We start from the raw sequence: 240,943 nt of genomic DNA on the forward strand, positions 1-240,943 counted from the left end.
TGAGTGCTGGGATTACAGGCGTGCGCCACCATGTCCAGCTCAAGTATGAGACTCTTGAGTTTGGAGCCCTAACACATAGAAGTCCGCTAGTATAATGGTACAGGCAAGTCTGCAATCCCAGTATTGGAGCTCACTGACTAGGATGCCAGCCAGTGTAGCCAAACTGTCAAATCGGTGAGCTCCAGGTTCAGTTTGAGGCCCTGTCTTTAAAAAAAAAAAAAAAAAGTGAGGAAGAGACCTGACATCAACCTCTGGCTTCCATGTGCACACACATAAACACACCCATACACAAGAAAAAAAGAAAAGGAAAACTCGACATGTTCCTACCATATGATTCAGCAAGCATGTTTCTTGGTATTTATACAAAGTAGTTGAAAGCATATGTCCGCCCACCTAGTTACACATGGATGCTTATGGCAGCTTTATTCAAATTTGCCAAAACTAATGGTGCCAAGCTGGGGACCAAGCCTTTAAAACACAGGCGGGGTTTTGAAGGACATTCTAGATCCAGACTACATCATCTACCCTCCACATGAGTCATCAGGGAAGGGGAGCTTGAAATAGACATTTCAACATGAATATTAGAGCTGGGATAGTAGCTTGATGGTAGAGCCGTTGCCTAGTATTAACAAGCCCCTGCATTCATACACACACAAACAAAATGAATCTTTTCGTTATTTTTTTTAAAGATTGATTTTTATAACCATGTATGAGTGTTTTGCCTGCGTGTATGTCTATGTACTACATGTGTGCCTGGTGTCCATGGAGGCCAGTAGGGGCCATGGGATACATTGGAACTAGAGTTAGAGATAGCTGTAAGCCTCCATGTGGGTGCAAGGAATTGGTTCTGGATCCTCTGGAAGAGTAGCCAGTGCTCTTAACCACTGAGCTACCTCACCAACCCTAAAGTGAATCATTTTATATCTGTAAACATTTTAAATGAGTCGACTATAACAGAGACTTAGTTCTAACAGGTTTTAAATTCTGTGATGTTTGTGGTACCAGAGTCACACTGAGGCTTTATTCCTGACCTTATACCAAGTGCTCTTACCGATGAGCCAATATCCCAAGCTCATGTTTGGTATACATCAAACCACTCAATGGGAAAGAAGGGTTTGACTTGACATCACAGATGGAAAATGCTTTGTTTTGATACAGGGTGAGGCATGCAAGAAGGCCAAATGCAATTATATTTCCTTCTAGTCTTTTCTATGCATCTTTTTAACATTGTTCAGAACTTATAACATAAGCAATGTTGTTTTCCTTTTTTTGTTTGTTTTTCAAGACAGGGTTTCTCTGTTTTACAGCTCTAGTTGTCCTAGAATTCACTTTATAGATCAGGCTGGCCTCGAACTCACAGAGATCTGGCTGCCTCTGCCTCCCGAGTGCTGGGATTAAAGGCGTGCGCCACCACCACCTGCGCAATGTTGTTTTCTTATAGATGATTTCTTTTATAACCTTAAAATTTTTTCAAAGATTTGTTTCATTAGCCAGGTAGTGGTGGCGCACGCCTTTACTCCCAGCACTTGGGAGGCAGAGTCAGGCGGATCTCTGTGAGTTTGAGGCCAGCCTGGTCTACAGAGCGAGTTCCAGGACAGCCAGGGCTACAACAGAGAAACCCTGTGTCCAAAAAAAAAAAAAAAATATATATATATATATATATATGTGTGTGTGTGTGTGTGTGTGTGTGTGTGTGTGTGTGTGTGTGTGTTTGCACATAAGTTCAGGAACCCTAATAAGCCAGAGGTGTCTCATCTCTTGGAGCTAGAGTTATAGGTAGTTTGAGCAACCTGATGTTAGTGCTAGGAATCAAACTCAGGTCCTCTGGAAGAGCAACATGCACATTTAACCACTGAGTTATCGCTCCAGTTCCTCTATCATTTTTAGGTTTATATTTTATTTATGTATATGAGTGTTTTGTCTGTATATATATATATATATGTGCACCACATGCATGCCTAGTGCCTGCAAAAGTTGGAAGAGGGTGTCAAATCCCCTGGAACTATAGTTGTTTGGTACATGGAACCAACTCAGGTTCTCTGCAAAAGCAACAAGTGTGCTTTTTTTGTTGTTTTTTGTTTTTTTTTGTTTTGGTTTTTTTTTTTTTTTTTTTTGAGACAGGTTTCTCTGTGTAGCTTTGCGCCTTTCCCAGATCTTGCTCTGTAGACCAGGCTGGCTCAAACTCACAGAGATCCGCCTGGCTCTGCCTCCTGAGTGCTGGGATTAAAGGCGTGCGCCACCACCACCTGCATGATTCTGCAACAAGTGTTCTTAACCACTAAGCTATGTCTCCTGTCCCATAACCACTTTCCACATTTTTGTAACCAACTTTAAATGAGTATATATGGGCTAACCAAATGAATGACATTTTGCATGAGTTTTATAATTATAATTATTTACTCTGGGCGGTGGTGGTGGTGCACACCTTTAATCCCAGCACTCGGGAGGCAGAGCCAGGTGGATCTCTGTGAGTTCGAGGCCAGTCTGGTCTACAGAGTGAGTTCCAGGACAGGCTCCAAATCTACACAATCTTTAAAAAAAAAGATAAACAAACAAACAAATAAATAAATAAATAATAAAACAAAGGGGGAGGTATTCAACAAAACAATGGGAAGAAATGAGTCACTGAGGATAAGGGTAGGCCCAGATTGAAGGCAAAAAGAGGGAGCTATAGAGAGAAAGCAGAAGAGTAAGAATAAGCAGCAGCCACCAGAGGGCAGCTGGGGACGGCGTGGGTGGGGGGAAGCCTAGCCAGCAGTGTTCTCTGGGGCAGGAATCATGGAAGGCCTAAAGCAGCAGGTATATCTATGCTGACTAGAAGGCAAACCTCCTGTTGTCCACATCTGAATACACACTGAGATAGAGGAGAATAAAGGAAAGGGTTTGGTTTCTAGGTTTCTAGGTCTGAGCTGATGCTGGGGAAGGGCTCATCTTTAAGGAGAGGAATTCCATTAAAGGGAGAAAATAAAGAAAAGGAGCCCCCAAGAGTCTTTGTCAGTGTTGGAGTTGATTCTTCTTACCCTGGGATGGACTAGTGCGTTCTGGTTTCAGTTATTGGTGAGAAAAATGATCTCAGGTTTTGTGTGTGTGTATAACAGAGTCCAGGCCAATGACAGTACACAGGGACAAGGATGACCTATTTGGAGTCCCAGATGCCTTTTTTAGCTTAAAACATTGAAGATGTTCTCAAGATCCTAGGGTGGGATGCATCCTGGGAAGGGGTCCCAAATAGTGGGGCTGTCTACCCATCCTGGGCTTCTACCTCTCTCCTGTGTCCCAGCTTGGTTTCTTCTCTGGCTCCAGCCCTGGCTTTGCAGGGCAGATCTGAGGTGAGGACTGTGCGTGACATGCAGTTAGAGTTGAGAGGCCAGCTTGTAGCTTCATCCCGGCATGTAGCTTCAGAAAGCGCTCACTCAGACTGGCCCCATAAATGTTCCTTCCCTTCTTTGGCTGGTCACTGGTCACCTTTTTCCAGAATCTCCTATGTAATCCGACAAAGGCTCTTTTTCCCACGGTGGCATGAAGGGATTTATCACTTTGATGTCCGTTGGTATTTGAACTTCAGGGAAATTTTGTCCTACTAAGCCCCTGTCCATCCCTACATGTCAAGCCTTAAGCATACTCTAGGGACCTTACCTAATACCACCACTTTCTCAGACCTGCCTTTCGTCAGAACATCGGGGAGCCTGTTTCCCTTGTCCCATCCCGTTCTCTCATAGACACTTACTTATGCACATGTCTCAGACCCATACAACTGTATGCTGAACGAAATACTCATTCTCTCATATATTCTCTCTCTCCCCCTCCTCCCTTCTTGCTCTCCCCCTCCCCCTTCCCTCCTGGGGCAAGAATTAAGTCTTTCGAATGGATTAGTGGCAGTGAACGGTCAGGTACTATTCTAGGTAATGGGAAAACAGAGATATATTTTTAATTTAAAACTTTTAATGTATGGGTCTTCTGCCTGCTTGCATTTGTGTACATGTGTGCATGAGACCAGAAGAGGACATTGCATCCCCAGGACCTGGAATTATACACAGATGATGATGAACCACATGTGGTTCTGGGAATCAAACACAGGTCCTTTGGAAGAGCACACAACGCTCTTAACCATTAAGCCATCTCCCCAGCTCTCAAGATGAGTTATCTGTACATCCCTTTTTCAAAGAAACTTGGTCTTATATGGAGAAATAGAATCATAAAAATGATGTAGAAGTCAGGCAGTGGTGGCACATGCCTTTAATCCCAGCACTCGGGAGGCAGAGGCAGGTGGATCTCTGAGATCAAGGCCAGCCTGGTATACAGAGTGAGTTCCAGAACAGCCTAGACTGCACAGAGAAACCCTGTCTCAAAAACAAAAGACAAGCCAGGCGGTGGTGGCGTACACCTGTAATCCCAGCACTCGAGAGGCAGAGGCAGGTGGATCTCTGTGAGTTCGAGGCCAGCCTGGTCTACCAAGTGAGTTCCAGGTCAACCTCCAAAGCTATAGAGAAACCCTGTCTCGAAAAACAAAAAAACAAACAAAAAAGATGTAGGGACTGGGGCTGTAACTTGGTAGTGGAGTGTGTCTAGTGTAGCACATCACAAGCAGATAAAGGGCAGTGCCAGAGTAGAACCGGTGGACAGGAAAGTGACTTCCTGGGCTCCAGAGTCAGGGTTGAGATCTAGCCCTCACCCTGCCCTTCACAGCTAGGGCCGTGGACCTGAGGGCTTACTCGACTTCTCTGGACATTAGGATAAAATCCTCCCCCCTTGGGCACAGTGCTGCACACAGTAGACATGCCAGCTGTCTCACAATAAGGTGGAGGCAAAAAACTGTAGACAGCTATTAGATTTGGGCCGCTGGAGTTCCTCAGACAGATAAGGAGATAAGAACATTACAGGCACTGTGGGGGGGGGGGTCCCGCATGTCTTTAATCTCAGCACTCAGGAGGGTCTCTGAGTTCAAGGCTAGCCCAGTCTACAGAGTGAGTTCCAGCACAGCCAGGGCTACACAGAGAAACCCTGTCTCAAAAAAGTAAAAAAAAAAAAAAGCATCAACAACAAAGAACTTTACAGGCAAAGGAAGCAGGTGTACACAAGCAAACAGTTCACCACCATCCTAAGCAGAGCTGTGACAATAAAGGGCCACCAGGACTTTAGTCCCAGCACTCCAGTACATAGGGAGTCCCGGCCAGTAGGAGCTGCTTGGTAAGACTCTGTCTCCAATAAAAAGGTGAAAGGTCCAGTGAGATGCCTTAGGTGCTTCCTGCACAAACCTGAGTTGGATCTGTGGGGTCCACAGTGGAAGCTCAGACTCTCAAGGGTTGTCCTCTGGGACAGGCATGGTGCTGCCACCCTCATTTCTTTTAGTCTCCACATTCAAGAGGCAGCAAGCATCTCTGTGAGTTCAAGGCCAGTCTAGTCTACAAAGTGAGTTACAGGACAGGCAGAGCTACACAAGAGACCCTTTCTCAAACAAACAGAAAACAAGGTAGAAAGTGAATTGGTTAGGCAGCCCTGGTAAGGAGTACATCGGACCCCCTTGTATGTACCCCATAGAGCAGCCTTGCTAGAAGATACGGCATTACACTGTCTGGATCAATGCAGGTTGGGTGTAGTAGAACATGCTTAAAAATCCCAGCACCACCAGGCAGTGGTGGCGCACGCCTTTAATCCCAGCACTAGGGAGGCAGAGCCTGGTGGAACTCTGTGAGTTTGAGGCCAGCCTGGTCTACAGAGCGAGTTCCAGGAAAGGTGCAAAGCTACACAGAGAAACCCTGTCTCAGGGCAAAAAAATATCCCAGCACCTGGGATGTAGAGGCAGGAAGATTAGGAGTTCAAGGCCAGCCTCAGCCACATAGGGAGTTCAGGCCAGCTTGGGCTATGTTCACAAAACAGTTTTAAAATAAAGCACTTGAGTGTTAACTAAAACTAAACAGTCATTCTGCCATTGCACTGCGACTTCAGCTTCTGCTCTGCTAGTGATCCTGTTTAGCATCTCTGGTTCTACTCAGAACCAGGGCTTGGCCTCCTGCTAGCAGGCTCAAAGTTCATGAGGTCCTTACCTGAAACCCAAAATTTGTGATTTTGTGGTGTATTATCAATTCATTGATCCAGACAGTGCAATGTGATAAACTGCCTCACACTCCTGCTATGGTTTCTTTTTATTTATTTATGTATTTATTTATTTATTGGTTTGGTTTGGTTTTCGAGACAGGGTTTCTTTTTATTTATTTATTTATTTATTTGCCTATCTATCTATTTATTTATTTGTTGTTTTGGTTTTCGAGACAGGGTTACTTTTTATTTATTTATTTATTTACCTATCTATCTATCTATTTATTTATTGTTTTGGTTTGGTTTTCGAGACAGGGTTTCTCTGTGTAGCTTTGCACCTTTCCTGGATCTCACTTGGTAGACCAGGCTGGCCTCGAACTCACAAAGATCAGCCTGCCTCGACTCCCAAGTGCTGGGATTACAGGCATGTGCCACCACGGCCCGGCTATTTTTTTTTTTTTTAATATGGACTACACCCTCAAATTATAAGCCAAAATAAACCCTCTCTTCCCTAATGACAAAATGCTTACCTGTTGGCACTGCACAGAAATAGTCCTGATCTTGTTCACTCTCTCCATTACAATAAAGGTGTTTGATCAAAGATGGCTGAGATAAAACTGAAAGGAAGTGTTTGTGTCTCCTCAAGTGCTTTACCAGGTATCCGAACCTCTGTTCTCCCAGCAGCCCTGGAAGACCTGTTTCTTCTTCTTTTTGAACATGAGGAACTAGGAAGTAGACCCAGGTCACTCAAAAAGTGGTAGTGTAGGGGTCTAAACTAAGTCGGCTGTCTCCTGGGATAACCATGAACCAGGGCACAGTGGTGGTCACCCAGAGAAGGGCAGCGCTTAGGGGACAGCCACAGTTAACAAAGGCTGCAAAAGTGGAGATACAGAAACACAGGTGAGGACTGTGTAGGAGACTTCAAGTGGAAGACATGCTGAGGGGCAGAGCTCAGAGCACAAGGCCAGCACTAACTCAGGGCTCTAAGTGTGGGAGGTGTACGCGGAAGCTCCAGTGGGACAGGACAGCTCAGGGAAAGCCACACCAGTCCCTATGGGAGGATGGCGCAGAAGCAACTCAGGTGCACTGCCGGGTTCCAATCTCACTGGATTGCCTACTACTCTGTTTGGAGCAAGCTGCTTAATTGTTAAAACAGTGCCCGAGTGGGTATGAATCAATACATGTGAAGGTTCAAGCAGGTGCCTGGCACCCTTAATGTGTCATTATTATTAATGGTTACTGTATTTACTTGGAACAAGGTATGCCTGGAAAATGCCATAAAGGCCTGATACATTAGGAAAAAAGAGAGAGGGACCTACAAGTGGTTATTTGTGCTTGGGGAATACCAAGTAGAAAGCTAGGGGTTGACCTGGGAAATCCAAAGGTAAGTTACATGCAGTTGTTTGGGGGTGGGGTAGGGCAGACAAGGTTGCTAAGAGAAGGAACAGGAGGCCTAAGTAGAAGCCATTTACTCATTCTCACAGGGAGTCTGCTTTTGTGCCCAACTCCTGATAATATTAAGCTTTACCACAACTCTCCCAGTCATTCCTGTTGGGCCCATTTTACGAGCAAAGAGGCTAAGGCTTGGAGAGTTGCCAGAATTGTAAAAAGTATCTCACAGCTGTATTTTGGAACTGCCACAGCCCACCTTGCTAGGTATCCAGGTTCTACTTGCTGGTGATCAAATTTCTCCACAGCTATGCTCACTAGGGTCCCTTGGGGCATGGGATCTCCCTGACCTTCACAGGGTGACCTGCCATAGGAGCTGAGTACAGGGCCTCAGCCTTGGCTTGTTCTCAGCCCAGACCTTCCAGCAGTAGATAGGCTAGCACTGTGGTGTGCCTGAGGACAAATGTACCTTTACTTCAGTAAAGCCCAGGGAAGTCTGGGATGTGGTCCCAATCACTGGTGAAGGATCATCCTAGGTATTAAGAGCCTGCATGGGGTTGGGGATTTAGCTCAGTGGTAGAGCCCTTGCCTAGCAAGCACAAGGCCCTGGGTTCGGTCCTCAGCTGGGGGGGGGGGGGGGGGAGCGCTGCTTACCCACCAGCCTCTGCACCTGTTTCTCACTTGCAGGAAGCAGGTAAATAGTAACAGAACCAGTTTCACGGTTGTGCTGAAGACTAGGTAGAGCCTTAGCTTGTGATGGTGGTCTGCTGATGAGGAAATTGAAGGTTGGAAATTTGCTCAGGAGCAGACAGGCATGAAGGCCACCACCCTACATGTCCTACACAGCTGTTCTGTCTGTGGCATGGAGGGTACAGGGAGTTGGGGCAGGCAGGAGCACCTGCTTGCTTGGTTGTTTACTTCCTGCCATGGGCACTGACAGGACTTTCTTTATAACTAGAGTTCCCACTTGCCCAGGGTGGCAGGGTGGCAGGGTGGCAGGGTGGCCGGGTACAGAACCAAGAATGTCTTCAGAAGGACTCAGGACAAACACGTCAAGTCCTCGCCTCAAGGCCAGGTCTGTACTTTAACACAAGAATAATCAGGCTGCAAATCTGTAATGGTCACAAAGCCACAGGTCTGCAAAATTCCAGCATGCTAGGTCAGCCTGGCCAACTCTGTTCTACAGTCCTCAAAGCTTAGCAAGTTACCCAAGAATTCATGTAAATGGATGACTTATTTTAAAAATCTAGCCAGAAGGTTTTGCCTTTAAATCAGAATAGCAATGTGATTACTATTACATGGAATTCAGTAATTTTGTGCTTTGCCCCTCCTGCCATGTTTATTTTTTCTCCTTTACCATCGATTGTTTCTTTTCTTCCTGTTTGGAGATCAAAGACTATTTCTATTCATTTTGAGATTTCTCAAGATCCTTGAGGTGTGAGCCTGTCGGTCCCTCTTGCAATTGGTGTTTGTTCCCATTAATTCTCCTTTGTGGGTCTGGGAGATAGCTCAGTCAGTAAAGTGCTTGCCTTGAAAACATGAGGACCCTTAGGAACCTGTGTAAAAAAAAAATGCCAGGCACAGTGGTGTGCACTTGGAATCCCAGGACTGGAATTACAAGGGGCCTTCCTTCAGGCTACCCAAACTAGCCTACTTGTCGATCTCCAGGTCAGTGAGAGAGCACCTCAAAAACCAAGGAGGATGGCCCCTCTGGGACAACACTGGAGGCTGTCCTCTGGCCTCCACATGTCCACATCGGCACATACACAAGCATATACATACACAGAACTAAGAATGCCTTCTCTTCATACATTCATCGCTAATGAACAAGAAAACAAGCTAGATAACATGTGGGGGCGCTATTAGAGCCCTCTGGTCATGTTTCTCCCCCTGCGTGTCCCTCCACAGTTCCAGCAGGTCACTGCCTTGAGTCAGTCCCCTCCCAAGTCCTAACACTTGCCTCACTCCTTCCTGGGCTACCCTCTCTGCTAGCGGTTACTAACCTGTCCCCTCTGCTGTCTTCCTCTTGCAGTTCTAATTGTCTGGAAGCCATACTTAAACCTGCTTGCTTGTTGACCATCTCCCAGGAAGTCCAAGGGCTGTTTTGTTCATTACAGAGCTTGAAAACATACCTGGTGCACAGCAGTGAAAATAAGGACTGAATATTGGTTGAGTAAACGAGTCCTGGAAACTCGTCTTTTGGTGGGAACATCTACCCAGTAGGCACAGTGGAGCCGGTGCAATGGAGAATGAGATTCTTGGGAATCACTTACTGCCCCTCCCCGGCAGGGTGTACAGACTGCTGATGTCCAGGTCCCAAAAACACAGCTGAAAAACTGGACTCAGGGGAGCAGGCAGAGTATCATACTAATGTTTTTAATATAGTCTGATCAGATCACTTCACATCGCAAGGTCAGCCTGGGCTTGCTCAAGTGTAATACAACCAAGGTACACAGTGTCTCTACCAGAGGCTCCTCCACCTTCCTGGCCCCCACACCACTGAGACCTCTTCCTGATCAGACTAGAATTTTTTTTTTTTTAAATTTTGCATAAAACTATTTATTCCATAGACTTCAAACAACTAGCCAAGTTAATTATGGTACATCTAAACAAAGTTTAATCCTAACCCTAACTTGTGACTGCGGTTTACAAAGAGCTGTGTCACCTGGGGTAGCTTTCAGTAGCAATTCACTACAACTGCTCCTAAAAATAACAATAAGAATTGGAGAATCAAAGCCCAACAGCAAGTTGAATGGTTAAAATCAAGTAAGAAACTGGAATTTGGGGTAGAGGTGTCCTCAGTAGATGAGCTTGTCCTGGCAGTAAAATGTTAGCTTCCAGCAGCTCAGGAAGACCAGGGCCAACCTCACAGGGCTCTCAGAGGACACGCGTCCTGTGGTCCATGGGATGTTGGAGGTTTCTGCTTCCTTAAAAATAGTTGGCCATAAGAGGGTAGAGACCCAACTGTAATCTCTTTGAGGATCTAGGGGGGGGGTGAGGAATGAAAGAAGGAGGAGGGACCAAAACCACCAAGGTCCAAGAAGGCCTTGGAGTTGGGTTTGGGATCACCAAGAGCTGAGCACACCAGACGTTCTGACTCAGAACTAGAGGAACCAGAACTGATGCTGCCACAGAGGCCTGCGTAGTGTTTCTGCCCTTGTCTCACACCAGGTCTCTCAAATATTTCTGCAGAGTATCAGATGAGAGTCTAGTTCTAAGACCACTGGGAGGAATAGGTGATGGACAGGGAGGGGGGGGAGGGGAGGGAGGGGGGTTTAAAAATGAATAAGAATCTCTCAGCTACAGAACCCAAAGACATCACTTCCCTCCGCATTCACAGCATTCTCAGCAGCCCCCAACAGCTGTTCTGTGGGGACACGGCATGTCTCACTTCCCTTCAGGCCCCATGGGCTGCTGGTCCACCTCGGGATCCGCTAAAGATGACGCAAACGCTGACTGAACAATCTGAAATCCAAAGGACTCGAGAAGAGACATGTTCTGCTGGGGAGAGAAAGGTGAGCCAAGGGCAGGGCCTAGGTCCCCCAAGGGGCCCCCCAGGGCCCGGACATGCACCTTCTGGATGTGTTTGTTCAAGTAGGACTTAGAACGGAAAAAGCTCCCACATTCAGGACATGGGTACTTCTTCTCCCCGTCAGACTCCATCTTGTTTTTAGGGACTGCCATGTCGCAGGAGAAAGAGCCGTTGGCACTCTGTTTCTCTGGTGTCTTCAGGTCACTGGCGTCTGAGAGGTCACCATAGGAATCAGAGCTCTCAATCAGATCCTGATGTGAGCATTTCTGGCCTTCTATGAAAAAACAAAACAGGGAAGAGATGAGGCCAGGCACTGGAGCTGTCCCCTCCTGGAGGGGCCATGAGAGGCCAGCTCACAGGCTCTGGAGGACCAGTTTTGGCCATTAACTAACCTGGCAGAACCCATGGAGGTTTGGCTGGTCTGTTTGGAGCCTAGAAAGCCTATGGGGGCAAGAGGACAGTGACCGGGGCCACCAGCCTCTCTCACGGTAAACTCTTCATGCAGATGTGAGTTTAGAGTCATCATCTCAGCCTGCTAAAGGGGACCCCTCCTACTTCTCAGAGTGACCCAGAGTCCCCCAATTCCTAGGTGCTTCCGGAGGTGCCTCTGGAGTGAATCTGATTACGATGAGCAGATGTGACGGTGGCTTGTCCCCTGCGCTAGACCAGTGGCTCCCTTCACAAGCAGACAACGCTAGAACCATGAGATCCTCTACTCCGCTAGATCTTACTGATGGCTCAGATAGCAACCTAGCCCTTACACAAGGCTTATACCACCACCTTTCCATTTCTGCAAGACCCTTCCAGGGCCATACAGCCGAAGTGCACAGAAGAACAGCAACTCTGGACAACTTTTGTCAGCTGGCTAGCCCCATCTACGCCAAGAAGTGGCCCTTACTGCCCTGCTCTGCCCACACTGGGGTCTGCTGCCAACTAGCAGCTTCCTGCCTGGGTCCAGAGAGCCATGCCAGGATGGGAGGTCTGTGATGGGAGCATGGAGCATGCCATCTCTACCATCTGCCATGCCCCTGGCGAAAAGGCAACAAGAGCAGCCACGTGACACACCCCCAAACAACGAGAACCGACAAGTTAACAGTGAGCCTGGAAACTCTGATCACACAAACCAACTCCAAATCAGAAGCAGTCACGGAGCTCCTTTACTGCCATGCAGCTCACAAATGCAGCCAGAGGCTCTTTGGCAAGGACCACTTGTGGCAACCAACCACCAATACCACGGAAGAAGCCAGCCATTGGCTCCCACCCACCCATAGTATCAACCAAGGAGAAAGCATTCAGCCACAGATCCATCCTACAGGGCAACAGGCGGTGCACAGACCCAGAGTAACTCTTCATGCAGTGTTCCTCTTCAGGCCCTAGGGCAACCCTGCAGGGCTCCAGACAATGGGGGCTAGCCAAGAGGAAGGAAGGAAGGCTGGGGAAGAAGAGGCAGGCTGGATCAGCAGCACCCTAAAGCCTCACTCACTGTTCCGGGAGTGAGATACCCATGATTAACTTTGTCCTGGAGAGCACTGCGATTCTTGCCTCCCCACCACCCGGCCCAGCGCCCTCACAACACAGTCTGCGCAGAGAAGCAAAGTGCAGAGCAAGGGGTCGCTTGCCTTTGTTGCCATAGGTCCTGGCGCAGTGGAACGCTGCTCCCCCATTCAGGATGGGTTCCTGGTGCCTGGAGACCTGGGGAAGGGGAACACCGTGGTGGGTTTTAACATGGACCTTTAAGTAGGAGGCAGAGGAGAAACCTAAACAAGACAAAAGGAGATGAGATCCCACAGCCAGCAAGAGATATCTCTCTGCTCCCCATGCCTTTTCTTTGGCAGCTCTGGCTAGCATTCCCTGGTCAGCTGCACCTGGAAGGGGTTCTCTCCTTGGCTCAAAAACATCTGCAATCACATCAGGCCATGAGGTCAGGATGGAGAGTGCCACTGTCCATGAGTCAGCTTCTCTGTAAAGGCTACATTGAAGGGCCCAGGCCAGCCACCTTGGCTTGCTTGGTGCCTCAGTACCAGGCGGTTTGAGTGATGTCACAAAGGCCCATGTCAGCTGCAGAGACCATGGCTAGAAATGTGGTCAGGTAAGCATCTGGGGCTCCAGCCAGCAGAAGCCTGCTTATCACTTACAGGGAAACCCCAAGGAAGCTTCCAGGGGGTCCCCTTTCTTCTACCTGTTGGAGCATGCTCTATCTTAACTCTTCCACCTTCAGAACAATGACTTAAGGACTGGTTGCAACTTCTGAAGAACAGAGACAGGGAGTTGCACAACGTGGCATCATGGTCGTCCTTTATCCATGCTGGTCTTCTTGGTGTGGTTCTGAGCACCCATCAGGCTCTCTCAGGATGAGCTCTGACCGCCTTAGAGCGGCTTCACTTTCCTCCTCACGCTTCGGTTAGTTTAAGGCACGAGCATCTCAAGCTCGAAGAACAGATCTTGGGCCAATTTCCACAAATGTCACAAGGCCTTGCAAGAATGACACCACAGAATCAGGCAGGCCAATAAAATGACTGACTTGACTTTCACAGGAAAGAAGTGTGCCATCAAATCCCACCATAGTCAAGTATCAGAAAAGACCTTTAGCAGGAACCAAAGCCTTTTAGTATAATGATCACTTAGTGTCAGAGCCCTGATTTCATTCCTTTAATCCAGATCTGGCCAGCACATTCCTCAGGTACTTCTGCTTCCATTTAAGTTTGTTTTATTACATTTATTTATTTATGTTTTTTTGGTTTTCCAAGACGTGGTTTCTCTGTGTCGCCCTGGCTGTCTTGGAACTTAATCTGTAGACCAGGCTAGCCTCAGAGATCTACCTGCCTCTGCCTCCCAAGTGCTTGGATTAAAGGTATGTGCCACCACCACAGGCTACATTTATTTATTTACTTGGGGGTAGGGGTGGAGGTCAGAAGACAACCTGTAAAAGTTGGTTCTCTCCTATTATTTCTCAGGCATTGAACTCAGGTCTTCAGAATTGGTGACAAGTACTTTTACCCGCTGATTTATCTTGCCTACCTTTGTTCCCTTTTAAAATTAGTTACAGGATCACAGTGAGATCCCTCTGCTAAAGGGTCAGAGGCGGAAAATGTACTGTGTGATTTCTGCACAGAACTTGATTTTAAAAAGTGTGAATTGCTACAGCATGCATTCATTCATCCATTTGCTTGTTTTTGGGTTTTGTTTTTTTGTTTGTTTTTTTAATTATATAGTCTAACTCTGTGGCCTAGACTTTTCTGAAATCTGTGGCATCCTCCTGCATCAGCTTCCCAAATGCTGAGATTAAAGGAAGAGCAACCATGTCCAGCTAGCCACATTTTGAACACTACTTGAACTGTAACAAAGGTTCACTTTTTTGTTTGTTTGTTTGAGACAGGGTTTCTCTGTGTAGCCCCAGCTGTCATGGAACTTGCTCTGTAGACCAGGCTGGCCTCAAACTCAAGAGATCCGCCTGCCTCTGCCTCCCAGTGCTGGGATCAAAGGCGTGCACCACCACCTCACTGCCAAAGGTTCACTTTTAAATGCTGATAGTGTGCCAGGTCCCAACACTTTACATGAAGTTGTCAATAGAGTTCCCCAAATACTCTACCCATTTTAAATTATTATTATACCCATTTTACCGATGAATAAATAACAGACTTAGTGTGATAAAGTAATTCTCATGCATGTCATATTATTAATTTAAAAGGCTTCTCTCCTCTTTCCCATCTCCCTTCTCCCAGCAACTGCTGAGATATACCACTTTTCTCCCTATGGGATGGCTATTCTTGGTTGTCAGCTTAACTACACCTGGAATTAACTAAAACCCAAGCAGCTGGGTACACCTGGGAGGGACTTTTTAAATTAAATCATTTGAAGTGAACCCACTTTTCGTCTGGATCTCCTGAGATGGGTGAGACCCACCTTTAATCTGGGCCTTCTGCTGTCAGTCTACATAAAGGACATGGAACGAGGAAGCTTGCTCTCTTTGCCTGCTTGCTTGCAGTCTCAATGGCAAGTCCATTCCTTCACTGGCATTAGAGCCTACTTCTTTGGGATTCCCTCCTACATTGACCAGCTGAGAAATCCAGCCTCATAGACTGAACAACTAATGGATTCTCAGACCTTCCATTGGTAGAAAGCCACTGTTGGAATAGCTGGACCACAGCCTGCAAGCCACTCTAATAAATCACCTTTTCATATATATTTTATATATATTTTCCATTTTATCAGTTCTGTTTCTCTAGAGAACTCTAATATACCCTGATATTTTTTTTTTTCAAACTCTAATAAAATTGCCCTTCAGCTTCAAAACAACAAAAAAGTTCTTCGGACTTGTGCAGTAGGGTTCATTATTACCACAACTGTGTGATAATGTGTTAGAAAGGGCTGCAGGAGACAGAGGACTGGCCTGTGGGAACTTTCTTTAGCAAAACCTCCTGAGGATAGCAGGTGGTGGTCTTCAGGGAAATGTGTGATCAGGAGAATATTGCCTTTCTTAACATAGTTACTTCAAAGACTGGCCTGTACTTAAGGCCTAGTTGTCTAGCCTGCCTGGGGAGCGATCTTGGGCTGTACTTAAGTGCTTGGCTTGGGGCCAGACACTGGAGGACAGACATTCCTAAGAAGCAGACTACAGTCAGCAATGGGTGGGCAAGGCTAAAGGGAAGAGGGGAAGGCTTTTAGCTCTGACCCTCCAGTTGGCATTGTAGAGCCCCCTAAACACATGCCACACAGGACACAGTGGCCCCACAATCCAGCACAAGACATCAGAACTTTCTGATGATATGATGCTGCCACTTCACAAGAGAATTTTTCTTTGGTAGAATGAAACTTCTTCATGGCATGCCAGAACAGGCCCCCTACAATGAAAGTGGATGGGAAAAAGCACCAGGAGTTATTATAGTCACTCCGGGTAGGGAGAGCTATCTACCAAGAAAATACAGCAGATACTCAATAAAAACAGCCTGCATGTTCCCCAAAACCATTCTGAGGACTATGTGGCTGGATCCTCTCACTTCCCCGGTGGCAGATGGTATTGTCTATGCAGACTTACTTGAAAAGCGGCAAGAACAGATCCACAGTCGCCACTTCAAACCCAGAACTGAAACACAGCAACTCAGCAAGTCAAGTGTTGGGATGAAAAAGCTGAGTTTCTGAGCAGAGTATCTTTGAGGCCAGATGTATTTAGCTGAAATTCTAAGCTCACCCACCTACTCACTGATGGACCAAGCGCCAAAGAGGCAGCTTGATGTGGGGCCTCCACGATGGAAGCATTGTGCACTGTGACCCCTGCCAGCGAGCCTCTCCCTCTCCAGAAACGAGGAGTTTGTCAATGGCAAAAGGCTGCTGTGCTTCAGTTGTATTTTCTTGCTTGTGGCCCTATAATTCACACTCATGCTCGTGTCCATGCAGAGACGGGGGACTGCTTTTTCTGTGTCCAAACCCTGGAGGGGCCAAATCTAATGGTGCATTAAGACTACCAGTGCGGGAGAATAGCACAGTGCTACCTTGTTACCCATGTGTTCATCTGACAGGAAGAAGCTTCCTTTATGTGTGCTTGCTTGTTTTTCTTTGGTTTTCGAGACAGTGTTTCTCGGTGTAGCCCTGGCTGTCTTGGAACTCACTTTATAGACCAGGCTGGCCTTGAACTCAAGAGATCTGCCTGCCTCTACCTCCCAAGTGCTGGGATCAAAGGTGTGTGCCACCACACCTTGCCTCCATTGTATGTGTCTTTTTAAAATTTATTTACTTATTCTTATTTTTTATATATTGGTGTTTTGCCTGCAGGTATGTCTGTATGAGTGCATCGGATCCCCTAAACAGGAGTTACAGATGGCTATGAGCTGCCACGTGGGTGCTGGGAATTGAACCTGGGTCCTCTGGAAGAGCAGCTCATGCTCTTAACTGCTGAGCCATCTCTCCAGCCTCCCTTGTGTGTGTGGTTTTTGTTGTTGTTGTTGTTTGTTCTGTTTTATGATAGAAGGTCTTGGCTGGCCTAGTAATTGCTATTTAGCCCAGGCTAGCCTTGAGTTCATGAGAATACTCCTGCCTTAGCCTTGTAAGTACCACAGGAATAAGTCACAAGATGTCACTGTGTAGCATTGGCTGGCTTGGAATTTGAGCTGTCCTCTTGCCTCAGTCTCTCAAATGCAAAAAATTACAAGCAATAGTGCAAGTCTGAAGCCAGCCTGGGCTTCAGGGCAAGGCTGAAAGATGGCTCAGGGGTTAAAAGCACTCCTCTGTAACAGCACCCAATTTTAGTTCCTAGCACCTACATCATGGCTCACAACTACCTATAACTCCAGTTCTAGGGGATGCAATTCACTCCCTGGGCTGCTGCATTCACTTGGACACACACACACACACACACACACACACACACACACACACAAATTTAAAAATATTCCAAAAAAAGTAACAAAGTATTATAAAGATTTCAGAAGATACCTGTAAGTTCACCTGATTCAACCTTACCTGAGACTATTCTGCAGTGCCTGGGACTGAACACAAAGCCTTGACATGCCAGGCAGGTGCTCTACCACCAAATCACAACCCCAGCTCTACGAACATTCGCTTATCTAATCGGTAGCCTTGGCGGCCCGGGGCAAAGGAACACACAGGGTCCCCTCATCCTCTTCCACCTTCTTGTTTGTTGATGTCTGTGTGCTGCTGTCCCTGTCTGGCCGTCCAGAGGCAGCGGCCAGCTTCCCCTGTCCCGAGAATGGCCGCAGCTGCTTCCTCTTCGGAGTACCCAGCATGGGCTAGACCTGGAGGGGCATGTAGACTGCTCGCTAGCCTGTGGCCACCGTCTTGGTGGGCTCTGGGTTTGCTCTCCTGCATTCCACACCCGAGCCACAGGGCTTGTAGCTGGTGTTGAAGTCCTCTTGCAGCTCTTGAGGAAAGTTGTATCCTAATGGGTTAACTTCGCAGCTGCCTTCACCTGGGCTGCTCTGCTCATGGCCCTGGCCCGTCCTTGCCCTCTTCTGTCATCTGGGCTGGACTTGCAGTTTTATTATTAATATCCTTCACCACTTTCAGCAGTTCTCAGCTCTGCCAAATGAGCCAGTTCCAGGATTGGTTACTTCACAGGAAACCTGACAAAGTCCTGCTGATGGTGCATTTTGGCAAGTGTAGAGTTATTTGGAGGTATTCTCTGAAAGCCAGGTTAGGATGAAACAAGGCAAAAAAACAGCTTTCTAAGACTGGAGTCTTTCTAAGACACCTGCCCTCACCACCCCACTGCTTGCTCCGAGAGGGAATCAAGAAGCAGCTGAAGTATTCACAACAGGTTCCCAATGGAACAGGCATCAATACCAGGTGACCATCAAGGCACATGTGAGGGTGTATGTAGTCTCTGGAAGGCACCTGGCTCCGTGACTCCAAGAAAACTACCCAGCAGAGTGTCTCCATCAACAACTTTGGAACACTCAGAGACAGCACCCTGCAGAGGCCTTGTGCCTTGTCCAAAGCACACTATCAGGAAGCAGCATCACACCATTTTTCCATTTCACAGTGTAAGGAGGAGCAGCCCGAAGTGCAACCCCTTGTGGGTTCCGAGAACTCTCAGCTACCTTCTCTGGGGTCCTCACAGCAACTTCATGAGATGGAAAGGGGAAGGTTCTTCATCACTTTGTAAAGAGAGAAGAAGCAAGGCAAGGAGAGCCCAAAGCTGCATACCAAGGGGCCAGAACTAAACTCTGTGTGTCCTGATTCCCACACTAGACTTATAAAAACGGTGACACGGAGTGCCCCCGGAAGCAAGAAGCAACATGCCCATCTGGTCAAAGCAAGCATAGAAGGAGACCCAAGAAGCAGCCTCACTCGCCCCAACTCCTTCAGCACAGACACTGCCTGTAACAAACTCCAGCACTTCCAACAGCCAACTCTACCCAGCAGAGCCTCAGGGACACGCCGGACTTCCTCCAAAACCACACTGCTGCCGGCTAGATACTACATAGGCCAACCTTAGCCAACTTCAAGCGCACTGCCCTGCTCAGAGCACCTTCCACTTTTGTCCTTCATCAAGGCCACATTCTGTTTGGAATCGCTTTTAAACATTTACGCTAGAAAGTCTTGTCTCTCTCTTATCTCTAGATCCAGCCTTCTTCCCTGGCCGATGAATCTCATATGCCAGTGAGTGAGCTAGCAGGACCCTTTTATAGCCCATTCAGGCTAATGACGCCTCGTCAACCTCTGTTTAGTATATTTGTGAATTCATCACCTCCTGCCATTTGGACAGGTGTATTTGACCCCGAGCTTGGGGATCATCTATTTTCTTCTGTTCCCATCATTAAGTCTCTTGGGACCTTTTAAGCACCCAAGCCTCTTGGAAAGGAAGAGGTTTCAAATGACTAGCTGAGGGATGTGCTCAAAGCCTGGGTGAGGGCATCTCTCATTCCGTGGGGAGGGTGGGCTCCCCAGAAGATCAGGCCCATACTCTGAAGTGAGGAAACAGTGGGGATTACCTCGGTTACAGATGCTGCAGAAGTTGCTGGGCCCCTCACTGTGCTTCTTCAGGTGGTCTGCCATGTACGCTGCTCGCAGGTACTTCCCACACACCTGGCAGGGTACCTTGTCTTCGTGACAGGCCAGGTGGGAGCGCAGGCGGTCTCGAGTAGCAAAAGAGGCATTGCAGGTCTGAGTAGAGAAAGGAGAGCAGGATGAAAACCACCAATGTCTCGCGCTTGACCGAGTACACCAGGAAGCAAAGCCCTGTTTCTGGTAATCTTGTGAAATCAGTCCCTTTTAGAAAGCTGGATGGTTCAGCTAAGGCCCTACTAACAATGCCAAGTGGCAGTGGCTGTCCTTCCTTCCCACAATGCTGTTACATGGGATATATGAGTTGGAATTATGAGTTCTTTACCACAGACAAGATCAGAACATGGCCAGCTAAGTCCTATGCTCCTCTACTGAGTGAAGAGTTAAGTATTTGTTCATTTTTTTTCTCCCCACCCCCTTGATTTTTTGAGACAGGGTCTCATGCAACTCAGGCTAACCTCAAACTCTATGAAGCTGAACTTGACCTTGACCTGCTCATCCTTCTGCAAAGTGCTGGGATCACAGGTGTCCACCTCCACATCTGTTCATTCTTAACCACAGAGCACTGACGGGAGGAGCACTGGCTGTAATAAGCCAGTTACAGCATACAAACCAGTCTTCCTGCCCCCGTGCCCGGGTTTCCCCTTATTGCTTTCTACAAAGAATCCAGTGCATTTGTTTCATTCGAATATGACAGTTGTCTTGGCCACGGGGAAATGGAAAGGCAAGACAAAGCACAAAGATAACACTTCATAATATTCTTGTAATATGGATTAAAAAACAGCTTATAAAATGAATGAGAGTCAGTTCTGCTAATGGAGAATGGCGAAAGCGGGCTGCAGACATTAGGAGCATTTGTGCACTGTTATGTTGGGGAATGGCGGCAGGGACAGTGACAGCAGCCTGCAGCACTGACTGAGCAGGCCCTGAGCTCACATTGATAGTTTGTCTTATGCAGTTCATCATACAGCAGACCCCCAAGGCAGGCTGTTACCCCTGCACACTCTAGGAGTGTGCACCCACTGACAGGCACAACCCAGCAAGACTCGCAGCCAGGCCCTATAGCTGTGAAGTAACGGTCAGAACCCACACCCTACAAATGAGGGTCTAGCTCCCTAGAATTATCTCTCCCCAGCATCCCTTCCTCTGTCGGGGCACGCAAAGGCTGAGGTGCCGGTGCCTTGGGGAACACAGAATATCACAAAGCCTTGAAAAGAGGTGGATCCAGTGGCTTTCAAGCTATTTTGGTTCCATGGAGATGCCTCAGGAGCTAAAGTCAATTTGAACTTAAATTTCTTTTCCCTGTGTGTGTTCTCTGCTTTAGGACTGTAAGAGAAAGCAGCTTCCCATTTGAGGGTGCAGCTATTAATCCACTGGCGAGGTGCCACCCCATTAACTTGCCAGAATGGAGCTCCCTCTATTTCCTGTTTAGAAGTGGACCTGAAATCTCAAGGTAAGTGTCTGAACACTGTCACCACATAGACACGTGTATCTCCTTACTCTATAGTCAAAGCATGAAGCTGATGGCAATGCCATGGAGGTAGAAGACACCACCATTTCCCTCCTCAACCCCAGACACCTGTACCAACACAAGCCTCCTGTTCCTCTGTCATCACAAGTAAACACTACTAACTTAAACAGTTCACCCTATGACATTTGCTTTTGTGTTTTTCTGTTTAATTCTTTGATGAATGAGGAAGTTAACAGATAGTGACCTTGCCCAAGACTCAAGTAGTAGAGAAAGGAGCAATCTAGACATCCCCACCAGACCAGTCTCCAAGCCATCTTCCAGCTAGAGGTCTTTTTAATCTCAACCAATTCATAGCTGGGCAGACAGATGCCCTGTGAGGATGCAGGACAGCCAGGTTGAGAACTGGCCTCAAGTCTTACCACTTCTGAAGCCAATACATGTGCATCCTATGAAAGAAAGGTGTTGACATTGACCCTATGTATTGGTCTCCAGTTCTGTCCTGGGGCAAGGGTATGCAGGCAAACTCCAGCACTTGGGCAACCCAGAAAGCATCTTGGATATTCAGTTTCAGTCACAGGAGGACCCAACCTAGGGATATCATCATGGCCCAGTGACAGGCCACAGTGAGGGGGAATTCAGACTGCCACCCAGCCTAGCGACCTGTAAACCACGCCTCTAGGGGAGCGGGGTAAACATGTTCATCATCCAGGGACAGGAGCTAGCTAGCTCTGCTAAAGATCCCCTGCAGCTGTGAGTGGGGGTGCTTAGTTTTGTTTTTTCAAACAAGGCCTCACCATGTAGCCCTGGCTGTCCTGTAACTCTGTAGACCACCTGTCTCCCTCCCAAACACTGGGATTAAAGGTGTGTGCCACCTCAACTATTGAGAAAGTTTTAAGCCTCAGAACTCAAAGGAGCTACCATGAACCAGATGAAAGTATTCAGGATTGCCTTCCTTCTTCCAGAGAGAGGAAGCCTGAAGCAGGAAAGATACCTTGTTCCTCTTGACAACCATTTGTAATCTCTCCTTTAAAGGCTTTGCCCTGTCATACTTTGGTACCCAAGATAATGGACAGCCAACCCTAGATTATCCCCAAATGGATTAAATATTTGGGGATTAACTAAGCAAAATTAAAATCGCAGATGCAGCTGGCTTCCCTACCCCATCTTTCACTGATTACCTCTCAAGGAATAACGCTAACTTCACGCCAAGCAAACATAATTAGGAATGCCAATCTCCAGCTGGGATAAAGACACAGCCGAAGCTAGCACCTTGTTATAAAGCCAAACTAAAGTAGCTGTTGGTTTCCTTGTTCAATTGATCCTCTGTGGCTGGAGTCCCAGTCTGGGCCAACCAGAACTTCAGACAGCACATAACACAAAAGGGCTGGTCACGTGATTCGGGAGAGCAGAGAATGGGCTGAGGGAGACTGGCCTTAAAGAGGACACCCAGAACCTGAGACTCAGAAGAACGAACTCCCCATCCTACAGAAGGGAGCCAGCCAGACAACAGCATAGTATGACTGCCTGCTGGCTTGAAGTGCCTACTGTGCCCACAGCCCAGGCTCACACAGTCTGCTACTATTAGTAGGCATACTATCACCACTTACCACGGAGCTTATCATGCTTAATGCTCACCCCACCACATTTTCTCCCATCCAAGTACTAACCAGGCCCGACCCTGCTTAGCTTCCGAGATCAGAGGAGATCGGGCACGTTCAGGGTGGTATGGCTGTAGACACCCCACCACATTTTCTAAAGCTTTCAGTCCTGAGTGGGGCAGCTGGAGGATGAGACCCCAAGAACACTAATGCATATCCCCAACCCTAGGAGGCCTTAACAGTCTGGAAGCAATAGGGGGCATCTTGAGAAGCCAGGGGAAAAAATCTAAGGGTAACACATGAAAGTCCAGTTCCACTGGCCGTAGCCACTGTTTTTAGTGTACCCCTCCACCCCCACTTATCCTTATCTGTCCAGCCTCAGATATGGGGTCACCAGAAGCAATGGAAGAGGGCTAAGATACTCCAGCCTCTTAGTTCTGGCTGAATTCCAGGCCAGGACAATGGCTGGGGCATGTGAACCAGTTAAGGAAACTCAAGCCTAAGGCTCCCTGCCCCTTACCTTCAAAAGGCTTTTCTATCAGTTTGAGTAACCGGCCCCTTTTATCCTCTGTGGCCCAGGCAGTCCCTGACGTTTAACCAACCCTAGAGTGTGACAGCTAGCACATCCTACCTTGCTGGGTCCTCTTTAGAAGGTTCTGGCTACAGGGTCAGGTCTGTGAGAGTGTGTGCTTAAGGGCAGAGGCATGGCAGGAGCTGGCTCGTACACCAAAGGACAATGATGCCAGTTGTTATGACAGACCAAGGACAAAACACACAAAGCCTCAAATGTTAGAATGAAAACTTTTATCATCACTCCTGATCTCCCAGCAGAGTCTGCAGGGCTAAGGGACACACCAGAGGGACCTGGGGGAGGGAGTGTCTGTCTGCTCTGCCAGACCCTAACCCAGTATCACAATACAAAGCTACTGGTTAGTTGAGTTCTGAGCAGACCAGCTAAAAAAAACCTCAGACATGAGCGTAAGTCACTGACTGGGTGGAAATGAAAGCAGGACCTGGCGAGGAGGAAGAGTACAGCACAATGACCCCGCTGAAGCCGGGCCAGAGGCTTCTCCCAGGGGAGGAGGAGTGACTCCCAGGGGAGAAGGGTGGCCAGAAACCCCAATCAGAAGAAAGTGAGGCCTAGGGAAGGGAAGCACACGGGCTGGGGCTGAGCTCCAGAGTCAGCCAGACAAGGTTGAGTGCCCAGTCGTCACCTGTCAAAGTAGGGGGAGGGAGACAAGAGTTTTCAGAAAGAAACTCAGAGGCTATGGGGGCATTCACAGAGGCGCTCCTTGATATCACTATTGAGAGCTTCAAGCTGGGGAATACTTTAGGACATCTTGGGGACACCTGGAACGGTGGGCAGGAACTATCTTGCTGGCCTCTCCCAAAAGCAGGAGTCTCCGGCCAGCCACCACTCTCCTCCACCTCTCCAGAAGGACCCAGGCTAGCCTACAGGCCACTGAGTAAAGGCCCGGCTGCCCTCTGGGGTTGTCCAACCCTGCCTCAGGTATCCTGGTGGGGCTGGGCAGAAGAGAGCATTGCTGGAGTGTGCTGGGCTCAGGTTTTCAATGGCTGGGAAGGACTTTTTTAGAGAGAGGGAAAAGGCGGTATCAGGAACTGAATGGGACGACCTCCACAAAGCAGGCTGGGCAAAGTCCCATGATGGCAGGTCGCTAGGAAGAGGTTCCAGGGGCGGCAGGCCGCTGCTGCTCCCAACCCACACCTGGAAAAAGGGCAGAGAGTGCAGGTTACCCCCCCAGGCCACTGGGCACACCCCCACTGCCCTCTGGGCTCCTCCTGTCCTGCCTGGGGCTGCTCAGCACACTACCTGGGGATTCAGACTGTGCTCTGTGACAACAGAGTCAGACATGGAGAGACAGGAAGCATCGAGGCAAAGACAGATCCCAGCAGGCCGGTCTTGAACCAGCATCCTTGGGCGAGGCTACCTAGCCATGCACCCGTGAACAAGGCTTACTCTTGTCCCTGGAGCACTGTCCTACTGTGGGCAGCCATCCCTTCCTCTAATCTCCTGGAATCTGCCTGTCAACAGGTCTGGAAATCAGTTGAAGGTACTTGCCATAGCAGAGGGAGACAATCAAGAAGACAGTAGTGTTATTTTTCACCACACAGAAATGCTCGGAGGCCAGGAAAGAAAACTCATCTTCTAGGTGCCAGCAGAGCCCCCAGATAGAATTCAAGCAGACAGGAGAAATCCAGTCCAGACTTCCCTGCATGACTGACTCCACATTGGAAGAGAAAGCCTTGCCTTGCTCATGATGTTTGCGTTGGAGATGGGACCATCCCTCTACCTACCTCCAGCCTCACCTAATGCCATGCTTTCTCCGCTGATGGAACCCAAGTTCCCACTCAGCTCAAACCACGGGAAGGGTTGTTGGCTGGGCCACCAGAAGCCCTTTTGAAATCCTTACAGTTCGTACAGTGCTGGGAACCAGCAGCCAGGCCCAGCAAGGTGTCAGACCCACCAGGACAACACTTGTGCAGTGTGACCCACCAGCCAAGGAGCTGGCAAAGGCCAGGACAGGAAAGCTAAGCAACAGAATGGAGGCAAAGGCTGGAAACCAGAACCAAGTAACCAAGAAAGAGGATCTCAGTCCTGGGGGGAGCAGAGGGGGCTGGGGTACAGAACAAAGGAAAGAGGGAGGACATGGGAGAGGCAGAGTGGGAGGTGTGTGGAAAGCAGTGGTCAGTCAGCTGGCCCAGTACAGCAGCTTGCTTATGGCCAAGGCTGGGAAAACAGCAACATTTTTCCACCCAACTATACCCAGGCCCGATCCCTACCTGACACTTGTGAGGTCGCTCAGAAGTATGCACCTGCTTGATATGTCCGTTCAAGTGATCAGGCCTGAAAAAGAGATCAACAGACTTTAAAAACAAGACATCAAAAAAGATGGGTCAAACTTGGCCAGTCCCCCCCCCCCCACTCCTAGGGAGGACTCCACCCCAGCAAGACAAAGACAAAGTCACCACCAAGCTCTGGCTCCGAGGGCCCAAGCATCTCAGTCATTTCCCCCCCTGGGGGGAGGGGAAGCAAATGTTTCCCTCTGATCTAGCTAACCCCACTCCACCCACCCCACCCCCAATAGAAATTCAATGATTCTTAGGACCTGAGGCAGCAGCTTTAGAAGGACATGGGGATGCCTTGCCCCAGCCTTTCTGGGAGGGGGGTGTGGGACTCATTGTCCAGACTAAAGCCCCTTAGAAGCTCTGAGTCCCCTCCCCCAGCCTCTCCCGCCACAGCAGCCAATGAATGCCACCCGGATGGAATTCAGTCCCCAGAGGCCGGGGATGGAGCCTTAAGTCCCCAGCTGGGCTGGCAAGCCAGATGCCCGTCAGAGCAGGTGGGCAGGGGCTGTCTGACCGGTAAGACTGGTTGGAAGTTGGGGCCCCTCTGAGGGAATTCTCTGTCCCTAAGCTCACACACACAAGGTCCTCAGGATTCCAGTTAAAACCAGCCTTTTATTCAATACTCTCAAACTCGAAGGGGAAAAAAAAAAAGCACAGCCCTCTGCTCCCAGGAAGCCCTCAGTTCCCAGGAAGGCTCACTAAAAGTTAAAAAGAGCCCGTGCCTTTCATTCTGCCCGGAGAACAGACGAGGACCTGTGGGTTCACTGGATTCTATGGTCAGAGTGCATCAGCATTCCAGCATTACTATTTGCAAAACAACCCTGAGTGGCCGGCTTTATGCCTCTCAGTCCTAGGGTCACATGAGGGGCAAAGCTGGAGACTGCCACTGCAGGCTGGCCTACTCAACTGTGGTGGAGGATCTGGGCCTCGGGGGTGTAAGGAGTCCTAGACGTACTTGTTCAGTCCCTCCCTCCGCAGCCATTCAGGCGGGGAAAGTCGAGGGAGGAGCCCAGCCTCCCGCCCCCAGAGGGGGCCCCACGCCTGGTGCCGGAAACACAAAGGGAACCGGGGGAGAAGAATGGGGAGGCCCGATGGCTCTGGCCTGAGGAATCCGGCCCCTTCCCATAGGCCCCCGGAGGATGAGGACAGTAGTAGTGCCCTGGTGCCGGAGAACTTGCCTGAAGGGACTGATGCAGCTCTGGGCCACACCAAATCAAAAGCAGGGATCTTAAAACATTTCATCTAAACACGGCATACTCTATTAAGGTCCAGTGACCCTCCGCCCCCACAAGATCCGCATCCCCATATCCTGGCCAGGAACTGTCTCAAGAGGCTTAACTAAGATAGTACACCACAGAGAGTGGGGGAGGGGCCATTCTCACCTGGAGAAGCCTTTCCCACAGCTCTGGCAGATGTACGGCTTGCCCACTGAGCCATCATGGGACCTCACATGGTAGGACATGCGGTCTTTTCTCTTGAACCGCAAACCACACACCGGGCACGAATACGGCTTCTCCCCAGAGTGGGACAGCTTATGCCGGTTGAGATGGTACACATCACGGAAGATCTTGCCACAGATCTCACAAGCCACCTGCTTCCTGGTCCGGCTCCTCTTTCTGGGGCCGTCGGGGTCCTCGGAGATGGGTAGCCCATTCTCACCCAGCCTTGGAGGAGGAAGATCGATATAGCCCAACTGGAGGCTAGTGACGCCGTGCTGGGCCTCATGTTGCCGGAGCCGGTTGGCATCAGTGAACACCTTCCCGCACAGGCCACAGGGAAGGATGCCTGCTTCCCTCAAGCCCCCTGGAGAGCCAAACATGGAGTCCAGCAGATTGGCCTTCCTGGGGCGTCCCCGGCCTCGCTTGCCAGTCAGTGGAGGAGCACTGGATGCCACATTGGGGAATGGAGAAGTCAGTAGTTGGGGGGATAGTGGTCCAGCCACCATGGGCAAGCGGTCCACCCCAGGTAACACAGGCAGAGAAGCTTGGCCTGCAATAGCTGCACCTGTGGCCCTGGCAGCCTCTTCCTCGGGCTGCATGCTGCCAGCAATACCGTTACTGTTGGCTGCCAAGGCTGCCCCGTTGGTCATGTCCAAAGGGAAGCCTAAGTCAGAGGTCCCAGGAGGGCGAAAGAGCATGATATCAGCCCGGGCAGGGGGCACCAGGATCTGCACATTGGACTGTTTGATGACTTCCTGGCAGATCTCGATGACCGACCTCATCAGCAGGAACTTGGCGGCCGTCATGAGCTCAGGGAAGCTCTCTAGGCGCACTACAATTCGGGACGTGTAAGCGAAGTCCAGGATGTCTCCGAACACTTTGGAACTGATGGTGTGCATCTCCAGCTCGCGGCTGCCTCCAGTTCCGCCGCCCGGAGCCGCCGCCGCGCCTCCTACATCAGCAGGACCCCCGTCTGCAGCTCCGCCGTCGCCCAACTGGGCGCTGAACACAGACTCAAAGTACTCGCTGCAGGCAGCCAGTACGGCTCGGTGCGCCGGGAAGCTCTCGTCGCCCACCCGTAGGAGCACGTCGCAAAAGCGCCCGCCGTTTTTGCGTTGCTGGTTCAGGTTGTGCAGCATCTCCGTGCTGTGTCTGCTCACCTGGTAGGTGTAGCAGCCCGACGGGCCACAGGAAGCGTCGTTGACCCGCTCCATGGCCGCTGCCCGCTCCCCGCTAGCCGGGCCGGGCACCCGCCGGTCCCCAGTCCCTTCCCCTAGGCAGCAAGACGCCTGGCTGAGCGGACAAGTCACACTCCCCGCACGTGCGGCCCCGGGCTCGGTAGTCCTCGCAGGTGCGCCCAGCGCACACGCCCCCTGCCCGAATCAGAACGTCTAGACCCAGCGGTGCACTGCCCCCCACATAGCCACCCCACCCCCCGCCGGACCCGGCGCTGCACTCACTCTGCGCCTGCCCGCCTCCCTTTCTCGGTCTACCTTCCAGGGGGCAAACCAGCGAAGAGGTGCGCCCCTCCCGCAAACGCGGCCGCCACCACCCCTCCCGCCCGCCAGGCGGCGCCGGCGCGCAGCCAAAAGGCGCGCGCGCGCGCACAGAGAGGAGGAGGGGTCCGCCGCGCAAGCGCAAGCGCGCGCTCCGAGGCTTTTCCCGGGCCCGCTGGGGGCGCGCGCTGCGTCCCCTGCAAAGCGCGAGCCGGGGCGGGGGCTCCGGAGCAAAGGAAACAAAAGGCGAAGGCGAAAGCGGCGGTCGGCGCGCACGGGGGCGGTGGCGTAGGCCGGGTCTTGGAGCCCGGCGAAGGCGGCGGCCGAAGCGAGTGGGTGGCAGCGGCAGGGTGGGCCCTTCCCCAGGCCAGGCACGGGTGGCGGCGGAGCGGCGGCGCTGCGGCCCCAGGCTCCGTGCGTTCGGAACGGAGGAAAGATGGCAGCGGCTGCACTTCCTCTTGCACTTTCACCCCTGGGGGGAGGAGAAGGAGGGGGCGATACCAACAACACCCCCCCCCCAGCTTGCAGAAAGAAAAAAAGCAGCAGGCTCGGCGTGGGGGGTCTCGGTGGCCCTGGCCCAGCAGCACGTGCGCACCGGGCTCCCTAGCCTGGGCCGCCTAGCGCCGCAAACTTTCCACTTTCTTTGTGCCGAGCACCCCCCCTCACCCAGCGGAGGATGCACGTCCCCCCATTCCCTATTTATACACCCCCCCCTGCAGCTCCGCTCCCCCTCCCGCTTCCTGCCCCCCCACTCCCCAGCTCCGCCAATGCTAGCGCAGCCTGAGCCCCCGCCTCCCCACCCCGCCCGCGGGGCCGGGGGCTGCAGACTCAGCCCCCCCACCCCGACCCCGACCAATACGATCCGAGTGCCGAGCCAGCAAACCAGCTACAGCAGCCCCTCCGCTGCCCGCCCAGAGTGTAGGCGAGCGTGCGGGAGGGGCGGTCAGAGCGTGCGGATCTGAGCCCCCCCACCCTGCCTTGCGCACCCGCAGGTCGGGCGGGCATCAGCACCCTGCCTAGCTCTCCTTTGATGGCCGATTTCCCTAGAAGTCGGCTGCGACCTCCTCCCGCTCTGCAGCCTTAAGAAGGACGCGGGGTCCCGGCCCGACGCAGGCGGAACCTTCTGCCCGCCTCATACTGACCGAGGCAAATGGCCTGCACGTCTGGATAACTAAGGAGATAGGTCGTTTTCCTCACCCACCGTTCCTTGGGCTTTGTGCCCCAGGGAGCGTGAAGTCGCCTGCTCAGAGAAGCGACCGAATGATGGCGATGGACAAGATGGACAAAATCAGCGGCCCCTGTGCGTCCCAGTAGTTTTAAGGGAAAGTAGGGAACCCGAGGATGGAGAAGTGCCCTCGATCTTTCCCAAGCCAGAAGCATGCTTAGCACCTCCCCCCCTATAAAACGCCGGGCACTCTGACCACGGACCTTGCGGCCAGGCCTGAGCGCTTTGTCCTTAGCCCGCCTGAGGATGCTACCAGACGAGGGTTGGACACGGAGGTTCGTCTGCTGGGGCCGCCGCGGAGCCATTGGGCTCAGAGCCTGAGACTGTCGGCAAGGCACGTGTACGGGCGCGAAGTTCCCACAGTTGCAAGAGGAGCGAAGTACGCATTCCAAACTTTACACGGTTCCAAACTGAGCGCTTCCATTAAATGAAGCGGTGTGTGTGGAAAAGCATTCTGGGTATTAGCATGCAAATGAACGGGCTCGGCTTTAAACTCAGCTTGGCTCGAGGTTCCCACCAACGTGCGCCTAGCTTGCGCCTAGCCACGCGCTCACTGAGGCTTCTCAGTGGCACTGTGAGAGGACCCTAGTTCAAATCCTAGACCTGATCTCTCTGGTTGTGTCTTGGTGCCAGTTACTTGGCTTCAGCGAGCCAGTTTTGTAACCTGTGCACTGGACAAAGCAACATTTCTCGTAAGAATTGAGAATTCACCCTCCTCACACAGTACATCCCCGACTAAAGTGGAGAAAATGATGGATGAGGCTTGAGGAAAACTCCTGACCCTAAAGGAAGATCAGCCCTCTTAAACCCAAATCCCGTGTTAACAGCAAGCTAGTTATTGCCGTAACCTCTCAGTCCCCAGCATTTGGGAGGCAGATTCTGGGAACTAGAAGCTTTTGTGTTCAACTGTGCTTGCTGTTGAAGGTTCCAAGAAAGCATCCATCTAGTGTGTTCTAGGGCCCAATTCTTTCCCAGGCGGGGGGAGCTGGGGAGCAGAAAGAGGAGGGTCTTATTACTCTGTGTCCACTGTACTTACATCTCTCCAGGTTAGATGTGCATGTTTCCATTTATACCAGAGAAAGTGGGAAAGTGAGTGACTTCCCCAAGGCCACCTTGGTGGTGGTAGAGTCAGGAGTCAATCCAACTTTTGGCCATCCTCGCCAGGGGTCTGAACCCCATTAGTGGCTCTTATGAGTCAGACGCTAGATCTCAGTAGGCTGTGCTTAGAAAACTGGATGCTGCCAGGCAGTGGTGGCGCACCCCAGCACTCGGGAGGCAGAGGCAGGTGGATCTCTGAAGTCGAGGCCAGCCTGGTCGACAGAGCGAGTTCCAGGAGGGCCAAGGACAGCCAGGGCTACACAGAGAACCCCTGTCTGGGGGGGGGGGGGGGGGAGAAAACAAAACTGGATGCCATAACTAGCTGCATTCCAGAGGGTTTGCCTTGCAAAGTGGAGGTCACAGGGTTCCTCACACACAGTGCTCTAAGGAAAACAAGGGACACACAGCCCCATTTTGCAAATACTGATGCTGGAGTAAGCCTAGTGACTCAGGAGCCCACCTTGGAGAAGTAGCTAGAGGCAGATGAAGATACAGTGTCGACCGCGGAGCTTTTCCATGCATGTCACCATGGCGGTGCTTATGTGGGAGTCAGAGTTTTTCCATAATCCTGTTCTCCATCATGCCCATGTCTTGGGCCCACGGGCATCTATCTGTTCTGTAACTTTAGGCTTCCAGGCGTGTTTATGGGATCTCAATACACAGCGTAGACTGGTCTAGAGCTTGCCGCCCGCTGCCTTGGCTTCCGGTGTGCTGCAGTTACAGCACACACCACCATGGTCAGTTCCTTTCACATCTCCACCACACAGACCTTCTCAACGACAATTTTAAAGCCTGTCAAACCTCCCCTCTTATGAGCGAGCAAGCTGAGGCTTAGAGGGTTACATAACTTGTCCAAGATGACACACCTGGGCGCAGACTAGAGCCTCCCGTCCTTTAAAGCTGACCTACCTGAGCATTCATTGACTGGCTGAACAAGCCTGCTCAGTGAACAGCTGAGATAACCCTGATGATCTTTTTCCCTCCACATCTGTTGTCAGAGCCTCCTTCCCACTTCCTAGGCTACACCTTGAAGAGAAGCAGAGCTCACAGTCCCTTAGTCTGCCTCCTGCTGCTGGCCTGTTTGGACCTCCTTCAGTTGCCATGGAAACTGTGTACCTCAGTTTTGGCTCCTCACCAGCTGGATAGCAAACTGAAGAGCATCATTGTCTCTCAGGCTAAGCAGAGCTGTCAAGGTCATTCATTTATTCATTAGCTTGGTATTGATTGAGCACCTACTAAGCGCCAGACTTTGTTTTGTTTTGTGGGTGTTCTAGATGCTGGAGAATACAGCAGTAAACAAACTAGACGGAAGACCTTGTCACCAAGAACTCCAAAGCCCAGAGAAGCAGACAGACAAGAAGTGAGGACACAGAGAAGTCTTCTCTTGGCTTCTCTCCCCAGTCCAAGCTCTCTCTTGGCTGCAGCCCCTTCTCCTGGACCTCTCTGCAGAAGCCCAGACAAGAACGCTCCTTTCAGCTTTAACAGCTCTGGTCTTCCTGCTGATTTCTTTTCCTGGTTGTGAAAACCTAGGAATTTTACAAAATATATGAAAGCAACAGGAAAAATTAAATAAGAACCTGTGATGTTACCACCAGGAGTTAAGAGTTACAAGCTGGGCAATGGTGGTGCATGCCTTTAATCCCAGCACTCAGAAAATAGGCAAGTGGACCTCTGTGTTGAAGGCCAACCTGGTCTACAAAGTGAATTCCAGGACAGCCAGGACTACACAGAGGAATGCTGTCTCAAAAAAAAAAAAAAAAAAAAAAAAAAAAAGAAAGAAAGAAAGAGAAAAAAGTTAATATAATAGTTTTCTTTTGTTATTGTTTTTCCTCTGTTTTTCCTCTGTAGCCCTGGCTATCCTCAGACTAACTCTGAAGACCAGGCTGGCCTTGAACTCAAAGATCCACCTGCCTCTGCCTCTGCCTCCCAAGTGCTGGGATTAAAGGAGTGCACCACCACTGCTTGGCACTCCCTTTTATTTGTTGCTTATATTTTTTAGAATATTTTAATTTATTCCTATATATAGTGAACTCTGATCACATCTAATCAAAATGTTCCCTTTACACACCCAAGAACTCCTTCCTCCCACTTTCTCATCTTTTTTTTTTTTTTTTTCTGAGACGGGGTTTCTCTGGGTAGCTTTGAAGTTGCCTGGAATTGTAATGTAGCCCAGGCTGGCCTCGAACTCACAGAGATCCGCCACCCCCCCCCCCACTCTGTTTTCGAAATAACTCACTGAGTCCAGTTGGTGCTGTGTTTGTGCCCGGGGGTGTGGGGCTGTCGCCCTGAGACGGACACTACCAATGGCCACACCCTCCAGGGAAAAGGACGCTGTCTCCTCCGGCAGCCATGGAAGGTCAAAAGCTCCTCAGCTAGTGGTGAGGCCTTCTGAGCCCCTTCCTTCCCTGCTGGACTGTTGAGTGGCTGGATCTTGTTGTGCAGATGACCCAGCTGCAGTGCATTCCTGAGAGCAATGGCCCTGTCATGTTCAAGAGACAGCACGTCAGAGCACTCCTCCCACTTTAAAACAAACAAACAAAAACCAGGAACTCGCTATGTTGCCCAGGCTGGCCTTTAACTCACAATCTTGTGTCTTTGCCTCCTAAATAGCTAGGAAAATAGGTATGGACTACTAATCCCAGGGGTTTTCCCAACATTTTTTGTATTAACTTATCTATATATATTATTTTAGAATCTTGTTTCAAAATGTATTTTCAGAACTGGTAAGATGGCTCAGCAGAAAAACATGTTGCTGCTAAGCCTGATGACCTGGGTTGAATCCCTAAGACCAACATGGTGGAGATGTAGAGCCAGCTCTCAAAGGTGTCCTCTGACCTTTTAAACCTCCTCACACACAAATAGATAAATTAATTTAAACTTTGGAAATGTATTTCCTGTATGGTGTGGTGGCACATATCTGTAATCTTAGCACTTAGAAAGCAGAGGCAGGAGGACTGCCTAAAAGTTCAAGGCCAGCCTGCTCTACATAGTGAGTACCAGACCAACCAGAGCTGTGTAGTGAGACCCTGTCTAAAACAAAACATATTTAAAATGCCAAACAAACAAAAAAATGTATGTTTTCCCAACACCTTCCAAAGTTCCACAGGGGCAAGGCCTGGGCACCGATGGTAACAGCTAGTATTCTGGCTGAGCAGGGTACTGAGCCTGCTCTTGGTTTACCCTCCACAACAATCCCAGGAGATGCCCACTGTGATGCTTTCCAATGTACAGACTGCCGAATGGGCAGATGAGAAAGGCAAACCCCAGTCCCACACTGCAAGCTCCTGAGACTTTCCCTCCAACACCCAGCCGTCACTAAGTGGACATTCCCGGATGTGAAGAGAAGCACGGGTGTGAGGCAGCCAGAAACCACCCTGCTCGCTGTTGTCAGGCTGAATTGACAGGCATGAGGAGCTAGCCCACTTCCTTCACCCTGGGAAAAGCTGGCTCTCTGGCCACTTCAGCAAAAGGACCATTCAAGTGAGAATACAACACAGAGTTTGGAGACAAGCAGATCCAAGTTCAAAGTTCAAGTTGCAGCTTTCCTCTGTATAGTTGCCACCTGTATAGTTTTGGGTAAAAGATGCCCGGCCATTTAGTCCTCCAGCCTTCCTCTGAAGAGTAGGATCATTGCCACTTTTAACTATAATGTGTCTGAGTGAGTTGTTTGTTTGAGACAGGGTCTCTCCAGGTAGCCCAAAATGGTCTCCAAAACCCTGGGGGAATTTTGTGGTCTGGGGATCAAACTCAGGACCTTTATGCTCAAGTGCTCTACCACTGAGCCACATCCTCAGTTACTCTTGTTTCCCTTCTTGACAGGTTTCCATTGCTGCGGAGAAGGTGTGAAAATCACCCATCTACCCTGGAGACCACATCCTTACGTTCCACCAAAGATCCTGTAGGAGCCAGAGGCTTAGAAGTCCTTGACTGCCATCCTGGGGGTGATCCTAGCCCTTCTCTGCTGTGGTCCTGGGGCCCTGAGGACGTCATGGGTCATCATTTATTTTTGGCCACATTTCTGTTTCTGTGTCACCAGCAGAAATCTCTGATCTTTGGGAAACAGGAAAGGAGAAAAAACAACAAACAAAACCCCCTACTGTGCTTGGGCACGCACACGCTGCATGTGCGTGTGTGTACGTGTGTGTGTGTATGTGTATTTCTGTATTTTGTGAAGATTTTCTTTCTCTTTGGGGGTTCTGGAAACAAAACCCAGGATCCTCTCTGGCTAAGCCTGTGATCATTGATACTAAGCTACACCCCTCCTCCAGAACCCTTGTTTTAGAAGAGGTGGGAGTTTAAGACAGGGTCTCAAACTGGGCGGTGGTGGTGCACACTTTAATCCCAGCATTCGGGAGGCAGAGGCAGGCGGATCTTTTATATATATAAATCAAGCTCATATATATATATATATATATATATATATATATATATATATATATATCTTATTTGTATATATATATGTAATCAAGCGCTCTCTCTCTCTCTCTCCTCTCTCTCTCTCTCTGTGTTTATGTGTGTCTTCTCTCTGTCTCCACTCCCAGTCAACTGAAGAAAATTTGCTATATATTAGAGATAAATAATATCTTTAATAGTAAAATAGTTCTGTGTGTGTGCAGGTGTGAGCACTCATGATGTCCTGCCCTCTTCCTTTAAGACAGGGTTTCTGTTTCTTCCTGAGCCTGGAACTAAGTGGGTGGACAGCAAGCCCCAGTGACCCCCCCCAATGCTCCCCCATCCCCCATAGCCCTGGGGTTACAAGAGAGGAGCATGTTCATGTCTAGCTTTTTATCTGGTTGCTGGGATCCAAACTCCTGTCCTCATGCTTGCACACATTGCTATTATGAATTGAAGCAACTCCAGGCCAACCTACCACAACTTTTCTGTTTTGTTTTTTGTTTGTTTTGGTTTTGGTTTTTTCCAGACTTGTCTGGGTCTTGCTCTGTAGACCAGGCTGGCCTCGAACTCACAGAGATCTGCCTACCTCTGCCTCCCAAATGCTGGGATTAAACATATGTGCCTTCCAGACTTGGGGGGGGGTGTGTGGGAGAGGTGCCTCCCCCCCCCCCCCCCCGCAGGTACACACCTTTAATCCCAATACTTGAGAAGCAGAGGCAGGTAGATCTCTGTGAGTTCGAGGCCAGCTGTGACTACAGAGCCAGTTCCAGGTTGGCCAGGGCTACACAGAAAGATCCTGTGTAGTCTTGAAACACAAAAAGCAAAAACAAACAGAGATGGTGACACATGTTTTATTTTTTATTTATTTTTTGAGACAAGTTCCTATGCTGGCCTCAAACTCCTCATCCCTCCTCCACCTCTCAAATGCTGGGATCACAGGGATCTACTAAGCCTGACACAAATATAGTGTGTGCGTATGTGCGCAGAAGTGTGCACATGTACTTACCTACGTGTGTGTGTGTGTGTGTGTGTGTGTGTATGTGTGTGTATGTAAGCACGCATGTGTTTGTGTGTATAGATTAGAGAGAACAACTTGCAGAAATTGGTTCTCTCTCTCAACCCTCTGGGTCCCCAGAGTTGAACTCAGCTCCTCTTGCTTTAAGGCTAGCAACTTCACTGCAGTGCTCTCGGCCCTCACTGCATTGCTCTCGGCCCTCACTGCAGACCTCTCGGCCCTCACTGCAGTCTTCTCGGCCCTCACTGCAGTCCTCTGGGCCCTCACTGCAGACCTCTTGGCCCTCACTGCATTGCTCTCAGCCCTCACTGCAGTGCTCTCGGCCCTCACTGCATTGCTCTCGGCCCTCACTGCAGTGCTCTCGGCCCTCACTGCATTGCTCTCGGCCCTCACTGCAGACCTCTCGGCCCTCACTGCAGTCTTCTCGGCCCTCACTGCAGTCCTCTGGGCCCTCACTGCAGACCTCTTGGCCCTCACTGCATTGCTCTCGGCCCTCACTGCAGACCTCTCGGCCCTCACTGCAGACCTCTCGGCCCTCACTGCAGTCCTCTCGGCCCTCACTGCAGACCTCTCGGCCCTCACTGCAGTCTTCTCAGGCCTTCACTAGGCCTGGGGTTTTTATTTTGGTCTGTGGCTTTTGTTTGTTTTTGTATGTAGTACCTGTGAATGCATGTTTTCCGTGTGTGAGGGTGATTAGACATCTGGGCTTGAATACACACACGTGCATGTGCATGTGGCGGCCTAAGGTGATGTTGGGAGTTATAACTGACTGGTCAACCACCTCATTCCTGAGGCAGTCTGCCCCTCAAACAGGACACTCACCAACATGACCAGTGTCCCTAGTGAGCTTGTGCCTAAGACCCTGACTCCACTTTTCAAGGCTGGAATTTACAAGTAAGCCACTTAAATGGGTTTTGGGGATCCAAACTCTGGTCTTGACAGTCCCCCCAGACTTTTTTTTCTTTTTTGAGACAGGCCTTGAACTCATGACCCTTCCTCCTTAGTCTGCCACATACTGGGATTTACAAGCCTCTGTCATTATATCCAGCTTGTATTCTTTCTTTGTTGTTTTTTTGTTTGGTTGGGGTTTTTGTTTGTTTTTTTTAATTTTTTGTTTGTTTGTTTTTTTGTTTTTGTTTTTCAAGGCAGGGTTTCTCTGTGTAGCCTTGGCTGTCCTGGAACAGGTTTTGTTCACCATGTCGGCCTTGAACTCACAGAGACCGGCCTGCCTCTGCCTCCTGAGTGCTGGGATTAAAGGCTGTAATACCACCACTTGGCATATTTTTCTTTCCTATTAAACACAGCCCGTATTCTTTCCTTTGCCTGGCACCACACACATTGCATGTAGAAGACACTCATAAATATTTGTTGAAATAAATGAAAAAACGCCTTTTGAGGGAGAAGAGGGTGTAGCACAGCAGCTGAGTGTTTGCCTAGCATATGCAGAGCACTAGGTTTAGTCCTGGTAGCAAAAAAAACCCAAATCATTTTCAGCTTTCAAACTACCAAATATTTTGCTTCTCACCATCCTAGCTGACATAAATAGGCCTGCATGTTCAGAGGTACTGCTGCTCGGAGAGAGTGAGTTGGTACCGCTCTGGAGAGGTTTTGCAGTCTATTTTAAAGCCTTGGGAAGGCATTTCGCTTTTGAGCCGGTAATTTTGTTTTGTTGGTATCAGGTATGGTCAGTGCAGCTGTGTTCTAGGAGACAGGGCTCAGGGGTGTTTTCAGGGCACTGAGGCTGTAGTTTGGGTTGGATAACAAAACACTTGCCTAACTCAGGGCAGGACCCTAGGTCCAGTTTCCAGGACGAGCTAAACAAAACACAAAAGGTTTGGTGGGAGCTGGGCTTGGTGCTTGCTCCCTGTGGAGGTTAGGAGACTACCTGCAGAAGTCTGTTCTCCCCTTCCATAAGAGGGACTGAGGCCTTTAGGCTAGGCAGCAAATGCCTTCAACTGCTCGGCCAACTTGCCCGCTCACCTTGAACTTTCCATTCTCCCGCCCTCAGTTGGGAAGAGCTGAGGACCAGTACACCTGACCTGTTTTTTTGTTCCTTTAAGATGTACTTATGTGTACAAATGCCTGCATGTATGTGAATCACATACCCATGGAAGTCCGGGGATGTTGGCTCCCCTAGAACTGGAGTTACAGATGGTTGTGAGCCACCATGTGGTTGCTGGGAATTGAAACTCAGGTCCTCTTCAAGAGCAGCCAGTGCTCTAAACCACCACCAAGCCATCTCTCCTGCCCAACCTGACCTCATTTTTAATAATGAAAACTGGAAACCATCTAAATGGCCAACAGCAGGGTCCAGTTGCATAGGTAAAGGTGATGAAGCTTTTACTGAGATTCCCAAGTGACGTTCGCTTCCCTCCAGTTCACTTTGTACATTTTGCACAACCACACTGGGAGGAAGGCAGCCAGGGCATTCCAGTCACATGGCAGGTACTTGATGTAGTTCACATTTATTGAACTGAGCTGATTCCAACAGAGTCGACAAGACACCTATGAAGCTGACTTCTGATGGCTTACAAAGTGATGGCTCCCTTTCTTTCTTTTTTGTTTTTGGTTTTATTTTTCGAGACGGGGTTTCTCTGTGTAGCTCTGGCTGTCCTCGAACTCACAGAGATCCACCTGGCTTTGCCTCCGGAGTGCTGGGATTACAGGCGTGCACCACCTCCGCCCAACTGGAAGTACTTTTCTACTTCTGTTTTCATGTTACATTTTCTTTGCTCATTCTTTTATAATTTTTTTAAAAGATCTGTTTATTTTATGTGCATCAATATTGTGCCTGCATGTATGTGCATGTACCGTGTGCATGCCTGGTGCTTGAGGAGGTCAGAAGAGGGGTCAGATCCCCTGGAACTAGAGTAACAGATGATTGTGAGCTGCCATGTAGGTTCTGGGCATCAAACTTTGGTCCTTCCAAAGAGTAACATGAGCTTCTGATTGCTAAGCCATTTCTCTGTCCTTCCATCCCTCCCTTCTTCCCTTCCTCCTTCCCTCCCTCCTTCCTTCCTTCTTTCTTCCTATACTGAGGATTAAGCACAGAGCTCCACAAATGTTAGACAAATGCTCTATCACTAAGCCACACCCCAGTCTCACAATGTTATTCTATTTGTTAGTTTGTTTGAGACAGGTCTCTGTCTTTCCAGGGCTAGCCTTGAACTCTGTGATTCTCCTGAGTCCTGAGATTGCTATTCACCAGTATGGCCAGTTTTACAATATAAATCTTTATGCCCATAAATTTTACGTTGTAATCAACAGAGAACAGTTTTTGGGCTGGGAAGATGCCTCAGTGAGTAAAGTGCCTGCCACACAAGCGTGAGGACCTGAGTTCAATCCCCAGCACCCACAGAAAACCTGGGCATGGAGGCCTGTGACTGTAGTCTCAGCACTAGGAGGATCCTGGTACTTGTCAGCCAGCTAGTCTGAACAATCAGTGAGCTCCAGGTTCAGTGAGAGGCCCAATCTCATGGCTCAGAGGTTAAGAGCACAGGCTGCTCTTCCAAAGGTCCTGAGTTCAATTCCCAGCAACCATGCGGTTGCTCCCAACCTTCTGTAATGAGATCTGGTGCCCTCTTCTGGCCTGCAGGGATATGTGCAGACAGAACACTGTATACATAATAAATAAATCTTTAAAAATAAAATTAAATAATTAAAAAAATTTAAAAAGCTAAATCCACACAGGGGTCTGTGGGACACACCTTTAATCCCAGCACTCTTGATGCAACTAAGGTAGGACGATTTCTGAGTTTAAGCCCAGCCTAGTCTACACAGTGAGTTCCAGGGCAGCCAGAGCTGTATAGAGAGATCTTGTCTCAAACAAAACAAAACAAAAATAAATAAAAACAGTGGGGAGTGGTCAAGGCAGACACCCAACACTGGCCTCCACATGCACATGCACACACAAGTATATAGACACACACACACTCACACAGACACACAAATACACATGCACACAAACAGAACAGGTCGATACTGTGAATCTCTTACTCTCTTCTGCTACCGGACCATTCTGGGTGATCAGGATAGAGAGCATGGCTGCTCTTTTAGTTATTTTGTTAATTTTGAAACAAGGTAGTACTGGATGGTCTGAAACTAGCTGTATGGACCAGGCTGGCTTCAGGCTTGAAGCAATCCTGTCTTTCAAGTTTTGGGATTACAGGCATGTGTCACCGTGCTGGGTATTCCAATATTACCATCATGTGACTGAGGCTCTCATTGGGATTCTAGGCTTTCTCCTAAGGTGCGGAACTAGGCAGAACCCAAACCGTCTTTTTTGGCTTCTTCAAATCTCTCGGTCACATCTTCCCTCATAGTCATGCATAGTCCAAGGAGCAGAGTCCAGCGGAAATAAACATAAAAAGCAACATTTTAAAGATACGTTTAAAAAGAAAAAAAAAAAGATAAGTTTAGGGAGGAGGGATGAAAGGAGGATCTGTGGCTGGTATGTAAAATGAATAAAAACATGAAAAACAAAACAAAACAAAAAGTTTATTAGGGGGCTGGAGAGATAGCTCAGAGGTTAAGAGCACTGGCCGCTCTTTTAGAGGTCCTGAGTTCAATGCCCAGCAGTCACGTGGTGGCTCACAACCATGTATAATGGGACCTGATGCCCCCTTCTGGCATGTATGCATACATGCAGACAGAGCACCCACACCAAAAATAATGCTTACTAGTGTATGACATTGTGTGTGAGTGTAGCGCAAGCATGCCACAGTGTGCATGTGGAGGTCAGAGGTCAGCCTTCAGAAATACGTTCCCACTCCCACCTGCACTGGACACACATTTTTGGTTTTTGTGGATTTTTGGTTTGTTTGACACAGGGTTTCTCTATATAAGAGCCCAGGCTGGCCTTGAACTCACAGAGATCCTCCTGCCTCTGCCTCCCGAGTGCTGGGATTAAAGGCGTGTGCCACCACGGCTGGCTCATTTTTTGGTTTTTAAGATAGGGTCCCACTACACACTACTTGAGTGGCCTCAAACTCAAGATCTTCCTGCCTCAGCCTCTAATGCTTGTATAAGTATGTGCCACACAGCCTGGATCCACATTGACACCTCTAAAAAGGGGGAAGGAGCTTTGTCTCATGTCCCTCGCACATACATGCAGCACACTTGTGGCTTCATGTGTTGCTGTGGTCAAACCTCTTGGAAAGGATCAGCAGACTTGTACCAGAGTGGCATGGAAACACTACAGAACCTGAACTAACAGGGCCTCGGGAGGCCTAGGAGACCTGGAAGGACTCAGGCTCCCCAGTGTCGTGGCTAAATGTCCCTCTCAAACTCCTTTAAAATATGACTGCCTATGTTACGTCATGAGGTAGCTGCAGTAAGGGCTGATTAGAAGACACTGGTTCAAGAAGGCCAAGGCCTCTTGAATGGATCGGTGCTGGTGCCACTCTAGAAGTGAGCTCTCTGGGGGTGCCCTCTTGCTCACTCTTGCTCCCTCTCTGACTCATGCATGTTCCGTTACCCTTCTGCCTTGCGACGCCGCAGCAGAGAGGGCCTGGTCATCTTAGACCTCTAGCCCCTAAAGCTCTATTGTTTATAAACATAAAGTCTGTGGCTGATAGAGCTCATTAGAAAATGAGCAAGGGCACTTGAGAATCACAGCTCTTTGTCACAGATAAAGTCATGATGGTTTTTGTTTGTTTGGTTGGTTGGTTGGTTGGTTTCATTTTTTTTTTTTGAGGAGCAGCTAGTGTGCTGGTAAAGCATTATCTTGGGGGTGGAGAGGACTCTGAGGGTGTTTCCAGAGCGACTGACACATTGGAGTAGGAAGGATAGGCCCTAATAAGGGAGGGTGCCATTCGTGAGGCTTGGGGCCTGCATAGATAAAAGAAGACAGAAAAAGGATGGTGTCTTCTGTCTTGGAGCCCAGACACATTCTTATCTCTGACCTTGGGCATCAGGATTTACAATAGCAACACCTCTGAGATTCTCAGACACCGTCAGCTTGGCAATGAGAGGTGTGCCATTATTCCCTGCTGGAGTCCTTTGGACTCACTCCTAGCCATGATGCCCTAATGCCAGGTTGTCAGCTTTCAAAAGGCTTGTTCTTGTGGGGCTTTGAAGGCTCTAAGGTCAAGTGAGCCAGCTTCTAGGGTACGTCCTCTCTCAGCTGTCTATTTGTCCTCTGCATCTGGAGGTCTCCAACTGCTGCGAAACTCACCTGATCTCCATAAGTAAGAAAGGACTGGGGCTGGAGAGGTGGCTCAGTGGTTAGGGTTATTCTTCCAGAAGTCCTGAGTTCAATTCTCAGCACCCACATGGTGACCCACAACTGTCTATAACCATAGTCTTGGGATCCAATGCTCTCTTCTGATATGCAGATGTACACTCAGCAAAATATCCATGCAAATAAAATACATAAATCTCTTTTAAAAATAGAGAAGAAAGGACCTTATTTAAAAGACACAAGGAGCTAAGGGTACTCTGTTGCCACCATTTGTCAAGGACATGTTTTTTTGTTTGTTTTTTAAAGATTTATTTATTTATTTATTATGTATACAGCATATATGACTGCAGGCCAGAAGAGGGCATCAGATCCCATTACAGATGGTTGTGAGCCACCATGTGGGTGCTGGGAATTGAACTCAGGACCTCTGGAAGAGCAGTCAGTGCTCTTAACCTCTGAGCCATCTCTCCAGCTTGTCAAGGACAAGTTTTACTCCAGCTGCCAACTGACTGGCTTCCCTCTTCTCTGATCTAGGGGAGCAGAGGACAGCTCCCCACTCTCCAGCTCAGCTCCCCATGCTCCTATGTCTCCCTGAAAGACTGTTTCTGTCACCATATTAAAATTATTTTTTAGTATATTGTGTATGGGTGTCTCACTTGCATGTGTGCCTGCTGCCCACAGAGACCACAAAAGGGTGTAGGATCCCTGGAACTGGAGTTACAGATGGTTGTGAGCTGCCAGGTGGGTGCTGGGAATTGAACTCAGGTCCTCTGGAGCAAGCAGTGCTCTTAACTGATGAGCCATCTCTCCAGCCCCCTGACTCCACCACTTTAAAAGATTTAATGTGCATGTGCTCGAGTGTATGACTGTGCTCAATGTGCATGCAGTGCCAATAGCGGCCAGAAGAGGGCATCAGATTCCCTACAGCTAGAGTCCCAGGTGGTTACTGGGGAGGGAACTCAGAGATCTGCCTGCCTCTGCCTCTGCCTCCTGAGTGCAGGGAGCAAAGATGTGCGCCACCATCACCCTGTTCCTAACCTCTTTTCTATCTTTGTTGTTATTTAGTTTAATTGGATTATGTTTAGAGAATGCCGCCTTTGTAATATCTTTTTTTTCCCCTCATAATTTTTGTTAGTTTAATTCCACATCATTTCTTTGTTATGCTGATCTGAAAAAAGATTCAGTAGTGATGCTCAACATGAGAACTGAACCCACATGGCAGGGCCAAGCACCTGGGACATGATGGGTGGATAACACAGTGAAAGAAGCACTTGGACTCCATCAAGGGGGCATTTCACTGCCAGAGAACAAGGCAGAAGAATGCAGAGAGACAGAGACGCAGCAGCAGGCTGGCCTGGCTCAGAGCCCAAGGAGACTGTCTTAGCAATTCTCTGCTGCCATGAAGAGACACTGTGTGTGTCTGTGCACCTTGTGTGTACCCGGTGCTCTCTCGGATGACAGAGAGCATGTTTGTCGGGTCCCCTGGAACTGGAGTTACAGGTGGTTGTGAGCCATCAGGGATGCGGGGAATCAAACCAGGGTTTCCTGTAAAGCAAGTCCCCTTAACTATTCCCCAAATTAAGAGGGGGAAAAAAAGGTTTTTAAAGAAAAAAATAAGCTTGCCACTGGGGAATCCACAGAAAAGTGGAAGAAAAGTAACTTCTCATCCTTGTCCCCGGATATCCACACATGTACCATGCATGTGCCCCCATCTTACACACACACACATACACACACACATAAATTTTAAAAAATTAAATAAATTATGTATTTTTGAAAAATATTATTTTGTTATATTAATTTGCTTTTTACCCCATAAATAATCACTCATATCAAGTATATTGCACCATGTGAGTGTTTGGTGCCCTGGGAGGTCCAAAGAGGGCATTAGATCCCCTGGAAATGGATGTGCACTTGGGGCCAGAGGTGTTGGCTCATCTGGAGCTGGAGTTATAGTTGGTTGGAGGCTGACTGGCATGAGTACTGGGAACTGAGTTGGGTCCTCTGCAAGAGCAAGATGAGCTGCTGAACCATCTCTCCAGACCATGCTTAAAAGCCTGTAAAAATCCTATTTCATATGTGTGGTTACTTTGCTTGCATATATGTCTACGCACCATGACCATGAAAGCACCCACAGAGGTTAGGAGAGGGCACCACATGCCCCGGAACTAGAGTGACAGAGGGTTGTGAGCTGCCATGTGGACACTGGGAATTGAACTCAGGTCCTCTGGAAAAGCAGCCAGCGCTCTTACCTGCCAAGCTGTCTCTCAATGCTCTCCTCAACATTAAAAAAATAATTATTGTGTATGGGGGTTGTACATGCTGTAGCATGAGTGTGGAGGTTAAAGATGACTTAGTGGGGTCAGTTCTCTCCTTCTACGTTTACATGGCTGCTGGGGATCCATCTCACATTGTCAGTCTTTGTGTGCTGCACCATTTTCTCATTTTCTTGGCCCTTTAATTTTGTTGGTTTGGTTTAGTTTTTTTGGAGGGGAGGCCAGGGTCTCTACATATTTCTGGCTGTTCTGGAACTCACTATATAGATCAGGCTAGCCTTGAACTCATGGAGATCCACCTGCCTCTGCCCTCTTGAGTGCTGGGATCAAAGGCCTGCGTCACCAAACCCAGCTAAAAGGTTTTTTTAAACAGGGCATTGTAGCACATGTCTGCAATCCCAGTACTTAGGGCATAGAGGGAGGAACATGGAGTGTTTGAAACTCTGAGTTATGTAGCAAAACCCTGTCTAGGAAAAAAAGAAAAGAAAAAGTCTAGTGCTTGCCTAGCACACACAAAGTCCTGGGCTGAACGGACTAGTACATAAACTTAGGCCTGATGGCACATGCCTATTCAGCACTCTTAGCCACACACCAGTTTCAAAGTTGACAGAGCGCCTTGCTTGTAAAAACAGGATTCCTATGATGTTACAGCCACCCTTGCTACACTGTCATTGGTCAGCTACAAGCGGAGGGGAATGTTTGCTGACACAATCTCTGGACTGAACCAACAGCTCCAGGAAGAGAGACCACAGAGCCATAGGAGCCCCCTACAGCTGTATCCATTTCCTCATTCCCTGGTCTCTATATAAACTCCAAATACTCTTCTTCCTTTTGTAGGATCCCCATGCCCGGATGCCCGGAGAAGGTTCTCATCCTCCATTGTGTGTGCTAATAAGTACAGCTCATCTGTTGAGGTCAGACTCCGGCCTCCTTTCTCTGTGCTTCAAAATCTAACAAAGGTCGGCCACACCCACACCCCACCAAAAGACTGGCAAGAGATGGTTCATTTGGCAAAAGTGCTTTCTGTTCAAATCTGATGACATATGAGTTCCACCCTAGGTCTCATGGTAGGAGGAAAAGGAGTTGTCCTCTGATCTTTGTGAGTATGTCTTTGCTTGTACACACACACACACACACACACACACACACACACACACACACACACATTTTTAAAGTTTTATTTATTTAATTTCATGTATATGTGCCTGTGTGTATGTCTGTGTATCTCATGTATGCCTGGTCTCCTCAGAGGCTGGAAAAGAGCATTGGTCAGGTCCCCTGGGATTGTAGTTACAGATGGTTCTGAACCCTCATAGGGATGCTGGGAATCAAACCAGGATCCTCTGCAAGAGCAGCAAGGGTTCTTAACTGCTAAGCCATTGCTCCACTACCCCCCCCCTTTTTTTTTAGGAAAAAGGAACAAAAACCATGTTATTGTCGGGAGGTGGTGGCACACGCCTGTAATCCCAGCACTCGGGAGGCAGAGGCAGGTGGATATCTGTGAGTTTGAGGCCAGCCTGGTCTACAAAGCAAGCTCCAGGACAGCCTCCAAAGCTACAGAGAAACCCTGTCTCGAAAAACAAAACAAACAAACAAACAAACAAACAAACAAAAAACTGGGCTGGAGAGATGGCTCAGCAGTTAAGAGCACTGGCTGCTCTTCCAAAGGTCCTGAGTTCAATTCCCAGCAACCACATGGTGGCTCACAACCATCTATAATGACGTCTGGTGCCCTCTTCTGGTCTGCAAGCATACATGCAGGCAAACAGTGTATCCATAATAAATAAATAAATCTTAAAAAAAGTTGCTCTTTAAAAAATAAACAAACAAACAAAAAAACATGCTCTGTGAGTTCGAGGCCAGCCTGGTCTCCAAAAGCGAGTTCCAGGAAAGGCACAAAGCTACACAGAGAAACCCTGTCTCAAAAAACCAAAAAACAAACAAACAAACAAACAAACAAAAAGACAGAAAGCTGCTACATCTAAAAACACTGCAGCTAGTTTATAATGGTTAAAAGCTGGCCAGAGAACAGGCTTCTCTATTTGTCTGCTTTAGTTTTCTTTTTCTTTTCAATTATTTATTTATTATGTATACAGTATTCTGTTTGCATGTATCCCTGCAGGCCAGAAGAGGGCACCAGGTCTCATTACAAGTGGTTGTAAGCCACCATGTGGTTGCTGGGAATTGAATTCGGGACCTCTGGAAGAGCAGCCAGTGCTCTTAACCGCTGAGCCATCTCTCCAGGCCCCCCTTTCAAAAAATTTATATGTATGTATGTATGTATACAGTGTTCTATCTGCACATACCCCTCCAGGCCAGAAGAGGGCACCAGATCCCATTACAGATGGTTGTGAGCCCCCATGTGGGTGCTGGGAATTGAACTCAGGACCTCTGGAAGAGCCGCCAGGGCTCTTAACCTCTGAGCCATCTCTCCAGCCCCTTTCTTTCTTTCTTTCTTGAGATGAGGTCCCATGTAGCATAGGCAGCCCTTGAACTTCTGATTCTCCTGCCTCCACCTCATCTTCCTGCCTCTACCTCCCAAGTGTTGAAATTTCAAGTGTGCCACCAATCTATCTATCCAGGAACTCACCATGTATCCCAGGCTAGCCCCAAACCCACAGCAATCTGTTTGTCTCAGCCTCCCAAGTGCTGGAATTACACGTGTGAGCCACTGCACCACTCAGCTTCACAGGTTTACTCTTTTTTTTGTTTTTCGAGATAGGGTTTCTCTGTGTAGCTTTGGCTCCTTTCCTGGATCTTGCTCTGTAGACCAGGCTGGCCTCGAACTCACAGAGATCTGCCTATCTCTGCCTCCTGAGTGCTGGGATTAAAGGCGTGTGCCACCACCACCCCGGCTCACAGGTTTATTCTTGTTCTATGGCAAACCAAGACCTCCCTGTAACAAGCAGCTGATACTGAGTGGACCTGGGCTATGGCTGTAAAGAGCTGAATTAAAGGGCCTAGACTTGCTCTTGTATACATCCATAATAACATTAAGGACAGTATCTGATTCACTCTGTCACAGTGCCAGGCACCATCAGAGCTCAGTAAATGATTATCGGATGAATACAATGGCCACCAAACACTCAAATATTACCCTTTGGTACACTGTGGGCACTGTTTTCCTGCTCATCTTTGAACAACAAAAAGATTAACTTAGCTGTAGGCCTTAAGTGACAGATCTGTTAAGGAGAACCCTCCGCCCAGAGCAGTGATGCCTTGAAACTGTCATCCAATTAATTCCAGGAGCGAGCACCCCAGGTTAGGAAGGGTTGGCTGCTGATTTGATTTTATCCATCTTTTAAGACTCATCTTTGAACATTCCCCATTCCAGCTGGACTTCCTTTCCCCGACTTCCCTTCTCCATTACTAATGGTGCTGGATCAAGTTACCTCATTATTCCTTAATTTATTTATGAAAAGGCTGAGGTTAAAGAAAAGAAGCAAAGCCCTGGGCCCTTCGGGAACTTTCTGTAAAAGCTTTTCTTCCCTTTTCCTCTCCCTTCAGCCAGATTTTACAATTTCTCATCGTTATCCCTGGCAAGCGGGGATAGTTTTTATTTACAAACTTATATAAATAAACCTTTCTCTGGCTGGGTGGAGGCCATCTGTATGGGCTAAGTCTGGTCTGTCCATTCCCAGTGGATTAATCTATCAACAAGAATTCACTTACACAGAGCAAGCTGCTTTCAGAACAGCACAGTGATCCTGGAGAAGCGGGCTACCTTGCCATAAAACACTTGAGGTAGGGGAGTATTTTTAAAATTTAAATTTTATGATGACACAGTAATCTGTGGGTGAATCAATTTTGACAAAACGGAAACACAGAAATATGTAGAGGACCAGTGAGTTGGCTCAGTGGGTAAAAGTAACTCTTGCCATACCTGAGGATCCAAGCTGATCCCTGGTATCCATGCTTTTTTCTGATCTCCACATGAGCACAAACCTCCAGAGACAGGGATGGGGACATGGCTCAGTGGTTAAGAGCACAGGATGTTCTTGCAGTAGGACCCAGGCTCAATTCCCAGCACCCACATGGAAGCTCACAACTGTCTGTAACTCCCGTCCCAGGGGATCTGACACCCTCACAACAGTGCTCATATTTGTATATAATGTTTTTTTGTTTTGTTTTTGTGTAGCTTGTCCTGGAACTCACTCTGTAGATCAGGCTGGCCTCGAACTCACAGAGATCTGCCTACCTCTGCCTCCCAAGTGCTGGGATTAAAGGCATGCGCCACCACTGCCCGGCTTATATAATGTATATGTTATTGTATATAAAAAGAAAACCTCCAGAGCCATAACATACTCTAAGTAAAGTATATAATTTTCAAAAAATTTAGAGACAAATAGAACCAAGCAAAATAAGCTTAAGAAAAAAAGTGAAAGGTGGGCCAGGAGTGGTGTTATACTCCTTTAATCCCAGCACCCTAGAAACAGGATATGGGTGAGTTTCAGGCCAGCCTGGTCTTACATGAGTTCCAGGTCATCCAAAACTACACATTGAGACACTGTCTCAACAAAAGAAAAAGAGTGTCCGTGTGGTGTGTCCCTCCTCCCCTGCCCCCCCCCTACCCAATTAAATAATAACAAGGTGAAGGCTCCCTTTACTTTAAGTCCTTCATCTCATCCCACTGTTCAGAGACTAAGCACTTTCCTCTCCAGGTTCAACTTCTGGGTCCAAGGGACCCTCCAGGCTTAAATTTCACGAGTTGCTGGCATCACAGGGAACAAGAACCTTGCTTTAGGATTCGTTCTCTTACTTTTCTAAGAATGGACTTTTTGGCCTGGTGAGTGGCAGTCGAGTGCTTGCCTTGAACACACAAGACTTCCATCATCAGCACCTGAAACAGAATGTTCCTATACTTTTAGAACTACGCCTCTCTAAATGGACTTCAAACAAGCAGCTTAGATGGCATCACTACAAGGTGCAGTTCTGTCTGTCCATCTAACAAGCCTGGGGCATCCTTCCTGCCAGACTACATGTGCACATTTCAGAGGCTATAATTCTATTTTACAGGATAGAGGGTTTTTTTTTTTTTTTCATTATTACTTATTCTCTTTTAACGAGTACTAACATAATCTCCAGTTTTCCAATATTGCAGCTGTTGTAAGTAACGGTTGTCTCCGGAGTCCCTCATTCAATCCATGCTTTAATTGTGGCTCATCGAATGCCACCCTCTCCTCGGGATTCCTGGCAAACAAAGGATCCCTCAAAAATCTTTTATTTTATTTTATTTCTTTTAATATTTAAAACATCTTTTTCCTGAGAGGCTGACGATCGGGCTCTCAACAACCTAGGAAGCCGAAGTCACTGGGGCATCCCCTCAGATGAGAAAAGGGGACTTAAGTGTCTGCACGCACTTTGCTGGGCGCCGGGTTCAGGGCTTTGGCGGCCCGCACGCTCTGCACGGAGCCGATCCGGCGGGGTGGGGCCGAGCTGCGCGCGACCCCCGGCGCGCTCCAGGAGGCCGAGGCCCAGCGACCGCTCTGGTCACCGCGGCCGCGGGCTCTATGACTCCGCACTGGCTGGAGGAACGGGGAGGAGTCGGCGGAGAAGGCGGAGACCGCCGGGCACCCTGAGCCCCGGCGCAGACCTCGCGCGAAACAGTGTCGCGAGAATTAGCAAGTCCCGCGCTTGCGCCTTGCCGCGGTGGTCCGTGGCGCGGTCGGAGCGCGAAGGGAGCTGGGTGGTGTGAAGGCCGGTGCCGCCGCCTCGAGCCCTCGCCACCATGAGCGGGACTTTAGCGAAGATCGCAGAGATCGAAGCCGAGGTAAGGGGCGCAGTGGGCGCTCCCTGCCGTCCGAGCGTCACTTCCCAGGCGGTGCCGCTGCTCCGCTGTCAGGGTCCTGTTCCTGCCTGGCTTCCCTTCCGCACCACCAACGCCCCCGTCCAAGCTGGCAATGCCTCGGCCCCTACCTACCCTTGCAGCCCCTCCCCGACCTCCCCTGGGTCACTCTGCTTCTCCCACATCCACACCCAGTCCTTGGCCGGGACCCGCGCCGGGATTCAGCGTGTGTCTCGATATTTCTGTTTTCTCTGAGTCACACCGACTTCTGTTCCAGACTCCGTGAGGTGGTCACGAATTTTAAAGTCTTGCCTTCTGATTCCTTGCCTACTCGCCACTGTAACCTTGATGATCCCCCTTTGCACGGCAGAGGTTGTGTCGGTTAAAAAAAAAAAAAAAAAAATCTGGAAGTAAATTGATTGTACCCGGATAGTGTGTGACGCCCAAGAAGTTCAGGGCTTTTAAAATTTAGTAAAGTGGTGGTCCTGTTTTAGACCAGGTCAGGTAGAAACGAATCCAGGAGATGGGTTTAGTTCTATCTGTGGATAGGGGTTGGAATGACCCTGGTGTTGTCGTCACTTTGGGTCATTTTTTCCTTCTGTAGTGAGGAAAATGAGCTGGATGGCGGGGAGAGTGAATTTAGAGCGCATTTGTTTGTGTGGAAAATAAGTATATTTATTATATGTGTGGGAGGTCAGAGCATCACTTATGGGAGTCATTCTGGCTTTCTGTCATATGGGTTCTGGGATTGAGTTTAGGTCTTAAGGCTGGGCAACAAGTCCACAGACTCTGTGAGCTTATCTAGTTGGCTCTGGGTTTTCTCCCTCCCCTCAGTCTTTTTGTTGTTGTTGGGAGACAAGGTCTCTACATAGCCCTAGATGTTCTGGAACTATGTAGACCAGGCTGGCCTTGAACTCAAGAGAGATCCTCCTCTGCCTCCAGAGTGCTGGGATTAGCCAGGCTTGGATTTTTCTTTTCTTTTCTTTTTTTTTTGAGCTGAGGATCGAACCCAGCCAGAGCCTTGGACTTGCTAGGCAAGCGCTCCACCACTGAACTAAATCCCCAACCCCGGATTTTTCTTTTTTTGTAAAAAATATTTAGGTAAGCCAGGTGGTGGTGTCACATACCTTTGATCCCAGCATTTTGGAGGCAGAGGCAGGCGGATCTCAGTGAGTTCGAGGACAGCCAGGACTGTTACACAGAGAAACCCTGTCTCCAAAAACCAAAAAAAAAAGAAAAAAAAGAAAAGAAAAGAAAATTAGGTAGTGCTCAGGAGGCAGAGGTAGAGGCAGGTGAAATTCTGTGAGTTTGATGCCAACCTGATGTACGTAGGGAGTTCCAGGACAGTTAGGACTACATAAAGAGACCCTGTCTCCCCCGCCCCTCAAAAAGCCACAAACAAATAAATGAATAAAATGAAATGGGTACACTGGCATTAGTTGGACCTAGAAGAACAAAACATCATGCTCTTAGCTTTAGGGAACATTTGGGATACTTTGTCTTTTCTGAAATGCTTCAGGTTCATGGCTGGGATTCTTCCCTTATTAGATGGCTCGGACTCAAAAGAACAAGGCTACAGCACATCACCTTGGGCTGCTTAAGGCTCGCCTCGCTAAGCTTCGAAGAGAACTTATCACTCCAAAAGGTGGCGGCGGCGGTGGTCCAGGAGAAGGTTTGTGGTTCCATATGATCTGTGTGTGTGTGTGTGTGTGTGTGTGCGCGTGTGCGTGTGTGTGCGTGTGCGTGTGTGCGCGTGTGCGTGTGTGTGCGTGTGTGCGTGTGTGCGCGTGCGTGTGTGTGTGCGCGTGTGTGTGTGTGTGTGTGTGTGTGTGTGTGTGTGTGTAGTTTCTATTGAACTAATATGTGTGTGGGGTTGTGAATGCATGTATTCACATGATTAATTATTTATTTTTCTTTTGAGATAGTCTCCCTGCCCTGGAACTCACTTATATAGACCAGGCTGGCTTCAAACTCACAGAGATCCACCTGCCTCTGCCTTCCAAGTGCTGGGATTAAATACATGAACCACTATGCCTGGATTCTGTGAATGTTTTTTGTTTTTGTGACAGGGTTTCTCTGTGTAACAGCTATGGCTGTCCTGAAACTCCACTCTAGATCAGGTTGGCCTAGAACTCACAGAGACCTGTTTGCCTCTGCCTCCCTGGTGCTGGGATTAAAGGCTACCACTATGTCTGGCTACTTTATTTTTACTTATTTACCTTTTCTTAAATTGAGGTGGGTCTTACTGATTCTAGAATTCACCAGTTCATCAAGCTCTGGAGATGTGCCTGTAACCCAGCAAGGGGGTTACAGGTGTGTGTAGCTATGGCTAGGCTTTTATGTGGGTGCTGAGAATCCACACTCAGGTCCTCATGCTTGTGTGACATGTACACTGATTACTAAATCATCTCCCTAGCCCCATTATTTTTAAATATTTAAAATTTATTTTGTGTGTGTAATTAATATTTTTAGCAGGACAGTTGGTGGTACAGGCATTTAATCCCAGCACTCAGGAGGCAAAGGCAGGCAGATCTCTGAGTTGGAGGCCAGCCTGGTCTATAAAAAAAAAATTATCAAAGTTTATTTGGTTTTTTTTTTTTTTTTTTTTTTTTTTTTTCCTGAGACAGGGTGTCTCTGTGTAGTTTTGGAGCCTGTCTTGGTTCTCGCTCTGTAGCTCTGGATCTGCCTGCCTGACTCTGCCTCCCGAGTGCTGGGATTAAAGGCGTGCACCACTGCTGCCCAGAATATTTGTATTTTCTAACATATTTTAGTGGTACTGGGGATCAAACCCAGGACCTCATGCATGCTAGGCAGATGTTTCATTATGGTCCCTAGCTCCTAAGCCTAAAATTTTTTTACTTATATATTGTTGCGGTACTGAGGCTTGATCCTAGGGGCCTTGTGCATGTTAGGCAGGTCTTGTACCATTGAGCTACATATCAAGTCCTTGACCCTGAAATCCTGAATTATATTTATTTTATTTTAGTTTTCTGGTTTCAGAGACAACTAAGTATTATCCAAGTGAACAGTAGTTTTATTTATATATCATGCCCAGGAATAAAATAGATTTATTGAAATATGTGCACCTGTAGCTTTAGTGAGGTTGAAGTAGAGAAGCTGATGCTAGAGTGTGAAAGTGGAAATAGTCATCTGAAGCTAAGAACTAGAGTAGGAATGCTGAATAGCTGGCATAGTTGCTAGAGAAAACCCACAAACACCTCTGAATTCACCTACAGCCATCACTAAAACAACAAGCAAAACTAAACAAGGCCTTGGTTTAGTGCTTGCTCTGCAAGTATGAGGACCTGAGTTCAGATCCCAGCCCTGTGTAAAGGCTGCATGGCCACAGGCTCTCCTATTCCAGTGCCAGAAAGGTAGAGGTAGGGTTGCTGGGGCTCTCTGGCCAGTAGTATAGCTGAAGGTGGGTTCCAGGCCTCCAAAAGGAAAGTAGAAATTGATCCAGAAAGGTATCTGATGTCAACCTCTGGCTTATACATGCGTGCGTGCGTGCGCGTGCGCGACACACACACACACACACACACACACACACACACACACACACAGAAAATCCCAAAGGCTGGTAACAAACTTGGGACTGAAGGCAGGAGGATTGCAGGTTCCAGTGGAACCTGTACTACTTAATACTCAAGTATCTCCTATTTCAAAAGCCTGATCACATTATTCCCAAGGGTAAGATGAGATCCAAACCAGAGTTAAACATGGTGCCCCAAATCTGCACCCTGCCTTTTTGTTTTTTATTTTTGTTTGTTTGAGACAGGGTCTCTCTATGTAGACCAGGCTGGCCTTGACCTCACCTGCCTCTGCCTCTGGAGTTCTAGGATTAAAGGTATGTACCACTATGCCTGGCTTTATTTGTTTTGATACTTTAAAGTTTTGTTTGTTTTTGTTTTTTCTAGAAAGGGTTTCTCTGTGTAGCCTTGGCTGTCCTGGAACTCACTCTGTAGACCATGCTGGCCTCAAACTCTCAGGGATCCACCTGCCTCTGCTTCCTGAGATTGGAGATTAAAGGTGTACACGACCACTTCCCAGATGATACTTTTTTTTTTTTTTTGACAAAGCTGAGGACTGAACCCAGGGCCTTGCACTTGCTAGGCAAGGACTCTACCACTGAGCTAAATCCCCAACCCCGATACTTTTAATTTAATATTTTAAATTTTTGTATGTGCTAGGCATGATGGTACATACCTTTGATTCCAGCACTTGGAAGCAGAGGCAGGTAGATCTCTGTGAGTTCCAGAGCAGCCAGAGCTACATAGTAAGACCCTGTCTCAAAAAAAAAAAAAAAAAAAAAAAGGTGTGTATGGTGACTTGTTTGTATGTGCAGCGGTGCCTTCATAGGCTATAAGAAGTAATCAAACCCCTTGGAACTGAACTAGAGCTGCCTGATGTGGGTGCTAGGAACCAAGCCTGTGTCCCTTGCAAGAGCAGTGAAGAACTATCTTCAGCCCCTATGTTATTTTTTTGGGTGGGTGTTTTGCCTGCATGTATGTATCTGTGCACCCTGTAAAGAGCATTATCAGATCAGTTGGATCCTCTGGGACTGGAGTTAGAGATCATCGTGAGCTTCCTTGTGAGTGCTGGGGATTGAGTCTGGCCCTCTGCAAGAGCAGGCAGTGCTCCAGCCCCAGAGTGTTACATTTTTGAGAGAGGACCTCAGATATTCCAAGGTGGCCTCCAAACTTTGATCCTCCTGCTTTTCACCTCCCAAGCACTAGGAGTACAGGCATACATCACCATACCTAGCTAACCTCCAGTATTTTTTGGATGAATGCTTTTGTAATCTTTGGGCCTTAAATACTATACTAAGAACTGTTATAATTTAAGTAATAAAGGATTACATTGTTTTAATCAAGTACTGCATTAAATTGAATTGTGAATTTTATGCTTGAGTTCTATTTCAGAAGTAAGCCACAGAAAGTTAGAGGAACAGTAACAAAAATATGAATGGAATTAGGTCAGTTGTAATGTATCCAAGGATAACTCCTGTTTTTTGATGTTTATTGTTTTAGGTTTTGATGTGGCTAAGACAGGTGATGCTCGAATTGGGTTTGTGGGTTTCCCATCTGTGGGGAAGTCAACTCTGCTAAGTAACCTAGCAGGAGTGTATTCTGAAGTGGCAGCATATGAATTCACTACTTTGACCACCGTGCCTGGTGTCATCAGATATAAAGGAGCCAAGATCCAGGTAAGATTTACAGACCAGGAAAGGAAAGAAATTCATTGTTTTCATTCATTTTGGAAGCACTCTATTTGTAGCCCACGGTATGTCAGGTCTCTGCTTTTATTTACCTGGCCCCTCATCTCTTAACATTTGCTACATTAGTTTAACAATCAAGTAATATAATGAAGTGGGGCCTATGAAAAGAAGGGACTATTCTTTATCTGATAATGAGGGAAGAACATCTGAGACAGGGCTTTATGTACAAAGTGACTTTCGGGCGTGAGTCTTTTTAAATTGATTTTATTTTATGTGTATGGGTATATTGCCTGCATGCATATATGTGCACCATGTGGATGACTGGTGCATGCATCTCCTGGAACAGACATTCCTGATGCTAGGAATTGAACACCCAGTGCTCTCTCTCCCTCTCTTTTTTTTTTTTTTTTTTTAACTTTGAGATAGGGTTTCTCTGTGTATCTTTGGAGCCTATCCAGGAACTCACTGTAGATCAACCTGAGTGCTGGGATTAAAGGCATGCGCCACCACCCCTGTAGTACACCCAGTGTTCTTAACCACTGAAATATTTCTGCAGCCCTTGGAAGTGACTCTTTTGAGAAAAGGTCTTATAGTCAATGCTGGCTTGAACTCCAGGTTTGCCCTTGCCTCAGCCTGTCAAGTGCTAGAATTATAGGTGTTTGATACCATATCTGTTTGGCAGGGTGTCTTGAAGTTAGTATATGTCTTTCTATTGCTGCAGTGAAACACCATGACCAAAAAGCAAGTTGGGGTGGAAAGGGTTTCTTTGGCTTACACTTCCATATCACTGTTCATCATTAAAGGAAGTCAGGACAGGAACTCAAACAGGGCAGGAACATGGAGGCAGGAGCTGATGGAGAAGCCATGGAGAAATGCTGCTTACTGGCGTGCTCTTCATGGCATGGTCAACCTACTTTCTTACGGAACCTAGGACCACCAGCCCAGGGCTGGAACCACCCACAGTGGGTTGGGCCCTCCCCCATTAATTACTAATGAAGAGAGTAACCTGCAGTCTTGCTAATAGCCTGGTCTGATGGAGGCATTTTCTCAAAAATTTCCTTTTAAATAACTCTAGCTTTTGTCATGTTGACATAAGACTAACCAGCCCAGCATAAAATTTGGCCAGCCAGAAAAGTAAAAGTGTACTTCAGACAGCTATCACACGCCTTTCATCCCAGCACTTGGGAAGCAGAGGCAGACAGATCTCTGAGTTTGAGGACAGCCTGGTCTACATAGTGAGTTCCAGGACAGCCAGGATTAGGTAGAGATACCCTGTCTTGAAACGAAGAGAAAAAAAAAAAAATTAAAAACAAGCAAAAAAAAACCCCACAACTGTACTGGTATATCTGATAGTGATTTGATACCAGGTAGGAATAATGAGTATGGTTTCTGTAAAGGTAGGTTGAGATTGAATTTATAAAGGGCCTTTGTATATGCTAAGGAAGATGAGCTTTATCTGTATAAGACATTTTTTAAAAAAGATTGATTTATTATGTATACAATGAGTGTTTGGCTTGCAGGCCAGAAGAGGGCACCAGATCTCATTACAGATGGTTGTGAGCCACCATGTGGTTTCTGGGAATTGAACTCAGGACCTCTGGAAGAACAGCCAGTGCTCTTAACCTCTGAGCCATCTCTCCAGCCCCTGAATAAGACATTTAAGTTATATATTTTACTCTCTAAAGGCACCTGAGTTTCAGTGTCTTGCCCCCCCCCCCTTTTTTTTTTTCTTAGATAAGGTCTCATGTAGCCATACTGGCCTCAAATTCAGTTTGTAGCTAATGATGGATGACATTGGAACTCCTGATCCTCCTATCTCTACCTTTGAGGTGCTGTGATCATAGGCCTATGCCATTATACTTGGCTCTTAGACATCTTCCATGAAATATAGTAGTGCATATATCTGAAGCTTCCCCACCCCCACTGCTTTTCTCTCTATAGCCCTGACTGTCCTGGAACACACAGTGTATACCAGACAGGCCTTGCACTCAGAGATCTGCCTGCCTTTGCTTCCCAAATTCTGGGATCAAAGGCGTGTGTCACCAGCATCCTGACAAAGATTTGTTTACTTATGTGTTTTGTCTGCATATCAGAAGAGGGCATTGGCTCCCATGGGACTAAAGTTATAGATGGCTCTGAGCAGCTATCTGAGTGTAGGGACTTGAACTCAGGACCTCTGAAAGAGCAACCAGGCTCTTAACCACTGAGCCATCTCTTCAGCCCAGTCATATTTTTTTATATAAAGAGTTTATATAAATTTTATATAAAGATTTTGTATCCACAGGTATATCGGTGTATATGTGATGTGACTTTTCAAAGTTTTCTTACGCCCCTTTCCTTCCCTCCTCATTAGTGAGTAATCACTCATCACTTTCTTGTCACTGCAGATTGGTTCACATGGTAAGAATTTTATGTAAGTGAGAATCTGTGAGGGCTGCTGAGATGGCTAAGGCGCTTGCCACGAAGGCAGACGCCTTCCGTTTGATCTCTAGAGCCCACATGGTGGGAGGAGAGAGTTGACCACAAGTTGTCCTCTGACCTACAACCTTTCCTCTCCTATTTTATATTAACTTTTTTGTTTTAAAATAACCTTAAAAGTTGAAAATATAGTACAAACAATTCCCTTACATTGCTCACTTGCTTCCCTTACTGTTAACATCGTTTTTATTTTTTCTTGACAGGGTTTCTCTGTAGCTCTGGCTGTTCTGGAACTCAGAGATCCGCCTGCCTCTGCTTCCTGAGTGCTGGGACCAAAGGTGTGCGCCCCACTCCTGCCAGTATTGGTTACATCTGATACAACCACAGAACATTGTCAGAGGTAGGCTAATACTGGTGCAGTAATGTTCATTAAACAGTAGACAGTGGTACAATTTCTCCCTCTTTTACACCAGTCACTTTGGAAGTGAGTCTTTTTGTTTGTGTTTCAAGACAGGGTTTCTCTGTATATCCCTGGCTGTCTTGGATCTCGCTCTGTAGACCAGGCTGGCCCTGAACTCACAGAGATCTGCTTGCCTCTGCCTCCTGAATGCTAGATTACAGGCGTGCACCACCACTGCCCATCTGTAAGTGAGTCTTTTGAGAAAGGGTCTTGTTAGTTTTGGCAAGACTACTGCAGAAATTATGTTGTGTCTTCATCCTTATAATGTCAGTGTGATTTAGTGATGTTGACTTTGTGTGTATGCATGCATGCATGCTATTTGTTCCTATATGTGTGTATATATGTGCACTTACTTGTGTGTGTATGCATAGACCAGAGATTGAGATGAGAATGTGTTCCTCTATTGCTTTCCACTTTAATTTTTTGAGACAGGGTGTCTCACTGAACCTGGAACTCGTTATTTTTTCTAGACTAGCTGTTGTCTATTGAGAACAGCTCACCCCCACCCCCGCCTCCCACCTGAGGTTTTCTGTGCCTTGCTTTCATGGAGTCTGGGGATCTGAACTCAGGGCCTCCTGCCAAACACTCTAACCTAACACGACCACAACTCCCATCACTATTAACTTTTTTGTTTTTTTCCCTTTTTTTAAATAATATTTATTTATTGTGTATACAGCGTTCTGTCTGCATGTATGCCTGCAGGCCAGAAGAGGGCACCAGATCTCATTATAGATGGTTGTGAGCCACCATGTGGTAACTGGGGATTGAACTCAGGACCTCTGTAACAACAATCACTGCTCTTAACCTCTGAGCCATCTCTCCAGCCCTAACTTTTTTGTTTTTAAGACATATTCTTTGTAGATCTGGTTTTGACCTTAAGATTCTGCCTCTGCATCTATTAGTGGGAGCTGTAACAGGTTTGATGTTAATCTCTGTGAGTTCATTAAGATGGTGTTTGCAGCTGGGCGGTGGAGGTTCATTCCTTTAATCCCAGCACTTGGGTGGTAGAGACAGGAAGATCTCTGTGAGTTCTAGGCTAGCCTGGTCTACAGGGTGAGTTCCAAGACAACCAGAGACCCTGTCTCAAGAAACCTAAAGAGAGAGAGAGAGAGATGGTATTTTCAGAACTTCTGAATTATGATATTTTTCAAAGATAGTTAATATTTTATCTATCTAATAAAATCTATAAATATTCTATTTATCTAATATTTTATATCAGGGGAGATACTCTAAGAAAAGTCTACATTCTAATTTTTATGCTTTCATTTTATTATTGAAATTATTTTAATTATTTATTTTATGTAAGTGTTTTTATGCTTGTGTACCTGTGTACCACTTGTATGTGTAGTGTCTGCAGAGTCACAAGAGGGTGTTGGATTCCTGGAATGGAGTTACAGATGGTTATGAGCCACCATGTGGGTGCTGGACTATGAACCTGTGTCCTCTGCAGGAGCAAGTTCTTAACCACTGAGCAATTTCTTAACTGTTTAACCTTTCTGTATGGTTAGAGTTTTTGTATGTGCTGCGGAATCAAGCGTGCCTCTTACATGCAGTTACAGCTGTTCTGTCACCCTGTCTAATGGTGACTTGCGGTTCTTTTTTCTGCTGTATTTGGTAATTGGATTTCTATATGGAAGAGCTGTTCTTCATTCATTTATTCAATAATTTCTATCAATATGGAGTCCTGCATATTTTATGTGTTATAATTCAGTACTATTAGCTGGCAAGTGGTGTTGCACATCTTTAATCCTGGCACTTGGGAGGCAGAGGCAGGCGAATCTCTTGAGTTTGAGGCCAGCCTGGTCTACAGAGTTACAGGATAGCTATCGCTACACAGAACCCCCCCCCCCCCCCCAGTAATTCAGTACTATTTTTACTCACATTTTACCAGCTTTGACCATTAGAAAGTTCTTTTTATTGTCTCCTATATTTTTTACATAAGCCCTGCCTTGTTTCCTTTTTCTTTTGGGATATGATTTTACTAAGTAGGCAAAGCTGGCCTCAAGCTCAGTGACCTCCTGCATTGCCTCCTGTGTGTTGGGATTATAGGTGTGTATCATCATCCTCAGCAGTATTGTGATTTATTGAACAAATTGAAAATCAGCAGAAATGGTGCAAGCCATTGTAAATTCAAGATGATGTGAGTGGTTGCTAAATGTCTTATTTTACCTAATCATGCAGTTCTGTCCAGTTTTATGTATTTTGCATGTGTATATATAGTGTAGTATGTGTGTATCTATGCATATTTGTGGGCATATGTGTGTGAGGGGTGTGGGCATGTGTGTATTGAGGCCAGAGTTTAGGTGTCTTCCTCATTCATTCTCCAACTTATATATTGAGGCAGGGTCTCTTACTTGAACTCAGAGCTTGCCCATTCAGATAATCTAGATAGTCAGCTTGCAATTGGAATTCCCTGTCTGTCCCCAATTTTGGGTTACATATAGGCTGCCATACTCTACTGGTATATGAGTGGGCTCTAAGGATCTATTCCAGTCCTCGTGATTTTGTCCCAAATCCTACTGAGTTTTCTCTGTAGCACCTTGTTAGGCATTTTCAGTACATGAATAACCTGTAGCTGAGATTTAGTATATGCTAAGGAAAATAACTTTCATGTAGTCACTTGTGAGGAAGATTGGATTTGATAAAATAGGTGTGGTGAGACACTTGTAATTCTAGCACTTAGGAAGTGGGTGGAGGTAGAAGGTCCAGAAATTCAAGCTCATCCTCAGGTACATACTGATTTTAGGAACATCTTGGATTCCATGATACTGTGGGAACTCAAAATGTGTGTGTGTGGGGGGTCCTCAGATGTAATTAATATCTTGAATATAATCCATGCCACTGATTTGTGAACTTAAAAATGGTTACAATTGCAAATATTATGTTCATTAAAAGAATAAGATGGAGTGTAATCACCATACATTATATGTGTCTATGAAAATGAAGACAACGATGTTCTAAAATAGAAAGTGGTGATGGTGTCATGGGCCTATGAGGATGCTGGACTAAAGTCTATCAAATTGTACAAACAGGCAAAGTGTATACTATGTGAATTATTTGTCAATAAAGATTTTATAAAACGTAAAAAAAGGGGGGCGTGGTACCACAAAAAAATGTGGGGGTCTGTGTGACCACCAAGCCTGGGAGAGTAATAATCTGAATGAAGCAAGAAGGAAATCTGGGCTGGGCAGTGGTGGCATACACTTTTTATCCCATTGCTTGTGAGGCAGAGGCAGGTGGATCTCTGAGTTTGAGTCCAGCCTGGTTTGTAAAGTGTGTAGCCAGAGCTACACTGAGAAACCCTATCTTGAAGAAAAAAAAAAGAGAGAGAAAGAAAAACCAGAAATTCCATTTTTTTTTTATTGTTTCCTATGTTTTTTACATAAGAAAAAACATCTAGGAAGCCCGGTTGGTTTGAACTTTTTTTTTTTTGAGCTGAGGATCGAAACCAGGGCCACTGAGCTAAATCCCCAACCTTGGTTTGAACTGTTTTAATTTAAAGATTTATCATGTATTTTATGTCTGTGGATGTTTTGTCTACATGGACATTTGCACATCAGAAGAGGGCATAGGATCCCATGAGACGACAGACAGAGATGGTTGTGAGCTGCCACCATGTGGGTGATGGGAATTGAACTAACGACCTGGAAAAGCAGCTAGTGATTGTAACTGCTGAGCCCCTGGTTCAAACTTGTCTAACACTGGGAAATTAATTTATTTCACGCATATTTAAGTACAGTACAATTTGGAAAAAATGTTTTCTGGTTTAACAGAGTTCCCTGTGCACCAGGAGGTATAATTACATCAAAGCTTTTCTCAAAGTACACGTCACTTCTTCCGTAAAGGTGGATTCTGGAGATGGGCTGCATGTGTTGCCTTAGGGGTGAGGGAAGGATCTGGTGTGGTCTCAGTCATACTGATACCGTGGTCATCTGGGCTGTTCGCACCTCTGGTCCTGCTTATAGGAGCTTGCTATGGCCTGGCCCTACAGATAGTGCAAGGATTACCTAGGCTGTTAGCCACCTCTGTTCCCAGCCTTCTGAGCAGAAAACAGGTCATACATCTTTTTCATTGAAAAGACAGCCCTGCATGTATTCCTGTATCCCTAGTGTGATCTGTAAATGCAAGGACTTTTTTGTTCCCAACACAAAGAAAGGTTGGATTTGGGTCTCATAAATGTTGGAAACTAGAGAAATACTAGTATCCAAAGGAGGATAATTGTTAGTGTGATTGTCTATTCAAATTTATAACTGGTTGTTTCTTCTTTCCCTGTTCTTAATCTTGTAGCTCCTGGATCTCCCGGGTATTATTGAAGGTGCCAAGGATGGGAAAGGCAGAGGTCGTCAAGTCATTGCAGGTGAGTGATCTGGGGCTGCCATCTGCGGATCCCACAGAAGCTTCTGTTGGCCAACACTGGTCTAGTTATTCACTCCCTGCAAGTTTTGGATGTTTCAGATAACATCTTTATTGATTTTTTTTTTCTCAGTGTGATCTTTGTTCAGCAGAAATCCTTAATTTTGATAGATTCTAATTTGCCTTTAAAATTTGTTTGGATTTGTTTGATAGGTATTGTTTATAATTAGTGCTTAGCCTGCATTGTATGTATGTGCCCCACATGTCTGTGTAGTGCCTGGGAGCCTAGTGAGGTGGTTGTATCCCTTTGAGCTGGAGGCTAAAAAATGCCTGCCACCATGCATATAATCTTTTTCTTTCTTTTTTGCATGAATTCTGGGGATCAAACTGGGGTCCTGATGCAAACAATTTACCTACTGAACTATCTCCCTGGCCTTGAAGGTGTTTTATAAATCCTTATCTTTCCTTGGGTTTTGTTATTCCTTTTTTTTTTTTTTTAATTTTTGTGTGTCTTTGTCTGCGTGTTTGTGTGGCTCAGTGACTGCGGAGGTCTGAAGAGTTGCATTGGATTCCTTGGAACTGGAATTATGGATGGTTATGAGTGGCAGGAACAAATCTAGGTCCTTTGCTAGAGCAACATGTACTCAACCGTGAAGTCATCTCTCCAGCCCTGGACTGAATATTTTTAAAAAAGATTTATTTATTATGTATACAGAGGAGGGCGCCAGATCTCATTACAGATGGTTGTGAGCCACCATGTGGGTGCTGGGAGTTGAACTCAGGACCTCTGGAAGAGCAGTCGGTGCTCTTTAACCTCTGAGCCATCTCTCCAGCCCCTTAATATTCTTAATATTTATGATGCTTTTGGTTGCTGTGACAGAATGTCACGTAAAACATTCAAAGGAGGAAAGATTTACTTTGGTTTATTGTTTCAGAGATGTAAGTCCAATGTCAGGGAGGACATAACAGAACTTCTTAGATTGGTCAGAAGAAAGGTGGAGGGAACGAGAGAGGATGAGGGAGGGGTGTAAAATGACCAATAAATACACAAAAAGATTCAACGTTGTGCCGGGCGGTGGTGGCACACACCTGTAATCCCAGCACTCGGGAGGCAGAGGCAGGTGGATCTCTGAGTTTGAGGCCAGCCTGGTCTACAGAGCTAGTCCAGGACAGGCTCCAAAGCTACAGAGAAACCCTGTCTTGGAAAAAAAAAAAAAAAAAAAAAAAAATTAACATTGTTAGTCATTACCACCACTGGGAGAAAGTCATTAATACTGGTTAGTAACCACTGACTGTTGGTAAGGCTGTGAAATATTTGTGAGTTTTTACTCACTGCTAATGGGAATATAAACATAAACATTTGGACAACTGTTTTAACAATTTCTGATCACTTTTATTTGTGATATGCAACAGTTTCACTGGTGTTTATCTAGGAAAAGTGAAAACATACTAACAGAAAGACTTACTTGTATATGACTGTCTCGTCCCATTCCCCTCCTCCCCCCAATACACACACACACAGGATTTCTCAGTGTAACAGCTCTCTCTCTGGCTGTCCCGGAATTCGATTTGTAGACCAGGCTGGCCTTGAACTCACAGAGATCCGCCTGTCTCTGCCTCCCAGATACATGACTGTTTATAGCAGACTCAAATTATACTTCCAAATAGGAAATAATACATAAGTTCCTCCATAGGTGAGTAGCAGGTGATAGTTTACTCCTCCATTATGAAAGAGACAAGTTACTGATAACAAACACAATGTGGTTGAATATTAAAAAGTGCCAGAATAGGGCTGGAGAGATAAGAGCACTGATGAGTCTTCCAGAGGTCCTGAGTTCAATTCCCAGCAACCACATGATGGTTCACAACCATCTGTAATGAGATCTAGCGCGCTCTTCTGGTCTATAGTCATACATGCTTATACATAATAAATAAGTAAATTTAAAAATAACTTTTTAAAAAAAGTGCTAGAATAAAAGATTTGAGCAGAAAAGATTACATTTTATTCCATTTATGTGGAATTTTAAAAAGTAAAACTACCTATGGTAATAGAAAGTGCTTGGCAAGGAATAAAAGAAACGGTCTAAAATGGGTACAACTTTGGAGGGGATTTGAATGTTCTGTATATTTTGACTGACTTATTTGTGACAGCCTTCATAGCATAGTTGGCCTTAATTTGTTTTGGTAGCTGAGGATGTCCTGATGTTCGTGCTGGGATTGCAAGTGTCCACTACCATACCCATCTTGACTCTATCTTGACCAGTGTAGTGATTAGATAATTAAATCATGTGCTGAACAGCTATAGTTTGGTTTTGTAAAGTGTAGCTTGGTAAGGCTGATGAAGTATATGTTAATTGGGGCTGGGGAGATGATTGAGTGGTTATGAGCACCCTGGCCTTACAGAGGACCTAGATTTGATTCTCAGCACCCACATGGGAGCTTACAATCCTGCTGTGTCTCCAGTTTCAGGGTATCTTCTGGCCTTTGTGGGATATTCAGGCCAACATTCATATGAACATTAAAAAAATCAAACCAGATACATGACTGTAATCGTGTAATACAGATAATGTAATCTGGTTTTTATTTTTAGAGTTTATATTTTAAAGTTTATTATTTTAGAGTTTATATTTTTAAAAATGTTTCTAAACTTATCTATAGTTTGTTACTCAGTTTATGTTTTTAGTTTGATTGTCTTACTCGTATATAAAGGATTGGACAGTTTTCTGGGTGATTGTTTGATAACTTTAAAGCTTGTACTGCACATTGATAGCTAGTATACATCTTTGGTAACCTTAAGCATTTTATATGTATATAACAACAAAAAATTCTCAGTCTAGGGGCTAGATAGAAAACATCTCTATTTGAGTTTTTGGGTTAGTAAAGGCTGTAATGCATTCAACTTAGGGTATCATTTTTACCCGCAGTGGCCCGCACATGTAATTTGATCTTGATTGTTCTGGATGTCCTCAAACCCTTGGGACATAAGAAGATAATTGAAAATGAGTTGGAAGGCTTTGGGATTCGTTTGAACAGCAAACCCCCCAACATTGGCTTTAAGAAGAAAGACAAGGGAGGCATTAACCTCACAGCCACTGTAAGTGGGGAAGATGACGTGGGGTACACTACTGACTGGAGGGGTTGGCGTGCCAGTGGATTCAAGTGTGCAGAAATTGGAGTTTGGACACTCTGCCCGCTTCCTGCTCTTATTGAGATAATTGAGTCATCTTGTAATGACTGACAGAAAAGACAAGGTCATGACAGGAATCACTCTCCTGTCGTTTTTCAACTTTATTTCCTCTTTTTAGGACTCTGCCTAGGGTGGTACAGGCGTTTGGAACAATATAACCAGGAAGTAGTCGCCAGTATCCTGTGCTTTCATTTATTTAACATAGATTTATAAAGCATTAACCAGAGACACCAGGGATTAGTTTAAGCTCTGGAAATGGCAAAGGGAGGGAGGATGTAGAAGGCACAGAGTAGTCAAGACCCTCATTGCTGGGTAACTGAACAATTAGTGAGGAAAGTACAGTATATTAGATTAATAAAGTAAAGTAGGGAAAGGTGAGGAGGCTGTTTGTTCCCCCACCTCTCCAGACTGTTTTCATGTATCTCAGGTTGGCCTCAAACTTACTGAGAATGTCATTCTCAGTAGCTGAGAATACTATTGAACTTCCTATACTCCTGCTTCTACCTCCTGAGAGCTGGATGACAGATGTTTCCCAACATGCCTGGTTTCTGGGCATTGAATCCTTGGCTTTATGCATCCTAGGTAAGCCAACTTCAGTACAGCCCCAGTCTAGGGCTACACCACCACCACCACCACCACCACCACCACCACCACCACCACCACCACCACCACCACCACCGGGTTCTCTGTATACCCCTGGCTGGCCTTGAACTCAGAGATCCACTTGCCTCTGCCTCCTCAGTGCTAGGATTAAAGGTGTGCGCCACCAGGACCCACAGGGCTACCTTCCTAAGTGGTTCAGAGAAATATTCTCTGAGGTGACATGAGAGTGTCAGTCAGGTGAATATCTTGGGGAAGAGCCCAGTGCAAGTTCCTGAGATAGACACATGGGCGCAGCAGAGTGAGCAAGCTAGCGATGAACCACACCCTGGGCCATTTTATATTCTGACCCGTGGGATAACCTTTTTAAAGATTTTATTCACTTTTATTTCAAGTGTGTGAGGTTTTGCCTGCATATGTGTGTATCACATATGTCTGGTATCTGAGGTGGTGTTGGTTGTTTTTACTCTTTACTCTTTGGGGGCCTGCCACCCAGCTCCCAAACAATCACACACAGACTTGTCCTTACAAGCCAGCCTTAGCTTGGCTAGTTTCTTGCCAGCTTTTCTTAATGTAAATTATCACATCTACTTTTGCCTCTGGGCTTTTTACCTTTCTATGTTTTTGTCTATCTTTTCTTGTTATTCTGTGGCTGGCCGGGTGGCTGGCCCTGATATCCCCCCCTTCTCTTGCTCCTCTTCATCTTTCCTCCCAGATTTCTCCTTCTATTCTCTCTGCCTGCCAGCCCTGCCTATTTCTTTACCTGCCTCACTGTTGGCCGTTCATTCAGCTCTTTATTAGATCATCGGGTATTTTGGACAGGCAAAGTAACACAGCTTCACAGAGTTAAACAAATGGAACATAAAAGAGTGCAACACATCTTTGCATCATTAAACACGAGTGTTCCACAGCATAAACAAATGGAACACATCTTCAAATAATATTTTACAACACTGGGGAGGACTAAGAGAGGGCATCAAATACCCTGGAGTTCAAGACAGCTCTTAGCTGCCATGTGGGAGCTGGACTGAAACCAGGTCTTCTGCAAGAGTAGCCAGTGCTCTTAACTACTGAGCCAGCTCTCCACCCCAAGTTAATTTCCTTATTTTTTAGTGTTTTCAGACAAGGTCTTTTATGTTCCAGGCTGGCCTTGAACTCCTGATCCTCCTTCTCCCACCTCTTAAGTGTTAAGAGTCAAGGCATATGATACCACATCTGACTTCTGGACTTCTGTTCTAATGATGGGATCCTGATGAGCCTTTGTGTTGAATTGGTTTAAGCAATACAATGAAGAAACCATCTAAGAGCTTCTTAAAGTGCTCTGTGAAGAACTGATGTTCGCAGTGTAGTGGCATATCCTGTAGATTTAGCAGTTTGGAAGTTGAGGCACAGCAGCTGTGGGTTTGAGATCAGATTGGGCTACATATCAAAACCCTGTCTCAAAAACAAGGCTTTGGCTAGGCCTGGTGGCACACGCCTTTAATCCCAGCACTCAGGAGGCAGAGTAAGGTGGATCTAAGTTCTAGGACAGCCAAGGCTTCACAGAGAAACCTTATCTTGAAAAACAAACAACAAAACAGCATTTGTCTTTTTTCCTTTTATGATTTTATGCATATGGCTGTTTCGCCTGTGTGATACATTATTGTAGCACTGTGTGCCTATGCTTGGAAGCCAGAAGAGGGTTCTTTAGACAGGATCACGCTCTGAAGCTGTAGCTGGCCTGAAAGTCTCTGTGAAGGCTGTATTGACCTCCAACTCAGAGTTCTATCTTCCTCTGCCTGTTGATTCTGTCATTAAAGGTGTCCATCACCAAGCTAAGTGGAGACTGATTTTAAAAAGTGGGAGGGAGTGCTGGGGGGGAGACACACAGACCAGTGCTTTTTTGTGGAGATGAGAGGAGAAACTAAGGAGTGAGTTCTCCTCTGAGCATCTCCGTTGATCTCAGGCTGTGAGGCCTGGCAGCAGGCCCTTACCTACAGCATCTCCCTGACCCTGACAGCTTCAGTCGATTGTATTTTCTAAAATTATGTGCATGCTGGGCAGTGGTGGCACACAGTGCACACTTTTAATGGGGGGGCAGAGACAAGGGGGGGTCTCTGAGTTCTAGGCCAGCCTGGTAAGAAAGAAAAGAAGCCGGGCAGTGGTGGCGCATGCCTTTAACCACAGTCCTTGGGATGCAGAGCCAGGCAGATCTCTGTGAGTTCGAGGCCAGTCTGGTCTACAGAGTGAGTTCCAGGAAAGGCACCAAAGCTACACAGAGACCCTGCCTCAAAAAACCAAAAAGAAGGAAAGAAAAGAAAACGTTTTAAGACAAAGTGGGAGAAGGAAAACTGGAGAAAATTAGACTGGTGGAGACCACATAAAGACAGTGTTTCAGGTAGAAGGGGAGTGAGGAGCTTCATCAGTTGCTACAGTTTTGGTCAGTGAATTAAGGCCTGAGAGTTTCTCAGAGTTCAGATTAACATAGGTCTAAGCTATCTTCCCCAAAAGATCTTCCCATCTATTTTGTCATAATATTTGAACTTAATAATTCTTTGAATTAGTATGCTATCGCTGTTGTTAATGGCTCTGTTAGGTGACTTTAACAATAGGTTTACAAGGTGATTGTTAGGTTGATACTGAATTAGGACTCTACCCTAATGACCTGTTCTAATTATATCTCCTTAAAGATGATGTCATCAATTATTGTTACATTCTGAGATACTGAATATAGGACTTTAGTGTATGAATTATGGGCAATGTGTTATGATACAGGACACAGTTTAGCATATTACATACCTACCTAGTAGTTTAGAAAGTTTTTGTTTTTTTTTTTTTAAAGCTGGGCAGTGGTGGCTCACGCTTTTAATCCCAGCACTCAGGAGGCTGAGCCAGGCGGATTTCTGAGTTCGAGGCCAGCCTGGACTACAGAGCGAGTTCCAGGAAAGGCGCAAAGCTACACAGAGAAACCCCCCCCCCCCCAAAAAAAAAAAAAAAAAAAGAAAAAGGAAAAAGAAAGTTTTTTTTTTTTTTTTTTTTTAAGTTATATTCTATTGTAAATTAGTTACTCTTATCCAGGGCAATGTAATGAGTTTAAATTTTGGCTAGAATTTTTCAGGTCTAGTGCTGGGGATGTAGCTCAGTAGGTAGGATGCTTGCCTAGCCTTGGGTTTAATTCACAGTACCACATTAACAGAGCGTATCTATGACCCAAGCACTTGAGAGTTACAGTTAAAGGATCAGAGTCATTCTTGGCTACTTAGCAAGTTTGAAAGCAAGTCTAAAAAAAAAAAGTACACAGAGGCTGGATATGGCCTTTAATCCCAGCACCCAGGTAGAGGCAGGTTGATCTCTGAGTTCCAGGCCAGCCAGAGCTGCATAGTCTCTCAGAAAAGTACACACGGTCCCTCTATCTTCCCTGATTTGTCTTCTTTTCTCTATCCATTCAGTGCCCTCAGAGTGAACTAGATGCTGAAACAGTGAAGAGCATTCTGGCTGAATACAAAATTCACAATGCTGATGTGACTCTGCGTAGTGATGCCACAGCAGATGACCTCATTGATGTGGTCGAAGGGAACAGGTACTTAATGTGTCTTTGTGACTGAGTTTGAAGCTTGTGAGGAAAACTAATAACAGTGTGTTAGGAACCTGGAAGATGTGCAACCCACCCCAGCTGTACTGTGTGCTGCTGCCTACAGCGGGACCTTGGGGGCTTCATTTCTAACTTCTCCCCTTGCTCTGCAGATTGAGTAATGATGGTGGTGTTCCCTGTTGGAGTTATATGCTGTGACCAATGCTGCCTCTTTTTTTTGTTTGTTTGTTTGTTTTTGTTTTTCATTTTTTGAGACAGGGTTTCTCTGTGTAGCTTTTTGGATCCTGTTCTCGAACTCACTCTGTAGCCCAGGCTGGCCTCCAACTCAGAGATCCAACTGCCTCTGCTTTCAGAGTGCTGGGATTAAGGGCGTGCACCATCACCGCCCAGGCCTGTGCTGCCTCTTAAGCTCTTGTCAAGTGGTAGTTGAAAAGGGTCAGTCTGCTCTCTCAATTATTATTTGAGCAATCATACAGGCCATCTTGCAGAAGTCATTGCACCCAGAAGTGGCTCTTCCATGCATGCTAACTAGGTATGGCTGAAACCTTGTTCTGTGAAGCACTGCTGCTGTTAGCACTTGAGTAATTGAACCACTTTGTCCAAGTGGTTCACACAGACTCTTCTTAGTTGTTCGTTTATTTGAAGAATTTGACTCTGACTGAAAACAAATGCTTGAAGTCAAACAATTTACAAGTGAAGCATCTGAGATCTGAGAAGTTACAACTTGCCTAATTACTAGTCATCTTAACCGTCTTTTGACTGGACACTAGGAGTATAACATTGCCAAATGCTATACTTTAAAAAATGCTTTAAATGCACATACCTGTATCCAAGAGGCAGAAAGATTTCTGAGTTCAAGGCCAGCCTGGCCTACAGAGTGAGTTCCAGGACAGCCAGGGCTACACAGAGAAACCCTGTCCCAAAAAAGAAAAGAAAAAAAAAAGGAAAGAAAGAAAGAAAAGAAAAATAAATAGTTTTGTTCTTTAAAAACTATCATGAGCTGAGGTTATAACTCAAGATTCATTCTAGCCTTGATCCTCAGCACTAACTGAAAAGAAAAAAAAAAAAAGAGATGTTGTTGTTAGAAATTATAGGTATATATGCTGAACAGTGGTGCCACATGACTTTAGTCCCAGCAGAGGCAGGAGGATCTCTGAGTTTGAGGCCAGCCTGGTCTACAGAGTGAGTTCCAGGACAGCCAGAGTGGTTACACAGAGAAACCCTGTCTCAAAAAAAAAAAAAAAAAAAGAAAAAGAGAAAGAAATCATAGGTGTGGTCCTGTTTCCCTCTGTCCAGAGGCAGTCCTTTGTCCATCAGGGACAACTACCCCTCTACTCTTTCCCTTGTCCCCTTCCCCCTCACCTCCTGTCTCCTTTACCACCATATCCTCGCCCGTTCTAACACTGACCTCCCCTTTTCTTTCTCTTAAAAGTTACCCCCGTGGGGCTGGAGAGATGGCTCAGAGGTTAAGAGCCCCGACTGCTCTTCCAGAGGTCCTGAGTTCAATTCCCAGCAACCACATGGTGGCTCACAACCATCCGTAATGAGATCTGGCGCCCTCTTCTGGCCTGCCGGTGTACATGCACACAGAGCACTATATACATAATAAATAAATAAATCTTTAAAAAAAAAGTTACCCCCGCAAGGTCATTTGCTGCTGTTTTCTGCCTGGGTGGAGGGCTGCTTCTCTAAACGGAGGATGCTGACGCCTTCTGAGAGCCTCTGCCATGGGCCTCAGGTGGGGAGTGCTGAGTATTCAGCCTGTTTTGTCAGCAACTCCAAGTGAACAACTCTCTTTCTCTTTCTATAGAGTTTATATCCCCTGTATCTATGTATTGAATAAGATTGATCAGATCTCCATTGAGGAATTGGATATTATCTATAAGGTACCTCACTGCGTACCCATTTCTGCCCATCACCGCTGGAATTTTGATGACCTGTTGGAGAAGATCTGGGACTACCTGAAACTAGTGAGAATGTGAGTCTTAATGACAGCTTCTGGGGCTTCTGAACAAAATACGTTTCAGAGATAGAAGTAAAGTACTTCCTGTTGCGGGCTCTGTTCTCAGATTGGAGACCATCCTGGCCTGATGGCAGAGGTGATGGCGGGTTTGTTTATGTTCACCATATGACAGTGTGTCTTTTCTCTGTCTAGTTACACCAAACCCAAAGGCCAGTTACCAGATTACACATCTCCAGTGGTATTGCCTTACTCCAGGACTACAGTGGAAGATTTCTGCATGAAGATTCACAAAAATCTTATCAAAGAATTTAAATAGTAAGTATCATGGGCATGTGGTACTTCCTCTTCTTTTGAGTTACTGATTCCACTAATAGTTGTCATTCTGAGAGGAGGAACCAGGTAACAGAGGTTTCTGACAGGATTTCTTGAGCTCACTCTTTTTTTGTTGTTGTTGTTGTAATGTGACAAGGTCTCACTGTGTAGTCCTGGCTGGCCTCTGCCTCCTGACAATTGGGATTCTAGGCATGTGCCAACATGACTGCTTCCCCCTTAATGTTTATTTTTATTTTATGTGTATGTGTGTGTCCCTTAGTATGCGTGTGTTCCACATGTGTGCAGAGCCCAGAAGAAGGCATCATCAGATCACTTGGAATTAGAGATACTTGTGAGCTACCCAGTGTGGGTGCTGGGAATCAAACTTGGGTCCTCTGCAAGAGCAGCATATGCTTTCAACTACTGAGCCATCTCTTTAGCTCCTTCTAAGTCTCTTCTTAAAGCCATGCCACCTAATTGGAGCAAGAGGAGTTCCAGAAGCCTTTTCAGCTCAGGAGTGTTTGCTGGGACATAGGTTCCTGCCACGCCCTCACTAATTCACCTTCCTTTTGGCAGATAATAATTTTAGGGGATGGGAAATGGCTTAGTGGATAATAGTGCTTTCATTGGAAGCAAAAAGACCTGAGTTCAAGTCCCCTGCTCTCACATAAAAGTTGTGCAGGGCCCTGAATGCCTTGTAACCCAGCATTGTGTGTTATGAGATGGGGATGCTGCGGCTTTCCATGGATCTTCTTGAGAAGTGTAGGTGGACTTAGCTGCTCGGCTCTCTCCAGCCCCTGGTCCCTTTTTTTGTTCTTGTTGTTTGGTTTGGTTGGTTGCTTGGTTTTTGGTTTTTAGAGACAGGGTTTCTCTGTGTAACAATCCTTCCTGTCCTGGAACTCAATCTGTAGCCCAGGCTAGCCTCGAACTCACAGAATCCACCTGCCTCTGCCTACCGAGTGCTTTTTCTTTCTTTCTTTTTTTAAAAGATTTATTTATTTATTATGTATACAGCATGTGTGACTGCAGGCCAGAAGAGGGCATCAGATCTCATTATAGATGGTTGTGAGCCACCATGTGGTTGCTGGGAATTGAACTCAGGACCTCTGGAAGAGCAGTCAGTGCTCTTAACCGCTGAGCCATCTCTGCAGCCCCTTTTTTGCTTTTCTTAAATTGATTATGGAAGGAGAACAATGCCGTGGTTTCTGAAGGCATCTGTCATCGTGTGAAGGTTCAGCATGCCACACTGCTGTGCGAGTGGCTTTGAGTCTTTGTTCCTGTTTGGAAGAGGGCTTTTGTCTACTGTAGGCCTGTGTCTTTTAAGAGCCAGGATGCTAAATCTGATAAGGTGGCGGCACCTGGGCATCCAGGGCTGAGCTAGCTGTTACTGCCACTGCCTGTCTTTGTTCCTTCCCTATAGTGCTTTGGTCTGGGGTCTCTCTGTGAAACACAATCCTCAGAAAGTGGGTAAAGACCATACATTGGAAGATGAAGACGTCATTCAGATTGTGAAGAAGTGAAACCGAGTTCCCCATTTGCTGGCCAGTCACAGCAGTGTTCTACGACCAAGTTCTGCCTCAACCCTTCTGTCTTTGGCCGCCATTGGATTGGGACACAGGGATGATACGAGACTCCAAACCGGAACATCATCTGTCTTTTTTTGGGGGGGGGGGGGTAGGGTCCCATTTATTTCAGGCTTGCCTTGAACTCTGTAGCTGGGGCTTGCCTAGAATTCTTTATTCATCAGCCTCCATCTCCCAAGGCTTACCAATGTATACTTGCACCTCAGCAACATGACCTTTCTCGCCTGGTGTCACTTCTAAACTGTATAAAAACCCTGGTGGGCTCATTGGCTATGTGTCAGTGTCAGATTTGCTGTGGGGGGAACTGAATGAGGAAAGGCCCGTATGTACGGGGAGACCGCTGCAGAATGGGAAATAGCTAAAGTGACGTGGAACATGCTTCGTGCTGAGGCCCTTTCACCTGGGTTGCCTTGCTTCCTTTCAGGTGGCCTTTTTCGGGACTTGGAGAGAGGACGGAGATGATAAGTCAACTGCTTATTTCCTCCAGTGCTGGTCTGTTCTAGGGGATAGCAGTTGAGTGGACTGCTGTGAGAAAGCAGAGTGGGGTTGAGTTGCAGGTTTTCTGTCAGCTATGAACCCAGGAAGATTCCCGAGCTTTGTAGGCCTTAGTTTCATCATAACTACAGGGAAAGTGGCATTGACTGAGGCTGTGATTGCTCGTGGCAGAGGTGGTTTTGGAAGTTGCTTGGCACAGTGTCAGTCATATAATGTACTCAGTGTATGTTGGCTCCTGCTGTTACTTGGCCCTTTTTTAAACTACTCACTGCCAGGCATAAACACAGCACAGTTGTGTATTACCACAGTCTTCATGTCACCAGGACCTCCAAACTAACACTCTGCTTTAATCCTTTGGCAGCCTCTTGTCGGCCATGTAACTTGAGTGAAGAAGGCAGAGGGGACATTAGAAGTGAGGCAGCTGTCGTTACCAGAACAGGTGTGTGGATACACATCCCTGGAAGTGGGCGGGAAGGTTCATTAAGATGACTAGAGAGAACACTTGGAGGTCTGGGGAGATGGGAGTTGAAGCTGATTGTTGTGATCATCTGAAGAGAGTTGGCAGAAATGGCATCATGGGTTAGTGAGAATGTGGGCCCATAGGTACAGAGAAGTCTAAACTTGCTGACTCACTTGTTGTCTGAAGACTAGTTGAATGTGGTCTGCAGGTAGAGGCCTTGAGAAAAACAAGAACAGGTCTGTCTTCAAAGGCCAATCTGTGAGGGAAGGTGTGACCTTACCCGGGAACTCCCCTTTGCTTAGGCTTGTCCCCCTGCTGCCCTAGAGCTCTGTCTTTCCTTCCTTTGGGTTCAGCACTGTCCTCAGATTGAGGTAGGTCTCACTTGTCTCAGACCGATGCTTTTCAGAATACAGAAGACTAGTGTCTGTCACTGGGACCTTCACTGACAGGGTATAACTGAAAGCCTGTCCCAACACTACAAGAAAGAAGTGGGTTTCAGAGTTGTGGAATTTCTAGCTAGGTTTGTTCTCCAGTGAGAGCCTACTGAGATTTTTTGGGAATCCTGGCCAAGCAAGATTGACTTTGCTTAAACATTGAGCACTTGAGGATCCTGAAGAGAGAGCAGCCCAAATCCTTTGCAAGGCCTCAGTGTTTTCGAAGAGGCCTTGGGTCCATCATTCGGTTACCCCTCCCAGTGGCCAGCCACACAGCCCTTGAGCAGTTTTCCTTTAGCCTCGTGTAGCAAATGCCTGTAATGCTAGCATTTGGATAGAGCAGGGGGCTAGGAGGTCATGGTCATGCTTAATGACATGCACAGTTAAGGCTGGCTTTGACTTCATGAAATGCTGTCCCCACCCCCAAAACCAAACAAACACACCAGTTTCCCTTTTCCCTTCTTTGGGACTTTGACTTGATGGTTTTGAAGAGAACACCGGCTGGGAATGTGCTGTCAGTGGTTGGCCTCTTACCTAAACAACTGGAACTAAGGCCTTCCGGAGATTTGCAGCAGAAGCAAGGGAACTTCATTTGGAGCAAAGCAATATTGGAGATTATGGAGGGAGACACTCAAGATTGACAGCAGACTGAGTGAGTGGGAGTACTCGAGGACCCAAGGCTCGAGCCTAGGGTCTCAGGGTGTCTTAAACAGGAGGAGTTGGTTACCAATGAGTGCAGTTTGGGGGTTTCTATTTATTTTGTTTGTTTGACACGGGGTCTTTAGTCCCTCCCTGGCTGTTCTGGAACCAGCTTTGTAGACCAGGCTGGTCTTAAACTCACAGAGCTGATCCCTCCTGCTTCTACCTCACAAGGCAAGTGCCACTGTACCTGGATTTGGTGTTCTCCGTTTTATTTATAGGTTTATTTATAGGTTGTTTTGTTTTGTTTTGAGACAGGGTTTCTCTGTGTAGTTTAGGAGCCTGTTCTGGAACTTACTCTATAGACCAGGCTGGCCTCAAACTCACAGAGGTCTGCCTACCCGGCTATTAATAGGTTTTATATTCATTTTTCTTATTGCATATGCCACTTCCCAAATTAGATCTGTTTTCAGTAATCTGCATGCCCAATCATGAATAGGCATAAGGTGGTATATTAGATTTTCCCTAGTAGTTATTTAGAAGACATTTTGCATTACCATGTATGCACCTAGAAACAGATAAGGCCAGCCCAGCCCTTCTATTCATAAATAGTGGGAACCAGTTAATAGGAACTTTCTAAATTTGTTTGTTACTATGGGAATATGTTTGTCCTGGTGCAGGTGAGGGTTTGAAAGGGGTTCTGGGGTAGTTAGGTGTATTGTTTGGAGAAGTGTGTGTACATAGTGTATGTGGTACAGAAACTAGGCTGCCAAGTACATTACCACAAAATATGCATGACCCAAACCAAATAGGGTCTCAGGTTACACTCTCTTAAGCTTTACTGCCCCAGGCTGCTGAAGAGGTGCATTCATTATTTTCTGGTTTTGAGGCAAGTCTCAGCCAGCAGTGGTGCACGCCTTTAGTCCCAACACTTGGGAGGCAGAGGCGGGTCTCTTGAGTTCGAAGCTAACCTGGTCTACAGAATGAGTTTCAGAGCAACCAGGGCTACACAGAGAAACCCTGCCTGGATAAGAAAAGAAAACAAAACAGTTTCTGTAACTGGCTGGCCTTGGATTTAGAGACATCCTCCTGCCTCTGCCTCCCATGTGCAGAGATTAAAGGCATTATATAATCCACCATGCCCAGTGAGGTACATTCTTAAACTGAAGACCTTTCTCCTGAGTTCTCAGGAAGACTCATGACGTGGCTTAAATTTCCCATTTTCTTTTCCTGGTTTTCATATAGCTAAGCAGACTATTCTGGACCATTTTTTACTTAGGATGGAGCTGAAGTGGCATTTCCACAGAAGTCATTAGGTCTCACCTACTCTAGTCACTACAGCTTGTTGGCTCTTTTGGGCAGCTAACTGCCTAAGATGAAAGTGTCTGCTGGAGCCTTGTGCTGAATGTCGTCCGGAGGAATACAGCGATTCTGTTTGAGACACAGGGTCTCACTATGTAGCTAAGACTGTCAAATCTGTGTGTTTCATTAAATCACTGATAAAGGGATTAGAACTGAAGAAGTGTGTTTATTCCTGTAAATTATCTGTCTCATTTCTGTGTGTCGTTCACAAAGAGGGCTAGTCTCCATCTTTGACTAGTCTAACTTAGAGAGTGGCAAGGCCCAGTCCCTTTGTATAGTCCCATTCCCACTTCTGATTCCCACTGCTTCCCCAAGAACTCCTTGCTCCTTAGTTCCTTTTGGGGAAACAACTGTTATTTTCCTTACCTCTCTTGGCCTCTCTCATTTTTTTTTTTAAACATGTATATGGGTGTTTTGCCTTTGTGTATGTCTGTGCACGTGTGCCTGCAACTGGAGTTAATGACAAATGTCAGCCACTCATGTGGGTGCTTGAAATGTAAGCTGGGTCCTCTGGAAGAGCAGATAGTGCTTCTTAACTGTTGAGTCATCTCTCCTGGCCTGAAGGTAGATTTGTGTGCTGCTCTCACATGATTAGCTTCTCTTAAACCTTTTACACCTCTTTCTAGTCCCAAATGCTTCAGAATCATTTCACACACACTAGATGACCGCACTCTTGCTCCGAAGACCCTTTCCCCTCTATTTGAGTGTGGCTGGAATCTGGCTGGCCTAGAGCTGCAGGTGTTAGTTAACCTTATGCAGTAATGGGATTGCAGGTATGAGGCACACGCCTGGCTAAGACATATCTGATCTCTTTTACTCCATGAATGTCTTGCCACTTTTCTCTAAGGCTCTTAGCTCATAGAAGACTTTTTTTTTTTTTTTTTGAGATCAAGTTTCAGGTGGACAAAGCTGCCTGGAATCTCACTATGTAGTGCTGCTTTTTAACTCCGATTCCTCCACCTTTCCCCAATTAATATAGTATTAAAGGCTGTGTATCTAGCTTCTGTATATGTTTCACCTCCCTTGTCCCCTTTGTGCCAGTTAGTCTTATCTGTCCCACCAGCTTCAGCCTGCAGAGTAATTTCCTATTGGCAGCTCTTCCTTACCTTACCCCACCACTACTGGCTCAAGCAGGAGCCACAGGGAAGTATACTGGTGTTCCTCCATTGACAGTTGGGGACTGCCCTTTCCAGGTTCCTCTTGTGAAAGCATGTTGTCAGTTTACACAGCATGTTTCTCAGGCTGTGAAGTCACTCAGAGTGTGAGAGCATCTAATAAATTTGGAAGTACCAGATTTCCCTCATGCTTAATTCACAGCCAGGTTTTACTAAAGGCAACACCTTTCATGTGCCCTGAGTGCAGAGCAGAGTTGGTAGCTAAAGGATTATAACTGGTATCACTGACAGCCAAGACTTGGGAGCCACAGGCTATATCCCTCCTCATAGTCAAAATCCAACAGAGTACTATGAAATGCAGAATGGCATACTTTTAATCTTTACAGTGGAGTTAAAATGGGATTTATAGCCCTAAATTTGTAATTACCTAGCAATTGGGCAAACAAAATCAGTTAATAATGACTGAAAAACCTTTAATCAGGATAACAGTCCTTTAGAATGCTTTCCCTATAATTTATTAATACTTTAGGGGTTTTTTTTTGTTTTTTCGAGACAGGTTTCTCTGTGTAGCTTTGTGCCTTTCCTGGATCTCACTCGGTAGACCAGGCTGGCCTCACAAAGATCCGCTTGCCTCTGCCTCCTGAGTGCAATACTTCAGATTTTGAGTGGAAAGCATAGGAGATACAGTAGAGGAGGAGCTAATGCAGTAGAGGCAAGGAAAAGACTTAAGACATTAACAGGTTGAGTTGGAGTTAAACTGGATTAACAGGGTGGGACAGTATGTTTCAGAGAACCTACCATATAGATGATTCCCCCAACAGAACTTCATCTGGTCAGTTTGATTTTAAAAAGGGTACAGTATTGATACCCTTCAGGTTTAGCCCAGCTTAAACTAATGCTATGGGAACTTTACATGCAGTAATCTAAATGTGAAAGAGAAATCTACTGAATATCTTGGTTCAGTGTTAGAAACAAGAGATTCATGGAGGAAATGAATACAGAACCAGTCACTTTATTCACACGCGTGGCATATGCAACTTTTAATAAACCAAAAGAAAAAGTCCCAAATATACAAGTGAAAAAAATCCAAACAGTTGACACGGGCCTAACTAATAGCTACTTTATGTACAGCTGAATAAGTTCAAAAAAGCTATCCTATACGTATGTACAAAAGTTTATACACAGGTCTGTACATTTTATTTCCTCAGAACCCTTAAGTGTCACCTCTAGAAGACACCAACACTTCATTCACATATTTTATAAAAGAAAGACATCGAGGATTGATAATATTGTGTCCCTTGGACCACGTAGGTGCCATTTGATTGGTTAACAGCCTTGTGTCATGTAGATCACGTAGGTATGTGGGTCCCCTTCACACAATGTGCTCCAATGTAAAAGCCCATAAAGAAAGATGGGGAATGAGCGTCATGACTAGGGTGCCACCATAGGTCCAGATGGGTGAGCCCACCTGCCCTGCTCACTGTCTGTATTCCAGTTCATCTACACTGATGACTTTGGTGGGCATAGAGGGCAGAGGCTGCTGTAGCACATCTGAGCCAAACCATTTGGCAAGACCCACAGGGGAGCTGCTCCTTTGGCTGGTACGATGCTCCAGTGGGGAGTGCATGTGGGACAGGCCTGACCTGCTGGGCACATTCTGAGGAGTCTGAACGTTGATAGCTGCTGCCTGGGAACCAGAGCCTGGAGGATGCAGAACTATGGAGAGAATAGTGTCACTAGCACAGTAAAATAGCCCTGTTCACATTCGCCACCCATAAAAATGTCACAAATCTAGTAAAAGGGCCCTTGGCTATTCTCACTCCCACATTCTGCTGTCACTACCAATATTTTCTGACCTACTGTGCTGGAAGAGTTTGTTACTTTCAGGGGTGGAGTGTCTTACCAAAGAAAGGGTTTACTCCTAAAGTACAGAATGCTAGATGACTTAACATAGGCAAGCTAAGGTACTCCTGTAAAGCCACCAAGGGTGACATGACCACATCTAAGGAAAGACTCTCAGCCTTCAAAGGGGTGAAAAACAAAGCCAGAGCATGCCTGCCTCCCACTGTCCTTGCAGTGATAATAACCTCAAAGATTGCACAGGTCAGTTCCCTTTGCCCATTTCTCTAGTGACACCTGTACTTACTAAGACAAGCTAAGGAACAAAGTCAGTGATCTCTCACTGCTACTGAAGTACCTCACACTTCTGGTGTGGTCAGCTAGCTTGGCCCATTTGTGAACCTTACCTGAGCGCTGCAGCTGCTGCTGCATCACTGCCAGGTGCAGAGGGGTCCCAGGACGAGGGTTTAGGAGAGGGTGACTAGCAGCAGAGAAAGGGTACAAAGGTTGACCTAGGAGTGGGCCAGATATTCCCTGTAGAGGAGCCATGTCTATCCCAGGGGGAAGCACACCTGATAGGGAGAAAGAGGACACTTCTGAGGTGGCGTACAAAGTTCAAATTTGACCTCAAGTTTTGCCAATTTGGAAACTTATAAGAATAAAGAGCTGGGGAGCTGGGTGTAGTGGCACATTTTTTTTTTTTTTAAGAAACTAAAAATCTTTGAAAGGCTACTTCATTTTAGTTTTCAAGACAGGGTTTCTCTGTAGCCTTGGTGGTCCTGAAATCAGGTCTGTAGACCAGGCCAGCCTAGAACTCAAGAGAGCCGCATTCCTCTGCCTCCATATATGTGTCAGGACACACAAGTACACACTAAGACAATTTTAAATAAATGCCAAAGTCAGGTTTCCTAATCTCTTAATGGGCTAAGGGGTTGGACCCACTACTTAGGTATACCTACCATAATGCAAAGTATTCAATTAGTGGCAGCAATTTTTATGCAATGTCCACTGACCACCCAGTCAGACTCACCAGCTTGGAGCAAACTTGGAAGATGCTGTGGATGTACTCCTTGGGCTATCAACCTTTGGACCAACCCTGGGTGAAGCTGGTGAGCAGGCCGAACAATAGGAACATGAGGGACCAGGGGAACTTGGTGGGTAGGGCGAAGAAAAGGTGTTCCTGGAACTGGGGGTGCTAGGGTGGGTGTTTTTCTCCCAGGTGCTTTAGGCCGATAGTCTTGTTCTTTGGTATACCGGTTGTTCTGGGACAGTGGGGTGGAGCACGAAGAACGCTGTAATGTCGAAAGTTTAGGATTTGTCGTAGGAGAAGAGTCGTGATCAGTACTGGGTATGGGATTAGATGACAGCAGGTTCTCTGTAAAGATTCAGTCAGAATATTTTGGTATTGGAACCATTTCCCAATTTATTTTGATTCCCAACAGCCCAGCAAATCTTTTTTAAAAGCTTACAATTCTTCCTTGATTTCTCTTAACCAGTTAGAGGAGTTCATGGAATGCGATTTGCCTTAAATGTAGACATGCATACTTGCAACTCTCCAAGAGCCCAGGAGAGTTGAGTTAGGGTCACAAAGTAGTTAAGGTCTCGAGCTAGGACTAGATGCCAAAATTGTGTTTAGTTTTAACCTCAATTTTTTTTTTTTTTTTAAATTTTATGTATATGGATAGGTGTTCTGCCTGTACCTATGTCATTGCATCATGTGAGTTCAGTGCTCACAGAGACCAGAAGAGGATACTGGATACCCCAGGGCTGAAGTCAGAGATGGTTGTGAGCAGTCATGAGAGTGCTAGGAATTGAACCCAGGTCCCATGAAGAGCAATCAGTGCTTGGAGTCACATCTCTGGCCTGTAGATGCCATGTTTTAAGGCCTTCCAATTCCTTGCTGGAATAATGGGTTTTTTTGTTTTTTTGTTTTTCCTTTCTTGAGGGGTGTTAGACATGAACCAGTGGCCTTCTACATACTAAGCAAGTATTCTAACACTAAGCTACATTCTCAATGCATAAAGGGTTTTTGATACAACCCAAAAAACTCAAAGATTCATGACATAACATTTAAAAACAAAAAGCATAAATTATCAGGCTTAGGAGGAAGTCCCTTATATCCCAGGACTTGAGAGTCAGAGACCAGTAGGTCTTGGTGAGTTTAGGGCTACACAGTGAGATCCTGTCTCAAAACAAAACTACCAACCAACCAACCAACAACCTATAACAGAAAAGAAAGCCTGTATATTCTATACACCTTCAGGCAAAGGACAGCTACTGGTAAAACTAGGCCACAAAAGCAGTCCAACTAGTTAAGTGTCTTGCTCTACACAAATGGTAGAGCAAACAGTATCTTCATATGGAACAGCTGGGGCTAGAGATACAAGATCAACAGTTAAAAAGCACTGGATAATCTTGAAGAATTGAACCCACATGGCTGCTCACAACCACCTGTAACTCCAAGTCCAGAAGTTCTGACGCCCTCTTGTGGAGACATACCTGTAGGCAATATACTTAAAATTTTAGAAAGAACTGAACTGTATTAATATGCCAAGTGAATGTGTCATTCAACTTGGTAGACGAGCAGGAATCCTAGCACTGTTATCCCAGCTGGACAGAATGTCAAGCCAGCAAGTCTGACTGGGCTCACTCAACCCACCTCCCTGATACTGCAGTCATGCATGCCTATGTTCTGATACACACAAGGTGAGCGGTACCTTCGCTGGCCTTCTGAGTATCCTCTTTAGCATCACCAGGAACCACTGTTCCAGGTGCTATTTCCTCCTTGCTTTTCTCTCTGCTTTCATACATCTTCCGGATCACTGAGGTAGGGGTGAAGGAAGGAGAGAGCTGCAAAGAAGAGGGGCACAATTAGCACACTCAAGCACCTTTCTCTAATACTACGCCAGGGCTCTTTTGGTTTTAGATACTGGATTTAAACCTAGGGTCTTGCACGTGCTTGGAAGCACTTGACTACTGCGCTATGCAGCACCTGCCCTTGGGCCTGGCTTCACCAGTGAAGTCATTCAACAGAGTGAAGAGTCCCCCCCCCCCCTTTTTTCTAAGATTTATTTATTTATTATGTATACAGAAGAGGGCACCAGATCTCATTACAGGCAGTTGTGAACCACCATGTGGTTGCTGGGAATCGAACTCAGGACCTCTGGAAGAGCAGCCGGTGCTCTTAACCACTGAGCCATCTCTCCAGTCCCCTATTTTTAATGATTTTATTATGCATGCATATGCCCAAAGTTTTAAAGGAGCTTTTGAGTTGTTTAGTGCAGAGACCCATATGGAGTCCTAAAGCATAGAACAATTGTTTTTCCCATTTGTCTGTCAGCTTTGATTGGATAATAAAGGTCTGTAGGGGTGAAATTAAAAAACCAGTGCTAAAGCTCAACTTACCACGTCAATTAAGCAAACCGTAAGAGAACTATTGGTGGCCTTGCCAGCATGTTTGCTGGGCTTCCTGAGAAGTGACAGTCACTCCTCTAGCCTCCTGCCTCACCTTGCCCTTCTACTTCCCCATACCAGCTGTTCTGGTTTGTTTTGTAGACAGGGTCTCACTAGGACCAGGTTTGCCTTAAACTCAGAAATGTGTTTGCCTCTGCCTCCTAAGTGCTGGCATTAGGTGTATGTCACCAGGCCTGGCACAGCTATATTTTTTTTTGGGGGGGGGGTTAAGATTTATTTATGTATTATGTATACGATGTTCTGCCTGCATGTATGACTGCAGGCCAGAAGAGGGCGCCAGATCTCATTACGGATGGTTGTGAGCCACCATGTGGTTGCTGGGAATTGAACTCGGGACCTCTGGAAGAGCAGCCAGTGCTCTTAACTGCTGAGCCATCTCTCCAGACCCCCAGCTGTATTTTTAAGCACTGATATCTTCTTGTGTCCTGGCACAAATTCATCTATCTCCTAGAGCACACTTTCCTCAATGTAGGGATTTTACTACAAAGTGAGTTAGGGGGAGACCTAATAAATAGATAGGCATAAAAGGTCAGTCAGTATTCCTGTGGAAGGCATTCAGAGACACAGGGATCACACTGGTGTAACAGATAACCAGATGCAGAAATCTTAAAGTCATTCAGTTACTAAAGGTCACTGACCATGCTTGTGATGGAGGCAGCGGGAGCTGGGGAAGAGGAATTTCCTCGGTGCATGGGTGCTGGTGACTTTGATACTCGCTGTTGCCTGTAAACAGATCAATTGACAGTGTCAGCTCCAGACTACGTAATGCCAAGTCAAAAACCATGTAACTCAAGACCAGTCCAGGAACTTAGCACACCTTCCACTTATCCAATTTAACTTCTTAAACACTCAAAATATGAAAAAGTAATGTTAATTTCTGAGGGAAGACAAAAAAGCTCTGTGTGGTAGAATCAGTCAGTAACCCGAAGCAAACCGAGATGGAAGATACAAGGTATAGTGGGAAAATAAGAAAGGATTGGAGGAGAAGCTGCATTCAGCGAGGTGGGACCAGTGAAGCGACGAAGGAGCAAAGGCTCAGAGAGAAGGACTTCAGGCATGTGGTGTTACCTGGGCTGATATATAGTGTTTAAACTACACCAGTGGGGTTAAAAGCCTTCATTCTGGAGGCTCGTATACTCCAGAAGGTAGGGGGCAGCACCAATTAGCACTGTCTGCAACGCAACTGGTGCCCTATCTCACATCAAACTGAGAACTGGGAGTGTCCATTCATCATGCCCTACCACTTCTGACCTAGGCCTGAGATCAGACCTGTCAAAGAAAAAAATACTTTTGAAAGGTAGGGCCTTCAATGCAGACATTCTCCTGCCTCTGCTTAGAGGCACTATCCCCAGCCATTCTATTATTCTCCCTTAGCCTGGAGGAAAATGGGAAACAGGGATGACATAAAAACCAGTTGAGAAAAATCTTATTTATGTGCACTCATGCAACCTATACCTATCATTAGTGACTGGAATCTTCTGACTTTAGGCAATGATGGGATCCTAAATCTGTAAGCTTTCCAATTAATTTTTATAAACTATGCTACCCTGAGATGAAGTATGAGAACATGAGCAATGTATTCTAAGTGTACGTGGGAAAGGTCCCCAAACCTGGGGGTTTCACAAAATTTATCATTTACTTTTATTTATTTGTTGGTTTGTTTAGGGGGGGGGGGTTCAAGAGGGATTTCTCTGTGTAACAGTCCTGCATGTCCTGGAACTCACTCTGTAGATCTGCCTGCCTCTGTCTCCCAAGTGCTGGGATAAAAGGTATGCACCACCACCACCCGGCTCCTTTTTATAAATAGAGCATCTATGTGTTAGGTAACACTGTCACAGTGCTCAAGACACAACAGTGAACAAAACTCATATCTCAAGGAAATTATACTCTTATGGTGTAGGGCAAAGGGGGGATATAGCCAGGGGTGGGTTGGTGGTAGCCGCAGGCTCTATCACAATCCCAGACAAAAGAGGATTGCTCAGAATTGAGTTCAGACCCTGCCTCTGCCTTAAAAAAAACCAAACAACAACAAAACAGCAGAAACCAGGGCTAGTAGTGTGGATGTGTAACAGAGTGCTTGTCTAGCATGTCCAAGGCCCTGAGTTCAATACCTGGCACAGTAAAAAGAAAAAGAAATTAACTGGTAGATACACTATAAATCTTAAAAATTATTCACTTGTAAACAAATTGTAAGGTCCAATTATGAGACTATTATGATTTAGCTAATTCAAAAGTCATTCATAAGCTAAGAATACAAAACTATACAGAATAAAAAAAATGAAAGTAGTGATTATTTTTAAAGGTTGGACGGACAGTGGTTACTTCAGAGGGAAGCAAAGTGATAATACTGGCACAGGGCACACAGCAGAATCCTGTAGAATCCAAATGTATTCTTTGATAGCATCTGCAGTGGGATGGAATTCCCATCTTACACTGGATCACCATGTGCAAGTTTTATATACATATATATATACATATATATATATGATTTACCAATCTCAGGAGACTATTTACAAATCAGTACCCAAACCTGCATAAGTAGGATTAGTAGTTTACCTGCTTCTGAGTCCGTCTCTGGTTCTATCCACTTGTGGTTTGTTAAAACCAGGCTGATAGAAGGATGCTGCCTGAACTGCAAGGTCATGTGGGAGGGCCAGCCCCTCCAAAGCAGCCTGCTGCAATTCCAGCTGGCTCATCTGCTCAACAGAATAGCAAGGGTCAATCAGTGAGATAGGAGTTCAATCTTCCACAAAGGTCTGTCTCATGGCTTAAAAGGCAGCTAAGAAAACAATATTACAAAAACTAAGTTGTTATGCTGCTGTCCACCGAACAATATTTTTAAAATTTAAATAGTGAGATGAGAGATGGCTCAGTGTTTAAGAGCATTTATTGCCATTACAGAGTATCCAGGTTCAATTCCCAGCACCCACACGGCAGCTGACAAATGTCTTAACTCCAGTTCTAGGGGATCTGATGACTATTTGACTATTAACTCCTTGGGCACACACGTGGTGCACAAACATAAATGGAAGCAAAACATTCATACACATAACTCTAAACTTTTTTTAAAATTTTAAACAGAATTCATCATTCAGCAATTTTCTCCTCTGAATGAACTTGAACTAAAGTATCATTGCAGAGCAAACCATGTACTTCCTTGTTGCAATTCAATTCTCTACCCCACAAGCAACAGCAAGGGTGAAAAGGCAAGGAGACTGGACCGGTCTGAGGAAGAGCTCAGCCTGACCTGGGCTGTGACAGGGCTCATGGGCTTGCGCATGCCTTGGAATGGATCTCCAAGTAGCTGCTGGGGTCCTGATGGGAAACCTGCCAGGAAAGTTCCAGAATCAATGAATGTCAAGCATTAGTGCCTGGGACAGCATAAGCAAACCCACCAGCATGTTGATGCTTGCTCAATAGGGAAGTGTTGCTTCTTTGGCCTGATAAGACATCCCATTTCCCCTCTCCTCCCACAGTGTGTGTATGGGGACCTTAAGCAAAGTTCTTAATGGCCTCAACTGCTGGCGTAACCTTCTTTCCACTAAGCTGTCACCTTTGTCCTTTTCAGAGCTGAGAGCTCTCTGGCTAGGAACATTCCCATTCAGCAAAATGGCCATGCTTGACAGGCCAGCTGGCATTCAAGCAGAGTCCAGAGCTCCAAGGGTCAGAGCTCCGAGGGTCTGTAGGACTGTGGACAAATACTAAGGGATTGGATTGGCCGAGGCAAGAAGCTTGGCAGCCTCCAGTGGTTTGACGGCGGAACACTAAGACAGCTCTCTGGAAGTGCTTCTTCCAGGCACATTCTGAACCAACACAGCACTTTACACCTCATTGTTTACCAACTTCAAGAGCTCTCCAGAAAGTCATTACTGCGACTGACCAGCCCCCCCATGTAGTCTCTAACTCTTTATGTAGCTCAGGGTGGCCTTAAAACATGAGATCCTCCTGCCTCATCATCCCAAGTGCCAAGATTAAAGGAGTGTACGTACTATCACCTCCTGGCTTTCCTCAAGTTCTTTATCAAGGACAGACCTAATAATCCAAATTAAACTTTTCAGCTAAATTCTCTAAACAAGAAAACTAAAGAGCTACACAATGAAGTTTTTACTATGAACATACTGACTTAAAAGGGTAGCTGGGTGATAAACCTTGACTTTACACTCTCTACATCAATCAGTATGTCTCATTTACATATTTCCTCTAAAATTCTTTAAGTGTAGACTGCTGAGTCTAGGGAACAAGTCTATCCTACTTGGACATAAGGGAGGATAGACAGGCTTAAGAGCAGTTACTGAGGTGGGAACCTAAGTCAATAGTGGAGTGCTTAACTGGTTGGCATGAGGCTCTAGGTTCAACCCCATCTCTGCTAAAGCACTAGTTACCAAGTGGTGATGGTATCCTTGGGTGAAGGTAGTCTGCTGAGGCTGCTCGATTCTGAAACACCTGTGACATAGGAGGAGAGGGCGCTCTTTGGCTCAATAAAGATGCTGTAGGCTCCAAGCTCCCCATAAGGCCACTGAGAAGATTGGAAGAAGCAGGTCTCTGAACCGGTTGACCGAGAAGTTCCTATAGGCAGAAATGCCAGATCCCTGTGAACAAACCTACTTCTTCCTTCCAGTCAAAATTCCTTGAAACAGGAATTCACTTTTGGAAGCTAGCCAATGACTCTTATGCACTACTGAGGATCTGGCATCTGTACATGTAAGACGTTTCCCCAAATGTTTAGCTACTAACATTTGCTTCAAGTTAGTGCTAAAAACACAGATAAGGAACTCAAGTTCAAGAGAAAAACATTTAAAGCCGTCCTACCCCACCCACTGGGGTTAGCAGCACAGCAAACGACCTTAGCCAGTAACAGTACGTCTCTGTCTACCACAGAAAGCTTACTCTGAGGGATCAGTGTAAGACTCCAACATACCTGGAGGATGTTTTTAGGGACTGGCTGGCCTGGAATCTCAGCTGGGGCCAACAAGTGACTTTCAAGGTTTCGCTAATAAAAGAAAGGAAGGAAGAAAACTGGCTTTAACTTCAACATGATTTATATTGGGGACCACAAAAATATAGCAAATATTCCCAAGGGAATTGAGAGTTAACAACAGAATGATGCTTAAGTCACAGAAAACTGACTCCAACCAACTTACTCCTCTCTCTCATGTACATGAAGAGTCATTAGGAAATACTCCCAAAGCCAGCATTAATCCATTCCTATATAACTCTATGACCACCACCCCCCACCCCGGCTGCCCCCAAAAAGGGTGAGACTGAGGAGCATTCAGTCAAGTATCACACAGTTGATTTTCATTTTGAAGGAACCATTACTGATCATTATCATTGACAAGATTTACTGACCAAATAAAATACTAAAAACAAGGGGGCTGGAGATGGCTCGGTGGTTAAGAGCACTGGCTGCTCTTCCAGAGGTCTGATCTGGGCTCTATGCCAGCACCCATATGATGGCTCACAACCACCTATTACTCTAGTTCCAGGGGATCAAGACATATTCTGGCCTCCATAGGCATAAGGCATGCACATATATACATCATGTAAGCAAATACTCATATACTTAAAAATAAATCGTTAAAAACAAAACAGACCACAACTAACAAAAAGGAAACACAACAGGCTAGGCATAAAAGGCTAGGCATGATGATGGTGCATGCTACTCTTTCTAGCACTCTCATGGTTGAGGAAGAAGGATCAGGAGTTTGAGGCAAGCTTGAGCTACACAAAAGATGGCTAGGAAGGTAGGCAAGAGGCACAGCACTTGCCTAGAATCTATGAGGGTCCCAGAACTGATCCTAAGTGTCACAAAATTAAAACAAATATAACGAATAACATGCAAATTTGGCCAGAACTGTTAATGTTTCAGAGTTTCAGCCAGATGTGGTAGCACATGCCCTTAGATCCAAGCACTTGAGAAACAGAAGCAGGTGGATCTGAGTTCCTGGCTACCCTGGTATACATGGTGAGTTCCAGGACAGCCAGGGTGACCTAGAGAGATTGTCTCAAACAACACCCCTAAACCCAGAAACGATTATTACTATGTTACCACTTTAAGTTAAGTTCCTTAAAATGTATCTCACATGCAGGACAAAGTTCAATCTCTGCTCTGCTCTTAATCTGGCAATGGTCTTGCTTTGTACTTGTACAACTAACCTGCACCCTACTGCAGGTCTGAGTATTGTGTAGCCCCTGAACTCAGCCAACAGTACTTTCTGATGCAATTCCCCTTCCCTTAGAGGAACTGTCCAAGTCCACAGTAGGTTCAAAGTCTAATTGTTGGTTGTGGAATTAGAGCTAAATGTAGATGATTTTAATAAGTAGGCAACTTACTCCATGGCTTAGTATTTGCAGTAGAGTCTGCAATTCCATGTAATACAGTTTGGGAATGAACTTCACTACTCAGGAGGACAGCAGCAGATGAAAACTATTGTCCAACAGTTATGACTTTAGCAGTAGACCAGGACCTCACATGCAAACCAAGCAACATGGATATATTTGTGTAAATATTGATCTACCCACTTTATATCATCAATCTTGTTAGCAGGTGTCTGAGGCTCATTCCCTCACCTCGGCTAAAACTAGATATAAGTAAGAGCACTAAAACTCCAATATCAAACCAAGTACACTCACGACTCAGGGTCAATATTGTGTAATAAAATCAAAGGCTGAGATATGAAATACCGAGTTCTCTTCTTTTTCTTTCAAGATAGAGTCTGTTTATGTAGACTAAGCTGGTCTCAAACCTGTCACTCTCCTCCTGCTTCCTCCTCCTAACTGCTCCCAGCTGCTTTGCCTCCACTTCTTTGGAAGGGAGAGCAGGAGAGTTTAGTTACATCCACAGCCCTTGGTTTTATAAGCCAGGTCTTGCTGTGTTGCTCATGCAAGCAAAAACTTACTAGGTAGCTCAGGTTGGCCTTCAATTTATAATCCTCCTGTCTTAATCCCCCAAAATACTAGGATGTGCGCCATGGTTAGAAACACAGGCGTTCCTCATTGGATAGCATATATAGGATTATTGGATAGCATTTATATCTGAAGCAGTTTATAGGATCTTTCCCCTTTAAGTTGAATGTTATAGCCAGAATGTCCTTCAAGAGGGAAAGAGGAAAGGCACCTGTTTGACCTTAAGTCAAATAAGGAAAGCTGAAAATCACTCGCTTTACTGGGTATAAAAGCCATCAGGGCTGGAGAGATAGATCAGCAGCAAAAGCACCTGTTGCATGACAACCCAATTCAATGCGGAAAAGGAGAACTGACTCCCTGAGGTTGCTCTCTAACTCCCACACATGTTGGGGCACACATGTGCACAGAAACATATACATGCACACAAATTTTTTTTTGGGGGGGGGTGGCTTCAAGACACGGCTTTATCTGTGTAGCCCTGGAAGTTCTAGAACTCACTCGATAGACCAGGCTGGCCTCAAACTCACAAAGATGCCTCTGCCTCTTGGCTTGATACCAGTGATTTTTAAGGCTGGGTCTCAGGTGGCCCTGCCTGGTCCTGAGCTCCTGATCCTCTCAGATACTAGTATTACAGGCATGCATTGCTATGTTCAGTTGGGCTCAAGGGGTAAGTTTCTTTTCTGTATTGGTGACCCTACATACTAGTGTTGACCTCACTGGGCTATATCCACAATTCAATTACTCTCCTTTCTTAGGAAAGGACTTCATGAAGTTATGTAGAAATTAATTAGGTTGAATTATTCAATCATCCTATTGTCTGTCCCAGACATACACATTATTCACAGATATGGTTTTTTCTACTAACAAATAATTTGTTTGTTCAAGAAGCAAATACCAACAACCAAGCAACTTCTAAAGAAATTTCCAATCTACTCAGAACACCTTCCTAAAACCGATTTATTATTGCAGTGGGAGGTGATACGGAGTCGGAAGGAGAGGCTGAGGTCGTGCTGAGTACTTACACTGGCTTTGGGCTGAGTAGGCAAAGTCCCACTTGCCTTCATGGTGCTCACTAGTTTGTTGAATGCAGTCATATCTCCATCTTTCTTAAGCTGTCGACTGCTAGTGACAGCACTCAGGGTCTCCTCTAAATGTTCTGCCATGAAGGGAGTTGAATTCTTCATTTGCTGGTCCACTTTCAAGCCCTTGAGCCCCGCTTCTACCTCTTCCACAGAAAGTACAACCCCTGAATGTGCTGAGAAGTTGAGAAAGTTCTGGTTATACCAAGCAAAGGGGTATTTGATAGGAAGTCTCACTGGCTTTCACGACAATTATTTCATAACTGAAGTGAGGCTGACACTGAAAATAGACAAACTGAACACTGATAATCAGTTTCTCAGTACGACTACGGCGATAATTATGTACATAGAAAGACATGGCTGGGCAAGGTAGTCCACATATTTAATCCCAGCACTAAGGAGGCAGAGCTAAGTGAGTGTGAGCCTAGCTGTACACTGGGACCCTGTTTTAAAAACTAAAGGGAGCGGGGTACACACCTGGAGAAATGGCTAAGTGGTTAAGAGCACATATTGTTCTTAGAGGACCTGAGTTCAATTCCCAGCACCCACAACAGGCAGCTCACAACTGAACCACCTGGGACTCCAGTTTCAGAGAACCTGTACTTTCTCACCCTCTTGGGCTCATACACAGACACACATTAAGTTAAATAAATAATGAAAGAGAGAGGGAGAGAGGGAGGGAGGGAGGGAGGGAGGGAGGGAGGGATGAATGGAATAAACTACACCAAAAATATTTAGATGCTAGAAACTGAGAGGGCAGAATTATGGGGTATGACTTTTCAAATCTTGATAAGATCCTTACGTAGTGAGTTCCGCAACAGCCAGAACTACATACAGGGACTCTCCACAAAAACCAAAAGCTCCCCAAACTTGACAAGATCCTATGTGTCAGGCAGAACGATATCTTATAACAAATCTTTCCAGACTTTGCTCCTGGGGACAAGAACCCAGCCCAATGACAACAAGACTACACTGTGGACTCACAGCACTGAGTGATGCTAAGGACTTGTTGTCTAAGTAAGAACATGGTAAATGAAGGCACAGTTAGGAGGAATAGGCAAGTTAGGCTTGAGAGGACAGAAATAGTCCTGGGCTGTTACAAATGGGCCCTAAGTAAAAACTGGAGGGAGGTCTGGTGTAGTGCACCTTTAATACTAGTACTCTGGAAACAGAGGTCAGAGGTTCTTTGTGAGTTATAGGCCAACCTGGCCTACATAGCAAGTTCTAGGTCAGCCAGGGCATAAAAGATACAAGGCTGTGTGGCAACTTGCCAGGATCTTTTTGAAAAACATTACCCAAATCCCGCCATGCATCTGACTTGATAAGAAGCAGTACATCAGAACCATTCCTTAAGAACATGTGAACGTTAAATAGCTAAACAACAAACACTTACAGCTCTCCTTAAGTTTTTCTTTATTTGCAGAAAGGCTAGAAAGAAGAGGTTTTAAATCCACTTTGGCTTTCTGTAGCATTTCTAAAATGTCCACTTTATTTTCAGCATGGTCTTCCGATGGTATAGGAGCAAAATAATTCCCCGAGTTCTGCCCAGGAGAGAGGACGGCTTGTTCCAGCCCTGATTTTGTAAATAAACATTCACAGTTGATCCCACTGAACATAGATACTTCAACAGCGCGCGCACGCACGCGCACACACACACACACACACACACACACACACGCGCGCGCGCGCGCACACACACACACACACACACACACACACACACACACACAGAGACACACACACACACAAAGACAGACACTGAAGGCTTTTCAGTTTCCAAAACCCATTTAGCCCTAGTAGCGAACTACTGTCTAGTGAAGACAAAATGAACCTTGGCAGGGGAGGCTCAATTCACACACACGTCTAGAATGTGAAGCTATCTTACCTGCGAGTCTCTCAAGTTCTTCGTGAGGTGTGGATCCAAGGCTGCTGGATCTGCTTCCTGACCGGCTTGGGTTAGAGAACCACCTACTGAAGCGGCTGGCAGAGACTGACCCTTCTCCCAGAACATCTTCTATCATCTGACAAGAGACAGAAGGGTTAAGGTGACAGTCTCTAGGTGAAAAGAACAAGAAGTTTAAATGTTAAGCCATTGACTCTGAAACTTCCTTTGACACTGCTGACCCAAAATCACTTCCAGAACTTAGGAGTTGAGCCTTTTTCTTCCCCTTTCTGAGCCACTCAAATTTGGGCATAGAAAAGCCCAGACCTCCTATGCACATACATCGAAGCCTCTATTACTTAGAGAGAGAATTTTAGTTCTCTACCATTTGCCCCATTAGAAAAGCTAACTTCTCAGAGGATTGTTTCATAACCACAATCTGTACCAGAGATTAACACTCTGACCATGATGATGCCTTCAGTTAGAGACTTGTTTATGAAGGAATGATTAAAGAAGAACCATGGTTCCAACCTGGTGGTCTCAGGATTGAAAGGAATATTATAAAATTCAACCGTGACAACCTCAAAAAGCCAAAATCCATAAATGTAAAGCTAAGAAATGACCACTATAGCCAGGCAGTGTTGGCACACACCTTTGTCCCAGCACTCGAGAGGCAGAGGCAGGTGGATCTCTGAGTTTGAGGTCAGCCTAGTCTACAAAGTGGATTCCAGGATGGCCAGTGAAACCCTATCTTGAAAAACAAAACAAAACAAGAAAAATTATCATTATTCCAGCCATGGGTGGTGCCACATATGTAATTCCAGCACTTGAGAGGTTGAAGTCAGCCTGGGCCACACACTGAGACCTTTTCTCAAAAAATAAGCATCAAAAAGAAAGACACACAGGAGGATAATTAACTCTGGTCAGAGTGCAGAAAGTGGATATAAAAGTATCATAAAATAATACATCTCAGTGGAACAAATGAGTGTGGGCAAAATACAACTATTTTAGTGCAAATAGAAATTAAAAAAACAAACCACCAAAACCCAAATCAAACAAAAGACACTAAAAGTTATAGTTACTGTTTCAATGTTGAAAACTGTGAAGCTTTAGGGCCAGGGACATGGCTCAGCAGGTAAAAGCACCAATGGTACAAGCCTGATGACCTGAACCCACATAAGGAAGGAGGAGAGAACCAACTCCACAAAGCTGGTCTCTGACCTCCACATAATGCATTGGAGCTCTGTAGCACCACGTGTGCACTCACTCATACTAAAACATTTGAAAGGTAAAATTCTTAATGATTAAAACGTTCTAATTAAAAAAACAAAACAAAACACCTGTAAAAAGCCGGGTGGTGGTGGCACACACCTTTAATCCCAGCACTCCAGAGGCAGAGGCAGAGCCAGACGGATCTCTGTAAGTTCGAGGTCAGCCTGGTCTACAGAGTGAGATCCAGGACAGGCACCAAAACTACACAGAGAAACCCTGTCTCAAAAACAAAAAACAAAACAAAAAAATAAATGATGGCTTTGCATTTCAATCTAACATAAACTTACTAAATACGAAAAGTCAAAGACAAAAATAAAGGACAAAGTATTTGAACATTTTCTAAAGAAATTAAATAAGTATTGAGAAAACAATTTTTTTCTTTCTTTTTGGTTTAAGACAGGGTTTTCCTTTGTAGCCCTGGCTGTCCTGGAACTTGCTCCGTAGACCAGACTGGCCTAGAAATCAGAGATCTGCCTGCCTCTGTCTCCCCAATACTGCAATTTAAGGTGTGTGCCACCATCACCCAGTGAGAAAGTTAGCTCTATCTGTCCTGGAACTCACTCTGTAGATCAGGCTGTCCTTGAACTCAGAGATTTGCCTACCTCTGCCTCCTAAGTGTTGGGATTAAAGATGTGCGCCACCACCGCCAGGCTCTTTTTAAAAATTTTATTATTTAATACATTATGGATGTTTTGGCTGTATGTCTTTGCACCATGTATGTGCAATGCCATCAGAAGCGAAAAGAGTGCATCAGTTATCCTGGACCTGGACTGAAGAGCTAGTTGTGGCTGCCATGTGAATAATGGGACTCAAACCCAGGTCCTCTACAAGAGCAGACAGTCCTCTTGACCACTGAGTCATTTCTCCAGTCCCCAACTGTGTGTTTTGTAAAATTTTATGTTCAAGAGTGGAAACAAACTTGTTTTTAGACACATTTGTGGAGATATTCATCTCAAAAAACAAGGTGCTTGAGTCCAAAAGGAACTGTAAAACTTTGGCCATTTTTAACACATGACGAAGCAGGGACTCTGATAACAGAACCTCATCCTGCACAAGAAATGAACACAGCTGACTTCTGAATGAGGATATCCTTTTGCTATATCTTTTCAACTATCAGCTGATGAAGGAGCTGGGATATTTCAGCTGTCCTTAGTAGAGTTTTGTTTTGTTTCGAGACAGGGTTTCTCCATGTAGTTTTGGTGCCTGTCCTGGATCTCTGTAGACCAGGCTGGCCTCAAACTCAGAGATCCGCCTGGCTGTGCCTCCTGAGTGCTGGGATTAAAGGTATGTGCCACTGTCGCCTGGCCTTAGTAGAGGTTTTTTACCTGACTCTTTAAAAAATATATATGGTGAATGTGGTACATGCCTTTAATCTTGACACTTGTGAAGCAAAGGTAGGTGAATCTCTGAGTTCCAGGCCAGCTAAGGCTACATAGTGAGACCCTATCTCCCAAAAAACAAAACAAAAAAAAAAACCCAAAACAACAAAAACAAACAAAAAAACTCTTCCTGAAAAAAGGAGAGAATAAAAAAAAAACACTTAAGTCAAATTTAATCGTAATTAGCTGCTCCATCTTTATGTATTCTTTTTTAACAACAACAATAACAAAAAAGTTGAGGCAGGTTTTACTATCCAGTCAGGCTAGCCTTGAAATGACCATGTAACTCCAGCTAACCTCAGACTGAAACTCTTGTCTCAGCATCCCAAGTGCTAAGATTACAGTTATGTACCCACATTCCATACATGTATGAGGTATGTATATTTGGATGTTCCTGTGTGTAGGTACACATGTGTTTGGGTACATATGCATGTATGCAAGAGGTCAGAGGTTGATGTCAGGTATCTTCTTTACTCTTTATTTTATAAATTGAGCCAAGGCCTCTCACTTGAACTCACAAACATAGCTAGTCTGCTAGCCCCTTGCTCCAACAATCCTATCTCCACTTCCTGTGTGCTAGAATTACAGGCAGGCTACCATATTGCCCCAACATTTACTTGGGTTCTAGAAATCTAAATTTCATTCAGTCCTCACCCTTTCACAGCAAGGGTTTTATCCACTAAGCCATCTCTCTAACCCTCCATCTATATTTGCAAATGTGCTGTTACACTCACCGAAGCCAAGCATGGCACCTTGTCAAGGTTAAAGAACTCATTAAAGTCGAATTCTCCTGGGGACTGCTCAGGAAGGACGACATCCCTTGGGACTTCCTGATCAGCAGAGGGCTCCTGAGCCAGGATGACTTCCACCTCGTCCTCTTCGGTCACCCCTCCATTACATTCCACTATGCCTGAAAACAAGACCAGAACAGAAACCACCTGCTGAAGTACATGCTCCAGCCTCACTGTGTGCCTTTAGCTGTCAATACACATGCAAAAGAACCGCGTATGACTATCAACAGACTTCTTGTGCAGATACTGCATTTCCTATAATGAAACATTTAGCACTACTTCTCTGGGAGCTGGAATAGAGAAAAGTTATTGCTAAGTACCCAGAACATTAACAGAGTAGAGACAGGACTGTGGCCCCATTCCTAAATATGTCAATTTCCTATGGTATGGTTTGTTATGGTTTCTTTAAAAAACAAAACAAAACAAAAATAACCATTCATTCATTCAATTTGTGTGTGTGTGTGTGTGTGTGTGTGTGAATATATGGCACATGTGTGCAGGTATCTCTTCAGGAGGCCAGAAGAGGGTGTTGGCTCCCTCTTGGAAAGTTAGTTACACATATGTGTTTTTTGAACAGCTTAATGTGGTGGATACAAGGAACTAAACTTGGGCCTCTGAAGACAAAGGAATTGTCTACAAGGCTGGCTGTGGCCCACGACCAATGTAAAGCTTAATTGTAACCCCTTCCAGGAAGCCTACATTGCCTTTAAAAAAAATTCAAAGTACACTGATCAACCCAATACACATTAATTGCTGCCCTTCATATAATTTTGGTATTACACAAATTTTCTAGTGACACAGATCTCTACAGACAGATAACCTACTCTAATCAGCTCTGTCTAATTCTATAAGGCTAGGTATATCCTTAATGTCCACTTTTTTTTTTTTGCTTTTTTGAGACAGGGTTTCTCTGTGTAGCTTTGTGCCTTTTTCGTGGAACTCACTTGGTAGACCAGGCTAGCCTTGAACTCACAGAGATCTGCCTGGCTCTGCCTCCCGAAGCTGGGATTAAAAGCCTGCACGACCTCCACCTGGTTAATGTCCACTTCTTTTAAGGTGGGAAGACAGGCTAAGCAGAATACCTGTTGCTAACATTTTAATTTTATACAAAGTATGAGCTAAACAAAACAAACACCACTTATTTGCAAATGAGTAAAACTTAAGATCCTCTGGATGAGCAGTATGTGCTCTTAGCCACTGAGCCACATCCCCAAGCCATGTTTGTTTGGGTACGGAAAATCTCTGACACTGAAGACACAGTACAAAAAATAGATTCAACAGTCAAAGAAAACACTAAAGACAAAAAAGTCGTAACACAAAAGTTCAGATTCCAGCACCCATGTCAGGCATCATAACTGCCTATTGATAGGGCACTTCTGGCCTACTGGGATACCAACACATAAGTGTACACATACATACAAATAAAACAAAAAGAAAAAAGTTGAAAAATCCTAACCAAACACAAAAGAGACATGTACGAACTCTGGGTTCAATTCCCCTACTTTGCATAAAACTGAGCCTGGTGGCACATGCCTGTAATTCCAGAACTCAGGTGCTGGAGGTAGAAAACCAGGAGATCAAAGTCATCCTTGACTACACATCAAAGTCAGATCTTATGTCAAAAACCAACCAACCAACAAAACTAGCAAACCACAAACCAATAGAAAACCTACAAAAGACTAGGCCTACTTATCAGTGGTAGAGTATTTGCTTTACAAGTTCAAGGACCTGGGTTCAATCTCTAGTATAAAAATAACACAAACAAAAACCTGAAGAAAACATTGCTGGGTAGGGATGTAGCTCAGACTAGAGCACTTACCCAACACACATGGAGACTCTGGGTTGAATCCCTCTAGCAACACACACACACACACACACACACACACACACACACACACACACACACACTAAATAATAACAAAATGCCTGTGTTGACACATGCATATAATCCCACCACTAAAGACTATAGTGCAGTATAGTTTAAGGCCATCCTCAGCTACATACTGAGTTTGCTGCCAGCCTGGGCTGCATAAGACATTGTCCCAAAATAAAAAAAACTACAATGGCAACTGAAATTTGGATTTCTTCTTAGCCACAGAAAACATTATTTTCTTTCTTTCTTTTTTGTTTTTTTGTTTTGTTTTGTTTTTTGAGACAGGGTTTCTTTGTGTAACAGCCTGGCTACCCTGGAACTCACTCTGTAGATCAGGCTGGCCTTAAACTCCTAGAGATTTGCCTGCCTCTGCCTCCCAAGTGCTGGGATTAACGGTGTGCACGACCACTGCCAGGCAAAACATCAACTTTCTTATAGAAGCTTGATCTCTACCATCAGTTAAAAGGCCACACTGGCTGATGTTGCTTTATCCTGGTGGAGAGTGGGACAAAGGTGTATCTCAAAGGCAATGAAAGGCATCAGACGAATATGTGCCCACATAAAGATAAAGGAAATGCCTACTACATTTAAGGTGTACACAAACAAAAAAAGAAATGGAAGAAAAGAACTGTGATGTCTCTTTTAGTCTCACTTGTAAATATATTTCATTAGCTTATTTCCATTTAAGTTTATTTTAACTTCTGTGGAGGTTAACACTAATTATCATTAAGAACTTTCCTGAGCCGGGTGGTGGTGGCGGCGGCGCATGCCTTTAATCCCAGCACTCGGGAGGCAGAGGCAGGCGGATCTCTGTGAGTTCAAGGCCAGCCTGGGCTACAGAGTGAGTTCCAGGAAAGGTACAAAGCTACACAGAGAAACCCTGTCTCGAAAAATTAAAATAAAAAAAAAAATCAAAAAACTTTCCTGTTACCTAATATTTGCCAAAAATGTGTACTTTTTAAACTATCCCTGAAAAGAACAAGAGTCTGAGTTCTTATGAATACATTTCACATTCATGATAACGGTATGCTTTAAAGATTTTGCAGGCATTATCTTTACAAACAGACCCTGTCTCAAAAATAAGATGATATGAATCTGGAACGGTAAAAATTTGCCATTTGAAAAATTAAAAAAAAATAATCAAACATAAAAACAAAACTTGTTATTTGCCGGGTGCTGGTGGCGCACGCCTTTAATCCCAGCACTTAGGAGGCAGAGGCAGGTAGATATCTGAGTTCGAAGCCAGCCTGATCTACAAAGTGAGTTCCAGGACAGTCAGGACTGTCACACAGAGAAACCCTGTCTCAAAAAAGAAAATAAACAAAAAACTTGCCATTTACTAAGTGGCACCCATTGCTAACTGTGCAATTAAAGCAGTGATCACATATTACTTGAAAACAAGTTCAAAGTTCCTACTGACCTTCCTTCACAGAGGCCGTGCGTCGCCTCGTTCGTTTTCTCCCTTTGTGATCTTCCTCCAGTATCTTATCATCAAAGCCAGTCAGTTCAATGGTTTCAGACTGACTTGTAGGTCCTGCTGAAAACCACTCTGGTTCTTCCTCAGTGTATGAATCATTTCTTCTACGCTCACCAAAGACACGTTTACTATCCCCAAACTCCCTCTGAAAAAGTACAGGAAAGACAGACTGAAAAGCTGTAAAATTCTAGTGGAAGCATTGTAGTCTGAAAGAACTAATCCTAGCAACTGAAATGCAGACGCTAGGATGTGGAACCAAGGTGCATCGCCACTCTTGCACTGCGGTCCCGAGCTTCTCCAAAATAACTGGCTGGACTAGGAGGGTGCAACTCAGAGCTCGGGCACCTGCCGGCAAGTGTGTGCCCTGGGTCTGATTGTGTAGCATCGTGAAAATAACAAGAGTAAAGCAGTACACAGGAAGTGGGCATCAAATTTCCAAGCACTTGAGAACCAAAGGGGACAGAGGACAAACCCTGAAACGCTTGTCCTTGTAGTCCCTGTCTCTGTCACGGTCTCTCAAGTCCCGTAGGTCTTTATCGCTGAGACGGTGATCCTTCTCAAACGCCCGGGCAGAGATTAGCCTCCCACTGCCGATCCTTCGTCCACCAAGCAGGCGAAGGCCATCACTGTCTTTCTCCAAAGGACTTCCAGAGCGGCGGGAGCTAACAGCAGCTGTCACATGGCAGCCACCTCCAAAGCTTCGTCTCTGTGGGCTGAGAACAACATCTAAGTCATCTTCCTTCACACGCTCCCGTGGATCTGAAAAGATGCCAGAAAGAGAAAGGTAAGCAAAACAACATCTCTAAAAAACCATGTCCACGACAGGAGGAGGACAGAAAATGCCAGAAAGGAGGCATCTCTAAAATTGGGCTTATCAACAGATACAAGGTAACAAGTCTATTTTCACTGGGTTTTTAAAAACTTGGTCTTTAAGGGCTAAATTCAGGTTGTCAGGCTTGGCAGCAAGTGCCTACTGAGCCAGCTCACTGGCCCTCTATAATTACTTTTTTACATTAAATTTTAAAATATTTTTATATATTTATTCCCTTTTTCTCTTCAGAGGGAAAAAATGTATTTCATAAGAAATGACTTTCTATGATTAATCTACCATTACTATGACTAAGATTTGTATGTATACAATTTTTAGTTAATCTTTTGTCCATTAATAAAATGACATGTCAGTATTTGGGGAAAAAAGTTTAAAAAGCAATAAACAGGTGGTAGTTGCGGTGGTGGTGCACGCCTTTAATCCCAGAACTTGGCAGGCAGAGGTAGGGACATCTCTGTGAGTTCAAGGCCAGCCTGGTCTACAGAACAAGTTCCAGGATAGTCAAGGCTACACACAGAAATTGTGTCTTGAAAAAACAAACAACACCAAAACCCCTACACTTTATAGTCAATTTCTATGATTACTATGAGTTCAAACTCAGCATGAATTAGAGTAAGACCCTGTTTCAAAACAGACAAACTTTAAACTTGATTCCATAGTCAACATTTAATTTAAATGCATCTAGATGTGAAAACCTAAACTGTAAGAGAACATCATTGCTGCTGGTTAGGCAAAGTGTTTTTTAAGGCACAGCAACAAGAGTGTGATCCATTAAGATAGCCTGTTAAGCAAGATTTGCTCTGAGTTTAATACTGTTCTTTGAAGATGCTGTTTAGAAATCCAAGACTGGGAGAAAACATTTCAAAGCACATTTCTCAGAGAAGACCTGAATCCACAGCATAAAAAATTCAGTAATAAACAAACAAACAAACCCAACTAACTAAAAAATGGACCAATGGGCTAGAGAGGTTGCTCAGTGGCTAGTTAAGGCTGCTCTCCAGATGTTCTGAGTTCCATTCCCAGCACCCCCATATATAAATGCAGGCCATGGGATCTGAGATGCCCTCCTATGTTATGCAGATGAATATACAAACACCACATACATAAAATCCTTAAATAAATCTTGAAATTAAATAATGGACCAGTGAGCTGGGCATAGTGCAGAATGCCTATAATGCAGGGACTAAGTTTGACTGAGGTCAGTCTGGGCTACATAATGAGGCCCTATCTAAAAACTAAACCAACAAAAAAGGATAAATGACTGAACAGACACTTCAGCAAAGATATGTGGATGGCACACAATCTATACGCACATAAGCATAGTGTGTTCATTAATCACCAGTGAAAACAAATGTAATGGAACAGTACTGTGTACCACTAGATGGCTATAATTAAGAAGGCTAACCATCCCAAGTGCTGCCAAGATGTGGAGCAACAAGAACCTGAACACACTGCCAACAGGAATATAAAATATCTAACCACTTGGAAAAAAAGGAGTTTGAAAGAGGCTAGGATGAGTCAGTAGTTAGGAACATTTTTTGTTCTTCAAGAGGAAGGATCCAGGGTCAGTTCCCAGCACCCACATGCTAGCTCATGACCATCTGTAACTCCAGTTCCAAGGGATCCAATGCCTTCTTCTGGTTTGCTTGGGCACATATACACATACATGCAAAACACGCATATATATAAAATGAAGTAAATCTAAAAAGAAATGTAAAAACATAGAAAGTTGTGGTGACATTGTGTTCCCCAAAATATTGTGCACCCTAATAAACTTATCTGGGGTCAGAGAACAGAACAGCCACTAGATAGACATAGAGGCCAGAAAATGGTGGCACACACGCCTTTAATCCTATCACTTGGGAGGCAGAAATCCATTGGATCTCTGTGACTTCAACGCCACACTGGAAACAGCCAGGCATGGTGACTCACACCTTTAATCCCAGGAATTGAAGGCAGAAAGCAGAAAAGTATATAAGGCATCAAAACCAGGAACTAGGCTAGTTAAGCCTTTTGGCATTTGAGCAGCACAGTTCAGCTGAGAGGCATCCAGTCTGAGGAAACAGGATCAGCTGAGGAATTGGCAAGGTGAGGTAGCTATGGCTTGTTCCGCTTCTCTGATCTTCCAGCATTGACCCCAGTACCTGGCTCCAGGTTTGTTTTTATTAATAAGACTTTCTAATGACTTGTCAGAAAATCTTCTTCTGCCCAGCTTAGACACTAAGCATGCTCATAGTGCACATAATATATATATATATCACACATACATACATACACACACAGACAAAATACACATAAAAATAATAAATCTAATGAAAATTTTTTTAAGTTTGGTAGTTCCTGAAAATATTAAATACATGTAGTAGCCATAATACTTCTAGGTATTCACCCATGAGATAAAAGTTCTTATGTGCATACTGATACTTACACATAAATGATCACAGCAGCTTTGTTTAGAAACAACTCAAATTACTATTAACAGAAAAATGGATACAACGATAATTTCATATAATAAAATTCTAAAAGCATTAAAAGAAATGAACTATATATTCAACAACATGGATAAAATCAGGTGTGCTTTATGAAAGACTGAAGCAGAGGGATAACTTGAGTCCAGCCTAGGCTACATAGTGAGTTTGAGTCCATCCTGGGCTACAGAGTAACCTTTTTTGAAGAAAGAAGCTTCACACGAAAACATATCAGATGATTCTAGTCACAATTTTAGGAGTGGAAAGTCATCTGTCAAAAGGGTAGTCCATTTCTTGGGGGGAATAAGAAGGGATTAAAAAAAAAGAGAGACAATTGGCCACTAGAGCACTTCTAGGAGGTGACAAGGACGCCTATTATCGATTGTGGTAATGGTTTCATATAGACATACACATGAGAACAAAGGTATACTATATGTAAGGGTTTTATAAGTAAACTCTATTTCAACGAAGATAAGAAAAGCATGTCACAAACAGAAAAAGTACAAACTGAAGTTGAGTCCAAGTAAGAAAAACCTGTCTTAGTCTTTATTTTTAACCAGGAACAGTTTTTCGTCTTATTTTAATTATTTTTCAGACAATATCTCACTATGTTGAAGTCACAAAGATCTGAATGCTGGATTAAAGACATGAACCACAGCCAGGGAGTGGTGGCACACAACTTTAATATCAGCACTTGGGAGGCAGAGGCAGGCTGATCTCTGTGAGTTTGAGGCCAGCCAAGTCTACAGTGGACGTTCCAGAACAGCCAGGGCTACATAGAGAGACCCTGTCCCGGTAGGAATGAAACCAGCAGCCAGAAGCATGTTCCCAAAATCACACTACCATTTATAAATGGATGTGCACTTGCCTGCTATTCTGCGCACCAGGGAAGGTCGGTCTGATTCTGGCTCTTTCTTCAGACTTTCCACTGGTGAGCTCCGCCCTGAAGCAGGGTAGAGAGAGGCATGCCACTTCTCAGGGTCCCAGACACCATCACTACAGGTTAAAGAATAGCATTAGTTAGTGTCTGAAAGTTAATTCTAATAGGTCCTAATTTCTAAACTTCAGGTGACAAGGAAACCTTCATTCCTTCAGATGATTACCCTATTCAAGATGAAGACAGAAATAGTTATTACTTCAGTAATAGGATGTTGCTGATCACATAAACCAAGAGGTACTTGAGAACAACAGGCATCTGCACACAAATGAAACCACAGTCCGTAAACCCTGGGCCCTGTGAACTACAGTAACTGTTCCACACAAAGATCTCCCCACTGCTCCAGACAGCTCCAACTCTTTATCAGAGGACATCTTAGAAAGTATCCTAGAGTTTTGTTTGTTTGGGTTTGTAGTTGTTTTGAGACAATCTCACTATACAGCCCTGGTGGGACTAGAACTTGCTATGTAGACCAGGCTGGCTTTAGATTTACACAGATCCTCCTGCCCCCAATGTGAAGTGCTGGGATTAAAGGCACACACCACCACACTGGGCTAGAATCTCTATGTGTAGTCAGTTTTTCCCAAGTAGGACAGTTCTTAAATTTCTTTTGTCTTTTTTTTTTTTTTTTTTTTATTAGACCCACTGTGCTTTACACCCTTAACCATGAACACTGCTGGAAAAAGTGAGTCAACATCTCTTCACCCTTCCCAACAGGGAGATATTACCTACCTTCTAAGGTCTCTGTGAAGAATCCAACAAATAGTCTCAAATGATAAGGGAGGTAACAGAAGAAGCTCTTCACGCCTCTTATCTTTAGTATTGTCACTAGGCATAATACCTAATTTAGCATGAAAGTTAAAGTAACAGTCGACACAGAAAGCCATCAAAGAGAACTCTTAAAATTATGACAAGGACGCTGAAGTACATGCAGCAGAGCTCTCCACAACCGAGGGCTTCTGGCTTGAGGTGCGCTAGGGAAGGGACTCATTTTTCTGTAAGGGGCTGGCCACTGGGAGTCTGACCATGCCAGTGAGTATATGGGCAACACAAACTGGACTTTTTTTTTCTTCTTCTTTTTTTTTTTTTTTGCTCAGGAGGGGTATCACTCACAAGGGTGGGTGGGGGCAGACCTAGGAAGCTGAGTGTGATTGGCGTATGATGTGAAATTCCCAAATAATCAATAAAAATATTATGTTAGGAAAAGAAACACAGGACCACACAATGTTTAAGAAATTACTAAGACTGCCAGGCATGGTGGTGCACATCTTTGATCCCAGCACTTGGGAGACAGAGGCAGATGGATCTCTGTGAGTTTGAGGCCAGCCTGGTCTACATATAGAGTTCCAGGACAGTCAGAGCTATGTAGAAAGAGCTTGTCTCAAAAACAATCAAACAAAAAACCAACAACAAATAACTAAGGTAGCCTTAAATATATTCTAGGATAGACAAGGCTACACAAAGAAACCTTGTCTTGAAAAACCAGTATGTGTGTATGTGTATATATGTTTATAAAATATAGGGTTATTGTACATTTTCAGAAAATTTTTTGGTTTTTTTTTTTTTTGTTTCTTTTTTTGAGACAGGGTTTTCCTGTGTAGTTTTGGTGCCTGTCCTAGATCTCACTCTGTAGACCAGGCTGGCCTCGAACTCAGAGATCCACCTGGCTCTGCCTCCCAAGTGCTGGGATTAAAGGCATGAGACACCACCACCCAGCCTCAGACCATTTTTATATAGCCTCCTCAAACCAAAGTCTTTTATGCTTTCTTAAGGACACAAAGGGGTCATCTGAATGGCTCTTTGATAAAGATCTTAGACCCTCCCTTCAGCATCCCCCAAAAGAAATGCCCTGAGGGCTTGGGGATTTAGCTCAGTGGTAGAGTGCTTGCCAAGCAAGCATAAGGCCCTGGGTTTGGTCCTTGGTCCTCAGCTGGGGGGGGGGGGGGGTTTGCCCTGAAATCAACCATGAACCACAGGGTCTAGAAACGAGACCCTGGCACTAAGACTCCTGGGTTTAAATCTGCCTTGTGACTGTAACTGAGTCATTCTGTACTTTAGTTTCAGTACCCGTTAGTTGATGGCCATGCCATTAACTCTTAAAATACTTCCCTCAGCCATAACCCTACCAAAACAACTACTTTCTGCTGTGGGTTATGCTCATAATTATTATTATGGTAGTAATAGAGCTGACTGGCCGATAGCTAAGCAGGAAGTGATTGAGCGCAGGAGCCAGACTAGGAGAATTCTGGGATGAGAAAGTTGCTGGCAAAACACAGAAGCAAGATGAGAATGCTGTGCTGAGAAAAGGTACCAAGCCTTGTGGTTAAATATAGATAATAACTATGGGTTAATTTAAGCATAAGAGTTGGCTGGTAACAAGCCTGAGGTATCAGCAGAGCATTTACAATTCATATTAAGACTCTTAGTGGTTATTGGGGAACTGGCAGGTGGGAGAGAACCATCTGATTACAACTTTGCAACCATGTTAATTTTTTTCATTTAAATAAATTTTTACTTATTTTTAAATTTATTTTTATTATTTTAATGTCTATGTATATGCATTTGTGTATGTATATGCACATGAGTGCAAGTGTCCACATCAATGTCGGATACCCCTGGAGCTGGAGTTTACAGGTGGTTAGGATCTTGATGTGGGTGCAAAGAATTCAGGTCCATTCAAAGTACAACCTTAACCGCTGAGCCATCACTCTAGCCCCAACAATGCAATTCTTAATAGTAACAGTTATACCTGTCATATTTTTCAGAAAGGCATGATGGCCTCTGTTTGGAGTAGGGACGTTCTTTTATATCCAAGAGCTCCTCCTAAAAAGAGAAATATCAAGACTTTGAATCACATTTCAGGCAACATACTTCCAATTGACTTCCCTTCTGTGAGTCTACTATAAGCATTTCACACAAATTTTTTTTGGGGGGGAGAGGGTTGAGACAAGCTGAAGACTAGCCTGGAACTAATTCTCCAACCTCTCCTTCAAGAGTGCTGGGATCACAGGCATGGTTTTCACATGATTCTTATAATTTTGGACTTAAAATTCCAAAAAGACTAAAACTGAGCCAGGAAGTTCAAACAAGATTATCAAACAGTAAAGATTGCTACAAGTTGGTTTTTTTATAAAATGTTTTCACATAACCTCCTGTCCAACAACAAAGTAAAAATTCACAACACAAAATGCTCAGAAAGGCATGGAAATGCAGTCTTAAAGGAAAGACAGCCAGGCGGTGGTGGCACACGCCTGTAACACCAGCACTCGGGAGGCAGAGCTAGGCGGATCTCTGTGAGTTTGAGGCCAGCCTAGGCTACCAAATGAGTTCCAGGAAAGGCGCCAAGCTACACAGGGAAACCCTGTCTTGAAAAACCAAAAAAAAAAAAAAAAAAAAAAGGAAAGGCAGTTAGGTCACTTTTTAAAATTATTTTATGTTGGGTGTTTGCCTGCATGTATGTTTGTGCACCACGTGTGCCTGGTGCCTGCAGAGGAGACAAGAGGGTGTAAGATTCCTTGGAACTAGAGTCACAGACAGTTGTTAACTGCCTTGTAAATGCTGGGAATTGAACCTGGGTCCTCTAGAAGAACGGCCAGTGCCCATCTTCTCCAGCCCCAGGATAGGTACCCCCCCCCAATTGTAATAAAGTTGCAAGAATGAAAAAGAGCAGAAAAAAAAACCCATATACTTAAAAAAAAAAAAAAAAAAGCTTTCATTTATTCATGCGTGCCTGTGTGTGTGAGAATGTACATGTATGTGCTGTACAGAAACGTGTACCCATGCATCCTCAGAAGCCAGAAAAGAACTTCAGATCCCTCAGTGTTGGAGTTACAGATGTTTATAGGGACATCAAAGATTGCTATGTGGGTGCTAGGAAACTCTGCTTCTCATGTTTGCATAGCAAATGCTCTCAACTGCTAACCATCCCTCAATTCACTATGCATTTATTACATGTGTGGTGTACATTCATGTGTGTTCATTTGTATGTGAGTGTACATGTGTTTACAGGTAAACATAGAGACCAGATATTGGACTAGAGTGCCGTCTCAATCTTCACTTTATGCTACAATTAAAAAAAAAAAAAAAAAAAAAATTGGATTGGCCAGTCTGGTCTACAGAGTGAATTTCAGGACAGCCAGGGCCATCACCACCGCCCTGGCTTTAAATCTTTTAAGTGTTCTTTATCTAATGTTCCCTCATAACCAAAGGTAAGCATAAGAGATATATCCTTCTACGTGGGCAGTGGTAGCACATGCTTTAATCCCAGCACTTGGGAGGCAGAGGCAGGCGGATCTGAGTTCAAGGCCAACCTGGTCTATAGATTGAGTTCCAGGACAGCCAGGACTACACAGAGAAACCCTGTCTCAAAACAACAAAACATAAAAGATACATCCTTCTCAGAAGTCATCTCTGGGTGCAGTATGTACAGCTGCCCCTAATTAGTGATGTTAATTCTGATCACAAGGTCAAAGGATTTTTTTGGTTTTGTTACTACTTTCCCGTTTTGAATTAAGCCTGTGATCTGTGGTAGACTACTTAAAATCATGCAAATATCTGGGGTTTCATTTCATAGTTCTCCCTAAACTCCATGTCTAGTGATTCTTGCTCACTCTTCATTTCCAAATTACAGCCATTTCCCCTTATCTCCCTGCCAGCAATTGGCATTACATTGTAGTCCATGTTCCTCTTCTCCCATTAATCCTATATACTGATGTCGACGCTCAGATTCCTAGTTTTCCAACATCCCGCCCTCTCTCCCTTTTTGAGACACAGTCTCTCTGTAGCCTTAGCTGTCCTGGAACTCACTGTGTAGATCACACTGGCCTCAAACTCAAGAGATCACCTGCTTTAGCCTCCCAAGAGCTGGGATTAAAGGTGTGTGCCACCACACCCAGCTCAACAGTCTTTAATTTATGAATATCTCTATTTTGATGCCCAAACAGTCCCAGATTTTGCAAGAGGGACCGTCTTCAAGTGAAACAATCACTGCTTCTGTAGGTTATGGTGGTACACAGCTGGAACCCCAGCATTCATGAGGCTGAGACAAGAAAATTGAGAGTTTCAGGCCAGCCTGGGTTACATAAGGGGACCATGTGTCCAAAAGTAATAAATGAATAAATGAGCAACACTGCCTTCCTGGTGTATCTTGTGCCCATCGTTTCTCACACTGGAGTCAGTCACTTCTATGATCCTTCAGGTGTGGAAGGTACTGGAAGCCAAGGCCTGGGAGCTGAATGTACCCTCATTTGTTTAAGTCCTTTCACCAAAATCACCAAGTAAGTGCTTCTGTATGTGCAGATATAAATGTCTAACACATGTACCTGCTTATGTAAATGAAGTGCCAAAACCTTGATTACCTCTTATTAGAACACACCTAACCATTTATAGAAGAAAACAAATTATACTATAATTCACAAACTTTTATATGAATACAATGCTACAACTGCTTTGCAGATCATGGCAAGTCCCACTATGCAGTGACTTCTGCAAGGCACCCATTCAGCAATGAAAGACAATGCTTGCTGTTTCTTAAATCTTGGGCTAAAAATGGAGGGCAGATTTGCTCTCCCTGCCCACAGTAATCACTGCACACAAGCATACCATGAATTCACAAAGTGTCTTACAAGATGTATGAAGTCTCTAAATGTTTTCAGGACAGCACATTGCTCTATGACCAGAAGACATTGTAGTCTTAAAAATCAGGCTATCTAGTGAGGCCTAACAGTGCATACCTGTAATCCTAGCATTCAGGAGGCAGAGGCAGGAAGAACACTGAGATCAGCCCAGGCTATACAGTGAGACCTGTCTCAAAAACTGAGACCAGGGAAATGGCAAGATGGCTCAGGGGTTAAGAGCACTGGCTTCCAGAGGACCTGGATTCAATTCCTAGCACTCACATGGCAGTTCACAACTGTTTGTCTCTCCAGTTCCGGGGAATCTGACACCTTCATACAGATATACATTCAAGCAAAACACCAGTGCACATAAAATAAGAATAAATAAATTAAAGATGTTAAAAAAAAAAAAAAAAGAACAAAAACTGAGACTGAGCCGGGTGGTGGTGGCACATGCCTGTAATCCCAGCACTTGGGAGGGAGAGGCAGGTGGATCTATGTGAGTTCGAGGCCAGCCTGGTCTACAGAGCTAGTCCAGGACTGGCTCTAAAGCTACAGAGAAACCCTGTCTTGAAAAACAAAACAAAAAAAACCCAAAAATCAACAAACCAAATGATAACCAACCACTCACGGCATCATCATACCTATATCATACAGGCAGTTGAATGTATTAGGATTTACTTATAAATTGTTTTGGGTTTTTGAGACAGGGTCTTACTATGTAGCTCGGGCTATCCTGAAACTCACTCTGTAGACTAAACTGGCCTCCAACTCAGAGATCCATCTGCCTCTGCCTCTTGAGAACTGGGATTCAAGGTGTGAGTCACCACACCCGGTGAATTATTGGTTTTATTAATTAGAAATACTGAGAAATGTTTAGAGAATTAATATAAATGAAACTTCAAATTTAAGACAGTATTGGGAAACTGTTCAAATTTCTGAACAAAGCCTCAAAGCACTGACAAGCATGCTACCTCAAGTCACTTGTGGTGACTGGAGTCCAGGGAAATAGGTAGGGTGAACAGCCTGGCAACAGCAGACATTATAATACAGAAACTTTTTTCTTTCTTCCGAGACAGGGTTTCTCTGTATAGTCCTGGTTGTTCTGGAACTCACTTTGTAGACCAGGCTGGCCTTGAACTCGGAGAACTGACTATCTCTGCTTCCCAAAAAAGTGTCCCCCTCCCCCCAAAAGCAACAATAAAACTCAAAATTACCATAGGCAACAAACGACTTTATAAAAAATAAAATGAAAGGCTGGTGAGATGGCTCAGTAGGTAAAGGCTAATCTCAATCCCAGGCACACACATGGTAAAGAGAACGGACTCCTGTATCTTGCCCTTTGGCTTCCATATCTATGCAAGCATGCACAAACAATTTTTTTTTAAAGAGAGAAACGAGGAGCCAAAGAAGTGATTACAACTGAATGTAATATGGTGTCCTAGAAGCAATCCTCAAGTAGGGTATTAGTTAAAAAAACATGTGTAGTACAGACCGGCTAGTAACATTGGCTCATTAATTATAACAAATGTACTATATACTAATACACTACATAGCTAATAGAGAAAATGAAGTGAGGGGCATATAAGAAGACTCTATGTATACAAAAATTAACTAAAATGTATCAAAGGGCAGGGATTGTAACTCAGTGTTTTTGCTTGGTCAGCATGTGGAAAAACTAGATAGAAATGTAAAATGTTGTGGCTGCTGTGGAATACATCCACAGTTCCTCAAAAAAGTTAAAACAACTAACATCAAGCAATCCCCTCCTCAGTAGATATAAAAAAATACGCCTTTAATCCCAGCACTCAGGAGGCAGAGCCAGGTGGATCTCTGTGAGTTCGAGGCCAGTCTGGGCTACCAAGTAAGTTCCAGGAAAGGCACAAAACTACACAGGGAAACCCTGACTTGAAAAATAAGCAGGGCTGGGGATTTAGCTCAGTGGTAGAGCACTTGCCTAGCAAGCAAAAGGCCCTGGGTTCGATCCTCAGCTCCAAAAAAAAAAAATAAAAGAATGAATGAATGAATGGATGAATGAATGAATGAATGAATAAACAAGCAAATAAATAAATAAATAAATAAAAACAGCCCATCCCAAAACGTATTGTGTATACAGATGTTCACAGTGGTAGCTCATAATAGCCAAAGGATAAAAACAACTCATGTCTATTAATGAGTATACTGCTGTGAAATAATCTTTTTGTACACTGTGAAAATTTGTCACTTGGGTTGGTTTAATAAAAAGCTGAATTGCCAGTAGCTAGGCAGGATTTTCTGGGCAAAGACGACGGTGGGAGAAGTCAGACAGACACAGAATGAGTCAGACACACAAAATGAGATAGAGGAAAAAGCCAGGTGGTGGTGGCAGCGGTGGCGACAAACACCTTTAATCCCAGCACTCGGGAGGCAGAGCCAGGCAAATCTCTGTGAGTTTGAGGCCAGCCTGGCTATAGAGAGAGATCCAGGACAGGCACCAAAACTACACAGAAAAACCCCGTCTTAAACAACAACAACAACAACAACAAAGGCCACTTGGTGAAACATAAATTAATAAAAATATGGGCTAATCTATGTTATAAGAGCTATAGTTAAGAACAAGCCTAAGTGATCGGCCAAGCTTTCACAATTAATAAGAAGTTTCCATGTAGTTATTTAGGAACTGGCAGGCAAAACAGAAAAAGACTAGTTACAGTACACAAAATATGGTATAGTCACACAGTGAAACACTACTTAGCAATAAAGAGAGCAAAATTACAATACATAGAACGGAATATAATGGACTATTAAGTGGGGGAGAGGAGTTTAGAAGGAGCCTAGAGAGTATTACACTAACTGAAAGAAGACAAACTCTACAATCCCATATATAGGAAATGTTCTGACAGGTAAATTCACACAGACAGGGACTCGGGAGAGAGGCCAGTGACTGCAAACAATGAGCAGAGTTAGCTGGGGATGGAAGTGACCTGGAAGTGGACAGTCACGATAGTTGGACAACTGATTTCACTAGAAACAGCTGAACAGATTTCACACTTAAAAAAAACAAAGAGCCGGGCGGTGGTGGCGCACGCCTTTAATCCCAGCACTGGGGAGGCAGAGCCAGGCAGATCTCTGTGAGTGCGAGGCCAGCCTGGGCTACCAAGTGAGTTCCAGGAAAGGCGCAAAGCTATACAGGGAAACCCTGACTTGAAAAACCAAAACCAAAAAAACCCCAAAAAACCAAAACCAAAACAAAAAACCCAATGAATTACACCAGTGTTTCAAGTTTGTTTAAAACAGGCAAGTAGGGGCTAGCAAAACAGCTTAGTTGGTTAAAGCATTTGCCCTCTAAGCATGAAGCCCAGAATCTGCATGCTAAAAAGAAAAAGTGCCAGGCCTGGTTAAGGCAGAGACAGCCAGATTCCTGGGGCTCACTGGCCAGTCTGCTAGCCTGCTATACTTCGTGAGGTCCAAGACAGACAAAATAAGGTAGATCCTTCCTGAAGAATGACACGTACAGACATGTACATGGAAACAAGACAATTCCTAGGTTATAACTACCAATATCTACATGAAACTAAATTTTTCATCTTAAGAACAGGGCTTCTTGGGGGCTGGAGAGATGGCTCAGAGGTTAAGAACACTGACTGCTCTACCAGAGGTCCTGAGTTCAATTCCCAGCAACCACATGGTGGCTCACAACCATCTGTAATGAGATCTGGCGCACTGTTCTAGATACATAATAAATAAATAAATCTTAGAAAAAAAAAAAAAAAAAACAGGGCTTCTTAAGTCATTTTGTAACCTCAAGGAGTACAAGATCCTTGTCCAGATCCTTGAGTATTTATTCGGATTATTCCTATAGTAAGTGTTTATACTTCCAAACAACTCTAATTGACCTCAGAGATTAAGAATTAACACCTAGCAGTGGTGGCACACATCTTTAATCCCAACTCAGGAGACAGTTCAAGGCCAGCCTAGTCAACAAAGTGAGTTCCAGGACAGCCAAGGATACACAGAAACCCTATCTCAAAACAAAAAAAAAACCAAAAAAAAAAAAAAAAAAACCCAAACAAACAAACAAACAAACAAAAACCCCAAACAAACAAAAGGAAAGAAAGAAAAGAATTAATGCTGCAGGGGCTGGTGGAACACAACTTAATCTGAGAACTGAGGGAGGAGGTCAGCTTCATCTACACAACTAGTTCCATGCCAGCCAGGGTTATCCTATGAGACTGTGTCAGAAAACAAACATATAAACAAACAAACAAACAAAAAACCCAAAGGTTTAATGCTCTGGGGCTTGGGGTATAACAGAGCTCTTGCTTAGCATGAGTGAGGCCTTGGGGTTCATCCTTGATAACATGAAAGAAAAATAAGTTAATGCAGCTAGGCATGGTTGAGCATGCTTTTGATCCCGACACTATCTCTGAGTTCAAGACAGTCTGGTTTATATAGTAAGTTCAAGTACAGTAAGGACTACAAGAGAGATTGTCTCAAAAAACAAAGAAACCACAAACAGAAGAAAAGGAAATTAATGCCTTAATGTTTCTCAAAATGTGACCTGAAATCTGCCTGGACATTTAGGGAGATAAAAGTCTTTCTTGCTGGGTTTAAGACAGTTTAAATGTATTACATTTTAGCAATGTCCCAAGACATATAAGATACCACTAGCTAAATCAACACAGCTTACTCTTTCTTTCTTCTTTTTTTCTGACTTCCCTTCATATCCCTGGCTGTCCTAGAACTTGCTCTATAGACCAGGTTGGCCTCAAACTCACAGAGATCCATCTGTCTCTATCTCCCAAGTGCTGGAGTAAAGGTGTGTGCAGCCACTACCACCCAGCTTTTCTTTCCTTTTGCTGAGGCAGGGTCTCATTATGTAGATCTGGCTGGTCTTGAATTCAGAGATCCACCTGCTTCAGCCTCCTGGACATCGGGAATAAAACTGTGCAGCTGGCAGCTTGGTCTTTAACTACATATACAGAACACTTCTTACCTTTGTATTTTTTTTTTTTTCATTTAATCAAGAAAGGTGTTTTGTTTTGTTAAGATTTTATTATTTATTTATGTATATGAGTGCTTTATCTACATGTACAACTTTATGCCAGAAGAGGGCATCAGATCCCACTAGAGATGGTTGTGAGCCACCATGTGGTTGCTGGGAGTTGAACTCAGGATCTCCAGAAGAGCAGGCAATCCTCTTAACCACTGAGCCATCTCTCCAGCCCCAAGAAAGGTGTTCTTAAGCTTACCATCTCATCAAGAGCCTTTAATGTCAATTATTCCTTGAGAGGAACCCCCTTTAAAGATATTTGCAAAGAAAACTTTCTATTTTAGCTGAAGATAAAATCCTTGGAAAGGCCTCCCAAGTGTTTCACCAAAATGTGAGCACTCTTTCATAGACTTTACAGACTGTAGGCCTAACTCTGAAGTTACCTAATGGATACTAAAGAGTTTAACACTTGGCTTTTTACTTTTCCCACAGGTTACTAAAACTTGACTAGGCAGAAGAAACAAGCTACTAACTGCCCAAGAACTACACTCCTCCCAAGGAAGGTGTGTCAGCCTCCCTTAAAAAAACTTGTCAGCTAAGCAGTGGTGACACACTCCTTTAATCCCAGCACTTGGGAGGCTGGGGCTGATGTGGTGGCAGGCATGTCTCTGAGTTTGAGGCCAGCCTGGTCTACAGAGTAAGTTTCAGGACAACTAGGGCTACACATAGAAAAACTGTCTCAGGGGAAAGAAAAAAAAAAAAACAAACCAACAAAACCCAAAAAATAATGGGAGCTGGAGAGATAGCTTGATAGGCGTACTTGCTCTATAAACTCAAGAACCTGAGTTTCAAACTCCACCACCTATCTAAAAAGCAGAGTACGGCTATACTCCAGGATGGGAGATGGACTAGCTTGCTGACCAGCCAGGCTTGCCAAAAAGTGAGCTTCTGATTCAGGGAGGGACTGTGTCTCAGGACAATAAAGCAGATAGCAATACAGAAGATACTCATAACCTGATCTGACCTCTGCATATGCAAACATGGGTGTCACTACCTACATAGTCACACACGTGCAACACACACACAAATAGCAATGGGATAAAAGCACCTGTAGATGGCTATCAGGTCAATGTCATTCATGAAGCTAACTACTAAAGGGGACCCCGAGAATAGGTCTTACAGACAGGTTAGCACCACATGGAGCCAAATCTACTCTAATCTAACAATAGCTGATCTGACAGAGACACTTCTAGTGAAGAATGCATAGGAAACTATGAAAATGCTACTAGAAAAAATGAGAAAGTCTGGGGTTTTTTTTTGTTGTTGTTGTTCAAAATTTTCCACATGTGCACCTGGCCAATGCAATAAAAGTAAGCCTTACCTTTAAATAGTCAATACAACTGATAAAAAGAATGTAAAACTGCAAAATAGTAAACAGGTTGATAACTACTAGAAAGAAACCTAAAACATTAAAGTTATTTTTAGGGCTATCTGCTTCAGTGTTAGAATGGAGATGAAGGTGGGCAGTACAGCTTAGGGGAAAAGGGTATACCTAGCAGGCACTAGGCTGAGGGCTCCATGCTCAAGCCAAAATAACAGCAAAAGAAGGCGGTTACTCACTGCCATTTGGAAAGCTGTTACTTTGATTCTAAAGCTGGTGTTAAAAGGACACTCATCTTTGAGTACGCCTATTTAACGCATCATCCAGATTTTAGCATTTGCTGTGTAGCAGGCACTGGACCTGCACTTTCCTATTTATTCACCATAAAAGATCCTGCAAGATCAGCTGTATTCTATCTTCACTTTGGAGGAAAAGAATGAATGAGATTAAGAGAAGCTAAGTGGCTGGGTATGGTTACATACACCCTTAGCCCCAGTATTTGGGAAGCAGAGGTAGGTGGATCTCTGTGTTTGAGGCCAGCCTGGTCTACGGAGGGAGTTCCAGAACAGTCAGGGCTACACAGAGAAACCCTGTCTCAAACAAACAAAGAAGCTAAGTTTTGAAGGCCACACGGGTTAAAGGTAAAATAGTAATCCAGTCCGTGAGTGGCACTCAACAACCCTTAGCCTCTCTTTCCTTCTCCAAAACTTTCTGAAGCTGTGCCACAATTACCAGACTTGCTCCTGTCCAGCTGAACTACAGGAAACTGAACTACCTTCTTGGGTAGGTGGCTCTTAAGTCCAATATCCTATTACAGCACCCTTTCTTGAATTAAAGGTTCCCTCTACAAATTTCTATATGCAATGACTGGCTTCTTATGTAGCTAAAGATCCTATCATGTTAGGCAAGTTGGGGAACACTCATAGGGTCAAAGCACCTGAGTCCCAACTTTTCAAGTTGAGCTAAAATGGAAAAGGCAGGAAACAACAGTCAGAACCCAGTACCTATGGTCTTGCCAACCAGCTAAGAACTTCCAGTTAGCTATATATTCTAGACAGCTGACATATTAAGATCGGATAATAATTTTTCACACCCTAATTCTGCTTTCCTCAAAATAGGCATCCTTATTTTTATGCTAGCTTAAATACAGCACTCAAAAGCCACCTGTCAGAGGTTACCACTCAACTGTTTATTGAAGATATATATATAAAAAATTATCAAAGATGATTTCTGTATAGGAAACTGATCATCTAATTCCTGACTTCTACCTGGAATTTAAATCTTATTCTTCTCTGAGGCTTACTTTCCTTTTTTTTTCCTTCAAGACAGAGTCTCACCATGTAGCTCTGGCTGTCCTGGCAATCACTATGAAGATCAGGTTGGCCTTGAACTCACAGATACCCACCTGCCTCGCCTGAGAGCTGTGATTAAAGGTGTGCACCTTTGTATTGACTGCAAAACATAGCATTTGTTCTTGGGAACACAGCTTAGCAAAACAGATCAGAAATTAAGTATCAATGACTTAAGACCCTCCAGGATGAAAGAAGCACACAATCAACCCATTTATAATATCCTGGTTAACTGTCACAGAGGCTTAAATGTTAGTGTGAAGACACCATGTAACTTTAACTTGACTTCCTATACTTGAAAGCACAGCAGAGGCCACGCTCAACCTCAGAGAGCAGCTACCTGACAAACATCATTTGTCAGTTTTCCACAGAAGAAACTACTTCAAAAAACCAAACAAGAACTAGGAAATTTGGAATCACATACCCTTATAAGTAGTTCAAAGCCCTTCATCTGACACATTCAGAATTCACCTGCCAACGTTTTAGGCAATGAGTTTAAGTTGTGGACCACTTCTCAAGCATGAGAGCACTTACATTTGGAAGACAAAATCTGAATACAGTTTAAAAGCTCTCTGACAAATTGGTTAATCCCAGCTCTAGGGAGGCGGAGGCGCCTGGTCTGGCCTACAACTGGCCAATAGAAAAGCACTCTATCAAGAACTCATGTTACACTTAAAAATTCCCTCCCATGCGTACCACATCATTCATTCATCCATTCATTCTTTCTCCTCTAAGGCTGAAAATTACCATCTGATGCTTTATCAATTAGGGAAGAGTAAAGGCAGTACACAAATAAGGCCCAGCTTTACTGAGTAAAGGAGCCTAGAGACAATATGCCATGCTGGAGTTCATGTAGGTTTTCATACTAAGGAAATACAGACATGGGCTCAGCTACAACATAAACCTTAGACTTTCCACTTTAGGAACGTTTCATATGCTCTAGCCTAGGCATTTTAGAAAGCCAGAAATGAACTTATAGTTTACTGCAACTTGTTAATCTGTTCAGGAACACTCAGCAACCAATATGACACAGATGCTATTATCTTTACTAAGTGTACAAAATCTTGATGTGGTTCCTGAGCTAGGGAAGACAGCAAGATGACCAGTTTAAAACCAGCTGTAGTAGTGCACATCTCTAGCTTCACACTCAAGAGGCTGAAGTGAGAGAGTACCATAAGTAAACAATGTCTCCAAAAACAAAAACAGGAAGCTTAAAATCACTATGTACTCATAAGCAATGGAATATAATATACAATATATAATGAGTGAAGGCTTGCTTTTGTGAGTTCATACCTGATTCATGACAAAAGAAAAAAACGGACTAAAAAGTCCACAATTACTCCTGACCAGGCCACCCCTACAGAAATTGGACTTTCAAGGAAACATCAATACAAAAGACACTGGTCCTGTGAGGCATCCCAGAGCTGGAATCCTCACCTGACGCCATTACACCCAATCACACAACTGTTACAGAACATCTGAGTGCAAACACATACTGATTTACAAATTTCATACAGGGTCTGAGAAAAAGCCTTTCAACCTAAAACCTACAGCATAAACCCAGTGGTCACACTTCCAAGAAAATGACCAAACTGATGCTTCACTATTTAGTCTCCACTGAGTCACGGCAAGACTACCACTTTAAATAACTCCAATGAAATAGCTACACATTACTACTTCATCAGTAACAGAACTTACTTTTGTATAGCGATGGGGGGATTTGGAGGTGGGCAGTTTCTTTAGGTCAAAGAAAGCATCTCCATTTCCTGTTTCATCCACACTTCTCTTCTCCATGGCTTCTTGGTGTACAATTTTTTTGCACCTGGGAAGATAAATTTCAGCACAGAACTGTCAAAGGGAACAATAAATATTCAGAAACCTTAGCTGCTTATGAAACTGAAACTCTTGAGGGGGGGAAAAAAAACCTAAATAGTTGTGTAAAGAAACCCACCCCCAAATTATGGTATGAACCAGGACTAAATTGGAAAAAGAACCACCTTAAGTATTGAGTATCCACAGCATAAGGGAAGCAGAAGTGGAAGGGGCCCAACTCAGGGAACAACCTTTAATTATCTTTAATACAAAGAGAAACCAAAATAGTCGCTGCCACCCACGAGAACCGACCAGGCGGTGCTGGGGAAGTTTCCCGGAGTAGGGGCCGGACTGGTTAGGCTGCCGATGCGGGAAGTCTGACTGCTGGCAAGTGCCTGTCACTTGTCAATGGATGGCACCAGCTGCCCCTTATTACCCCAATGTCTGGGGCTGGGGAACCCGCCCGGGCGCACCGCTCTCAGCCGGCCACACCTGTGGCCATGTGAGGGGCGTCCGCGGCGAGGGAAGGGCCGGTGCGGGCCTCCTCTGCGAAACTCCGCTCCTCAAACCAACCCCCAGCCCCTCGCGCAGGCCCCGGGCCGGAGGCCTCCTCGGGAAGAAGGGCGGGGGCGATACTCACGGAGAGAGGCGGGCCGGAGGGAGCAGGGACCAAGTCCACAGGCCGGCCGCCTACAGCCGGCGCAGGCCCGCCTGCTGCCCGCCGGCCGCCCGCGCGCCTCGCGCCTCTGCCGCCCCCTGCGCGCGCCCTGCCGCCCGCGCTCCCGGGGCAGCGCGCCGTCCTCGCCCGCAGGCCGGGGCCCCGCTCTTGCCGTACCCTTGTTCGGAGCGCCCGCCGCCGGGCGGCCCCGCGCTTTGGCCGTCGCGTCCCCCCCGCGCTCGCTCCAGGCCCGGCGCTGCTGCCCGCGGCCTGTGCTTGCGCCCCCCCCCCCAACCCCGCTCGGGCTGGCTCTCCTCAGCCGCCGTAACCGCGGCCCGGCCCTCCGGCGTAGCTCTCCGCCCCCTCCCCCTAATAACCCCCGTCGCGCACCGCGGGGGCCCAGGCACCGCCCTCGCAGCGCGCAGGACCTGGGGTGTCCGCGGCGGTGCCTGTCGGAAAAGCCGCACTGGGCGGCGCGCTCCGGGTCGAGCTCTGCGTGGGCCCGACGGCGAGAGCGCTCTAGCCAGACAGGCACGATGGCTGAGGGGAAGTGGTCACGGCGGGAGCTGCGGGAGCCTGCGTCCGAACGCTCAGGCGGCCGCTGTGGGCAGCTCAAGGAAGGGCGCCCCGTTCCCACGCGTCGGGAAGGGCGGAGCCAGTAGCGCGCAGTCCCGGAGCCGCGCCACGCCGGCGCGAGCCGGGTGGCCTGGGTGGGTCGGCTTCCTCCGGTCGCTGGCTGTCACCAGGCAGGGGCACACCTGGAACTTGGGCAGCCAGTTAGAAGACCGTAGCGGTGTTGTGTTTGTCTTTACTGTCGGCGTGATCTAGGGTAAAGCTCTGAGCGCCCTGATTTTCCGCCACCCCCCAAAAAAAAACCCTTGTTCCTAAAGTTACTAGAAGAGGATTAGCCATAAGGGCTGGTGCATTAATAAGCAAGTTTGCCGCAATTATTTTGGATGCTACGTGAAGGAAATGACAAATTAATTGTATCTCCAGTGAACAACCTGAATCTTGCTTTACCCTGCATGGGAAGGGAAGAGTTAAGTATCTGGGGGGAAAATAGATGACCGGTATCTGGCGCTTAGCCTTTGCCCGAGTGCCGAAACTCCAGCTGACGAGGATACAGATACGCATATAAGTAAATAATGCAAGAACTGCGGCTCTGGGAAGGTCACTTGTGACCCTGGTCTGCTGGAGAATGCTGAGCTGTTTCTTCACGGTGGGACTGCCTACAGTAGATGTTTCTTGGGCGTGGAGCGAGACTTAAGGTTTTTTTTTTTTTCTCTAAAGAACAGGGAGGCTGAGAATGTTGTCCTGTGCATGTAATCTTCATTTTTTTGTTTTTGTTTGTTTTTCTCGAAACAAAGTTTCTCTGTGTAGCTTTGCGCCTTTCCTGGAGTTCACTTGGTAGCCCAGATGGCCTCGAACTCATAGAGATTCGCCTGGCTCTGCCTCCCAGAGTGCTGGGATTAAAGGCATGGGCCACCACCGCCGGAATGTAATCTTAATTTTGTGGACCTTGGGACCGGGAGTTCAAAGGCAGCGTGGGCAACATGGCATTTGAACATCATTTATTTTACTTGGAAAACTACTTCGCTTTCTTTCTGTGAGCCATGGCAACAAAAGTGACTTACCCCCTTTGAAATTATTAATAAAGTCTTTCTCACAAACTATCTTTTGTGACAGGGTTTCACTATGTAACTCCTACTGGCCTCCCAAGGGCTAGGATTATAGTTGTGTGCCTCCAGAACTGCAGACAAGACACAGAGGATTTAGGCCTAAATCTCCACTGCAATATAGGCTGTATAGAGTTAGGAATGTATTTATCTTTAGCTTGGTTTGCCAGATGGTAATAGCAGTAATAAAGATTAAATTTGGCAACGAGGGGGGAAAGCCTTAGATAATCCACATAAAGACTTGGAAAAATTTTTTTCTTTGAGATAGAGTGTCTCCTTTTTTTTTTTTTTTTTTTTTTCCCCTTTGGTTTTTCGAGACAGGGTTTCTCCGTGTAGTTTTGCTCCTTTCCTAGAATTTGCTTTGTAGAGCAGGCTAGCCTCGAACTCACAGAGATCCGCCTGGCTCTGCCTCTCAAGTGCTGGGTTTACAGGTGTGCGCCACCACCGCCCCAGTGGGTTTCTCTTTTTAACAGCCTTGACTGTCTTGGAAGTCTGTAGACCAGGCTGGCCTAAAACTTAATAAAGATCTGCCTGCCTCTTCCAAGTGCTGGGATTAAAGCTGTGCCATGTCCGTTTGAAAAAAAAAATTAATAAAGCCTATGCAAAGACACATTGTGGGAAAAGAAAAGTGATGGCTATTCTTCTTTCTTTTTTTCCCCAGACGGGTTCTCCGTGTAGCCCTGGCAATCCTCACAGAACACACAGAGATCCCCCTGCCTCTGCCTCCAGAGTGCTGGGATCAAAGGTATGTGCCACCACTGCCTGGCTGGGATCTGGGTTTTTTTTTGTTTGTTTGTTTTGTTTTTTGTTTTTTTGTTTTTTGTTTTTTTTTTTTAAATAACAACAGTTTATTACAATGTACAACAGTCTCCAGGATAACACTTCATTCTAGCTGTAGGTAGCAAAGATGTTATAGTAGAGAATCCAGATGTTTAACAGGCTCCAGGGTAACACTTCATTCTAGCTGTAGGTGGCAAAGATGTTATGGCAGGGAATCCAGATGTTTAAATAGGAATGGAAGAGGGTCGCCATCATCTCAGATATGAGGAACAGCTTACTTTTTGCCAGATTTCTTAATTCCACCTGTGGCCAGGGGTCCCTTCCCCACGGCCTTGGCTTTTAGCTCCTCGAGTTTCTTCTCTTTTTGTTTCTGCTTGAAAGCCTTATCTTCCTCGTCCATCGCCTTGGGCTGTTTTAGGGGCTTCTTTTTGCCACCTTCACAGCCCGACGTGGCACCTATAGACAGACAGCCCCTTCACCAGCAGGATCTAAATTCTTTTTTTTTTTTCAAGACCGGGTTCAGCCGGGTGGTGGCAGCGCACGCCTGTAATCCTAGTACTCAGGAGGCAGAGCCAGGCGGATCTTTGTGAGTTCGAGGCCAGCCTGGTCTCTAAAGCAAGTTCCAGGAGCTACACAGAGAAACCCTGTCTCGAAAAACAAAAAACAAAACAAAACAAAACAAAAGACCAGGTTTAGTGTTTTTCTGTGTAGTTTTTGTCCTGGATCTCATTCCTTAGAACAGGCTGGCCTCAAACTCACAGAGATCCGCTTGGCTCTGCCTCTCGAGTGCTGGGATTAAAGGCGTGTGCCACCACCGCCACTGAGCGGGATCTAGATTCTTAAAGCTGAGAGAAAATAGGAATAATTCTCTCATTATGGAGTTTAGAAGGCACCTACACCCAGGTGCTGAGCTAGAGACCCAGAGCTCAGGCATGCTAGGTACCAGGACTCTACCTGAGTTGTTCAGTATTTGGAGTCAAGCTCAGGTCCTAATCAGTGCTAGGAAGGTACTCTTAAAAACTGAGCAACATTCCTAACCCAACAAATTATTTTCTCAAAGCTACTAAGTGTCACTTAGTGAAATCTGAGTGAGTTTTACCACCTTGAACATTAGTCTCAACTGTCAGAAAGGAATCAAAGTTTGTACTTCTCTGTCGTGTAGAAGTAATTAGATGTAACATTAAAATGAGCCAGGACTGGGACTGGACATGGTGGCACAAGCCTGTAATTGCAACATTCAGGAGATGTCTACCTGTGACCTCCAGGATAGTGTGGTCTCTACAAAGTGAGTTCTAGGCCAGCCAGGGCTACATAGTGAGACCCTGTCTCAAAAGATAAAAGGCAGAGCCTGGAGAACTGGCCCAGCTGTTTAGCGCATTGGCTGCTCTTGCTGAGGATCCAGGTTTGATTCCTAGCACTTGGATGATTTCCTTCTACTTGTAACTCCAGTTCCAGGACGGACACCTGGCCTCTGAAGACACTAGGCACGCATGTAGTGCACTTCATACATACAGGTAAGCCACTAATACACATTAAATAGACCTTTAAAAAAATGAAAATAAGCAAACAAACAAAAAAAAAAATTAGGGACTGAGGATGTAGCTCAGTGGTAGAATACAAACTTAATATATCCAAGGCCCTCAGTTTGATCCCCAGCAACCACTGAAAATCAAAACAATAACAAAAAAGCCATAGCCAAAACCAGAGGATTAAGTTATTATTTGGCTCCAACTTGATAAATTGAAAGGTTACCACCAGCTGTTCTGATTCATTCAGCATCACCTGATAGTGGATTAAAGGTCAGGAGCTAAGACCCCGTAAAGGATCCTTTATTCACGTGCTTGGGAATTGAAAGTGCTATCAGCTGGGGCTACTGGAGCTTTGAAACACACATGTCCTTTTTATTTTTTAAAAGACTTTTATATGTATGTTTGAGTGTCTTTTGTATATGTATGTACATGCCTGGTGCCCTCAAAGGTTAGAAGGTGACTCATCTGGAACTGGAGTTTAGAAATGGAGACAACATGTGGGTGCTGGGAGTTATATCCCAGTCCTCTGCAAGAACTGCTGAGACATCTCTCCCACCCCTACATAACTTTATTATGTATGTGTGGTACCCTCAGAGGTCAGAGGAAGGTATCAGATCCCATGGAACAGGAGTTATAGATGGTTTTGAGCAACCTCGTGGGTACTAGGAACTGAACTTGGGTCCTCTGAAAGAGCAAGTGTTCTTAACTGCTGAGCCATCTCTCCACCTCCCTATACATGGCCTCTTAATATGGCCCGAGCTTCAGATTTCAAGGATACATGTCTAGATAGTTGCAGTGTGGTTTTTGTTTTGTTTTTTCCATGCTGAGACTTGACCCCAGGACCTTGCATACGCTAGGAAAGGGCTCTATCAGGAGCCACACATGCCAGCCCTGCGCTGCCTTTTTCTAACCTGGTCCTGAAGGCATTGTTACTTTTGCTGTATCCCACATTCTATTCCTTATAAAGGACTCACAAAAACTGTACTGTGTTCAGGCTGGAGAGACGGATCAGAGGTTAAGAGCACTAACTGCTCTTCCACAGGTCCTGAGTTCAATTCCCAGCAACCGCATAGTGGCTTACAACCATCTGTAATGAGATCTGGTGCCCTCTTCTGTATACATAATAAATAGATAAATCTTTAAAAAAAAAAAAAACTGTACTTTGTTCAAGAGGACAAGAATTGACTTGTTTATATGGGAGAAATGTCAACTTGTTTGTGTTAAAATAAGTGCCAGAAGCCATATATGTCAGTGCTTAAGGAATTGTTGCTAACATGATTGGTGACTGGAACTAATTTCCTAAAATCTCTTGTCTATCCTAGTTTGGGACTACTCTTTACTGAGTCCTATTTAATAGATTACAGAACTGTGGCCTCACCTCTCTTCTTTTTTTTTTTTTTTTTTGTTGTTGTTGTTGGTTTTTTTGTTTGTTTGTTTGTGTTGGTTTTTCAAGGCAGGGCTTTTCTTTGAACTAGCTCTGTAGACCAAGCTGGCCTCACAAAGATCTGCCTGCCTGCCTGTGCCTCCCAAGTGCCGGGATTAAAGGCATGTGCTGTGCCACCACTGCCTGCCTCTCTTCATTCTTAAAAGCTTTGTTTTAGTTTGTGAGAAAGAAGACAATTACAATTTAGGGTTAAAGGTAAAACTTTGTAAGGAAGGGCACCTATAAATACACTTCTGTGAAAAAGCTAGGCACCAGCTAAGCCTTTTTTCTTTGTTGCTTTTTGTTTTTTGGCTTTTTGAGACAGGGTTTTTCTATTATGTAACCCTGGTTGTCCTGGAACCAGGCTGGCCTTGAACTCACAAAGATCCACCTGTCTCTGCCTCCTGAGTCCTGGGATTAAAGATATTCACCCCTAGGCCTGGTTACAACTGTGGTTTTATAGAAGAGAAATGTTTCACGAAGTGCTAGACACCAAGAAGCCTATACTAGTTATTACTATATGAGGTGGTTTCAATGAGAATGGCCACCACAGGCTCATCCCCTGTTGGTGGAACTGGTTGGGAAGGATTAGGAAGTGTGTCACTGGGGCTAGGTTTGAGGTTTCAAAAGACTGGCACCTTCCAGTGTGCACCCTCTGCCTCCTGCTTGCAGATGAAGATGTGAGCTCTCAGCTGCTGTTCAGTGCCATGCCTGCCTGCCTGCCTCCTGCCTTACTCCCCACATGACCTTCAATCCCTCTAGAACTATAAACCCCAAAAAACCCTTCCTTCTATAAGTTGCCTTGGTTGTGGTGTTTTAACCAAAATTGGCAGGGATAAGGGGCCCACACAGCAAACTGTTGAGTGGGAGGACTGGGGATATGAAATAAAGAAGACAAAAGCAATAGCTGGGACCAGGAGGTCTTGCATAAGCTGATGACTTATGCCAAACTAGTTTTTTAAGAAGCATAGCATCATATATAGTATTTGTGGTGGTTGGGGAGGAACGGCCAAGGTCAGCAGAGTGCTAAGTAACACATGTTGGCAAAGGGAACATGGGATACCTCTGACTACTGTCGAAGGACTGATAACCACAATCCACGGAGAAGAGTTGAGTCCCCAGAAACCACAATCTTGACTCCTAAGGCACTGGACAGGCCTTGCAAGTCTGTTCCTGGACATGGACACAAAACTAAATTCTCTTTACCCTTTCATGAGGGCCTCTAAGAAAGTCTTGGGTAGGTCTGGTCTCCCCACAGTGTTAATCACAGCAATAGAAAGTAACATACAAAGCCGGGCGGTGGTGGCAAACGCCTGTAATCCCAGCACTCGGGAGGCAGAGGCAGGCGGATCTCTGTGAGTTCGAGGCCAGCCTGGTCTCCAAAGCGAGTTCCATCCAGGAAAGGCACAAAGCTACACAGAGAAACCTTGTCTGGGGGTGAGGGGGGAGTAACATACACTACATCTTCCTGGTAGGACTGATGATTTTCCTGTAACTCACATGGAAATACTGCTTATCTTTTCCTCAGATTGTCAAAGCTGAGGGTGATGAATGCACGCAATGGGAAAAAGCATCAGCAAATAAACTCAAATCCAGAGTATGCTTAGAGGCTGGAGAAATTGCTCAGCACTTACTGCTCTTGCAGATGCCTCGGGTTTGATTCCATGCACCCACTTTGAGCAGCTCATAACCACCTATAACTCCAGCTCCAGGATATCCAATGCCTTGGACATCTGCACTCACACAAACATTTCCCTACCGGACACATGCACACATACATATAATTAAAACCAGGTATTAAAAGAAGTAACCATTTCTAATCCTGGATATATCAAATTTATATAATTTATGTGACAATACTTATAAGACTAATTTATAGTAAACTAAAAAATGATTCCAGTATTTTGACTATGAAATTAATTACCTTATCAATACTTGAAGCTGTAACTTCAGGTGAGTTATCACCAAAAGGTTGGTTTTCTCTAAAACACAACTTTATTTTGTTGAGTTTTTTCTTTTTCTTTTTTAAGGTGCAGTGGTGTCTGGACCCCTGGAAGTTAAAGCTGCCATGTGGGTGCTGGGAATTGATCTGGGTCCTCTGGAAGAGCAGTCAGTGCTCTTAACTACAGAGCCATCTCTCCAGCCCTGTTGTTGGCGCTTTTGAAACAAGGACTTGCTTTGTAGCCTTAGCTCGCCTTGAACTTTCTACGTAGACCAGGCTAGCCTGGAACTCATGTTCACCTGCTGCCTCTCCAGTGTGGGAATTAAAGGTATGTGCCACCACACCTGGCCCAGCTGTTTTGTTTTTGAGACAGAGTCTTCCCAAATTTCAACAGTGGTTTTAAAATGGGTAATTTTTCCTGCCTCCACCTTCCCGAGTAGTTAGGGAGTACAGGCATGCACCACCAGGCCAGATTTATTTTCCTGTTACCTTTTATTTATGTACTTGTGTGTGTGCATGGGCATGGCTTGTGGCTAGAGGTCAAAGGATGACTTTTCAGCGAGTTCTCTTCCGCCATAGAAGTTCTGGGGATTGAGCTCAGGTTCTATGGCTTAGTAACAGGTGGTTTACCTGCCGAGCCATCCTGACAGTTCAGCCAACTGTATTTAAACGCTATTTATTTGCTTGCTATTCATAGAGTCTCCCGCTAGCCAAGGCTGTATGTACTGGAACTTACTAAATAGGCCTGGTTGTTTTGAAACTGCCGTGGTTCTCCTGCCTCAACCCCTCACAAGATGACTGCCACCAATAAATGGTTTTAAACACTTTGAATTACAAAATCACCATTTGTAAAAAGGACCAGGAAAGTACTGAGTTTCATCTTTTTATTATTATTATTGTTGTTTTTGTTGTTATTATTATTATTATTGAGCTGAGGATCGAGTATTATTATTATTATTATTTATTATTTATTTTTTTTTTGAGCTGAGGATCGAGCCCAGGGCCTTGCGCTTGCTAGGCAAGCACTCTACCACTGAGCTAAATCCCCAACCCCGAGTTTAATCTTTTTAAAAAATACTTACTGTGTGTATGAGTGTTTTGCCTGCATACAGGTCAAAAGAGAGTGTGACTTGTAGTCACAGCCTTTTAAAAGCCACCATGTAGGTGCGGGGAATCTGGATGGGCAAAAAGTGATCTTAACCGCTGAGTCATATCTCCCGCCTCTTGGTTCTAATCTTCACCCACCCACCCACCCAATAGTTATTCGTCCTTGTTTTTATTATGAAATCTCTTAAGTCTTTTCTCAAAGCTATGTCTTCAAAGATAGAGCACTAATTGGCCGATCTAATGCGGAGATTACCGACGTGTGCTACCATGCCCGTGTCTGACACCTGTCTGTCGCACGCGGTTTTGTGCAGGAGGCGTTAGTGGAGACCCGCATCCAAGAAGCGCCCATACTTCCGGCCAAGAGAACCGTCGGAAGCCGAGCAGAGAGAAGCCAAAGGCCTCTATTCCCCGGGAGAGCGCGCGCACTAAACACGACAGAGCAGCTTCCGGCGCGGGCCGCGTTGCCTTGGAGACGGGGGGCGGAGCCGCCGGCGCAGGGCGCGAAATCCGGGGCCGCGGCCCTTTCCTGCAACCTTTTCCCTGCGTTCTCTGAGGAGTCGTCACCCTCAGGTACGAGGCCAAGCCTAGCGACCCCCAGCCTTTGAATGGCTCATCCCCCTGCTTCAAAGCCGGCAGAGGGCGGGTGCCTAGAAGCCGGGCCCCGCGACTGCTCTTTCTCCTGTTCAAGTGCAGGAGATGCTGCCTACCCACAAGGCCTTGGTCCATGCGTGGAAATGAGAGCAGAGCGTGCGTGAGGTCGTTCCGAGTCCGCCCTCCTTGCTCGGGCTGCTCTCGCGCTGTTTTTGCAGGGCCTGTGCATCCTCCTCCCCCTGGTGGAGAGCTCTTTGAGGTGATTCTCCTGCCTGCGTGAAGCTTTTTAGCCTCCTCGGATCGAGATTCGATTCAGGGGTGTGCCCGGGCGAGGGGCTCCTTGTGTACGCTGCTCTCGAGCGACCTAGCTGAACCCACATTGCATTTGTACCTCGGATCCTCTTCCGGGGGAGTACTGAGGCTTGAACGCCATCTGCCCCCTTGTTAGCCGGTGACCTTGAGCACCACCTGAAAGATTATAAGTACCTGCTGAGGTGGCTGTGTTAAAGGGGGTCGTTCATGGAAATGCTTTGGAGAAAGCATGGAACCGGCGCTATAAATGTCATCTTAATTGTAGTCCGTGTGCCTTAGATTGTGTGGTAATTACCAAGTGTTGAGAAAATAAGATTTGATGGGAAGGCTTCCTGGAAGCAGTAGTTGAAACTTACTCAGGGGCTTGATATATAAATGTCCTCTTTTTCTTTAATAGAATCCTTTTATTTTTTAAAAATTGTACAATACTGTAGCTACATGTGTGTATTTCACATCATCATGGTTTTTAATATATTTTTTAAAATGCAAGGTTATACATTAAAGGGGCCAGAGGAATGGTTCAACGCTTATGAAGAACTCACTGTAGCCGGGCGGTGGCGATGCACGCCTTTGATCCCAGCACCCAGGAGGCAGAGCCAGGTGGATCTCTGTGAGTTCAAGGCCAGCCTGGTCTACAAAGCGAGATCCAGGACATGCTCCAAAGCTATAAAGAAACCCTGTCCTAAAAAAACAAAACAAAATAAACAAAAAGAACTCTTACTTCTCATCCAGGGGACCCCAGTTGATTCCCATCTGGTGGCTCCGGTTGGGGATTTAGCTCAGTGGTAGAGCGCTTGCCTAGCAAGCACAAGGCCCTGAGTTCGATCCTCAGCTCAAAAAAAAAAAAAACAAAAACAAAAGCATCCCATCTGGTGGCTCATAAGACACCTGTACTTCCATCTTAGAGGTAGATTGCTTGTCCGGTAGAGGCTTTGGACTCCATTTCTAGTATCTCTGTAACACATAGTTATTCATACTAGCTTGATAACCCAGGCAGCCTGATAACCCATTAAAAATAATAATCATCAAATAAATAAGATTTATGTGTGTGACTTTTGCCTTCATGAGTGTCTGTGTACCTTGTGCATGCCTGTTACCCTCAGAAGCCAAAATGGGGAGGTCAGAAGAGATTGTCAGATCCCCCAGAACTGGAGTTACAGGTGGTTGTGAGCCACCGTTGGGAATTTAATCTGGGTACTCCAGAAAAGCAGTCAAAGCTCTCAACAGCTGAACCACCAGTCCAGCTCCTATGCTCCCCCCCCACTCCTCCACCGCAAAGGTTTACTGTTTTTTTAGTTATGTGTCTGTGGAGGTACCTGTGCATGTGTTACAGGTACCCTTGGAGGCCGGGGGCATTGGATCCCTTGGAACTGGAGTTACAGGTAGTTGTTAGCCATCCAGTGTGGGTGCTGGGAATCAGCCCAAGTTCTCGGCAGGAGTATCATGTGTTCTTAACTGTTGAGCTCTTTCTCCAGCCCTGATCTCAGCTTTTAGACTGTGGGTCATGACTCCATATAAGGGGAATTTAGAAAAATTTGACAACAGTAAAGGCTTCTAAACTTGTGACCCAAAAGAACTGAAAAATAAAATGACATGAATCTCAGGTGTTTGGGGCAATCCTCGTCAGTGTTCCTTGTATCACACGACCTTGTTTTTGATGGCCTTGTTTCTGACACACGTGTGGTCTCACTATGGGAGCAGTCACACTCCTACAGGCCAACAGACAAGGCCTGAAATTCCTTAGTTGAAGTTCAAGATCAGGTTATGAATTGCAGTATTTTTACTTTATTGTTTTGTTTTGTTTTGTTTTGTTTTGAGACAGGGCTTCTCTGTGTGGCCCTGCTGTTCTGGAACTCACTCTGTAGATCAGGCTGGCCTCAAACTTGCAGAGATCCACCTGCCTCTGCCTTCAGAGTGCTAGGATTAAAGGCGTGTGCCACCACAGCCTGGCTCAGGAGTAACTTTTTTTTTTTTTAAGATTTTATTTAATGGGGCTGGAGAGATGGCTCAGCAGTTAAGAGCACTGACTACTCTTCCAGAGGTCCTGAGTTCAATTCCCATCGACCACATGGTGGCTCACAACCATCTGTAATGAGATCTGGCACCCTCTTGTGCCATGCAGACAGAACACTGTATACATAATAAGTCTAAAAAAATCAACACAAGGGCTGGAGAGATGGCTCAGAGGTTAAGAGCACTGACTGCTCTTCCAGAGGTCCTGAGTTCAGTTCCCATCAACCACATGGTGGCTCACAACCATCTGTAATAAGGTCTGGTGCCCTCTTCTGGTCATACATGCTGTGTATATAATAAATAGATAAATCTTAAAAAAAAAAAAAAAAAAAAAAAAAAACCAAAACACATAATAGAGAGAAATAGACTAAAAGTTTTTTCATTTATTTATTTTATGTATGTGAGTGCTTTTATGTGTCTGTATGCCTTTATGCCAGAAGAGGGCACCAGATCTAATTACAGATGGTTGTGAGCCACCATGTGTTGCTGTGATCTAACTTAGGACCTGTGGAAGAGCAGCCAGTGCTCTTTTTTTTTTTTTTCTCCCCGAGACAGGATTTCTCTGTAGCTTTGGAGCCTGTCCTGGACTAGCTCTGTAGACCAGTCTGGGCTCGAACTCACAGAGATCCACCTGCCTCTGCCTCCCGAGTGCTAGGATTACAGGCGTGCACCACCACCACCCGGCTCAGAAGTAACTTTTTAATAATACAGATTAGAAAGAATAAGATAAGTACCTTGGCTACTTCTGTGTCAGCCTGACACAGCTAGAGCTGTCTGAAAGGAGGGAGCTTCAATTGAGAAAATGCCTCCATAAGGTCCAGTTATAGGGCATTTTCTTTCTTTCCTTTTCATTTATTTTTTTGAGACAGGGTTTCTCTGTGTAACATCCCTGGCTGTCCTGGAACTCACATTGTAAACTAGGCCCATCACAACCGATCTGACTGCCTCTGCCTCCTGAGTGCTAGGGCACTTTCCCAGTTAGATACTGATCAGGGCATTCTAACCCATTGTGGGTGGAGTCATCCCTGGGCTGGTGGTTCTGGGTTCTAGAAAGCCATGATGAGCAAGCCAGTAAGCAGCACCCCTCCATGGCCTCTGCATCAGCTCCTGCCTCCATGTTCCTGTCCTGTGTGAGTTCCTGTCCTGACTTCCTTCGATAATGAGCAGTGATGTGGAAGTGTAAGCCAAAGAAACCCTTTCCTCCTCAAGTTGCTTTGGCTGTGGTGTTTCCTCACAGCAATAGAAACCCTAACTAGGACAGTAAGAGATTGTTCATGCTTAGGTAGCATTGAATTCAGAAGTAGAGGGGCAGGGACCTCAGAGCAGGCAGGCAACTATTTAGAAGTGTGACCCCTGGGAGCGTACAAGCAGTTTACTCTCTTCTGTCCCTTTTCTGCAGTTATAAGAGGAAGATCAGAGGCTGTGGTTCATCAGCAATCCAGGCACAGAAATACATACAACCACAACCAGTTGAATTCCCATCAAGTTGTTCAGCAGAGAATGGAGAAGAAGATGGACTCCAGGTATGTGATGGAATCGGGCAAAATTGACAGCCAAAGTTACAGCTCAACTGCTGGGATCATGGGCATGTGCCACCACACCTGGCTAACGGTGAAATACAATGTTTGGTAAAAAGTATGCTTCAGCGGGGCAGTGGTGGCACATGCCCTTAATCCTAGTGCTTGGGAAGCAGAGGCAGGCGGATCTCTGAGTTTGAGGCCAGCCTGGTCTACAGAGTGAGTTCCAAGGCAGCCAGGGCTACATAGAGAAATCTGTCTAGAAAAAGCAATAACTAAATAATTAAATAGATAAATAAGTAAAAGTATAAGGTTTCATATTGATATCAGAGTTATGTTATCTGAAAACAATTTTTAATTGCTTTTTTGAAAGACTTGGAGCCAGGTGTGGTAGTGCATGCCTGTCATCCCAGTACTTAGGAAGTGGAAGCATCAGGAGTTCAAGGCCAGTCTGGGCCATATGAGACCCTGTCTCAAAAAAACTACAAGAAGATTTGCTTATTTTCTTGTTTAAAAGCAGAGGTGCAGTGCCTGCAGAGGTCCAAGGGCATTGGATCCCTTGGAATTAGAATTGCAGGGGTGTGTAAGCCACTGGATATGGGTGCTGGGACCTGAACTCTGGTTCTCATGAGAGCAGCAAGCTTGTTTAACCATTGACCCATCAATCCAGTTCCCTAAAATTTAAAAAAAAAAAAAAAATTGTATTACAAACATTTTTTATTTATACATTTATTTATACATTTATCTATTTGTTTATTTAGATGCCATTTTCTCCATGTATCCCTGGCTGTGCTGGAACTCACTATGTAGACCAGGCTGGCCTTGAACTCAGAGATCCACCTGTCTCCTGTCTCTGTCTAGTGAGTGCTGGGATTAAAAGCGTATACCACCACTGCTTTGCTAAAAATTTTACTTTTATGTGGCTGGGTGTTTTGTCTGCATGTATGTCTGTGTACTAGTACATGGCTGGTGCTTTTGGAGGGCAGAGATGTCAGGTCCCCTGGAACTGGAGTTACAAATGATTTTGAGCCACCATGTGGGTGCTGGGAACCTAACCCAGGTCCTCTGAGAGAACAGCAGTACCCTCAACCCCCAAGCTGTCTCTCCAGCCTCTTCCTTTAGATTTTATTATTATCTTAGTTTTTTTTTTTTTTTTTTTTTTAAGTACTAGAGACAGAACCTGAGACTTTATGAAGTTTATCTCTGGGCCAAAACCCCAGCCCCTTTTATACTTAGGAACTTGTTTCTAGTTTGTGAATGATTTCCTTTAGAATAGAAGAAAAACTAATTAAAGAACATGCTAGGCCTAATGACCCCACTGTTGCTCTGCAGTTGCCACCCAGCAGTGCTGGTTGCTGGATTTCTGTGAGGTCAGGCTGCTGTCTGTTTGGGCATAGTCAGCCTCAGTCTCCATGACTATAACAACAGAGCTTTGTTGAGTGTTAAAATGTATTTATAGTGTATGAAGAGTTCTTTCTTTCCTTTCCTTTCTGCTCAAATTGAAGGTCTTTTAGGGATGGTGTGGCTAAGAACCCTTGCTCTCCAAAGGCCCTGCCCTTCAAAAGGTCTTCTGCCTTCTCTGGGATCCAGAGAGAGTTACCCAGAAGCTGCAGTTCTTTATACTCTCATACCTCACAAAATTTGGCTCGACACCGATTGAGAGAACTGCGAAGCAGGTGAGACTTTTCATTTGTTTTTCTTTCTTGCCCAAATTGAAGGAATAATTCTTATTTTTCCAATGCCAGTTAGTTGGAGAACGCTTCTGAATGGAATATTCACATCAAAAGAATATTTAGGGCCAGGTCTCATGGTGCTTGTCTTTAATCTGAGCCCTCAGGAAGCAGAGGCAGACAGGTTTCTGAGACTTTGAGAGTAGCCTGGTCTACTTAGAGAGCTCCAGGCCAATCGGAGTTATATAGCACGAGACTTTGTTTTGGAAAAAAAAAAAAAGAAGGCTATTTAGGAAACTGTAGACAGTCTGCATCATCCAGTGTTCATTTATGGTCTCCAGTTGTGGCGTATATAATTAGCTGAGTCCTGAAGGATCATGTAAGACTAAGCCAGACAAAAGGTAGGAAGAAGAGGGTTTCAGTCTGCGCCCAGAGATTGACAAGAATGAGCGCATGGTCCCTGCTTTCAGCACGGCCACAGGGAGGAGCAGACATCCTGTGTGCTGATACCTTACAGTGGCACAGCATCACACAGGGGTTGGAGTAGAGAGCACTGAGTGCCCCACCCCTCCTGGCTCAGTGTTTGGGAAAGGTCAGGTACCTGGATCTTTGCTAGGGATTTTAAACAGGAAGAAAAATGAGGGAAGGATGACTCCCCTTAAATCTGATGTCCCCATCTTGTCATTGACAAAATACTTAGTATTGAAAAGTGTTCTGTGTTGTCTTGTTTAAGGTGAATCTGGAGGGTCACACAGGCAGGAGAAAGCAAGAACATGGTGGTTCAAAGCCAGTCTGGGCTACAAGTGGCATCTGTCAAAAAAAAATTATACTTCTCAGGACAGTGGTGGCTCACACCTTTAATCCCAGCACTCGGGAGGCAGAGGCAGGTGGATCTCTGTGAGTTTGAGGCCAGCCTGGTCTACAGAGTGACTTCCAGGACAGCCAGGGTTGTTACATAGAGAAACCCTGTCTCGAAAAAAACAACAGACAAACAAAAATTATCCTTCTAAGTTTCCTAAAATTATGACAAAGGAAAACAGAGTGTGTGCTCCAATGGGAGTCTTCTCTGTCCACAGAATAAAAAGAAAACACTTTGATGGGATTTTATTTTATTTGTTATTAAGAAATTTTCTATTCATTTTTACATACCAACCACAGATTCCCCTGTCTTCCCCCCCCCCAGCCTTCCTCCGTAACCCACCCTCATTCCCACATCCTCCAAGGCAAGGCCTCCCATGGGGAGCCAGCAGAGCCTGGTACATTCAGTTGAGGCAGGTCCAAGCCCCTCCTCCTGCACCAAGGCTGTGTAAGGTGTCCCACCATAGACACACACACACACACACACACACACACACACACACACACACACTCTGGGTGGTAGGGGGAGATGACTTTAGAAATTGATAGAGGCCAAACTTTCCTTATTCATGTATTTTGTTTACTGGACTTGTAAAACTAAAAAAACAAAACAAAACAAAAAAACCCTTGAGTGGTATGGTGGCGCATGCTTTTAATCCTAGCATTCAGATGGTAGGATTGGTGGATTTCTGTGATTTCCAGGCCAGCCTGAGCTACATTTAAAAAAAAAGGGGGGGGGCGTTTTGGGGATTTAGCTCAGTGGTAGAGCACTTGCCTAGCAAGCGCAAGGCCCTGGGTTCGATCCTCAGCTCTGGGAAAACAAAACAAAATAAACAAACAAAATAACCTGAAATCAAAAAGAAAATGTTTAAAAACAATTTGCTTGATAGTGGGTTTGGATTTTGTTGTTGTTGTTGTTGTTTGTTTGGGGTTTTTTTTGGTGGTGTTTTCAAGACAAGGTTTCTCTGTATAGCCCTACCTAGTTGTCCTGGACCTAGCTGTGTAGAGATCTCCTGCTTCGGCCTCCCGAGTGCTGGGATTAAAGGCATGAGCCACCACCAGCTGCCACCACCACTTACTGATTTTAGTTTTCTAAACCTGTCCTCTCCATTTTCTGTTTGATGAAAGATTAGCTATGACATCTTTTGATTCAAACTCTGGTCCCTCCACTTGACACCTTAAAGGTTCCCTCTCTTTTCCAGAAAACTCCTGTTAGCCAGGTAGAAATTTCAAATGTGTGTGAGCCAGGTAGAATTTCCAAATGTTTGTATCCTTTTCTTTCAGATGTGTGGCCAGAAAGTTTTTGTATTTGTGGATTCGAATGACTTTTGGAAGAGTAACTCCCTCCAGAGCCAGGTATTGTTAGCTCAGCGCACTGAGCTGCTGTTGGGCTTCTTCTGTTTCTGTTACTTATTTGATTTAAAGTTTTTCAATTAAAATATAATTATGTCTCTTCTCCCCTTTCCTCATCAACATTATCATTGTGTGTGTGTATATATATTCACACATTATCACCATCTGTCTCTCTCTCTCTCTCTATATATATATGTATATATATATACACACATATATATGTATACATATATATACACACATATATATGTATACATATATATACATACATATATATACATACATATACATACACACACACACACACACACACACACATATATATATATGTAAAAAAGATAGGGTCCCACTTTGTATTTCTAGCTGGCATGGAACTCACTATGTAGACTAGGCTGGCCCCCAGGTCAGAGTGCTGGGAATAAAGTTGTGTACCATTACACCCAGCATTTTGTCATTATTCTTGTTTTGTTTTGGTTTTTCAAAACAGGGTCATGGGACTATCATGGAACTAGCTCTGTAGTACAGGCTGGCCTTGAACTTACAGAGATCCAGCTGCCTCTGCCTCTGCCTCTGTCTCCTGAGTGCTGTGACACCAGGCTTGGCTTCAAAATGAACTCTTGGTAGCTCCAACAAGCCTCCCTGCTAAGTAGCCCCCCTCCCACCCCCAATTAGCACGAACCAATTCACCCTTCTGGGTGCTCGGGTTAAAACCTTAGACATCATCCTTGACTCATCTTGTGCTTTTCTGCTCTTGTGTAAAATATCGAGATCATGCTGATCTGTCGAAATGTATTAAGAGTCCACTTCTTGGTAGCGTTTGGTGTGGAGACGTCCTCTTCCTGCCTCACCCAGCAACTTAGCTCCCTCTTTTCCAGTCTTTTGTCAGTCTCTGCTCAGTAGATGCTTGAAGAAATCACATCACGTCATTCTGGGTCAATTGTCATTTGTTTTCAGTAAAAAAGCAAAGCCGGAATCTCCTGGTGTGGTGCATAGGCCTTTACTCCAGCACCTCAAGAGGCTGAGACAGGCAGATTGTAGTTGTTGTTATTTTGTTTTTGGTTTGTTTTGTTTTTTCACTCTTTGCTCTTTGGAAGCCCACCACCCAGCTGCCAAATAAATACACAGAGACTTATTCTTATGAATGCCCAGCCTTAGTTTGACTTGTTTCTATCCAGCTTTTCTTAACTAAATTATCCCGTCTACTTTTTGCCTCTGGGCGTTTACCTTTTTTTATTCTGTATATCTTTCTTTCCTTCTTACTCTGTGGCTGGCTGTGTTGCTAGGTAGCTGGCCCCTGGTGTCCTCTCTCCTTTTCCTTTCCTTGTTCCTTGCTCTTTATTCTCTTCTCCTTCTATTTATTCTTTCTCCCTGGCAGCCTCACCTATTTCTCTCCTGCCTAGTTATTGGCTGTTTGGCTCTTTGGCTCTTTATTAGCCCAATCAAGTGTTTTGGACAGGCAAAGTAACACAGCTTCACAGAGTTAAACAAATGCAGCATAAAAGAATGCAACATATTTTTGCATCATTAAACAGATATTCCACAGCATAAATAAATGTAACACATCTTCAAATAATATTCCTCAACAGAAGATCTGATTCCCAGGCCAGTCTGGAAGACATACTTTGAATCCCTGTTCAAAGAAAAACAGCAGCAGGAGCATCTACTGTGGTCCTTCAGACCAGCTGACCCTTTGTTTTGTATCTGACTGATTTATTTTTCACTTCTAGAAAGAGGTCATGTATTTTAATCCCCATGATGTCCTTCTTATTTTGTGAATGTTCTTTCTTTCTTTTTTTAAAGATTTATTTATTATGTATACAGCATATATGACCAGAAGAGGGCACTAGATCTCATTACAGATGGTTGTGAGCCACCATGTGGTTGCTGGGAATTGAACTCAAGACCTCTGGAAGAGCAGTCAGTGCTCTTAACCGCTGAGCCATCTCTCCAGCCCCCCCCCCCCTTTTTTTTTTTTTCCGAGACAGGGTTCTCTGTGTAGCTTTGTGCCTTTCCTGGATCTTGCTCTGTAGCCCAGGCTGGCCTTGAACTCACAAAGATCCGCCTGCCTCTGCCTCCGGAGTGCTGGGATTAAAGGTGTGCGCCGCCACCACCCGGCATGAATGTTCTTAAAACACAAAACAAAGCCAGGTGTGATGGCACAGGACTTTAATCTCAGCACTGGGGTTGTAGTGGTGGGGGAAGCAGAAGGATCTTTGTGAGTTCAAGGCCAGCTCAGCATACAGAGAACGTTCCAAGACAGCCAGGGCTAAACAGAGAAACCCTTTGTCAAAAAGCAAAACAAAGCTGCATTTAGAAGTTTTTTTTTTTTTTTTGAGCTGAGGATTGAACCCTGGGCCTTGTGCTTGCTAGGCAAGCACTCTACCACTGAGCTAAATCCCCAACCCCAGCATTTAGAAGTTTTTAGGTTTGGGTGGGGGGAGGGCAGGCAGCAGCAAATTAGAAGTTGGAGGCTTCTGGGGGAAAGACCGGGGCCCTTGTTGAGAAGTCTCCAGTCAGCTTCTGTGCTGGTTAGTTCTGTTTTGTTTTTTTAGATTTTTCTAATACTGTTTTTATTGTATAAGTGTTTTGTCTGCATGTATGTATGTGCACCAAGTGGATGCCTAGTGTCCTTGAAGTTTAGAAGAGGACATCAAATCTCATGGAACTAGAATTATGGATGGTTGGTTGTAAGTCACTATGTGGGTTCTGCGAATCAAACCTGGGTTCTCTGCAAGAGCCGCAAGTGCTGTGAAGAGACACCATGACCATGGCAATTCTTATAAAGAAAATATTTAATTGGGGTGGCTCACTTACAGTTTCAGAGGTTCAGTCTATTATCATCATGCCAGGGAGCATTGTGACATTTAGGCAGATGTGGTGCTGGAGAAGTAGCTCAGAGTCAGAGTCCTACATCTTGCAGGCAACAGGAAGTCAACTGAGACACTGGGACTATTCTGAGCATAGGAAACCTCAAATCCCGTCCCCACAGTGACACAGTTCCTCTAACGAGGCCATACCCTCTCCAACAAAACCACACCTCCTAATAGTGCCACACCCTATGAGATTATGGGGGCTAGCTACATTCAAACTACCACATGTTCTTAACTGCTGAACCAACTCTCCAGCCCCCTGGTTAGTTTTTGACTATCATCATGATAAAACTAGAGCCACGTAGGAATAGGAAACAATCCCAGCACTTGGAAAGCAGAGGCAGGCGGATCTCTGAGTTCTAAGCCAGCCTGGTCTCCAAAGCGAGTTCCAGGAAAGGCGCAAAGCTGCACAGAGAAACCCCATCTCGAACCCCCCCCCCAAAAAAAAAGGAATAGGAAACTTACTTGAAGAATTGCCTCCATCAGATTGACTTGTTTCCTAATTGCTATTTAATATAGGAGGGCCAAGCACACTGGCTGTTGCCATCCCTAGGCAGGTAGGCCAGGCTCTGTAGGAAAGGTAGCTGAGCAAGCCAGAAGAAGCAAGCTAGGAATCCTCCCCTTCCGTGTCTGCCTCCATTTTCCTGCCTTGAGTTCCTGGGTTGGCCTTCCCATGTCCAAAGGAAACTGCAGTAGGCAGTCCAAATATCCAAAAGTGAGCTCAACCTGGACAATAGGAGGATTTCTGGTGGTTAGATAAAAACCAGCACTCCCCAAGAACTCATGAAACCATTCAGCCTGCCAAAAGGAGTCATTTCCCTTACTTCTGGCCAAAGGGACCTCTAATTAACATATACCTGTGGCACCTATCAGCATATTAAGGTCCATGCTTAGCCTCCAGGCTCCCTCAGTCCTTCTCACAAGTACTTGTTATACATCTCAAAGCCCCCACCCCCAGTCTGCTAGCCCTTCCCCCAGTCTGCTAGCCCTCCCTCCAGTCTGCTAGCCCTCCCCCCAGTCTCCTAGCCCCCCTCCTCTGCTAGCCCTTCCCCCAGTCTCCTAGCCCTTCCCCCCCGTCTCCTAGCCCTTCCCCCAGTCTCCTAGCCCTTCCCCCCACCCCAGTCTCCTAGCCCTTCCCCCCCAGCTGTTCATCCTCCTTATAGCCCTTGCTGTTCCCACTGTGGTTTCTTACTCTCTAGCCCCAGCTAGGCTCCCTTCTCTTTCAGATAGCCCTGGCCACATCCAGTCTTCTGGCTTCGTATTAGGGTGCACAATATATCACCACAAAGGTGCTTTAATCTCTGTGAGTTTGAGACCAGCCTAGTCTACATAGTGAGACCCAGGACAGCCAGGGCTGTGTAGAGACCCTGCCTCCAAACCAAACACAGTGCTTGCTGTCAAGCCTCAGGACTTGTGCTCAGTCTCGGGAACCTGCACTGCACACCTTTCCTTACACACAGCTAAGAGGGAATAAAACGTTTCTTATTAATCCAAAAAGAGTTCAAAAATGCTGACAATTGTAGCAGTTTTCAGCTCTTCTTAGGTTTGTGTGTGGTGTGGGGTGTGCACATGCCTTTTCAAGTTCTTCTTAGGTTTGTGTGTGGTGTGTGGGGTGTGCACATGCCTTTTCAGTTCTTAGGTTTGTGTGTGGTGTGGGGTGTGTACATGCCTTTTCAGTTCTTCTTAGGTTTGTGTGTGATGTGGGGTGTGCACATGCCGTGACAGACATATGGAGGTGGTGGACCCCTCTGCAGAGCCCTTCTCTTCCAGCCTTTTCATGGTCCTGAGGTCAAGCGCAAGCCCTCAGGCGTCCCTCGGCTTTATCTACTGCGTCATCTCACCCCCCAAAACTGTTGTTTTTGATTCCCTCATAGCAGGTGAGGATTTCCACGTTCCCTTGTCTCTAACTGTTGAAATCCCTGGTGTAACTGATTGTCCTGTTCCTAGCGCATTAGCACTGAACTTGTAATCGGACACAGTCAGTGTGCCGATTATAAGATGATAAGGAAGGGCTGACTGCAGATTATAAGGTGAAGCTGACTGCAGCCTCCTCACATCCAGCTTTCTGATGTTTCCCTCTTCCCCAGGTTTTTCCACGAGCAGAGAATACTACAGAAGGTCTTTGGAGAGTGGAGGGAAGAGTGGTGGGTCTCCCAGAGAGAATGGAAACTCTGTGTTCGAGCCGACTGCCACTACAGGTGTCTCGTGCCTTGATGCTTGTTGAAATATAGATTTCACACTGTAGCAACATTACTCATTGTCTTATTTCTGTTCCAAAGGAGCAATGTTTTGGTTGCTTTCTAGATTTTAGAAATTCTTTTGGGAATAAGCAAATCCATACTTAGGTGTAGTTATGTCCATGTCCATGCGCACACATGTGTGCTCCTTTGGGTCAGATGGTTATGTTGGTCATGCTGGAGACTTGTGACGTTCACTCACTTCCATGTATTTTCTAAATCTGAGAGTTTTTTTTTTTTTTAAATAATTAGTCCTAAACCATGCGATGGGGGTAGACACCTTTAATCTCAACACTGAAGGCAGAGGCAGGCAGATCTCTGTGAGTTTAAGGCCAGTCTGGTCTACAGACCTAGTTCTAGGACCGCTAAGGATACACAAAGAAACCTTGTCTTTGCCTGGAAAGATGGCTCATTGGTTAAGGGCACTGGCTGCTCTTCCTAAAGGTCCTGAGTTCAATCCTAGCAACCACATGGTGGCTCACAGCCATCTGTAATGAGATCTGGCGCCTTCTTCTGGCCAGCAGGCACACATGCAGACAGAACACTGTATACATAATAATAAATAAATCTTAAAAAAAAAAAAAAAAAAGACAGAAACTTTGTCTTGAAAACCAAAAAAAAAAAAAAAAAAAGTTCCAGCATACAAATTATGATCAAGAAAGTGTATGTCCTACATAGGATCTTTGGAAAATAGAGAGGCTGGGTCAGGTAGCTGAGTGGATTAATCCTTAGCACCAAAACACAATTAAAAAACAGAAAAGGAAGAAAGAAGAATCTCTTTGTTTTTTTTTTTTTTTTTTTTTGGTTTTTTGAGACAGGGTTTCCCTGTGTAGCTTTGCGCCTTTACTGGAATTCACTCGGTAGACCAGGCTGGCCTCGAACTCGCAGAGATCCACCTGCTTCTGCCTCCCAAGTGCTGGGATTAAAGGCGTGCATCATCACCGCCCGGCTTGAAAGAAGAATCTTTTTTAAAAAAAGATTTATTTATTATGTATACAATGTTCTGCCTGCATGACAGAAGAGGGCGCCAGATCTCATTACAGATGGTTGGGAGCCACCATGTGGTTGCTAGGAATTGAACTTGGGACCTCTGGAAGAACAGCCAGTGCTCTTAACCACTGAGCTATCTCTCCAGCCCCAAAGAAGAATCTTTTAATCTTTGCCACTTACATTGCAAAGAGTAGTGGAGGGAAAAGTTAAAAATTACACCAAATCCCCATCTTTAGGGCAGGTGCTATAACTTAGCAGATAAAGGCACTTGCTGCCACCTGGTAACCCGAGTTGACTCCCCAGAACCCATGAGAGAGAACCAGCTCCTTCCTGCCCATTGTCCTCTGACCGCCACACTTTTGCTGTGACCCATACCCCACTTCACACAATAAATCCAATAGCAAAATTCTTTGTTCATTTGTTTTGTCTTTTGAGATAAGGTTTCAAAACTTACACTCTGGAACACAGTGGGGAAAAGGACACATTTTGCTATGGAGAGGAGGGACGGTGGCATTTTGTTATTTATGTGTATGAAATGCCTGCAGAGGCCAGAAGAGGGTGCTGGCCCCTGGAACTGGAGTGACAGATGGTTGTGACCTGCCTGCCATGTTGGTGCTGGGAACCCAACAAAGGTCCTCTGGAAAAGCCACCAGTTTTTTAAACACAGAGCTCTCTCTCTAGCCCATTTATTTCTAGATGGTTCTACTATCATGGGTCAGAACAGCCCATTACTTCCCATAGGATTTCCCTGTGCTAATTCTAGGTAGCACCCTCATTCCAAACAACCCTAATGTCTGCTGATCAGTTCTCCATCAACTACAGGTTTCCCCTTCTAGAATGCTCCTAAGTGTAGAGGTGACTGGCTATGCTGGGTGGAGTTACTTTATTGTCTTACCGTAAACACTGTTTGCCTTTTGGCTCCTCAGATACTATTTGTACAACCTGATGTTCCAGAACTGGAAGACCTTTGTGCACCAGCGACGGGAGATGAGGAAGGGGCTCCGCAGAGCCGAGCATCACGGTGAGAGAGGGGAGGGTTCTGGGAGAGAGAGAGAAGATGTGTTTGACTTCCTTTCTTGTTTGCAGATTGTGATCTAGTTGAACCCCCTGCTTGGTCAGATCCTGTGTCTCCATGTGGTGTATGTAGTTTGGGCACTTGAAGCTCATTGGGCAGATGTGTGAGCAGACTGTACCTGGCCTGCTGGTGTGCTTAAACAGAGCATAGCACGGCCGCTCCCCCACAGTGGGGACCTGTGCTTCCTTCTTTCTCTGTCGGGGTGGAAAGCCTTGCTTAGCTGATTCTGTTCCTCAAGCTCCAGCAGCATGTATCTGGTTTTAGGAGAGCTCTCTGAAGAAGTACCCGTTTCTGCTTCCTGACAGTAATCCTCACCTTCCAAGGATGTTGGTGATTCTTCATCACCTCTTAGCATTTACTCCTGTTTTCCGGGCACACATAGCTGTAAGAGTGGTTGGGCAGAGGTTAGACTGCGCCACTCTGCCAGCTCAGTGGCCTCTCAATGAACTCGACGCTTTGGTGTGATGTTCGAGGTCTCACCTGTTCTCTCCCCCACCCTCTGACCACACTGAATACGAACTTCTTTTTTTTTTTTTAAGATTTATTTATTTATTATGTATACAGTGTTCTGCCTCCATGTATCCCTGCATGCCAGAAGAGGGCACCAGATCTCATTACAGATGGTTGTGAGCCACCATGTGGTTGCTGGGAATTGAACTCAGGACCTCTGGAAGAACAGCCAGTGCTCTTAACCTCTGAGCCACCTCTCCAGCCCAAATATGAACTTCTTACCTTTCTTCGAGATCCAAAAGACTTAGACCCATTTTCATTTATTGATTAATTCATTTTTTTACATGTCTGTGACCCGTGCACATGCAGAGACCAGAAGAGAACATGAAATCTCTTAGAACTGGACTTTGAGTTAGTTGTAAGCTGGGAATTGAACCCGGGTCCTCTGGAAGAGTAATGAGTGCTCTTACCTGTGGAGCCATCTCTCTAGCTTTGAGTCAGGTGCATTGGAAGTGTTGCCTTCCTTAGCCAGGTGTGTTGGTACATGCCTGTAATCTCAGCACTCAAGAGGTGGAGGAAGGAAAATGGGAACTAGACCAGCTGACTACATAGAAAGTTCAAGTCTAGCCTCAGCTAGGTAGCAGAATTGTCCCCCAAAAACTAAAAAAGTGGTGAATGTTTCCTTCCCTGTCTAGCTTTCTCTCCTCTCCCCAGGATGTTGGATTCTTAGTTCAAAAGAGACCGACTGTTTCTGGACTTAACCTGGAAGTAGCTAGCTAATGCTTTGTTTTTGTTGTTGTTACTTTTTTTATTTTTGTTTTTCAAGACAGGGTTTCTCTCTGTAGCTTTGGAGCCTGTCCTGGACTAGCTCTGTAGCCCAGGCTGTCCTGGAACTCACAGAGATCCGCCTGCCTCTGTCTCCCGAGTGCTGGGATTAAAGGTGTGCGCCACCACCACCTGGCTAATTAAATAGTTTTTTTTTTAAGTTCTTTTATTTATTTTTTTTAAGATTTACTTAATTAATGTCTATGCATGTACAACATTACACCAGAGAGGGCATCAGATCCCACTGTAGGTGGCTGGGAATTGGTTACTTCTTTTTTTATTTTTTATTTTTCGAGACAAGGATTCTCGGTGTCATTTGGTGCCTGTCCTGGATCTTGCTCTGTAGACCAGGCTGGCCTGGAACTCACAGAGATTCACCTGGCTCTGGGGTGCTGGGATTAAAGGCGAGCGCCACAACTGCCTGCCTGTTGTTGTTATTTCTAACTCTCATATAGTAAGAGTTAATCTTTTTGGTGAACAGTTCTATAGTCTCAGTAAAGTGCTTTGCAAAGCAAGCATGAGGACCTGAGTTTAGAACTCACATAAAAAGCCAGGCTTGCCTTCAAACTAGCACTGGGAAGTAGAGGCAAGAGGATTCCTATGGCTCTCTGGCCAGCTAGTCTACTTTAATTGGAGAGCTCCAAGTTCACTGTGAAACTCTGTCTTATAAAATAAGGCTGGAAGGGTTGGGGATTTAGCTCTGTGGTAAAGCAGGCACAAGGCCCTGGGTTCGATCCTCAGCTCCAAAACAAACAAACAAACAAACAAACCGGACATGATATGCACATCTTTAATTCCAGCACTTGAGGCAAGTGGATTTCTGTGAGTTTGAGGGTAGCCTAGTCTACAGAGGGAGTTCCAAATCAGGCAGGCAACATAGACCTGGTCTCAAAAAAACAAAAGGTTGCTAGGCAGTGGTGGCACACACCTTTAATCCCAGCAGAGGCGGGCAGAGCTCTGTGAGTTCGAGGCCAACCTGGTCTACAAAGTGAGTTCCAGGACAGTTAGGACTGTTTACACAGAGAAAACCTGTCTCAAAAAAAAAAAAAAGAACCCCAAAAGGTGGAGGAGCTCAGATGCAGCACAGTCAGCAGAGTGCCTGCCTGCCTGCCTGCCACGTTAAGTGTCCTTTACGTGCTGGTGTCGGGCATCGCTTGTCACCTGTGCAGTCTCAGTTCTTTTTTTAATTTGTAACACTACACAGTGTTTCCAGAAGAGGGAGCTTGGAGGCTGGAGAAGAGACACAGGCATTCCCAAGTACAGGAAACCCTTGAGCTGGTATCCCAACCTGAAATAATGTATCCCATCCTTTAAATGTTTGCTTACATTTGTTTGTTTGTTTAAATGTGTGTGGTTCCTGTACACTATGGTGCTCCTGGGAGGTCAGAAGACAGCCGGCAGGAGCCAGTTCTCCTTTTGTGTGAGCTCCAGGAATTATGCTTAGGTCACCATGCTTGCCAGCAGGCACCCTTAACCACTGAGTGGTCTCACTGGCCCGCTCTACCTGGTTTTTTGTTTTTAGTTTTTATTTTTTGTTTCTTTTGTTTTTGAGACTGCATCCTTTTTTTCCCCCCTGGTTTTATTTTAAATTATGTTTATGTGTGTATGTCAGTGTGTAGAAATGTGCAGGTGCCTGCAGAGGCCAGAAGAAATGCATCAGATCCCCTGCAATCCATCCTGGAGCTGGAGTCCCAGGAGGCTGTGAACTGCCCAGTGTGGATGCTAGGAACTAAACTGGACCTGGGCCAGAGCAGTAGATGCTCTTAACTGCTGAGCCATTTCTCCCTTCCAGTGTCTACCCTTTAAAAATGATCTCTTTGATGTCTCTAGATACAAAGCAGAAGATGCGCCAAGCCTGGAAGTCCTGGTTGATATACATGGTTGCCCGTAGGACCAAACATCACATGCAGTCCACTGCTGTAGAATTTAGGCGGAGGAGTGTCTTATGGTAAGTGTATGGGGCAACACATGTCAGCAGTCACTATGTTAGCTCAGCATTGGGATGAGGCTTTAATAACACATCTCACCACAGTGCTTAGAACACAGTTGACACCTATAAATACCCCTTGATAACATCCAGCTATAATATTGAATGTTCATATAATCATGATGAATTGTAACTAAGTGCTTACAGTGTCCTAAGCCTATGGTAACTGTGTGTAGAATTTTTGGTGGTGTGGGGTATGAGCTGGCTAGTTTTATCTGAAAGGAGGGAACCTCAGTGAGAAAGAGCCTCCATAAAATTGGCTGCAGACAGGGACTTCCCTAAGTAGTGATTGATGAGCAAGCCAGTAAGCAGCACCCCTCCATGGCCTCTGCATCAGCTCCTGCCTCCAGGTTCCTGCCCTGCTTGAGTTCCTGTCCTGAATGCTTTCAGTGATGGACTATGATGTGGAAGTGTAAGACAAATAAACCTTTCTTCCCCATGTTGCTTTTGGTCATGGTGTTTCATCACAGCAATAGAAACCCTGACTAGGACAGGGTGGTACAGGGGAGTGAGCTTAGGGTCATTCACATGGTATAGATACTCCACTACTGAGCCATGGCCATTTACTTTCTATTTTGAGTAGTCTGGCCTTGAATTCTCTCTGTAGCAGAAGCTAGTACTAGGCCTTTGACCCTTGTGACTCAGCCAAATAGTTGGGGTTATAGGTCTGTATCACTAGGTGGGGCTGTGTATGTGTCATAGTGTAAAATATTTCATTTAATGGAAAGTATTTAATGTAGAGTATTTCATATAATGTGAAGAAGCCCTGGTTGTGTTGGAACTCGCCATGTAGAACACGCTGTCCTCAAAGTCAGAGATCTGCTTTCCTCTGCCTTCCGAATGCTGGAATTAAAGAAGTGCACCACCTCCTCCTTTTCTTTTCTTTTCTCCTCCTCCTCCTCCTCCTCCTTCTTCTTCTTCTTCTTCTTTTTTTTTTTTTTTTTTTTTTGAGATACGGCCCTTTAATAATGATTGGCCTCAAACTCATAAAAATCCTCCTGCCTCTGCCTCCCAAGTTCACCACCATGCTAGGCTCTACCTTACTTTTTAAGACAGGCTCCCTCAGTGATCCTGGAACTCACCAATTCAGCTTGGTTTGCTGGCAGCCACTGAGCTTCCAGGGAACCTTCTTGACTCTGTCCCTGTAGCATGGAGATTACAGGTGCTTGTCACTGAGCCTGGGTTTTATGTGGGTGCTAGAGATCCAAACTCAGGTTCTCAGGATTCCACAGCAAGCACCCTACCACCAGAGCCATCTCCTCAGCCTTAAATGATTCAGGTAGCTTGACCTGGCTGGTGGCACATGCCTTCAATCCCGGAAAGGAGGCAGAGGCAGGTGGATCTCTGTGAGTTCAAGGCCAGCCTGGTCTACAGAGATCCAGGACAGCCAGAGCTACACAGAGGAAATAGTAAGGAGACTAAGATGAAGGTGTGGCTGCAACAGGAGGAAAGGAAGGAGACAGCCCTGCAAGACTGGAAACCTGAAAGCCACTTTTTTTCTTTCCAGATTTTCTCATGAAATGGGAGTAGTTAACTCCCATTTTTGAAAACTAAATTGTGTAGCTCAGAGCACTAGAGCGTGTCTATAGTGCTGAAGGGTTGGGGCTGGTGCTCAGTTGGTAGAGAGCTTGCCTGGCGTGCACACGGCTCTGAGTTCATCTTCAGTACTGCAAACAAACGAATACATGGATGCTAATTTATAGTGCCTAAGGCTGGATCTGACATTAGCTTGTGGCCCATCATCTTCTTAAAATTATGCTTTAGTTAGTGTGTGAGAAAGAGATGATGCTTGTGGAGATCAGAGACAGCTTGTGGAAGTGGGCCCCAGGGATCGAACTCGGATCGTCAGACTTGATGGCAAGCTCATTTAGTCTCTTCAGCCTTGGGCTGCTCTTGATTTTTGCTTTTCTTTGCAGCCGTGGGTCTAGCAGAGGTGGCACAGTGAGGAAGAGAGACCCGGGCTAAAGTTCAGAAGCACAGCCCTAACGGTCCTTCTCTTTTCTGTCCCCACTCCCAACTGACTCCATCTTTGATTTGCTCTTTCAGTTTCTGGTGGAGCAGGTGGAGGAGGCGGCTAGCACAAGCCCACGCAGACCGCGCTCTCCACACAGTGGCTGAGAAGCACAGGGCCCGGAACCTCCAGCTGCAGGTCTGTCGGGTGTATACTCAGGTTTGGGTGTCCCAGGACTATAATTAGCAGGAAGACTTCTCACTGCTGCTGCTTGTTGGGAGGGCAGCCTGGGCACCTGGGGAGGTGGGGCGAGAGAGCAGTGCAGGAGATGAGGCTTCAGCAGATGGGCACTGCTGTTAAGAATGTGTACCTGCTCTCCACAAGATTCCCGTGCAGGGCCGAGTTCACCTCATTGGTTAGAAACGGTTTAAAATATGTTCTCATCTCCTCATTAGTGTTTTTCTACAGCAAATGGAAAATAGTGCAGGTAGAAACCAAGACTGAAGAGAAAACCCTTCTGCTTTGCCCTCACAGGGTGTTTGGTTTTTGAATTAGGGTCTCATGTATTCTCGGCTGGCCTTGAACTAGCTATGGAGTAGAGGATGATCTTGATCTTCTAATCATCTTGCCTCTGCCTTCCAAGTGCTAGGACCATGCTCATCACTCTGTGTGAATATAGGCTATCTGCACACACTTGGCATACATACAGACACATACCCATGTACATAAAATGAAATCAACTGTTTGAAAACTGAAAAGATGATTTAGTTGCCAAGAGTACATACTCTGTTGCAGGGGACCTAAGTTTTGTTCCCAGAACCCACATTAGGCAGCTTGCAACTACCTATAACTCCAGCTCCAGGGCATCTGATACCTTTTGACCTCCTCAGGTACCTGGACTCAGGTGCATATACCTGCACACAGACATACACTTACACATACATCCCAGTACTCGGGAGGCAGAGGTGGGTGGATCTCTGAGTTTGAGGCCAGTCCCATCTACAGAGTGAGTTCTAGGACAGCCGGGCTGCACAGAGAAATCCTGTCTTGAAAAACAAAACAAAACAAACAAACAAAAACAAAAAAACAGAGGATGAAGAAGAAAGAAAGAAAATTCCAAGTGAGATTTTGGCAAGATGGTAGTTGGAGTATGTGTTTGTGTGTGTTTATGATTTACTCATTTCATTATACATATGTAAGTTTTTTTTCCTGAATGTGTGTATATATGTGCACCGTGTGTGTCTGATGTCCATAGAGGTCAGAAGAGAGTATTGAATCCCTGGAACTAGAGTTACAGATGGTTGTGAGCTGCTGTGTGGGTTCTGGGACTCAAACATGAGTCCTCTAAGAGAACAGGCGGATCTCTTAACCACTGAGCATCTCTCCAGACTCAGGGTTCTGCTAGTTTGAAAGTGACTAATAGAATTTGCTAATGGAGAGACGACATATTTCTTCAGAAAAGGAATTCAGTGGTGACCTCTGTCTTTGGCTGAGTAGCTGCCACAGTGGAGCTGCCCTTCACTGACATGGGCCCTCTGAGGGAGAAGAGGCCTGTAGGGAAGGGTTGGGGGAGGCTGTGCTCTTGACTTGGGATGCTCAGCCTGATCCTGAGTCCACAGAGCATCTGAGCTGCTGAGGGAGGCTCAGGCAGGACTCGACCGTGGGAGTTCGTGGAGGAGGATGGCATATGAGTTGAGGAGTAAGCAAATGGTGAAGTGAGTGAGTGACAGGAGAGGCTGGGACAGGGACCCAGCAGAGAAGGTGCCCTCTGCCACGCCAGATGCCATTCTGCCGGGTCAGGCAGGGTGAGGACAGACGACCTTTGGGCTGAGCCACATGGAAATGGTTGATAGATTGATAAGCAGTTTCAGTGAGCACATGGGAGTGCTTTCAAGAAAGCCTGCTGGGGAGAAGTCACAAAATGGCCATCTTTACTTGGGAAGGAGAGGGCTGGTGTCAGCTGCATGGCACAGTGTGCTGAAGGGTAAACCTTTGCTTTGGGGGTTGTGTCTGCAAATACCGAATCCAGGGAAAAAAAACAAAAACACTTTACCCTCTTTAACCTGTGTGCTTCATGGGGCTTTGTTTTTTTGGTTTTTTGTTTTTTAAAGATTTATGTATTTCTTATGTATACAGAAGAGGGCGCCAGATCTCATTACAGATGGTTGTGAGCCACCATGTGGTTGCTGGGAATTGAACTCAGGACCTCTGGAAGAACACTCAGTGCTCTTAACCTCTGAGCTATCTCTCCAGCCCCTTGTTTTTGTTTTTGTGAGACAGGGTCTCACTATGTAGCCCTGGCTGTCCTGGAACTCACTGCACAGACCAGGTTGGCCTCTGATTCACAGGAACCCACCTGACTCTGCCTCCTGAGTGCTGGATTAAAGGTGTGAAACACCATGCCCAGCCATTCTTCATGTTTTAATAACTATGCAAATATATTTTTATTCCTTTTTAAATATTCAGGAAAAGGGGGGAGGAGGCCTGGACCAGAGTTCAATTCCCAGCACCCCTATCAGGTGGCTCACAACCATCTGAAACTCCAGCTCCAGGGGATCCAACTTCTTTGGCTTTCAGACACCTGCACACACATGCATATATCCACACAACAGACACACGTGCCACATATTTAATTAAAAACAATAAAATTAAAAAATAATAAAAATCCAGGCTCTTTATTTTATTTTTATTTATTTATTTATTTATTTTTGAGACAGAGTTTCTCTGTGTATCCCTGGCTGTCCTGGATCTTGCTCTGTAGACCAGGCTGGCCTCGAACTCGCTGAGATCTGCCTGCCTTTGCCTCCTAAATGCTGGGATTAGGGGCATGCACTCCCACTTAAATTCAGGGTATTATGAAGAAGACTATGCTGGCCTCAAACTCCTGACCCTCCTGCCTCAGCCTCCCAAGTCCTGAGGTTACAAGCAGGAGCTCCCATACGCAGTTTAAGAATAAATACAGTTCTCTTGATGCTCTTTTCTGTTCTTGGACAGTGTCTCATGTCCCCTCCTGGCCTCCAGCTCCTGGGCCTCTTGCTTCTAGCGCCTGCGTACTGCAATCACAGGCCTGAGCACTGGGCCTGCCTTGTTTTTAGTTAGTTGTTCTGGCCTGTGGGAGGCCAGCTCCCACCTTCTCAAGGGTTCCTCTGAGGAGGAGAGAGGAATAAGAAAATATTAGGTAGAACGAAGGATGGAGACGAGAAGAAAAAGAGAAACATAGCATAGCTTCTGGAGGACCTGGGTCAAAACCCTATGGCCCTCTCCATTTATTCAAAAGGCCTTTTTATAACAATGCCAAGGGGCAGGGCAAAAGACCCCCCCCCCCCCCCAGATCAAAGCACACCGCACAGCCAAGTGTAGACCCTTTCAAACACCTGGTAACCACACCAGTGGGCAAATCCCCTTATGCCACCCCGCTGGGTAAAGCAAGCTCAGATTCTTAGACCCTGAGTAATTTGAGCCTTCACTTGACAATTATGGATGGAATGTGTGTTCACCCTCCATACACTTCGATGTACTTCCATTGTAGATTAAAGGGGAGGGAGGGGGTGCTTTCTTTTCTATAGCCACAATGTTGTTAATTCCAATGCCTTTCATGTTGATATGACAATATATAACATACAGTTCATATTAAAACCATATTTTAGGTCAGACAGCCAGAGCTACCTAGTGAGATCCTGCTTCAAAAAGAAAGATAAGGGGGGTTGGGGATTTAGCTCAGTAGTAGAGCGCTTGTATGGCAAGTGCAAGGCCCTGGGTTCAATCCTCAGCTCAAAAAAAAAAAGAAAGAAAGAAAGAAAAAACAAAAAAGAAAGCGGAGCTGGAGAGATGGCTCACTGTTCAGAGCAAGTGTGCTCTTACAGAGGACTGAGTTACATTCCCAGCATCCACGTCAGGCGATTCAGCCTCCTGTAACTTTAGCTCCAGGGAATCCAATGCTTCTGGCCTGTGAGGGCGCCTGTGTGTACACACACGAAACTTTTAACAAGAAATGGAAAAAAAAAATAATAAAACCGGCCGGGCGATGGTGGCGTATGCCTTTAGTCCCAGCACTCGGGAGACAGAGCCAGGTGTCTCTCTGTGAGTTCGAGGCCAGCCTGGTCTACCAAGTGAGTTCCAGGAAAGACGCAAAATTATACTGAGAAACCCTGCCTTGAAAAACCATAAATAAATAAATGAATGAATGAATGAATAAATAAATAAATAAATAAATAAAACAAAGCTATACATTGCTATTTTTGTGTCCGATGTAGAGCCCAATACAAAGTCACATTTTTGATTGTCACATCCTGAAGGGCATTTTTAAAAATAATTATTTATTTTTTATATATATATATATATATGCACTGTCTTCATACACACCAGAAAAGGAAGTCAGATCCCATTACAGATAGTTATGAGCCATCTCTCCAGCCTGTGAAGGGCATTTTTTTTTTTTTCCAAGACAGAATTTCTCTATGTAGTTTGGTGCCTGTCCTGGGTCTCACTCTATAGACCAATCTGGCCTCAAACTCACAGAGATCTGCCTAGCTTTGCCTCCCGAGTGCTGGGATTAAAGGTGTGCACCACATGGGGCTGGAGAGATGGCTCAGAGGTTAAGAGCACTGGCTGTTCTTCCAGAGGACCTGAGTTCAATTCCCAGCAGCCACATGATGGTTCACAACCATCTGTAATGAAATCTGGTGCCCTTTTCCGGCCTGTAGGGATGCAGGTAGAGCACTGTATGCATAATAAATAAATTAAAAAAAAAAAAAAAAAAAAAGGTGTGTGCCACCAATGCCCGGCTATAAAGGGCATTTAAAAATTTTTGTTTTAGCCAAAAAAAAAAAAAAAAAAAAAAGCCAGACAGTGGGGGCGCACACCTTTAATTCCTGCCCTCAGGAGGCAGAGGCAGGTGGATCTCTGAGTTTGTGGGAACCTGGTCCACAGAGCAAGTTACAGGACAGTCAGGACTACACAGAGAAACCCTGCCTTAAAACAAAACAAAACAAGCCGGGTGGTGGTGGCACACTCCATTAATCCCAGCGCTCAGGAGGCAGAGCCAGGTGGATCTCGGTGAGTTCGAGGCCAGCCTGGTCTACAGAGCGAGATCCAGGACAGGCACCAAAACTACAAAGGGAAACCCTGTCTCAAAACAAAACAAAACACAAAAAGAACAAAAATAGGATGGGAGAAATATAATACATTTGTCCACAGGTTTCTCAAACCTAGTAGAAAGTGAAAGGTGAATGTATAAGAGAGGGACAAATTGCCAGTGATACACTTAAGAAGGCAAGAGAAAACGGCGTGTAGCCATAGTAAGGGTGACCTTTGGCGGGAGCTTGGCCAGTTTGGCTAGAGCAGGGACAGGCAGCGTTACCTGGTACAGCCTGCAGAAAATTCTCAACTGCCTTTTTAAAAGAATTATTTCTTTATATATATGTGTGTGTGTGTGTGTGTGTGTGTGTGTGTGTGTGTGTGTGTATGTGTATGTACACGTACATATGTGTGTGGCTGCTCACAGAAGCCAGAAGGGGGCGCCAGATCCCCTGGAGCTGTGGTTCCCAGTGGTTGGGAGACACCTCTCTGCTCCACCCCGTCATTCCTTTTGTAAGACAAAGTTCTTATTATCTGTGGTTGCCTGGAGCTGTCGTAGAAATTTAAAACAGAACAGCTGTTGACATCGGTCTTCTTCTTTCCATTTGCTCCTCTTCCTTTGACGCTCCCCTAGCGTGTTATCTCTGCTTCATCCCTTGTACATACAGGAACAACTCCATGTCTTCCCTCAGTTAATCCACCAGTGTAGCTGAGCTCAAAAGCTTATGCTGAACTCCATCATGTACTTGCAAATTTCTTCTCCCTCCCACCCCCAAGATTGGGTTTCTCTATATAGCCCTGGTTGTTATGGAACTCACTCTGTCTTGGAACTCACCAGCCTGGCCTTGAACTTAAGAGATCCATTTGCTTCTTCTTCCCAAGTGCTGGGATTAAAGGTGTGCACTATCCTCACCTGGCTGCAAATTACTTTTTACAACTTCCCTTTATTTTTTCATTTGTAATTTCTTTCCCCCATCCAAAAGTTTGTTTTGTTTTGTTTGAGGCAGGATCTCATGTAGCCCAGGCTGGCCTCAAACTCACTGTGTGGCCAAGAATAACATTGAATTCCCAATCTGGTCTTTTCAGGCTTGGTCACGATGGCAAGAACAGCTCCTAAATAGCCATCGGGAAAGATGGAAGGTGGTCAGCGCTGTTCGACACCATCAGCGCTGGCAGAAGCAGAGATCTTTGAAGGCTTGGCTTCAGTACCTCCACATCCGCAGGGCAAAGAGATGGCAGAATGGTGAGTGGGAAGCTGGGCTCCCGAGCCTGGCCTGCTCCGACCCCTCTTCCCATCGCTCCTCCATGCAGAGGAAACAGAAGGCATTACACCACAGTTTTGAGGACAAGAAATGTAGTCGGATAGTATATCATCTTGGTTCTCATTGATTTCCTTTTGGCTTCTACTAATATGCCTAACTTCTATTCAAAGAGTCTTAATGTATTGATTACTTTTTATATTTCAAATGGGCCTGTCTATATTGTGATGGGTATGATGATATCTACAGTTTATTGTGCTTGTTTTTACATTGTATTTCAGCTTTATCAAGAATGCTAGTTTTAATCATTATTTGCATTTTTAGAATAACTTGCCTTTTTTGTCTTATTAATATAGTATTTATTTATCTTCTTTCCCTCTGTCAAACCCTGTGCCAGTCACTTTCCCAGACTTCATGGGATGGTACAGGAAAAGGGACATACAGGTAGAGGAGACGGAGGATGGGCAGTGTCAGGTGGTGTGGTGACATGGTGAAGAGGATGAGAAGGCCACCTTAAGGCAAAAGAGCCCCAGGGCTCTGAGAGGGCAAAGCCCAGAATGACATAGGAGAACTGGTGCTTCAGAGAAGACTTCCTGGCTTAGCCAGTGATGAGGCTCCCCAAATAGTCCCAGTTCAGCCCAGAGCCAGCCACCCCGAGTGTCAGCCCAGCCCTACTGAACCTGGCTGCTGTGCTGATGTCCCTAGAAATGGCGCTGAGAGCGAGATTCGAGACTCCGAGCGAGGCTCCTGTTCATCAGTGTCTCCCGTTGAAGAGTACCTCAGCTAGAGAGTCACTTCACAGTCAGTTCAGGAGTGGGTGGAGGTGAGCGTGAGCAGGCCTACATTCAGGAGTAGGGGACTGAGGCAGGGGAGCGCACAAAGCAAAGATGAGACAGATGGGTTTGTATTTGGTTGGGCTTTTTGAGCAAATGCATATAATTTTTGATATTGAAATCTCTTGGGATGTTGTTAAGTGAAAAGGAAAGAAGAAATGAACATATCACAGATTCCGTGGAAAATTTGGCACTTTGGGTTTAGTTTCCCCAAAAGTTTCAGAGTTAATAACCCCTAGTGTTGAGGACTAGATTGGCCCAAGGCTTTCCCTTCTAAAACCAGGAAGGCGCTTGGCATAAGACCTGCTTATGCAAGACCTCCTGACCACAGTGCTCCTGTCTTCTCTGTCTTCTCATCTCCTGGCTCCTCCTCCCCAGGACCCTGTCACTGAGAACAGCCTGCTGGTGTAGGTCACCCTAGGAGCATGATCACTGATGCTTTTTGTAAGCAAGCTTATTAAGTTTACACAGAAGTGGATCAAACACTGGACCAGACCGTCGGTTAGGCTCTCAGACTCTCGTCCAAGTGACTCCCATTTACCTCCTAGGCTACCAGCATTGGCTTGGCAGCATTCCCTGTCTGTTGGAGTATAGTGGTGGTAGACCAACTCTACAGTTGTCCAAGGCTGGAAAGCAAAGGCTTTTAGGCTGTTTAGCATGATGATCTTTAATCACATGCCTCAGCCTACTTTGGAGGTCTCAGTTTCCCAGCCATCAGCTAATTAGTGTTGGAAAGCTGTCTATCTGGCAGCTAGGGTCAGCATGCCTGAAAGCTCAGGAGGTCCTTTGCCAGCATGATCACGTGATCACTGGAGTGCTGCGCTGTGTACTTGGAGACTGGTCCTATCCAGGAACCCTCCGAGTAGAGGCAAAAATCAAACAGTGTCTTTGAAAGTGTCTGTTATCATTCTTGCATGTCAGCAGCTAACTAGAAGCCTCAGCCCTTGGGGAGAAAATATTCTGTTGCATGTTCTTCTCTTATTGGTTGGTGTCTGTTGCTGTGGTTAAACTCTGACCAAACCACCTTGGTAAAAGAAAGTGTTTATTTGGTGTAGTTTACAGTCTATATTATTGAGGGAAGTCAAGGCAGGAACCTGGAGGCTGTAACTAAGCAGAGACCATGGAGGAGTGCGGCTTACTGGCCTACCTCCTTCCTGCTGTCTTACTCAGTTACCTGTCTTATAAGGCCCAGGCCCACCTGCTCAGGGATGGCACTGCTCACAATGGACTGGGCCCTCCTGTATCAACCAGTTACTAGTTAAAAAACAAAACAAAACACCAGTGGCCTCAGAGACATGCCACAGTCCAATTTGATCGAGATAGTCAACCAGTTCCCTCTTCTTCCCAGATATGTGAAGTTGGCAATAATTTATCCATCATGCTTCTCTAAACACACAGACCATTTTTCTTGGAGAAAAAAGTAATTCTAGAGGTCCAGTGACCTTCTAGTGTCTAGACGACTCTTTTGTGTTGAGGTGTTTGGTGTTGGACCGAAGGAGCCTCACATGATAAAGCACGTACTTTCTCACTGAGTTACACTGTCCACCTAAAACCTTTAGTAAGGATCCTTTCTCCTTGGGAGTGCCCTTGAGTCCCTGCTCTCTGCCAGTAGCAGGGTCCAACCTCTGTGCCCGCTCCCTGCTGCAGGTAGCAGTACCCGAGAATTATTCCTCTGTTGCAGAGATGGCTGTACAATTCCACCGTGTCACTGTGCTCCAGATACGTTTCTGTGACTGGCAATGGGCCTGGGAGTGGAGGCAGAGCTTGTCTGCCCACCAGGCCTTGGTGGAGAAGCTGGCCAAGAAGATGGCCCTCCGGAGGGTCTTTGCACACTGGAAGCACTGTATCCTTTGTACTATCCTGTTCATCACCCCGCCCTCCCAGCCAACCCCCACCAGGATGTCCACAGTGTGAGGATCTGGATACCTCAGATACCCATCCTTACATTTGTCCACGCAAGTCTTGATTCACGATGAATCCAGCTTAAGTTCTTGTATTTGGTGTTTTGGGTAGGTTTCTGATAAATATTATGACCAAGAGCAACTTGGAAAGGAAAGGCTTTGTTTCACCTGACAGCTTACACTCCATCAGGAAGAGAATTTGGGCTGGGAACTCAAGGCAGGAACTGAAGCAGAGGATCACTGCTCACTGGTTTGCTCTCCAAGGCTTGCTCAGCTGCCTGCTGCTGCTGCTGCTGCTGCTGCTGCTTTTTCTTCTTCTTCTTCTCCTTCTCCTTCTCCTTCTCCTTCTCCTTCTTCTTCTTCTTCTTCTTCTTCTGCTTCTGCTTCTTCTGCTTCTTTTTCTTTTTCTCTCTTTCTTTCTCTCTCTCTCTCTCTCTTTCTTTCTCTCTTTCTTTCTTTCTTTCTTTCTTTCTTTCTTTCTTTCTCTCTTTCCCTTCCTTCCTTCCTTCCTTCCTTCCTTCCTTTCTTTTTTTCTTTCGACAGGGTTTCTCTGTGTAGTTTTGGAACCTGTCCTGAATCTCACTCTGTAGACCAGGCTGGCCTCGAACTCACAGAGATCCACCTGGCTCTGCCTCCCGAGTGCTGGGATTAAAGGCCTGTGCCACCACTGCCTGGCCTCAGCCTGCTTCTTAAACAACCTTGGACCATCTACCTAGTATTGGCACTACTCACAGTAGACTGGGCCCTACCACATCAGTCATTAGTCAAGAATGCGCCCCATGGACTTGATACAGGCCAATCTGATAGGGGCACTTTCTCAGTTGAGTTCCTTTTCCCAAATGATTCTGGCTCGGTCAGACTTACAGAAAAACTAACCAGCACCTGAGTGAAACCAAAGACTCACAAGGCTCCTTGTCCAGTGGGAAAACAGATAAGAAAACTGGTCTTGACAGTGTGGTGTGATAGAGCTCCTAAAGGCTTATACCTAAGCCATGCCTATGTGCCCAGCACTCAAAAACAGTGAGGCAGAAGGGCCTTAAATATAAGACCAGCCTGACTGCCAATCCAGACCCTATCTCAGACTTATTTGTTTTTGTTTTTTAAAGTAAAAGGTGCCCAGCGGTAGTGTCTTAGGCCTTCAATCCCAGCACTGGGGAGGCAGAGGCAGGTGGATCTCTGAGTTGGAGGCCAACATGGTCTACAGAATGAGTTCTAAGACAGCCAGGGTTACACAGAAAAACCCTGTCTCATGGTGAATATGGCTCATGGGAGGGTCAGCATGGTCTGGAGACCTCCCATAGAGCCCTGTGTGCCACACTCAGGGATTTGCTCCTTATCTTGATGGCAGGAGGGCTTCAGGAGTTTACATAAGAATCAGTGCACTTGAATTTGTGCTTTAGAAAAGACGTTTTAGGGCCAGTGAGCTAGCCTGCTGCCAAACCTCATGACCTGAGTTTGCGCCTTGGAACCCACTTGGTAGAAGGAAGGACCAGAGTCCTGCAAGTTGTCCTCTGACCTTCACCATGGCACATGCATGTATACAGACACAGATGTATGTAATGTGAAATTTTTAAAACGGAAGATGGTCCTAGATTAGAGGAGAGACCTGCCTTGTGAGGGGTCATGTGAGGGACAATCAGATGATTGGACAGAAGAGAAGCAGGCCGTGAGAGAAGGTTCGAGAGCAGAGCTCATGGGTTGTTAGCTGAGCACATGAGGATTGTGAGGTGAGAGAAGATCTGAGGAGAACTGAGCCTCCCAGCTCAATCATCTGACTGGACCGCGAGGCTGTCAAGTTCCTCTTGTCAGTGATGGTTCCAAATGCTTCTTGAACTCGGGGGCAGGTTAGCTCAGACTCTGCCTTTCATCAGGTGGCCATCCAGAGGACAGAGGCACGGCACGGCTCTTTGATAGAACTCCCCTGTACTTCCCTGGATCACCAGGAGACAGAGGTGCTCATCAGCCTGCCCAGCAGGCCTGTTATGCTGAGAGCATGCCCTTGAGGTGGCTCACAGGAAGTATACATATTGTGGTGGGCCAGAAGCCTTGTTAGACCGGAGGCCTTAACGGACTTTTGGCAGACATGCTTCTACAGGCAGAAGAGGCTGCCCAGCATGCAGCAGCGGAACACCACCACCAGCACTACCTCCTGGTAAGGACCAGGGTCCAGGGCAGCCGTGGAGGCATTCGCTCAGGACTCCTGCCCCATACTAGCCCTGAGTGCAGCCAGCTCTGAGTTAGCTATAGTTTGTGTTCGAATCTTGAAACTGAGAGAGAAATGGGTGGTGTCAGGGATGTGGAGTTGTAAAGGCTCCTCAGAGGGGCCCCGATCCTGGGGCTTTTACGACTGGCCTCTTGAGAGGCAGAGATCTAATGTGTAACACCGACAGAAGTCTTGATCCTAAGCCTGAATCAAGGTCTGCAGAGTTGGTTCCCGTTCTGTGGGCTGGCCCCACCTCAGGAGCTGACCTTCAGAGACTTTAGGAGCCTCTGGTGTTCCACAGAACACAGTATGGAAATCCCTAACCCAGTTCAACCTCTTGACTCTGGTGCTTTGCTTCAGTAAGATGTATGAGAGAATTGGGGATGTAGTCCCAAGGATTCTGTCATGGTGTCTTTGTGTTACTGTGATAAAATAGCAGTAAAAGCAACCCAGAGGTGAACAGAATTCACTTAAACACACCGTTGAAGGTGCAGTCTGTCGATCAAGGCAGCAAGAGCTTGAAACAACTGGTTATATTACTCAGCTTCCCTGGGTCCCAGCCAGGAGTGATGTGGGTCTTCACACTCAAGTTAATTCAGTGAAACAGTCCCCAACAGGCAGGACCAGAGGCCTGATCCCAAAGAGTCCAGATTCTGTCAAGGTGATAATAAGTACCAACCATCACAGATTCATCCTAGTTTATTCTGGCAAGCCACATTTATAATTATGCAAATAAATATACACATTAACTCTTAGGTGGCTCTCAAGTCTGGGACTAAAGGCATGGGTCACGGGGAATCAGTCTCCTGTTCAGAGTCGAGGCGTGTCGCTGAGAGCTCGGTAGGTTTGGTTCGGTTCTTTTAGGTGCAAGGTAGAGAAGCTCCAGGGAGATGGAGCGGCTCTGAACAACCTGGCCTCCGATGCTGCTTTCTTCATTCACACCAGACGCCGCCGATGCTTCTAATAACCCTGTGTTGTTTCTGTGGGCAGCGTTCTTGCTTTCGAGCCTTCAAAGACAATGTGACCCAGGCCCGTCTCTGGCGAATAAGAAGGAACCTTGCTCACCAGCTTCGTGACACCATGGTGAGAGCACCCCCACCCCTTCTTGCTGTGTGGTTAGCTCAGATGGAGTTCGAACTCACTGAGTCCTAGAGTTACACGTGTGTACTACTGTGCATGGCACTTCATTAGATTTTAGACTCCAAAATAATAATGCCAATTTCCTTTGTTAATCTCCACCTGATTATAGAAAAACTTGTTTTACCCTTTCTTAGGGCTCCCCACTCATCTACCCCACTTCAGTCTGCTAAGAAAATTAGTACTTGGTTCAGATGATAATGTGCTTTTCGCCCTGACTAGGGTACCCTGGGTAGTAGAAACCCTGCTGAGTCCTGTGTTTATTTACCAAGGGCAATGGCTTTCTTCATGGTTTGTTTTTGAGTGTAGGTTTCTTTTCTTCTTCTTTTAATGATTAAGCACACAGTAAAATAGAAAGAATTAGTGTAATGATCTATATACTGCCGAGACTCAACATTCATTAATATTTGCTTCAGATTTTCTCCCCAAAAATTTCAAAGTAAGTTATAAACATTTAAATACTTCAGTATGCATCAACCCCAAACAAGCAGTTTTCTATATACCACAGATCTTTATAATCCCTAACAAAATTAACAGCAGTATTCTACCGCCATCTAGGTCATTTTCAGATTTTCACAATTGCCCCTCAAAATGTCTTTTCGAATTAGGATTCGATTGGGGCTCGTGTGGCACATTTGTTGTTACTCCTTTGTGTGTCTGAGGCCAGTCTTTCTGTGTAACTCACAACTGTCTCCGTCCCCCCCACTCCTTACCCCCCCATCACAGAACCTGCTGCTGTGCTCCCGTGGTGGTGTCTCCTCAGCACCTAATCTAGAGCAACATCCTCCCGAGCCATACTCTGGGCTTTCTGATTTAAATCTCGGATTCTCTGGAGCTAGAGTTTCAGGCTGTTGTGAGCCACCTGATGTCAGTGCTGGGAACCAAACTCTGGTCTTCTAAAAAAATCAGCAAGTGCACTTAACTGCTGAGTCATCTCTAGTCCCCAGTTTTTTAATTTTTAATTTTTTTTATTTTTTGGGTTTTTTTTTTTTTCGAGACAAGGTTTCTCTGTGTAGTTTTGATGCCTGTCCTGGATCTTGCTTTTTAGACCAGGCTGGCCTCGAACTCACAGAGATCCTCCTGGCTCTGCCTTCCAAGTACTGGGATTAAAGGCGTACGCCACCACCACCCGGCATGACAAGTGTCTTCACCCACTTCAGCATCTTGCTGTAACAAAATTTTGTTATCTTGATAGCAAGTTCTAGGCCAGCCAGAACTTCACTGACTCTTCCCAAAACACTGCCAGATTTGCACTGTAGCCATGAAACAGCAGGTCCACTGTTCTTCCCTCCAGCTGTTGGCAGCTGCTTCTTGGCTCTATCAATTTGATGTTTTGGAGACTTCATAAGAGAATCGCAACTATTTGTTCTTTTGTGTCTGGCTTATTTCACTTAGCATAAGGTATCCCTTTTTCTTGACAATGACATTAGCTCTTTGAAGAAAGAGGTCAGGCCAGCTGTTTTTATTATAATCCTCATTCTCAATACGTCTGTTGTTTGTTTGAGACAGGGTTTCTTTATGTAGCCCTGGCTGTCCTGGAACTCACTCTGTAGACCAGGCTGGCCTTGAACTCAGAGAGATCCACCTGCCTGTCTCCTGAGGGCTGGAATTGAAAGTGTGTGCCACCATGCCTGGCTCATTGTTATTTTCTATATCATTTAATTTTCCTTTATTCTGTGTAGTTCTTATAAACTAGACAGTAGACCTAGAGGCTTAGACATGGAAATTAAACACTTTGACAGCAACTTCCTAGGTGCCAGTATATAAAGAGTTTTAATTTCTAAAATGACTTTGAAAAATGCTATTGTCTGCTGAGTGGGACAGTAGAATGCCTGTAGTCGTAGCACTTAGGAGCTGGTGCCAAGGGGACCGTGAGTTTAAGCCTGGGCTGCATAGTGAGACCATCTCACAAAAAAAAGTCTTCTGTGGTACCCAGACCTTCTGTTTTCATGTGGCTGTCTGTCTACCAGAAGCACCTTTTCTACTGGCCTGGGGTAGGGCTCCCTAGGCCGGCACTGTGAGTGAGCTGCCCACTTCTCACTCTGGGACTCCTGTTTTCTGCCTGTCGTTCCGCAGCTCCTTCGCAGGTTCTGGAACCTCTGGCAGACTCGAATTGAGCAGAAGGAGGAGAGGGTTCAGCCTCCCTCCCTGCATGCAGCCTGGAGCCACTACAGGTAGGAGCTGATGGACTCAGCCTTGGACTCTCCAGGGACACCCGGAGAGTTTGACGGAGAGTTTTCCAGGAGCAAGTGACAACTCTGGCCTCAGCCAGCTTCTCAGACTCAGAAAGCCTTTCTGCCAGGTGTGGACCATGCCTGAAGCTTAGCACTCGGGAAGCAGAGGCAAGTGGATCTCTGTGAGTTCAAGACCAGCCTGGGCTACAGAGTGAGTTCTAGGACAGCCAGGGCTGCACAGTGAGACCTGTGTATATCTCTGCTTGCATTTTCTCTTGTGCACATATCACAACCATACTTATCTGACACTCGCACAGGACTGTCACCTGGAACACCACACAGAAAATAAACAAGCAAGCAAACAAACCAAACACCAAAGGGCCTTATCCTGGGGAAGGGCCCACTGTAAAGTAATGGCTCGTGAGTGTGGTTTGCTTTGGGCAGGTCGCAGGGAGGTGGGATATGCAGTTCACACTGGATCCTGTCCATTCTTATGTGCCTTTTTGATCACCGCCCCGCCCCCATTCTGCAGGCCTTTTGGTGTTCCTCCTTTGTGGCTGGCGATGTAGCTCTGTGAGAAGTGCTTGCTTAGCATAGACAAGGCAAGTTTCAACCCCTGCACTGCAGCAAAAGATTTTTAAAAAGACCCTGCAAATTTTTACTGTTAAAGGTCAGGCTAGGATGCTGTTTGGGGCTGGGTCTTCCTGGAAATAGGGAAGGTCCTCGATTGTTTAGAGCAAGCCATCCTGTTACAGACATCTCTTTATTTACTTATTTTGGTTTTTCAAGACAGGGTTTCTCTGTGTAGCCCTGGCTGTCCTAGAACTCGCTCTGTAGACCAGCCTGGCCTCAAACTCAGAGATCTGCCAGCCTCTGCCTCCTGAGTGCTGGGATTAAAGGAATATGCCAGCACTGCCCAGAAAATACATTTATTTTTAAGTAAATATCTATGAAGAAAAATTAAAAATATATAGAAAGAAAATGAAAAAAGAAAATAAACGTTGCTAGGCTGTCTTCCAGCTCCTCAGCCCTGGACGTGCCTGCTGCCAGAGACACTCATCGTGTTAAATGCCGTCTTGACTCCTTCTCCTTCCTTGCCTCCCAGTGTCGTCAGGGTAACTCGCAGTTGCTGGTCAAGTTGGGAGCTTTTATTATTTATTTACTTATTGTTCTGGGGATCCAGCCCAGTGCTTTTCCCGTGGTAAGCTGGCATATTACCACAGAACTATATCCCCAGCTCCAGAGTATAGTTTCAATGAGTCACTAAGAATCCTAACTGGGGCTGGAGAGGTGACTCAGTATTGAAGAGCACTGGCTGCTTTTCCAGAGGACCCAGGTTCAGTTCCCAGAATGCACATACATGGTGGCTCACAACCATCTGTAACTCCAGGTCCCGAGGACCCAATGCTTTCTATGGGTGTCAGACACACGTGGTATACATACATACATGCAGGCAAACACTTAAACACACATAAAATTTAAAAAGACCAAAAAAACAAAAACAAAACTCAGAGTTGTCAAGATGTGTCAGTATTCTAAATCCTGCTTTACAAAGTCAAGCATGTTATAATCACACTCAGTGTTACTACATGAGTCCTAGATAAGCCTTAGAGTTTGCTGTGACTCCAGGAAGTTAGGGTTCCCCGGGAGGTTTCCTATCCTAAGTCCTAGACACACTGTGCTTGGTGCTCTAACCAGGTTCCCAGTGAGTTGCCAGGGGCGGAGTGGAGCTCCATAATAGGCACTTGCCTAGTGCAGCTGAAGCCCTGCACAAACTCAGCCTGCACAGACTCCAGGAAAGTGCTGAAGTTTAAGGCCAGCCAGAGCCAGGATCAGGAGACGATAGCTTCATGTTAGCAAGTTCTTCACTCTCCCCTCTCCAGGGATGAAAGCAGTGAGCCCCTGGGGTGCTCTGAACCCTGAGGAAGTGACTGTACCCAGAAGCAGCTGCCTTAAAAACAGTACGGTCTTACAGCCTGACACCCGACAGTGCCAACACACAGTTCTTTGGTTTTTGTGTGTTTTGTTCCAGGATGACAGTTCTCCGCAAGTGTGTCAGGGTGTGGGTACAATATGTGCACAAGAGAAGACGCCAGCAGGTACAGAGCACACTGAAGCGGGCCGCTCAGCTGCTGCTAGTGGGTTCACTGGCTCTGGGAAGATGTTTGGGAAAGGCATATGCCAGGAGACCTGGTTCTGCTTTGGGGGATGCTGTGCTTGGAGGGGACTATACAAACATGGAGGCGTTTCCTCCAGCCCTCACTGGTGGTGGAGTTTGAACAGCTCCCATTCCTTCATTGCTGGAGACACAGGTACTTACTGTTGGGAAGGTTCTTCCCTGCCTTTCAGGTCTCCACTCACTTCCATTTGTTTTCTGAACCCCCCGCTATTCCCCAAAGTGCTGGGATTATCGAGTGTGCTGCCCTGCCTGGCCCCATGAAAGACATGCCTACTGCATACCACCAGCTTTGCCTTAGGCCCTGCTCCCTAAGCCTTCAGCCAGGGTATCTGGGATGCTAAATGGAGACTTGGTATGTGTGTGTGTGTGTGTGTGTGTGTGTGTGTGTGTGTGTGTGTGTGTTGGTGGTGGTGGTGGTGGTGGTGGTGTGTGTGTGTAGCATGTGTGACATTTGCAGGTGACCACAAGGCCAGAAGATTTCTTAGGGCTGGAGTAACAAGCTGGTTTTAAGTTGCTTGATGTGAGTACCAAGAACCAAGCCTCAAAGGGCAGGATTGCTCTTGCCAGCGGTCATCTCGTTAGCCCTAGGTGGAGGATGCTAATAGAGATTGACTCTAATAAGGATGTTGTTCATCAGATGACATTGGCATGCAGAGTGCCCATGCTCAGCCATCCGAGGCAGTGAGGAAGAGGATGACACGGACTAAACTAAACTCCCTCTGTTTTTCCTCAGCCTTCTTCCCCCATCATGGGCTGCCACAGTCCGACTGACACGTTTAGGCCAGTTTCTCAGTTGTGGGGTGAATGGGAATTGGGAACTTGGTGCACAGACGCTTCTTAGCCCATCTCTGCCTCCATAGCTGCCCCCTTGTCATTCCTGAATGTTCTGTGGGCTTCTGCCCTTTGCTGTACCTGTAGTCCTCTGCAGCTCAGGACCCCGTTAGCCTGTAGCTGCTGCTGCTTTTCTTTGTTGTCTTTCTGAGACAGGGTTTCTCTGCGTAGCCCTGGCTGTCCTGGAACTCACTGTGAAGACCAGGCTGGCCTTGGACTCACATAGATCCTCCTGCCTCTGCCTTCTGAGTGTGGGGTTTAAAGGAGTGCACAACCACACTTGGCCTGCCTGTCTTAGCCCAGCACAGTGCTCACCAGTGAGTGCTGATTCCTTTGCATGGATGAGCTGTCTTTGCCATCAGAATGATTCTGGGGGTTATCTGGAAGCTGGGTGTGGTGGCACACAGCTGTAATGCCAGCACCCCAGAGGCAGAGGTACATGACTGCTGCCAAGTTCAAGGCCACTTTGAATAGTGAGGTTCAGACCAACTCAGGCTGCATTGTGAGACAACCTTTAAAAAAGGAGCCTGGTGTGCTGGTTCATACCTGCCATCCTAGCTCTTGGGCAGTAGAGACTGAAGGGTCAGAAGTTCAAGGTCATTCTCAGATGACCAGCCTGGGCTACAAACAACAGCAACAAACAAAGAAAGATGTAATTGAAAAGGAGAGTTTACTTGCCTGTAATTCTAGCACTAGTGAGTTTGAGACCATCCTAGGCTACATCCTGTCTCAAGAAAACAAACCAAAAAGAGAAGAGTCTCCCATGATGGCGAGGATGGTGCAGGGGATGGTGCAGCAAAATGGTGCAGGGGATGGTGCAGCGGGATGAAGGTGCAGGGGGTGAAGGTGCAGGTCAAAGGCAGCAGGAGCACACCCTGGCCCTACTCTGTAAAAGCCTTTTGCTAAAAACACCTGTCATTGTAGCTATAACAGGAGAACAGTTCTTTCTGTTTTAGGGAAACACAAGATTTTTCATTAAGAGTTTCCTTTAAAAAGTAATGTAAGCCAGGTGGTCATAGCACACACATTTAATCCCAGCATTTGGGAGGTAGACGCAGGTGGATCTCAGTGAGTTCGAGGTCATCCTGGTCTACAGAGTGAGTTCTAGGACATCTAGGGCTATTACACAGAGAAACCCTGTCTCAAAAAAACAAAAATCAAAACAAACAAAACATAACAAAAAAGGTAATATGACTGGGCATGGTGGCACATATCTTTAATCCCAGAACCTGGGAGGCAGAGGCAGGCAGATCTCTGAGTTCAAGGCCAGCCTGGTCTAGAGGGAGAGCTCCTGGACAGCCAGAGCTACACACACACACACACACACACACACACACACACACACACACACACACACAAAGCCAGGCAGTGGTGGCACACACCTTTAATCCCAGCACTTGGGAGGCAGAGGCAGGCGGATCTCTGTGAGTTCGAGGCCAGCCTGGGCTATAAAACGAGTTCTAGGAAAGGCGCAAAGCTACACAGAGAAACCCTGAATCGAAAAACAAAACAACAACAAAAAAAGAAGAAGAAAAAAAGAAAGAAGGAAAGAAGGAAAGTACTACAGCTACTTGTGGTGCCTGCTTGTAATCCCAGCACTCCGGAGACTGAGCGGGAGGAGGAAGAGGAGCAGTTTTTGCTGGTCTGAGCTGATAGATAGTGAGTTTTGGGTCAGCCTGGAATACATAGCAAAACCATGTTTAAAAAAAACTAAGCATGAGGGTACATGCCTTTAATCCCAGCCAGGACAGCCAGGACTACATAGGGAGACCCTGTCTCAGAAAACAAACACACTAGCAAGCAAGCAAAAGAAACATACAGATGGGGGCTGGAGAGATGGCTCAGCAGTTAAGAGCACTGGCTGTTCTTCCAGAGGACCAGGGTTCAATTCCCAGCACCCACATGGCAGCTCATAACTGCCTGTAACTCTAGTTCCAGGAAATCTGACACCTTCATGCAGGTGAAACAGGAATGAACATGAAATAAAAATAAATAATATTTTAAAAAAGTAACATACAAAATGATAAAATACTTATTTGTTGCTGAATTGGGAAGATAAGGTTATGAATATTCATTAGACTTCTTTTTTAATAATCTTTTTTAACAATTTATTTTATTTATAAGTATGTGTGTGTGCGTGTATGTGCACATGAGTGCAGTGCCTACAGAGGCCAGAAGAGGGTGTTGGAACCTCTGGAACTGGAGTTATAGACAGTTGTGAGCCACCATAAAGGTCCTGGGAACTGAATCTGGGTCCTCTGTGGGATCAACAAATGCTGTTAACCACTGAACTATCCCTCCAGTCCCTAGACTCATTTTTAAAAAACATTTTAAAGTATGTGTATGTTCATTTCTGCATGTATGTGCACATGAGTGTAGTGTCTGTGTAGGCCAGAAGAAGGTGTCAGATGTCTTGGACCTGGAATTACAGGGATTATGAGCTGCCTGACCAGGAGGCTGGAAACTGAAACTGGGCCTCAGAAGAGCAACATGTGCTCTTCACTGCTGAGCTCTTCTATAGCCTCAAGATTTCTTCTCCTTCTCCTTCTCCTTCTCCTTCTCCTTCTCCTTCTTCTTCTTCTTCTTTTTAATTTAAAGTATATGAGTGTTTCATCTGCATGTTTGTCGGTGTGCCACATGTGTGCCTGGTACCCTCAGAGGCCAGAAGAAGGCATAGGATCTAATGAGAGTAGATACAAACAAGTGTGAACCATCATGTGGGTGCTGGGAATCAAACCTGGGTGTTCTTAACTGCTGAGCCTTTTCCAGCCCTTTGTTGGTTGGAGACAGGTTCTCACTGTACAGCCATGGCTGGCCTGGATTCAACTGTGTAGACCAGACTGGCCTGAACTATGTAGACTAGGCTGGTCTGGAAACTCAACAGAGATCCACCTGCTTCTGCTCCTAGAGTTCTGGGATTAAAGGTGTGTGCACCATACCCGGCTTCATTTAGATAAACACACATACACACATGTGTACTTCTTAATCTAAGTATATATGACCACCTAGATTTGTATCCACAAAGATTCACAACATGCAATTAAAGATACAGATACAGCAGTGGTGGCGCACAGTGGTGGCTCACGCCTTTAATCCCAGCACTCGGGAGGCAGAGGCAGATGGATCTCTGTGAGTTCGAGGCCAGCCTGGTCTACAGAGTGAGATCCAGGAAAGGCACAAAGCTACACGGAGAGACCCTGCCTTGAAAAACTGGAAAAAAAAAAACAAAAAAGATACAGATACTTTTCATGTTTCATATTGCTTTTGGTTGGTTGTTTTGAGACAGGGTCTCTCTATGCAGTCTTGGCTGTCTGGAGGGAGCTATGTAGATCAGGTTGGCCTCGAACTCACAGAGATCCACATGCCTCAGTGTCCTGAGTGCACGCCTGGCTCATGGCACATTTTTCACCTAGCGAATTGGCTAAGATCAAGCCTCCTATTTTCCTTCAGTTCTTACTTGTCTGAGAAGAAATCTTATCTCAAGAGTGACTCTGAACACCCATTTGAAAACAGTAAATCACAAAGGCCATTTGCTATTTGTTGTAGTTACTGCAGGCCAGAGCAGACGGTCATTTCCAGGAGAGAACGCTGCCTGCTGCCTTCCGTGTGTGGTACAGCCTCTGGCGATGGCACCAGCAGGGGCGAGTCCTTTACACAAGAGCAGTGCGTTTTCACAGGTGTGTTGTGCACTCAGTCCGTCTGTCTGGGACAGACGGCCCTGATCTGCCCCTGCTAACTGTAGGCCTTGGCTTTGCTTTACTGCTTCCCCAGCTCCCAGCCCTGGTTCCTCTGGGTTTCAGTAATGAGGGCCTTTTGATCTCATGTAGCAGGACAAATCAGCCAGTGCTTCCCCTGGGGAGACTTTCGTCCATCTTTATTGCAAGTGCTTTCAAAACAGCGCATGTTTATGCCTCTGCTCTTGGTTCATGAGCTCTGCGAGTTTCCTGTGAGTGTTGTGAGGAGAGCCTTGAGGGAGCTTCACGTCCCCGATCTCCTAAAACACTGTGCTCCTGTTGTGTAAGACAGTCTTTTGAAGTGTTCCAACAGTGGTTCTCAACATGTGTGTGGGTCAGGGGTTGCTCAAGACCATCGGAAAACACAGACATTCACATTACGATTCCTAACAGTAGCAAAATCACAGTTAGAAGTAGCAACAAAAATCGTTTTGTGGTTGGGATCACCACAACAGGAGGCGCTGTACTAAGGATGGCAGCATTAGGAAGGCTGAGAACCACGGCTCTAGAGGCAGTCCTGCAGAGTTAAAAAGGTCTCGGAGCTGAGTGCTATCTCTTTAGCTCCCAGGGAGCCAAGCTCGCTCGGAGCCATTTCACCAACCAGCCTCTCAGAATTCTGTTTGTCTCTCCTTGTGAATGCTTGACTTCTAGTCAGTTTCTCTCCTTTGCTTGTGTTTAGGGAGACATTGGAGAAGCAAGTATTTGCTATCTGGAGGCAGAAGATGTCTCAACATCAAGAAACCCGCTTGGCCGAGAGGATGGTGGGTAGCTCTCCTTGTGTGGGTTCTTGGGCGGGGGATCTGGTTTGTTTGTTTGTTTTTTGTTTGTGTATTTGTTTGTCTTTCGAGACAGGGTTTCTCTGTAGCTTTGCGCATTTCCTGAAACTTGCTTTGTAGACCAGGCTGGCCTCGAACTCACAGAGATCCGCCTACCTTTGCCTCCCGAGTGCTGGGATTACAGGCATGCACCACCACCGCCCAGCTTTGGGATCTGTTTTAAGCTCTGGTCCTGGGCTGCTCTTCAGGAAGTTGCCGCAACTCCAGCCCACCCTGCCAGGCTCCGGCCTGGGGCTGCTGAGCCCGGGAGGGTCTGGACGTTGATGCTGGCTCAGTTCATAGGCAGCTGCTGGGGGAGCATTTCTTTTGCTGGTCCGGGATTCCTTTAGCCTCTGATCTGCTCTCCTGGACTGTTTCCTCCCACCCTGCCTCAGGCTATCCTGCAGGCAGAGCAGCAGCTTCTGCGGAGGTCCTGGTCCTTGTGGCAGCAGCAGGCAGCAGCGCGTCACCGAGAGCGGGAGTGGCGCACCATGGCCTGCGCCCACCGGCACAGCAGGCTGCTCAGGAAGGCTTTCTGCATCTGGAGGGAAAGAGCCCGAGGATTTAGGAGAGAGTGAGCAGCCTTCTCCTCCAGCCCCCGCCCACCCCCAGCGTTGGCAGCAGCTTCAGGTGCCCCCCTTAGTGCCGTGTCCCAGAAGTTCAGCCTGAAGCAGGGACAGCAACCTGAGATCCATCATTGTGCTCTCACGCTCAGAAGCTACACCCTGCCTCCTGCCGGGGACCCTGTAAAGTGACGGTCAGTGGTGGCACAGAAACCAATGAGCCCATTTTCGGGTGACTGACCACTGGCTAGTGGGCAGGTTGTGGCAGTTTTTACCAGACCACAAGGCTACAATGGGGAGTGCTTGCAGCCCCTGTGCCTAAGGCAGAGATGTCTAGCCCAGAAGCCATGAGGTTGCAAAATTTTGAATCTCTAGGCCTTTCCTGGGAGAAGCTTAGGTCTTTAGACAGCTCTTCCCTCCCAGAGCTCAGTGAGGAAGAGGATGGGGTTGCAAAGGGAGTCCCGAGGCCCCTTGTGGTCTAGACCCTGCTGAGCTTCTGTTTGCCCACAGGAGGATGGGCAGGGCACAGGCTGCACACTTCCACTCAGCACGGCTCCTGCATTGGGCCTGGAGCATGTGGAGGGAGGTAAGGCTTCGGCGTGGGCACACCTTGAGTGTGGCTTTTGGACAGGTGGGGGCTGTTTGTCTGCATGACTCAGCAGAAAGATGGGCTCCTCCACAGTACCTCTGGTCAAAGGCAGCAGTGAGGGATTGGCTCAAGCTTGTTTCTAGTCCTTTCTGTCTGGCTGCTCTTATCTGAATTTACTATAAAGAGCCTGGTCTGCTGAGGGTGTAATGGTGAAGCCAACCCCTGTCCAGCATTTCCTGTTGGGTTCTTGCTTGTTTGAGACCCCCGCCCCCCAGGAGGTCTGTATTTATAGATGAGACTGAGGCGCAATAAGTGTTGTCACCTTATGAGCCAATCCCTCCGACACCCCCCCACCCTGGCCTGCCCAGCCCCGGCCCATAGTACCCACTCTTTCCTGTGCCCAGTGCCTGGCCCTGAGGATGGAGGAGCAGCAGAAGCTGAGGCGTGCGGCTCTTCACAGTCGGCACACCCTGCTTCACGGGGCCCTGCAAATGTGGCTGGTAGGAGCCAGCTCTTTGTTCCAGGTCTCCTTGCTTTGGGGTGGGGAGGTTTTTGGAGGTATTCTTTGTTCATGTACCCTCCCAGAGGGATCTGGCAAGGCTCAAACAGCAGGTACCCCAAAAAGTGCTGCCTGGGGTACCAGCCTTCCTGGAAAGCTAGTTTCTGTATCAGAGTCCAGGAGTTGGGCCTTGTGGGACGTTACAGTGGGAACGGGTACTGGCCTTGGAATTGGGGGGCTTCCAGCCTCTCCCCACTCTATTTGCTCTGGGCATGGTAGCCGCTGTGGTGAATGCACCTCTCAGGCTGACTTGTGCAGAGAGAAGGGTGGGCCCAAGGGTGGTCTCCCATCCTTCTCATCCCCACAGGTTTACCAGGACAGGGTGAGGAGTGTTCTACAGGAGGTGGCAGCCAGGGAGAGACGGCACAACAGGCAGTTGCTGTGGTGAGTCTCTGAGCGCCTTAGGTCCTGGGCTGAGGAAAAGACTCCTGAGTCAGAGGTGGCTGAGTAGGAGCAGTTTTGCCTCAGGTCATGCAGATAACGGGCCTCAGTGCCTAGCAGTGCTCAGGTGTGGAGTTCTGGCTTACCTCAGCCTGTCCTGATCCCCTACCATGTGCAGGGTAACGTTGGAAGGCAGCTCCCCCTGAGACATCTCACCAGAGGCCCACATGGACCCCGCTTGTCCTGTTCCTCCCTGCTTTACCCCTAACGTTTTATACCTCTCGAGGCATTATTTCATCTCCTCCTGCCTGGGGTCTGCAGTCTGTCAGTTCTCAGACAGTCCCTTCCGGCTGCCCCCCAGAGTCATCCTCCATAGAGGTTTCCCAGATCTCGGGGACCCGCAAAGACCACCATGAAGACCTAATCCCGTATGTAAAAGCAAAGAGCCATTATATCAAGCCCAAGCGATGAGAGCAGAGTCCTGAGCCCAGGTGGGGTAGGGTTTTTATCATAGCAGAGGTTGGGGTGAGGGGATTTCCAGGGTTCAGGACCCTTATTGGCTGACATTTGTCCCAGGGTGTCTTGGTGAAAGGGAAGTAGGTATGTGCTAGGCTCAGGGACATCTGGCAGTCTTATCTAGTCTTATTTAACAGTTGGAGTGTTTGGGGTACTCCCCTAGATGCTGGCCCATCCCTTGGTGTTAGCTTATGGCTTTCCCTGGATCCAGGTGTTGCCTGCTAGTAAGCCTGTCAAAGCAGCTATGCTTGGGCCTCTAAGCCTGTAATGGCAGCTGTGTGGTCAAGCTGTTTTGGGCCCCCTCCCACAAGAGGACCATCTGTACCTCTTACCACTCAAGGGTACTCAAGGCCCATTTCTATTCCTCCTAATCCAAATTCTGAACCCACACTTTTCCAGTTGGACGACCCTGTTCTATCCCCTCTGTATTTGTTCAGCACATGCTGTTCTGGCTGAGTGTGGGCCATGGGCCTTGTGGACTTTTATTTGTTTATTTTTTTATTAAATATGTTTATTTATTAAATTTTTTTTTCCAATTTACATACCAACCCCAGTTCCTCCTCACCTCCCTCCCAATCTGCCCCCATCCACTCCTCAGAGTGGGTGAGGCCTCCCATGGTAGTGAACAAACTCTGGCATACCAAGTTGAAGGAGAGCCTAGCCCCTCTCCATTGTATCAAGGCTGAGCAAGATATATCCCACCACAGGGAATGGGCTCCAAAAAGCCAGTTCATGCATCTGGAATAAGTCCTGGTCCTGCTGCCAGGGACCCCACAAACAGATCTAGTCACATAGCTGTCACCCACATTCAGCGGGCCTAGTTCGGTCCCGTGTAGGTTCCTGAGCTGTCAGTCAAGATGGGCCTTGTGGACTTTAACACTGTCTCCTCTGAAGTCCCACAGTGCATCATCCAGTCCCTCAGATAGACCAGAATGAGAAGCAAGCCTCTGGCAAGTAGGCACTAGAGTTTATGTGCCTCTTATCTCCTTGTGAATCACCTGAATTGTTACTATCTGCTTACAGCTGTTTTCTCTTTATCACATAACTCCTAAGACTCAGTGCTGGCCTGGTGTACTGCTGGCCGCCTGGTCCCACCTAGTACCTGGCACAGAGCAGACACTGAGCATCTGTTGCTGGGTGTAGACAAGGGTGTGAGCCTGAGGGACAGTGGAACAGGTGCTTTGAGGCAAAGTCCTTACTCAGGAGTTGGGAGAAGTAAGGTGATTCACAGAAGACACCAGACCTGCAGACTGGGGTCACTGCCCTCACCTGGCCCATGTCTTTACAGGTGGGCATTACATCGTTGGAGGGAAAACACTATGGCCCGTTTGGATATGGCCAAAAAAACCTCCCAAGCAAGAGCCCACTACAGCAGGACTCTGTGCTCCAAGGTGAGATACAAACTGGTCACCAGGAAGCTTGGGGATCACATTCCAGCCAGCATGTGGTATTGGCACTTAATAAGGAACTCCCAGAGTAGGTAACCATCTTGCACACATACACATCTGTAGGCATTTTTGTTATACTGGATGAGGAATCACTGTTCTTTAAAATGAAAATGGTGTGGGCTGGAGAGATGGCTCAGCGGTTAAGAGCACCAGCTGCTCTTCCAGAGGTCCAGAGGTCCAGAGGTCCTGAGTTCAAATCCCAGTAACCACATGGTGGCTCACAACCATCTGTAATGAGATCTGGTGCCCTCTTCTGGCCTGCAGGGACACATGCAGGCAGAATACTGTATACATAATAAATAAATAAATCTAAAAAAGAAAAAAATGAAAATGGTGTCATAGAGAAAGCAAAGTAGTTCTTACCAGAACCAGCATTTCACATCCATGTGCAACACTAAACTTAGATAAAGCCTGGAGATAAATCATTGAGATTCAGTGTCCTTTTGGAAGAGTGCCAGATCTTACTCACTGGCTCATAGATTGCATGGCTTGGAGGCTTGCTAGAAAGCTTGGTCATCATTGTTTGAAATGACCCCAAACCACCTCGTTTCCTTGGCTGAGGTGGATGTATGGAAATACCCTTCAGGCCCCATGCTGTGGAGAGCATGGAGGGGGACATAATACAAGGAGGTGGTTCAGACAGAAACAGTAGCAGAGGCGGGCCCTGGGTCATGGCTGTTCTGAAGAAAGCAGGTTCCTGGGAGCTCTTGAGTGGCATAGGTCTACCTGCTGGTAACCGTGTAGTTCCCTGGGGAGGCAGTAGCTGCATTTGGTGAAGGCTGACCTCTTCTCAGAACTGCTAGAGACAGCCTGGGTGTTCCCTGCCTTGGGAGGAGATGCTCAGATCTGGTTGGGTTTAATGCTCCAAAGAGAGAGGCCACTTAACTGGGAATGGGAATCATGATTGTGAAGGAGGAAACCATGCTTCATCTGGCTCCCTGACTTCTTTAAATGTGTTGAGTGGTGCTAGGGAGAGGGTGCCATGCTTAAAAGTACATGCTGTGCAAGCACGAGGACCTGAGTTCAAATCCCAAGCTCCCCAATAAAAGTTGAGTATGACTGTGTGTGTGTGTGTGTGTGTGTGTGTGTGTGTGTGTGTGTGTGTGTCTGTGTGTGTGTCTGTGTCTGTGTGTCTGTGTCTGTAGCCACTGTCCTGGAGTTGGAGGAAAAATAAGAGGATCCTGAGACCTTATTGTCGAGATAGTCTAGCCAAAATAGGGAGCTTCAGCCCAGAGACCCTGTCTTAGGGGAATGACACAAAATATGTGGAGGAAGACATTGGATTTGTGGGCCCTCTGCACCCATACACATGTACATAAACAAATATATGTACAACACCCCTCCACACACACAGGGTTTTGGGTTTTGTTTTGAGTAGGGTCTTACTATGTAGTCCTGGCTGGCCTAGAACTCACTTTGTAGACCAAGCAGGCCTCAGACTCAGAGATCCACTTGTCTTTGCTTCCCAAGTTGTGGGGTTAAAGGGGTGTACGCTAGCACGCCCCGACCCACAAAGGGTTTTGTTACTGGCTTCCAGTGTAAGAAAGAATTAATATAATGTATACCAAATGATAACAGGATTATTTTATGATCTGTGTAACAACTTCCCTTGTGGTACAGTACGAAGTTTAAATCCTCCTGATAGGAAAGTCCAAGTGTCTGAGATGTCAGGCTTCCTGTGAGGGACCTGAAGCCCCACCCCAGGCCTGTGTGGCTGTCTGTGAGAGCCAAATGTTAACTCCTCAGTCTTACCTCACTAGGACCCACCAATGTGGGTGTGTGTCCCTGACCTCAGAACATGAAATGATCACCTCTCTTTCCCTACCTGTCCATAGGTCCTGGTGCAGTGGCAGGAGGTTACATCAGTGCAGATATATTACCGAGAAAAGGAGGCAGCTGCCCTCGGGGAGGCCCGGAAAGCTCTGAACAGGGGTAAGAGAGGCCTGTGGGAACACACAGTCCGGGAAGAGTTTGAACACGGGCCTTCCCAAGGTTCCATGGGCTCCGTCTGTGTATGCTGGTTCCCTGACACTCCCGTGACTAGGAGGCATGTCCCTTTGTGTCCTTGTTTAGCTCACATTTGGACACTCACGTTGTTGGTAGCTGATATTTCTAGGAGACAGTCACACAGCAAACTCCCTGATCATCTGGTTCTTAGAATCTTTTCTCCTCCTCTTCCAAAATGTTCTGGTGTTGCACAAATCCTAATTGGTCTCATTAAAAACTCAGAGCCTGGGGTTGGGGATTTAGCTCAGTGGTAGAGCGCTTGCCTAGCAAGCTCAAGGCCCTGGGTTCGGTCCTCAGCTCTGAAAAACAAGCAAACATACAAACAAAAAACAAAACCTCAGAGCCAGATATTGGGGGTAAATGCTAAAAGATCAGAGAGACAAAGGAACAAGCCATAGCTGCCTCTCACTTCACCAACTCCTCAGCCAAAAAGGCTGAACTCCTGCCTCCTCCCGCCCTTTATTCCTCTCTCCGCCCAGCCTATCACTTCCTGTCTCCACCTCCCAAGTGCTGCCTCCCAAGTGCTGGAATAAAGGTGTGTGCCACCGCTGCCCAACCTCTATGGCTAACTAGTGGCTTAGCCCTGCCTCTGATCTTCAGGCAAGCTTTATTTGTTAGAGCATACACAAAATTTCACCACATTCCAGAGTCTTAGATGTATCACTTGGGACTGGGCTCCATACTCTGCATTTTACTTGGTTGTGTTTTCTGTAATGATCTCCATCTGTTGCAAGAAGTTTCCTTGATGAAGTGTGAGACCCTTTTTTTTTTTTTTTTTTTTCCGAGACAGGGTTTCTCTGTAGCTTTGGAGACTGTCCTGGAACTTGCTTTGTAGACCAGGCTGTCCTCGAACTCACAGAGATCCACCTGCCTCTGCCTCCCGAGTGCTGGGATTACAGGTGTGCGCCACCACCGCCCAGTGACCCTTTACTTTTTAAGGAAAAAAAAAAACAAAACAGGCCAAAGGTCACATCAGCTGGAGTCTGTCTTCAGAGGGCGCCCACTACTTCAGTAGGTTTTTCCGTCTATGAAATGAGGCTGTAGTACTTTCGTGTTGAAATTGTTACTAGGGATGGAATAGTTGTAGCTGGGGAGATAGGTACACTTAAAACAGTATCCGAGACATGGTAAAGTGGCTGGGTCTCCAGCTCATGACCACTGCCTTCTCTGACGGAATGGATCCAGAAGTACCTCCTGTATCAGGCATCCCCAGGCCCTAGGAGGCCTACACAGTAGGCCCAGAGAGTCCACATGGCCAGAAGATGGTTTTATCACGGCCCTAGTCATATCTCAGGCTCACTTGACTTCACTCTCCGAGCTTTACTTCCTGCTTCCTAAGATGAGGCTGTACCCTGTCTGAGCCTGGGCTCCAGTAGGAAATTCCCTTTTGGGACTGCGGGTCTCCTTCCACATAGCTGCCAGCCCTTGATGTGGCTCTGTGGGGCCTGGCACACCTTCAGTGACTGTGCACAGGTGTGCAACATCTGGACAGCGCGTGGGGATGCAGCAGCAAGAAGTTTTGGTTCCAGTTCCCAGAGTGCAGAGATGACCTGACCTGGCTTTACCCAGTGGCCATGGATCCTGTGGATGTCATCTCTCATAACCTCTCCAACCGTCTAGCCCTTCCCTGCTACGAAGTCACCTAGGAATGACAATCCTGTACTGTTCGTTACCAGCGTTTTCCATCTGCTTCAGGTCGTCTCCGTAACTGCTTTCAGCATTGGTGGTTCTGCAGCCAGAGGGTGGCCCAGCAGAGAGTCCAGCTGCAGCGGGCAGCTCAGCATCACCGCCAGCAGCTGCTGCTCGAAGGGATGGCTCGGTGGAAGGCATACCATTTGGAGTGTGTCAGGACAAAGGTGAGGCAGCTCTGCAGGAGTCGGGGGCATCCTGGGGAGGGTCTCCAGACACAACTATAGGCGGCTAGAGTGCATGCTGGTGCTTTAGCTTCTGTGGGAACAAGGCTGCAGGAGCCATTCTGGGCAGTTCCTGAGGTAGGGATGGCCACCCTGAGAATCACGTCTACGCCAGGAGAAGGTGGCTTACACGAGAAATCTGGTTTCCCTGACCCCTGGCTTTTCAGATCTGGGGAAACTATGGAGCCCTTCCAACCCGGCACCTGTCTAGGAGCCTTCGGCACAGGAGCCTTCGGCATCCTGAACAGCTCTTGGCAGGAGGCTATCTTCTTGGGTGGAGCCTCACCATGTGGCTGCCCCAGTGGCTGGGGCTAGAGTCTTGACTCCTGGGCATTTGCTCTCTCCCAGCTTCTGCAGAGGCAAGGTACCCAGCTCCTGGCACAGAGACTCAGTCGGGCCTGCTTCAGCCAGTGGAGGAAGCAGGTAGGAGGAATCTGCAACATTTCTCTCCTACTGACTCAGAGACCTCAGCCCTCTCAGCCCCACTCTACTTCAGTCTTTAATGCTGTCGTCACACACCATTCACGCACAGCTTCATTCACACACCATTTGTAGAAGGCCAGTCTCTTCCATTCAGTTTTTCTTACATTGTCATCTTAAACACACTGGAATAATACCCCCAAATTAATTTGAAATGATTATTTTTTCCAGAGCTGAGGACCGAACCCAGGGTCTTGCGCTTGCTAGGCAAGTGCTCTACCACTGAGCTAAATCCCCAACCCCTGAAATGAATTTTAAGTCTTTGTTGAGGTCTTGATTAAAAAAAAAACCCAGACAGTCACATACATTCTGCTCAGCAACACTCTTGCCCTAGGCTGGGAGCCTCTCAGCGCTGCTCCGGCCCCATAGCATTCCTCTGTGAACCCTATTGGCTGCTTCCGGTCACCCCTTCTGATTGCTCTTTACAGTCCATAGACCCTGAACATACTCATAGCTCAAGGCCAGGATGAAGCCGGGCCTGAACCCCTCCCAGTAGGAGGGTAGATGCTTTAGCTAGCGACTGGTGAGCGGGGAGTGACCACGGCCATTGTTGCCTGTGCATTCCTCTGAATAACCATCCTCTGGCCGACAGCTGGCAGCCAGGAAGCAAGAGCAGTGGAGTACCGCCCGGGCCCTGTGGTTCTGGGCCTTCTCACTACAGGCAAAGGTAATGTTCTACAGCTCCCTGGTTACTCCTGCCCTCAGGGCAGCTCTGTGGGCTGGGGCATTCGAGCCAAATGGAAGGCTGAGCCTCATCTCTTGCCCGCTCTTCTACAAGGTGTGGACTGCATGGCTGGGCTTCGTACTGGAGAGGAGGAGGAAGAAGGCCCGGCTGGAGCAGGCTGTGCAGGTCTACCACCAGCAGCTGCTGCAGGAGGGGGCCACACGGCTTCTGCGCTTTGCAGCCGGTGTGAAGGCCTCCCGACAGCACCTCCAGGCCCAGCAGCAGGTCCAGGTAAGCCCGGGCTGCTGGTGAGGAGCTGGCAGGGCAGGGCAGGGCAGGAACTGATGAGAAGGTGTGTTGCAGGCAGCCCACAGCCTCCACTGCGCAGTCCGCCACTGTGCTGAGCTCTGGAAAAGGAAGGCGCTTGGTCCAGGCAGGGCGTCTCAGCCACCGGCACCCGTCACATTCAGCAGGAGAGTGACATTTAAGGATTCCTTTCTCTCTGGAGTTGCTGCTGAGGCTGAGGATGCCACCCTGGAGAACAAGAAGTTGCAAGCTCCTCCATCTCAGGGCATCCTGGGCAGCTTGGCAGTAGCTGCTGGGGAGCCCCGCCTCCTAGAGCTGTGAGTGGCCTGTGCCTCCCTCTGCCTCTAGTCCTAGAGCTGAAACGGGGAGTATACATGAGGGACAAACAGCCCTCCCTGAGAAGGGCAAGATGGGATTGCCACAGCCTCGTCACATCAGAGCTGCTCAGAGGCCTCACCCCGTCAGGCTTCCTTCCCGGGGTACTGGGGAGGCAGTGGAATTTACCAACTTTTTGAGTCATCAGAAATGAGACTGTTGTCCCTTCCCTGTGACATCTGCTTCTCCCTGCTCTATGATACTCAACAGGCGGTCAGGCCCTCGGGCCTTGCCTCAGGCTTGCCGTCTCCCTCCTTCCCTGTCAGAAGCCCCAATTTTTGTGGGTACCTGTTCTTTCCCCCACCTCCTTGGATGGCTTCTCGCAGCCCTCTGCATACCACCCTTGCTGAGGCGGCTGCCATTCCCAGAGTAACCAGCACTGAGTCTCAGAACTCATGGTGGGTAGAGTACCGGGCCACCATCCCTGCTCTGTCCCTTCATTCCTAATCTAGGCAGAACTCTGAATGCCTCAGAGGCTGCTCCCTTCTGATATGGACAGGGCATTGTATTGTCAGCTTGCTGTGCAGGCCAAAAGAAAGAGGGGCAGTTCTAGCACCTGAGGATCAGGTTGACTGTAAGGGTTACGTCAAGTTGTCTGGGCTCAGGCCTACCCCATGCACAGCGGCCCTCAGCCAGAGCCTTGCTTTGCCTGGCCTTCTGTCTGCCTCTAAAATGGCAAGGATTGAACCTTAGAGAGATCTCAGGTCCATCACCCTGCAGACCTTGTCAGTCCAAGAACAGACTCTCTCTCTGCAGCAGTGAGGCCCGCTCATCACGGAAACAGCCACGACGTCCATCCTTCCTGCTGGAACATTTGCACAGCCTGAAGTCCCCAGGCTGGTGCCCCATCGGGGAGCAGCAGTAAGTGGTTGTTGAGTCCCCAGAGGCACTGGAAATTTATCTGGGTTCTATATTTGTTGGCTGTGTGGCCTCTTTAATCCAGAGAAAGGTTCCAAAGAGTGACCAGCTCCTGCCTTCCTTCCGCTCAGGTTGGAGAAGCCTCTGGAAAAGGGTCAAAGCATGGCTCCAGCAGGAGGCCCTTCCCTGATGAGGCCCTTCCTACCTGTGGTTCTGCCGAATGCCCCTGGTTCAAAGCTGCCCCCTCCAGCAAGTCCAGGCCTGGATCTGTTGCCTCCTTCCTCCTTCATGCCCCGTGGGGTGGGAGACACCACCCTGGTGAGTCCTCCACTGGACCTGTCATTGGCTGTCCTCCAGAGTCCTTCCTCCATCCCTTGTTAGGATTCTTTCTTGGTCACTCGACAAACTTGGGTGCCCTGCACACCAGGCCTAAACACAGCGGTGGCCAGTCTCTTAACACCCCAGCCCTTGAGAAATGTCCTGTGGTGGGACCACCAGAGAACCTTACAGCAGACTCCCAGCAAGGCCTCTGGTCTGGGGGACAGGTGGGCTGTGGGAGCTTGAGTAGGAAGACATGAGGGGCTGTTCCAGGGCACCCCATCTGGCCTGGAGCATGAACTCAGCACAAGAGGGCAGCCAGGAAGACACGCTAGTGCTCTGATGTAGCTCCTCACCGTGGGGGACAGTCGGTTGGGGACGTGAGGCAGGACTTGCTGTGGTAGCTGTGGAGAGGGAAGAAAAGGAATCCAGGAACTCTTAGGGAAGAATTCTTTGACTAAAAGCAAACGGGTGGGGCCCTCTTTATCAGGTGGGAGAGAGAGCACTCAGTTGGTCTCCAAGGCTGTGAGTGTCTACAGTGCAGGGCAAAGGTGTCAGCTCAAGAGCACAGAGGACAGAAGGTCCGGGCACAGGTGGCCAGGCTGTGAGAGCACACGGGTGAGCTCCTGGAACAGGTAGCAGGACTGAGTCAGCTCCTAAGAAGTCCTGCTGCCTGGGGAGGGAGGGTGGAGACAGGAAGGAGGCAGTTTCTGTGATGATGGCTGGTAACAGAAGCGACACACCTAATCCCAGCACTTAGAGGCAGGATGGAAAGCTCACAGTCAGCCGGGCTACATAGCAAGACTCATCTGTGTCAGTAAATAAGGAAACAAACTTAAAAAATGGTGGCATGCATACTCTCCTCAGAAGACTTGGGGCGCAGGAGTGTTGTGTCGGAACTACCCTTCTCCACTGAGGCCGAGCTTAGCTTGCTAACTGAGCATAGTGGGGTGAAAGGCTGGGGAAGGGCAGAAACTGTCTGTTCCTGGGGCAGCACTCAAAGTCCCTTACACATGGGTGGCACTCAACAGTGGAGATTCCCTGTGTCACCCTCCAAAACAGGCAGAGCAAGGCTCTGTGTACGCTGGCCAGTCACCATCCGTCACTGCAAGGCACTGTGCGCAGTGAACTGGGGACAGGCTCACTTACCAGAGTCCCAATAGCTTCACTGCTCAGCATCCGCCCTTTCTCCTACAGGTATCAGCAAAGCCCGCCATCCCTGGGCCCCGACCTGCGGCATGCCCAGCCCTAACCAGGGGCCCTAAGCCCCATCTTTTCCTCCCTGGGGATTTCACAAGCACCAGGATTGGGCCTGGCTGTGGCTCCGAGGCTACAGGTGAATAGGTCAAGGCACTGGGGCCACCCTTCCACCAAAGCCCTGCCAGTCTCTTTGGTGGTTCCAAAGAGGGCGGTGGGCAGAGTCAAACTTACCTTCCTGCTGCTGCTGCAGGCCACACAGAGCTTGAGGCTGAGCTGGAGGAGATCCAGCGGCAGTTACAGCGCTACCAGGGCACCAAACAGAACCTTCGGTGAGCTGCCCGGGGACCCATCCCTGTAAATCGCTGGGGCTTGGAAGGCAGGGGGTGCCACTCTTCCCCAGCAGGTGCTAGGGAACCCCTCTGTGTGTTGTGACACACTCCAGGGGGTTGGGGTGAGTGTCCTGGGTCATCTTTATCCCCTCCAATGTTGGCCTCACCTAGGGTTGGAAGCCCTGCCTTCCAATTGGAGGATATGTAAAGCCAAGCAAGACTTGCTTATTCTGTTACCCACCCAACAACCATGACTGTAATACTGACAAGGTACAGACAGCACAAGCCTGGGTCCTAGCTACACCCAGTGCTCTGGGGACTGATAATATACAGCAGCTTTCAGAGAAATGAGGGAAAAGGTCTGGTCCCCTAGAAAGGACAGGAAGAGGAGTTTTCACATGGGCCTACCCAAGTTGTTGGGGAAGACGGAAGAACATTGCTCTCCTCAGCCATTGCTGGCAGCCTGAGCAGGGCCCTTCCACACTGTGTCCACCCAGCCCTTCAGTATTAGCCAATATGCCTCTTCAATCCAGAAAGGGCTCCCTGGAGGCTATGCCAAGAAGGCAGCCTGATAGGCAGCAGGTGTTCCCATCCCCAGGTCATGCCAGCGACAAGCCAACAGTTTGCGTAGGTGGCTGGAGCTAAGCCAGGAGGAGCCCAGGCCTGAGGACCAGGATGTAGAACAGCAGGTGAAAAAAGAGCTAGAGGAGGTAAGACCCCGGTCAGCCCAGGTTAGTCTCTGTCAGCCCAGGTTAGCCCCCCCGGGCTGTGCGACCTTTCAGCTTGCCTTGTCCCACCCCTGCCCCCAGGTGGAACAGCAGATCCAGCAGTTGGCAGAGGAGCTCCAGGCCCAGCGTCAGCCCATCCGTACGTGTATTGCTCGTGTTCAGGCCCTGAGACAGGCTCTGTGCTAGTGGGCTTGCCCCTCGGGGCAGCTGCTGGCCTTCCCCAGGCCATAGACACCCGCCCCTCCTTCAATAACAGAATACAAAGCCACAATGGTTTTGGGTTTTTATTTCAAAATGTCTGGCAATTAAGTGAATTACTGTTCAGAAGTCTCCTACTTTTCATACAAAATACTGTATTACTGATACAGTTAAAAAAGTTCAATGATTTCTCCTACAGGAGAAATTCATGGCATCTCCAAGATCAACATGAAATCTGGCCTTGTTCTTCCCCCTGGGTCCCCATGGTCTGCATATCTGGCAGCCACCTGGACCGGGATTTCTGGGCACTGGCCACCATACTCTCTGCCTCCAACAGAGCCCTAGACCAACAGCAGCATGTCTCCTACTTCCCACAGGGCTGGGCCTCCACCTCCCCTTTACTCTGGACACTACCAGGCAAGTCAGTAATTGGTTTTGCCTACTGGCAAAGGGACTCAGCCAGCTTTAGAAGGTCAGACCTTGGGGCCTACAAAGGTCTACATCATTAATCAATGCCCTCAGAAGACAATGGCGGAGTCTAGGTCAGCGCATTCAGCAACACATAAATGATTTTACTTTTCTAGCAAGCAGAGGGGTGGATTTGGGAACAGAAAGCAGTTGTGAAGGCCATGTGGCCTGCTCTAAGAAGAGGGTAGATCCCCAGTCTGTGTCAAGGATGCACCTCACCCTGTGCTCAGTGAGGGAGGCAGAGAAGCTAAGGCTGAAAGGGCAGAGGGCTGACAGAAGAAGCTAAGGCCCGAGACAGATATGGGGTGCAGCTTGAGGGTGTGGTAGCACATAACCGTTCTCACAGTCCTTAGGAGATGAAGCATCTCCAACTTACACAAAGTTTTAAAAAACCTCTCTAAGTGATTCTGAGGTCAAATCATACCCACGTTCTGTAATGGGGGTCTAGGTCCTGACAGATTCAGAACCTCTCCTCTGCACCTCTGGGCAGGCAAGAACCAACACTCAGGTCCTACCAGGTCAGCCCCACAGTGCCTCTCGCCCGGACAGCCTGGGGAGCCTCTGAAGACCTCATGCTCCTGTGTGGAAAGATCCCTTGGCAGCTGCAACCAGGAGACTAGAGGGAGCCCAGCGCTTCCCCAAAGCGGATCTTCTGCCCTGCCTTCAGCCTGAAGTTGAAGTCCTTGGGTGCCTCAAAGATAAGCACGATAGTAGAGCCCAAGTTAAACTCGCCCAGGTGCTCGCCTTTGCGCATGGGCACACCCTCCTTGTTGGCATGTGTTACAAAGCTCAAGTCATTGTAGGAACCCTTGCTGTATCTGGGGCTGTTCGTGTGCAGGTCCTGGGGACAAGAAGGAAAGGGTTAATTAGCCTTGTTGTTTATCCCCAACTCCACCCAGCTCAGGAAAGGTAACAAGGACAGCATCTCAGGGCAAAAGGCTGTCACCAATCGACTGTCCCAACATCTGCTGAGACCTAGACAAGGCAGGGGGGTGGGGTGGGTGGACAGACCCAACTCTTGTCCAAGCATGAATGGTGCAAGGCTAGCAGCAGCAGTCATAACACCTAGAAAGGCAGCGTGGCAGGGTGCCAGGTTTTCCCATCTAAGCCAGTTCTGCCCGTCTGCATGTTCCACCTTTGCCTTTGAGCCTGGCTCCTGGCAGAGGCAGAGTATTGCAGTGAGGTTGGGTCTCTCGCCTCTCCAGCCATCTCCAGGCAGGGGAATGGCAACAGAGAGAGGGAGGCTAAGAGGCTGAGCTGGCACAGGAGCTTAAACAGAGCTGCTGCTCAGCAGAGCCAGGCCTGGCCAGAGCTGGAACACCCTCCCCACAACAAAATTTATAAGCCCTAAAGATCTGGCTGCACAGGTTGGCCTGTGGGCTCTGCTCACTCTGTCAAAGTAGATGCGAATCGAGCCCACGTTGGTGGCTCCCACTGCTGTCAACGAGAAGAACCCATGTTTCCAGTCCCCAGTCAGGACCACACGTTCATTGTGACAGAAGAGCTCTTTGATCCATCGGGCCATGCCAGGGTTCACTGACATCAAGGAACCTAAGAAGATAGGAAAACAAGCTACTTCCTGCTCAGAGCCTGGTGTGTTCATGCCAGAGTGGCCTAAAAGCCACAGGGATTCAGGCTAAGTGTTGTTCCAAATTCCAAGCAGGACCCAGACACCCTTGCCTATAGCCAGCCAGCCTCAAGTGGTCATCTCTTGGCCTTGACAACACCAGCCTAGAGCCCAGTCCTCTCAAGTCGAGAGGTAGCTCTCACCCTCAGCCAGCCCTGGGCCTACCTGGGAAGTGGCGCCGATGTGAGACGGTCCAGTCAGTCGGGGAATGGAAGCAGTGGTAGTCTCCAGGGGCCAGGTAGATGACACAGTGGTAGAGCTCATTCCCTTCGCGGGTGACCAGCTGGTTCCTGAAGGAGTCATGGGAGGAGGCTGTGCGGCGGGGCAGAGAGGAAGCCTGGCTCTTTGACGAGCTCCGGGTATCGTTCATCCCAGCGTGCCCCTGGCCCATGGCCTGCACGTAGCCTAGCTGGAGGCTCCAGTGTCTGCACATTGCCTGCTGCCCCAAAGCCACCCAGCCTTTGTGTTCCCTTGGCCCCTTAAGCCCTTTGTTAGCCTCTGATGTCCACCCCAGCTCCAACCCCAACTAAGCAGTGACCCACCTGGAGGGAAGGGCAGGTCCTCTGTACAGGCTCGAGGGCCCAGGAATGACTCCAGGGAGTAGGTTACGCCCTTGACCTGCTCCACCTCACAGTTCTTCACCTGCCCAAAGGTGAGGATCTTGCCATCTGATGGGCTGATCTGGAGGGGACAGAGAGGCTTGATACTAAGGGGAAGGAGTCACCTTGAGTGGCTCCCTGAGCTCCCGCCAGCCAAGCATGTAGGGATCCCCAGTTTAGGACAGGCTGACACTGGGGGACTTCAGCACATGAGGGAACATCCCAGAGGGCCTCAGCCAATGCGGGGCTGCTGAGCCTGGCTTAAAAGCAGACAAGGAGTTCATTTCCTAGTGAGAGACAAGAGCCAGCCAGGCCTTACCACACTGTGCAAGCCACAGACAGGCCGGGCCTGAGGCTTCAGCTTACGCCGGAAGAACTCGCTGAGGTTCCGGTAGTGGTGCAGGTCCTCCACAGCAGCCTCTGTCATGTTTACCCCAAAGGTCCAGATATACAGGCTGTAGACCGGCCTCCGCAGCCAGTAAGGAAGTTCCACCTGGTTCAGGCGACCCCAGGCACGCGACAGCAGACGTGTTGGCACCGACTTGTACAAGGCCACCTGCAGGCCACAGTGCAGCAGGGCGAGTTGGTCACAAACTGAGAGAGCTGTCACACACTCGCACACCCGTGTGTGTGTGTGTGTGTGTGTGTGTGTGTGTGTGTGTGTGTGTGTGTATGTGAGAGAGAGAGAGAGAGAGAGAGAGAGAGAGAGAGAGAGAGAGAAATAGCACGCGAGCGAGCACGCACACTTAGAGAAGGCACCACAAAAGCCCAAGCCCAAGTATCCAGGCTGGTTTGTGATGTGGCTGTTTCTCAGAAGGAACCAGACTTTGCTCACCAATATTCAAACAAGGGCTGGATATGCATACAGCCTGGACCATTTTTTGCTATTTCATGCAAAGGTCAAAGAGCAGCTGCTTTAGTCCCACAGGTGAAGACTGGACCAAACTGTCTTAATTATTTTTTAATGATTTTTATTTTATGTTTATGTGTGAGAGTGCCAAATCTTGGAGTTACAAACAGTTGTTAGCTGCCATGTGGGGGCTGGGATTTGAACCTGAGTCCTTGGGGAAAGCAGTCAGTGCCCTTAACTGCTGAGCCATCTTTTCAACCCCCTGTCTTGGTTCTTGAAGATGGGAGGTAGTGTGTAGTGGGTAGCTATTCTAGCCTTGGCGTGGAAGTTCCAACCCCCATTGAGGCTTCGGTAATGGTCACGCCTACAAGGCGGGGCTGAGAGAGGATGCTGAAGACCCAGGTTCAAAAGGAGAGGCCTCTCTTGGTTCCAGGACCCTGGATGCTGGAAGCAGACTGAGCAGAGTTCTCCAGAGAACATCGCCGGACTGCGCCATACCTTTCCCAGACCCTGCAACCTATCCCTTCATTTGTAAGTTACCCCACAAAATAAATCTCCCTTTTAACTACGTGGAGTGGCCTTAATAATTTCACCAAAAGTAGTGGACAGAAATGGACCTGATACAAGCCCTAAAGACTACTAGGGGCTGGAGAGATGGCTCAGCGGTTAAGAGCACTGGCTGTTCTTCCAGAGGTCATGAGTGCAATTCCCAGCAACCACATGGTGACTCACAACCATCTGTAATGAGATCTGGCGCCCTCTTCTGTCCTGCAGGCAGAACACTATACATAATAAAATAAATAAATCCTTAAAAAAAAAAAAATGGGTTGGGGATTTAGCTCAGCGGTAGAGCGCTTGCCTAGCAAGCTCAAGGCCCTGGGTATGATCCTCAGCTCAAAAAAAAAAAAAAAAAAAGAGACTATCAGGAGGCATGCTACCCTTGTCCTAGCTCACTGTCCACATTCCATACTACTCAAGAAGGCACCTGGAGATTCCCAAGAGCAAGGGGCAGGCGTATAGTCCAGAGCATCCTCTTCATAGGAAGCAAGGATGGTGTTCTCCCAGATCTGCAACATCACCTTGCCACATCTGCACCTGAGCAAGCCCATGGGCTCTCAAAAGGCAGGAGACTTCTCTTTGAAAACTTGCTGTTATCCCTCTAGTATGGAGTACCAAGAGACAAAGGCCAGGCCCACTATTGGGCAGATGGTCCTGCAGAACTCCTGAGCTGCTGCTGCCGCCACTGCTGTGTCTGAACACAGAGCACCAATTCCCTTAAGAGTGAAGCCATTTTCAACTTTGAACAGTCCTTCCCCGTACTAGTGTCTCCTGGCTGAGGCTCAGCCACTTGGACAGAGCAACACCGTCATGTGGCTCCAGGCTAACTCTAGTGGCTAGTATACTCTCTTGGGTTTTTGCAGTGCCTACCTAGACTACCAGTGATCAAGAAGCAGGGCCTCCTGCGTGGGGTCAGCCTGTCAAGAAACTGAGAGCCTAAAACAGCCCTGCAGGCATATGCCGGCCAGGTCCTGCCCAGGGCAGCCACCCGTGCAGTCCTGAGCTTCTCAAGCATGTACTCAAATCACAGGCCCAGCCAAGTGCAGCTTTCCTAAACCGCCTGCTGGTGTCCAGGTTTTACTTGGATTTTTCTTACAGCTTCCGCCTGTAAGAGTGCCATCATTTTCTTATTGACTAATATGTGAGTTCCTCCCCAAACCAGTGCTCCCAATGACAGCGGGGAAGCTGTAGACTGTCCCGTGGCCACCATCAAACAACCTCTCACCCCAGTCTACCCGAGAGTGCAGGTACTGCTTCTACTTCTGAAAACGTGTTCTTTCCTCGTCTTCCCTGTAGGCTGTCCAGGGAGGGCCATGGCCACGAGGCCCATTCACACTTACCCTGCTCACCGGCCTCCATCCCACCCGGCTGAGGGGCCTGAGGGCACCGAAGGGCAGGAGGTAGTAGAGGATGGTCAGGGGCCAGGAGCGCAGTTTCAGAGCAGGTCTGGACATGCAGCTAAGCTGGCCTAGCCTCCGCCGTAGGGCCAGCTGGGGGAAGGACAACCTGCAGGACACATGTCCACACATGGTCTGGGTCAATGCCTGAGTCTAAGAGAAACTGAGGAGCAAGCCCTCAGCCGATGCCAATCCTGCTCCCTCCCCTCCTCCCCCAGCAAGCTGCCTCTCCAATGCAGCCAAAGGGTTCCAGCAGGCATTCCAACCAAGCCCTGGTTCTGAGTTGGGGACCTGGTTGCCTGACTTGTGGGCTCATTTCCCAGTGTCTCCCACCTGTCAGCTGACTGGGTGGCAACAGGACAGAGGCAGTCCAGGCCCAACTCCTGGACACTCTAAGGCAGAACCCTCCAAGTACTGCAGCAGCCCCACCAGAAGCCTGGGGGGCCCGGAGAATCTGCCTTGTACCTGCAGCCTCCCATGACAAGGTGCCACAAAGACTAAGTCTAACTGAAGCAGGGCACAAGACTGAAGTGCCGTGAGCCTAGCCAGCTGGGCCACACACTGTGGAACCTGGAAGACCTTCAGGTCTTCTGCTAGATGATAGGACAGAGCTGTGGCTCCATCTGCCTGTGTCTCTGGGTCAGGCTCTCTAACCTCATCCACAGAGTTAGGAGGAGGACCACCACCTAGTTCCAAAGCAGCTGCCTCCTATGCTGCTGCGAGAGTCACATGTTTGCCCCATGGGGTCCACCCATTTGACAAGTTCATTGTTTTCTATACAGCCAGCCTTGCAAAGGCACAGAGGCCTTTGGCCTGTAACCTCCGCTTCCCGAACTAAGTTCTCTGTCACACGTCAGCTCCTAGAAAATACTCCTGGGGCCTCAATGTAGCCATCATGAGACCACACTGCCACCCACTCTGAGAATGTTCCCAGGCATTCAGATTCCTGTTTGAAAAACCACATTTGATTAAACAAGCTAAGACTGCCATCTGCAACTGTGCTTGCTCTCAAGAGGAGCCGAGTCCTCTGTCTCCCAGAAACTGAGCACACCAAGGAACAAAAGGAGATTTCAGCAGATGACAGGGCGAGTGCCTGGTAGTCAGTCCATCGGTGATGGCAGAGGAGGGCTGAGCCTAAGCTCCCAGTGCTAAAGCCACAGCACAGCAATTGTCCTGCACTCATTTTCTCTCTTCCACTCCACCCCATTATGTTTTGAAAACAGAAGGAGGTGGCAGGGACCAAGCAAAGACAAATCTGTTCTCCTGCGGGCTGCCCCGCCCAAGTCACTGCAGAAGAGAGGAGACCAATCCCGAAATGCTGGGCAGGGGAGGCTGGTCCTCTCCCAAGTGTAGGAAGCAGGGGTCGGGTGACAGGAGGGGGCCTGGGTGCCCTTGCTAAAGACCAAGCCCATTCCTGTCTCCCCACACTGGGCCCTCCTCCCAGCCAGAACCACAGGTACCTGAAGTGGGCTCTCCTACTCAGGGCACCCAGGACCCCCTCTGCAGGCCCCTGCAGCCAGACCTCCTACTGCCACCTCCACATCAGGGCCACCAGCCTTGACCTCTGACCTTCCTGAGATAGTGCCGGGGTACAGTAGGGTTCGGTCTCGATGGGCAGCACCTCACCATTTCGCTGCTGCTTGGAGCTCTGGTCCTTGCGGCTTCTCTGACTGACACATTGTGGTAGGCACAGGGAGGGTGTCGTGAGCCTCCACCAGAGTGCGCTCGCTCGCTGGCTGGCTGGCTCACTCACTGGCCTTTGTTTTTCTCTTTCCTCCCCTTCCCCCTCGCCAGAGGCATCCAGTGTGGTCACTGCTCCCGTCGCTGGTGGCAAGGCTTCTAGCCTCTTCACTCTTGGCTCACAGGCACAGGTTAGAGGACCACAGCTACTGCAGACAGACAGGTACCAGTCACACAGGTGCTGGGACCTGTGTTCAGGTCCCCTGCTCAGGCTCTGCTGCCAGGGCACAAGCCCCTGTACTGCGCCAGCTCTATCACCCCCTGCCAGCTGTCCAGTGCAGTTCTGCCGGCTCTGCTGGGGGCTGCAGATGGGTAAAGCTCTGGGGCTGTCTGCTCCAGCCGGCCCTGGTAGAGAGGTGACCAGACACGGCCACGACTTCTTGGCGCCACTGGGTTCCAAAAGCACAAGGTGGGAATCTGAGCCCTGTGCTCCAGGCTGCAGGCCCCTCCCTTAGAGGACCTGACCCATTTTCCATTCAGGTTACAAAGTAGCATCTGAGGAATGACTGAGGGGGCAGCCAGCCAGGACATCCAGGCAAGGCTCATGGTGTGTAATCCCTCTTGGCCTTGAAGCCTCCAGCACCTGGCTCTGTGTAGTCCAGCTGTCTGCGCAAACTGTAACACCTGGGCTATCTCAGAGAAAACCAGCATGGGGTTGGGCAGCAGCCAACACTGAAGCCCAAATCTTCCTATCCTGCTTTCAATCTTTCTTCCAAAAAGCACTTTGGCTAGGCCATTCCCTGGCAATCTTCAGGGCCCATCCCCTGCTCACAGCCTCCCCACTGGACAGATAATAGGGAGAAAAGAGCAAGCATTCCAGAAATGTGGCTATCTCAGCCCAAAGCAATTAGGGCCTCAAGGTCCTGGGGAGGATGAGAGCTCACAGGGGCTAACTGGAAGCCCATACACCTGCTCTCCAGCCTCTCCAGCCTGGAAGGAGTAAGGCACCTGTTACCGCTTGCAGATGAAGAAATGCTGGTCTCAAGAGTTACTGCCTGTTACCTGGTGGTGGCACACGCCTTTAATCCAGCACTAGAGAGGCAGAGGCAGGCGGATCTCTGTGAGTTCAAGACCAGCCAGGTTTACAGAGTGAGTTCCAGGACATCTAAAGCTACAAAAAGAAACCCTGTCTCAAAAAACAAACAAACAAAACAAAAGAGTTAATCCTGAGACAGAGAACAGACTCAGGCAAGGACCAGATAGGCAACACAGAGTGACAACTCCTATCACTGTCAACACAAGGCATGTGCGTGACACTGGTAAATTCATTTCAGCCAAAAGGTCAAAATCCCAGCCCTGAGCCGGGCGGCGGTGGCACACGCCTGTAATCCCAGCACTCGGGAGGCAGAGGCAGGTGGATCTCTGTGAGTTCCAGGCCAGCCTGGTCTACCAAGCGAGTTCCAGGAAAGGCGCAAAGCTACACAGACAAACCCTGTCTCGAAAAACAAAACAAAACAACAACAAAAAAATCCCAGCCCTGGCACCTGCCTACAAAAGCCACTGAATCCCAGGTATGCTAGTGGCCTCTAGGAGAAGGGGTAACAAGGCAAACGCCTGGGTATGTACAGATTTCTCCCAGTGACGGAGGAAGTGGAGGATTGGTCTACCCCAGCACACAAACATCCTCAAACCTCCTCTCTCAAAAGATGCCAGCACCAGATCAGGACAGGTGGGAGCCCCACTCCATCCAGGGCCCAGGGCCAGGCTTTCGGTTCAGCCGTGCTTCTGCTTTAAGCTTGCTGAGCCTCCTGCTAACTTCCCATCCGTAACAGTAAGTATGCTCTGACCAGTCATTCTACACTGAGTGCACACACCTGCTGCCTGGCTGAACAGGCTTCATACTGGCCAGGCAAATGGGCTCCATGGTGATATGCCATCATGTGAGTTGGGGTCAGGCTCTCAGAGGTCTTTCCTTGATCTATAAAGTCCAGGCTGTGAAACATGCCGAGTTCACACCCAGGATTAATGGGGAAACAAGTATTACCTGCAGGAGAGGGGGACCCAGAGCCTTGGTTTCCTGTTAACGTTTTCTTACTGTCCTATCAAGTAGGATGCTAACTATGGCAGCTCTGAACACGTGAGCCTGCAAATCCAGCTCTGCTAAAACATACCAGTTCTCAACCGCGACTCCTACAGGAATGTAGGCATTTTGTCCAGGCTGGGTCCTGGACAAGCTGGGTGGTCCACTGTGAGGGGATGGATGAACAATGTGATTGTTTGTTTGTTTTGAGACAAGGTTTCACTGTGAAACAGTCCAGGCTGTCCTGGAACTCACAAAGATCCTCCTGGCTCCGCCTCCCGAGTGCTGGGATTAAAGGTGTGCACCACCACCGCCCCGGCTGAGCAGTGTGTTCCTGCCTTTACCCTAGTCTTCTCTTCTACAGTGGAAGACCTGGGTGTCAACATTTCCTAAAAGCATCACACAGGTTCCCACATAGTCCCAGGAAAAAGAATGAACTTAGCTTTTCCCCAAGAAAGAGGCTGAGTCTTATCTGTCCAGTCAAAAGCAACAAGGATGGAGACAGGCCCAACCAGGGTACCTTCTACCCTCCAAAGCTGAGCTACTTCACTAGCAATGCTCCCTCCTCCTCACTGCACAGACCTCCACCACCCTCCGCCTACAAAAGCCCTTGGACCTGGAGCCAGAGATCTGACCTCCTAGCCTGAGTGCTCAAGGCTTTGGGGGAGTCCTGGGCAAGAAGGGGCCCTGAGGCAGGTGAGTGCTGCCACAATCTGATCAGCCAGACTGTAAAGCCACTACACGCCTGAGGGTCACTCACCTGCTACATGAGAACTCGGAGGGACTTATGGTGAGCATTCATCTGACACTACAATCCTGAGAGCTGGTCAAGGCCCTGATAAACCACGGGTTCTCCTGGCCTGGTGCTTCATTTGGAAACAGGGAAGGGGAAGGCCCTTTGCCTGCTTCCCTTGAGACTCAGAGCAGGGTCACAACCAAGGCCAGAATAACCGTATAACCTCAACTCCTACCTCAAGCTGGTGGCTTTCCAACTCTCGCTTCCCTTTCCAGCCAGGGAAGCACACTATGAGAAGGCAAAAGGGGGGCAACTCTGAAGGGGAGCCCAAACTATCAGCTCCGCCTAGGGAGTCGGAAGTTTAGGCTGGTGCAAGCACACGGGGACAGGAGTTAGTTCTGCAAGGACATGCTGTTCTGGGGCTCAGACCCATGTCCTCCTCCATCCATCACTGCTTGAGACGGAGACAAGGACACCGGGTCCCCAGTGGAATGGAACATTCCAACTGAAGTCAACAATGGACCAGGCCGGTTAGCAGCGACAGGTGTGTGTAGGGGAGTGTTAAGAGGGTCGATGTGCTGTGGGGTGGGTGGCACAGGTATGCTCTGGGGTTTGTGCACACTTCCGATTTCTGACTTGGGAGGTTCTGCTTTGGGCAGGAGATGAAAAGCAGGCAGACTCTAACAAGCTCTTCCTGGACAAGAAAACTCAAAGCCCCAGCTCACACATCTACTGCTCACTTTCCACTCACATCCCTACCCTGGAGGGCATAGGCCAGTTGTCCCCAGCTCCCAGAGGCAGGGCCACCTGGCAGGTGTGTCCAAGGAGGCAGCTAGTTCCTGCTCCGTATTTCTAGGCTGGAAGTAGACAGAATTTCAGAAGTAGAGGACAGGAAAATGGATCCTCCCTGGGCAAACCCAGCAATCCTTCTGGGAAGTCACTAGCAAGGAAGAGGGGACAAAGAGAAGGGCTGGATGGCCTGTAATCAAGTGGCTGAGGGATGGGGCGGGAGAAAGAGATGGGCAAGTTTCCCTTGGGGAATCTTCTCGCAGTCTATGCACAGTACCTGGGGCCGGAGGCATAGACAGTGTGCACTGACTCCAGCCCTCCGAAGTGGTTAAGTCTACAGAGAAATGCACGCTGGGAGCCCAGGGCCGCCCCCAACGCCTGTACTTCCCGCATCTGCCAGCATCTTGCTCACTTCCTGCCCAGTCTTTTGGGGACTGGAGAAGCTACAGGATATGGAGGAAGTGAGCTCAAGCAGCCAGCAGCCTTGGGGGCAGGAGCACAAGACAGTCCGAAGAGATTCCTCAGTTCCCAGCTGTGAAAGAGCCAACTAGAAGGCAGCCGCGAAGCGCTAGGAGGCACTGCCACCGGGTCCTCCCACCCAGGGACAGGAGCGAGAGCTCCCGGAAGAGCCTGCCTGCTGCTGCAGGTCCCCCTTGCCGCCTCTGTCAACTCACTCACTCACTCACTCTCGAGGACAGTCCCAAGCCAGTTTCTGGGCTCTGGTCTTCAACTCCTCCAGCTCTGGCTAGCCTCGGAAGCCTTGGAGTCTCAGAGCAGGCTGGAGCTCTGGTTCCTGCTGAGGGCGCGGGCAGGAGGCGCTGTTAAAGTCACCACACCCTCTGAGCGCCAGCCAAGCACATGCAGCCCTGAGGGCCCTTTAAGAGGAGGGGCTACAACCTGGAGAAAAGAGGAAGAGGCCGGCAGGGGCCCTGGCCCCACCCAGGCATAGTCTCCAACGGCAGACCAAGATTATGACCCCTTTAGCAACACCAGAAGAGAGGACCGCTTCCGACATTCAACACCCAGCAGAGCATCATGGGCCCGCACTTCCCAGAGGATGATGCCTCCTGGGGCTTCAGGCTCCCTGAATCCTCAGCCTCTGGCTGGCTTCTGGTCCTCCACCAACCCTGAAAGACAGAAGCCTCACGAAGACTTGTCTTCTTCACTGGGCTGACCACAAAGTCACTTCCGGCATCTCTTTTTTAACTCCAGAAGTTCTAAAGACATGGAAATCCTTACAATTTTTTCCTACACTGGGTCATGAAGACACGAGGTTACCCCAGCCAACTTCATTTGTTACCCCTGCCCCTCCCCCCCCCCCCCCTAGTCCAGCAAACCTCTGACATCGCCCAGACTAGAAGAACAATGTGGATGGGTGAAGAAGAGCTGTGAACAGGGGCCACTCACCCACAGACGGAAGCCATGCAGTGCTTTCCGAGCTGGAAATACCCTGTTGGGTATGTCCTTCTACCCCACTGAATGGGAAGGTCCCAGACTGCATTCAGCAGACTACCCTACACCACCTATAGGGTGCCAGGCCTGCCCAGCTGGCACTCAACTACATACATGGAAATGAATGGGCCTAACATTTTCCAGGGAAAGTGGAAGATTACAGGGGGATCAACATTCATTTTATCAAATGAGCCTCGTTCATGTCAGGAGTCAACTCAGTAGCAGCTGAGAGCCCTGGGATGGTTTGGTCTTTACAGGCTAGGCTACTGTAAAGGGTACACCTCCAGCCCCTTCTGCCACACAGAATTTCATTCCCCAAATAACTCTTGTTTGGAACAAGATGATACCCCATGACAGGGCTTCCAAAGAGACAGGCGGTCACAAACACTGAAAAAACATGACATTGTTCAGACACGGCCCTACACACCTGTCCTCATCTGGATCAAGCCCAAGAAAGTGCTACGTGACAAGCTCAAGGACTGTGCTGCAGCAGGGGCAAGCAGACACCCAGAGGGCTATCCTCTGAGAGGTCCATGATATTTCATACCCATACCACACCACAAGAATGGGGACACAATGCACACTGGCTGCCTCTACTCACCTGGCCTGTAGTAGACACTACAAACTAGTCTCTGACCTCGCTGAGCTCCCAGAAGACTTCAGTCTATTCTCATGGAGGACTGTCTGGAGTCTGGGGGAGTGGCTGTTAGCAAAGTACTTGTTCACCTGAGTTTGATCCCTGGGGGCTGGACACCACATGACTTTTCTATAAGGAAACGCCTTTAGGATTTCAAGCCACAGTTAACAGATGGATTTCTTTCTGGGGTACCCTACCCTTACCATAAGCTTAGTTCACTACACACAAGTCCCTGTGGGCTCACCCATTCCCTCTGAGCTTCTGGCTCAGACTGCCACCTAGTGCCACTGGGAGACTCTGCAGGCTAGAAGATCACTTAGCTGCCAATACCCAAGGGCAAGGGATCTGGAGCCCCTTTAGAGCACAGGCTAGACCCCAGGTGGATGAATTTCATGCATTCCCTGCCTGTACACTAGATAATGTCCTGTGTCAGGAATGAAAGGTACCTGAGGGACAGGGATGGCAGGTAGTCACAGTCACCTCTTATTCTCCAGGGGTCCAGAGAACAGTGAATACAGCTAGTATCTCTGAATAGCACAAGAAGCCACCAGCAGGTTCATTTATTTCCTTCCTTCCTTCCTTCCTTCCTTCCTTCCTTCCTTCCTTCCTTCCTTCCTTCTTTCTTTCCTCCCTCCCTTCCTCCCTCCTTTCTTCCTTTTTCCTTCTTTTTTCCGAGACAGGGTTTCTCTGTGTAGCTTTGTGCCTTTCCTTCCAGGAACTCACTCTGTAGACCAGGCTGGCCTCAAACTCACAGAGATCTGCCTGCCTCTCGGAGTACTGGGTTTAAAGGCGTGCACCACCACCACCACCCAGCTCTATTCTACTTTTTCAAGATAGCTAGAGTCTCACTGGTAGCCAGGTTAGCCTGGACCTCACCAAGTAGGCCCCAAGAGACACTGAAACTGTGTCAACACTCCTGCCTTCCTGAGATACTGGATTATAGGCTGATCTTGTTTTTTGTTTGTTTTTGTGAGACAGGGTTTCTCTTTGTAGCCCTGGTTGTCATGGAACTTGCTCTATAGACCAGGTATGGTGGTGATGTCACCTTTGTCCACCGGCTTCAGTGTGTATGTTGGCATGTCTGAATTGGCATTGGAGACTGTGGTCCTGCTGCTACAATGCATTTGGCTGATTATTTATCATCTGTATTGAGTCTGTGGTCTTTTCTTAGTGGTCTCAAAGTCTGTAACATGTGAAAGAAGCAAAGGCTCTCTATCAGGACCATTTAATATTTTGATTTAAGATTCTGTGGTGCCGGTCAGCTGGGGCTGAAGAATCAGCTGTGAGAGATGAGACCAGCATCATTGAAACCTTCTGGGAAGTGTTTCCGCAGGGTCAGCACACAGAAGCTGTGCTCCAGAAGTGGCCAAGGTTGCACCTCGTGCAAACAGCTAAACTTGGTAGTGTAAGAGTCACTCAGGTGGTACTGGTTTTGAAGGCATGAAGTCATGGAGCTGGGCGGTGGTGGTGCACGCCTGTAATCCCAGCACTCAGGAGGCAGAGGCAGGCAGATCTCTGTGAGTTTGAGGCCAGCCTGGGGTAACCAAGTGAGCTTCAGGAAAAAGGCACAAAGCTACACAGAGAAACCCTGTCTTGAAAAACCAAAACACAACACACATACACACACACACACACACACACACACACACACACACAGAAAAGGAACAGAATAGCCACAAGGTTGGGATAGCCTGAGCTTAGAGGACAAGCTGTATGTTCTCTCTCCCTCTCCCTCTCTCTCTCTAGTTTTTCAAGACAGGGTTTCTCTATGTAGCCTTGGCGGTCATGGAACTCGAACTGTAGACCAGGCTGGCCTCAAACTCACAAAAGCCCACCTACCTCTGCCTCCCGAGTGCTGGGATTAAAGGCATGCAGCACCAGCACCGGCTAAGATACAGTTTCTTAATAAACTTGCTTGGCGTAAGACACAATTTGTACAAGATCTCTTGACCCCAGCTTTCTATTTTCTTCATCTTTTCATCTCCTGGTGCTCCACCTCAGGGAAGAACAGTCTACTGGTCGAGATCAGTTCTGGAAATAAATTCTCTCTGCTCAAAATCTGTTTGTTTTTGTTTGTTTGTTTGTTTAAACAGACAGGGTCTGGCTATGTAGCCCTGACTGGCTTGAAAATAGCTATGCTAGCCTTCAATCTGCAGTAATCTTCCTGCCTCTGCCTCCTGAGCGCTGGAAACACAAGCATTACATGCTACTGTATTTGGCCTGTGTAATTCTTCATAAAATCGTTAAAATGCTTGCCCTTCCTCCTTCTGTTGTAAAACCTTAACAGAATTACACAAGGTACTGAAGAAACCTAAGGTTCTTAGTCAGTGTTCTAGTGCTGTGAAGAGACACCAAAATCATGGCAACTCTTATAAAGAAAACATTTAGTTGAGGCTAGCTTACAGTTCAGAGGTTTAGTCCATCATCATGACAGGAAGCATGGTGGCATGCAGACATGGTGCTGGAGGAGCAACTCAGAGTTCTACACCCAGATGCACAGGCATCAGGGAGAGAGACACTGGGCCTGGCTTAGGCTTTTAAAACCTCAAAGCCCACTGCCAGGGGTATACTTCCTCCAACAAAATCACACTTAGTCCAACAAAGGCCACAGATCCTTCTCAGGTAGTGCCACTCCCTAATGACCAAGCATTCAAATATATGGGGACCATTCTTTTTTGTTTGTTTGTTTGTTTTTCAAGACAGGGTTTCCCTGTGTAGCTTTGCGCCTTTCCTGGAACTTACTTGGTAGCCCAGACTGGCCTCGAACTCACAGAGATCCACCTGCCTCTGCCTCCCGAGTGCTGGGATTACAGGTGTGCACCACCGCCCGGCTGGGGACCATTCGTATTCAAACCACCACAGGTATTATAGCCATAGTCTTCAGATGTCTGACTCAAGAGCAGGCACAGTAGCTCAAGCCTGAAGCCAGCACTTAAGAGGCTCTAGGTCAAAAAATCAAAACAAACAAACAAACAACAACAAAAAGGCTCTAGGTCAGCCTCGGCCACTTAGTGAGACTCTGTCACAGACAAACAAACATATGTCTGATATGAAAGATGAGAAAATATTTTTATGGAGAGAAATTTTAGCCTTCTCCCACGTGTCCATCTTCTGGAAATCCAAAAAGTGCTATTTTTGGTAAAACGGTATCATCCTATCCCCTCAGCTGTGCTGGTGACTTACCGGCTCAATATAACAGTAACCATCAGCTTTTTAAGTGGGTGCTAGTAATTTGTACTCACTGAGGTCTTCCAACTTGCCCAGTGAACACTATTCCCCATGGAGCCACTCCCCAGCTCCCTCAATTAATTATTTTAAAAGTTCCACAATAACTAATAGTAACAACTGGGAAAATCTCTTTTATTTGCAATTACAGTTAGGTAGAGACGGGGAGAAGGAGTGTGACTAATTCATGTCTCTCCTCCTCGTCCTGCTGACACTCAGGATAGTGTCAACCGTGCACACTACTTTCTGTGAAATGAACTGCCGGCATCTCACGTGAAAACCCAGAATCCTGTAGCCATGTTACTCAAGTAAGGATGGCTACCTAACTCCCACAGTTTAAACGCACAGGCACACACATCAGTGTCTTGTCACTCTAGGCATGGCCCCTTCAAGTTACCTGACCCCATCCTTTTACAACCATCCTGTAACCATGGCGCACACCATTTAAGACCAGCTATTGCAGGGAATGAGGCAGGAAAAATGACAAGTCTGAGGCCAACCTAAGCAACTCAACAAGACTCTGGCTCAGGTAAGATTAAAAAGGACTAGAATATAGCTCAGTGGCAAAGCACTCACAGCATGCATGGCACCCTGGGTTCAGTCCTCTGTGCCACAGAGAAATGGAGGGGGTAGAGGGAGGAGAGGAAGGGAAGGGAAAAGGGCAGGAGAGGAGGAAGGGAGGAGGAGGAGGGGATGGAATGAGGGAGGGACGCAGAGGAATCTTTAACACTGGATTTTACTGGAGGGGAATGGTCAAAACCCCACACATTCCAGAAACTATCCTGGAAGGAAGCTCATCACATAGCAGTGACAACAAGTACCAGCTACAGAGACTGTTTAGGATATGGAGGAGCATCATTTGTTTTCCCACCCAACTTGCCACTTCACACCGGAGGATGCAGGGGACCGGAGAGAAAGTGACATTTCCAAGTTCATACAGCTGCTATGTAGTGACCTGCCATCAGCAGGCTGGTGCCCTGCCACTGTCTTACACAGGATTCAGCTGTATTAGATAAACTATATGGAGGGAGTTCTGAGAAAATACCAAATACCAAAAAGCCTCAGTCCTCACCTTCTTCTGTCCAGGCTCCTGGGATGAGTCAGGTTTTTCTTTTGTTAAATTATGGATGAAGAGAAGGCAATCTTACCGGACTCTTGTAAATATGTATGAGTGTAATACATAACATGTATGTGTGGCTATTAGAACAGAGGCTAGAGGTGGATGTCAGATGCTCTGCTCCACCACCCTCCACCCTATTCCCTTGAAGCAGAGTATCTCACTAAACCTTGACCTAAGATAAAGGCAGCCCCAGCAATCTTCCTTTGTCTGCCCCTCCCACGGCAGTAAAGTTACAAGTCACATGACCACATCTAGCTTCTTAGTTGCAAGCTGGAGACCTGAACTCAGATCCTCATGCTTGCACATCAGATGCTCTTACTTGATGAGCCATTTCCCTGACCCTAAAATTACATCTTTATATCATATTTCAATAGTTACTGAATGTCTACTGAATCAGGGGTCACCTGGGCCAGAGGAAGCATGGGTGGAAAAGGTACCTCATTATGTAAGATGCATGGTTCAGGAATAGCGTGGCTGCCCTATCCCTACCGTGTAACAAACTGGTGTGGGGCACTGTGAGTACTAATGATGATAAAGAAATGTGATTTCAACAGTCTGGTTCCTGGTGAGAATGAATCCATATCACAAAAGCCTGTTGGCCACCCTCCTCAGCCCCAGAACAAGAGCCAAGATGGCTGGTGGCAATATCAGTGCAAAAAAATGACCACAACAGCAAGCACCTTCTGCTCAGGTGCATGGGAAGCCAAGCTTGACAGCACATCAAAGGTGTGACTCCCACAACAGTTCAAAATCCACCAGAGACATGAGCCCCAGGAAAGCAGATGTGATTTGTTCAAACAATTTCAATGGGGGCAATTTAGACAGTGCCAGCTGTTTGAGATGCAAGCAGGTCACGCCCACTCAGTCCTACCTCCCAGTGACTAGCAAGTTTGGGCGGAATCTCCAATCCCAGCTTCTCAAGCTTCTGATCCCTGTACTTCTCATACTGCCGGTACCCCGCATACCCACCACCTGTTGCCAACAGGATGGGCACAGGGCGCAGCAGGAACAAGGATCGGACTGGAGCAGTATGGATTTTTCTGGCACCTGTAACAACCAAAAAAAAAAAAAAAAACCACAAGAGAGACAGAAGTAAAAATGAGGAAGTTATCATTAACAATACTGCATATTAATAATTTGCCAAAAGAGAGTACATTTTGAGTACTTTTACCAATAACAACAATAAGAAAGGAAGTTACATGAAATGATAATTTCAGTAATGTATCTCAAGGTAAGTACATCAACACTCCACCCTACTGGGCAGCCTGGTGGTACATGCCTACAATTCCAGTACCCAGGAGGGTGGAGAAAAGGGTTCAAGACCAGCCTGGACTCCACAGCAAGACTCTATCTCAAATAAAATGGACTGAAAATATCACGCTGTATACCTTAAATATATACACTAAGCAAACAAAAAATCTCAACAGCAAAGAGCAGATATGTGCTGCTGACTGGATGGAGGGAGGTAGCCCCACAGCACCTCATTTCAGTGGCTGGCTTTGGATATTTGGTTCTGTTTTGTTTTGTTTTGTTTTTTTAATTTAATTTTACATATCAGCCATGGGTTCCCCTGTCCTCCCCTCTCCCGCCCCTACCCTCGCCCACCCCCCATTCCCATCTCCTCCAGGGCAAAGACTCCCCTGGGGATTCAGCTCAACCTGGTAGAGTCAGTCCAGACAGGTCCAGTCCCCTCCTCCCAGGCTGAGCAAAGTGTCCCCTGCATAAGCCCCAGGTTCCAAACAGCCAGCTCATGCACTAAGGACAGGTCCGGGTCCCACTGCCTGGGTACCTCCCAAACAGTTCAAGCTATTCAATTGTCTTACTTATCCAGAGGGCCTGATCCAGTTGGGGGCTCCTCAGCTTTTGGTTCATAGTTCATGTGTTTCCATTAGTTTGGCTATTTGTCCCTGTGCTTTTTCCAATCTTGGTCTTAACAATTCTCGCTCATACAATCCCTCCTCTTTCTCACCAATTGGACTCCTGGAGCTCCACCTGGGGACTGGCCAAGGATCTCTGCATCCGCTTCCCTCAGTCATTGGATGAGAGTTCCAGTACGACAGTTAGTGTGTTTGGCCATCCGATCACCAGACTAGGTCAGTTCAGGCTTTCTCTCGACCATTGCCAGTAGTCGAGGTATCTGGTTTTAGTTGTTTTGAGACAGGGTCTCATGGAGCCTCGCCCAGCCTTAAACTCACCATGTATTGACTGATGCTCCTGCCTCTGACTTTCAAGCACTGGGAGTGTTCGTGTTGGTCACCACAACCAGCTAATTCTTTTGTTTTTTTTGTAGTACTGGGGACTGAACCTAGGGTCTTGAACATGCTTGGCAAGAGCTGCACCACTGAGCTACATTCTTAGCACTGGTTCTTTTTTTTTCCATTATAGGAAATATGTTTATTTTTTTATGCACTCAATTAAAAAAATACTCATTCTTTGTCAGGATTGGTCCATTATACTGTTTCTTTGGAGATAATGAAGTATACATAAAATTATTAGCCATTTATCAATGACATTAAAATTTCCATATTGTATGAAAGACAAGTATGAACAAGGGATCCAGAACCTGCCTGTAAAACCAAGAAACAGGGACTAGGTACAGTAGTAGAGCACTTGTCTAGCATGTGCGAGGCCTTGGTGTAACCCTCAGCACTGTGAAAACAAACAGAATAAGCATTTCCAGCGGTGGGTATAGGAGCCTACTGCCAAATTCTAACAGCGCACGTGCTGGTCAAGTGCACAACACATCCTTACGTTCAGTATGTTTCTTGACGTTTCGAAATCAGTTTGTGAGAAAGAAACGCAGAGATGTGATCATTTCTGTTAGGGCATGTATCCTCTGAGAATGGGACACTCAGCACCTAAGTGCCCCAAAGCTCTTTTCAACTCCTGCCCTACATAATGATGTCCATCAAAGTCCACGAAGGCACAGAGAATATTTAGTTTTGACTTTTGAGCTCCAGCTCTTCATCCTCTGCTAAGGACAGGCCTGGATCCAAAGGCGGCTCTAACGTTTCCCACTTGGCCTCCTCTGCCTGACGGCAGCACATCGTCCACTTCAGGTTACTCCTTCTCCTCATTCCTTGCTGCTTCTTGGTGTCACTCATCTGAGGTTCTATATCTTCACTTGCGGAGTCTTCAGAACTTCTGTACTTACCCGGATCTGGAAGTGTGCTGGGATCAAACCCACCCTCATCTTCATCCAGTCCAGAAAGGCCCCTCTTCATCTCTAGCCTTTGTTTGCCTTTTGCTGGCCTCTCTTCTGGCTTCTTTCTTTTAGCTGTCTTTCCCGATGCTCTGCCTTAATCCTCTTCCTATATTCTTCCTTGTCGAATGTGTCCTCTTCCTGAAGCCGTTCCTTTGCTGTCTGAGTTGATGCCACCAGTGTCGTCCTCTTCCTCCACATCTTTTGTCGCAGACTTCTGAATCTGTGGCCACTGCTGAACCAGCTCCCCTTCATCAGTAAATGTTATTTTCTTATTCATTTTAAAATTTCTCTTCATTACTTTTTTTGCTTCTGCAACTTTGGCTAATTTTTTCTTGACACTGGATTTAGAAGGTTCCTTTTTCGACAATGCTTCATTCTCTTTAAGATCTAACCCAAACACATCACACTGCTTCACTGTGAGGAAATCAGCATCGGGCCCATCTTCCTCATCATCATCTCTGTCTAGGAACTGCACAGGAGCTTCCTTGACCTCCTTCTGTGCCTCCTCAACACTGAGAACAGGTTCAGGCTGAGGCTCTCTTGCTTTTCCCAGCTGCTCTTCCATTTCTTCATCTGTTGAGTCTTCGTCCTGATCTTCACTATCACCACTGGCCAAGCTGTGTTCTGTCTCTTCTAGTCTTTTTCCATTTTTGTGAAGGATGGACATTTTCTCACTGAAATAAGCTCGAAACTCTCCTACTTCATCATTGGTGTGGGAAGGAGCCCTGGGCTGAATTGCTTCGATGACTTGATTCCTTACCAACCCTTTGGTGGGCTGCTTCTCCATTTTCTGAAGAAATCTTACCCATGGTGCCACAGCAAGACCAAGAGACAGTGCATATTCAGTAATAGGTAACTTGCTCACATTAAATATTTCTTTATCCTTCATAAGATATACTGAATGTATGTAGGAGACAAAACACCTTTGAGCTCTTTCTTTTAAATCTTGATCTTGAGCTAAAAATGATTCTAATTTTTTCTGAACATCAATAGGTTTTTCTGGATTGATTCTGATCTCCTTCACAGGTACTTTCTTCTGGAGAAGCTGCTGCACCATCTCTTGTTCTAAGGGTAGTAAAATTAATACAGCTTCGCCATCCTCTTGTGTCTGGCAGTTCTACCAGCTCTGTGAATATACGTGTTAGCATCCTCTGGACAATCAAACTGAAGAACCCAATTCACAGCTGGAAAATCCAATCCTCTGGCTGCAATGTCAGTAGCAAAAAGCACTGCAGCCCTCTTTCGGACAAACTCGTTGTAGACCTCCATTCTTCTCATCTGCTGTTGCCGGCCATGGAGAGCAAGGATAGAGATGCCTGGGCGCAACAGGCAGAACACCCTGCACAGGCACTGAACCTCTTTGCAACTGGAGAAGAACACAATACTCTTCTTCTTTAGGTAGCTTCTCAAAAAGGAAAACAGCACACTGCACTGATTTTTTGGTGCAGGTCACAAACTATATAGTTCTGTTCCAATGTAGCACGGGTGCTGTATTTTGCTTTTTCATGAACCCAAACACATTCAGGGTCTTTCAAACTTAAGCGTGCAAGGTCACTTACAGATTTGGTCTGCGTGGCTGAGAAAAGTAAAGTTTGGCGTTTCTTGGGAAGATTTTCAATAATAGTATTCATGGTGTCAGCAAAGCCCATGTCCAAGATCCTATCTGCTTCATCAAGGACTACCATCTGAAGATTGGTGGCATGAAAACATATTGTTTCATTCATGTGTTGAAGAAGTCGACCTATGTGCAAACGAGTATATTTATGCTGTCGATCCTCTCAGCTTCATGTTTCAAATCCTTGCCACCAATGATGAGACCAGCTGAAAAGTCATGATTCTTCCCTACTTTGCGTGGTAGAACCTCTAATGTCTGATAGGCCAGTTCTCGAGTAGGTGAAATTATCAGAACCCCCAGGCCATCTGCTGAAGTTCACTGCAGGCAGTATAAGGCTTCCAACACTGGAATGAGAAAAGCCAAAGTCTTGCCAGATCCAGTTTTGGCAGCTCCAAGCACATCTTTACCTTGCAAAGCCAACCCTATGGTCTGCTTCTGTATCTCTGTACCAAGCGGTACTGAGCTTCTTGCAAATCTTTTAATGAGTTTTTGGACAAAGGGAAATCTGAAAATCTTGTAATTTCATTTACATTTATCTTCTCGTAGTTCTGCACCAGGCGGCTGATCCCCGCGCTCGACCTGCCATTCCGGCTTCTTCAGCTGCTTCCTCCGCTCCTTCTTTTGGTTTTGCCTGTGGCTGTGTTTTTTCTTCCACCCACTGAAACTCCACACTGGGTCGGGACGGGTTCCCTGACCAGGAGAATCAGCTGTTTTACCCATGGTGGCAGCGACCAGGTCCCAAGTCACTCCCCTAACGCAAAACACCTCTCACCTTAGGTACCATATGGAAGATGCAAAACCAGCATGTCAGCACTGGTTCTTTTTTAAAATGTATTTATTTAATCTGTGTATGTATGCACACCCACACACAAATGTGTTGTACAGGTACCAAGTGAATGCTCAAAATCAAACAGGTTATCAGATTTGGTAGCAAGTTCCTTTACCCACTGAGCCATTTCACTGGCTTGCTGGTTCTTTCTTATTTTATTTTATATTTTTATTTTTTATTTTTTGAGGCAGGGTTTCTCTGTGTAGTTTTGAAGCCTGTCCTGGAACTCACTCTGTAGACCAGGCTGGCCTCGAACTCACAGAGATCTGCCTGCCTCTGCCTCCCAAGTGCTGGGATTAAAGATGTGCGCTGCCACCACCACCACCTGGCATTGGTTCTTTTTTAAATAAACAAAGGATGTCATAAATCTTCTCCATTGTCTAATCATTCCTAATGAATCTGCTACTTGATAAGTTATCTGTTGGGACAGCCTGCCTTGTCTTGGACAATGCTGTGGAATAATCCTTCTGTACACTGTAAATACGTATTGCTCTGGATGTCAATAAAAAGCTGATTGGCTGATAGCTGGACAGGAAGAAATTTGGTGAGACAGCCTGAGATGGGAGAAAGCTGGAATGAAGGGGGCGGAGTCAGAGGAGTCACCACAAAATGCAGGGAGAATTGAGATGAGCATGCCATACTGAGAAAAGGTACCAAGCTTCATAGTAGAGCACAGATAAGAAATGAGTTAATTTAAATGTAAGAGTTAGCTAGTAACAAGCCTGAGCTATTGGCCAAGCATTTATAATATTGAGTCTCAGTGTTGGTTATTTGGGAAACTGCTGCAGCAACAGGAAAACTCCACCTATAGGACAGGCAACTTTGGGAGGTAGAGTCTACAGGAGGGAAACACGAGCTACATGCTGCAGTCATTTCCACCCTACAAAGGGCCGCAGCCATCTCTCTGGCAGTCTCCTCAGCCAGTCTCAGGAGTGAGGCTGCCCCTCAATGTTCGAATGAATACATACATCCCATCCGCTGAAAGGTCAGACTCCTGTCTCTTCCCGCCTCCTGTTACTTTAGGCTGCCTCAGAAATCTGACACTACTAACTTAAAAACTGAAAAGAGAGATCTGATCAAGAAAGACTTGTCAGAGTGTGACAGGGCAAGATGGTGCAAAAGTTCCTCTATTTTGTATTCTTTTTTTTAAAGGCTTATTTACTTATTTATTTATTATGTATACAGAAGAGGGTGCCAGATCTTCTCATTACAGATGGTTGTGAGCCACTATGTGGTTGCTGGGAATTGAACTCAGGACCTCTGGTAGAGCAGTCGGTGCTCTTAACCTCTGAGTCATCTCTCCAGCCCCTATTTTGTATTCTTACTGAGGCCATTTCAGGCTTAATAAGAATTTGATCTCAGGCCAGGTGGTGGTGGCACACGCCTTTAATCCCAGCACAGGTGGATCTCTGTAAGTTTGAGGTCAGCCTGGTCTACAGAGCAAGATCCAGGACAGGCATCAAAACTACACAGAAAAACCCTGTCTCGAAAAAAACTAACAAACAAACAAACAAAACAAAAAAAAGAAAAAAATAGAATTTGATCTCCTTGATAGAGAATTCCATGGAAAACTACCCAATTCTGTTCTAAGAACCTAAGGTCAAGATGTCCTAGCTAATTTATCTTAGTTTCAGTTAAACTGCTTGCTTACCCAAATCCTCCCGCTGCGGCTGCTGAGCAAGATACCAGGATATGGTTCTGGGTTTTAAAAAAATCCCTTACTCTAAATACTCGGAGCTACACTTGGGTCCAAGTATCTGAGTGCCAGCTGGAATAGGTGGCCAGCTCTGGTGGACTCCCACAACAAGAGAAAGATTTACCCTTTGCTTTGCTCCTTCTGAACTGTTCTATGACAGCCTGCAGCTGACACCCACACAGCACACTGCTCAATGTCTCCTGATACCTTTTTTAAAAAAAGATTTATTTACTGCATATACAGTGTTCTGCCTGCATGTATGCCTGCGGGCCAGAAGAGGGAGCCAGATCTCATTACAGGTGGTTGTGAGCCACCATGTGGTTGCTGGGAATTGATCGGGACCTCTGGAAGAACATTTAGTGCTCTGAACCTCTCTCAGCCACCACCGCCCCCCTTTTTAAGGCAGAGTCTCACTCCATATCCCAGGCTGGCCTCAAGCTCAAGGCAGTCCTCCTGCTCAGTCTCCCAAGTGCTGGGATTAGCACAGCCAGCTTCATTTATAGGCTTTTCTCTGGACTTTTCTTTCTTCCTTCTTTCCTTCCTTCCTTCCTTTTTTTTTTTTTTTTTGGTAATTATATGTGTTTGTGTTTGTGTATACAGGTGATAGCCAAGTTGTGAGTGAGTAGGAGTTAGATAGGTCTTAGGTAGGCAGACAGGGAGAGGGCATGGCTTGGTAGTAAAGATGGCAAATTTCCAATATGGCCAGCTTCTTCCTCACCCTTCTGACTTTAAGACAAAAGCCTGGCAGCTTAAAACACAGGCCTTGTAGGCATTTTGTCTCACTCCAGCAGGCCCCCTGCTGACAGACTAGCTCAACAAGTTCAAGCCTGGCTCATGATCTACAACAGTTCTGGGCCAACCAACCATCTATCTTCAAACTGACCAACCAGAAATTAGGGGAGAAAAACTCTTCAGAGACTTTAAAAACCCATCCCTTGAGGCGAGACTGGACTTTTTGGCTTCCTGAGTTCTCCCTCAGCTTTCGGAGCAGTCTTTTCTCTGTGTCCACTGCATGTGTGTCTCCTCACTCCCAGTAAACGACTTTCTTCAGCTACTCATTCTGTCTGCAGTGTCTGAGATTTCTCCAGTGCTGCTCATTGTGCTGGAGACTTTTCCTTGAACCAGCAGGAGAAATGCCCTTGATCGAGACTCCTAGACTATAGCGTTCTGGAGGCTTGTCCAGGATTTCTTCTGAGGAACACTGACTCATCAAGGTTAGAAATCAGACTAAACCCTGAAAGGATAGGAAGGTGTGTCTGTTAGGCTGCTGCTAGTACTGGTTTGTGTCCTAGAATGGGATTGGTAATTTTATTTTCTTCTTTCTTACAAGAAAGTGTGTACCCTAGGAAACCAGTGGAAGTGTCTGGTGACTAGAAACCTGTGAAAAGGTACTAAAACTATACTACTAACCTAGAGTCTGGCTCCACAGCATGTTGCCTTCGTCTGGTCACTGACCCTGGTGCATGAAGGAAGGACATTTATAGGGAAATAGTTTTATGTGGAGACAGACAAATCTTTGGATTTTTCAAAGCACCTGAATCTCCTATCCTGCCTCTTCTGCCCACTTGGGACTGAGACAGGCAAACTGCTGTTTTGAACTTAAATTGGGTGGTGGTAAAATTCTTTGCTCCCTCTCTCTAGAAAAAAGGAAGCTATCTGAGAGGCCTCCACCTGATCACAGCTACTCTGCTCCCCTGAGCTTAGACTATGGAATTCCTTCCTGTTTCTTTATTTTGCCAGCTGAGGCCATGGTATTGCTTCCTCCTCTACCCAGGCTAACTAACCAAAGTGTCTCTTTTACAGAAAAGGGTAAAAAGGCCCACATTTAATCTGTGAGATGGGAGAGGGACACACCTTCTCAGGGAGCCGGGCTCTCCGTAAACAAAGAGCAACCACGTGGCTTGTTATCAGCTTGGCTATTGACCTCATCAAGACCGAGCAACCATGTGGTTGGCTGCCATCTTTGCTAACATTATAAAGAAGGCCAATGGCATGTGATTTCACTGCCATCTTGGTGAATGTAACCACGTGGCGTAAACCAAATATGGTGGCGTCCATGAAGTCTCCTTTCCAACTAAGCCCTCTGGTTATTATGTGTTTCTTTTTTATTAGACTTAAGAGGCAACACTAGGCCTCCAGGATTTTTTTTTTTCTTAATGTTTCACTTTGTTTTACTATTGCAATAACAGGTTTAAAAAAGAAACAATCTAATACAATCACATTCTGAGTTCTTTTACAATTATTTTTGTTCTGCTTTGTTTACTATCCTTTAAATTACAGGGACTTAAAGCCCAATTTACATAGAGTGAATTGTGAGAAGTCCCTCCTAATTGATGTGGGATGTCTTTCTGTATGCTGTGAATATGTGTTGCTCCCATTGGTTAGTAAATAAAGCTGCTTTGCCCGATGGCAAGGCAGGATAGAGGCAGGTGGGAAATCTAAGCAGAGATATAGGAAAAGGGCAGAGTAGAGTCAGGGAGATCCCAGGCAGCCACCCAAGGAGCAAGATGCCAGCAGACCAGTAATGCCATGGCCATGTGGCAATACATAGATTAATGGAAATGGGTTAATTTAAGATGTAAGAGCCAGCTAGTAATAAGCCTGAGCCATAGGCCAAACAGTTTGTAATGAATATTAAGCTTCTGAGTCAATTATTTGGGAAGTGGCTGTGGGACTGGGGTGGGACAGAAAAGCCTCCGTTACACCTAATTTAGTGTTCGGCCACATAGTGGGGCCCTAAGAAAAGTGGCACAGCTGCCGATACCCTGCAATGGCTACCCGAGCTTAGCTGGGGCAGATGGCCATGGGAAGACAGAAACCTAACCCTCAGCATTTCTCAGAAATCCAGTGACTCAGGGACCTTGTTCATCAGAAATCATAGCTTCCTCATCCCTCCCTAACCAGCCACATACCTCAAGGGATATCTGCCACACATACACTGACCTGACTGCATCAGGCCCAGGCCCCTCTTGGTGGGCTCAGCTGGGGTTCTACCCAAGGCAAGAAAAAAAAAAAAATCTCCCAAGAGGGAAGGATCTACCCATAAGCCTTCAGGAACCCTGTGAAGGCTCTTGCTCTCCCAGGCTGGGCGGCTGTTCTCCACCCTGTGAGACATTGGGGTAGTCTGTTCCCTAATAAACTTCTTTCTACCCATGGAGTGGTCTTGTTTGGTGGTTTTGCTGTGTCCACTTACAGATAGATAGAAAGATAGATATCGATCAATCATGGGTGTTTATCATGCTTGCTTCCTATCTGGATTTAAAACAGCAACAATAATAATAATAAGGATTTATAGCACAAGAGGAAAAATGGACATGAGATTAGGGAGACCCCAAGACAAACAAATGATCCCCTTTTATTATTGTTGAGGCTACTATTTCAGATTCACTGGGGTCCTACTCCCTTTTGCAAGAGCTAGAGGTTACTAAGCTTACATCACAAAAACAGGTCATTATTTAGATCCCAGGAAAACAAATAAAAACCCAAAAGCTCTGTCTCTCAAAATGCATGTCGTCTTAACCTTGACTATCCTATAAAGAAGGTTGAGGGGGAAGTTGCATGCTCTCCACCCCAATCTATCCTTAGGATGAGGCTTGGAGGGAACCAGTGTATGTCTCAGAATTAGGGCTTTCTTTGAAATGGCCAATGGATGAGGTTAGAAGGAAAGTAAAATACAACCAATAATGATACCTAGGGTAAATGTGAAAAGTGGCGGGGCTGGAACTTCAGGCATGGATAAGTGCAGCTCAGTCCCACACTGGGAACCAGTCTTGAGGGGTTTAGGTCGCATTGACCAACCTTCAATTGGCAAGGTATTGCCATCTCTGTCTGGATGCTGGTCTGAGAGACTTGCGGAGGATTAGGTGGACTTTCATCTGCTTCTTTCAATCTTGTTTTCACTTTACAGATGGAAGCGAAACCCTCCAAGACTCCTTTAAGTTTACCACTTGCCTCCTGGACAACTAGAACAAGTTAGATTCGCAGACACTTAGAAGAAAGCTTTAGTCCTTTCTAAACCAATGCATGGCCTAAATAACCTCTAGGAAAAATAAAAAGTAGCTCCCAGGGGCAATTCTTAATTATAATGCCATCCTCCAATTAGAACTATTCTGTAAACAAGAAGAAAATTCTCCTAAAATCTTCTATGTCCAAATTTTCTTTTACTTTCAGGACCACCTAGATCTTGCTAAATATTACAGCATGGACCCACAGATTCTAGCCGTAATAAACTTAGGTATGTCTATTCAAGGTTTATTTATTTATTCATTCATTTATTTATTTATTTAGATTAATTAAATTTATTTATCTCTGGAATTTATTTATTTATCTATTTATTTATTTATCTATCTATCTATCTTTGGTTTTTCGAGACAGGGTTTCTCTGTAGCTTTGGAGCCTGTCCTGGACTAGCTCTGTAGACCAGACTGGCCTCAAACTCACAGAGATCCACCTGCCTCTGCCTCCCGAGTGCTGGGATCACAGGCATGTGCTGCCACCACCACCACCTGGCTATTTTTTTAAAGATTTATTTATTTATCACATATACAGTGTTCTGCCTGCATGTGTCCTTGCAAGCCAGAAGAAAGCACCAGATCTCATTACAGATGGTTGTGAGTCACCATGTGGTTGCTGGGAATTGAACTCAGGACCTCTGGAAGACCAGTCAGTGCTCTTGACCTCTGAGCCATCTCTCCAGCCCTCAAGGTTTATTTTAAAGTGCTTAATTTCTGCTCAGGCTTCACCTAAATATTACACATTAGTTAAAAATACTGAACTGAGCCAGGCGATGGTGGCACATGCCTTTAATTTCAGCACTTGGGAGGCAGAGGCAGACAGATTTCTGAGTTTGAGGCCAGCCAGGTCTACAGAGTGAGTTCCAGGTCAGCCAGGGCTACACACAGAGAAACCCTGTCCCCCAAAATAAAACAAAACAAAACAAAATCAAATCTCTGGGTGTTCAATAACCACATTTGGAAGCAAACACTAATGTGGGCAGAGGAACTAAAAGGGAGAATATTTTCCCCCTTGTCCTCCAAGGTCAACGAAGTCCCAGGAAACAGTGGCACATCTCTCAATATATCCTGTACTGTAACTGGAAAATCACTCCTCTTGTTGAGGGAGGGGTGGACTCTGACCAGTGCCAAGCCTGCAAAGAGGAGGGTCAACAAAGAGGAAAAAATTCCTCCACATTTTCAAAGGAAACAATGGTCAAGCCAGTCCTTTGACTTACCCTCACACAGAGGGATTAACCCACAAAGAAAGACGAGAAGCAAAGACCCCTCCCAAGCCCAAGTAACCCTCAAGGACCAATCTTCAACTGGCCTTGAGACAGACAGACAGACAGATAGATAATTAGTTTTGGCCATCTACATGGTCTTCAACACCCAGTAGAAAAGTATAGACAAGTTTAAGATGATCAGTATGTTTAACAGTTCTCAGATGCTATGCTGAATTATATGAAATGTTAATTTGAACATCGATTTCTCATTAGTGATTCTCTTCCTGATAATAATATCTGTTTCTGGAGGAGCACTTCTCACAGCTATAATATGATATCTTTTGTCCTAAGCAAATCTTATTCCCTCTCAGCCAAGTGGCACTCAGGAGGCAGAGGCAGGCAGATCTCTCTGAGTTCAAGGCCAGCCTGATCCACAAATCAAGTTCCAGGATGGACAGAGCTGTTACACAAAAAAACAATGTCTTGATAACAAAAAACAAAAGATAGGGTCTCAGTGCAATCTAGACAGGCCTTGATCTCCCTGATCCCCCGCCTCCACCTCCCAGGTGCTGGGACTGCAGATGTGTACCAATCATGTCACTTGCCAAATACAGGTTTTGGGAATTAGTCAAGATATCAAAATGGGTGGGCAGTGGTGGTACAAGCCTTTAATCCCAGCACTCAGAAGGCAAAGACCCTTCAGTTCAAGGCCAGCTTAGTCTACAGAGTGAGTTCCAGGTTAGCCAGGGCTCTACAGAGAAACCCTGTTTCAAAACAACAACAAAACAAAAAACAAAACAAAACAAAACAAAAGATATCAAAACTGTGAATGTGAAACATTGCTGGATAACCCTATTAAAAAAGACATTTCTCGGGTTGGGGATTTAGCTCAGTGGTAGAGCACTTGCCTAGCAAGTGCAAGGCCCTGGGTTCGATGCTCAGCTTAAAAAAAAAAAAAAAAAAAAAGATATTTCTCTTTTAAAATGTCAATTACATGCTGCTGTCTCGGTGTGCTTTCAACAAATGGAACCCAGATTTTACTCAGGTTTGGCCCATATTGCCCCCCAAAGGACATTACAGCTGGCACATGGGCAGAAGCCTTGCTTGCTGGTAAGGCACTGCCAGTAGGTCTTCTACAGGATTCCGGTAAGAAGGTTCTGGTGGGTAGTGCCAGCTACACAATTACACCTCACCTCATTAAACAAGACTTGTGTTAATTATGATGTCAAGGAACTTTCCTCGCTGACTTTGTCTTTTAATGTTTCACATGAGGTTATAGTAGAAGAAACTCAACAGTTGACTTCTAAACTTAAGTTGCTGAAAGGCTCCTTCAACTCTTTAAGGAGACAAATGGCTTTCTCCACAGTGTAGCTTCTGGTGACGGTGGTGGCAGAGAGATCGAGTCTGCCGAGGATTGTGAGGGTGGCTTGCCTGTTCTCTTCCTACGGGCCAAAGTGCCCGAGCTGTTCTAACTGCTCTCAGCAGGCATTACAGTACTACAGAAAGTGTGACTGTTTATGTATAGAGGCCGCCTCACTCATAGGACAAGCTCCACAGATACACATCATCACCAAGCTGCTGTCTTGTGCTCTGAACCTTTGCCATTGGCTACGCAACAGCCCTCAGGTCAACCCTCCTCTGAGGCACTGCTTCCTCATTGCCAACTCTTTGTTGGCTTGAAGCAGAAGAGACTTAAAGAGCCCCGCCCCTGAGAAGAGACCCAGCTTTTCGGCTTCCCCGGTTCCCTCTCTGCTTTGCAGAGGGTCTTTTCCTGTGTGCCTGCTGCATGCCTGCGACTCCTCACCCCCAGTGAACCTATTTCTCCACCTGTTGCTGATTCTGTCTACGGTGCTTGGGATTTCTCTGCTGCTACCTGTTTAGCTCGAAATTCTTCCTTTTAATTCTTTAACTGGCAGAGAAAATCAACGTGAGCCAGACCTGTAGACAGTCGTGGGCACTGGGAACTGAATGAAATAGGACTACATGTTCATTGCTGAGGCTCTCCCTGCGTGTTCCAGCATGAAGTTACTAATTAGTAACAGCCCCAAGTGCTCCCATTAACGAGCATGGTTGTAGCAGGCTTTCTGTTGTTCTCATCAACCAGCTCATTTTACTCCCAGGATGGATACTGGGCCACTAGAAACAGCATTCAGTATGTAAACAAAAGGAAATGTGGGTAATAAAGACAACACAACCAGACCACCAAGTTCTTACTCCACAGTGCTGGGGTTAGGGAGGTGCCACTCCATAGGACTTTCTACTCATGAGTCTCAACTGGAACAGACTCTATGAGGAACAATTTGGCCCAAATACTAAAGTGCAAAATACATAAATGTTTTATAGAGTCTCAATATATAGCTCAAGCTTTCAAACCTATTATCGTCCTGTCTCAAGCTACCGAAGGCTGGCATTATACTAGGTATGCACCATCATGCTTAGCTTACAGACACCTTCTGGCTCAGGAATTCTGCCTCTACACAGTTACCCTGAAAACGGCAAACGTTTCACTGTAGTACTGTCTATGGCAGACAAAGCGAGAAACAAATACCCAACAATGAATGCCGTCATACAGCACAGTACTACTCAGACAATGAACAGTGTTGAGGCTCCAGCAAGGACTACACGCCAGTCAACATGACTTACAGGAGTGCTTCAAAGGTATTTAATTCTAACAACCCTATGTTTGTCCAACTTTCAGTTAACTTCCGGTTGAGTAAACAGATGTTCAGTTGCTCCTTACCTGTGCTGAAGGTTTCAACAGGCAGCTTCTGTAAGGACCCCAGGAAATGGTGCATGGCATTATATTCGTAGTGGCCAGGGCTACAACCAAGAAAAACAAATCATTGCAAATAAAATTTCTGATTCTATTTAGAAACAGAATTGGTTTGCTTGACCTATTTATTTTTCGTTGAAGAAAATGTTGAATGTTCTGATATCTGATACTTAGAGTGACCCCACAAAAACCACACTGTCCACCTGATGCGGAAATGCACTACAGATGACCCAATAAACAGCATGTGCTGCCCACTAAAAGCCCACAAACGGAAAGCCTCTAAGACACATCACAAAACAAACAAACAAATAAAATTGACAAATTGGTTGACAACTTAAATTTTTCTGAAATTATTTTTAACTCTGTGTGTGTGTGTGTGTGTGTGTGTGAGTATGTCCACGTATGTCCACATGAGTATAGGTGCCTGTGGAGGCCAGGGGAAGGTGTCAGATCCAACTGCAGATCGAGTTAGATGGATGGGAGTGGCCCAACTGGGAATTGAACTTGGGTCATCTCTGAGAGCAGCACGTACACACTTTTAACTAAACAGTGGAGTCATCTCTCCCAGCCCTACTGAGTGGCAATTCAGCCTGCAGCCAAGGTTTTGGCCTTAAGCTTCCTATATAACTGAGGATAACCCTGAACTCCTTGTCCTTCTGCATCTACTTCCTGAGTGCTGGGATCACAGGTGTGGGTAGCCAAGCACAATTTAGAAATCCTACAATATTGTATCAATGTGAGCTTCATGGCTTTAACCACAAGTAATGAAAGAAACATCCCCATAGGAGAAGCTGAAACAGTTACATTATAGAGTCTGCCAGGCTCTATACTGCAGACACCAGGATCCATACAGTAAAAGAGAATACCAACCACATGGAGTTTGCAGAATCTGAGTAAGGGTATCTTGGATTCTAGTCACTATTTTTTTTAATAACTTTTCTAAGTTTGAAACCACTATATACAATGAAAGGTTTTTTCATCATTAATCGTGAGATCATAACACACAGGGAAACAAGGTCTCAAAGCCTAATTTTTCTGCAGGCGATTCTGCACACAAAGGAAGAGCTGCACACAGATCTGCATATGCTGAGCCCTGCTCCTTGAACCTACCTACTTGTCAGAGGCTGAAAATTTAATGCTTTAAATATTTATACTGGGGCTGGAGAGATGGTTCAGAGGTTAAGAGCACTGGCTGTTCTTCCAAAGGTCCTGAGTAACCACATGGTGGCTCACAACCATCTGTAATGAGATCTGGTGCCCTCTTCTGGCCTGCAGTCATACATGCTATATACATAATAAATAAATAAATCTTTAAATATTTATACTGATGCTGGGCAGTGGTGGTGCACACTTTTAATCCCAGCACTCAGGAGGCAGAGGCAGGCAGATCTCTGTGAGTTCGAGGCCAGATTGGTCTACAGAGTGACTTCCAGGACAGGCTCCAAATGCTACACAGAGAAACCCTGTCTTGAAAACCAATATATATATACTGAAGAACGGGGAGGGGTGGCCACCGACATACCACACTAAGCTAGTCTCACTAGCTCTACCAGTTTAGAATGTTTTCTTTCTTTCTCCCCTCCTTTTCCCCCACTGAATTGCTGTGGTTTGTTTGTTTGTTTGTTTTCAGTTTTTCCAGACAGGGTTTCTCTGTATAGCCCTCACTGTCTTGGAACTAGCTTTGTAGATCAGGCTGGCCCGGAACTCAGAGATCTACCTACCTCTACCTCCCAAGTGCTTGGGGCCAAAGGGGTGCATGACCACCACCAGGCTTTGGATTGTTTTGAGACAAGGTCTCACCATGCAGCTCAGGCTGGCCTGTCTCTGCTCACAGTGCTGGGATTATGTTTGTGTACTACCACGGTGGCTCTGGTGTACAATGTTTTCATTGTCTTTTGGGCTACTGTGCCTGAAGAGCTGTAGTGACAGAGTGAGCAAAGGACTGAGAAACATGGACCTACTCTTTCTGAGTGGCGTGATCTAAGAAATGCCACTTCTCTGGGGGAAATCAAACATGTCCCAGTGGTGAAAAGTGATCATACTGATTTTAAGCAGAGCATTGACTTCTAGTTAGGAACTAGACTTCCCTCATCAAAGATCAAACTTTCAATTCTCTGAATTTCAATTCAGATGATCCCCTAGTGTCTGAGATGTTTTGTTTGTTTTGGGCCTCCTTGGGCACCAGGTACTTATGTGATACACATGCCAACATGCAATCACTCACATGCACACTTTTTTTTTTCTTTTAGGCAGGGTCTCCCTGACTAGCCTAGAACTCACTGTTTAGACTACGCTCGTCTTGAACTTGTACAGATCCTCTGGCCTCTGCCTCCTGGGTTGTGGGATTAAAGGCATGTATCATACCCAACTTCATTTTCTAAAATATTTATCTGAAATCTAGATAAAGAAACTACATCCTTGACAGTAAATGTTTCTTTCTTCTTTGGAGAACATTATATTAAAGTGGTAACTTTCACTACTATAAACATCTAAATTGATATTTTTTTGTGAAGAAAAGAAATGCATTTATAACTTTTGGATGTATTATTTACCTTATGGTTATTTAGTCGTTAAATGCTATAAACATAATCCCGTTTCAGTACTTCGATTTTCTTCTTAAAAAACTTGACTTGAAAACACCCTCCCCACATGGTGCTGATGTGGCTAACCGATGGACCTGGCTTCTCCTCTATGTGAGGGGTGGAGTCTCAGCCTGTGGGCAGCTGTTAACAAAACTGAGCACTACACCATCTGAGAACACCTGCTCTCACTATACAACAGTAAGCCTAAATAAAGCCCTGCTTTTCAAGCAGAATTAGAACAATGACCATTCCAACTGACTAAAGGGCAAAGTATGCTGAGAGACTGATGCAGGAGGATTGAGAAAGTTCAGGACTAGTCTGGCTCATAGCAAGAGAATGTCTCAAAACACAAAAACAAAACAAAACAAGAAGGGAGGGTCTAGACATCGCTCTGCTGCTCCCCCTCACTCGACGCTTTGGGGAGGGCAGGGATGACACAATCATCCACAGTTGTTTGCCCACCATCTCTGGATACAGTGTTGAGGCGGTCTGTTTATGCACCTACCTTCCCCCAGAATGTCCCCTTCCTGTCAGCGTGTCGCTCATGACATAAATACCATAATTCCTGCAGTTCACATAGAAACTGTGCCCCACATCTCTCCAGTTCCCACCTCACTTTTCCTCTCTTTCATCACATCCTTTTTTATTTATTTGTTTTTTGAGACAGGTTTCTCGGTGTAGCTTTGGTGCCTGTCCTTCACTGTCAATCATGTCCTCACATTTTTGTTCCTATGCCGTTGCCCTCGGTCAGCACCCTCCACGCCTCCAATGTCACTGAATACACACCAGGTCTCTTCTTGGCCTGTCTCCCTGAATCTCACTCCTGACTTCTGGGGTCTGGAGTGCTCCTAACTTCCTGAGACTTTGTCAGTCTTCTCTTTTTAAAAAATAATTTATTTAACTTTTATGTACACTGGTGTGAGGGTGTCAGATCCCCTGGAACTGAAGTTACGGACAGGTGTGAGTTGCCGTGTGGGTGCTGGGACTTGAACTCAGGACCTCTGGAAGGGCAGCTAGTGCTCTTAACCGCTGAGCCATCTCTCCAATCTCTCGTCAGTCTTTTTTGCAGATTCTCTTTTGCTTTCTAACTTGGATATGTGGCCATGCCCAGGTACAGACCCTTTTCTCCTACCCATTCTCTCCCTGGAACTGCTTCCAGGCACATGGCTTTAAAGAGCCACTCACTACTTCTTAGTGTTCAACTGCGCCTCCAGAAACCTTGAGGTCTAGATTCACAACCAGCTCCCCACAACCCCTACACTCTGGACTCATCTAAAACTGAATTTGTTCTACACGGATTTCCTGACCCAGAGTAGCACCCTTTCAACTGGCTCCTCCCCTAGAGTTTTCTACCTGTGCCACAGCAGGCCAGATACTTAGAAATCTGTTTCTTCTTCTAGACACCTGCTAGCCTATCTTTCCCAGCCTCCTCTGTAGCAACGTGGGAAGGGTAGCAGGTACAAGTGATGCACCTGCCCCCACCTCTCTAGTGTAAACATTACCACATAAAACTGGGCTGGTTGCACCTCCAGGTTTTCTGAACATTTCTGTCCGAGCAATGAGAGGTACTCAAAGGACTTTACAAGAAAAATCAGAAACTGTTCCCGGCTTTGCCCACCAACAAGGAAAGGGGACTCTCCTCCACCTAAGTTGTAGAGGTAAAAACCAAAAAGCGGGGGGAGTGGGAGGGGAGAGGGGAGGTTGCAGAAGAGGAGGATGTTGGTGCTCTGCTCTCACTCTGCCTTATTCCTTTGAGACAGGATCTCTCACTAAACTTGAAGTGAGGCTGGCAGCCAGCAAGCCCCAATACTTCTTCCTGTCTCTGCTCTCGCCTCAGCACTGGGGTTCCAGGCCTGGGCGGTCATGTCAATCTTGTGGAGTGTTAGGAATCTGAACTGGCATCCTCACGATTGAGCACGTGGTGGTCTGAGTGGGAATGGCCCCACAGCCTCATGGATTTGCATGCTTAGTCCCCAGTTGAACCATTAGGGAAGAGTAGGAGGTGTGGCCTCGTTGGAGTACGTGTGTGTCTCTACTGGAGGTGTCACTGAGGATGGGTTTTGAGATTTCAAAAGCCCATGACAGATGTCTCTGTCTGTCTGTCTGTCTCTCTCTCTGCCAGCTGCCTAAGGATTAGGATGTAAAGCTCTCAGCTGCTGTCCAGCACCATGCCTTTCTCCTCCTAGTCATGATGGTAACAGACTAATTGAAGCTGTAGGCAAGTCCCCAAGTGAATGACCCTTCTCTAAATGTTGCATTGGTCGCAATAGAACAGTGCCCGAGACGGACAGTAAGCACTTGTCTTACTCACTGTGAGCTATCACCTCACCCCCACAATTCCTCAAAAACGGATCTCTTATGTAGCCCTGGCTGTCCTAGAACTTGCTGTGTAGATCAGGCTGCCTTCAAACTCACTAAGATCTGCCTGCCTCCACCTCCCAAGTTCTGGGATTAAAGGCCTAGCTTTTAAATTTTTTAAAAAAGATTTTGATGTTACATGTATGGATGCTTTGCCTGTATGTTTGTGCCTGGTACACTCAGAGTCTAGAAGAGGATATTGGATTCCCTGGAACTAGTTACAGGTGATTGTGAGCTGCTGTGCTCAGAATTGAAGAGCAGTCAGTGCTCTTCACCATCAAGCCATCTCTCCAGCATCTAGGGCAATTTCTTAATGAATGATCGATGAGGGAGGGCCCAGTCCTTTGTGGGTGGGGCCACCCCTAGGCTGGTGGTCCTGGGCTCTATAAGAATGTAAACTGAGTAAGCCATGAGGAGCAAGCCAGTAAGCAGCACTCCTCCATGAACTCTGCATCAGCTCCTGCCTCTGGGTTCCTGCCCTCACTGCTTTTGAGGATTAAGTGTTATATGGAAGCATAAGCTGAATAAACCCTTTCCTCCCCAAGTTGCTTTGGTCATGGTGTTAGAAACCCCAAGACAAGTTGGTGCCAGCAGAGTGGGATATTGTCGTTGACAGACCTGACCATCTTTTGGGGACAATTATAGAAGCACTTTAGAACTTTGGGCTTTAAAAAAGGGAGAGAAAAAAAGCCATTAAGTGTTGAGAGCTCAGTGAGGTGTTCTGTAGGAGCTTTGGAGATGGAATCTTGAGCAGTGCAGATGCTATGAGGCTTGGCTTGTGGGTCTCAGAGGGAAGTTTGAAGACTCTATCAGGGCCATTTGCTATTTTGAATTAAGATCCTGTCATTCTGGTCAGCCGTGATTAACAAGAGGCCAGCACCACTGAAGTGAAGCCTTTGCATTACTGGGACAGTTGATGCTGGTTATCTAGAGCTAAGAAATTTGTGGTGATTAGAAGAGACCAGCATCATTGAGGTGAAGTCTCTGGAAAGAGTTTCCTCAGGATCAGCACAGAGAAGCTGTGTTCCAGAAGCAGCCAAGGTTGTACCTCCTGTGGGCAGCTGAACTTGGTAGTGTAAGAGTCACCCAGATGGTACTGGTATTGAAGGCACGAAGGGGTCATGGAGAGTAGCTGAGGCTTGGCACTGTGTATCAGGGCTGGGGTCCCTGAAGGGAGCCCAGGAGAGGCTCTTGGTGAGATGCCAATATCATGGGATGACCACCAAGAACAGCAGCAGCAGTGGAGTGGAACCATCTGGAGACTAGAAGACAAGCTGTGTGTGCTGCAGAGGACGGGGCTGGAGAAGTGACCCAGGCCCCTTGGAGGAGCCCAGAAGATCACGAGTGAATCCCAGACATTGGACACTGAGTTATTTACACTGTTGGAATTGAATTTTGCTTTATTCAGACTGTGACTGTGCCCTGACTCTTCCCTCTTGAAGTAAGAAAGTATTTAACTTATTTTTATGCAAGCCCACAGTTAAGACTAAACTTTTAGCTGGGCAGTAGTGGTGCTCGCCTTTAATCCCAGCACTTTTGAGGTAGAGGCAGGTGGATTTCTGTGAGTTCGAGGCCAGCCTGGTCTACAGAGTTAGTTCTAGGAAGGCCAAGGCTACACAAATAAACCTTGTCTTGAAAACAAAACAAAACAAAACAAAGGATCAGACTGCAGCCAAGCTTATAGGGCATTTTCTTAGGTATTGTGATCCACATGGCAGCAGAACAGACAGAAAATGCCAGAGACCAGAGATAGAGCAAACAGAGTAGCTAGAAAATGAGTGAGGAGGGGAAACAGGCCTGAGATGGGAGCAAGACAGAGGGGCTGGTCTTGTTTGTTTTGAAAAGACCATTGTGTCTGTCTGTGGCAAACAGGAAATAGAGGGCCACGAGTCAAACAGTAAGACTGGTATTGAAGGCATTCTTGTGGGAGATTGGGTGGCTTGGATAGTGACAGACTATGAGAAATGGTCAGACTAGGAAGTCTTTTGAAGGTAAGAGTTTTTGTACCTCATCAAAGGACTGAATATAGATGGTTCAAAAGAAAGGACCTGGGTTTGAGTCCTAATATCCACATGGTAGTTCAAAACCACCTGTCTCACTGTAGTTCCAAGGGATTCAATGCCCTCTTCTGGCTTCCATGGACACCAGGCACATGGTGCAGACATAAATGCCCGAAAAAACACCATAAACATTAAATAAATGTTTTGAAAAGGTGGGGGCTGGAGAGATGGCTCAGAGGTTAAGAGCACTGCTTGCTCTTCCAAAGGTCCTGAGTTCAATTCCCAGCAACCACATGGTGGCTCACAACCATCTGTAATGAGATCTGGTGCCTTCCTCTGGCCTGCAGGGATATGTGCACTGTATACATAATAAATAAACAAATTTGAAAAAGGAAAAAAAAAAAAAAAAGATTAAGGCCCAGATAGAACAGATAAGCTTAATCAGGTGTCTCTTCTACAGAAAGAACTAAGGTTATGAATCTTCAAGCAGGCTATTAAAGCCAGTTGTGGATGGACACACACACACACACACACACACACACACACACACACACACACACACGTAATCCCAGCACTTGAAGGCTCAGGCTAGAGGACCAGCTTGGGGAAGAGAATGAGATCCTTTCACAAAATCAAAATAAAATGAGATTAAGCACTTGGCTTTGGGTCAAATCCTGTGCAATCAATTCCCTCACCTGTAAATCAGAGCCCATCTCATTAGCACTAAGCCCACCATGTGTGACATCAAAAACACCTTTTAAGATTTATTTATTGTTTATGTCCATGAGTTTTCTGCCTGAATGTATGTGCATGTACGACCTGCATGGGTGGTTCCTGACCAGCTCAAAAGTAGGGACTGGATTCCCTGGCACTGGAGTTACAGACGGCGAGCTATCATCTGGGAACTGAGCGTGGGTCCTCTGTAAGAGCAACCAGTGGTTTTGGTTTTGGTTTTGGTTTTGTTTTGTCTGTCTGTCTGTCTGTCTCTCTCTCTCTCTCTCTCTCTCTTTCTTTGACCAGGCTGGTCTTGAACTCAGAGATCCACCTGCTTCTGCCTCTCAAGTGCTGGGATTAAAGGTGTGCGCCCCCACGCCCGGCGGCCAGTGTTCTTAAACAGTGAGGCAACTCTCTATCTAGCCTAAGACATCTTAAGAAAAACAATCAATTATTACAAAAAAAGATATTCAATTATTACCAACTATATCAACTTCCAGTTACCAATGTCCACCCTGGTTAGTCTACTTCTGAGAGAGCAAGACAAACTCCATTTTAAAGAAAACTTCATTTCTAGCAATACTAAGATAAAAGCCGAACCAAGTTCCAGAAACATAAACACCCAGTTAAGACTCCAGTCAAGGCAACCCCCCTCCCCAGGGTGGGCAGGCTGCTGGCCAAGAAATAGCTAAAACAAAGGTTTAATCCATCAACGTCTCCAATAGTACTGGAGAGTCTCCAAATGTATTTTGTCTTCTGTAGTTCTTCTCTTGGCTAAACGTTCCTGTTAACTGAAGTGTGACCCTGAAAGGCAAAGGCTTGTTTGTACCCTCTAGCTTGCTGTTTTTCCCTTTAAAAACCCTTCACTCTGAGAGCTCAGGGACGTCCTCCTTCACCTGACCAGCCAGTGTGTTGGACGAAGACCGAGCCCGGCTTGCTTACTTTAATAAACCCCTTTGTACTTGCATAGGATATTGGCTCTGTGGTGGTCTTGCTTGGGGGTCTTGAGACATGGGCACAACACTTCCAGCTGTAAATGTTTTTATATTGTTTTTTTGCTCGTATGCCACATGTGTACAGTGCCCACAAAGGAGAGGAGGGAGCATTAGATCCCTTGGAACTGGAGTTACCACGTAGGTGCTGGGAACCCAATCCAGGTCCTCTATGAGAACAATAAGTGCTCCTAAGGGCTGAGCCATCTCTCCAGTCCAAAAAGAAAACTTTTTTTTTCTTTTTTTCCAGAGCTGAGGACCGAACCCAGGGCTTTGCGCTTGCTAGGCAAGCGCTCTATCATTGAGCTAAATCTCCAACCCCAAGAAATCTTTTTAAAAAGTTTTTTTTCTTTAGTTTTATTTCCACAAAAGTTTAAAGGCAGTCCAGGTGGGCAACACACTTTGCTTAGAGACAGGTGTTTGCACATCTTTAATTTTTAAAGAAGACTGCCAAGATCCTGTATGTGTGTGTGTGTGTGTGTGTGTGTGTGTGTGTGTGTGTGTGTGTGTGTGTGTGTGTGTGTGTGTGTGTTGCCTGTGTGAATATCTGTGCACTATGTGCATGCAGTGGTTTTTGATGCCCTGGAATTGGAGTTATAGATGGTTGTGAGTCACTATGTAGGTGTTATGAATGTAACCCTGGTCTTCTGGAAGAACAGCAGGTGCTCTTAATCACTGAACAACCTCTCCAGGCCCATAGCATGTTTTTAGTATCACCATGGGTGCTAAACCTTTAACTATAGTCCTCACTTCTCTCTCCTATTTTCAAAAGCTAGGAGAGTTCTAAACCTCAAGTCATAGGTCTCTTGAAAGCTTTACCCATTCTACCTGGTATTAGAATATTCAGTAAGTACTCATTACTCCTTTCTGTTAAACTGTCTAGACTTGCCTGAACTTATAGCCTGGAGGGCTCATAAAAACTACAGCTGTCAGAGCTCTAAGCAATACCTCCTTCTCAATCTGAAACTGGCAGAAGATTGGTACATACCTGTTCATCTCTATCTTTACTAAACATTCCAGCCAAACCAACTTTTTGGCAGGCTGGGGAAGTAATGTTTAAGACAGTCTCATAAAACCCAGGCTAGCCTGTAATGTAGCTAAAGATAGCCTTGAATTTCTGATTTTCCTGCCTCTACTTCTCAAGTATTTGGATTATGAGTGTTAGCCACCAAGCCAGCACCAGCCTTGTGTGTGTGTGTGTGTGTGTGTGTGTGTGTGTGTGTGTGTGTGAGAGAGAGAGAGAGAGGGGGGGGGGGGGAGACGGGTGGTGGTGACGCACGCCTTTAGTCCCAGCACTTGGGAGGCAGAGCAGGTGCCAGGTGGATCACTGTGAGTTCAAGGCCAGCCTGGTCTACAGAGTGAGATCCAGGACAGGCACCAAAACTACACAGAGAAACCCTGTCTCAAAAGAGAGAGAGAGAGAGAGAGAGAGAGAGAACAAGTTCACACCATGAACTTATGTGGGGCTCAAAGGACAACTTCTGGGAGTTGGTTCTTGATTGCACCTTGTTGAGGCAGAGTTCTGTTGCAATAACCCCTGAGTGCCTAGAGTTCTCCTGCCTCCACCTCTTGCTGGGATATAGATGGGTGCCACTTGATTCAGCTTTTCACAAGGCTTCTAAGGACCAAACGTGAGTCAGCTAGTGCTTTTACCAGATGAGTCATCTCCCTACTGACTCTCATCAAATACGTTAGAAAACACATATGACACTAAATCATAACCCATGTTGCTCTCCTATTATCACACATCACTCATTCACTGAAAAACTTTGGGGCTGGAGAGATGGCTCAGCAGTTAGAACTGGAGGATAGCTCAGCGATTAAGAACACTAGTTGCTCTTCCAGAGGACCTGGGATCAATTCCCAGCACCCAGTGGCAGCTCACAACGACCTGTAACTATAGTTCCTGTGGATTTAATGTCTTCTTCTGACTTCCATGAGCACCAGGCACACACATGGGTACACAGGCATATGCGCTGGCGAACATGCATACACATACATTTTTTTTTTTTTTTTTAATTGAGCAATGTTGGGGCTGTAGAGATGGCTTGGCAGACAGGAGGACCAGAGTTCGGTTCCCAGCACAAGGTGGCTCACAACCTATATCCCCATGTTAATTCCAGGACATTCTTGAGGGCCCTATAAGACACCTGTAATCACAGATATGCCAATCTGGGCTGGCTATAAAGTGAGTGACTCAGCCAAGTAGAGAACTATCTTTCTTCTCCTCCCTGAGTTAAGAACTCGCCCCTCTTCTTTCCTTCCACCCCCTAAAAGGCATACATAGCTGGCTCATGCCTGTAATCCTGGCATTTGGGAAGCACTTGAGAGTCTGAAACAGGAAGACTGCTGCGATTTCGAGGCCAGCCTGGTTTCCATAACGAAACTTTGTCTCAAACAGACGAAAAAATAAATGGCATTTATAAGATCCCTCAGGTCTCTTCCACCTGTAGCAGCCTAGGAACTTAAGGAACACAGACAGATAAGGACCGCATTTCCACAGCAGACTTTTCAGATAACCACATCCAATCCTTTCGCCTCAAAGCTTTAGAGTCCAAGTGAAAGTCGCTTGGCAGTGGTGTGCAGTGGTGTGCTCTTCCAGATCACACCATCCTGCCAGGGACGCAAACACTCAAGACAGGGCATTCAGCTCTGCTTCCACTCTAGGGACCATCCGTTTTGTTGTCCCAGGGCACTTCCACCCTAGCTGGAAAGGACAAGCCAGAGCCTTCAGGCCACACCCAAACTCATTTCACAGTCCACGCGGTGGCTGCAGCGCCAGCGCTCGAGCCAAGGTAAAGGTGGCTCCGTGTCATTCCTGTGAGACCTACTCGCGGCGAGCCCGCGACGATAAATGGCTCCTCTCCCCAGAGTCTGGCCTGGCCCAGACTGGCCCCCGCCCCAGCAGCCTCCCGCCAGGCCGTACCTGCTCCGCCACGGCATGACTCCAGGTAGCGAGCGCACATACGTGCGTCCCCCTGGCGCCGCCATCTCACCTCCTCCTAGGCAGACACGCCCCCTTCCGCCCTCGTACGCACGCCTGTGTGGTCGTCGGACCAATCAGGAACGCGAAGGGCTGGCCCCAGAAGTCTCTGCGTTCTGCGCCTGGTGGCTGCGCCCCTGGCGCATGTGTTGGCATGCGCATGAAGCTGTGGGTTATATCGCTCCTGCACCCAAAAAATCTGAGCCACCCTGTGCTCCGTGTGTGCATGCCACCTGTAATCGGGCGCCCGCGGAGGCCAGAAGAAGGCGTTGAATCTCCTGGAGCCGGGCGTCCTTCCGTTCTCACCTCACTGCTGTGCTTGCTGCCTGGGGCTCCAGAGGGCGAGGGGCTTGTAGACGTGCAGAAAGCAGTCAAACAAGGCTCCTGGTGTGAGTGATGGTGCTTGCTTCTGTTCTTTTCAGTTGTGAGGGGGAAACGAGTTTTCAGTGGTGCCTGACACTTTTCTAGGCGCTGACTTGGAGTCCCGCAGCCAGCCCTGGGACATTATTCCCATTTTTAAAGAGGTCAGCAAGGTTAAGCAATTGCTCAAGGGCATATTAATAGGCAAAGGGCTCATAAGTTGTATGATAGAAAACCCAGTATTTCTGCATCAACGATGTCGAAAACCATTTTTTTTTTCCTTTTTAAAGCCTTAGAAAAATGGCTGAACGTGGGAGCAAAAACTGAAGGAAGTCCCGGCTTTTCTTATGTTAAGCATAGTCTTCTTTACCAGATATTTGGTATAGAAGGATATGCTAATCAGTGCGTGAGATTATTTCGGTGTAGTTATTTAAGTTCAGTTACAGCAAAACCAGCCACTAAAAAGAACCTGCAAGCCAGGCAGTGGTGGCACAAGCCTTTGTTCCCAGCACCTCTATGAGTTCGAGGCCAGCCTGGTCTACAAAGCGAGTTCCAGGGCAGGCTCCAAAACTACACAGAGAAATCCTGTCCCAAAAAACAAAACAAAACAAAAGAACCTGCAAGTCACAGATTTGGTATTAGAAGAGATAACTCCCTTTGATGTGGTTTCTCAAAAGTCTGAAAAAGAAACACACACTCAGCATACTATTGGTATGGAATTGAGTGTTGTAATTCAAAGGGGTGAGATAAGTTGTTTCAAAATAACACTAGATTCCCAGCACTTTGGAGTGTCCTGAATCCCAGGCCAGCCTAGGCTACACAGACCTCATGGTTTGTTGTTGTTTTTTTTTTTAAGCCTTATGTAACACAGTGGTAATACTGTACAATGACTATACTCAATTTGACATTTTTCAACTCTTTTGAAAACGTGGAGTAAATATACTGTATATACCTTTAAAAAAAAAAAAAAGGAACAAAACTAAAAACACTATTATAATAAAAGAAAAAATGAAGGCTGGAGAGATGGCCTAGTGGTTAAGAGCTCTAATTGCTCTTCCAGAGGACCCAGTTTGATTCCCAGCACCCACAGGGCAGATCACAACTGTCTGTGACTCCAGTTCCAGAGATCCCTTCCCCTCTCTGGCCTCAGAGGGCACCAGGCATGCAAGTTGTGAGCAGACATACATGCAGGTAAAATACCCATATACATAAAAAATTAAAATTTAAAAAATGTATATATATCTGAAAAAACAAATTTGACTTACACTTTATAATAAATGGGATCTAAAATCTGCACTTATAACTAGAGTGCTGGTGAGGTAGCATAGTGGATAAAGGCACTGGCTACCAGGCCTGCCTACCCACATAGTGAAATCACTAACACGGGAAAGTTAGTTGTCCCATGTGAACTTGTGTGGGAATGTACACACACACACACACACATACACACACACACACACACACACACACACTTAAATGCTTTTTGAAAACTGAAAAACATGCAAGGGAAAACTTTAAGATTTTTTATTTTATGTGAATGTACATGCTGATTAGTTTTTTATTGTCAGCTTACGGCAAACTAGAGACACTCCAGAAGAGGGAACTTCAGTTCAGAGGGGCCTCTACCAGATGGCCTGTGGTCATGTCTGTCTGTGGGGTATTTCCTTGATTGTTGATGGATGTAGGAGAGCCCAGCCCATTGTGGTGCTACTATCCCTGGGCAGGTGGGCCTGCCCTGTATGAGAAAGGTAGTTGGGCAAGCTAGAGGGAGCAGTTCAGTAAGCATTCCCCTGTGTTTTCTGCTCTAGATATCTCACCTTGACATCTCCTGATTATAGACTCTGATCTGTAAAATGTAATAACCCCCTTTCCCCAAGTTGTTTAAGGTCATGGTTTTTTGTTTGGTTGTTTTTTGTTGTTTTTTTCCGGGACAAGGTTTCTCTGTGTAACAGCTCTCTGTCCTGGAACCCACTCTGTAGACCATACTGGCCTGTGGTCATGATTTAATCACGGCAACAGAAAGCAACTAGGATCATGTGTGTGCCTGAGTCTATGTACATACACACGACATGTGTGCTGGTGCTGGTGGAGGCCAGAAGAGGGCCTTGGAGTTACAGGAAGTTTGGGCTGCTCAGTGTGGGTGCTGGGAATCAAACTCAAGTCCTCTTGAAGAGCAGCTGGTGCTCTTAACTACTGAGTCATCTCTCTAACCCATAAGAAAAGACATTTTTTTTTTCAAGACAGGATTTTCAAGTCACTCTGTAGACTAGACTGGCCTCAAACTCACAGAGATCCACCTGCCTCTGCCTCCCGAGTGCTGGGGTTAAAGGTGTGCACCACCCATCACCAGGCTGACCTCTAAGAAATTTTATATGCTGGATTTAACAGTGATTTCTTGAGTATAACTCCAAAAGCACAGGGAACAACAAAAAGATAATTTCAAAATTAAAAAGTTACTTCTTTGCATCTATTAAGCATGTTATTTTTCTCAATTGTCCTAGTATGGCAAATTAAATTTTATTTTATGTGTCTATGATTTTTGCCTACATGGATGTATATGCATCACATGCATGTATGGTGCCCAGAGAGGTAAGATGTCAGATCCTCTGGAGGCGGAGTTACGGATGGTTGTCAACCATCCTGTGGGTGCTAGAAACCGGACCTGGGCCCTCTGTAAGAGCACCAGGTATTCTCCAGCACTGAACCGTCTCTCCAGCCCCTAATTATTTTTAAAGATTTATTTTTATTATTTTAAATTGTGCATCTGTGTATATGTTACATGCATGCAGGTGCCCAGAGAGGCCAGAGAAGTTGCAACCCTCCTCCCCTAGAACTGGAGTTTTATATGAGCTGCCTGACACGGGTGCTGGGAATCAAACTCAGGTCTTCTGGAAGAACAGTACATGCTCTTAATTGCTGAGCCAGCCATCTCTCCATCTCTCAATGTTTTATTTTTCAGTCAGGGTCATGATATGTAGCCCAGGCTGGCCTCAGACTCATTATGTAACCTATACTGGTCTTGATGTCGTGATCCTCATGTCACAGCCTCTTAGGTACCAGAATTACAGGTGTGACCTACCATGAGTATTTTATTTTCTTTTACAGTGGCTTTATTGAAATAAAACTCACATAACATTCAGTTCATATGTTTTAAGTGTGAATCCAATGGCTTCATATATACAGATGTGCAAGCACTATCATTCATTTTAGAATATTTTATCATCTATCAGATAAAACCCATCCTGTTCAGTGATAATTTCTATGCACTATTGTGGCCCTCACTCCAGTCCTAAGCAGCCACCAACCTACTTTCTGTTCCAATGATTTTCCTACTCTAAATTTTCATCTAAATGTAATACCATAGTATGTGTACTCCTGTAACTTGTGTACTTGGATTAGTGTATGTGCTGGCTAGTTTTATGTCACCTTGACACAAGCTAGAGTCATCTGAGAAGAGGGGACCTCTGTAAGATTTGGGTGCAGGCAGGCATTAGGGCATCTTCTTAGTGATTGATGGGAGAAGGCCCAGCCCATTGGGGGTGCCACCCCTAGGCTGGTGGGCCTGGGTTCTATAGTAAGGTAGACTGAGAAAGCCATGGGAAGCAAGCCAGTTAGCAGCACCCCTCCATGGCCTCTGCATCAGCTCCTTTCTTCAGGTTCCAGCCCTGCTTGAGTTTACTTCCCTTCGTTGACTGTGACTCAGGACATGGAAGGCAAATAAACCCTTTCCTCCTCAAGTCTTTGGTCATGGTGTTTCATCACAGGATTAGAAATCCTAACTAAGACAGTGTGTTTTCAATTATAAATATAGCTGCTGTCAGCATTCATATAAAAGTTTTTGGTTTTTTGGGTTCTTTTGCTTTTTGAGTCTGAGTTTCTTTATGTAGCCTCGGCAGTCCTAGAACTCACTCTGTACATCAGGGTGGCCTTGAACTCACAGAGATCCGACTGCCTCTGCCTCCTGAGTGCTGGGATTAAAGGTTTGCGCCACCACTGGCCATGCATATATAAGTTTTAAGGTGCAGACTTAGTAGTAAATAATTTAATTGTTTTAGGAGTTGCTTTTTTTTTTTGGAGAGATAATTTCCCTGTGGAGCTCCAGATGCCCTGGAACTCTCTCTATAGACCAGTTTGGCCTCAAACTCAGAGATCAGTCTGCCTCTGCCTCCTGAGTGCTGGGGTTAAAGGTGTGTGCCACCATGCTCTGCTTTCCATCATGTCCAGTTTATGATGGGGGCTGAGACAAGGCTTTGAGCAAGCTATCGAAGCACTCCACCTAACTATAACCTAGATTTTCCCTTTGACTTCTGCCCATTTTCTTCACGTATGTTTTGGGGGAGAGAGAGGGAGGGAGAAGGGAGAAGAGAAGAGGGGAGGAAGGAGAGAGGGAGCCTACATGGTGAGCAAGCCAGGAAGACACCATATCTCAAACAAACAAAAAAAGCAATCAGCTCCTGAGGAACAGCACCCAAGGTTGTTCTCTGGCCTCCACTGTATGCGCTCTTGCTCTCTCTATATACACACATACACACATACACACACACACACACACACACACATACACACACACACACACACACACACACACACACATCTTCTGGCCCCAGATGGCCTTGGCTGTTGCCAGTTACCAAACACACGAGGGCGTGGGCACAACAGCATGGGCTTGGCAGAGCTGGTGGGATGACCAGCTCAGCTACCTCCCAGGCCAAGATCCAGGACTTTGAGTTGCCCCTCCCCATCTGAGTTGCTGGAGTGCCAAAAGGGGCTGCTGGTTCTGCAGATCCACAGGATCCCCTTGACTCAGAGCAACATCAAGGTATCTGAGAGTCTCTATGAGGGTCCAGTATTGATGATATTGCAGAAGCCACAGGCCTTGAACTAGACTAATGACTCCTTGCAATGAGTATTGGCAAGTAAAGCTGTTTACCATGGGGAAATGGGAGAAAAGTGTATACTATGTGACACCACAACTTCCAATGTCACTAAGATGAACAAATATGTTATGGAGAGGTAGGAAAGATGGAGGAGCAGAATGGTACATGCATATAAGGCTGCAATAAATAGAGGACTATTTTTATTATGTTTCATTCTTTTGGGTCTAAGAGGTTACAAGGGTAGAGGGGGGTATGGAAGGACTGGAAGAAAAATGGCATTGGGGTGCATGGTGTGAAATTTGCAAAGATTCAATAAAAATTATGTTAAAAGAAAAAGTATCTCTTTCAGGCAGGGTCTTGTCTTGCTTAGCTTTGTGGGCTTTACTTTTTACTTTTTGAAAAAGGGTATGTCTTAAAGTTTCTATTGCTATGATGAAACACCATGACCAAAGTAGGCTGGGGAGCAAAAGGTTTATTTGGTTTACACTTTTATTTCAGTGTTCATCAGGATTCACTGAAGGAAGTCAGGACAGGAACTCAAACAGGGCAGGAACCTGGAGGCAGGAGCTGATGAGAAGCCATGCATAGGTACTGCTTACCTTTGTGCCCATCCTGTTTTTCTAAGACAGGGTTTCTCTGTGGAGCCCTGGCTGTCATAAAACTTGCTCTGTAGACCAGGCTGGCCTCAAACTCAGAGATCTGCCTGCCTCTGTCTCCTTGAGTGCTGGGATCAAAGGTGCCACCACCGCCGGGCTACTAAGCCTGCATTCTTATAGAAACCAGGACCACCAGCTCAGGGATGGCTCCACCCACAAGGGGCTGGGCCCTTGCCCATCAATCACTAATTAAGAAAATACCTTAAGAGCTGGATCTTATGGAGGCATTTTCTCCATTGAGGTTCTCTCCTTTCAGGTAATTCTAGCTTGTGTCAAACTGACATAAAACTAGCCAGCTCAGAGTTTTATATAGCCCAGGCTGGCCTCAAACTCCCTATATACCCAAGGATGATCCTGCACTCCTTATCCTCCCGTATGCACCTCCCAAGTACTGTGATTATAGGTATGTGCAGCTATACCTGGCTGTCTTAGTTAGGGATTCTACTGTGTGAAGAGACACCATGACCACAGCAACTCTTATAAAGGAGAAACATTCAACTGGAGTGGCTTATATTTTCAGAGGCTTAGTCCATCACCATCATGGTGCGACATGGTGGCATGCAGGCTGACACAGTGCTGGAGAAGGAGCTGAGTGTCCTACATCTTGATATGCAGACAACAGGAAGTGGTCTCTGACACTGAGCGGTATCTTGAGCATATGAGACCTCAAAGCCCACCTCTGCAGAGATTTACTTCCTACAACAAGACCACACCTACTCCAACAAAGGCGTATCTCCTAATAGTGCAATTCCCTTTGGGGACCATTTTCTTTCAAACCAACACACCACCGTTATTTCTGTGTCCATTTTATAATGTTTACTCTAGAGCAGTGGTTCTCAACCTTAATGCTGTGACCCTTTAATACAGTTCCTCATGTTTTGCTGACCCCCAACCATAAAATTATCTCATTGTGACTTAATAACCGTAATTTTGCTACTGTTATGAATCAAAATATATGAAATGCAGGATATCTGGTATGTGACACCTAAAGCAGTCATGACTCACAGGTTGAGAACTGCTGCTCTGGAGCAGCCTTTTTAAAGATTTGGAAGGTGTCTTAGTTTGCTTTATGTGGTGGCATTTCCGCTGAGCTCCTGGCTTGGCTCCAGAGAGCACCTAGCCCTGATCCTTCCTTTGTTTAACCACACCTTTTGTTTCTCTTCTCTTTTGTTTCTCTTATCGCCCTATGTGATCTTGTCTGAGAGTCAAGGATCAGAGTCCCCCACAGATCAAAGGCCTATGCAAAACTTGGTCCAGAAAACCCTAAAACCAAGGTACCTGATATTCAAGTAATCTGCACCTGGCACTGGTCTCTGGGAACTCCTTTTGGGTTGCTTTGAAGATATGGCAATTAACTGGCTAAACTATATTGGAGAGAAATAAAACTACCCTAGGTGAAGGGTTAGTGCTTCAGTTCTTCCAGGCTGAACCCCCTGCAGCCATGATAGGCTAAATTCATTCTTAAGATGTCGCTGTGTCTTCATTCCACGACCCGCGTGGACCCACACACTTGTGTAGCGACCATACAGCTACAGCTTTATATTGTTGTGATAAAGACAGTGACCAAAAGCAACCAGCCTGGGGTGAAGTGCGTTTATTTGGCTTACAGGTCACAATCCATCATCAGGGAAAGCCAAGGCAGAAACCTAGAGGCAAACTGAAGCAGAAACCATGAGGGAACACTGCTTACTGACTTTCTTCCCTTGTTTTCTTATCTACTCAAGGAGCAGCTGTAACAGGATGGCACTGCCCACAGTGTTTTGGGGCCCTCCCACATCAATCACTAAACAATGTGCTTACGTTCATAATCCTTGATAACTAATTTCCCAAAGGAACCCAATTTGAATTTCACCTTCAGAAAACTCTGGATCTTTCTGTACACACAAACTGACTCGGAATTCCTATCAGAGAAGAAAGTCTTCAAATTTCAATTTGTGTGTGTGTGTGTGTGTGTGTGTGTGTGTGTGTGTGTGTGTGTGTGTGTGTGGCCAGAGGTCAATGTCCAGTATCTTTCATCTGCTACTCTCTATCATATTCTTTCAACCAGGGTCTCTCACTGAACCTGGAGCTCACCATTTTGTCTGGACTAGCTAGCTAGTGAACCTCCAATATCAACCTGTCTCAACTTTTCTGGTGGTAAGGGACAGATTCATGCTGCGGCCCCTGGCTCAGAGCTGGGGATCTGAACTCAGGAACTCATGCTTGCCTGCAAGCACCTTACCTACTGAGCCATCTCCTGGTCCTCCAATCACATTTCTAGGGTGGCTTACTCTAAAGCAGTAAGGAAAACCCCAAAAGTAAAATACTGTGTTTGTCCCCTTCACATCATTAAGACCAAATACCTAAGGCAGTGAGAGGAAAGGCTTCCTCTGGCATGAGGAGGTTTCAAGGTGGCATTGAACCTGTGGTGGCATAGTACACCACGGTGACATCATGTGACAGAAAGGCCTGTAGAACTCATGGCGACTAAGAAGTGTAAGACATAGGAAGACCAGTCTTAATACCCCTTTCAAGGGCATGGCACCAGTGGCCATGACCTGACTTCTTCCTCTATGCTCCACCTCTTAACTGTTTGCCACCTTCCCCTGGGCCATAGGCTGAGACTAAGCTTTTCCTGCCTTGGAGAACAATGAAGATACAAAGAGTAATGATCTAGAGGTAAATATTAAGCATAGTATTTGGATAGTAGGTTATTATGGGGCAATAGAGGGAGAGAGAGGGAAAGGAAGAGAGCAGATAGGGCCCTGAAGGGCAACAAATGTATGGAATAAGAAGACATGCTGAGCCGGGCGGCAGTGGCGCACACCTTTAATCCCAGCACTCGGGAGGCAGAGCCAGGCGGATCTCTGTAAGTTCGAAGCCAGCCTGGTCTACAGAGTGAAATCCAGGACAGCCAGGGCTGCACAGAGAAACCCTGTCTCGAAAAACCAAGAAAAAGAAAAAAAAGACATGCTGAAACCTGACAGCCTAGAAGGAGTCTGGTCATGGAGTCATGTAAACAATGCCCGTCCTTATTGCTTTGTTTTGTTTGCTTGTTTGTTTTTTTCCAGACAGGGTTTCTCGGTGTTGTTTTGGTGCTTGTCCTGGCTCACTCTGTAGAGGCTGGCCTCTAACTCACAGAGATCCACCTGGCTCTGCTTCCCCAGTCCTGGGACTAAAGGCGTGCACCACCACCTCCTGGCTTGTTTTTGTTTTTTGTAATGCTGGAAACCGAACTTAAGGGCTGGTGCATTCCAGGAAAACACTCTACCACTGAGCTACATCCTCACCCCTCAATCCTTATTAATTATAGATGGTGGAAGTATGGGTGCTTGTTATTTGCTCTCTGCATTTCTTGAACTTCTGATTTTTTATTTTTTTTTAAAGGCAGAGCTTCATGTAGTCCATGCCAAGTCTTGAGTCATAACGTAGCTGAGTATAACTCCTGATCCTCCTGCCTCCACTTCTTCTGTGCTGGGACCAAAGGAATGTACCATCACACCTGGGTAATGTGGTGTGGGGCTCAAACCTAGGGCTTCTTGATTGCTAGGAAAGCACTCTACCAACTGAACTACATCCCCAACCCAATATATTTTAAGGAAATAGGGAAGTGGGGCCTGCAAAATGGCTCTGCAGGAAGGTACTTGCTGTCAGACTCGAAGACTCAAGGTCAATCTCCAGAATGCACGTGGGGGAAGGAGAGCATCAACTCCAAGTTGTCCTCTGACCTCCACACACGCACACTGTGTCCTTGCTTCCATGAGACCCTGTTTCAAAGACGCTGTGGAGGAGAGACGACTCAGCAGTTCAGAGTATTCGTAGCTCCTTCCAGAGGATCCAGATTTGGGTCCTTGTACCCAAACATCAGCCTACAACCTTCTGTAACTCCAGTTCCAGGAGATCTAGAACCCTCTTTTTGGCCTCCATGGGCACCAGGCACACACACAGTACCCTTACATACATGCATGCAAAATATTCATATACATAAAATAAAAAATAAACACATGTTTTAAAAAGGTGTCAGGGATGGAGCTAAAGAGATGGCTCAGTAGTTAAGAGCATGTACTGCTCTTCTGGAGGACTTGAGTTCAATTCCCAGCACCTGCCTCAGGCAGCTCACAAATGCCTGTAACTCCAGCTTCCCATCTGGTACTCCTGACATCTGCAGGTACTACATTTGTGTGCATATCCCCTCCACTCCCCTACATACATACACATAGTTTAAAATATTAAAATTTTTTTTAAAGGGGAAGCAATATTTGTTTTAAGGTGGGCATGGTGACATGTACTTGCAAATCTCAGGACTCAGGTGGCTGAGGCAGGAGAATGGGGAGCGCAAGTCCAGCTTCAGCTATATAGTGAGACCATGTCTCAGGAAAAAAATAACAAAAATGTGTGTGTGTGGGGGGGGAGGCGGAGATAGAGGAAGAGAGAGACCTTTAAAAGGATTCCTACACAAGTAACTATCCAGCTTTACCATACTGACAGTATACCCAAGCAGGGACTCCAATTTGATGCCACTTCCAACAGCCAATCAGATGGCGAAGGCCAGCAGTGCATGTCTGCTCCTGGAACTGTGTGCTATCAGAACCTGAGCAGCTACTACACAGGCCTTTCGAGGAGTGACAGGGAATGAGAGAGGAGAAATTAAGCAGTCTTTAAATATTAAAAGAGCCACTGAAATGGACTTGGGTTGGTCTGTACAGCAGCCATACCTGGGAAAGTCACTCATCTATTCATGAAGCTTTTCTGAGGTGCCATCACCCAGTCACACCCAGGGACACATTCTGAAAAATGTGTCCTGAGATGTTGTTTAGGTGATTTTGGTGCGAATGAATGTCATATTGTGAATGCCAACAGAGCATTTACACAAACCTAGATGGCGGAGGTCTGTCATTCAACGTGGCTGCTTTCAGAGGGAGGGAGGTGGGACTGGAGATGGAACCTGAGACACTACCCTACACATGCAAGGCAACTGCTTTACCACTGAACCACGTTCCTGACCGCCTGTGGCCTCCAGATACTCTGAATGTGGGATGCTGAATGTTGTCCAGGAAGCTTTTTTTACTCACACATCTCTGAGTTCAAGGCCAATCTGCTCTACACAGTGAGAGTTCCAGGCCAGCCGGGGCTACATAGTGAGACTGTCTCTCAATAAATAAATAAATAGATAAATAAAAACAAGCATATATTCTAAAATACAATTAAGAACTTGCACAGATCAGGAAGCCATTTATTAGCACTATCAAATTATATACTGTACATAATTGTGCTACATTTTTACATGACTGGCAATACACTGGCTTGTTTGCACCAACACCAAGACCTGAGTAATATACTGCATTACATCATCACAGCTGTGACCTTGCCCGTCCACAGGAATTTTTCAGCTCCATTACCATCTTACGGTAATATGCAGTTTATTGACCAAAATGATGTTTAGGCGGTAAACAGCTGTAAATATCAAACACTGTACCAGAGGCCAGGAGGGACTAGAGCTAACAAAAATAAGAGACCCTGATCTTGAAGAGCTTATATTACAGTTATTAACACAGACAGGAAGGTGGTGGTGCCACAGCAAAAGGTCTTGGGGGCAGGGGTACCCCTACGAATGGGAGGGGACCATTTTCAAGACCAATGATTTGGGAATGCAATGATCTGAAGGAAGTGA

At 46.4% G+C, this 240,943-nt stretch overlaps 5 protein-coding genes and 1 pseudogene across 20 annotated transcripts; 2 read left to right on the forward strand and 4 right to left on the reverse strand.

Annotated features, from left to right (window-relative positions):
- Positions 1 to 9,782: 9,782 nt before the first annotated feature.
- On the reverse strand, positions 9,783 to 29,024 carry Patz1 (POZ/BTB and AT hook containing zinc finger 1). 5 transcript variants are annotated; one of them, XM_036200256.1, is made up of 5 exons: positions 26,797 to 29,021; positions 25,349 to 25,412; positions 19,405 to 19,576; positions 12,577 to 12,649; positions 9,783 to 11,231 (listed from the first exon to the last, which is right to left on the reverse strand). In XM_036200256.1, exons 1-5 carry the CDS (start codon positions 28,065 to 28,067, stop codon positions 11,198 to 11,200), a joined length of 1,614 nt encoding a protein of 537 aa, XP_036056149.1. In that variant the 5' UTR covers positions 28,068 to 29,021; the 3' UTR covers positions 9,783 to 11,197. The 5 variants fall into 5 exon arrangements, with proteins under 5 accessions (XP_036056149.1, XP_036056146.1, XP_036056148.1 ...); XM_036200253.1 differs by having other exon boundaries at positions 12,577 to 12,714; XM_036200255.1 differs by lacking the exon at positions 12,577 to 12,649 and having other exon boundaries at positions 26,797 to 29,019.
- Positions 29,025 to 50,116: 21,092 nt separating this feature from the next.
- Positions 50,117 to 74,258, forward strand: Drg1 (developmentally regulated GTP binding protein 1). Its single transcript, XM_036201458.1, has 9 exons — positions 50,117 to 50,309; positions 51,873 to 51,996; positions 55,355 to 55,530; positions 62,708 to 62,777; positions 65,698 to 65,867; positions 69,989 to 70,119; positions 71,942 to 72,109; positions 72,287 to 72,409; positions 73,827 to 74,258. Exons 1-9 carry the CDS (start codon positions 50,268 to 50,270, stop codon positions 73,924 to 73,926), a joined length of 1,104 nt encoding a protein of 367 aa, XP_036057351.1. The 5' UTR covers positions 50,117 to 50,267; the 3' UTR covers positions 73,927 to 74,258.
- A 5,232-nt stretch (positions 74,259 to 79,490) lies between these two features.
- Positions 79,491 to 120,882, reverse strand: Eif4enif1 (eukaryotic translation initiation factor 4E nuclear import factor 1). Of its 2 annotated transcripts, none has more exons than XM_036200888.1 (19): positions 120,665 to 120,882; positions 119,716 to 119,839; positions 107,450 to 107,523; positions 104,632 to 104,759; positions 100,939 to 101,225; positions 100,410 to 100,611; positions 97,060 to 97,235; positions 93,678 to 93,813; positions 93,186 to 93,365; positions 91,736 to 91,968; positions 88,726 to 88,797; positions 88,190 to 88,373; positions 87,055 to 87,134; positions 86,364 to 86,503; positions 84,446 to 84,530; positions 83,051 to 83,183; positions 81,364 to 81,708; positions 80,741 to 80,905; positions 79,491 to 80,210 (listed from the first exon to the last, which is right to left on the reverse strand). In XM_036200888.1, the coding sequence occupies exons 2-19, from the start codon at positions 119,809 to 119,811 to the stop codon at positions 79,972 to 79,974; spliced, it is 2,955 nt and encodes a 984-aa protein (XP_036056781.1). In that variant the 5' UTR covers positions 119,812 to 119,839; positions 120,665 to 120,882; the 3' UTR covers positions 79,491 to 79,971. The 2 variants fall into 2 exon arrangements, with proteins under 2 accessions (XP_036056781.1, XP_036056780.1); XM_036200887.1 differs by lacking the exon at positions 120,665 to 120,882 and adding an exon at positions 120,470 to 120,554.
- An 8,379-nt stretch (positions 120,883 to 129,261) lies between these two features.
- Sfi1 (SFI1 centrin binding protein) lies at positions 129,262 to 188,581 on the forward strand. Of its 6 annotated transcripts, none has more exons than XM_036200285.1 (33): positions 129,262 to 129,514; positions 133,260 to 133,383; positions 134,883 to 135,053; positions 137,190 to 137,261; positions 142,216 to 142,326; positions 144,282 to 144,376; positions 147,536 to 147,653; positions 149,739 to 149,841; positions 155,806 to 155,962; positions 158,493 to 158,654; positions 160,794 to 160,864; positions 161,906 to 161,998; positions 164,129 to 164,226; positions 166,259 to 166,325; positions 170,783 to 170,913; positions 171,650 to 171,731; positions 172,181 to 172,359; positions 172,859 to 172,934; positions 173,342 to 173,437; positions 173,804 to 173,880; positions 175,682 to 175,784; positions 177,677 to 177,773; positions 179,544 to 179,704; positions 180,110 to 180,184; positions 180,834 to 180,908; positions 181,020 to 181,196; positions 181,269 to 181,528; positions 182,343 to 182,447; positions 182,576 to 182,762; positions 183,960 to 184,098; positions 184,213 to 184,291; positions 184,890 to 185,001; positions 185,101 to 188,581. In XM_036200285.1, the coding sequence occupies exons 2-33, from the start codon at positions 133,361 to 133,363 to the stop codon at positions 185,203 to 185,205; spliced, it is 3,657 nt and encodes a 1,218-aa protein (XP_036056178.1). In that variant the 5' UTR covers positions 129,262 to 129,514; positions 133,260 to 133,360; the 3' UTR covers positions 185,206 to 188,581. The 6 variants fall into 6 exon arrangements, with proteins under 6 accessions (XP_036056178.1, XP_036056177.1, XP_036056172.1 ...); XM_036200279.1 differs by lacking the exon at positions 129,262 to 129,514 and adding an exon at positions 161,672 to 161,755 and having other exon boundaries at positions 133,303 to 133,383; XM_036200280.1 differs by lacking the exon at positions 129,262 to 129,514 and adding an exon at positions 161,672 to 161,755 and having other exon boundaries at positions 133,303 to 133,383; positions 182,346 to 182,447.
- Pisd (phosphatidylserine decarboxylase) lies at positions 185,286 to 229,430 on the reverse strand. Of its 6 annotated transcripts, none has more exons than XM_036200286.1 (8): positions 229,344 to 229,430; positions 217,739 to 217,818; positions 203,307 to 203,482; positions 188,231 to 188,467; positions 187,855 to 187,993; positions 187,478 to 187,624; positions 187,076 to 187,236; positions 185,286 to 186,526 (listed from the first exon to the last, which is right to left on the reverse strand). In XM_036200286.1, the coding sequence occupies exons 1-8, from the start codon at positions 229,406 to 229,408 to the stop codon at positions 186,302 to 186,304; spliced, it is 1,230 nt and encodes a 409-aa protein (XP_036056179.1). In that variant the 5' UTR covers positions 229,409 to 229,430; the 3' UTR covers positions 185,286 to 186,301. The 6 variants fall into 6 exon arrangements, with proteins under 6 accessions (XP_036056179.1, XP_036056182.1, XP_036056180.1 ...); XM_036200289.1 differs by lacking the exons at positions 203,307 to 203,482; positions 217,739 to 217,818; positions 229,344 to 229,430 and adding exons at positions 190,660 to 190,825; positions 192,343 to 192,605; positions 196,688 to 196,833; XM_036200287.1 differs by lacking the exons at positions 203,307 to 203,482; positions 217,739 to 217,818; positions 229,344 to 229,430 and adding exons at positions 190,660 to 190,825; positions 192,343 to 192,605; positions 196,684 to 196,833.
- Positions 205,372 to 207,975, reverse strand: LOC118591842 (annotated as a pseudogene).
- Positions 229,431 to 240,943: the final 11,513 nt, after the last annotated feature.

The sequence above is a fragment of the Onychomys torridus genome, chromosome 10 (genome assembly GCF_903995425.1).
Source record: "Onychomys torridus chromosome 10, mOncTor1.1, whole genome shotgun sequence".
Classification (NCBI taxonomy): domain Eukaryota; kingdom Metazoa; phylum Chordata; class Mammalia; order Rodentia; family Cricetidae; genus Onychomys; species Onychomys torridus.

Excerpts from the sequence above, each read along its gene's own strand:
- Patz1 (XM_036200253.1), bottom strand. The coding sequence starts at position 28,067 with ATGGAGCGGGTCAACGACGCTTCCTGTGGCCCGTCGGGCTGCTACACC. Across the intron at positions 25,413-26,796 it reads TGTGGGAAAGGCTTCTCCAG|GCCTGATCACTTGAACGGAC; the intron begins GTGAGAATGGCC and ends TCTCTTTTTCAG. Across the intron at positions 19,577-25,348 it reads AGCGACCTCACAAGTGTCAG|ACCTGCAATGCCTCTTTTGC; the intron begins GTAGGGATCGGG and ends TTCTCTACTCAG.
- Drg1 (XM_036201458.1), top strand. The coding sequence starts at position 50,268 with ATGAGCGGGACTTTAGCGAAGATCGCAGAGATCGAAGCCGAG. Across the intron at positions 65,868-69,988 it reads GCATTAACCTCACAGCCACT|TGCCCTCAGAGTGAACTAGA; the intron begins GTAAGTGGGGAA and ends CTATCCATTCAG. Across the intron at positions 72,410-73,826 it reads CTTATCAAAGAATTTAAATA|TGCTTTGGTCTGGGGTCTCT; the intron begins GTAAGTATCATG and ends CCTTCCCTATAG.
- Eif4enif1 (XM_036200888.1), bottom strand. The coding sequence starts at position 119,811 with ATGGAGAAGAGAAGTGTGGATGAAACAGGAAATGGAGATGCTTTCTTT. Across the intron at positions 93,366-93,677 it reads AGAACTTGAGAGACTCGCAG|GGCTGGAACAAGCCGTCCTC; the intron begins GTAAGATAGCTT and ends TTACAAAATCAG. Across the intron at positions 91,969-93,185 it reads AGAAAAACTTAAGGAGAGCT|CACATTCAGGGGTTGTACTT; the intron begins GTAAGTGTTTGT and ends TCAACTTCTCAG.
- Sfi1 (XM_036200284.1), top strand. The coding sequence starts at position 133,361 with ATGGAGAAGAAGATGGACTCCAG. Across the intron at positions 135,054-137,189 it reads TTGAGAGAACTGCGAAGCAG|ATGTGTGGCCAGAAAGTTTT; the intron begins GTGAGACTTTTC and ends CTTTTCTTTCAG. Across the intron at positions 179,705-180,109 it reads TGGAGTGTGTCAGGACAAAG|CTTCTGCAGAGGCAAGGTAC; the intron begins GTGAGGCAGCTC and ends GCTCTCTCCCAG.
- Pisd (XM_036200286.1), bottom strand. The coding sequence starts at position 229,408 with ATGGCGGCGCCAGGGGGACGCACGTATGTGCGCTCGCTACCTGGAGTC. Across the intron at positions 188,468-203,306 it reads AACTTGCTAGTCACTGGGAG|GTGGCCTTGTACAAGTCGGT; the intron begins GTAGGACTGAGT and ends TGTGGCCTGCAG. Across the intron at positions 187,625-187,854 it reads GGACCTGCCCTTCCCTCCAG|CCTCCTCCCATGACTCCTTC; the intron begins GTGGGTCACTGC and ends CCCGCCGCACAG.